Source organism: Polyodon spathula, chromosome 15, assembly GCF_017654505.1.
Source record: "Polyodon spathula isolate WHYD16114869_AA chromosome 15, ASM1765450v1, whole genome shotgun sequence".
Classification (NCBI taxonomy): Eukaryota; Metazoa; Chordata; class Actinopteri; order Acipenseriformes; family Polyodontidae; genus Polyodon; species Polyodon spathula.
Window position 1 is genome coordinate 32,755,114 of NC_054548.1, and position 265,484 is coordinate 33,020,597.

Sequence of the window (265,484 nt, forward strand, 5' to 3'; positions counted from 1 at the left end):
TTCAATTGTAACCATCTCTAGGGCTGCTAATTGTTCCATTCTTGGGAATACCGAATTCCGTTTTTCAAATATGGCTAATTCCATTTGTTCCCACTTTTTATCGATTTATTATTAATTAAATATGGCATTTTAATGTTGCTAATTAAAATAAGTAAGTAAATTTAATAAATATTACCTGAATTTTTTTTTTTTCAATCAGACTGATTGCTGTAATGGTAAGTAAAGCACCTGAAGACATGTCTTCAAACCTGTCATTTATGTTTATAGACATCGCTTGGCTCATAGAGGGCATTAAAATAAGCAGAAAACCTAAGAATTATATTACAACAGTTCAGAAAACCAAATGTCCAGCACAGTTGTGAGAATCATAGTCTTCCACTAACACCGTAGTTAGGTCTACATATAAAGCTGTTTTTGAAAAGACCTGTTTAGCTTATTTCTGGCATTTACAATAACAATAAAAAATATGAAACAGTTTAGTAACAGTCCAGCAATGTCATGTGAGAGTAATCCTATGTACAGTACTCCACAAATTAAGATTAGCATTTTACTGGCATTATAATAATAACCAGGATAAAATATGAAACACTGATAAAGGCGTGCTGACTGACTCATTGCTCTAAAACAGGTTCACTGCTATGTATTACCCGATTGTAATTTAAATAGCGCCTCTTTTAATGTAAATGCATAATTAATCCTCTCAATTGTTTCTTTCCTAATTCTGCAGTGTTATTTGCAAGATTTAAAAAAAGGTGTGTGTCCAGACAGAATGTCTTTATGAAACCAACGGTGTGGAGTGTAGTGACAATAGTGACAATAGTGACTACATGCTTTACACAGTAAAGCGATCAATTTCCTTTAAGGATTGTATAGCTAGAAAAATGGTTATGAGCTACTTTCTTTATCGTCAGAAAATATAATTCAATGAAGAAATAGTAATTGTTTAAAATTGCTAATTATAGCTTCATTAAAGGCAGGTAGAGTGGAAAGAAATACACTAAACATTAATGAAAAACAATTAATTTAGCTTACTTCGGGAAAGCTCCTCCTTGAGCGAAGTACCTTAGGTCTTAGTTTTTCATCATAGAAGAATGCAGTGCTTTGTGATTCATCTTATTTGTTCTTATTCTCTAGGTGTTTACAACTGGCATTATGTTAGTGTATTGACTCGTACGTGGTCACACAAATTACAGTAAAACTAAGAACACTATCGCACCATCCTCATAGATAATCAGATTTCTTTTAGCTCTGTCTTACTGAAACAACTTTTTTTTCTTCATTGGTGCAGCCCCCATGTTGAGTTTCAGCAGAGACATGGAGTGAAGTCACCTGATGAATAAACAAACAAAAAAAAAATGGACATGGTATGTCGTCTTCAATTATTATACACTTAAATGTGTATTTGACGGATGTGCCAATTACGTTTTTACCAGTTTCAAAACGCTTAAGATGAGTTGTTTTTAAAAGGGAAATAAACAAAAAACAGTCAGTGTGAGTATTGTGATTTTTATTTGTTTACCAGAGTATTTATACTTCTAAATAAAATGTCACAAAGACGGCCGGAGAGGGTGGCGTCAGACCAGAAGCAGGAAATAAACGGAGAGGTGGAGTTTGGTTGAGATGAGCGAATGCTTTCACTCCGTATTTAATAAACAACAGAAAATAAACGGATGTAACAATACAAAAACAGGACACCGCACATTCGCCAAAATAAATAGATACTATTTTACGATTACTTTTGTTCTTGTTATTTCTACCTCTGTCTCCTATCCCTTTCTCCACTCACCGAACACCCAACCGCGAGTGGTTGTAAACATGCTGCTTTTATGCAGCTGTACCAAGACTCGACTGCTAATCAATCATTCAATTGGAGTCTCGGTACAACTGCACGTGAATTAATAAAGTGCAAATCCCCGTGCTCACATTACATTTTACTTGCACGTAAAGTGGTGTGCAATCCTCGTGCCTAAATACAAATATACATTTTAAACACTTGTTACACAGACCTGTTTATATCCCGTGTACCAATGACTATACACCAACATTAAACAACAACATATAACAGAAAATACACACAGGGGCGGGCACTTCGTCACATACAGGAAGATTGTACTTCACTGATATTAGTATTCAGTTATACGACGAGTTAAAAAGCAGCACTGAGTAGCACTCTATAGAGGCAGAATTGCCAGGCGCCTGCTTCGCCCACCTTTACCAGCAGATTTGCTGGTGCCCGAGAGCTGTGCACTAATGTGACGTGCATTTTTACAGAAGGAAATCGGAGAATCAACTACAAGACAGACACAAATATGCTTATGTTAATGCTTTGTAAGAATGTTCTCCAAATAATAGTTTACCTCGCGAGGCTGGAGTCTCAATTTTAGGTTGATACTTATAACTTGCAAAAGTGAGTAAACTGAGTGCGGAGGTTGTTGCCAGTTACTGCAAAAATGCGTGCATTTTAGCCTTAGAAGGAACACTGGTTAAGAGAGAACCTGCCTTTGTTTCAGTGAGTTTGTACAGTGTCAGAAAATGGAGAGCAGGAATTAATAACTGGAACTGTCCGCTGCTAATAACATCCAGCAAATATCCACATTCTCAAAAATGGCCTGCGTCTTAAATTGGAGTACATTATAGTGATGCATGTTTTAAAATCACCAACAAAAAGTGCAACATCTCTAGTACACAACCAGCAATGAGACTGACTGGCAGTTGAAGGATTCCGTAATAGTTGTCCAGCGGATGTTCTCCTTTTTTATATAAACAAAGCAAGCTTTCGCTCAGCGTCTGCCTGTGTAGCTATGGTCGTGGTGCAGTAGCCTCCAACTGGCACTGCTGTGTTCTTAAACAGGCCTAGGCTCCACGGCACACCCCCCAGCCACTCAGAACCTCCAGATCAGCTCAGCTCCCCTGGCATGCCCCCCAGCTACTCGGAACCACCTCTAGATCTGCTTAGCTCCCCGGCACACCCCCCAGCTACTCAGACCCTCGTGATCAGCTCCGCTCTCTGGCTCTCCCCCCAGCAACTCAGAACCTCACGATCAGCTCAGCTCCCCAGACTCGCCCCCCAGCCACTCAGAACCTCCAGATTGGATCAGCTCCCTGGGCACGCCCCCCACCTACTCAGACCCTCGTGATCAGCTCAGCTCTCTGGCTCTCCCCCCAGCAACTCAGAACCTCACGATCAGCTTAGCTCCCCGGCACACCCCCCAGCTACTCAACCTCCAGATCGGATCAGCTCCCCGGGCACACCCCCCAGCTACTCAGACCCTCCAGATCAACTCAGCTCCCCGGCACACCCCCCATCTACTCAGACCCTCATGATCAGCTCAGCTCTCTGGCTCTCCCCCCAGCAACTCAGAACCTCACGATCAGCTCTGCTCCCCAGACTCGCCCCCCAGCCACTCAGAACCTCCAGATTGGATCAGCTCCCTGGGCACGCCCCCCACCTACTCAGACCCTTATGATCAGCTCAGCTCCCCAGCTCGCCCCCTAGGTACTCGGACCCTCCAGATCAGCTCAGCTCCCCGGCACACCCCCCAGCCACTCAGAACCTCCAGATCAGCTCAGCTCCCTGGCTCGCCCCCCCAGCCACTCAGAACCTCCAGATCAGCTCAGCTCACCGGCACACCCCCCAGCTACTCAATCTCCAGATCGGATCAGCTCCCCGGGCACACCCCCCAGCTACTCAGACCCTCCAGATCAACTCAGCTCCCCGGCACACCCCCCATCTACTCAGACCCTCATAAGAACATAAGAACATAAGAAAGTTTACAAACGAGAGGAGGCCATTCGGCCCATCTTACTCGTTTGGTTGTTAGTAGCTTATTGATCCCAAAATCTCATCAAGCAGCTGCTTGAAGGATCCCAGGGTGTCAGCTTCAACAACATTACTGGGGAGTTGATTCCAGACCCTCACAATTCTCTGTGTAAAAAAGTGTCTCCTATTTTCTGTTCTGAATGCCCCTTTTTCTAATCTCCATTTGTGACCCCTGGTCCTTGTTTCTTTTTTCAGGCTGAAAAAGTCCCTTGGGTCGACACTGTCAATACCTTTTAGAATTTTGAATGCTTGAATTAGGTCGCCACGTAGTCTTCTTTGTTCAAGACTGAACAGATTCAATTCTTTTAGCCTGTCTGCATATGACATGCCTTTTAAGCCCGGAATAATTCTGGTCGCTCTTCTTTGCACTCTTTCTAGAGCAGCAATATCTTTTTTATAGCGAGGTGACCAGAACTGCACACAATATTCAAGATGAGGTCTTACTAGTGCATTGTACAGTTTTAACATTACTTCCCTTGATTTAAATTCAACACTTTTCACAATGTATCCGAGCATCTTGTTAGCCTTTTTTATAGCTTCCCCACATTGTCTAGATGAAGACATTTCTGAGTCAACAAAAACTCCTAGGTCTTTTTCATAGATTCCTTCTCCAATTTCAATATCTCCCATATGATATTTATAATGTACATTTTTATTTCCTGCGTGCACTACCTTACACTTTTCTCTATTAAATGTCATTTGCCATGTGTCTGCCCAGTTCTTCCTCAGCTCAGCTCCCTGGCACACCCCCCAGCCACTCAGAACCTCCAGATCAGCTCAGCTCCGAGCAAGCCTTGCTGTTTACCACAGCAGCAGCGCAGCTGAACCAGTGGCAGGGTCCTCCCTGTCACAAAACGTTGTTAGCTTCCTGAGGAATTCAAAAGAGAAGCTTTTACAATTTCAACATTTCGGTATTAGTCTCAGTAATCCCCCCCCACCAACCCCCCCCCCCCCCCCCCCCCCCCCCCCCCCGCCCAATTTTTTGTACCACAGTTCACAGAAAGGGAGACAAACGTGCGAGTTATCACAAGTAGAAATGAGAAGCAGCATGTAACTGTAATGCTTTGTGACAGCAGACGGCCTCCATACGTTGTTTTTTCATTTTTTTATATGAGTGAATGCATATTTGATTTTTTTTTTTTTCCTCAAGTTTGGGCTGTGTTTTATACTCAAAGGAATGTGGCAAATAATATGTCGGAGAAAATGGAAGGCCACATGTAACATCTTAAACTGCAAACTCCGAAATAAGATCTAGAAAACACCCAATAATTAATAAAAGTGAAGAAGACTCACATTGTTTAAAAGACATTGAAATACAGAGAACTTTACCACCTGGGATCAGCATTAAAGAAGAGGACAACTAATGATTAAAGACTCCCGTTAATGGACTGAATTGACCTGCCGGGAATTTGTCAATTTTATTGGAAGAATTTATGGGACACCGCCCTGTGGAGTCGTAACACATTGCATCAACGCTGCAAAATAAATATTCCCTATTAAAGTAAATAAGAGAAAGATTTACAGAATGAAGTAAATGTGTACAGTCAACCCTCTTTATACTGCCAGGTAAGGGCCATGGGCAAAAACAGACAATAAGCGAGGGTGCCGTTACAGTGAGGGTCAAAAATAAAATAAAAAAAAAAAAAACACAGCACACAACCTTCTATGTTTGCAATACATTCAAACGTGTTAATTTTTTAGTTCTACAAAGTTTAGTTTTCTAGTTCTACAGCTACTGTAGTTCTTAACACAACAGTAGTTGTAGTGACGTTTTATTATCTTTTCCCATCTGTATGAAACATACATGGTTACTTCTGAGGAATAGTTTATACAAAAAAAAAATAATGATAATAATAAAACACCTAATTTAATTTCAAATCACCCAAACACCAATACAAAAACAAAACAAAAAAAAAAAAAAAAAAATATATATATATATATATATATATATATATATATATATATATATATTTTATTTTTACTGTAGTCATTTTAACTTTACTGTTAGTGGCATGACTGTAAGCCTGCTCAATACTATGCCCCATTGAACAATGCCATTTATTTATATCACAAAGCAATTTACAATCCACAGCAATCTTTTTTAAGCAGTTAAAAAAAAAAAAATCTAAAAAATTCTGTTTACAAAACTGATGCTTAAGTTTAAGTCAGCTCATTTCTTCAATACCTGCATGTAAACAAACAAACCTTACTGTACTTTTTTAAAAAAAAACATTTACTGTGGTTTATAAAAGCCACTTTTTAGACTGCGTCAAGCCTTTTTCAGGTTAAACTAATCAGCCCGTTCTATCAAGGTAAGCCTTTTGTTTGTATCCATTATCCTTCAGTTCACAGTATATACCTCACTTAGACTTGCTTTCTTATTTTCAGATGCGTACATGCAGATTTTTTTTCTTTTGCTCTGGTGTTAGATGTAGGGTCGACTCGCCACATTGTACTTTCTGTTTTGCTCTGGGAGCGGGTGTGTTGATGACATTGGTATGAACGTTCAGTTAACAACGAATTAGGGAAGCGAGTCAAAGGTTAACTGCATAACTGTTGTTTTAATTGGCAATGATTGTTTTGCTGGTGCTACAATGAGGGAAACTACAATACGTTTGCTTGGCTTGAGAAGGTGGTGATATAATGGGTACAAAAAGCAATGTTTTTATATTGGTGACATTTTGTTCAGAGAGAATAGCTGGCGGTATGTAAGGGTGGTGTTATAACGGGGGGCAGTATAACACAGGACAATTTGCAGAAAAGTTGAGTGATGTAATGTAAAAGGATGTGTGTTCTATTTTAGTTTTAGTTTTTTTTTTTTTTTTAACAGATTGACAACTAATTAAGTATGGTTTTGTAATATCCTATTTAGAATTCACTGACTTTATATTTATTGTTTACTGTATGGATATGTGCAAAGTTATCTGCGGCTGCAAAACACCCATATTGCGGGCATATTGCACATTTTGCTCTGGTACACTTCCTGATGAGGTGATGCTTGGCTCTTGTTAAGGACAGGCAGGAAATCCTTCGGTAGAGAATGGCAAGACGGAGGAGACCCCGCATATACAAACCCAGGGTCACTTTGTTTGGGATGCTGGAGGATGCAGTGGTAAGATGTTATCTCACTCTGCAGGTCATCCTAGACCCAATAGCTGAATTTTACCTTTTCATCACCTGATTGACTGTCCTGGTAACACCAACAGCATTGACTTTTCTCCATTATCCTCATTATCATGATTGCAGCTCATTGTTTGTGCGTATTGATTTATTTGCATTGCTCCTAAGCTTACATAGGCCGCAGTGCAAAATAATTGCCTGGCCACTAGGCAATTTTAGATTTTGTAGCCACAATGGTCTGCACTGGTCCTATTCTTACATCAGCCCCTTAATGCATTGCTTTCACAGGTAACTAACATTTACACTAAGATATTGACTGACCGTTATTGCTTACTGAGATTAACCCTTTGCAGTCCTATGTCAGACCAGGTCCGACATTACAATTTTCCCTTTCCCGTCCAATGTTGGACCCTGTCCAACATCATCAAAAATACGTAAAGCATGGGCTCTGTCGGAAATAGACGAGAAAACCTTTCAATAGCCAAGTGAGACCGAATAAAAAGGGCGTTTCTCATAGCCACATGCATTACAGAGATAACACAGACATAACAAAGGAGATAGCTGCTTCTGCATCCAGCGCTCAAAGAATATCACAGACATTTGGTCAGTTTGGTGATAAAATGAGTGATCAGGAGAGAATTTATCAGTATGCACGTCTATAAATAGGTATGTAAAATATACAGCGAACAAAGGGTGGGGCTTGGCTGGAAATGCAGTACTGATGTCATTTTGCCATGAAATGCGTTTTAAACCTGTTTTACTCTGAAAATAAAATATTTTAAATGGCGCGTGTGAAAATAAATTGGACCTGACATGCCTGACAGGCTCTGAATAAATGGACTGCAAAGGGTTAATGTGCTGACTTATGCTATCTTTATATTGTTCTTTTCCTAATTTTGTACTGCATTTTATTCACAAATCTTTGATAATGTATAAAAGATATAAGTTGCATGTTTTATTGTGCAATTGTTTCCTCGCGATCTTGAGCTCGTTTAGGAAAAATGTGTAACCTAAGAGTGCAAGAATTAAACCATTACACACATTCATTATCTTAACAGCTTGTGCAGATTGTTTCTGAACCGAAAGTCCCTTTTATGAGCTCCACAAAAACAGACCTATATATCCTACATGAATTTTACTGTAGTTTCAGGTTTACATTTTTCATAACGCATAAGAATTTATTTAGTTTTTACATTATTGATCACATCACACTGACGACACACACTCGCCTCAGTTTACATAGCACAGGGTCAAGTTTTGCCACCAGGGGAATGTAAGTAATGACATTACTGTCCCTCAAACTGATTTTTTCTTTGGCCGTTCCCAGGTAGACAGGACAGAGGTAGAGTGGAAAAATGGATGAATCATGTATCCTCTTCGGACCATCTGCTCTCCCTCTGATCCACACAATTGGCAGATGGCAGGGCTGGGCTGAAAGTGTCTCCTGGATAGCCCCTAGTCGTGTATCCCACAATGCGTTGTGCAGCTCCATGCCTGTCAGATAGGCGCCAGTTTGAGGGGGAGAAGAAGGGATGGTGCTGGTTCTCAGGACCTAGAATCAGAGTGGAGAGAACTGCATTCAAAATGTGTTTTTTTTATAAAAATCTAATTTTTGTGTGTGCAATTTATTAATGTAATGAAAATCTGTTTCATTGCATTTTTTTTATTTTATTTTTGTCTGTTGATGTAATTAATTTGAATACTGGATTTCTGGAACCTGTTCGATATCTGTGTTTAAAGTGGTTAACAAAATAATTGCAGAAACACGTTATAGCACACATTAATTTTTATTTTGAAGCGTAATGTCTGGTTCTACTTCAGGTTAAAGGAGGTTCTCCATTTCCTTTTGCCTTTTTCTTGGGTTATCTGTTTGCATGATTGTTGGGGACTCCATATTGAGAAATAAAGCAAGTTCAGTTCGCAGTTTGGACCCCCTTACTACAACAGTGTACTGCCTTCCAGGAGCCTTTGTCATACACATCACTGAGAACATGGACGGGCTCCTAGAACGAACAGGAGGCAACCCGGTAGTAGTCGTCCACATCAGTACAAACAACATTACAAGAGACAAAATTCCTGCAAAACAAATTTCAAGAGCTAGGAAGGAAATTAAAAGACAAGACAAAAAACTGGTATTTTCTGAGATACTGCCGGCACCTTGCAAATGATCATATGGACAGCTGGAAATAATTTAAACGCATGGCTGAAAATGTGGTGCACACAGGAAGGCTTCATCTTGAACATTGGACCGCATTCTACAACAAGGACTATCTATATAGGTGGGACGGAATGCACTTAAATAAAAAAGGGAATCAATCTACTTGGAGAAAAGATCCTCGAGCAGGTTCAGAAACATTTAAACTAGAAAGGAAGGGGGAGAAATCAACAAAAAAACAGAAGGGAGACCACATCAAAACAAGGGTAATAACTCAGGTAAGATTAAATGTATTTATCTAAATGCTAGAAGTACCAGAAACAAAACTTGAAGATACTGCACTAACAAGTAACTATGATGTAATAGGTGTTACAGAAACTTGGTTGTCTGAGAGTGATGGAGACAAATATAATATTTGTGAGTATACACTGTATAGGAACAGACAGGGGTAGCGCTATACAGTGCCTATAGAAAGTCTACAGAAATTTTCACCTTTTGTTGCCTTATAGCCTGGGATTTAAATGCATTATTTTTTTTTTTTTCATTTATCTACACACATTCCTACCACACAACTTCCAAGTGAAAAAAATGTTCTAGATAAAATAAATAAAAATCCACAACATTTGTCATAGCAATCCTAAACTTAGCTGAGGTAGGGATAAATCACTTTCGATACCTTGGTGGAAAATCACAACATAGAAAGTGTGAAACTTTTCACTCCTGTTTCAAGGAGTGGTGATTCCCTGAAAGTCTACACCCCCTTTTAAAATTTTCACCTTTTGTTGATAAATTATAACCAAAAATGCATTTCAAAAGAACTCTGGGACAAAGTTGTTGAAAGGCACGTTCAGGGGATTATATAAAAAAATATCAAAGGCCTTGAATATCCCTTGGCGCACGGTCAAGACAATTATTCCAAGTGTAAAAAACCACCAAGACCCTGCCTAGATCAGGCCTTCCCTCCAAACTGGATGACTGAGCAAGAAGGAGACTGATCAGAGAGGCTACCAAGAGGTGTGGCAACTTTGCAAGAGCTACAGGCTTTTATGGCAAAGACTGGTCAAAGTGTGCATGGAACAATACCACAAGCACTCCACAAATCTGGCCTGTACGTAGGGTGGCAAGAAGGAAGCCATTACTCAATAAATCCCAGCTTGAATCCTGTTTGAAGTATGCAAAAAGACTTAACCCTGTGCTAAATCCACACGGTTTTGTGTCAAAACATTCTTTGTGGTCTTACGAAACTAAAATGGAACTTTTTGGCAAAATGCAAAGCGTTATGTTTGGCAACCCCAACACCAAGGCATCACCCAAAGAACACCACCCTACTGTGAAGCATGGTGGTGGCAGCATCATGTTATGGGGATGTTTCTCATCGGCAGGGACTGGGTATAAAAAAGGATCAGAAGGGAAAATTGAATGGATCAAAGTATAGAGAAGTCACGAGGAAAACCTGATGCCCTCTGCAAGAAGTGGAAACTGGGATGGAAGTTCACCCGTCAGCATGACAACAACCCAAAGCCACAGAAAGCTACACTGGAGTGGCTAAGGAACAAAAAGGTAAATGTCCTTCAGTAGCCCAGTCAGAGCCCCTAAATTCAATCTAAAATCTGTGGCATGACTTAAAGATTGCTGTCCATCAACACTCCCCAAGGAACTTGACAAAGCTTGAACAGTTTTGTAAAGAAGAATGGTCAAATATTGCCAAATCTAGGTGTAAAGTTGGTAGAGACCTATCCCAACAGACAAAGCACTCCACAAAAATACCAGTGAGCCATCAGACATTGAAAGGTCATTTCAGAAACAAAGACAAAAATAAAGTTTTTTCTAAAGCTGTCATCCCATTCCAAAACTAACATTTCTAGAACTACCAACAGGGCCTCAGCCCCCCCACCCCCCCACCTCCTAGTGCCACACAGCTCTTACCTGGTAATGCAATTTGTATTCACTGAGGTTTCTCTGCTCGGCTAGTGCACTCTCCTGCAGCAAGGCTACCAGGAATCCCTTGGGGTTCTCAAAGGCAGATAAATTGTAGACTACAGTAGGTGGCACACCAAACAAGTACAACCTCAGTAACTCCAGACGGGACTCCAGCTGGCACAGCAACTGCAGGGGGGGCTGAGATGGGTCTTTGTTGTTGTTGATGTTGCTGTGGCTCCTTGATCTAGTCAGGTCTGTCAGAAGGGAGGATATCAGAGTGATCAATCCTTTCCACTCCTGCTCTAAGAACTCATGCATTGGACCACTTTCCTCTCTATCCTTTCTGCCTTCTCTCCAGTTCAGTGCCTCTCGCAGTGCCTGCAGTTTCTTCTCACAGTTTCCAAGGTCTGGAGTTACTGATTTGCTGACTTGTTTAACACTGGGGGTCTGTGTTGCCAGCAAGAGCTGTTCAAGGGTCCTGCTCCTTTCACTGATGAGAACCCCCGCCAGCCCTGCGCTGAACCCCAGACACAGTGGGTCAACAGGAGAGGGGAGCTGCTGGATCCTGTGCTCCACACTCCTCAGTACAGAACCAACAGGTGAGATACCTGCAAACATACAGCATGGCATTAAATGGTGGTCTAAACTGTTATTTACACAAAACTACCACACAAGGTGTCACAATTGGCTTAGAGCACTTCTCGGAGTGAGACCAAGGATTAGATGGACATTGAAACTGAACCATGTTATCTTTGCTCTTTTTTTCATCACTCGATTTCCAAGGTGTGGTATCCAAAGCATAATCAACAGGTACAGAAACATCATCTCTAATTGACAAACCCAGGACTATATCCTTAAGTCTTGACTTGACAACAAAACTGGCAGAAGGCATAGGTGTCTTGTCCATCAAATCAACATTATGAAGGTCACTCTTGAAATCAGGACTTAACCCTTTGTGGTCCTATGTAGGACCAGGTCCAACATTACAATTTTCCCTTTCCAGTCAAAAAGACGTCAAGCACAGGTCTCTAGTCGTTTTTTCTCAAGAAAAAGTCGAGAAATCAATGGCTGAGTGTGACCGATAGGAGCCGAAAAAATAAAAAGGGGCCGGATCTGAGCAATACACATAGCCCCATGCACCATAGAGATAACACGGACATAAACAAAGAAGATGGCTGCTTCCGCATCCAGTGCTCAAAGAATATCAGACATTTGCAGAGCTTTTTGAGATGTTACAGTAATAAAACAATGACTAAATAGCATTTTTGAGGATTTATCAGTATGCCCAACTATGAAGAGTATGTGAAAAATACAGCAAACAAGGGGTGGGTCTTGCCTGTAGATGCAGTGCTGAGTGTCCTTTTGCTATGAAGTCTGTTAAAACTGTTTTACTCTGGAAAAAAATTAATTAAACAGCATGTGTAAAATAAACAGCTAGTAAGAAAATAAATTGGACCTGACCTGCCTGACAAGTGCTGAATAAATGAACTGCTAAGGGTTAAAGGATGTGTTGCAGTAAGAATAACTCTGTTAAAAAAGGGGAACAAGACTGAAAAGCTAAAATGTGCACAATAACACAGAAATTGGACTATTGAACAATGGTTAAAGGTGCTTTGGACTGTTAATGGATGGACAACGACACCTGCGCCTTCTGCCAGTTCTGTTGTCATTTCAACACTTGTCTTTCTATTCCTTAAGGATATTACCTTCAAGTAATGCTCATCCTTATTAGACAGCTTTTTGGTCTTCCAGTCCTGGGTTTGTCAATTACAGATGATGTTTCTCTGTACTTGTTGACTATGCTTCGATACTACACCTTGAAAATCGAGTGATGTAAGCTATTTCACTCAATGTTTTTTTTATGCAAATAAAGGTTGTTATGCTAGTAGAAAACACCAGTGGAGGCTTTGAGTAAATTGTTGATGCTCATAATGCATCAGAGTAGAAAAATACAACGTGTCTTTTGCACAGCAGTGTATATATATAAACATTTAACTATACATAATAAAACAAAACAATTGGGCCATAGCTATCTGGTAGAAAAAATAGAAAAGCAGCATCATACTTTCAAAGCAATACACAGCGTATTGCTACAGAAAAAATGACATTCCTACCGAAAAAAAGAAAAAGCATGACAGAGATAATAAGTAATCCAAGGCACATTCTGATTCCTTCTCAATCACTAAAACATACCCACCCCCACCCCCCACTCTCAACATAACTCCAAAGCGGAGACCATATACTCCAAAATGTCAGTTATGTACAGTAGGTCGTAGGTACATTTCTCGGAAGGTAAGACCTGTAATGCTTGGGTAATCCACATCTTGGTAGACGGAACTGCATCTCATTTCCACAGCAACAGATGGTGACATGAAATTTAACATTTAAGAAACCTTGTACAATTAAATGTATGGATCGCCAAAAACTTTTAATTTTATCAATGTGCAAAAAACCAAGCATGTATGTAAGTGCCCTGTTCTGAATGACATCTGCGACACATTGGGGAATAGTCTGTGGAAATTCTGTTAAGTCAAATTGGAGTCAGACCTTCACCCCCCTTGGACTTTTCCACATTTTATTGTGTTACAAAATGGAATCAAAATGGATTTAATTAGGAGTTTTTGCCACTGATCAACACAAAAAAAGTCCATAATGTCAAAGTGAAAAATAAAATCTACAAATTGTTCTAAATTAATTACAAATACAAAACAGAAAATAATTGATTGCATAAGTATTCACCCCCTTGAGTCAATATTTGGTAGAGGCACCTTTGGCAGCAATTATAGCCATGAGTCTATTTGGATAAGTCTCTACCAGCTTTGCACATCTGGACACTGCAATGTTTGCCATTCTTCTTTGCAAAATTGCTCAAGCTTCGTCAAGTTGGATGGGGACCTTTGGGGAACAGCAATTATCAATTCTTTCCACATATTCTCAATTGGATTGAGGTCCAGGCTTTGACTGGGCCACTCCAGGACATTGACCTTGTTGTTTTTAAGCCACTCCAGGTCTCTTGCAGACTTCAGCAGGTTTTCCTCCAGGATTTCTTTGTACTTTGCTGCATCCATTTTGCCTTCTATCTTCGAGCTTTCCAGGCCCTGACGCAGAGAAGCATCCCCATAGCATGATGCTGCCACCACCATGCTTCATGGTAGGGATGGTGTTCTCAGGATGATGTGTGGTGTTAGGCTTGCTCCAAACATAGCGCTTAGCGTTGAGGCCAAAAAACTCTATTTTGGTCTCATCAGACCATAGAATCTTCTTCCACTTGGTCTCTCTCCCACATGCCTTCTGGCAAACTCTAGCCGAGATCTGATGTGAATTTTTTTTTCAACAATGGCTTGCTTTTTGCCACTCTCCCATAAAGGCCAGTTTTGTGAAGCACCCGGGCTATTGTTGCCGTATGCACAGTGTCTCCCAGCTCAGCTGTGGAAGACTGTAACTCCTTTAGAGTTGCCATTGGCCTCTTGGTGGCCTCCCTGACTAGTGCCCTTCTCGCCCGGATACACAGTTTTTGAGGACAGCCTGTTCTAGACAGATTCACAGTTATGCCATATTCTCTCCATTTCTTAATAATGGACTTTACTGTGCTCCGGGGGATATTCAATGCCTTGGAAATGTTCTTCTATCCTACGCGATTGGTGCTTTTGAAGAACCTTATTCCGGATTTCCTTTGAATGTTCCTTCGTCTCCATGGTGTAGTTTTTGTTAGGAAATGTACTCACCAACTATGGGACCTCCCAAAGACAGGTGTATTTCACCTGAAATCATGTGAAACACCTTAATTGCATACAGGTTGGTGTGCAATTAAGGTGTTTCACCAGAGCTTATTTAGGTGTGTCATAGCAAATGGGGTGAATACTTATGCAATCAATTATTTTCTGTTTTATATTTGTAATTAATTTAGAACAATTTATATATTTTATTTTTCACTTTGACAGTATGGACTTTTTTGTGTTGATCAGTGGCAAAAACTCCTAATTAAATCTATTTTGATTCCATGTTGTAACACAGTAAAATGTTGAAAATTCCAAGGGGGTGAATACTTTTGAGAGCCACTGCATCTAGAAACTAAATTTGTTTTTCTAAATTGCTGACTATAAAGTGTCAAATATTAAGTCTTTATTAGGTATTCCAAATTCCCCACTGATTTCTAAAAAGGGTTTAAGAGTATTTTGATCCAAGATAAGTTATGAATGCCCTTATGAAACCAACAATATTAAGAATGGAAGGAGGCAGCTCCCGAGTGGCGCATCCAGTACAGGTGCTCCGCGTGGAGTGCAGGATGCACCCTATAGCCTGGAGATCACTGGTTCATATCCAGGCTATATCATTTGCCCATCATGACTGGGAGTTCCCAGGGGGTGACGCACAATTGGCCAAGTGCCGGCCGAGTAGGGAGGGCTCAGGTCAATGCACACCAGCGACTCCTGTGGCTGATAGAGCACCTGTGAGTCTGCTGAGGAGCCATTCAGATCTGTGTTGTCCTCCGGCAGACGTGCAGTGCGAAAAAGATGGCTTGGCAGGACGACAAATGTTTCGGAGGACTCGTGTCTGCCACTGTTTTGCGAAGTCCACGTATGGTTGCAGTGGTGGACCAAGATTAATACATACAATTGCCAATTCCAAAATTGGGAAAAAATGGGGTAAAAAAATCCATTGGTAACGACTAAATTAAAAAAAAAAAAGTATGGAAGGTGGGAGATCTGGATTGAGATGAGGGGAGAGAAAGCAGACACAGCAGGTGGTATACCATTGAACTTTTTACAAACATTCCAAGACAACAAAATGTTGTAAATCACAAAAGACTTGGTTATGTAACCCAGGTTTTTATATTTACTAATAAAAGGAAGGCATCTCATAGGGTGACTTGACAGTCATGGGGTTTCCTTGCGGGTCAGTTTATGTGAAATTGCGACGCCTGTGCACGTTTGGGAGAATTACACTATGTAACACAACTTTTGTTCCTGGGTAGTAAGCGTTATTTCCTAATTGCTTATGCCTCAAAAGTATAGAAAATGGCTATTATTCCCCACAAACTTTGCTTTTGTGACCAGGACAGTGATATTTCAAAATATCACTATTTCCAATGGGAAAACGGGCAAATGTGTGTCTTTTCTTTCACATAAAGTCAGAAAAAAACAACATATGAATCCAAATTAACATGTATTTATACTAAAGGGATACAAAAATGACTACAAAAGATTTAGAAGTGAGTAGTTTTTCGAGATTTACGATTATATATATATTTTGAAATATCACTGTCCTGGTCACAAAAGCAAAGTTTGTGGGGAATAATAGCCATTTTCTATACTTTTGAGGCATAAGCAATTAGGAAATAACACTTACTACCCAGGAACAAAAAAAAAAAAAAATTTGTTACACGGTGTTATTCGTGTAAATCAGGTTTGTGGCTGAAAAAAATGGCGGGTTGTGATTTACATAAACGCCCAGTTGAACATGGGTTACGCTTGTTTTGGGCTTGGTGTGAAAGGCAGTGCTGCTTTTTTTTTCTCATTGGACTGTAACCTTCCCCTTCACAGACAGCCACTGATTCCTGAACACCTCATTTTGTTGACAATAGTTTGTGCAGGACATAGCAGGCATGGCAATTTTGGGAACTAATTAATGCACTTCAGTCCCTTTCAAGTGCCCACTACCTGTATTTGCCCAAGCATGGTGTTGAATGCTCATCAGCAGCTGTCAGCAGTCCAGACAGTTAGGGTTTCTAAGCCAGAGTAGTATACAGCATCAGCTGATCTCCTACATGCTGTATTGCCTGAATGAAAGGGATACTGTATATAGAAATATAAACGTCTCCGCCAGTTTTCAGCCATGGTGATCTGCAATACCTGTTGGTAAGTTTCATTTTATACCTCCAAGTTTATTTTTAATGAATGAGTCTTAAGATAAAGAGTTGAAACAGTATTCACTACTAACGACATGACATCCCACTAATGACATTGAAAAACAATTTGGGCAAGAGCAGTAAAACACATTATTAACCAGCCAGGCACAAGGTATTTTGCTTTTTTTATAGCAGCTTAGATTCACTCATGTACCAGTTCTCTGTGCATGGAAACCACAATTTCAAGAATTTCACTAGTAATCTTCAAAAACAACATGAGTACTTTAAACATAGCTAATTTACATATCAACCCCCACCTTTCCCATTCATTTGCATGACGTCGGGTGAAAAGCCTGGTTTACTCGAATAATATAAACTGAGCGAATGGAAACCCAAAAAAGCATTTTACACAAGGCATTTTTCTCATGTAAATGTCTCGAGTTAAAAAAAACTTGCATGGAAACCCCATGAATGACTCACGCCATGTCCATAGGGAGTCTTGACGATTTAAAAGCCAGCCCATCATCTGCCGAATTTAATGAATGAAGACTGGGCGGGGCAAGACCACCCTTTTGTATGGGTTTGATTTTGATCAGAGTAAGAATTTAATTCGCATTTTTTTATTACCCCAAATAAATTAAGATATATGACTATTGATTTATTTTAAAAAAAAAATGTGACAGATAACAAGGAAGAGAATGAAACAGACAAATAAGAACATAAGAACATAAGAACATAAGAAAGTTTACAAACGAGAGGAGGCCATTCGGCCCATCTTGCTCGTTTGGTTGTTAGTAGCTTATTGATCCCAAAATCTCATCAAGCAGCTTCTTGAAGGATCCCAGGGTGTCAGCTTCAACAACATTACTGGGGAGTTGATTCCAGACCCTCACAATTCTCTGTGTAAAAAAGTGCCTCCTATTTTCTGTTCTGAATGCCCCTTTTTCTAAACTCCATTTGTGACCCCTGGTCCTTGTTTCTTTTTTCAGGCTGAAAAAGTCCCTTGGGTCGACACTGTCAATACCTTTTAGAATTTTGAATGCTTGAATTAGGTCGCCACGTAGTCTTCTTTGTTCAAGACTGAACAGATTCAATTCTTTTAGCCTGTCTGCATATGACATGCCTTTTAAGCCCGGAATAATTCTGGTCGCTCTTCTTTGCACTCTTTCTAGAGCAGCAATATCTTTTTTATAGCGAGGTGACCAGAACTGAACACAATATTCAAGATGAGGTCTTACTAGTGCATTGTACAGTTTTAACATTACTTCCCTTGATTTCAATTCAACACTTTTCACAATGTATCCGAGCATCTTGTTAGCCTTTTTTATAGCTTCCCCACATTGTCTAGATGAAGACATTTCTGAGTCAACAAAAACTCCTAGGTCTTTTTCATAGATTCCTTCTCCAATTTCAATATCTCCCATATGATATTTATAATGTACATTTTTATTTCCTGCGTGCAGTACCTTACACTTTTCTCTATTAAATGTCATTTGCCATGTGTCTGCCCAGTTCTGAATCTTGTCTAGATCATTTTGAATGACCTTTGCTGCTGCAACAATGTTTGCCACTCCTCCTACTTTTGTGTCGTCTGCAAATTTAACAAGTGTGGGTAGCACATTCATCCTAATTACATTTATTCCAAAAGTCCAAAAGTGAGATTGGTAAAAGAAACCGGATTAATAAATCGGGTTTGATTCCCTATCAATTATGAAATTTAACCATTACCTAATGGGTATTTATCCTTAAAGACCCTGTAAAGTGAATAGACATAACAAAGACTGCTCATCACAGATCTCAATATTGTTTTTCCTTTCATTTGACCTGAGACAAGATAGTTTACAAACAGATAAGTGTTTCATGTGTATTTTCATGTGCTTATTCGCTTGTGTAATCACACTATTAATGTGATTTATATTACGTGAGTACAGTAATTGCTATTTACATGTATAGTGCACTCAGCCATGGTTTTCGTCAAGTCCCTCAGTGACCTTGTGCTCTGTGTGAAGCCAACGGCTCTGTCGCCCTTTCCTAGGGTTTGAATAACCTTAAGTCGGCTACTTGTGTTCTCTCTCAGGCTGCTAGCTTTGCTGAATTTAAAAATAAAAATGTTGTTTTTTATTAAGACAATTATGCATAATTAACAGCAATCGAGTGTTTACTGTTTTGTGTGAAAATAGTTTCTCTGTGTATTTTTCTGTTTCTTTTCACAGAAATTCTAGCGCACCTGTTGGACCGAGACGTACGCTTTGAGTTAAAACTGCTTGAGTTTTCACACTCAGTGTCTCGTTGCCACATTTAATTCTGCTTGCAGAATTGTTGTAAGACTATTAGGGCTCTAACAGTAGGTTTCCTCAGTTTTCATTGTTAGTTAGCCAAAAGCTTTATAGGTGAGCATCCCTATAAATTACTCCCGTGGTAACCGTAGGTCCCAGACCTGCTCCCGTTCCCACTGGTACACTGTACATCGAATGAGTTTACCATTCCGATTCACTATCAGTCGCTGGACTCAGCTCTTCTTCGGGTCTGGCCTTCCGCAGCCCCTCCCAAAGTGTTTTGTTGCCGCTCTGCGTGCAGTGCCATTGTGAAGGCTGTCACGGCTCTGACAGAAGGCTTTCCCCAGGCTTAGGGCTGTGTCGGTTTCCCAGAAGCGCTATTGGTGCTCTGGGTTGTGTCTGACTGCTTGCAATCTTTCCTGCAGTGTTTCGTGCCACCTTGGTCTCTGCTTGCATTACCACTGAGAAGCTCTGACTGCAGGCTTTCCCCAGTCTTAGGGCTGTATTGCTTTGTCAAAAGCTACATAGGTGGGCATCCCTATATATTGCTTCTGTAGTAACTGTGGGTCATAGACCTGCTCTGTTCCCGACATGGTATATGTACCGAACAACAACGAATAAGGTTACTGTAACCGAGTGTACCACCGAACCGGATCATACCGAATGTACCAGACGGAGTGTACCACTACCAAGTGGCGAACCACCACCAGGGATACCACCGAAGTGTACCGTACCGAGTGTACAACTGAACCAGACCGTACCACTTGAACCGGACCTTATCGAAGGAACCAGACCGAGTGTACCACCAACGAACGGTACTGTATAGAGCATACCACCTGAAGGGTTAAAATAAATATTTAAACAAGTAGTATGAAAATGCTTGAGTATGTCTGTGTAAGCTATGTTGAAATATGGATAGGTAAGTCAGTGCTTTACAAGGACATCGCACTTTGGCTTCCCAGCATCATCCCTTAAGTGGATGGCTGCATCCTCCTCTGAAGGCGCTGTGCCAAGGGAGAACAGGAGTTGAACGGGTGGCACAGTATTTTTCATCATCCTCTGCCTCTCTCCCCATCTCTTGTTTCTAAAAAGATTAGGAAAATGATCACTGTTCTCATAGATCAGAGGACAAGGTCTGGGAACGCACTGTTCCACCAACCCCCGCTGTTCTCTTGGAACGACAAGGGGCATCTCATTTCCATCGCTGCCTCTGAGGAGATGGGCGATCCAGAGTTACCCTCTGAGGAGGTGGACACGGAGAGCACAGTGCCAGTGGCTCAACCTTCTCTAATCGGCAGAACTTCTGCCTTTAACTAAGAGAGCTACTGAAGCAATACAAGTCCCATGGTCTGTTGATGAGACACAGAAGCTGTCCATTTTTGAGGACGAGCCTATTAGGAAACTCGGCTTGTCTTAGTTCCCTCCAGTAGATGCACTTCTTTGGTGTAGGCACCAAGTTAATGCTCCTTAAAAAAGCTACCTGCCCAAATAAACAGTTTCGGGTCTCAGAGGTGATCCTTAAGCGGGCTTGCTCAGCTGGTGTGTTTGCTGCATGGCAGGTCAATCTGTATCTGAGTCGATGGTTTCCGAGGAACAGCTTATGAGTTGTGTGTACTTCCATTTGGCTCACTGTGTCTTTTCAAAGTGGCCCCATTGAGACTCGGAGGCATCAGAGTTCTCAATTACCTGGGCAACTGGCTCATTTGTGCTCAACCTTCAGCGCTGGTGGACACAGCCAGCTCACCTGTGCTTAGGCGTGGCGCTGGGCAGCATCACCAGAAGGGAAGTCATAAGAACATAAGAACATAAGAAAGTTTACAAACGAGAGGAGGCCATTCGGCCCATCTTGCTCGTTTGGTTGTTAGTAGCTTATTGATCCCAAAATCTCATCAAGCAGCTTCTTGAAGGATCCCAGGGTGTCAGCTTCAACAACATTACTGGGGAGTTGATTCCAGACCCTCACAATTCTCTGTGTAAAAAAGTGTCTCCTATTTTCTGTTCTGAATGCCCCTTTTTCTAAACTCCATTTGTGACCCCTGGTCCTTGTTTCTTTTTTCAGGCTGAAAAAGTCCCTTGGGTCGACACTGTCAATACCTTTTAGAATTTTGAATGCTTGAATTAGGTCGCCACGTTGGGGGGGGGTCTTCTTTGTTCAAGACTGAACAGATTCAATTCTTTTAGCCTGTCTGCATATGACATGCCTTTTAAACCCAAAATAATTCTGGTCGCTCTTCTTTGCACTCTTTCTAGAGCAGCAATATCTTTTTTATAGCGAGGTGACCAGAACTGCACACAATATTCAAGATGAGGTCTTACAAGTGCATCACTATGTACGCATCCAGTCTAGGCTGGGGTGTGCCGTGGAAGGGCAGGGGAGTGCAAGGGGCATGGAACCCCCCATGACAAGTGCTCCATATCAATATTTTGGAGGCAGTGTTTCTAGCCATGAATTTTTTTTTGCAGGTGGCTCAAGGGACCGTGGTGGACTTTATAAACCACCAGGGTGGCCTAAGGTCTCCCAGTCTCCATTAATGCTCTAGACGCATGATCACCTCCTCTCCCTGTGAGCAGAACACCTCCCTGGGGTGATAAGCCGGACAGTGGACCTCCTCTCAAGGGGAGTCCCCAGTGCCTCAGAATGGAGGTTTCACCCAGATGTGGTGAGCCTCATTTGGCAACGATTCAGGAGAGCACAGGTGGACCTGTTTGCTTCCCAAGATTCAAGCCTCTGGTTCTCCATAACAGGAGCCGGGGACCTGCTGTCAATTGATGTCTTGGCACATCAGTAACCAAGGCAGCTTCTGTATGCTTTTCCGCCACTAGTCATGCTCCTGGCAGAGCAGGTCGTGGCGGACATTGTGGCATTGAGACCCATGGAGCCTGCAGCTCTGGGTCTGGCCCCTAAACGGCGACATTTGAGCTGTCTAGGGTTATCTAATAGAGTTATAGACACCCTACAGAATGCCAGAGCGGCAACCATGCGTTCCCAGGATTGTTACAAGTAGGGCGTTTTTCAAACGTGGTGCTTGCCCGAGGGTTTTGATCCCATGACCTGTCCCATGGCAGTGATACTGCAATTTTTATAAGACCTATTTGATGAGGGGAAATCCCCATCTACATTACAGGTCTATTTGGCAGCCATTTCAGCTTGCCATACTAAGATTGATTCAGTCTCCACTGGAGCTCATTTCCTAGCGGGACATTTTTTAAAGGATGCTCGGCTGCTTCGGCCGCCTATAAAGGACAATTTTCCTCGTTGGAGACTTAATGTGGTGCTTGAAGTGCTTATGAAGCGCCCCTTTGAGCCCTTGCATTCAGCAGAGCTGAAATATTTGTCTTTGAAAGCGGCTCAAAGTGGATTACAGACACAGTTAGAACTGCCTATGAGCGAGCCAACTTGCCCCCACCAGAAAATCTACTATATACACAGCCACCAACAACAATGCCCTAAATAGCATCATTGGATCTCACGGCTTCAGCAAGAGGTTCAACTGCTAGGGCAAAGAAGTGGGTAAAGGGGGCATCCCTCCCTCTTACCCCTATTAAGTGAGAATTTATCTGATAACATACTGTTAGTACATACCTCAGCCTGTGGGTTAGAATTTGAAACCAGATTACATTTTTAAAGCACTGCAAAAAGAAATCCTCACTCCAACCACTTGCTATTTTTTATTTGCTTACCAAAAATAATCATTTAGAAAACATCTCTAGTTTGTGTAGTTTTTATACTTGCTGTCTGTCCCGTCTCCATTCTGCTTGAATGGCTAGATGTCGCTCAGTCAACTCAGTGGTCTAATAGGCTACTGTAGTTTCACTGTCAGTCATTTCATCCTGTTCTGACAGATATTGACTGAAGCAGCGGTAGAATGCCTCATTATTTTAAATGACTGACAATCATCAAGACCTGCACCGACTGTGCATTTTCATTTGCCAACTACAGCGCCTGTCATTCAGAGCGCCTACTTTGAAATTAGCGGGTTATGGTAGAGGTAAGCTTTTGCTATAGGTATATGGTGACAGTTACTAGTTTGATTTGAAAATGAGGTGCAAGTGGAAAATACTTTATGAATATTGTGCACAATACCCTGACAGACGGCTGAAGTCTCTGCAGCAGGATGAAGCGGGCCATCTGCCTTACCTTCCAGTGACTCTGAGTCCAGCTATGCTGAAACACGAGAGGGGCGGAGCTCAGACTCTGAATAATAGTGCAAGTTAGTTTTGTTCAACTAATGTTTTGTTCTGTGCATATGGTATAAAAGTCGGTGTAATACTGTGACAGAAAACAGAATGATTCTTGGTGTTAACCTTTTACAATTTTTCCTTTCTAGTCCGATGTCGGACCCTGTCCGACATCATCAAAAGATCTCTAGTTGTTTTTTCTCTCCGGAGAAAGCAGAAAAAACCTTTCAATGGCCAAGTGAGGGCAATAGGAGCCGAGAGAGGCCGAAAAAAAGGGCAGTTCTAAGCAATACACACACAGTCCCTGAGTGCCGTGTTTGTTTGTCTTTAATTGTTACCTGTTATTAGTTGCCGGCTAACATGTTCCGGAGCTGACACCAGAGGCCAGCACTAACCCTGACACTGCTGCACCTGTAGCACGATATATTGTATTTGCACCACGAGCGCTACAGCACTCACCCAGGAGTGGTGACCGTGTTTGTATATTGTGGATGTGTCTATTATTTGGGACTGCAAACCCGTTTTATAGAACAGTGCAATACACATTGCTGTGCATTGCCTGGGATTATTGTTTAAAGTCATCAGACCTGGATTACAAAATAAATTAAATTTTTTGATTGGATTATCACTATCTGTCTCTTCCTTGAGCACTGCATCACTCCTACACCTGTACACTGCGAACTGCTTTGCCACAAATACGCTTTTATATGGTCCGGTTTCTGCGGTTTGTTTGAGATAATTTCTTTATGTGTGCAGGATCTTTAGCTATATGTATAGCTCCGTTGTGACCAAACGTTATTTTAATTAGAATGTTGGTAACCATGGTTTTGTTGCATGTTGAATACGATAAAGGGGTTTCACTAAATGAGACGTTTCTCAATCACATTAAAAAGTCTATTTCTTTTTAAAGCACAAAGGTCGATTTCACCCATTCTCTGCTTGAATGGAAAAATATAAATCGAAAAAACAAAAACAAATTCTTTCAAAAATTATTAATTATTAAGTGTCGACTTGGCAAAAAAATTAAAATCGAATAGTAGCAAACCTAGTTTTAATGGCTGCCAAGACTTCTTCAGAGGAAATCACGGTCTAAATCTGAAAGTTTTGGAAGGGAGATATTATCAAAATAACCTTTCACTGAATAGCTACATTGAGACCAGTAGAGGTCTTTGTACAAGTTGTGGAAGGTATTATTGATTAAAGTCAGGTCGTATTGCAGTAGTGTTACTTGGGGTCTGTGACAGGAATATAATGAAGTGTAGATGTAAATATCCCTCCTGACCTGTGAGGGCGCTAAGTAGCGAAAGGGGAAGTCTTTGGATAGGCTGGGCTGACAGCCTATCCAAAGATTTCGCATCCCAAAGCCTATCCCAGTGTTGGGAAGTCGGTCAGCCTGGAAGAAGCCAGGAATGTATTGACCCGGCAGGTAAACGATGTAGCAGCTACATACAGGCAATAGAGACAGCTGCAATCGTTTACCAAGGTGTCATGCATGATAGCATAAAGTGGACAGGGAATCGTAAATCTTTTCCTTCACTTTGGTAATATAGACTGGAAGGACTGTGGGAGAAAGCTGTATAAAATATATTCTTGAGTGTTTTGTTTGTTTGTTCGTGTCTGTTAGTAACTGTCTGTGTTTGTAGATCGCCAGACAGCTGACACGTATTCGGAGCTGTCGCCTTGGGCCAGCACAAAAACCTGATCAACACTGCACTATAATCACTAAAAAGTAAACTGTTATCACCCACCACAAGCACTATTGCACGCACCGGGATTGGTGACCGTGGCAACTATTGTGGGGCGGATAAACATGTGTTTATTGTTTGGGCTGCAATCCTTGTTTTCTGTTCTCCGGGTTTTACACATTGCCGTGTGGGACCGCAGTTTATTATTTGGTCACCGGCCTGAATTACAAAAATAAAGATCCCTTTTCTGAAACGGATTACAGTTTCATTGTGTGTGATTATTTCTGCACTGCATCACCTCTGCACCTGTTTCTAATCAGAACTTACTTCGGGGTTTTCCGTGAATCTTGTTTTTCATTTCAGCTAGGGCGAACCAATCACAGGTGTCAGCAGCATTTCACGAAGGCAACTTCGTTTTGTTCATTCAAAGCTGAAACAAACCCCCGTAATATGCTGGCATGTGATAATGATTCAAGTGTCATTGCTTTTCTGGTCCAAAGATACTTTAAATCAATGCTTTACAGTATACCAGTTAGCTATGTTGAAGAGGCAGTGTCATGCCCTTGTTTGTAGGTATTTCATTGTGTCACACACACATGCACATGGGTATATGGATATGGTAATATATGATCCATTTATAACCTGTACAATAATAATAATAATAATAATAATAATAATAATAATAATAATAATAATAATAATAATAATAATAATAAATAGAAATTTTCCTGAATGAACGAGCATGTTTAGACATGGAACACAGCAAACATGGCATTACATGGATTTCCTTGATGCTCGTGACAAAAACTCGTTGTTAAAGATCATAATTTAACAATGAAATATGGACGAATCAGTGAGAAAATGTGTTTCATTTTAGTTTTTATTGCATTACAATACAATTGATAAACCTGTTGCTTTGACCATGAATTGCTATCCCATGTCTCCCAAGTATAACAATCTATAAACATATATATATATATATACTGCTGCCATTAAATTCGAGAAAGTTTTAATGAATGTCGCCTATTGTCAAACTATTAAAACACAACGCGTAACTTTCCATTTACGCTGTTTTACACTATGTTTATAGTAGCGAACCTCAGTTCCCACAGGCAGGCTCCTCACACTGGGCGAGGCAATCCACACACAAACAGAGGGCAGGCGCGAAACCGGGACCTCTCCCACTGAAGCATAGCGCCGATACCGCTGTACAAAAGAGCCGGCTCCTTTGCAAGGAGCGTATATCGGGCTCATGTCTTTGTGATTACGTCACCTACGAGCCCTGCTGCTGCCCCGTGCACGCTACTATATATATATATCAGGGTGGCACAGCAATGTCTTAATACTTGTTTTTGGGTGTACGTTGGTTCAGACGGTAATATAGCTGTCATTAAACACCAGACGGAGACGCATAAGATTGTTTCAACAGTGGTTTTCATCGTCATCCCATCACTGGTGCGATGTTACGCATATGGGACAGGAGAAGCGAAAATCGTGATGATGTGGGAATTTAGGTTCAGATGAGGCTTCGGCCCTTTGCTTATATGCAAACTTATGGAAACTATAATAAGATCCAAAATGGAAAATTACCTATATGGTAACAGGGTACTGGGAGACAGTCAACATGGTTTTAGGAAAGGGAGATCGTGCCTAACTAACTTGCTTGATTTTTTTGAGAATGCAACATCGATAATGGATAATTGCAAAGCATATGACATGGTTTATTTAGATTTCCAGAAAGCTTTTGACAAAGTCCCGCACAAAAGATTAATTCTCAAACTGAACGCAGTTGGGATTCAAGGAAACACATGTACATGGATTAGGGAGTGGTTAACATGTAGAAAACAGAAAGTACTGATTAGAGGAAAAACCTCAGAATGGAGTGTGGTAACCAGCGGTGTACCACAGGGATCAGTATTAGGTCCTCTGCTATTCCTAATCTACATTAATGATTTAGATTCTGGTATAGTAAGCAAACTTGTTAAATTTGCAGACGACACAAAAGTAGGAGGAGTGGCAAACACTGTTGCAGCAGCAAAGGTCATTCAAAATGATCTAGACAAGATTCAGAACTGGGCAGACACATGGCAAATGACATTTAATAGAGAAAAGTGTAAGGTACTGCACGCAGGAAATAAAAATGTACATTATAAATATCATATGGGAGATATTGAAATTGGAGAAGGAATCTATGAAAAAGACCTAGGAGTTTTTGTTGACTCAGAAATGTCTTCATCTAGACAATGTGGGGAAGCTATAAAAAAGGCTAACAAGATGCTCGGATACATTGTGAAAAGTGTTGAATTGAAATCAAGGGAAGTAATGTTAAAACTGTACAATGCACTAGTAAGACCTCATCTTGAATATTGTGTTCAGTTCTGGTCACCTCGCTATAAAAAAGATATTGCTGCTCTAGAAAGAGTGCAAAGAAGAGCGACCAGAATTATTCCGGGCTTAAAAGGCATGTCATATGCAGACAGGCTAAAAGAATTGAATCTGTTCAGTCTTGAACAAAGAAGACTACGTGGCGACCTAATTCAAGCATTCAAAATTCTAAAATGTATTGACAGTGTCGACCCAAGGGACTTTTTCAGCCTGAAAAGAGAAACAAGGACCAGGGGTCACAAATGGAGTTTAGAAAAAGGGGCATTCAGAACAGAAAATAGGAGACACTTTTTTACACAGAGAATTGTGAGGGTCTGGAATCAACTCCCCAGTAATGTTGCTGAAGCTGACACCCTGGGATCCTGCAAGAAGCTGCTTGATGAGATTTTGGGATCAATAAGCTACTAACAACCAAACGAGCAAGATGGGCCGAATGGCCTCCTCTCGTTTGTAAACTTTCTTATGTTCTTATGTTCTTATGTTCAAACCCTTTGCTTCGATAGGTCTGACACGGACTCGAACCTTTGGATCCCTGCTGTTTAGATGGTGCTTCATGTACAGTCAAGCTAATTACGTGTGTTTTTTCTTGGTACTTTTTGACCGTTTTTGCGCTGCTTTGGATCTCCGTTGTTTTTTTGTTTTTTTTTTTGTTGAAGAATACAGATTGACTGGACTATTAAAACCACTCAGTTTAAATGAAATCAAAGGAAAGACAGCTATACAGAGGACTGCAATCAACATCCGGGTTAGATCAAACCTTTTCTTTCATTTTTTCTGAATGGCCATTCTGATTTTTCATTGGATTCTGAGTTTTGAATATTATTTCATGGAACTTTGCTTTTTGGATTTGTTTTGTTTTTCATGAAGGGGTCTGAACTATGGTTGAAAATGATATTTGAACTAAGGTTAACGCTTTGTTTTATTGACAATCAATGTGTACCAGGTTGTATGTATGTGGTTTGTTTTCTGAACTGTGCAATATGTTCAATGGTGCATGTCTGTATTTGATTTGAAAACCTGTTGGTTAGATTAATGATCTTTACCGGTTTACATCTTATTGTCGACATGATTCTTTGCTGATATACTGTTTCGCGTTGTTTATGTGCATATGGTTTCTATATCCTTTTCATGTTCCAGATTTACTTCTAATAAACATTTTTTGAGTTAAGCATATTCCTCAGGCCTCCTTTAAATCCCTTTTATATGTAACTTATTACTTGCTGTTTCCAAAATTTTTGAATGTTTACTTATGGAATCAGTATACGCTTATGGACTAAGTGTCTAGTAGTAATACTAAGAAAGTTTGTTTCACTACTGTAGTGTTTACACTACTGCAGTGGTAGTAATATACATTCCTAATTTAAATACATAAATGTATAGGAAATAAAAAAAGGTATGATTTGGGGCATATTTCAATTTCTTGAGTGGTACATTTTCTTGTGAAAATGTAAAAAGGCCATCAAAATGCTGGGACATATAGTGAAAAGTGTTGAATTTAAATCAAGGGAAGTAATGTTAAAACTGTACAATGCATTAGTAAGACCTCATCTAGAATATTGTGTTCTGTTCTGGTCACCTCGCTACACAAAGGATATTGCTGCACTAGAAACAGTATAAAGACGAGTGACCAGAATTATTCCGGGTTTAAAAGGCATGTCATATGCAGACAGACTAAAATAGTTGAATCTATTCAGTCTTGAACAAAGAAGACTACGTGGCGACCTAATTCAAGCATTCAAAATTCTAAAAGGTATTGACAGTGTTGACCCAAGGGACTTTTTTGACCTGAAAAAAGAAACAAGGACCAGAGGTCACAAATGGAGATTAGATAAAGGGGCATTCAGAACAGAAAATAGGAGGCACTTTTTTACACAGAGAATTGTGGGAGTCTGGAACCAACCCTGTAATGTTGTTGAAGCTGACACCCTGGGATCCTTCAAGAAACTGCTTCATGAGCTTCTAACATCAATAAGCTACTAACAGCCAAACGAGCAAGATGGGCCGAATGGCCTCCTCTCATTTGTAAATTTTCTTATGTTCTTATGTTATTATCTAATGACAAAACAGCAGAGGGCTATGGTGATCCCTCAGCCAAATCTTTAACATGCAGCAAACGACACAAATTATCCAAAGCAAGTCCTTTCATAAACCCATCTGACTGTGGTGAATTAGGGAGTGAATACATGAGTTAAGTCGACAGACTAAACATTTAGCATACATTTTTATATCTGCATTCAAGAGAGACAGCGGACGATAGCTGGAACATTCTAAAGGATCTTTCTCCTTTTTCAAAAGGAGAGATCAATGCAGACTTCTAATCTGTGTGAAAGGAGCCAATTTCTAACAAATAATTAATTCACTTTAAAATGAGTTGGCCAATCTATTTCCATAGTAAAAACGGACGTTCCGGCAGCAAACCGTCCAATCCTGGAGCAAGGCCCTTCTTCATTACACGTATAGCATCCTCCAGCTCCTGTAACGTCAGAAGCGTGTCTAGCATTGAAGCTTGAGGAGATAATTGGGGTAATTCCAGGGTGTTCAAAAAAATCATCAATAACACTGATGTCTACTGTTGCCTCAGATGTGCAAAGTCGAGAGTATATATAAGTTCTTGTTTACTTGCTCTGGACGGGAAACCATCCTTCCCATTGTGTCTCTGATTGCATCCACAAAGGTAAATTGTTTTGCTTTTGTTTTAAGTGCAAAGCCAACAATTTGCTTGGCGTTCAGCATGTTCATAATAAAGCTGTCTAGATTTATGCAAAATATATTGTGTTTTATTTCTAGACAGCTTTTTATGTCTGGCTTTCAAAAGCACGTAAGCTGTCCATCCTGGAGTTACAAAAACTGAGTTCAATTGCTGCTTTAATCTGCTGCAGTCTGGAGTGCAGCAGATGCGAAGCATATGAGATTGTACAACTTTGAATGTGACATTTCATTACCTCCCATAGAGTATGGTGGGTCACCTCTGAGGATAAGTTAAGTGCCAGGAAGTCTTCCAAACTCTCTGTTAAATGTTTAACAAAAGCTTTATCCTGTAGAAGTCTTAAATATTAAACCTCCAGTGCTTGGTCTGCTTTATCTCGGAATAAAATTGAAAGTGTAAGACATAGGGGCATGTTCCTAGATTAATATAGTTTGGAAGTCTGTGGACTTCACAAACCGCAAAATGTTACAGGATACTAGAATATCACCGATTCTGCTGTATGTTTTATGACTGCCGAGAAAAAAAACCTATAATCACATTTAATAATTGAGTAGTTTTAGGAGAATGTGTGGCTGAAGGGTGAGAAGTGTCTAATACTGGATTGAATAGCTGATTGAAATCCCCAGCCAATATAACAGGAATATTCACCAATGAAGCCAATGTATGTTTCACCTGGTCGAAAAACTGTGCGTCAATGATATCTGGTGCATATAGAATGGCAAGTTTGGAGTGTAGCTATTTTTTACATAGGCAATAATGTATATTAAAAAAAAAATCTATCTGCAAAAATCTAACCCCCCGGAAACAAAATCCTTGCTACGCCACTGTGTAGCATCATACAGAAATAATTTTTCCCGCCCCCATTAGTTCCACTAACCACAATGCCCACTGCCTCCAATGATGTCTGTGAGGACATGGGGCCCACTCCTCCACAAAGGGGCTGGGAGTCTTAGGCAGGTGCTGGCCACTGCTTGCAGGGCTTCCAGATCTCCATTGTCCTCTACGTGTCCACCGTACACCAGAGAGCCTGCAGTGGGGTAAGGGTGGAGATATGTTACCGATAGAAAACTTTTTTTCTTTTTTAAATCATAATATATAATCATAGTAGGACTAAAAACAAGCAGGTTTCATGTCAAAATGTAATTAGGGTTAAATCTTAATTATGGCACCCCTATGTTTACAGTGGTTTTGAAAAAGTACTGTAATTTATTTAATACTTACACTGCTGAAACTACAAAAAAGCCTGCCAGTCGTCGTAATCACAGTTGTTGAATGTTTTGTATTTAGTACTTTTTAAAAGCTGCTATAATTATAACAACGTCATATTTAAAAAGTCGTTTTAAGGTAAGCTTCTTTTGAGTAATACTTTAACATAAAACTTGATTAAAACCAAGACGATAAACACCCCCTCCTAAAAGCTGTGCATACAGACAGGGGTATTAGAGGGTCCTCTTACCTTCCTAGCTCAGCCAGAGAGGACAGCTTGTGAACAGCAGAAAAAAAAAACTTCATAATCACAAATGTAGTTGGTGCACACATGTGCCCTCACACAGGGACTGGTGCAGTAGTGAATATCCCCTACGGCAGCCAATGGTTCCCAACCTTTTTGGAGTTTTCCCACGGACCACTTGCCACGCATTTTTTCCCAGAAGCATTTTTAAACTAATTTGTATGTGTATATGTGTAAGTACATGTAGAAAGTAACATATTTATAGAAAGTACCTAACTTAATGAGCTTCCAGTTCATCAAGGAATGTTGTCATTTTGTGCATTGAAAGTTGCTGATGTCAAAGTTCCTAGTTCTTTTGTCATTTTTTTTTTTCACAATCCGAATGCTTTGTAGATAAATAGCATCTAAATTTTGCAGGATTAAGAGTTTTGTTTGACAAAACCTACTGACAAATAATACACTGGGTCTTGGGTCATCCTTAGATCCAGTAAATGCAAATACAAGTGCTGGTCCCCGCAATCGTTACATTGTGTAGCAAATTTATCTATTTCTAACACAACTTACTGCACTCACTGAGTCGCCAACTTCGCTCGATGTGCATATAAAAAAAACACCGGAATACAAACATGAGGTGGGTGGGAAGCAATTTGAAACATTTAAAAATGATTGGAGAGTTTACAGGATGTTACTTATCACTTCTGGTGAGCTGTGATGTCTAATTTAAACGGGATGGGTACAGCATGGTCAATTTATAGCATTTTCGTTAGATATGATGGTGTCACAACAGACTGTACACATTATTTACAGAAATAATACCAAATTTAATTTTGGTATATAGTCTTCTGAGATATTAAACTCGGCTGAATAAACCCATATAATAACATGGAGCTGAAATCGACCATTCACAGTCATACAACGGTACAGTTCACAAGTCAAGCAACAAATATAGCCTCTTTTATTTTCACATTAACTTCTGTTACTATACGCAGCTAACCTTTCCAAAAATGTATAATATAGAAATAACAGGTGGTTTTAATGGTTCAGCCAGATTGCGTTTCTTTTTTCCTGAACAGTGAACACAAATAGTAGAATGAGCATGTATCAGAAAGATGTATTTTGGGTGTTGTTACTCTCGGACCACAGGTTGGGAACCACTGCCTATGGCTACAACAGAATCACCCCATGATACAGTTACAATATAATTTTTATGCAATGTACAAGCACACATGCTGCTAGAAAAGAGAAAAATGCTGCACCTATAAAGCTGTGGGCACTCTCTTTTTATTCACATGACATAATATTGGTTGACCACCTGCTATGTACTCCAGTGCCTTTCCTGTATTGTCACACAACCCTTTAATTTTTTCTTGGGCATCAAGCACAGCAAACAGGTCCTCCTGGGTCCTAAAGAGAGACAAAATATGAGTAAGCGCAACTTACTGGTCAAACAAAATTTGGGTTATACCTGTCTCACCACAGCACTCCAAAATTCAAATGATTGAATACTCATTTTAAATATAATAATAAAAAATAAATAACAACAAAACAGCACAAAGACAAACACTCAAAAATTATACAGGGACTATTTAAGTTTTTAATATATTTACAAAACTAATACCAGTATACCCTGGCCACATCTCACAATGCAGTGGTTATCCACATTTGTATGATGAAACAACAAACAACTGGGAATGGGGCATTTATTTTCTTATAAAAGGTTCACCATGGTAATAATGCAGTTTACCCATGATTTTCCAATGGTTATACTATGCATTTACCATAGTTTACCATTGTTTACAATTATTTATTATGCTTTACTATACCTTACTGGGCTTTAAAATGCTTAACTATGCTTTAACTGAACTTTATTGCACTTTGCTGTGCTTTTATTAAAGTTAACCCATTGTTTTTATAAATATTGTTTTAAAAGACATTATTGTCTTTTGTTTATTTAGAAAGCTTGTTCGCTTAAAACCCAACACTGAGAAATGTTTATATGCAGGGTGATTTATGAACTATGCCCTGTATGAAAAAAACAAAAACAGAAAAGGTTTGAAGTGAACTCTGCCATTGGCCTGCCACGTGGTAATTCTTTGATTGCGGCTACTATAACTAGACTTTGTTCAGAATATTCATGGGAATTTCAGTGTACCTACTTGCACCGAATAGTCAACTAGTCACCCTCAGAAGCTGGTAGTCAGCTAATCACACATCACATGATTGTGAATTAATTGTGAAGTATGCAGTTTCAGATGGAGAGAAGTGCAGTTGTGGTAGCAATCCATTAACATATAATTGACATTTTAGAACATTAATAAATAAACATCTTTGTTAAGTAGTTAACTAGTATACTGTTTTTACCTCAACTATTCCTTAAATTGGTAGTCATTCTATCCCTGGTATTTACAGTATAGTGCAGGGCAGAGTCGTAACTAGAGCGGGGCAGCTGCCCTGGGCACAAAGCCATGAGGGGTGGTGTAACAGGGGAGATCTGTGCTGACTGTCTGGCACATGCATGGTTCTGCAGGAAAAGGGCAGTAGCCTTGTAAGATCCGCCTGTCAGTCATGGCGATGACACGGAGAGGTGGAGAAGAGAGTGTGTTGGCTTTCCCTCTCACTGAGTGGCTGAGAGGCAGGCGTTGGGGGATTGCTTGGCCCATAAGTACTGCGCTTGGTTATGCATTCGGGTGGCTGTGATTGGAAATACCCAGAGACGCTGGCTGAGAACGCCAGTGTAAACAAAGACCAGGCAGCCAGTGGTTGGAGCGAGAGAACAAAACAGGCAAGCATGGCAGAGGAAGACAGCCCGCCTTAAAAAAATAAATGATATACCCAAGGGGACATGTGTAGAGATACGGTGAACTCTGGCCACCCCAGTGTATAAATTGAATAGCCGAGCGTAGGGCGAAGACCCGAGCTGACCGGCATCTCGCAGTGGGGGCCCTGTGTAAGCAGCACTTTTGTTTTGTAGTTTTATTACTGTGTTTTGTTTTACCTTTTGATTTCATCTTTTGGTTTTCATTATTATTTTTGAGCAACTGTGTGCGCCTGTGTATACCTGTGTTAGTAACCTTGTAGTCCTGATTACCGTTGCCGGTATTCAGGCCACAGACAACAGCGCACTCTGTGGACTAAAAGGAAATAAATAAAATTGGGCACCTGTGCGGTGTTATCCAATGGCTCCCGTGTCAGTGAATACCCCCATCCTTCCAGATGTGGTGTCAGAGTGGAATTCACTGGCACTGCCCAAACACAGCAGCACAAAACAAGGGAGAAGAATGGATCCCCAGCAATTCACCGCCATAATGGATCTCCTGCACGAAACCCTTACTGCGGTGGTGCTGGGGAGTGTAAGAGCTGCGAGGCCAGACCAATGGCTACAGCGGCCAATGAAAATGTTGGCAGAGGATCGGCCAGAAGCACACCTGGAGGTATTTGTGGCTATGACGATATCTGCCGGGTGGGCCCGAGAGCAGTGGGCTAGCTACCTCCTGCCATAGCTGACGGGGGAGGCGCAGGTGGCCGTGAGGACCCTGAATTTCACGTTGATGATGGACTCCCCCATGCATGCGGCCAACCTCAAGTGCATGGGGGCAACTCCGGAGGGCTATACTAAATTCCGAAAGGAGAGCTTTGCAGGGGAGAAACACCCCAGGGCCATTGCTCATCACTTGCAGGATTACGTCCAGGTTTGGTTGAACCCGGGAGCAATCACCACTGCCAGCCTGGAGGAGATATTTGTAGTCGAGTGGTTTCTGCAGTGCTTGGCTCCGGGGCCGAGTTTGTGGGTGAAATGGCAACCGACCGTCACCCTGGATCAGAGCAGTACCAGGCAGCAGAACCAACAGCAGCTAAGCTGCCTGGAAACAGTGCTACTCCAGCATCATCCTCTCTACTGGCCCCAGGGAGGCTGAACGGACTGTGGGAGAGAGGTAGTCTGATCTTTGGACAAAGTGTGGCGGCGGGAGCTCCCAGCCCGAGACCTGGGGTAGGGTGCGGTCACTCACGGGCTGCTGCAGTGTTGGTCTTGCACAGCCACCCTACCATCGAGCCCCTTTGATGGCTCCTTTTTTCAACCTCCTGCTGAAGCTTCGTGGCGAGAAACCAGTTCACTGATGTGTGGAACAAGCTGGCAAATGAGCCACATCGACCGGGATTGCCTCACTATAGGATGTGATCTCATCCGACCAGATAAGACTGTTCCATTTCATCAGTCACTCCAGCAGACAGGTTTTGTTATTCCTGTATCAGTAGATGATACACGACTCTCTCTTACATTAAGGGTGTAGTCAGTCACTATTACAAGACAGCTTAATCTCACCGGGGCATAAGCAAATAATGGGACAGGTGCATATTAAATGTATTCATGGGGGTGTGCGCTTATCCCAAAATGTACGTGCAACAGGGCGTGGAGCCCTGTACATAATTTATTTTTAGAACAGGTTCTCCCCCTCCGCCCCTGTGTTATTTTGTGTTTGTTTATTGTGTGTGTTTTGTTTTAAATCTAAAACCTTGTGGTAATGTGTGGCTGTCGGCTAGTGCGTTGTTAAACTAGCCGGCAGTCACACATAATTAATAAACTCAGATTGTAGCCGAGGGGTAATAGAATAATTACTAACTAGTTAAACCCCTCGGCCATGGTATATAAACCTGCCACGTGTCTCAGTTCCTGGTGGGTGTTCGAGAGGCGGAACGAGAGCGAGAGAGAAGGAAGAAATTACAAAATACACACAATCTAGGATCAGTGAAGGCGAATGCCCAGCCTGACTTGGAGTATTTATTTGTTAAACTTTTTATTTTGTTTTTGTATTTAAAATAAAACGGCGCACCACGGTGTGCAGAAAACCTTTTGGACTGCAGTACTTGCTTGTTTGTTTTCTGTTCCTGCATCTGACTGCCCTGATGTCACCACTTGCAGGACTGTCACATGTGGTGTCATAGTTGGGATCACCCTGCGCCCGGGGATTCATGGCGGATAAAACCGCAAATTTTTTAAATGTTTTAAAACAAAAAAAATATATATTTTGCAAAACCCCACTCCTTCTCCTCTTCTCTACCCTCCTTCTTCTCCTTTCCAGCAGCACTTTTTATCGTCGTCGTTGGCGTCATTGTTTCTCCACAAAACTGGGCCCGACTTGGTCTGGACCCCCGGGCTCCAACTTGGTTTGGACCCCTGGACTGGGCAGCCGAGCAGGAAGAATGGAGGGCTGAAGGGGCCCCCATGTGCGGAGCCTGTGGTGAGTTTGGGCACATTCGGGAGGACTGCCCCTATGGCGACCCCCAGTATGAGGAGGCCTGGAACCAGGGCCTGGTTGGGGATGCAACAGAGTGGTTCTGGGCGAGAGACCAGACCCAGCCAACACCCAAGAGGGAGGATCCCGAACAGCCACAGCCCAAGCCTGCCCCAGCAGAGGAAGAGTGCCTGCTGGTCCCACCACAGCCACTGGAGGAGAGCAGCTGGGGAAGCCTTCCTCCACACCATAGGGGTGACACAGGAGTGCTACCTCTGTGGGGAGTGGGGGCACTTTCCACTCAACTGCCCCCTCCCACTAGAAGAATGCCTGCTGTGCCCATCCTCACCAGCAGAGGGAGAATACCTGCTGGTTCCACCTCCACCTCCGTGGGAGGACTGCGTGCAGCTCCCACCTCCACCAGCAGAGGGAGAATACCTGCTGGTTCCACCTCCACCACCGTGGGAGGACTGCTTGCCGCTCCCACCTCCACCAGCAGAGAGAGCATGGCTGGTTTCCCCACTGCAGCCAGAAGGGGAGGAGCCCCTGCCACCTTCGCAGCAAGAAGGGGAGGAGCCGCCAGCCAGGGGAGGAGCCACTGGCTGCCTTTGCTGCCAGAAGGAGAGGAGGTTCTGCCGCCTCTCATCGGTGGAGAAGAGGAGCAGTGGACTCTGTCTCCACCACGACTGGAGCAGAGCAGGTGGTGGAGTTGCTTCTCGTCTCCCAACGAAGACAGAGGTGGAGTGGACCTCGTCTCGTCGTTTCGACCACACCAGAGGGAAAGAAGCAGGAGCTCCCTTTCCTTCGTCAACCATAAAAGGGCCAGGTACCCGGATGCTGTCCTACGTCATCCAGTAGTCGTGGGGACGTATCCAAAGGTACCCTGTGGGAGCATGGGAGAAAACCGCCGGAAAATGGTTACCCGAAGAGGGGGTCAAGACCCCAGCATCCCACTAGTCATGGCTCCCCTCTGACGTCGCCGGAACGAGGGACAATACGTTGCTATGCCCCGGGGATGCCTGCCTTGACAATGCATAGGGATGCCATGTCTGCGAGAACTAGCGGATTGCTGACTGTCTCGACGCCTGGGGTAGCGGGGTTGTTCACCGCCTGGGGTTGCCATCGCCTGGGCCTGTCTGTGACTCCTTTTTATCTCCAAGGGTTGCTGAAGGTCTCGTTTTGCCTGGGGTTACTGAGGGTTCTGCTTCACCTGGGGTTGCTGAGGGTCCCGCTTCGCCTAGGGCTGCCGAAGGTCCCACATCGCCTAGGGCTGCCTGTGTCTCCTTTGCCTACCCTAGGGTTCCAGAGGTTCCTGCTTTGCCTGAGGTCGCTGCCAGTCCTGCCAGGCAGCAGGTAATACAATGGCTGGAGCCCCATAAGGGGAGCTGCCAGCCATGAAGAAGGGGGTGAAGGTCAGGAGACCAGTTCCCCCAGCCGCACTTTCGCGGCAGGAAGTACGGTGGTCGGAGCCCCACAAAGAGGAGCTGCCGGCCATGAAGATGTGGGGGCTGAAGGACCTCCCACCACGGCCACTCCTATGGACAGCGTCCTTCTCCTCTTCCGGGACTTTGAGACTGAGGGGGGAAGTGGCCGTTGGGGCCATGTTTGCTTTGCACAAGGGGGTGGGGGGTGGGGTGGGGGTGTAACCGGGCGAGAAGCCCTGTACATGACTTATTTTTTAGAACGGGGTCTCCCTCTCCGCCCATGTTATTTTGTGTTTGTTTATTCCGTGTGTTTTGTTTTGTTTTGTTTTAAATCTAAAACCTTGTGGTAATGTGTGGCTGTGGGTTAGTACGTTATTAAACTATTTTCTTTGTATTTTAGACTTTGTTTGTTTACCGGTTTCATTTGCTGTGTGAGCAGTGTTTTTGTTAAACCTTTTATTTTGTTTTTGTATTTAAAATAAAACGGTGCGCCACACGTCTTTTGGACTGCAGTACTTTCTTGTTTGTTTTCTGTTCCTGCATCTGGCCTGACGTTGCCACTCGCCGACCTGACAAAGTACTTTTAGCGTCAGAGTGGATCATAATATCATTATGTGTATGAAATTAACTGAACTGAAATTTACAAAGGGGGTGTCTTAAGCCATTCTCTGTGTCTTGGTTTCTGGTCACAAACTCCCCCACTGACAAAGAACGCTTTTAGAAAGAGTCGTAAACTAACTGCTGGACAAGTGTTTTATCTTTACCTATCATTGAATGAATCATTTAAACCACAGAAAAATTGAGAACAATGGGCTCTATCTGAAGGAGAACAACCAATGAGAAACAATCCATGTGGACTTGGGCATAGCCCAAAATAACCAAACTAACCAATCACAGGGTGGAAGTCCAGACAACAAAACCAGCCACGTGACTTTCAAAGGACATGCTGCCCATAAGAGCTGCCTAAGATTGCTCTCTGCAAATGAGGTGTGCTCGAGGAGTGTCCACCCACTAGACGTGGACTGGAGTTATGAGGAATGAAATGGAAGCTAAACTGCTCTGAAGAAAGGTGCGTAAACATGGGAGAATAAGTCCTCAAATTCATGGAAGGCAAGGAAGAACCAATGTTCTGAAGAATAGCTAAAATCAGCTTTTTGCCCTACGAGAGATTGAAACAGTAACTGGAAGTATAGCCAGCCGTACAGAAGAATTGCAAAAAGAACACTTCTACGAACTATATAACTTTTCAATTACAACACTTTATCTGAACTGAGTTACATCTGGTCAACAGAACTATTTCCAGTTGGAAAACTGCCAACAACTATAATGCTGCAAGACTTGGCGATCAACAAGCTGATCTCCATTTGAAAATAACTATTTGTTTATTGCGAGCCCATGCAGCACAATGTGTACAGCAAAGTACCGTCTTCATTGGAGCTTTGGATCCAGAGAGATGCAGTCTTCATTGACACAGATTGACTTCTTCATATGGAAATAGATAAGTATTCAACATGTCTAATATTAAATATTTTATGACTTGAGAAAGTAACTGAAGCAAATGCTATCAATTAAAAATAAATAGATAAATGTCTAAACTAAATTAACACAGCAAAACTAATTTGCTAAATTAGGTAATTGAATGTTGGATTCCATTTTGAATTGGAAGTTGAATTAATTCTCGTGCATATTGACATGATCGACTACAACGAGAAACGGGTATTGAAAATACTAATGCAAAGTAGACACTTTGTGTGATAAGCCATATTCAATATTAGTATGTTAACCATGTATGATAATGACGTTATGGTCGTTGTAATCGTTTGACTATGGAATCAATGAACTATACACTATTGACGCATACCTCTAACCAACAGCCTTTCCTTTCTGTAATATTAGATTAGTTGTGCATCTGTTTATTCTTAAACTATTATTTTATATTTCTGACACGTTGTGTGAATGTCGGTTATTGTCAAGGGAATCAGAACTCTACATGATCTCACCAAACTATTATGGTATCTCAATTATTAACATTTGAACGTTCTTAAACAGGGTGCCTAGAGACTAATTTATATATAAATAAATTGTATACCTAATTCACTGCATACATGAATTAAAAAATTGGCCAGCAGGTGACACAAGTGCAATTGGGTTTATGTCCTCGGTTGCCAGTGCCTGTAGTTCTGGGGGGGGGGGACTGCGAGCAGTTCAAAGATTGGTTGGCTGCTGTGATGGCCCAGTCCTCCCTATTGGCTAAGAAAGAGGAAGTAATTGGAGAGATCTTTTCCTTTTGCAAACCGGCATGGTATTGCAATAGATTTAAACCCTGAAAAATGAAAAGGGAATGCCTTGCTGCTAAGAATAAGGGCTGGCAATGGAGGGAGTCTGAGAAGTTTCAGGTGGGGACGATTGGTAAAGAGTCTGGGGGGAAGGTCACAGAGCCAGCGCAGGGGTCTGGCTCGGTTGCATCCACTCAGGACCGACCCGATCCCGAGCTGGAAGCCATGGGAGCTGATTTTTATCCCTTGTTCCCTTCAAACATGTTAAAGGACAGATTCAGAAATAATATTTAATCAAAGCTATGAAACGTGAGCAAATATACCATCCTAATTCCTAACATCCAAATTCATTTTTAAAGAAATGACAGGGATGGGGAACAGGGGGTGCAGTGTCTTCTGGTTTCCATTCCAACACAGCGCTCAATTACTAAACCCTTAATTGGACAAATCATTTGCATGATTTTACCTTTTTAATTGTCCTCAGCTCCAAAAATGTTGCAGACTTCAGGTTACTTATACATTTTTTTTAAGAGCGGATAACAATTAAAAGGTCAAATTAAGTAAATTATTAGTTCAATTAAAGGTTTAGTTAAGCAATTGAAAGCTCAGTTGAATACCAGAAGACATTGGGGTCCAGAGGACCGGGTTTGCGAAGCCCTGGTATCGTGTGTTGTTTACTATTTACCCACTTCCCCGCTATATCTCACCAGCTGTAGACATGTCCCTGTCCTTGCTCCCTGTAACTTTGTCTCTGCAACAATACAGAGTGGAGTGCAACACAGCGGATTACATGATCTGCAGGAGAGGAAAGGTGCCCAACAGCCTGTCTCAGTGTGGCTTGGAGTGTCTCTCTCAGGTCCCAAGGAGAGTCGCAGGCCAACTTCATGGCACACCCTTTCAAAACCACTGTCAGCAGTCACATGATGGAAGAATTAAGAACAGTGTTAACAGCCTTTCATGTTAGATGGTAAAATAAAACATTTCACAGTTAAAGGGTAACATTCGCAAGATGTGGATTTATTTGCACAAGGAAGGAATCCACTAATCCCCCTAAGATAATAACTGAGTTGATACAGTTTTTAACAGGTCCTTTTAAAGTACAAAATGTAACCATTACCAAATGGGTGTTTACCTCCTAAAGACCCTGAAACCTGAATAGCTATACCACAGTGCCTGTGACACTAGCACACTTTTTCCTTTCACAGAACTGAACCTTATGGGAGAGCCACAGACAGATAAGTAACATATACTTCTATATGCGTATTCTCGCTTTTATGTAATTTGACAATATTAAATGCAATAATTTTTTATGTTGTATTAGTTTTACTAATTACACTTAATTTTTTGCACTCAGCCTGTTGTTATTGTGATGTCCCGCAGTGGCCTTGTGCCCTGTGCGATGCCGGCGGCTCCAGTCGCCCCTTCCCAGGAACCAAACAACTTAAGTCAGCTGACTTGTGCTCTCTTACAGGCTGCTTAGCTTCGGTTGAAGTTCAAATGAAAGTTTTGTTTGTGTGAGAGACTGTAATATATTTTGAACTGTAATTGTATTATTACTGTTTTGTGTGAGAGTTTTTTCTTGTGTGTGTTTTTTCTGTTTTTTTGCAGAATGCAGCTGCTGGGCGCAGCAGTTCTGCATTGACCGAGACATGCACTTTGGGTCAGACTGCTAGCAGTTACTTCCCACAGAGTTTCGTTGCCGTCTTGGTGCCTGCTTGCAGCACCATTATGAAGGCTGTTAGTGCTCTAACAGCGGGCTTCCCTTAGTCTTGTACACGTTCGGACTGTGTTGGTTTGCCCAGACCGAACCCTACCGAGAGTAGCAAACTCACCAGTTCATCTTGGTTCAAACTGCTGTATCAAAGGTACTGTACCGTACTGAACCAGCGCTAAGGCACCAAACCGGTACTAAATCAACTGTCACTGTACCGCTCGGTTTATTACCTTTCTAACTCAGTCACCTACTCATAACATAAGAACATAAGAAAGATTACAAAAGAGAGGAGGCCATTCGGCCTGTCTTGTTCGTTTGGTTGTAAGTAGCTTCTTGAAGGAACCCAGGGTGTCAGTTTCAATAACATTACGGTGGAGTTGGTTCCAGACTCACAATTCTCTGTGTAAAAAAGTGCCTCCTATTTTCTAGTCCTTGTTTCTTTTTTCAGGTCAAAAAAGTCCCTTTGGTCGATATTGTCAATACCTTTTAGAATTTTAATTGCTTGAATCAGATTGTCACGTAGTATTCTTTGTTCAAGACTGAATAGATTCAATTATTTTAGCCTGTCTGCATATGACATGCCTTTAAAACCCAGAATAATTCTGGTTGCTTTTCTTTGCATTCTTTCCAGAGCAGCAATATCCTTTTTGTAGTGAGGTGACCAGAACTGAACACAATATTCTAGATGAGGTCTTACTAATGCATTGTACAGTTTTAACACTACTTCCCTTGATTTAAATTCAACACTTTTCACAATATATCTGAGCATCTTGCTGGCCATTTTATAGCTTCCCCACATTGTCTAGATCAGGGGTTCCCAAAGTTTTGGTGATGGAGGGCCAATTTCCAGAGGTTGCATGGGATGAGGGGCCGCACAAGAGAATGTACCACTCATGAAACCGAAATATGTCCCAGATCATACTTTTTTTTTAACTCCTATACATTTTTGTATTTAAATTAGGAATATATATTACTACCACTGCAACACCAGCAGCTTTGAAATGTATTTGTATTTTATCCTGTGTCTTGGTGCCACAACAGGCTTAGGTGTGAGCACCAATATCATGCAGTCACATCTTACATTGTCCTGGTCACAACAATTAAAGAAGATAATACCGAAATAGGTACTCTTCAAACTGTACCAATTAAACTCTTTTGTGGGTTATTCTTCACTAGTGAGGCAGAATGCCTCTTGACTTGTACAACTAACCACTTCACTAAGAGCTGAATGTATGTACAGTGAACTCCACTTAATTCAAATCTCTTGGGAACCATACAAATAGTTTGAGATGTGCAAAATTTGAATTAAACAAATTATGTAAATTGCCCCATGGTGTGGACATTTAGAGCTATTTCCATAGTAAATATGCATAAATAAACACCTTACAACACCTTACACTTTTCTTTATTAAATGTCATTTGCCATGTGTCTGCCCAGTTCTGAATGCTGTCTAGATCATTTTGAATGACCTTTGCTGCTGCACAGGTGTTTGCCACTCCTCCTATTTTTGTGTTGTCTGCAAATTTAACAAGTTAGCTTACTATACCAGAATCCTTGGCTTAGCCCTGTGGCATTCCAATCGTTATGCAATATTGCCTTGCGATGGCTTTGGTACAGTCACCCATTTAGTAATGTTTACATTTTGTACTTGAAAGGGAATGTTAGGTTGTTATCATAATCCTGGTTCCATGAAATAGAAATGTAACCATTAACCTATGCTGGTATCTGTATGTGCAGTCCTTTTATGCCCTCAGGGGGTGGACATGACTGTGTCACAGGAACTAGCACACAGCTTTGGTATAGCTATTCAGGTTTCGGGGTCTTCAAGAGGTAAATACCCAATTGCTAGATTTCTATTTCAAGAAACCAGGGTTATGGTCTGCCCTTTCACAGATACATGTAATTCATTTACATGTTTGGTGTGGACTGAAATGGTGGGTGTGGACTGGTTCAATGGCAACCAGCCTTAATTTGCTGCGTTATTTTTTGCGTTGTAAAGCACAGTTCACTTTCCTATAATCACACCAGGGAAGTGAATTAGAAATTTAAATAAACTCTTTTGCAATGAATGCAATAAATACCATCATGGTTTTACTTATCATTGTAATTTTAATTCATAAGGCAGCAAATGTGTCAGTATTTCTTTACAGTAACATCTCAACCCATTAATGCAATTCCTATATTGTTGATACATTAGATGAAAACATGAAGTTGTTCTAAACAGGTATAGATTTTTCTGCAGCTGTGTGCTTTATATTAGTGCCAGTATTCAAAGACTGCACATTGACACGGGGCTTTTTAAAAAAATAAATCTGTCCCTAAATTATTAAAACTGTAAATTTAAATGTTGTTTTTTTTTTAGACTCTCTATATATATATATATATATATAACATGTTATGAATTCATCATGGTTGTGCGATATTTTACCACTTTAAGTTAGTTTTGTGATCATTTTCTTCCCTTCGCAATTATGGTTCACATAGTTATTATTATTAATTAGTCATTTAGCAGATGCTTTTATCCAAAGCAACTTAGAGACTAGGGGAGAACTATGCATCAGCAACAGCTGCAGAGTCACTAAGCATTAGGCACAGTATGGTGTGCTGCTCAGAGAAACAGCCTGAAGTTTGATCCTGTAATACCTGGGATGGCATGTGGGGTGTCAGCACACGTGATGAGCCACAGTCTAAACTGGGGGTGGACCTGTCTTCCACCAGACTTGGAGGCTACTGGAGCGTTGTTTATTGCAGCATCCGAGACTTCTTTCCAATTGCCTTAAAAATTGAAGAGTGGTGTTACAAACACACTAGTGGTATAAAGTTTGGAATCAGGAAGGCTTCATTAGCTCTTACCTTGAGATGAATGGCACACCAGATGAGTCAGCTCACGGATCACTTCACTGTCCCAGTGGTCCAAGAGGTGACAGTTATCCAACACCAGCCAATGCCCATCCCTGCTACTTGTCTCTAGCGTCTGCAGGAGCATCTCTCTAGTGATTTGGGCACCAAATGAAATCACTCTGATACTCACCTGAAATGTACCACCAAGCAACAGTGTTAAAATCGACAGTGACTTACAGAGAATATATACAACTCGACCTTTGCTAAGGATCAACCTTTTGGGTCAAATTAAAATGAGTACTGGTTTAATTAAATTCCTGTCTATGACTGATATCGACGCTCAGTTATTCTCTTCATTTGTCAGCTTGCAATGCACATATTTTGTTAAGAACATAAGAACATAAGAAAGTTTACAAACGAGAGGAGGCCATTCGGCCCATCTTGCTCGTTTGGTTGTTAGTAGCTTATTGATCCCAAAATCTCATCAAGCAGCTTCTTGAAGGATCCCAGGGTGTCAGCTTCAACAACATTACTGGGGAGTTGATTCCAGACCCTCACAATTCTCTGTGTAAAAAAGTGTCTCCTATTTTCTGTTCTGAATGCCCCTTTTTCTAAACTCCATTTGTGACCCCTGGTCCTTGTTTCTTTTTTCAGGCTGAAAAAGTCCCTTGGGTCGACACTGTCAATACCTTTTAGAATTTTGAATGCTTGAATTAGGTCGCCACGTAGTCTTCTTTGTTCAAGACTGAACAGATTCAATTATTTTAGCCTGTCTGCATATGACATGCCTTTTAAGCCCGGAATAATTCTGGTCGCTCTTCTTTGCACTCTTTCTAGAGCAGCAATATCTTTTTTATAGCGAGGTGACCAGAACTGCACACAATATTCAAGATGAGGTCTTGACCTCACGAGCATGTGTGCGAGCCTGGGGTTTAAATAATTTGACCGTGCAATACATTTTAAAAGCAGATTACCATACTGCAGCAAAGGGGCTTGTCGTGCGCAGGTGCAGAGGTGATGCAGTGCTCAAACAACAACAAACAACAGAGTTCACGGTCCAAACAATTCTATATTTTTGTGTTGCACGGTTTGATGCTGTTAAAAATAACACTGGCAATTACACATCAATATGTAACTGCACGGCTAAACAATACAGGGTTTCGGTCCCGAATTAATAAGTACAGGCACGGCTCAGAGTCCTTTCTCGTGCCACTCCTGTGTCGGTGGTATATACACTGTTATAGTGACTGGTGCTGGTGTTTGTAATCCGGATTTGATGCTGGCTTAACAGAAACAGCTCCCGAGTGCTAGCAATCTAATACTTGGGTCTGAATGTTTACATTTGTTTGGGAAAATTCAAGACATGCTTCCTGGCTGGGATGGTCACTCTGTAGGTACCCACCCTTGGGTATCTAGAGGTGTTTGGTGGGGCTACCACCTAAGACCCCCCAAGGAAACACATCGTCCCTCAGGGGAGCCTTAGCCTGTATTTTCATCATTTAGGTTACCATGGTTCGGACCCTGGCTACAGGTAAGAAAAATGTCTACTGAATTTCTAGAGACTGATCTCAGTAGAGGGATCACAAAACAGGGGCAAAACTGTCTCTGAACAGATACATTTAAACTGGGTCACATCCTGCATCAAGTTCTATTGCAGCCTTGGAAGGAAACCATCTTCAGGATTCATCAAAACTCATGGGGAAAGGTATGGTTAACATAGGGCAAAACTAAAATCTGTCACGCTGCTACCTCTGCCTCCTCCGAGACCTTTATTAGTGTTTCAACTTGAATATGTCTTGCTTTCAGCCTCCTTTTACTCTTTGTATTCTGTGTCTTCCTATACTAAATTCTACCAACCATCCACTTGTCTTAAATCCTTTGGGAGGGTTCAGCTTGTGTGTGGAGTTCATCAGATGCAGTAGGAAGACAATGATTGCTTGTAATATGGTTTCTTCGTAGGATGATGAACTTCACACACCTATATCCCACCCACCCTTCCAATCTTTTCTTTACTTTTCTTTTCTTTATCTTTCCTTTGTCTTATTTTCGAAATTTGGATAATGACTGGTTGTGACGTGGGCTTTTATGGAGGAAGGAACACCGGCTTTGGCGTCAGATTACGAACACCGGCTTTGGTGTCAGATTACGAAGTGTTATGTGTGGCAGACAAACAGTACTAATCACGTTTTAACACACACGTTATTAAAATCAAATTAAATGACTTTATGAACCTTCTTTATGGCATGCATCATTTTACACAGTTTAAAGTAGAGTAACTAAGCTGCATTTAATTTTAACTTTTTTTTTTTTTTAAAAGAAACAAGGACCAGGGGTCACACATTGAGATTAGATAAAGGGGCATTCAGAACAGAAAATAGGAGGCACTTTATTACACAGAGAATTGTGAGGGTCTGGAACCAACTCCTCAGTAATGTTGTTGATGCTGACACCCTGGGATTCTTCAAGAAGCTGCTTGATGAGATTCTGGGAACAATAAGCTACTAACAAACAAAACAAGCAAGATGTGCCGAATGGCCTCCTCTCATTTGTAACCTTTCTTATGTTCTAAATCAAACACAATTTAGTTTAGAAGGCTTTAGTTGGAGATAAAATTCAGTCAAGGTAATTTACTCTTTTTCAGTCTAGCCTGAGAATTGAGCAGTGTAATGCTCTACCACAATATATTGATCAAGAAACTGCTTAAAAATTTTGTAAAAAGTGACTAATTACCTCAGTGCCACTCGCCCTTGCCATCTGCTTAACCAAGTACAGAGGGTGTGTGGACGGACCCATCTGTCCCTGGCCTGGCATTAGAAACACAACTGGCACCGCAGCCTGGGTCAGGATCCTAGCAGACACATCCATGCACCCGGATTCTTCAACTGCCATAGCTTTGCCCAGCTGGCAGGCAGCTAAGTCGTCAGCGACAGTCACAAATCTATCAGGACACAATGTCTTCCATAGCAATGCCCTCTGGAGGGCAGAGAGATGGGCATGTGAGGGGCAAGGGACTGATCCTATCACAGTGGAATAGGGAAGCTTGAAGTACTCCTGCCATTGGCTGGCATTGCAAAGTAGAGACGACCCAATACCCTTGAAGGCAGGCAGATGTTCCAGAAGGGCAATTTCCCTCCAAGCATTTTCACTTAGCCAGCACAAGGGCAATTTCGGAAGAGAAGGGAGGTTTGGTGAATTGGCTATGTCCTTCAACCCTTTTAAAAAGACCCGCCACTCCACAGTAGTGCAGTCCCCACTGTGCATTATCAGTGCCACTGAGACTAACAACTGGAAGAGGCTTGCATGGCTCTGGAATAGACATGGTCGGTAGCTGTCCAGAACCTGAGCTACTATCCTGTGGGTGATCTCTGTCAGTCTGGCCACAGTGGCCTCTCCCCAAACCCTGCGCAATGTCTTCACCTCGCCTTGGACCATTGCCCTCTTCACTGTATCCACAAAGGGCTTTAGAGGGAAGAGGTAAAGAGGTGAGAGCTTGGATACCTCCTGCAAGGCTTGTCGCAGGGCAACCCCCAGTTTTGCTACTTTCTCATATTCCTTCAGGAGAATTGTGTGCTCTTGCACCTTCGCTGTTAGCTCTTGCAGATCCATGTGCATGGCCTCCACCCTCTTCTGGCAGTCTTTTACATGAAGAACAAAGTTAGGGTCCTTCAAGAGGGGTGTAGAGGACTGAATGATGTAATCCATCAGGGAATCCTGCATAGAGAGAGAAATCTGGATTTTGAAGTAGTCTCCTTTTTACAGTTATTTTGTTTTTAATTATTTTCAAACGGATATTGCACTATGACCCAGAAATGTGAGATTCAGAGGCACTAGACAACTGCTTTCTGTAGTAAACTGAGTGAACTCTTACCCTTTCACTCCAAGCTCAAGATAGAGTCTCAATGTTAGCAGGGCAGTAGGGTCTTAGCACAAATATTTCAACCCCTCATTCCCTCTGTTCACCACAATTTCAATTTACTCCCCAATCCCTCAGCTACTGCTATAAAGCCAGACTACCTCCTAGTCTTCATTCCCAGTTTCTGTGCTTCAATTAATCAGCCTCAACCCACCTCTGCCTGCTGCAGGCTGTCCTGTTGCTGCATTATGTCTCTCTGCATTGTCCTCCTCTTCTCCCAGATCTCTGGGCATTCTGACAATACTACCTCTTTAAGGATAAGGTCTTCTAATCCTGACTGACTTAAACTGATGTCAATCACATTCACCATCTTCAAAAAGGCGGAATCCAATTCTAAAGAGGCATGAAAGAAGGAAGATTGACAGCATTTACAGGTCTACAAATAGTTGAGGTTGCGTTTTACATGTTTTTAGATTCACCGATTCCAGAAAGCAATACGATGAGCATAGTTCAGGAGTGTGGAATCGTTGAAAAGGGGGGAGGCTCTCACCTTCTGCAAGGACCCTCATTGGAAGTGAAGTGCTTAAGTATAGGCAGAAAGCTGGATGGACATTACAAGCCTCTCTAATGGAGCCTGGACATGCTTGTCTCTGAATCAACTCCTGTAGCAAAAGGGAGTGTGCCCCTCTCTCAATGCTGGTCACAAGCACTGCCTGTCCTGAGAGAAGAAACAAGGAAGCAATTATAAACTATAATATTATCTATACAATTATTTCCAAGGGCAAAGCTGGTTCGATTTCAACGAAGTTTAAACTGAGAAACAGAAGTTGTGGTACATACATAAAGGACGTATGAGGCTCTGCCTGGATAGGAAGGTCAGAATAGCAATCTCCCAGGAGTTCACGTCACTCAATCACGTTTCCTGAGAATTGGTACAGAGCATAATGTACACCAGTACACCCATGAAGACTTACCTTGGTTAGCTCCTTGAAGTAGTTTCTGATCCAGGGTTGGATCATCAGCAGTGACCACCAGCAATGTATCTGGGAATCTCTCTTGCACAGGACTGGGGGTCTGTTGCAGAAGGTTCTGTCCCTCACCTAAAATACAGAACAGAAACAAAATTCACACTGGGATGCATTCCTTGAACTGACATAGACTATACTACAGTTAAGTAAATGACTAATTAGGTTGAATCCGGTTTTGATTGTTTCCATCTTTGTTCCTAATGTTGCTATGCAGTAACTTTTTAAAGAAAAGTTTAGCTTATGACACAATTTATTATTAATAATGTCCCTAGCCAGTTTTGTGACAACTCGTTAAGCAGTTCTATAGGTATCTGCTAAACTGATAAATTATGTCAGACTGACAGACAGTCTCCATATACCCCTAGATCATAATACAATTTAAATCATGTGCTAAATGGCCTGTTTTGTGACAACTGGATAAGTGATTCTATAGATATCTACAAAACTCTAAATTGTGACATGCGTATGGAAGTACGCAAGTAGGGGGTAATAAAATAGTGAGCTCGCACTGACATGAAAAGTGCATGAAGTGGGAAGTCATGTGTAAGAATAATTCCCTACCTGTCAGCACACGGTCTGTCTTTAGGTGTGGTTTGTATCCTTTCAGAGCTGCCTCTATACAGCATTCCCCTTGCAGGTCAGAGTTAACAAGCAGAGGCCACTGTCGCACATTGAGGTGGGTGGAGCTCCTGAGAAGTAGCTGTACGATGAGCCTGTCAGAGAGGTCTTGAGGAATATTATCTCTCCTCCCCCCGATCTTGGACAGGGGGATTTCCTCTCTCACTGGGATGATGGAGGCAGCAGCAGGAACATCAATCATAGGGGGCACAGCTAGGTTGAATATCTCTTGTCGTGGATCCTCAGGGTTTAGGTTGATCTCCCCTCTCCTGCAGAGCTTCTTCCACTTCCATAAAAGCTCCTTCCGGACACTTGGCTTGAAAGGGCCCAGATAGGATGCAGCAGCGGCCAGGAGCAGAGCATCCCCCTGGACTGTGTAAAGGTGTTGTTCAGCTTCCTGTGGACATAGAATACAGCTTTATGTTCTCCCCAATGTTGGCATTTGTGATTTTGCAACACTAACAAAAATGTTCAAATTCAGATATATATTTTTACAATGCAATTAAAAGAGTTAACTTTCAGTACACTAGCACTCAGTATCTTAACCCTTAGAGGTCCATTTATTCAGCGATTTTCAGGTGCGTCAGGTCCAAATTATTTTCTCACGCACTGTTTAAAATACTTTTTTTTTTCCCCCAGAGTAAAACAGGTTTAACCCTTTGCGGTCCTATGTCAGACCAGTCCAACATTTACAATTTTCCTTTTCCAGTCCGATGTCATAGCCTATCCGACATCATCAAGACGTCGAGCACAGGTCTCTAGAGGTTTTTTCTCTGGAAAAAGCAGAGAAAACCTTTCAATGGTTGAGTGAGACCGATAGGAGCCGAATGAAGCCGCAAAAAAAAATAAAAATAAAGGGCCTATCTGACAGCCCCATGCACCACAGTAGCTTATTGATCCCAGAATCTCACCAAGCAGCTTCTTGAAGGATCCCAGGGTGTCAGCTTCAACACATTACGTGGCGAGTTGGTTCCAGACCTTTCAATGGTCAAGTGAGACTGATAGGAGCAAAAAAAAAAAAAAAGGGGGGGGGTGTCTGAGCAATACACATAGGGCCTGATCTTCGAAAGGTTTGCGCATCGCGCAGAGAGGTATGCGTGTCGCAAATGGCCGTTGTGCCGAAATTGTGCCAAGTTGCCATATTCGAAACGTCCTTTTGCGTATCACAATCCATTCCGCGCTGTGCAGAAATAAAATGTATGCACCGCGCAATATGGGGGGAGTGGCCGACAATATGCGTGATCTTGGTATATTCAAAGCTATGCGCCAAGCACAAAACCAGGTTTGTGACGCGCAGAATAAGGATTATAAAAGGACTGTGTTAACTCTGCGCACACTACCATTCCAGCACTGACTACAAACATGCAACAATGGGAAACGTGGGGAGCATGTAGCACGTCCGTCGACATTTGGATGTGAATGATGCAAGGCACACCCAGCAACAGCAACCCCGACATAGGCGAAGATATGCTGAAAGGGTGCACCGGCCCCGGCACACATATGAGGAGCTCAGCAATGAGCAAGTCGTGTCCAGGTATCGTTTCAACTGATCTATGCCATATGCTGCATGATGTTCTGGCCAGAACAAATCTGCGCAGTCATGCCTTGTCTGAGCAATTGGTAGTGTCTGTCTGTATGTATATCCTGGATACCGGGACCTTCCAGAAGGTAGCAGGTGATACAGTGGGGATCATCCAGTCAGCCATGTCCCGCCACCTCGACCGGTTCATAAGCGCGTTGCTGCAACGTGCTGAGGAACATACAAATTCCCCAGTACTAGAGCAAACAGGGAGGAGATAATGCAGGGTTTTTATGAGGTCGCACATGGTAGCAGCAATGGACTGCACCAATATTGCTATCCGGACACCTGCAGGGGTGGAAGCAGCAGCCTTTATGAACTGCAAGGGCTACTACTCTCTCAATATGCAGGTTGTCTGTGATGCATCAGGTCGCACTGTCAATGTCCTGATGCGTACATCTGGCATCAGTCCAAATTCTGCAGTGCATTTGAGTCGGGTCATGCATTTCTCCTTGGTAAGTAGGTTACACTGCTCTATTTTAATCATCAGTCTCTGCGTTTACATGCAGTTGTATTCGGAATAGTGGGAAATTTTAATAGCTATTCCATGCCATGTAAACATGGTATTCCAAATGAATCCTTCCGTATTCTGGATACCATTATTCCGAAAACGTGATACCGAATACCCACTTAGTATTAGGATACTATCAGAATACAAGCCCTTCTAGACACCTTATTCAGAAAACCTTTTTTTTTTTCTAGACACACGAGTTGTCTTGCTGTGAAAGGCATGCTAACATTTTCCTAAAGCCAGACAGGTGATACGATCAACCAATCAAAGACCTGTATTTTGTCTGCAGCAGTCCAATCATAAGTTAGCTGAGGTGGGACAAACAGTTCTATTTAACTAATTTCTAGCCGTTTTTATGCAGCTGTCCAGTCTGCTGAATGTCGATGTTGCTTATTGTACAGAGACTGTTCATTTACTGAGGAATCACAGTAGGCTACAATGAACATTTTATGAGCGTATTTAGAATTAATTATTATTCTTACGAAAAAAATGTCATAACAAAAAAAGTCCATTCCGACGACACTCAAAACCTTAAAAATGGGCTTAATCATGATGTTCAACTGGGTGAAAAGAATGAATAACACAACGCATTTCTGTGTATTGTGTATATAAAAATGCTGACTGATGTTTTCTTTGCAAGTGAAGGAACTCATTACATTTACAAATCAGAGAGTGTACTACCACAGTAGACTTTGTCACGGCACGACTTATATAAAAAAAATAATAAAATCATTCAGAAAAAAAAGACAGTATCCAAAGATTTTTTTTTTTTATTTTACTTCAAAAACATACAGTTATGGTTGGATCAGCTGGCCTTTACAGAAAGTATTTCCTTGTGATACAATACTGTCCGTATTCAACAAAACAGTGTCCTTATCAGTTTATTAATTTGCAAACTCGGCGCCTAGCTACGGAGCCAATTGTGTATTTCAAGTATGTATGTGTGCAGGATATATTATGTGGTCTCATCTACTGTCATATCAGTACATACTGTTGCAACACCAATGACAGCAGCTTGGCTGGGTAATGCCATTACTAATGGTGCCTGTACATCATTCTGCATTCTCGCTTGGCTGTTGTGTGCAGTTGCTATATTCGTAGTGAATGCACAGACAGTTTTGCGAGGCAAAAACAGATTTGCGAATTGCTCAAAAAACTGCTATATTCCAATGTCTCGCAACCGCTTTGTGCCGTTTTGGAATATCTCTCATTTTGTGCCAAAGCACTATTTTTTTGTGAGGCACAAATTTAGCAAGGGGATTGTGCGAAGATCGAACATCGGGCCCATAGCCTCTGCACCACAGAGATAACACAGACACAAACAAAGAAGACAGCTGCTTCTGCATCCAGCGCTTAAAGAATATCACAGACATGCAGAGCTTTTTTTGATGTTATAGTAATAAAATAATGACTTGGAGTACTGAGGAGTTTGGTGATAAAACAAGTGATCAGGAGAGGATTTATGCATGCCTGTGAAGAGGTAGATGGAAAAATACAGCGAACAAGGGGTGGGGCTTGGCTGGTGATGCAGTACTGAGTGTCCTTTTGCAATGTAGTGCCTTTTAAACCTTCTTTACTCTGAAAAAAAATATTTTAAACAGTGTGTGTGCAAATAAATTGTACCTGATGCGCCTGACAAGCGCTGAATAAATGGACCGCAAAGGGTTAAAAGGCACTGCATAGCAAAAGGACACTCAGTACTGCATCTCCAGCCAAGCCCCACCCCTTGTTCGCTGTATTTTTCACATACCTCTTGTAGCGGTTTCAGGGGTTATGTTGTGGATGGACTTTATGTGCCTGCAAGGTTTCTTTTTTTTTTGACTGCCAGGGCCACGGACAGCAATATAAAGGATTCCACAGAGTCAGGACCATGGGCAGCTCAGTGGAAACTTCCAGACTGCAGCAGAACAGCCATACCTGTCTCCAGATGTAATCAAGGCAAATCTGCAAACAGGTGATAACAACACTATGTAACACAATTTTTGTTCCTGGGTAGTAAGTGTTATTTCCTAATTGCTTATGCCTCAAAAGTATAGAAAATGGCTATTATTCCCCACAAACTTTGCTTTTGTGACCAGGACAGTGATATTTTGAAATTTACCTATTTCCAATGAGAAAACGAGCGAATTTGTGTCTTTTCGTTCACATAAAGTCAGAAAAACATATGAATCCAAATTAACATGTATTTATACTAAAGTAATACAAAAATGACTACAAAAGATTTAGAAGTGAGTAGTTTTTCGAGATTTACGATTATACTGTAAATCACTTTCATGAATCAGCCCCCAAATGTAGTCTCCCATCATGTTCTCGTTATACTGTCCTTGGTAGCAGCGTTCAAAGTCCAGTATATTCTGGTGGAAGCGCTCGCCTTGCTCCTCCGAGTACGCTCCCATGTTCTCCTTGAATTTATCAAGATCAGCATCAAGGATATGGACTTTGAGGGACATCCTACAGCCCATTGTGCCGTAGTTCTTCACCAGAGTCTCAACCAGCTCCACATAGTTTTTGGCCTTGTGATTGCCCAGGAAGCCCTGAACCACTGCGACAAAGCTGTTCCAAGCCACTTTCTCCTTACTAGTGAGCTTCTTGGGGAATTCATTGCACTCCAGGATGTTCTTTATCTGTGGTCCAACGAAGACACCGACTTTGACCTTTGCCTCAGACAGCTTTGGGAAGAAGCCTTGAAGGTACTTGAAGGCTGCTGACTCCTTATCTAGAGCTCTGACAAATTGTTTCATAAGGCCCAATTTGATGTGCAGTGGTGGCATCAACACCTTCCGGGGGTCCACCAGTGGCTCCCACTTGACGTTGTTCCTCCCCACAGAGAACTCGGTCCGCTGTGGCTAGTCCCGCCTGTGGTAGTGCGCCTTGGTGTCCCTGCTGTCCCAAAGGCAAAGATAGCAGGGAAACTTGGTAAAACTACCTTGGAGACCCATTAGGAATGCCACCATTGCAGCCTCTTGATGCCATCTCAGAAAAATGCAGATATGTATCCACTTAGGCAGCTGGAACTAAACTGAACTGGTGGGCTTAAGGCCCCTGTATTTATACTATTATTTATATTACTGGAAAGTTCTAGAAGTTACTCCAAGTTTACTCAGCACTGACTCTATCTGGAATGTTCTGGAAAATAGGTAAATTTCAAAATATCACTGTCCTGGTCACAAAAGCAAAGTTTGTGGGGAATAATAGCCATTTTCTATACTTTTGAGGCATAAGCAATTAGTAAATAACACTTACTACCCAGGAACCAAAAAAAAATAAAAAAATGTTACAAGATGCAATCATTCTGCTCTATTTAACCATGCCCTGGGCTTTCTTATTGTCTTTTGTGATCCTGGCAGGTGAAGGAATAGGACAGCATTGGAGAGGAGGTTTGGAGAAAGAAAGGAAAGGAAAGAAAATACCAAGGAATTGAAAGCCCGACGCCAAACTAGGACTGGATTGGAGAACCCGAATGGCATTTGGACAACACGAAAACTACCCCTGGTAACGAACCCTGGCCTGAAACGACAAAGAGACTGAAAGACCTCCGACTGCTGACTGATTGACTGTTTTTGTTTGTTTCATTATGTTTATAAAGAACACTGCCAAGCCTATAAAAATGAATAGGTTTTAAACCTTAATTTCTCAGGTATTGTATGGTTTTGTGTGAAATCCCTGCCTTGTGAAGAACCAGCCCCAGGAAACGTTTACATTGGTGGAGAATGCAGGCAGGCTGTGGGGATACACACACACCCAAAAAAAAAACAACATTTTTTAAGGTCAGACAACCATGGAAGAGCTGTTGACGCAATTAGTCACTTCCAATAACATGCAACAAGATGCAAATCGGCAACAAGCAGAAACCAATCGCTTGTTATTGGAGTAACAAAAGAGGTGTCAATTGCAGATGAGTATGGACATGCAAAAATTGACTGCTGAAATTACTGCTGTGAAAATTGCTCAACAGACCGCTGGTCTACCCATCGTGGCCACTTGGTATCTGCAGAAAATGACACAGAATGATGACGTCGAGGCTTTCCTAAAAACATTTGAGCGCACTGCAGAACGAGAGGTGCGGCCAAAGACAAAGTGTCCACCTAGCAAAAAAATGGCTAGAGCCCCGCGACACTCAGTACTGGTGCCATCGTGGAAAGAATAGTGGTTGACCACTTCATCTGGGGCTTACCTTACGAGCTAAAGAAGGTTGTCAGCCAGTGCAGTCCCACCACAGCAGACGGAGTGGTGGACCTCATTGAGAGATGTCGAGATGTCGAGATGAACTGCTCAAACCCAGCCGTTTGGAGAGAACCACCCCTGAAAAGAGGCCAGCCGCCCAGGGTTTGGAAAGAAAGAATCCAAAGTGCGGACAGGGAACATATGCGCCAGGATCACGTTTCCCACGCTGAAGTGAAGGTAAGGAATGAGGGGTTTGTTGATACAGACACCCGGGAGTGCCTCAGCTGTGGCAAAATAGGACACATCGCCTGGAACTGTCACAAGAAGGAGGAACCCATGCATGTCAACACCTCCAACCTACACCACTACCATGTAATTTCTGCCCACACTCAAGCACACCGCCACCCGCCACACCTCAGTCGGGTACAAGTATGAGGGAAAGAAGCAGATGCTCTTCTACACTCTGGCAGCATGTTCTTCCTAATTATACCCTCACTGCTAATCCAGATGACTGGTGCTCCAGCCATGAACATCACCTGTGTATATGGGGACACCAAATCTTATCAAGCGGCAGATGTGGAGATTAGCACCACAAGAGGATGCTTTAGAGGTAACCTAAGGCTGATCGAAAATTTATCATATCCTGTGCTTTGGGCTGCGACTGTCTATATTTATTTTCAAGAATTATCGAAGAGACTACAAGACAAAGAAGACGACTGTGCCAGTAATAAGGCATGCCAGGTACTGGTTACATTTTCTAGTGAAAAGAAAATGAAAACTGAGCCAAAGAACTCCCCACCTTGTAAAAGGAAAGTTAACAAATTGGTACTTACCTGCCCGACTCCCGTGACCAACACTCGTGTCCTCCTGGAAGAGGAAGAGGAAGAAAATAGGAAGAGACAGGAAATCCGGAGGGGATCAATGGTCCAGAAATGGTGGAAGAGGAACTGGAAGAGCAGGGCGAAGGGCCTGGAAATTCTTATGTTGATGAGATTTTCCCTACTCCTTTAACACAGTACAGGGGAAGATTTGTTACCGCTCAGCTGAAAGACACCATGCTACAGAACGCATGACAGAATGTCAAGGTAATAGATGATATACCTATAAATCCTGCTTCTGCACTCACTTTTCCTCATGTTTCCATGAGAAAAAATCTCTTGTCAGGTCACAAAGTCCAATGAGGTCACAGTGGAGCAGCTGTTGGTACCAACCCCGTTTCACGAACAGTGCTGAACTTATCCCACAGCCATTTGTTGGGAGGACATTTATGGAGAGAAACACAATGTTTCTTCTGGCCAGGAGTGGATGTGGATGTGGTAAGGTATTGCCAGGGGTGTCCTGACTGTCAGAGAACCTCTCCCCTTCCTGTTTTACAAAATCCATTAATTCCATTGCCAGTGATAGACACGCCATTTGATAGAACTGCTATGGATTTAATCGGACCATTACCATGTTCTGCGAAAGGATTTCAATATATACTTCTTGTAGTAGATTACGCCACCAGGTATCCCGAGGCCATACCCCTGCGTAGTGCCAACACCAAGAGCATCGCCAGAGAGTTGCTACAGATGTTCTCCCGGGTAGGTTTTCCCTGAGAAATCCTGATGGACCAAGGCACGCAATTCATGTCCAAGGTAATGAAAGATTTAGGTAAATTGTTTAAAATCAAACAACTGCACACTTCTGTATACCAGCCTGACGGCCTAGTCGATAGATAATAGAACCTTAAAATCCATGCTCAGAAGGACCATGAAGCGGGATGAACGAAATTGGGATCAGCTGCTGACGTTTTTTATGTTCGCCATAAGAGAGGTACCCCAGGCATCCACTGGTTTTTCACCATTTGAGCTATTGTTTTCCCTCAGGCCCAGGGGATTGTTAGATGTGACTAAGCAGAACTGGGAACAATAGTCGAGTCCCCACAACACTGTCATAGAAATGAAAGAATGCATAAACAGTGTAATGCCCATCGTGAAGGAACATTTACAGAAGGCTCAAGAAGCCCAGAGGCGAGTGTATAATAGTCCTGCTCAACCCCGAGAGTTTGCTCCAGGGGATTGGGTTATGGTGCTAGTACCCACGACAGAATGTAAATTTCTGGCTACATAGCGGGGTCCCTATGAGGTGTTGCGGAAAATGGGACCCGTGAACTACCTCATCTGTCAGCCAGGACAAAGAAAGCCAGAACAGGTATATCATGTTAACCTGTTGAAAAAATGGGTAAGTCAAGAAACACTGTGGTGTGGACAAAACATAAAGACTTCTGTATTTTCGGCCACCTCCTCTTCTTCAGAAAACCCGCTGGAAATAATTGCCATCAGTGATGTATCCCCTTCCCAGACCAAGGAGTTACGTGAGTTGGTGATGAAAAATAAAGATGTTTTTTCTTCCTTACCATCCAGAATTGGCCTCGACCAGTAAATAAGAAACACGTACGAACTTTCCTGGGAGTAACAGGTTATTACAGATGTTTCATCCAAGATTATACAATCATTTCAGGACCCCTGCGTGACCTGACCCGGAACACCCGACCTGCCATGGTACAGTGGAACCCTGCAGCCGAAGAGGCGTTTCAAAAATTGAAAATTGCCTAATGTACGGCCCCCTGTGTTGTATTCGCCAGATTTCTCGAAGCCTCTGATCGTACAGACAGATGCATCGGACACTGGAATTAGAGCCATACTCTTGCAGGAGGTGAATGGGGAGGTACATCCCGTGGTGTACATTACAAAATAAAACAGAAACCATTTCACCCGTACTTTGTCCTGTTTTTCTTTTTAGGATTAACGCACCTGCTCTACACCTGCACACTAATTACCACTTTGCCCCAAGGCAATATCTACCTTTTTCACAGTCTACCAATTTCCTTGACACTGGTGCTGTGTTATATTTTATTATCATTCGGTTAACAATGCAGACTGTTTATTAATACAGTAGGCCAACTTTTTATCATTACAAAAAACAAAGGACATTTTAGACTTACCTTTGAGGTTCTTCTGAAGCTACAATATGTGTTGTGTAATTTATACCAACACCACATGTCATCTGTTTTTAATCGATCTGTTTTGAACTGATAAATCAATTAAAAAAAACACAGCCTCACAAAAAGCTAAAATAACATACAAAATGAAACACCTTCAAACTGTATTGAAGTATTGAAGGTGGTTGCATGCTTGTTTTTTCAAACCCCCCTTAACAATAAATCTCCAAGTAACTGTCAATTTCAATTTGACATCTATTCACAAAGTTTCATACTTGCTGCAGAATAGGTTTTCTTTTCACAAAATGTGTTTGGTATCAGGAGATTATTAAAGTAAGGATCCCTACATTTTGCATTGGATTAACATTACATTATATGCTAGTTATTACATTTTGCGTTGGTACAGGGGCCATGCTTAAACTATTCAGTGTGCACGTAATAACACACAGCTCACCTCTGCCTTGGCCGTCCAGTCTATGATGTACCCCTTCACCAACTGGGCAGCATGCTGAACACCCTGCTCTCTGATCTCTGCTTGCTGTTGTTTTTGAGTTAGCTCCTCGAGATGCTGGGATGCTTTGTCGAGCAGTCTCCCTGCCTCCTCAAAACTCTCCCTTGCTGTCTCCTCCAGCATCCTCTCCTTGTTCAGCTTTGCCCTGGTCTCTGCTATCAGTTTCTCAGTCTTATGTAGACGGGCAAGCTTTTGGGCCTTTTGGCGCAACAGGCAGCCATACTGGTAAACCGCACAAACCCAGAGACAGAGCGCCTCGGCAGGTTGACTTATGTCCCGAATCACTTCCGGCTTGAATTCAGGATTGTTTATAAACTTTCCCAGTGCTTCTAAAAGAGCATTTGGAATGTTGCACTTGTCATAGAATTCCAGGTTCTGGGGCAGAAAGAAACCAAGTATATGTTAGAACTGTCTCTGAAGGATCTTTGCTCACCTCTCTGTGTCCTTTGATCAGTCATACAAGTCATGTGTTTTCTTAACCATCATGACTGAAACTGACCTGATGATACATAACAAACCAAATGAGGCACAGCCTATACAAAAGTGTTATCTTTTTTTGTCCCACCCCCTTTATATCCTATACTATTTCTCTAGGTAACTTAAATGGAGAGTCTTGTGTAAATCTTGTATATGTCTTACCTCAGTTCTTCTTCCCTGGTTAACTTTGCCTCAAGTGACATTAATTAATTTCCTATTAATTTATTTTAATTTCAAGAAGTTTGTGTACAAAGGACCCTATGATATCTTCTCATCACATTATTTACTGTATAATAAATTAAAAAAAAAAAAAAAAAAACCCTAAGTATCCCATCTCCCCTCCTCCCCAATTCTAGTTTTATTATGCTCAAAGTTTATGGACTTCCTTATTTTAGAATTAGTCCACCTTCACATCCAAATTCTATCACATCTTTATCTTATCTCCAAACCTTATCTTTCTAAATGTATGGTTATTACAACTTTCACCTGGAAGAAATTGTTCTGTCCAATCAGCTGCTTTGTACTCTCCCAGTTCATGGGCTTTCCAAACATCAAACACAGCGCATCTGTCACAAGGCAGACCTTTTCAGGTGGAACACGGTAAGACCGGATCTCCTCCACATGCTGCACTTTTAAGGACTGTAGGGCATTCAGTGCAGCCTGGTACATGGGACTAACCTGATGGGGACCAAAAACATCTCTGAAATACGGCATCAGTAGTCCAATACAGTTCCAAGAATATCAAACTGGATTTTATTGTTTGCAACAAATGTTTATCATCCTACCGTGGGTCATGCAAAGATTGCTTAAGCTTGTTTTCTTATGCTACTGTTTGTTGTCATTAGATGGTTAACACAATCCGGAGCTGTCGCTAAAGGCCAGCAGCAAACCTGGACAACACTGCACCTTGTTCACGAATAACTGTATTTACACCACGAGCACTATAGCTCGCACTGTGGACTTGTGTTACGTGTGGTTGTTTAGGAAGAGGACTAACCTGTGGATTAAAACAGAGCAATACACACCACTGTATTGTCTGTTCTCATTGTTATTATTTACTGCCATCTGTCATCATATTTTTGGTTTGTACAAATAAAACACCAGTGCACCTGGATTATCGTTGTCTGTCTGTTTATTGATCACCACAGCATTCCTCTACCTACACACTGTTTGCCAGTAATCCATGAACTATTTCATAATAGATTTAGCAGTTAAATAAAAATAACAATGTACATAACAATTATTTTTCCATCATTATATGAAAATGGTATTTTATAATTTTTATCCTGTCAATAGGAAACACTAAAATGATACCACTGAAAACTGGCTGATTGGACTGTGTTCTGACCTCATTGGCAGCCACCGTAGTCTCTGCCTGAGTCTGCTCCAACTGCTCATACAGCTGGGACAAGACATTCTCTACTTGAAGAGAACGCAGCCTTGCTTGCCTGTAATTGGCCTTCTCAGAAGCCATCTCTTGCTGATACTGTTCTTGCAGCTATGGAGACACAATCAACAACACTGGAATTACTGTGGAGTCCACACAGACTGGCAAATAGATTTTAGAAATGTAAGCACATAGAAGGCTTTAATAATAATAATCTTTATGTAATGCCTTTCACAGTGCGCTTTACAAGATATGAAACTAGGTTGGGTGAAATATGCACCAATTGCAGAGTCACTTACAACAACGTCTCACCTTAAAGACAGAGCACAAGGAGGTTAAATGACTTGCTCAGGGTCACACACTGAGTCAGTGGCTGAGCTAGGATTTGAACCCGGGACATGCTGGTTACAAGCCAGTTTCTTTATCCACTGGACCACACAGTCTCCTATTTTTTTAAGAACTAATAAACCCTGGAGTTTTATGAACTGCAAAATCTAAAAAACAGTCATCAACAGGTTTTGTGAATAGGGCTCAGAGACGGGCACAAATAGAAAAAGCCAAAAAAATAAATACTGTGCATGTTTATAGTGCTGGGGCGTGGGTCATTTGTTGCATATTTATTAACTTGATTGTTTACATATGGTGTCTGTAACAGGGAGAGATCTGTGCTGACTCTGCTGGCGTGTTCACGGGCTGCAGGAAGAGGGCGGCAGTCGCCCAACAACCGCCTGTGAGTCATGGCAGTGACACGGGGAGGTGGGAAAGTGTGAGTGTGGACTTTCCCCCTCTCTGAATGGCCGAGAGGCGGGTCTTGGGTGATTGTCGGTCCTATAAAGTAACGCTCTGTTGTTTCCTCAGGTCTGCCCACTTAGACGCGCTAAGGGTGCGGACACTTTGATTCAGGACCGGGAATCAGCGAGACAGAGAGAGAGAGCGGGGAACCCTTGGGCAGACCCCGGCGTATTGTGAAAGAGCAGGCGAGATAGCCGAGAGAGTAGGACGGTGATCCGGGTCGTGCGGGTAGCGGCGACCGGGATAACGCTGCCGAGTGCAGCACCTTTTATTTGTAGTTTTATTACTGTTTTATTTTCCCTTGTTCTTTTTGCCTTCTGTTTTCATTATTATTTCTTTGAGCACCTGCGAGTGCATTTGCAGGTCGTGTACCAGCTGTGGTATTTCCGTGGTGCTGTCTATCATCGTTGATAGGCAGCCCACGGTCAACAGTGCCCTCTACCGGAGAGAAAAAATACAAGGAAAGAAAAAGAGCCGGCCTAAAATAAAACTGGGCACCTGTGTGGTGTTTCCCAAATACACCTGTCTGTCTCCTTGTCAGTGAATTACCCACACCCCTTCCACAGTGTCCCTGAATAGAAAATAGTTTTTGAAATATATACAAATTACTTTAATGAGGAAGTGTTGTAAACAAATTCAGTGGTAATCAATGTTCTCCTGCTTGTGAACTGTCATTGTTTACTGAAATGACACAAATCAGTTGGAGGGTAAGTGGTGCACTGATGCACTGTACTGAATTTATTGCTTTTGCATTTCGAGACGAATCAAATGCCCGATTATCTTTGTAAAATGTTTTAAATAACTCAATAAAATTCTTTGTTGCTGTGTTGTACAATATGATACATTTATGAGTTATTTAAATGATTGAATGAATTACTGTAAATATAGATTGATAGTCATGAAACGATTGTAGATTGTTAGTCAGTGGAGAACCTTGTGAAAAGGGCCTGCATCAGCCCATATTATAATACTAACAACTTAGTTTTCCTACCTGTAAAGCCACAGCGAACTGTTGTCTCAAGGACTCCACCACCACTCTGTATTTCTCAGCAGTAAAAATTGACTCATTTAGTCTGGCTAGCGCTGTTCTCAACCTATAGAAAATACAACAAAACTTCAAATTTTGACTCATCAAACATTGTCCCACGTTATCTGTTTATACAACGCTTAAGGTCGTTTCAGCCAGTAGCAACAGCACAACCATGCAGGTATACTGCTAATAATGTCATTCTAGCCATGTAGTTATACTACAGCCCTTGATGAAAACTGTATCACAGTGGAATTTGACGACCCCGTTCATACTACTGTGCTGGCCAGGCCCACCTTAGGGGCCGCCGCATGTTTAGGTGTGCAACCCTGTTCACATTTGCGGTTTAAGGCACCTTTCGCGTTTACATATGTGACTGAAAAGCAGGTCTAATTTTTTTTTTCTTTTTTAATGGAAAATCAGCCTGCCCTCAGAATGGAAGCGCTACCAGGATATACAGTAATCCTTGATTTGCAGCAGATGTTTCTAATATATATATATTTTTCGATGCAGCCCAGTAGCAATTTTATGGTATACTGTGCTCCCTCGCTATAAGGCTCTCAGTTATAACGCGCCTCGGATATAGCGTTCCTACACTGATCCTACATACATCCTACATTGTGATTCATGCAATATTGCTACAGTAAATACAGTACCAGTGTTGTTCAAACTGTAAACAACCTCTCAATCTAACTTTCTCAGTCTAACTGTTTCTGTCTCTCCCTTTTGATACAGTATTTGAACTGAAGAAAACAGACATCTTATTCAGTATTTGTTTTATAAGTAAATAAATATTAGGCCCATTACTTTTATCTTTACTTTTTTGCTGCAAGAGGAGCTGCGGCTTTCTTTGGGAGAAGAGAAGCTTCAGCCCCGCTCAGGAAGCCGAACCTGGGGCAAGCCCATTCCCTCTTCCCCTCGCCCAACCCACTCTCCTTCTCGCACTTGGTTTGCTTGTCTGTAGCTTCAAACTGAACTCATGACTGCCATTTAGCCAGGCTATTTATTTTAAAAACTGCTAATTAAAATGATCGGTGAGTGGGAAAGTTACCTTTTTTTTCTTTTGTAAAATATAACGATGATTACATGGTGATTATGCGTTAATTAATTCACGGTCCTGTCAGCCGAACGCTTCTTTTACACACTGCAGGCCCACCATGCAGCCACCTCAGAGCTACAGTGTTGGAGGACAACGCAGCTCTGGGCAGCTTTCAGTCAAGCCCGCAGGCACCCGGCCAGACCACAGGGGTCGCTGGTGTGCACTGAGGACACCCTGGCTGACCTAAGCTCCCCCGCCGGGCTGCGTTCGGCCAATTGTGCGCCGTCCCCCTGGGAACTCCCATCCACAGTCGGCAGTGGAATAGAACTGAACTGGAGACATCCAATGCTATAGGGCGTATCCTGCACTCCACGCGGAGCTCCCTTACTGGATGTGCCTCCTGGGAGCCCCCGTGGAGTACATTTTTTGCACCTATTTTTCACTCTGTGTTTTATTTTTTGTAATAAACACCGATAAATTTCCGGAAAATTTAAAGAAAATCAAAAACTGAAAATGAAGGGCCTTAAGTATATTGCACTTCTGCTTGGAACGCAACACACATTTTGGTTGAGGAAGATTTAAAGTGTTATAATAAAACCTGCCCATCTTACCTTTGTGCCCTGTCCCTGTTTTGTGACAGCTGTGCAGAGATTGTGTGGAATCTGTCAATGAAGTCAAGGAACGTCTGGAGGCTAAAGAAAGACAGCTTCGGGGTAAGGTGGGCAGCATATCTCAAAGATGATTGGTGGATCCAGGCCATTGTTCTTGTGATATCAGTCAGTGAACACATATCTGTGTCTGTCACCAGGAGAACATGAATTAGCAATTGTCATTGGTAACACTTTATTTAATGCCGATTTGTCTAAAAGGCAAATGAGTCGGGGGTGGAGAGAGAATATAAGTCATTACAGAGGGTGATGTACTGGTGAGATTAATGACATCAAACATTAAAGAAATTAAGGAAATCATAGTAACATTTACTGGCTTAATTGAAAACTACAAGTGTTGAGAAGAATTGTCATATGATACATACATATCCACATTTACTAAAAAATCCTTATGTTTCAGGTAATTTACGATCTAAGCATGCATTTAGAACTGCTAAATTAAGTTAATATAAAGCAGTAGCCAGAAGACATTTTTGGCATATATTGAACAAATGAACAAATGTTCAAATTGATCCTTGCTCTTAATTGTCAGTCAGATGATGCTAGTGAGAGGCCTCAGGAGCAATAACAGGGATATTGTAGTTTTAGCAATTATGCAAAATTCTTATTTTACAAAAGGCGGTAAAAATACAGTAGTACTGTTTCAATTAACTCAGGAATGTTTTACCTTTTAAAATTTGCATTTGTGCAGCCAATCATAATGGGCTATTTTATTGAAACACAGCAGAAGCTACGGTAATACTGTAACTTTTTGCCCTTGTGTGAATGCAATTTAAAAAACGCAAAAAATCTCTGTTAGTTTGTAAAGTTATTTACCTTTCAATCAAACTTGAAATATCAACAGACCTGATCCACAGCAGCATAAAATAGTTCTAAGTGAGAATGGCGCTTGTAAACGTGAAGTAGCCCCAGTGTAAAGTTGGTAAGCACTGACCTTTGCTCTCCTGCCCAGGTGGGAGATTATTTCCCAGCAGACGGGAGGAAGCCACCTCTGTGAGAGACTCAATTGACCAGGACTGGTAAATCTCCACAGAGCAGCATAGCTTTAGCAGTCTGGCCATGGAAGATGGAGAAGGCTGTGCTGTCTTTTGGGACCCGTCATTCTCTCCCCTTTCCTGGATCACTGACAGCAGCAGCAGCACATGCAGATTCCTTTGCACTTGCCTGTAATACCTAAAAAGAGACAGGTAGACGACAGGACATTTTGTAACAATTGTAATAAAGGAAATGTGTGTTTGTCTAATATTGTCAGTTTGACGTCTACAAAAAAAAATGCTTGCCTTTGAAATAAACTATTATACACATTTAACACTAAAGACATACAATACTTTTGACCTATTGGACTGCAACTTTCATCGTATTTAATTTCTTAATTTTACTTTTGCTGAACAGCGTGTTCTTTGTGCTGTACTTGCAGGTGGCTTTACGATTGCAAACTAATTTCTCACATTTTTATTTAAACTCCCCTATAAATTACTTATTTTCAAACAAAAATACCTGCTTTATTCCTGTTGAGCTTTCATGTGGTTTTCAACGCTTTTGTTAGAAAAGAGTTGCATGTGGTAGTGGAACTGCAATTGTTACATTTTCTATGTTATTTTGTAATTTTAATAAAGATTGTATTTTAAAGTTAATCTTTAACATATTCACATGTGCCTTTGAGCCTGTTCATGGTACCTAAATAGGTAAGAGGGGGAACCGTACCTTTAATTTGTGAGCTTTACATAAATGTTGCTTTGCAATCATTCTGAGTGCAGCTGTGTCTTTACTTAGTTGTGAGCTTGGTTGAAGAATTCTAATTAACAGGCATTAAGCAGATATCCTCATTCTACTCAAATCATGTAAAAATGTGACTTTCAACTATACTGGCCCCACCTGCTCTACATATACATTAACAGACAGTGGAGTGGACAGTACTTTATGTGTGTGCACTGGGTTTGAATCGATTTATGAAAATGCAATTTGCATCATTTTTTTTTTTTAAATAAACTATAATGGGTTACAAAACAAGACAAAAACTACTTGATTACAACACAAGGCACAATGCAAAAATAATAATAAAAGCTAATATGACTCTAAACAGGATCCTGTAAAAAAAAGTTGTGTTCCATCTTCCTACATAAGACAGATACAGTACAATATAGACTAAGTATAAACAAAGTGAGCACTAAACAGGTATGTCAATAACACCCCCAGCCATGGCCATCAATTCAACATGAATCCTTTAAAGACCAAGCATTTTTCATTTTTCATTTTTTGGTTCAGGAGACTATTATACAATACTCCAGGAAATATTAAAAAAAAGATACAGGGCCAGATCTTCGAAAGATTTGCGCACCGCGCAGAGGGGTATGCGTGTCGCAAATGGCCGTTGTGCCGAAATTGTACCACGTTGCCATATTTGAAACGTCCTTTTGCGCGTCACAATCCATTCTGCGCCGTGCAGAAATAAAATGAATGCATCGCGCAATATGGGGGAAGTGGCTGACAATATGCTTGATAATGGTATATTCAAAGGTATACACCAAGCACAAAACCAGGTTTGTGACGCACAGAATAAGGATTGTAAAAGGACTGCGTTCACTCCGAGCACAGTACCATTCCAGCACTGACTACAAACAAGCAACAATGGGAAACGTGGGCAGCATGCAGCGTGTCCGTTGACATGTGGATGTGAATGATGCAAGGCACACCCAGCATCAGCAACATAGGCGAAGATTTGCTGAAAGGGTGTACTGGCCTCAGCACACATGAGGAGCTCAGCAATGAGCAAGTCGTGTCCAGGTATCGTCTCGACCGAGACATGCAGACTCATTTATGTCACATGCTGCATGATGACCTGGCCAGAACAAACCTGCGCAGTCATGTCTTGTCTGAGCAATTGGTAGTGTCTGTCTGTATGTGTTTCCTGGCTACAGGGACCTTCCAGAAGGTAGCAAGTGATACAGTGGGGATCACCCAGTCAGCCGTGTCCCGCCACCTCGACTGGTTCATAACCGAGTTGCTGTGACGTGCTGAGGAACATATTAAATTCCCCAGTACCAGAGCAAACGGTGAGGAGATAATGTGGGGTTTTTATGAGGTCGCGCACCTGCCACGCGTGGTAGGTGCAATTGACTGCACCCATATTGCTATCCAGGCATCTGTTCTGGTTGTCCTGTTCTATCAGGATTCCAGTTGTATTCGGAATAGTGGGAAATTTGAATAGCTATTCCATGCCATGTAAACAGGATATTCTGAATGAATCCGTCCGTATTCTGGATACCAGTATTCCGAAAACGTGATACCAAATACCCACTTAGTATTAGGATACTATCGGAATACTAGCCCTTCTAGACACCTTATTCAGAAAACCAGTTTATCTGAGTCTGCAGTTTGGACTAGAACTCATTCCAGGACCATGGGGCATAATAAGCAAAGGATCCTTTACCAGCTTCAGTACGCACATTTGGGATTTTAAAATGCAAAAAAGAATGAGATATGATGCTTTCGTTACTATGGGAAGCTAAAGATATTCATTTAAATAAGTATATTCATATAATTTACATTGAATACCCTTATATAAGAGAATATATCAGTGCTTCAACCTGCGTAAAGCCAAAGAAGTCCAGCCTACCAAATCGTATAATATACAATGATGAGTACTAAATCTTGTATTTGTAATGTACCTCAATGCTGCATGATATAGAGAGTCCAGTTTACCTAAAGTTGATAGTAATGCAAACCTATATACTGCATCACCATAGTCAATTTGTGAAAAACCCTTTTTGCTTCCATAATAACATATATAACATCTTCATATCATAGTGACGTTTATAATGTATTCCCATGACCCAACAAACGAGTGTGGAAACATGCACTCACCTCTGTCCAGCACACTGCCTTCCTTCTGTTCCTTTAATACGGTCCTATTAGCATATGGTAATGCATCGGTACTTAGAAACATGTGATGCAAATGTATTTAAGGTGGACATTCAATATGCACATAGCGCAATCAAATTTGAATTGGGCAAAAGCCCTAATTTGTCTGAATATACCAATATCTGCGTGACAATTGCGATGCGCTAGTTCCAATAACAGTGCACCGTTGGCTCAAATAGTGTCAGAGTAACAGTCCACTCTGGAGTTGGTTACAATAGTACAGAACCCCAACCCCCCCCCCCCATCCCCATCCCCCCATCGCCACACACCGGATGGGCGGATCAGTTATGTGTTTTATCACTGTATTAGAACATAAGAACATAAGAAAGTTTACAAACGAGAGGAGGCCATTCGGCCCATCTTGCTCGTTTGGTTGTTAGTAGCTTATTGATCCCAAAATCTCATCAAGCAGCTTCTTGAAGGATCCCAGGGTGTCAGCTTCAACAACATTACTGGGGAGTTGATTCCAGACCCTCACAATTCTCTGTGTAAAAAAGTGTCTCCTATTTTCTGTTCTGAATGCCCCTTTTTCTAATCTCCATTTGTGACCCCTGGTCCTTGTTTCTTTTTTCAGGCTGAAAAAGTCCCTTGGGTCGACACTGTCAATACCTTTTAGAATTTTGAATGCTTGAATTAGGTCGCCACGTAGTCTTCTTTGTTCAAGACTGAACAGATTCAATTCTTTTAGCCTGTCTGCATATGACATGCCTTTTAAGCCCGGAATAATTCTGGTCGCTCTTCTTTGCACTCTTTCTAGAGCAGCAATATCTTTTTTATAGCGAGGTGACCAGAACTGCACACAATATTCAAGATGAGGTCTTACAAGTGCATTGTACAGTTTTAACATTACTTCCCTTGATTTAAATTCAACACTTTTCACAATGTATCCGAGCATCTTGTTAGCCTTTTTTATAGCTTCCCCACATTGCCTAGATGAAGACATTTCTGAGTCAACAAAAACTCCTAGGTCTTTTTCATAGATTCCTTCTCCAATTTCAATATCTCCCATATGATATTTATAATGTACATTTTTATTTCCTGCATGCAGTACCTTACACTTTTCTCTATTAAATGTCATTTGCCATGTGTCTGCCCAGTTCTGAATCTTGTCTAGATCATTTTGAATGACCTTTGCTGCTGCAACAGTGTTTGCCACTCCTCCTACTTTTGTGTCGTCTGCAAAGTCCATCATTAAGAAGTGGAAGATGCACCATACCACCCTGACACTACCCAGATCAGGTCGCCCTTCCAAACTGAGCAGCTGGGCAAGCAGGAAATTGGTTGGGGATGTCACTCTGAAGCCAACAATGACTTTAAGAGATCTGAGATGGGAGTCAGTGTTCACACATCAATAATATGCCGGTCCCTACACAAAGCTGGCCTGTATGGACGGGTGGCAAGTAAGAAGCCATTACTCAAAAAACCTCATCTTAAAGCATACATTATCTACATGTGAAAAAGCATGTAGATGATACTGCAGACATGTGAGAAAAGGTTTTGTGACCAGACAAGACAAAAATTTTACTTCTTGGTCTAAATTCCAAGCGATACGTCCGGTGCAAGCTCAACACTCCACATCATCCAGTCAACACCATCGAAACTGTCAAGCAGTTTATCAGAACTAGAGCAATTTTCCCCTGAAGAATGGGCAAAAATGTCATCATCCTACTGTGCAAAGCTAGTATATACCTATCCAAAAAGACAGACAGCAGTAAAAGCAGTAATTGCTGCAAAATGTGCTTCTACCAAGTACTGACTTAAGGGGTTGAATACTTATGCAACCAGTACATTTCATTTTGTATATTTTCTTTGCAAGTTTTGCTGATATTTAACCTCCTCCTCATATAACAATGTTCAGTTTAACAACTACAGCTTTGGATAAAAAAAAAAAAAGTTTGTTTGAAAAACTGGCATACATTATTTGTAATTAAACAAGACATTATTGGTAGGGGGTGAATACTTCTGCAAACCACTGTAAATCACATTTTGAAACTTTGAATGCTATGAAAAAAAGTGAAGAAATAAGTGATATCTGAAACAAAAACACATTGGACATTTATATATATATTTTATATATATCTATAATATATATCATATATATATATATATATATATATATATATATATATATATAGTGGCTCTCAAAAGTATTCACCCTTCCTTGGACTTTTCCACATTTTTTGCCACTGATCAACACAAAAAAGTCCATAATGTCAAAGTGAAAAATAAATTCTACAAATTGTTCTAAATTAATTACAAATATAAAACATAAAATAATTGATTGCATAAGTATTCACCCCCTTTGCTATGACACACCTAAATAAGCTCTGGTGCAACCAATTGTCTTTAGAAATCACATAATTAGTTGAAAGGAGTCCACCTGTGTGCAATTAAGGTGTTTCACATGATTTCAGATTAAATACACCTGTCTCTGAGAGGTCCCACAGTTGGTTAGTACATTTCCTAACAAAAACTACACCGTGAAGACGAAGGATCATTCAAAGCAAATCCGGAATAAGGTTCTTCAAAAGAACCAATCAAGGGTAGGATATAAGAAAATTTCCAAGGCATTGAATATCCCCCAGAGCACAGTAAAGTCCATTATTAAGAAATTGAGAGAATATAGCTCAACTGTGAATCTGTCTAGAACAGGCCGTCCTCAAAAACTGAGCAGCCGGGCGAGAAGGGCATTAGTCAGGGAGGCCACCAAGAGGCCTATGACAACTCTAAAGGAGTTACAGTCTTCCACGGCTGAGCTGGGAGACACTGCATACAGCAACAATAGCCTGGGTGCGTCACAAAACTGGCCTTTATGGGAGAATGGCAAAAAGAAAGCCATTGTTAAAAAAAACCTCACATCAAATCTCGACTACAGTTTGCAAGAAGGCATGTGGGAGACTCTGAGACTGAGTGGAAGAAGATTCTATGGTAGGGCTAATAATAGGGCTTTTTGGCCTCAACTCTAAGGACTATGTTTGGCGCAAGCCTAACACCGCACATCATCCTGAGAACAACATCCCTACCGTGAAGCATGAGATTGTCACAAAGGCGGCTGAGTGGTGACATCAGAACCAGGAAATGAATACAGAGACAGGACAGATGAGGTGAAATGATGAAGACGCTTGCTTGCGCCGGTTTATTGAAAATAAGAGGTTTAAACAAACAGAAGACAGGACATGGCACTTTACGCCAAAATAAACAGACAAACAAAAACAGACTAACACTTAACAAACGGTGAGCAGATCGACACACTAACAAACACAGTGAATTTAAATAGGCAAGTATCGTGCTGGTCCAACCAGCACATAATAGCAATTGATATTAAACTCCTCTCTCTCCCGTTCCCTACTCACCGAACACCCAACAACCCCGAGTGAGTAAAACGTGCATCTATATATACTGTTGTGCTGGGATTTAATTACCAATTAATTATTCACTTGAATCCCAGCACGTGAATTAATTATGTGCAACCTAAATACAATTATACATTTTTAAACACAAGTGAAACACAGACCCGTTTATATCCCATGTACCAATGCCTATACACCAGCATTTCACACACCACACGCAACATATAACAGAAAATACACACAGGGGCGGGCGCTTTGTCACACAGATATAGCCAAAGCCACACTGGAGTGGCTTAAAAACAAAAAGGTCAATGTCCTGGAGTGGCCCAGTCAAAGCCTGGACCTCAATCCAATTGAGAATACGTGGAAAGAGTTGTAAATTAAGTTCACCAAAGGTCCCCATCCAACTTGACGGAGCTTGAGCAATTTTGCAAGGAAGAATGGGCAAAAATTGCAGTGTCCAGATGTGCAAAGCTGGTAGAGACTTATCCAAATAGACTCATGGCTGTAATTGCTGCCACAGGTGCCTCTACCAAATATTGACTCAAGGGGGTGAATACTTATGCAATCAATTATTTTCTGTTTTGTGTTTGTAATTAATTTAGAACAATTTGTAGATTTTATTTTTCACTTCGACATTACGGACTTTCTTTTGTGTGGATCAGTGGCAAAAACTCATAATTAAATCCATTTTGATTCTATGTTGTAACACAAAAGTCCAAGGGGGGGGGGGGGGGGGGGAATACTTTTGACAGCCACTGTGTGTATATATAAGTTATGTCTCAATCCTAAGATTGTAGGTGATGCACAAGTCATGGCCATAGCTGTACATTCCAAGGATTTGATATTCTCAATAATTTATGATAGATAATGTTAATACCAAGTTTCATGGCACTGGGATAAGCAATTGTCAATATATACTGTATAAGGTAGATAATAAAACTGCATATGAGCTGAGGAGATTATTGGGTACAGTACCTACTATAATTTATCATTTAACAACCATATCTTAAAATACATTATTTAAATTCAATGTCACAGTATATAAACATCACACGAGCCATTGCCTACATGTACTTGTTCAGAACTACTTTTCTTTGTGGCCTTTGACTGTAACTAAATTACATAAACTGCTTATGTGTATGTATTGTGACATGTTTAATCACAGAAAAAATAAATGAAGATGAAGTATTTCTCTGTTTAACGCATCCAGGAAAAATCTACAAACTATCTATGCTATAAAATATTATTAAATACTCCACACAGTGCCATGGTGATAAAACAAAATCCAAAACTACTCCACTACTCATTAACTTTACCTTTCTAGCAGCTGCTCCGGTTTAAGTTCCCTCCTTGTATTCCTGGTTGCTGCTGTGAGTTTTTGAACCACGTCACTCAGCTCATGCTTAGTGTAGAGCCCTGGAAAGGTACCTTCTGCCATCACAGCCAGCAAGTCATCTATGGCTGGTCCACCTATCCCCTCATGCACCAGAATAACTGTACTTTCTCCAAGGATCCCTGCATTGAAGCTGGCATCCTTCAGCACATTCCTGACCTCTGATCTCTCCTCCAAGGTGCCACCAGGTTTAACCTCGAACAGTTGTGAGCTGGTGAGGTGGACAGCCATTCGTGCTACGGTTTGTCGTCCTGTAGCATGGCTCAGCCCAAACAGGGCTGCATGACCTCCAGGTAGAAGCAATGCCCTGTAAATATGGGCCAGCTGGCATACTCCTTCCCTGCAAATGGCAAACTCAGGTATGGGCACAGAACCTTTACCTCCGTCTTGCTGTCGCCACTGGATTGCAGCAGAGAGCTGCTTAGCAAAGGCACCAAGATCTTTCTCCTGGTATAGGCTCTTTTTTAGGCTGCCTAGGTTCTGCTGAACAGGAGAGTTATAAAGATCTGAGCTAAATATGATACCTTCTAATGTAGTTTCAATACCCTGTAGTAAATGCAGAGGGACAAAAGGACCCTTGGGTCCCTGGCTCTGTACCTGAGGGACAACACCTGATTTAAACTCTTTTCCCTTTTTACCTCTCCTAGACAGTGCAGGTGAATTTTTCCCATATAAGGGGTCTGTCCCATGTGGCTTCTCCTGTTTAGAATGAAAAGGCTGTAGAAGCAGCAATGGTGCTGGAACACTCTCTGACACCTCTGAACGTTGTCTTGAGGTCTCAGCTGCCATCATTGGTTCTTTCAGCTCTGAGGAATCACAGTTCTCAGAGTCTTTATCCCTTTCATGTTTCTGCTCTTTAAGACCTTCTAAAGCCCTTGTGGAGAAGTTATTCCTAATTTCCCCTTCACTCTCTTTCTCCCAGGTGCATTCCTCAGGCTCCTGCGGATTCTCCAGACTTGGGTTGCCTTGTTCGTCTGATGAATCAACACCCTTTACACCCCCTGTCCTCTGTGATGACGCTGTGAGTCGCTTGATTGTTGAGGCCTCTTCAAGGACATTTGCTGATACATCTTGCTGAAAGCCAGAATCTGGGTAATGTTCTTGGGAAGAGGGCTCTTCATGTTCTGACAGTGGCAGCTGGCCCTTAGCAGGTTTCCCAGATCTTTCACTGGTTGCCTCCTTGGATTGAGGGGTGCTAGGCTGATGCTCTTTGGGTCTAGTAGGCCTTTCGTGCTGTTCTGCAGCCAGAGAAACAACACCCTTGCAGTAGAAATATTTTTTTGAAACATCTGCCAACAGACAGGCTAGAAGCCCCATTTCATGCTCCTTTGAGAGACGGTCTCCAAAGGTGCGAAATGATTCATGTATCCACAGACGAGCAATAGTGAAAGCAGTTGTTGTGGAGTTGTGTACTTGTATAGTGGGGTTAAAATTGACACTAAGTGGCTGTGTAGCACGAGGTGCCATCAGGAACATGCCATTGAACACCTTCTCAATATCACTGAAGAAGAACAGAAGGTAGGGCTTGTCTGTAGATGACTGGAAGCGCTCTTTGACTGCAGTGTAGAGGTCAAAGGTTGCTTCAATGATGCAGATGCTTAATTCCGACACCTGGAACTTAGCAACCGCTGGGAAGTCCTTAAGCCAAAGCTGTATCCTGGAAGAATATATAGATACCAGCAGTTCATTGGTCGGACAGGGCAATGCTAGTACAGAAAAGAGTCGGGAGAGGCGAGAAGAAATGCAGCTTCTATCAGTGCCCTGTATGGGTGTCGTACAGGTAACCAGGTAATTGAGAGCTCCAGAGTTAAACAGCCTGAAGTGAAGACCATTAGGACTAGGAACCCCACCCATAGTCATACACTGCCGCAAGGTCTCCAGCACAGGGGTCACTTTTGAAACTGCATCTGCAAGGTGTAGGGGAAAAAAACACATTTGTAGAACAACTGTACCACTGTAAAAACATCACATATTGTGTACTTTTAACACTAGATCCTCCATGCGGGTCAGTTTCACCCACTTTGCTTTTAAAATGTTAATTACTCTTCCATTTTAAATCGTATGTGTATGTCCATTTTTGACTTTTCCTAAATATATGAATTAAATATCCAGATGGCATTTGATAGCCAGAATCACAAAAATTATACATTTATAAACAGTTCTACCTAGAACCGCCATGTGGGTCAATGTGACCCATGCATTACAATTACAAGTTTTTTTTTTTAATATAACGTAAGATATTTTTTTGTAACTGCAGCAAACAAGACACACCTTCTCCTCCTAGCACACGTGTTTTTCATTTTTTATTTCAATCCTTTGTTTGTAGACTGACTACGAGACAGAAATTTCTATGATTGTGGATTTGTCAAGATGTCAACTTATGTTATACATTTTTTTTAAAATTACTTTCAGAAAAAAAAAAAAAAACATTTTGGTTTTACAGCTTTGTATGTACCAGTTTACACAATAGTGGTCAATGAGATTGCATCTGTTTACAGCACAGCTCCTGGATGCAGGCACAGTCAGCTGGCAGACGCGTACGCTCCTCCATAGAATACAATGTAGGCGTCATACCAGAAGTAGTGTTATATTTTATTTTAATGTAGTATTAGAAACAATGATTTCAGTTTTATAGTTTTGTGTGTACATATACCCTTTACACCTGTACACAAGTATATGTACATACCCGTTTCTTTTGAAATGTGTATTTTATTATATTTTTCACTATTTGTAGTTGTGCTGTATATGCGCTCATTTTCATAATAAAGCCTTTTATGTTTAATTTTCCACTTAAATACGCTGTTTCTGCAATGCAAATGTTAGATATGATGTTCATGAATAAACCTTTTCAGTTGTATCTGATAGTATGTTTTTCATTTTCATAACAAAGCAGTTTAAAAATGTATGGATCAACGTGACCTACGTGGTAGCTCTAGGTAGTTTGAAAATACGGCGGTTCTAGTGTTAATGAAAACTGAAATAGAAGTACAAACATATTTCCTGCCTCTTTTCTCTGTCATATTCCTTGTGTTATCTGCAAATCATTACCTTTTTTTACTTATTTTGTGGTAGGGTGGGGGGCGGTTGCAACCCGTATAAATCTCCACATTTCTGTAAAATTACTTTACACTTACTTCAAATTTGCAAAACGCTATTAATTTATTAATCACCGTGGTTTAAATGTAAACTTTTGGTATTAGAAACTAAATCTACTTTTTAGACATCAAAACAGTATAAAAACATAAAAAAAAAAAAAAAAAAATAGCTCAAGTGAAAAGCCATTACCTCACATTACTTTCTTTAAAACGGACCATATGAAATTGTTGTTCTAATATTTTACAGTAAATCTTGTAATACTGATTAAAGATCGACATAACAAATAAGATTTTTTTGTTCAAGTAATTGGGTTTTTTCAAAAAAGTAATCCGTAATGTGAGACATTGCCGTTTTTATACTGTTTTGATGTCTTAAAAGTACATTTTGTTTATACTGAAAGTTCACATTTAAAACACAGTGATGAATAAATGAACAGTGTAAGTAATGACATGGACAAAATTAAATGAAAGGCTGACACATTAGAGTCCTGCATTAGGTCGGGTACCCTTGGCGACTGCTGGGGGACCGCAAAAGTGGTTCACCAAGTCCAAACCACGACTTTGAACTTGAAAAAAGTGTCAAAACGCCAAGCCTCACCCACGACCATTATATATTATAGATATAATATATATATTATAATATATAATATATATATATAATATAATATAGATTATATATATATCATATTGTGTTTATGGTCTGAATTTGAATCACCAAAAACGTTTTCTTTCCTTTCAGCGTACTCATCTGTAACCCTTTCCCAAATAAAATACTAGAAGGTATTTCCTGCACTAAAGCAGGAGACGATTAGGGAGGAATCAGCTGACTAAGCAGTGTTGTTCCCGCTTGTTTGATACGTCACAAGATCTTTTTATAAAGTCTGTTTGATGATATTAAAAATGTTTGTGAACGAAGTGAAACAAAAGATAGGGCAGGGTTTATATAATGTAGGATAATAGTTTTAGAGGTAAATCAGAAGTGTGGAATTATTTTGGAATCATTATGAATGAAAATAATGAACATGTGACTGGATTAGTTGCTTATAAAACATTATGTTTTTGTAAACGACAGCCACAAAACTGGTACATCATCTCTGCGAAAGCATAGGTGTAGCTCCCTTTCAACTGGTGGCATGAAACGAAGAGACAGGTATTTTATAGTAAAGTAAATAGAGATAGTTAATATGTTACAATGTTAAAATATATGCAGACCACTAGAGAAAGCCACTATGCTGTATAGCCTATTGTGTAAACTCAATCCATGGAGACAGGTAAAGATATCTGTGTGTGAATGTGACATGAATGCATGAGAGTCAGTTCACGCAGGCAGTAGGTAAAGGAGAAACACTTGCGGGTTCGGGTCGGGTTGCATGTCTTATTAAAGTGGGTCGGGTCGCGGGTAAGAAGACGGTGTTACAGTGGGTTGCGGGTTCGGTTCGGGTCCATTAGTAGCAGGTCCAGGTTGGAAGCGGGTCGTAAAATCGGACCCACGCAGAACTGTAATCTCAAAATAATGCAAAATTTGGCATGAGGTGAAGGGAGGTTTCAGTTCTGAGTGACTTTTTGTAAGCATTATAAATGTTTGTTCACCACTGTTTGAAAATTTACTTTTCTTGCATTTTTTAAACACAAGCCTGTGAACGTGAGAGTAGGCCTATATCTTTACACTTTCTTTAAACACTCGCCCACGGGTCTACAGAGACATAAGTTTTAATTCGCTTTAGCATGGTGATGCAGAGTCGTTATCACGTGAAATATTTCTTGGGCATTTCTGCGACACGACCAACCCACAGTCAACCATAAAACACTAACGAAACGAGGGGAGGGAGGGCTTGATTAGGGTGGGGTTTGACAAAACTATTTGCACACCTGTTCATATAGCGTCACTAGCTTTTTTTATGTAAGACCCTACCAATTTCATGTATTTGAAATTAAATTAAAATATTATATTAACTATACCATATTATAATATGAAGTAGTTCTAAATTTTCCCGGCTGTACTGGAGACTTACCACAGGAAGCTGCATGGATGTCATCGATAAAAAGTTGTAGGCTTGGATTCTTGGTTCCATAGTGGGAAGCGTAAGCTGGGGAGGGCTTGGGGTTTGGGCACCCTCTGCTTTCCAGCACACTGCGCAGGTAAGCTGCCCCAAAGCAGGGGCTGATGGGAAGGCGGAGGTGTGGTTGATTACGTCGGAGTAGGGCCTGGCAGAGGGTGGTTTTTCCGACTCCTGATTCTCCAACTAACATGGCTGGCTGTCCAGAGTGTAGCAGTACATCTACCAAGTAGACATATCTCTCATACTGCAGATAGGAAAGGGGAGGTTAAGTTATTATTCACAACATAGAAGAAATATAATACAACAAACAAATTATAATACAAAACAATATACAATTATAATTTGCAAACTCACACACTTGCCAACTCTGGACCTCTCTATACAATAGCTTCCAACTTTAATTTATACGTCTCTTTACCTTTCAGTAAAACAGTAAAAGTTTTCAACTTTCATGAGTATCAAACCATATTTTATATTTCCCCTTTTTTCCACCCATCCCTACCTTTCCAACAACTGATAATCCCCCAACATTAACATCATCATAATTAAGGCTGTATTTTTTTCATGGTTATCATGAATTTCATGATTTCCGTGAAATGTATCCATTTCTGTGTAATATGTAGTTCCTGGTAAAAATTCAAATTTCTGAAAGAATAGTGCAAACATACATATTTCGTATCACATAAAAATTAATGCAGCAAATGTCTGCTTTTACATTGCATTTAGGAACCTGGCAGCTGGTTTAGTTGGCTGCCAGTAAATGATTTAACACACACTGCATAGAGCTACACGATTTCTTTAAAATGTCTTCAACGAAAAAGACACCAGCTGTATCAAAAATCGTTCTGTCCAGTACAAGGGACATTTCATGTGTCTGTTGTTTAAAAAAAAGTGTAATAATTCACTGATGGTGAAAATATAATGTCTTAAAAGGTGGACATAAATGAAATATTCTATTATTTAGCATTTACTGTTTTTCAATATTTAGGAATATTTGTTGTATAATAACCACAGAACCTAGGAATCTGTTTGCTGTGGAAAGCACATATTTTCTATACTGTTGGAGAATTTTTAGTTTTACACGTGGGGAAAGATCAAGTCACTGAGTTTGGTAAGGACGAATTTCACGTCGATGGTAATGTTTTGTTTTGTACTTCATAAAGCAAGGCTGTAGATTACACTCGTGGGCAACACAATGGAAGCACTAAAGAAACTGAATGAAAGGAAGTGGAAACAAGTAAACAGTAAAGAAACAGACCACTGTGTCTGGATCATTGCAGTGTTTTACAACTGCCAAAGAACAGCGTGAAACTCAAAGTTCAGATTATGTCCAAATGTGCATAAAAGCCAACACTCCTCAGTACGCGATTCTTTGAGCGAGCACGTAAAGGGCACGTAATTTGCGAGCAGTGCAATTCACAAATAAGACTAATTGTATTTCCACTACTTGCTGCTTCTTTTTGTAGAGGAAAAAAAACACCTTTTCGATAATGTGGGAGACAACTTAATTGCCGTGATTGCCAATGGAACTACCAACTACCGGTACAGACCATTTATTTATATTTTATTTCAAGTGCTTAAGGCAGATCCTCTTAAACATGCTGACAATCCTACATCACAGCAAGGATAGTGTATCTTGGAAAAGTTAACCATACCACAGTTTCACAAGTCTTGTTTTTTCGTGTTACTGATTTCAATATTCGACTTGATCGAATATTAGCAATTGTAATAGATAGTGCAAACTACATGGCATGGAATGACGTGCTCAGCAACCGCTGGTCAAACTGTGTACATGTGCGTTGCTATGCGCACAGTTGCTAAGTCACTTTTAGTGAAAGCTCCAGCTCGTCATGCTTGATTGTTAAGTACATCAGTGAACAAAGTACTGACTCGCCAACCCTTCCACCCAAACGGTTGTGACGAGGTAGAATACATGGTTCAAATGTGTGAAATACCATCACAGTACTGGCAGTTCTACCTTAGCTTTGTGGAGCATGAACGAGTGGAGCAGGGGGATACAAATGTTCTGTAGGAACCAGCCTGTTAGAGGAAGATGCAGAGAATTGTGAGCCCCTGGTGACCATTTACAGTCCCAAAAACACCAAATACACAAACGTTACAACATTGTGCTGGATTTAGTTTCATGGCTGGAGCATCTTGCATCATCATCTGATCGTGTCCCTGGTTCTACAGCTGCTCAAAAGGCAGCTGATAAACTGAGACTGTACAGCCTCAACACTAAGCAACCTGCCACTGACTTTCTCCATGCTGTTCATGTCATGGATCCTAAACAAATTGGAACTGTTTGCACGGACTATGAGACTGTGAAACTGCATTCAAAGCTATCTTAGGAATGCAACAAAGAATGGCCAGTATGTGTACAGACGGCCGAAGAGTCATCTAACAATGTAAAGGATCCAGTTTCTTTCTGGAAGGCTGTTGAAGACTGTGTGCCTAACCTAACAAAGCATGCAGTTGTTTTCCTCCAGCTGACAGTAAATTCAGCCCATGCGGAAGAAGTTTCAGCAAACAGGACTCTTCTGTGCTTAAACACCAGTGTCTCAATGATGACAATCTGTCTGGAATGCTGCATCTCTGTTTTAACAAATAGCCATCCGGATGACAAAGACTAACTCGCAGATGAACTAATGTGAATACTACTTTTAGGGTTTTATTATTACACAGAAGTATTTGTAATGTTTGAAGTAAAATATTAAGTTTGTTTAGTTTATTGATTGATGGCACCGGTGTGCTTGTAACTTCCTTAGAACTTGAACTTCCTGTATTAACTGTTATTCAATCTACAATGTGTCAAACTCTATTTTAGCTTTTTATTTTTATTGTGGAAAACTAGGATCCCTGATTAAAAATGACCAATTTTGAATGTGATAACATTATTTTTTCTGCTTTAATAAATATGTTTAACCATGAAATATCCTGAAATACCTATTTTTACTGTGATAAATAACTGCCCTAATCATAATGTAGTGTGGTGTTTACAATTTTTTTCAATAATTTGTATCTTACATGTGTTTAGGAGTTTTAGATTCATTACCAAATAAAGTTATGATTTAGAGGTACCTCAGGAACAGCTGTGCAGCCTGGTGGAAGTGGTTTCATTCTTTCCTTCAGAAAGGATTGGTTCAACTTCTCAAGGATTCCCTCTGCTGGATTAATGAAGTAATCATAGACAGTTCCAGCAGATGGCACCTTAATGCTGTAACAGCTTTCCAACAGTATCTCTCTGGCAAATGTGTCAAACTGCACCCAGCACCTGCAAACCCAACATTAGAACACAGGACTGTAACATTTGTTAAAACATTACATTCAGTGACATTAACTTATGGCTGAAAATTAAAAATCATCAGTAATATACAAAGGTTGATCAATATGACCTACAGTGTGTGTCCACAAATGTGACAAAGTTTGACATCAAAATATTGTCAAATGTCTTTATGTACCTCCAATATTCTCTTACTCCCAATAGCTTGGGCTAAAGTATGTCCAGACCAAGATCATCAAGACTAAATAAGCTCTTCTCTAGACATTTGTTTTAACTTGGTGCCTCCATACACCCAAGATAATCTGATTCCCTTAATAAAAAATAAATAAAAAAAAAAACCTTTGCGGTAGTGGAAGAAACATTAGTTTATTAGATTATATACAAAAAGATAAAGTGGCTAACAAACAATAAAGCCCACGAAGTGGCCAAACCCCTGAAGGAATGGGCAGTGAACTATCTGGAGGGGGCAAGTTGGCCAGCTCATAGGCAGACTGCTGTCCATTTGGACAGCCTCTGCTTAGACAGGGCTTGATCATGGTACTTCGTCCCAGAGCAGACAAAACATTGTTCGGACTGCCTCCAACTTTTCGCCCTGTAAATGTAGACACCAGTGCCTGCAGCTCCCTGTAAAACTGGAAGGAGGTGGAAAAAAGCCTCCAGTTCCACAGACTGGTTGACATGGAATGCCTTCTGCAAAAGCCAGCAATGGTACTCAGCGTAACCTTTGTCCTGGCCTCTGTAAAAATTAAGCAGGCTCTAGCTAAGGAGAAAGCCTGCATCTCGCTCACCCGCTTTGCATCGTCAACATTTTTAACCTCCTTGGCTCAGATACAGGTTGACCTGTCTGAGGTCGAGGATTGGTCTGAGGCCACCATCCCGCTTGGGCACCAGGACGTACCTGGAATAGAACCTATACAAATTGCCTGCTTTTGCAGCAGAGCTGCTACCTCCTGCGGTGTTTTGTGGGTCTGTGACTGCTCTTGGAGTCAAGCCCGAAAAGGAGGACCTTGCTTGAACTGCAGAGTTGCCAGTTTGAATGGTAGTAAGCACCCAGATGTACATGGTGCACTGATGCCAATACTCCAGATGTCTCCCTGAAAAGGCTCCCTTGGCCTGTTGAAGCAAAGCCCTAGGACAGCTGCTCACCTTCCGGCTTGGCCACGGGTTTTGCCTCTGTGCTGGGCGGCGGAACATATTATAGCCTCTGCGGCCCAGTTCTGAATACCACCCAGCCGGTTGTGCCAATCCCCGAGACTGTTGGGTGCCAGTTTAGCACTGCTTTGCACACTGGGGGTTGTCACTTGGTATGCCTCAGTATAGCAGGATGTTTCCCCAGCATACACTTGGAGAAATGTGCACAAAACTTGCAGAAACTTTGCATGTCCCACAGGGATAAAACCTAGGCATTATGCAAATAGCAAGCAGTGTACAGTAAGAATGTACAGGCGCTGCCTCAGTTGCTACAGACAGCAACAGGGTTGTTCAAGACCTAACAAAACTTGCTTGGTACTAGACTGGGGATATAAACACCAGTCGGTAGCGGATCGGAACCTGGACGTTAAGTACAAGTGTGGCAACCTCGGTCTCAGTTCGGTATGGACGGTACTGGTTTGAGAATGGAGAGGGTCAGTGACATCAGTACCTCAGTAACGAGTCTACTCGGGTCATAGTTACCACGGGTAGCAATGTACAGGGATGCCCACTTGTGCAAGATACTGGCAAAACGACTCAGTCAGTACCCACACGAGACTGAGGGAAGCCTGCTTGCTACTAAGAGCCCTCTTATGGCGATGTGAAAGCCGTCACCAAAACGGCATCAAGATGCTGTGGGAGGGATTCCCAAAGCAGCTTTTTGGTCCTGGTGCGCACATTTAATAAGAAACAAAAGGGTTAAACTGAAAACAAAACACTTACCAAAAAAAAAAAAAAAAAAAAAGGCATGGTGGCCAAAACAGACACAGAACAAACAAATAGCTTGCTGGTGTAAAACTAGCACAGGTAGCAATTGTTTTTTATATTATTCTCTTTCTCACGACTCAAGTCTCTCATTAAGCCTCTGAACACACTAACCCTGTTCAGTCAAAGCTGCAGGTTGTTATACATCTGACTGTCTCCAGATTAGTAATAAATTAATCAATCTGGATACAGTCACATTCTGCACGAGTTTAGCATGGATGGGGAATTTCAACCCCATCCATGCTGTAAAACGAATTAAAAATAAAACAACGTGTTTTACGCACTAAACAATACATTTTAAATAATATTACAAAATAACACAAATACACACAGGACAGGGGTGTATCCTGTTACAGGAATTAACGTTTTTTACAAAGAATGTCCTTCCTTTTTTGAGATATATATATATATATATACTGTATATTGTAGCGAACATAGTCAGGCTGGTCCTGTTGTCCGCTGCTGGCAGCTGTGGACACTGCAGTGTGGTGCTGTGAAAGAAACAGAATGATCTTTGGTGGTAAATCTCCCTCCAGACCTGTGATGGTGCTAAGTAATGGGAACAGAGCACCTTGGACTGTTTGGCCTGACACTACATTCCCAGGGTTAAAAGTAAGGATGCACCAAATCCAGGATTCGGTTTCGGATTCGGCCCGAACACCTACTTCTTGAGCAGGGTTCGGATTCGGCTGAATACCGAATCTGAATCCTATATCCGCCCAGATGCACATTCATTTTGATAAATCCCTCCAATGTGTGCAGTTCTTAATTAATTAAAATACATCAATCTGGTATCGAACGTAACTTTTGTATTTAATAACAAGAATATGTTTGATGAACTCTGTTGTAGCTCTCAACTCCCTAAATTACTGGTGGCGCACACACTAAACATGTCACATAGCTGCTTAACAGTGCCACATGATCTGTCACATGATCTCAGTATATATACACCTGTTCTGAAAGGCCCCAGAGTCTGCAACACCACTAAGCAAGGGGCACCACCAAGCAAGCGGCACCATGAAGACCAAGGACCTCTCCAAACAGGTCAGGGACAAAGTTGTGGAGAAGTACAGATCAGGGTTGGGTTATAAAAAAATATCCGAAACTTTGAACATCCCATGGAGCACCAGTAAAGCCAATATTAAAAAATGGAAGGAATATGGCACCACAACAAACCTGGCAAGAGAGGGCCGCCCACCAAAACTCACGGACCAGGAAAGGAGGGCATTAATCAGAGAGGCAACAAAGAGACCAAAGATAACCCTGAAGGAGCTGCAAAGCTCCACAGCGGAGACTGGAGTATCTGTCCGTAGGACCACTTTAAGCCGTACACTCCACAGAGCTGGGCTTTACGGAAGAGTGGCCAGAAAAAAACCATTGCTTAATGAAAAAAATAAGCAAACACGTTTGGTGTTTGCCAAAAGGCATGTGGGAGACTCCCCAAACATATGGAAGAAGGTACTCTGGTCAGATGAGACTAAAATTGAGCTTTTTGGCCATCAAGGAAAACGCTATGTCTGGCGCAAACCCAACACCTCTCACCACCCCAAGAACACCATCCCCACAGTGAAGCATGGTGGTGGCAGCATCATGCTGTGGGGATGTTTTTCACCGGCAGGGACAGGGAAACTGGTCAGAATTGAAGGAATGATGGATGACGCTAAATACAGGGAAATTCTTGAGGGAAACCTGTTTCAGTTTTCCAGAGATTTGAGACTGGGACGGAGGTTCACCTTCCAGCAGGACAATGACCTAGTCAAAGCCCACACCTCAATCCAATTGAGAATCTGTGGTATGACTTAAATATTGCTGTACACCAGTGGAACCCATCCAACTTGAAGGAGCTGGAGCAGTTTTGCCTTGAAGAATGGGCAAAAATCCCAGTGGCTAGATGTGCCAAGCTTACAGATACATACCCCAAGAGACTTGCAGCTGTAATTGCTGCAAAAGTGGCTCTACAAAGTATTGACTTTGGGGGGGTTGAATACTTATGCACGCTCAAGTTTTCTGTTTTTTTGTCTTATTTCTTGTTTCACAATAAAAAATATTTTACATCTTCAAAGTGGTAGGCATGTTGTGTAAATCAAATGATACAAACCCCTAAAAAATTCATTTTAATTCCAGGTTGTAAGGCAACAAAATAGGAGTAATGCCAAGGGGGGGTCAATACTTTCGCAAGCCACTGTATGTCTTCATATGTGATTACGTCACCTACCAGTCCTGCTGCTGCCTTCCCCCATGCACGCTACAACATAGCAAGCTAATGTTCCGATTGAAGTAGGCTACAATATTTTTTTCATTAAAAAGTTGTCATTGTTGATTGTTGAACTTAATCCGCTTTCATATTTTGTTGTATACTACTAATTTAATCAAAGCAAGTAGTTGCTTGTATCGTTCATGATGTTTTTCAAATCAAGTAAGTTATTTGTGTATAAAAAAATGACAATGGAGTTGCAGCCAGTGTCATCTTACTTAAAGGCTCTTAAGCTGAAATCGTGAAGTAATTTAAAGTAGGCTACAAACGTGGCAGCGGACTGTCTCTCTTTAGCACACACAAGAACTTGCAGACTTGATACAACTGTGTTGAGAATTTAAAAAGAAAGCATTTTATGAGATCTTTAAGTAGAGGTACCGGGAATATAACTGCATGCCCAGAAGTTTCATTCGGTAATAAAAATACTGTTAACTAAAAGGCTGAAAACTATAGGTTGTGCACATCCCTTCTTAGTAGCTGACAGTCTGATTTCACCATGTAACAAATTTTTTTTTTTGGTTCCTGGGTAGTAAATGTTATTTCCTAATTGCTTATGCCTCAAAAGTATAGAAAATGGCTATTATTCCCCACAAACTTTGCTTTTGTGACCAGAACAGGTAAATTTCAAAATATCACTATTTCCAATGAGAAAACGGGCGAATTTGTGTCTTTTCGTTCACATAAAGTCAGAAAAAAACAACATATGAATCCAAATTAACACGTATTTATACTAAAGTAATACAAAAATGACTACAAAAGATTTAGAAGTGAGTAGTTTTTCGAAATTTACGATTATACTGTAAATCACTTTCACTAATCAGCCCCCAAATGTAGTCTCCCATCATGTTCTCGTTATACTGTCCTTGGTAGCAGCATTCAAAGTCCAGTATATCCTGGTGGAAGCACTCGCCTTGCTCCTCCGAGTACGCTCCCATGTTCTCCTTGAATTTATCAAGATGAGCATCAAGGATATGGACTTTGAGGGACATCATACAGCCCATTGTGCCGTAGTTCTTCACCAGAGTCTCAACCAGCTCCACATAGTTTTCGGCCTAGTGATTGCCCAGGAAACCCCGAAACACTGCGACAAAGATGTTCCAAGCCGCTTTCTCCTTACTAGTGAGCATCCCTAGAAAGGAAGTCGTCATCTAGAAAAGGGGTGGAACTTCGGTGCACAAACCCATCAACCCGGAAGGGATTAGAGGAGTGGCTGCAATCGTTTACCAAGGGGTCATGTGTGACGGTACAAATAGGGGACAGAGGGACGCAATCTTTCCTTCATTTTGGTTAACGCATTGAACCCGGAAGGACCCGTATTATTGCAGTGAGTGTTTTGTTTGTCTAATTGTTACTTGTTATTATTAGACGGCGAACACGTTCCGGAGCTGTCGCCAGAGGCCAGCACTTACCCGGAACATCACTGCACCAGAGCACGATAAATTGCATATTCACTACGAGCACTACTGCACTCACTGAGGACTGGTGATCGTGTATATGTATTGTGTATGTGTCTTTTGATTACTGTGTACTTTATCTGGGACTGCCCTGTGCATTAATTATACAGAGCAGTACACTTTGTTGTGTTTTCCCTGTGTTTCATTTATACTTTCTATTGGTCAGTTTCGACCATTGGATTACAATTTAGAAACCCACCACTTCATCAGAACTGTGTTGTTGTTGTTTGGAGCACTGCATCATCTGCACACTGTAACCCACTTTTCCACATGTGCATATTCCCTAAATATGACATTAATACCTGAATATGTAATAGAATTGTAACTGGACTATAATTAATGATACCTCTGTGTCTTGAAGAAAAGGGGTCCCTTTCTGCAGATATACTGAACTGTGTGCCATACTGAACTAGATGACCAGGGCAAGGTGGCATCTGGACTGGACTAGGTTGAAAGGGCAGGTGAATTATGCACAGATAATTCATAACTGCAGCAAGCAAGACACAAAGTATCTATGTCTTAAGCAGAAAGGAACATTAAACATGGCTACATGACATAACACAGAGTCCAAGACTGCGACGACATCACCGCGGGGGCCATTATTGCCCCCGCCATTACAGAGATTGCCCGTAACAGCGCTACGACATCATCGCGCTGAACTACAATCCATAAGAGCAAGAGAGCAAGACCCACACAGACAGACGTAGTCACAGAGAAAGCAGAAAACCTTTAAACTGTCATGGCAGCATGCATAGAAAGACAATTAGTTTTGTTTTATTTTTTACTAGTATAGCAGTAAAAATTAGTAAACTGGGAAAGCACCAGTGTAAAGGATTACCTTGCCGTATTGGTTTAAAGTAATAAAATGTTAACTTACTAATGGGTGAAGAGAGAAATAGGATGGTTGCTAAATTATGTTTAGGTATGTCACAAAGACAGCTGCAGTGGGTGATGTCAGGCAAGAAACAGGAAATAAACAACAGAGAGAGGTGGAGTTTGGTGGAGCTGAGCGAATAGTTTCGCTCAGCATTTAATAAATGAACAGACAGCCAGAAAATAAACGGTTGTAACAAACACAAAAACACAGCACATTCGCCAAAACAAGAGACAAACAAAACATACTAACACTACACAAAACACGGGTCGCAGATATTTTAACTTTACGTTATTATTTTATTATTTATTACCTCCGTCTCCAATCCCGTTCTCCACTCACCGAACACCCAACCCCGAGTGGGTGAAAACATGCAGCTTTTATGCAGCTGTACTGAGACTCGATTGCTAATCAATCATTCAATTGGAGTCGCGGTACAACAGCTCGTGAATTAAGAACATAAGAAAGTTTACAAACGAGAGGAGGCCATTTGGCCCATCTTGCTCGTTTGGTTGTTTTGTTAGTAGCTTATTGATCCCAGAATCTCATCAAGCAGCTTCTTGAAGGATCCCAGGGTGTCAGCTTCAACAACATTACTGGGGAGTTGATTCCAGACCCTCACAATTCTCTGTGTAAAAAAGTGCCTCCTATTTTCTGTTCTGAATGCCCCTTTCTCTAATCTCCATTTGTGACCCCTGGTCCTTGTTTCTTTTTTCAGGCTGAAAAAGTCCCTTGGGTCGACACTGTCAATACCTTTTAGAATTTTGAATGCTTGAATTAGGTCGCCACGTAGTCTTCTTTGTTCAAGACTGAACAGATTCAATTCTTTTAGCCTGTCTGCATATGACATGCCTTTTAAGCCCGGAATAATTCTGGTTGCTCTTCTTTGCACTCTTTCTAGAGCAGCAATATCTTTTTTATAGCGAGGTGACCAGAACTGAACACAATATTCAAGATGAGGTCTTACTAGTGCATTGTACAGTTTTAACATTACTTCCCTTGATTTAAATTCAACACTTTTCACAATGTATCCGAGCATCTTGTTGGCCTTTTTTATAGCTTCCCCACATTGTCTAGATGAAGACATTTCTGAGTCAACAAGAACTCCTAGGTCTTTTTCATAGATTCCTTCTCCAATTTCAGTATCTCCCATATGATATTTATAATGTACATTTTTATTTCCTGCGTGCAGTACCTTACACTTTTCTCTATTAAATGTCATTTGCCATGTGTCTGCCCAGTTTTGAATCTTGTCTAGATCATTTTGAATGACCTTTGCTGCTGCAACAGTGTTTGCCACTCCTCCTACTTTTGTGTCGTCTGCAAATTTAACAAGTTTGCTTACTATACCAGAATCTAAATCATTAATGTAGATTAGGAATAGCAGAGGACCTAATACTGATCCCTGTGGTACACCACTGGTTACCACACTCCATTCTGAGGTTTTTCCTCTAATCAGTACTTTCTGTTTTCTACATGTTAACCACTCCCTAATCCATGTACATGTGTTTCCTTGAATTCCAACTGCGTTCAGTTTGAGAATTAATCTTTTGTGCGGGACTTTGTCAGAAGCTTTCTGGAAATCTAAATAAACCATGTCATATGCTTTGCAATTATCCATTATCGATGTTGCATCCTCAAAAAAATCAAGCAAGTTAGTTAGGCACGATCTCCCTTTCCTAAAACCATGCTGACTGTCTCCCAGTACCCTGTTACCATATAGGTAATTTTCCATTTTGGATCTTGTTATAGTTTCCATAAGTTTGCATATAATAGAAGTCAGGCTTACTGGTCTGTAGTTACCTGGTTCAGTTTTGTTTCCCTTTTTGTGCTCACATATTACGTTTTACTTGCGCGTGAAGTGCTGTGCAATCCTCGTACCTAAATACAAATATACATTTTAAACACTTGTCTTTCACAGACCCGTTTACATCCCGTGTACCAATGACTATATACCAACATTAACACACAACACAAAATACACATAGGGACATGAACTCTACCACATATACCCCCCCTTGTGCAAAGCACACATGGCCTCAATGGCCACCCCCCCCCTTAAAATCCCAAAAGTCTCGCTCAAAGTCCTGGGCCAACACAAAATACACACAGGGGCAGGCTCTTGGCCATAAGGTAGTATTATCATTTTCTTTATATGCAATGCATTGCAACTGACCATGTTATGATATACTGTTTCTGGAAATGCAATAGTGATTTGCATTTTGCTATTTGATAACGTATGTATATATTTGTGCCAATTAAGTAAAAGTTATAACAATTTCTCTGTGTAAATTACAGTAGTGCAGAGAAAAAAAGCTATAACACTTGGCGGTCAGGGTCCATGAAATAAGGAATGTGCAAACAGTTTGTTTAACCATGTTTCTAGCAAACTTTAACATTGCTGGAAAGAATGTTTTTCTATAAAACGTAATATATTTATATTTACCCGTGGTGTAAAGGTTAATTAGTATCCTGTGTGGAGGCAATTCAGTGCAATAAAATGTAAGAGTGAAACATCAAGTTTGCTTTCTTTCTATTTCTTTTGTAGGGGTCAAATTGCCCTAAGTTCAAATTTGTAGTTGTGAAAGTTCCTTGGTTTTGTGTTCCCTTGTTTTAGGATATGGTGTAGTAGGGATAACTTGTTTTATGTGGGGTTACTGCTATGTCCTAGTGACGGCTTTGGTGAAAATTAACACAAACATTGGTAGAATAAATATTTACCTGGCACCTCAGCTAGCCAACTGTTACACTTAATCTATATATCATAGCTTAATATGATATATCCTGCACCATTTCAGCTTAGGCTGTGTGAAGGTGTATATAGCAAGCTACTAGATACATGCCTGCATGCTGCTGCTGAGTGGTGCTGTATTTATGTGTGAAGATAAGCAGTGTCATATTTCACTGGCCCTGCTAGCTGCTTGAATGCAGGGTGAGAGCTTTGACAAGCTTTTGTGCTTAAACTATGAGATTTACTTTCTGACTTTTCTGATTTCTGTCTAATATTTGTGAACTATAAAATAGTACTATTGATTAAACTTTCCTTGTGTTTAGCGTGTGCATGTGTGTTCACGGTAAATCCTCTCTCTTGTAACACATCAATTTAATTCAAGAACTAATCAACCTAGATTAACTCTATTAAATACAGAATTATTATTACAGCAGCGTGGCAAACTCCTGACAGCAGAGAGACGATCAGGGGAGGAGCAATATTTAAGTAGGCGTTAAATAGATGCAGAGGATGCTGGGACTGCTGGATTTTTGGAAAAATGTTAATAATTGTTGTTATTTCAAGTCCAATGGGCAGAGTAAAGCTATCCAGGAAGCACCAGCAGCAGATGGCACGAAGACCACCACTGCGAGCCCCAACAGTCCCAACCCGGCAACCCCAGGGACTTGCAATCAGCACGATCAGCCAATGCGAGTATCAAGGTCGGTCGCTACGATGGGATGCCCACCAGGCGAAGTTCTGCATATCGGCCTGGGCGAACAGCTGGGGTCCAGAAGCTCAATCTGCAAGCTGGCAGTGGCGTTGGCGGTGGCAGTGGTGGTGGAGAGGAAGGCCCTGCAGGTCCTGCTCGATTTAGAACCCCTCTCTGCAGCCTTTAGCTGCCGGTTCAGGAAGGTGGAACCCGCCGGGGAGAAGCTGGGAGTCCTGGCGGCAGACATAGCATAATTGTCTCGATGGGGGTATCCTGATTACCTGCTGGCCTTTCAAGAAGACATTGTGATGGAGGAGTTAATTCGAGGCCTAACCACTGCCTCACTGCGACAGCAGGTCTGGCTTGCACCCCCAACCTCCCTAAAACAGCAGCAACACCGGCGTGCCTTCTTAGGAGTAGAAGGACTTGTAGGACACGGAGAGGCAAGGACCAGCCCCTCCTAGAAGCAGAGGACATTGGCCTTCCCAGGAGGACCTGGGTGGAGAGAGAGTCATGGCATACTACAACCAGGCAACTAAGCAAGGTGGAGTGGAACTATATTTTAACCTGCTGGCAGCTCCTGGATGTGGTACAGACTCTGGACAACGCTTTCCCCTCAACTTTAATTATGAGATTGTTCCTTTGGAGGCTACACGCTGTAATATTTGGTGAATTGAGTATAAAAAATTGCAATATTTAATCGCATACTGATAATACAAGCACATGAAAGTGTAAAGTGATTTGAGGATGGCTGTTTTTTTTTTTAAATGTAGTACGAGAGGCGCAAAACAATTACATCACAAAAGTAGACAAATCTAAATCTAAAACACAATTGCCAAAATGGTTTAATAGATCAATTAAAAAAAACATTCAACAAAAAATGCACTTTACAGAGCATCTAAAAAGGGACCAAAAACAAACTACACAGAAAGAGTACTTGGAACTGCAAACGCAAGTCAAAAAGGAAGTTAGAAAGGCCAAGAGAGAAATAGAAATGAACATTGCTAAGGGGGCTAAAACCAATTCCAAAATGTTCTTCCAATATTACAACAGCAAGAAAACATTCAAAGAGGAAGTTAAATGTCTAAGAGATACAAATGGCAAAATCATAGACGAAGAAAAAAAACAAACAAATATATTAAATTATTACTTTTCACAAGTTTGTACAAAAGCTAATACAGACAACATGCCCCACATGTCAACCTGTTCCTATCCAGTTTTAAATAACTTTAGCATAACCAAAGCAGAAGTGTTAAAGGGACTAGGAGCTCTTAAAATAAACAAATCCCCTGGGCCGGGTGAGATCCTCCCAATAGTACTCAAAGAAATGAGAGAAGTTATTTACAAACCGCTAACCATGCAACAGTCTCTTGACACAGGGGTTGTACCGACAGACTGGAAAATTGCAAACTTAATACCGATCCACAAAAAGGGAAACAAAACCGAACCATAATAAGATCCAAACTGGAAAATTATCAGAACAGAAAAAGTTATCAGTGCTGTGAAAAAGTATCTGCCCCATGTCTGATTTTCTGCATTTTTGCATATTTCTTACACTGAATGTTATCAGATCTTCACCCAAAATCTAATATTAGATAAAAGGGACCCTGAGAGAACAAATAACACAAATCTTGATACTTATTTCATTTATTTATTAAAGAAAGTTATGCAACTCCCAATGCCCCTGTGCAAAAAATTGCCCCCTTAGACTCAATAACTGGTTACACCATCTTTAGCAGCAATAACTGCAACCAAATACTTCCTGTAGTTACTGATGAGTCTCTCACAGGGCTGTGGAGGAATTTTGGCCCACTCCTTCATGCAGAACTGCTTCAACTCAGTGACTTTTGTGGGTTTTCGAGCATAAACTGCTCGTTCCAGGTCCTGCCACAACATCTCAATGGGGTTTAGGTCTGGACTTTGACTAAGCCATTCCAAAACTTTAAATTTCTTGTTCTTCAACAATTCTGATGTAGACTTTCTTGTTTGTTTCTGATCACTGTCTTGCTACATGACCCAGCTGCGCTTCAGCTTCAGTTCACGGACAATGGCCTGACATTCTCCTGTAGAATTCTCTGATACAGAGCAGAATTCATGGTTCCTTCACTGATGGCAAGTCGTCCAGGTCCTGATGCAGCAAAGCATCCCCAAATGAGGTATGAGGTTCTTACTGTGGAATGCAGTGTTTGGTTTTTGCCAGACATAACAGGGCCCATGTTGGCCAAAAAGTTCCACTTTTGACTCATCTGTCCATAGAACACTGTTCCAGAACTCTTGGGAACCATCCAGGTGCTTTTTGGCAAACTTAAGACAAACATTAATTTTCTTCTTAGTGATCAGTGGTTTCCACCTTGCTACTCTGCCATGAATCTCATTTTTGCCCAGTGTGTTTCTGATGGTGGAGTCATGAACACTGACCTTAGCCAAGGCGAGAGAGGCCTACAGATCCCTGGATGTTGTTCTAGGGTTCTTTGTGACTGCCTGGACGAATTTACCCCTTGCTCTTGGAGAGATTTTGGCAGGACGACCACTCCTGGGAAGATTCACCACTGTCCCAAACTTTCTCCATTTGGACAATATGGCTCTGACTGTGGTTTGGTGGAGCCCCAGAGCCTTACAGCTGGCTTCGTAACCCTTTCAACTTTTTTCCGGAGGTCTTCAGGAATTTCTTTTGATCATGGCATAATGTGCATCTAGAACCTATGTGCTGACAACTTCACTCTGACGGTAAGGGCCAAATTTAGTTAGATTTATATCGGGCAAGGCTGGCCCAAATCAGTCCTGATTGTTAACCAAAGTATTCAAACAGCTGACCCTAATTATCCCTTTAATTGGGTTGAGTTAACTAGGGAGGCAATAACTTTTTCACATCTGAAGACTGCATATTTGATTAGCTTGCACACCAAACAAATGAAAGAAGCACCAAACTTTGATGTCATTTTTTCTTTCTGACTCCCTCTATATACTACTACAACCCACAAAAAGATCTGACCAAATTCAATGTGAAAAATGTGCAAAAATGCAGAAAATCAGACCAGGGGCAAACAGTTTTTCACAGCACTGTATTGAGGACAGCAATTGTTTTCTTTTGTTGCCAAAACCACCACTACCGCAATTTTCTTAGATTCTAAGAACATAAGAACATAAGAAAGTTTACAAACGCGAGGAGGCCATTCTGCCCATCTTGCACTGGGTTGAGGACAGATCCCAAAATCTCATCAAGCAGCTCTTGCTGCCCAGGGTGTCACTACCGCAACATTAGATTCTACCGCCGCAATTACTGCAGTGCACTGGGTTGAGGACAGCATTTCTGCTGCCCACACCACCACTACCGCAACTTAGATTCTACCGCCGCAACTACTGCAGTGCACTGGGTTGAGGACAGCATTTCTGCTGCCCACACCACCACTACCGCAACTTAGATTCTACCGCCGCAACTACTGCAGTGCACTGGGTTGAGGACAGCATTTCTGCTGCCCACACCACCACTACCGCAACTTAGATTCTACCGCCGCAACTACTGCAGTGCACTGGGTTGAGGACAGCATTTCTGCTGCCCACACCACCACTACCGCAACTTAGATTCTACCGCCGCAACTACTGCAGTGCACTGGGTTGAGGACAGCATTTCTGCTGCCCACACCACCACTACCGCAACTTAGATTCTACCGCCGCAACTACTGCAGTGCACTGGGTTGAGGACAGCATTTCTGCTGCCCACACCACCACTACCGCAACTTAGATTCTACCGCCGCAACTACAGTGCACTGGGTTGAGGACAGCATTTCTGCTGCCCACACCACCACTACCGCAACTTAGATTCTACCGCCGCAACTACTGCAGTGCACTGGGTTGAGGACAGCATTTCTGCTGCCCCACACCACCACTACCGCAACTTAGATTCTACCGCCGCAACTACTGCAGTGCACTGGGTTGAGGACAGCATTTCTGCTGCCCACACCACCACTACCGCAACTTAGATTCTACCGCCGCAACTACTGCAGTGCACTGGGTTGAGGACAGCATTTCTGCTGCCCACACCACCACTACCGCAACTTAGATTCTACCGCCGCAACTACTGCAGTGCACTGGGTTGAGGACAGCATTTCTGCTGCCCACACCACCACTACCGCAACTTAGATTCTACCGCCGCAACTACTGCAGTGCACTGGGTTGAGGACAGCATTTCTGCTGCCCACACCACCACTACCGCAACTTAGATTCTACCGCCGCAACTACTGCAGTGCACTGGGTTGAGGACAGCATTTCTGCTGCCCACACCACCACTACCGCAACTTAGATTCTACCGCCGCAACTACTGCAGTGCACTGGGTTGAGGACAGCATTTCTGCTGCCCACACCACCACTACCGCAACTTAGATTCTACCGCCGCAACTACTGCAGTGCACTGGGTTGAGGACAGCATTTCTGCTGCCCACACCACCACTACCGCAACTTAGATTCTACCGCCGCAACTACTGCAGTGCACTGGGTTGAGGACAGCATTTCTGCTGCCCACACCACCACTACCGCAACTTAGATTCTACCGCCGCAACTACTGCAGTGCACTGGGTTGAGGACAGCATTTCTGCTGCCCACACCACCACTACCGCAACTTAGATTCTACCGCCGCAACTACTGCAGTGCACTGGGTTGAGGACAGCTTAGCCAATACCAGCACCACCACTACCGCAACTTAGATTCTACCGCCGCAACTACTGCAGTGCACTGGGTTGAGGACAGCATTTCTGCTGCCCACACCACCACTACCGCAACTTAGATTCTACCGCCGCAACTACTGCAGTGCACTGGGTTGAGGACAGCATTTCTGCTGCCCACACCACCACTACCGCAACTTAGATTCTACCGCCGCAACTACTGCAGTGCACTGGGTTGAGGACAGCATTTCTGCTGCCCACACCACCACTACCGCAACTTAGATTCTACCGCCGCAACTACTGCAGTGCACTGGGTTGAGGACAGCATTTCTGCTGCCCACACCACCACTACCGCAACTTAGATTCTACCGCCGCAACTACTGCAGTGCACTGGGTTGAGGACAGCTTAGCCAATACCAGCACCACCACTACCGCAACTTAGATTCTACCGCCGCAACTACTGCAGTGCACTGGGTTGAGGACAGCATTTCTGCTGCCCACACCACCACTACCGCAACGTAGATTCTACCGCCGCAACAACTGCAATTACACCAATCAACGGGCTCCGCGATCCACCAGTAAGCTATGACCAACAATTATTAGCGGGATTTAATATAATAATGTCCAATACATAAGACAGCAATAATAAAACAAAACAACCACAAGAAAAACATAACAAATGTGCAATCAAAGCATTTTTTTATACTAAGCATAGGTAGTTAGTTATAAGACAGAACTTTACCAGCATTTTTCATCTGAGTCTTGTAACTTGTAGGCAGGGCTCTACAAAAACTTTTTTTAGGCATATGTGCATCTAAGTTAAAAAAAAATGTTGACCCGCACTGAAATTTAGGGGCTCATAAAAAAAAAAAAAAATTGAGTTTTGCTCAAATGTATTGTTGAATATCTACAAATATTGTTGAAATCTTTCAATACTTCAGTAATTATAATGAAAAACATTTTTTTTTCCAACTTAAATGATTTTTACCTGCCTGGTAGCATCTTCCTCAGAATGTGCTACTTGCCTAGTATGGTAGCGGGATGGTCTGGCTGACGTTTCTGGATGTATGCCTATCTGCACATTGCATGCCATTTTGAAGCACACTGCTTTAATATATTTTCACGTTTGAACTTCTGACTCCTTGTTAAAATGCAGTCTTGCCTGCCATCAGTTCCCCTGCATCCTGGCAAAATGTGCAAAACATGGATTTTTTTTTTTTTTTTTTTTTTTTTTTTTTTTTAAAGATTGTAAAACTTCAGCCAGGAAAAATCTTTTAGTACCTGTTGGTTGAACTTGTATGTTCTTTTGCTACTTATAGATGTGAACATGCTGTAACTAACATTATGCTTTCATCTTCTGACATACCTTCATTTCTCATTTCTTGTGAAGAAACCAACATATCTGTTTTTTTTTTTTTTTTTTTTTTTTTTTTTTTATAGTCAACCTTTAGGATTTCTAGTCGCACACATATGCATAAATTAAAATGCAGAAACTGTCGAGATATTTTCCTGTGCTACTAGATGGCACAGAAGACTCTCCCCATCAGCCGTAACAAAAACTGTTGTATATGTTAGTGCTTGTTCTGATTTTTCTCGAGATCCACCAAAAATCCATGTACTGGACACCAGTGATCTACCCTGAAGAGCTGTACTGAGAACCCAAAAATTTCAAATCCATACAACTCATGAACAGATTAATATTTTTTCCATCAAACCAGCACATGGCACTATTCTGGGCCAGTTCCTTTATACCCTGAAATTGTCATAAAAAAATGTTTGGGCACTATCTAGATCTTGGAATCTGGCGTCCAAGTGGAACGAAATGGCACACATCAAGGATCTACCCCACGAGACAACACATCTACATTTTGTTCAAATCCCTTGAACGGGGTCAAACTTATTAAAAGTACAAAACTGTGGTGTGACAGAGCAAAGCTCTGCCGTTTAGAAATTGGCAGGGATGGGGTTAATTTCCCCTACCTGCCTGGGTTTATTATGTTCAAGTGGCTGGGGTTGATTATTTGATTAAATGATTAACTTAATTAACGATCAATCAGCGCCCAGCCACCTGACATAAAAGGAGGCCTCTACTTCTCATTTGAGAGGAGGGAGCTGAGGAAGCAGGCTGATGATTTGTTGTTTGTATTTTTGAAATTTTGAATCCAGTGAAGGCATTGCCCAGCCTGGAAACTTTATTTTTGTAAGTTTGCTTTTTGTATTGCTTTATTTGTGTTTGAATCCTTTTGTTTTGCCCTTGTGCACTTTTATTTTGTGTTATTTATAATACAATCGTTATTTTTTTGAACTGCAGTCTGTCTCTGGGCCTCTATCCACTCACCAGCCTGCCACATTTGGTGTGAGAGTGGGATATAGAGCCTCCAGGAGGCTTGGAGCAGTACTGCAGTGGTTTTTTTGGGGGGGAAATTATTATTTTTTTTTTATTATGGGAAAGAAGAGCAGACAGCGGCAAAGGCAGGAAAAGCAGCAGCTGAAGAAATGTAAGCTGCTGCAGCCACCGCTGGAGGACCCGGCCAGCCTCTTCCCCTGGTGTTCCTGGTGCGGGAAGGAGGACCATCATTGGCGGTCCTGCCCAGACGTGCCACCGGCAAACTGGTGTGGCCGGTGTGAGGAGGACGGCCACAACTGGGCAGGATGCCCCTACAACCAGGCCCAGGAAGAGGTGCAGTGTTCACCCCGGGCATCAGGGGCCACCCCACTACCTCCAGCACCACCACCTTCACCACCGTCCCAGGAGATCTGGGACTGGTTGATGCACCCTGAGGCAGACCTCGTCCACGATCTCCCCATAGTTATCAACACGCTGTGGCGTCGAGATGGGGAGAGGTGGGAACAGTGGGAGGAACAACACCACCCGGCGTCCTTCCCAGAGGTTGCCCTCATGGTGGTTAATTACCTGGCGGTAGACATGGGAGATGCCCCAGTCACTCCAACAAAGAGGGTGGAGATGCCTTCCCGAGAGCCAGAGAGGGAGGAGCCGCCGTCCCGAGAGCCAGAGAGGGAGGAGCCGTCGTCCTGAGAGCCAGAGAGGGAGGGATTGCCGCCGCTCCCAGAGCCAGAGAGGGAGGAGTTGCCGCCGCTCCCAGAGCCAGAGAGGGAGGAGTTGCCGCCGCTCCCAGAGCCAGAGAGGGAGGAGCCGCCGCTCCCAGAGCCAGAGAGGGAGGAGCCGCCGCTCCCAGAGCCAGAGAGGGAGGAGCCGCCGCTCCCAGAGCCAGAGAGGGAGGAGCCAGAGCCAGAGAGGGAGGAGCCACCGCTCCCAGAGCCAGAGAGGGAGGAGCCGCCGCTCCCAGAGCCAGAGAAGGAGGAGCCGCCACCGCTCCCACAGCCAAAGAGGGAGGAGTTGCCGCCGCTCTCAGAGCCCAGAGGGGAGGAGCCACCACTATAAGCCCAGAAGGAAGGAGCTATGGCCCAAGGATGCCTGCCTTGCACCGCCCAAGGATGCCTGCCTTGTACCGCTCAGGGATGCCATGCCCGTTCCGCTCAGGGATGACACATTTGGATTGCCTGGGGTTGCCTGCTGCTCCGCATCGCCTGGGGTTGCTGCTGTCCGCATCGCCTAGGGCTGCTGGTGTCTCCTTTTTGTTTTCTAGGGTTGCCGAGGGTCCGCCGCCGCTGCCGCCTCTGCCACTAGAGGGAGCCGGGCCGCCGTCGCCGCCTCCGCCACTAGAGGGAGCCGGGCCGCCGTCGCCGCCTCCGCCACTAGAGGGAGCCGGGCCGCCGTCGCCGCCTCCGCCACTAGAGGGAGCCGGGCCGCCGTCGTCGTACTACCTTGGAGATCCGGGGCCCCCTCATCCAAAGAAGGCTTGGGGGCTCTGACATCAACCCCGCCCACCACCACCCACCATAACAGCCCACCCAAGGAACATAATTGGACTCTTGGGGGGGAGGGGGGAGTTGGCCGATTGCGGCCGGTGTACGTTGTACATGGGGGGAGGTGTGTGGCAGAGCATTTAGAAATTGGCAGGGATGGGGTTAATTTCCCCTACCTGCCTGGGTTTATTATGTTCAGGTGGCTGGGGTTGATTAGTTGATTAAATGATTAACTTAATGATCAATCAGCACCCAGCCACCTGACATAAAAGGAGGCCTCTACTTCTCATTTGAGAGAGGGACCTGAGGAAGCACGTTGATGACTTGTTTGTATTTTTGAAATTTTGAATCCAGTGAAGGCATCGCCCAACCTGGAAACCTGCTTTTTGTATTGCTTTGTGTTTGAATCCTTTTGTTTTGCCCTTCTGCACTTTTATTTTGAGTTATTTATAATAAAATCGTTATTTTTTTGAACTGCAAAAAAACGGCCTCTATCCACTCACCAGCCTGCCATATGTGGTTTAACATTAAAGTGCCCACTAGCGCACCACTATAATTAAAAGACTATATTGAAAAGCTACAAACTTTTAGCTTCCTACAATTTTGACAAAGTTCCGCATAAAAGATTCATTCTCAAAATGAATGCAGTAGGGATTGAAGGAAACACATTTACATAGATTAGGGAGTGGTTAACATGTAGAAAACAGAAAGTACTGATTAGAGGAGAAACCTCAAAATGGAGCGAGGTAACCAGTGGAATACCACAGGGATCAGTATTAGGTCTTCTGCTATAACTAATCTACAATAATGACTTAGATTCTAGTATAGTAAGCAAACTTGTTCAATTTGCAGATTACACAACAATAGGAGGAGTAGCAAACACTGTTGCAGCAGCAAAGGTCATTCAAAATCATCTAGACAAGATGTAAAATTACATTTAATAAAGAAAGGTAAAAGTAAGGTACTGCACAAAGGCAATAAAAATGTGCATTATAAATATCATATGGAAGATACTGGAATTGAAGGAATCTATGAAAAAGAGAAACTGACAGAAGGAATCTATGAAAACGACCCTAGGAGTTTATGTTGAAATGTCTTCATCTGGACAATGTGGGGAAGCTATAAAAAAAGGCCAACAAGATGCTCGGATATATTGTGAAAAGTGTTGAATTTAAATCAAGGGAAGTAATGTTAAAACTGTACAATGCATCAGTAAGACCTCATCTTAAATATTGTTTTCAGTTCTGGTCACCTTGCTACAAAAAGGATATTGCTGCTCTAGAAAGAGTGCAAAGAAGAGCAACCAGAATTATTCCAGGTTAAAAAGGCACGTCATATCCAGACAGGCTAAAAGAATTTAATCTATTTAGTCTTGAACAAAGAAGACTTTGCGTCAACCTAATTTAAGCATTCAAAATTCTAAAAGGTATTGACAATGTCGACCCAAGGGACTTTTTCGACCTGAAAAAAGAAACAAGGACCAGGGGTCACAAATGGAGATTAGACAAATGGTCATTCAAAACAGAAAATAGAAGGCACTTTTTTACACAGAGAATTGTGACGTTCTGGAACCAGCTGACACCAGCACTAGCTGTTGAAACTGACACCGTGGGATCCTTCAAAAAGCTGCTTGATGAGATTCTGAGATCAATAAGCTACTAACAACAAAAAGAGCAAGATAGATCGAATAGCCTTCGCTCGTTTGTAAACTTTCTTATGTTCTTAATTTCAGGTAACCTAGATGGAATTACCTTTACAGTAGGTATGCAAACCGATGAAGTATTTTATTGTCATATGAGTTACTACAGCAGGTACAAATGTAATTCTGCAAGAAAGCTATAGACCATTAAAAAAATATTTCCCTTTATCACAGAAACATCTCTGGAAGCAAAGCAGAAACACATATCTGTTTAATGCTTACCTGGGGTGCAGGTGACCTCCAAATCCCCAGATATATGAGACCACAAACATGTTTATGGCCAGTAGATGCTGGGAGGATTGGGTACTAGAGTCATCAAGGTAAAGTGACTGTGCTTCATTCCCTTGAAGTACAGAAAAATACTCATTTTTTAAACCTCATTAGGTCACTATTAAACAATAAGAATTGTTGAGAATCAACATAGAATATATTATTGGTATACAAAACATAAATTCTCTCAGCAATGTATCATTCATGTTATTTGCTTTATGATTTTTGTTTGGTTTTCATTTCTCATCACATCCTTGAAATTGAAAAGTTTAGAGCTCAGCAAGTCAACATGCATCTCTAGTGAAGACCATTTGGTGATACTTTCTACTGTAGTGCACAGAAAAGGCTTTTTGCGTAATTAATGTGAGATTAAAGATGTTAGATGCTAATTTGATTATTTGTTTCACCCTCAACCACTGTACAAACTGCCTGCTGTGCATGTAGGATGTAAAAGAAAAAGCATGCAGTCATATGTGGTTTTCATGATCACACTGCCTTCTAGCCAAATTTGTAGATATTTATTACTGCCATAGCTTTATCTTTCATTGATTCACAGACCTTACACTTTTTTGGGTCATTTCACCTGGGAGAGAAAAAGTGGCCCAACCCCTTCAGGGGTCTTTCCTGTCAGTAACCAACCAGCTGGTTTCTTATAATCAGGGATCCTAGGAATCCGTTTGTTGGGGAATAACACGGAAAAACGCGGGTTTTCTATGTTTTCACAAATTTTTAGTTTTACACTTGGGGGGGAGCAAAAAATATGCAAGGCATTTTTGTTTTGTTTGATAATAAATAAAATAAAATCAATACAAATCATAAATAAATATTAACACAGGCAACTTTGCTTCAAATTTACCTAAACATACCTGTCTAATAAAACTGCTTCCAGTATTCAAGTTCAGTTTACTTCAGTATTCAGAGCAGTTCAAAGATGCTGAAAACAACAAAAACCACCCCTAAAAGGTCAGGTCAATGAGTTTGCAACACTCATAGGTAGACCATTGTGAACATACTGGATGCGCTAAACATAAATTGAATGCAAAGAAGCGTAAATAAGATGAGACCGAAACAGCAGGGCCATCAAAAACACTCAAACAGACCACTGTGTTTGGATCATTTCAGCATCTTACAACTGCCAAATAACAGCGTGGAACTGTTTCAGATTTGGTGAAAATGTGTGTAAAAGCCAACATTCCTCTGTACAAAGTGGATCAACCGGAAGTTTTTTTTTACAACAGGGAACTATTTGTAATATTTGAGGTAATATTGTTTTATTGATTAATGTCGCTGGTAAGCTTGTAACTTGCTTATAATTTGAAACTGTAACCATTTTTATTTGATTTATTTATTTAGCAGACACATTTATCCAAAGTGGCTTATACATGTTACACTGTAATACAAGGTTACAGTTCAAGATTAATGTATTAACTAAAATACAATATAAAGAGACACAACACATGTAACAAGAACAACAATACATATTGCCTGTGTTAACTGTTACCCAGTAGTATTGTTTGTGTGTCTTGTGGCAGGAAAAACTCATTTTAGCCTTTAGAACTTTCTTTAACTTCCCAAATGTCATGTGTTAAAATTAAATACAGGTTTGCTGTAAGTGACTTTAACTGCACATTTGAGGCATATTGAGTAAATGGAAGTACACGACAGGTAAGATTTTAAATGATTTTGTTAGGTACAGCTGCTTCAATACAAACCAGTCAATTTTCAAGACTGTTGCTTGGGATTCAGTGCTACACAAATAGAATAGCTAGAATAGTCTCTGTTATCTACATAATGGGGAAAAGCATGAGACTCAATTTATCTTGTGAACAGGTGCCATTAAATAAAACTGCCTATCACAACACAGTTCTCAACAGGAAAGTTTGCTAATTAAATTATTGTCACCTTTAGTACCCCTTGTGCAGAATGCACTAGAGGCATCTTGTTATGGTTTTCAAATTAAAAATCATATCATATTTCTATTAAAAAGAAAAAACAAAACAAAAAAAAACAACTTTATAAACATAAAGTTCTAAGGATGCGATGAAAAATGGAAACAACAAAAACTGGAAAACACAAATGATCCATGAGAAAGAAGTAATCCCATTATTTAAAGTTTTTCAACTAATTTAATTTAATCAAATCTTAATCCAGCATCCTTGTGTTGAGTTGCAAATACATTTGGGCAACAATTGTGGCAGACAAATGCAATTTACCCCCCTGCCCCCACGCACACACGCATTATAGCCCAATACATACCTTTGTTGGCTATGTGTCCAAGTCGTAATCTTTTTCCCGTTCCCTTCTCTGAGTTGCACTGTTCCAAGAAGGCTCGGAGGATTCTGTTGAATGAGGTAACTTCCTGCATGCCATACGCCACTGTCTTGTCCTGTTTAGCCGCAGTCCCCTCGATCAGCACTGGAGAACAGCTACTGCACTTCAGGAAGGCCAGTGTAGGTGCAAACAGCTCGTCTGCAAGTGTGCTCCATAGGCTCTTTGTCCGTTTATCCAAACTGTACTCCTGGGTGAGGACCTCCACTGCTGCCTTCCATATTGTCCTCCACACATCCTTTTCAGTGTGGTACACTAATCCACATTGTGTTATCACAGATGGGGAGGCCCCGTCCAGCTCTGTAACCTCCAATACAATCTTTAGTGTTTCTCTAGACGGCCTCACTTGCTCTCCACTGGGAAGGCTGAGGAATGGGTTCTCAGTGTCCAACAAAGTGCTGATGGGATCCAGCCACCCCTCTGCTAGTGTCCCTCCATCCAACACCACCCATTTCTCTTTGGAAACCATGGGTTTTTGTTTAAAATCTTTTGTGACAGAATCCCCTTTTTCCGAGTCCTTCAATATTTTTGTAAGTGCTCCATCCAGCCATGACCCTTGTGATTGGAAGACCCCAATAAACTCCTCCATAGAGAGACTGCTGGGGAAAATTATAGCTGTATCCACTGAAGTCCAGGTGGGTCGTCCACTAACCAAGCCGTCCATCTTATTACTAGCTTCCTCTTTGCAGTCCATCTCCTCTGTACTAGCTGCCAGTCTTCTCAAAGCCCCTGCTAATGCTCTATAGGAGGTTGTCTTCCCACTGCCTGCAGGTCCAACAAGGATTACTGCTCTTGTTAACTGCAGTGCATGGTAGAGGTCAATGATATTCCCGATGACCCGTTGATCAGAATGCAGTCCAGATTCCCAGAGTTCCTGGCTCACTGCTGAAACAAGCAAAGCAGAATGAGCATGTTGTTCTGCCTTGAGAATTTCAGGGAAGCAACAGTTGTAAGCCGGGAAGATTTCTTTTAATAGCTCAGAGAACTGAGCTAATTTCAAGGGATCTGACATGCTTGACATCAAAAAAGAAAAAATTGCCTTAAGAATGGCTTGTTCTTCTTCCATAGTCTGAAGCAGATTTTCTGACTTGGAACACCCAGAAGAACTAGGGCTCTTGTGACTCTCCTTTCCTGGCTCTTGGTTCTCTGAAAACTTCATAGATGTAACTTTTTGTTGTTCCAACTCTTTTTCTCCTATTGGCTTGTCCAATTTAATTTTTTTTGTTTCAGCACGTCCATTTTTTTTAATTCCCTCTACCTGATCCTCCTTGTAAAACTGGCTCCTGGCTGAAAATATTATTTTTTTAAGAACAGGGAGCCAGGTGCCACTGCTATGGGGCAGACAGCCGGTGTCCTGAGCCAGAGTAAAAAGAGTGATCAGTTTGTTTGCCAGTGCCTTAGCATGAGTGAACCCAAGGGCTACAAGAGAAACCTCTGCAATAGCTCTAGAGTCTGGCTGAATCAGGGAGATGGGTCTAGTGGCTGCCTGCAGGTTTTCTGGTATCTGAGAAACCAATCCGGACATAATCAGGATACAACCATACCCAAGTTTAGCAGAGATTGGTCTTCCATTGAAAGTAATGTCCCCTAAAGTAGGGGGCTCAAAAGGCTTGGCTCGAACAATCTCAGCTGAAGCTGTTCTACTGACAGAAAGTCCATAAATATTAGGAGATGGAAGGGCTGAGAAGAAATCTTCACCAGTGTCTCTTTGGAGTTCAGCTTCAAGTGATGTTTGTGTCTTAAGACTGGACTGGAATTTATCTGTGTTCTGCTGATACTTCAGCAGTGCAGCCAGGGAGTGGCGGATGTCCAAGAGGTGTTGCCCAAGACATCCCAGTGCTCCTTGTGTCATCAAATCCACAGCGTCCAGTACCAACCAGGCTCCAGTCTGTATGGCACCACTCAGCATTCGGAGAACAATGCTAGGACTCGTCTCCTTAGAGCAATGCATAGTGATCACTTGCTGCCCAAAGGCTTTGCCCAGGTGAGCAACAGTTTCACTTTTGCCTGTCCTGCTGGGCCCAATTAGTGAGCTGCAGCCATAGCTGCTCAAGGCAAGTAGCAAGCCTAACGCTGCTCTTTCAGTGTTGGGAGTGTTAACAAACAGCCAGCCATCAGGGCCCACATACTCATAGCCATATGGCATGCAGAAACCTAAAACATCAATATAGCACCTTTGTTCCTGGGAGCTGAAAATCACTGGGTCTGAACTGTCTGAAACATTTTTTGGGCTCATGTAGTACCTTACCAACCTCTGCCACTCAAAGGATGATTCTAATTCAGTTTTCTGGTCTGATAGCCTGGCAAGGATGTCATTGTGCTTTATGTTTAGCAAGACCAAAGCCCTAAGTGTTGACATGACACGGAAAGACTCTGTCCCATTATAGCCTGCACAATGCTTCCGGATGCTCCAGATCAACCCTCGAAGTTTGGCAGCATACCTAGATTTAAGTCCACTCTTATTTATAGGAGCCTTTCTGAAAAGGCACTCTCTGACTTCCTTGCACCAGAGCACCTCCTCTGACACTAGAAGGCACTGCATGGGAAAGCGGGCTGCCAGGTCCCACCAATTTTTTTTTAATCTTTCTGGATCGTTAGATTCAAACTTGTTCTTGGTTTCCAATTCCTTCTCTTCTTTTGGTGACCGTCTCTCCATCATGCAATCAATTAGGAGACAATACAAAGTTCCCCTTATCTTTTGCTCCAGGTCACACAGCCAGTTCACGGGTTTGATGCTTGATTCCAGTAAGGTGTTAAAGGTTAGCTTCTCTCCCAGTCTCCCACACACCCCACTTACATAGAACTTTACACTATAGAGCTCCAGACGAGCCCTGTTCTGGGGATGCTTTGTATGGGACCCAAGCTGCAGCTCTTGCACGCTTGGGAAACACTTGCGTACCAGGGGAAGTAGTGAGGGTGGGCTCACATGAGCAGAGAGCAGCTGAATCAGCTCTCCATCACTAAGGAAGTACAGTCGAGGAAATTCAGCCCTGGGTGAATCGAAGAGGTAGCCAAGATGATCTGAGATTTCTTCCAAGGTGCCCAGTCCTTCTTTGAGGACCGCTCGCAATTCTTCTCCCCGAACCCGTTCCCGTGCTTCTGTGCCCAGCCTTTGTTTCACAATGGACATTACTAGTGGGTCATATGCAATATCCTCGATCAAGGACTTGTAGCTTTCATCAACCAGTTTGAATCTGCAAAGCTAGAAAGAAAAAAAAAAAGACTGGCTTTGGTGTTGCGCATAATGAGTCAATCCTTCTAGCAATCGTTTGGTTAAACTGGCCATTCTAGTTACATTTTGTAACTATGTTCCCAGTGGAATCTACCACTTCAGAGAAGTACAGAACACTAATTACAACATTATTTCATAATGTTAAAGTAGACGTTTTTAAGAGGATATAGCATTGTACATCACTGATAAAACAAGTTATTTAAAAATGTGGGGTACCAACAGTTTGTTATAGTTTCAACAGAGATACAGCCCATCAACCTCCTTTAACATTGGTAAAAGACAATCTGCTGGAAGAACACCTATGAAATCTAATGGGCAATATGTTTTTTTTTTTTTTTTTTTTTTTTTTTTTTTAATATATACAGAGGCTTTCAAAAGTATTCACCCCCCTTGGACTTGGATTTAGTTAGGAGTTTTTGCCACTGATCAACACAAAAAGTGTCCATAATGTCAAAGTGACAAATAAAATCTACAAATTGTTCTAAATTAAGTATAAATATAAAACAGAAAATAATTGATTGCATAAGTATTCACCCCCTTTGCTATGACACACCTAAATAAGCTCTGGTGCAACCAATTGACTTTAGCAGTCACATAATAAGTTGAATGGAGTCCACCTGTGTGCAATTAAGGTGTTTCACATGATTTCAGGTCCCACAGTTGGTGAGTACATTTCCTAACAAAAACTACAGCATGAAGATGAAGGAATATTCAAAGCAAATCCGGAATAAGGTTCTTCAAAAGCACCAATCGGGTAGGATATAAGAAAATTTCCAAGGCACTGAATATCCCTCGGAGCACAGTAAAGTCCAGTATTAAGAAATGGATAGAATATGGCACAACTGTGAATCTGTCTAGAACAGTCCGTCCTCATAAACTGAGTATCCGGACGAGAAGGGCACTAGTCAGGGAGGCCACCAAAAGGTCTATGACTGCCGAGGCAGTCTTCCCAGTGACAGCGAGTGGAAGCGACAGCGTGGGAGAAGTACAGGCCTGGAAAAGTGCAGAGCAGTTTAGAAGCAGTTTGAAAGCAGGTTGACGGCTGCAGAAGAAACTAAACTTAAAAAAAAAAAAAAAAACTATCAACATGGTCTTCAAGCCAGTAATCTGTGACACCTGCATGATGTGGGAAATCCGAGAAAACCCAGCGCAGCTAAACCAAGTGTGCGTAAAGTGCAGCGCGATCCAGAACTTGCATAAACTAGTAAGCATACTAGAAATGAAGCTGGAATAAATGCGACAGCAACAGGATCTTGAGGAACTGGCACACCCACAATTCATGGAAGTCTGCATCACCCCTAACAGACTGAAAGCCACCAGGGAGATAGAAGGTCAGAACAGCTGGGTTCAGGTAGGCAGAAGCAGGGAAAAAAAGAAACTTTGTCAAACACAACCACCAGAAATCAAAACAACCAACAGATTTGAGTCACTTCAGAATTTTGATGAGCAGAACCAACAACAAGAGAATGAAAGGAACAACATCCAGGACCCTATTGACAGTGGTGACCAGACAGCAAAATGAAGGGAGGTCATGATTGTTGGGGACTCCATATTGAGAAACACAGCAAGTTCAATTCGTAGTTTGGACCCCTTTACTACAACAATGTGCTGCCTTCCGGGAGCCTCGGTCAAGCACATCACTGAGAACGTGGACAGGCTCCTGGAACGAACAGGAGACGACCCGGTAGTAGTCGTCCACATCGGTACAAACAACATTGGAAGAGACAGACCAAAATCCCTGCAAAACAAATTCAGAGAGCTAGGAAGGAAATTAAAAGACAAGATCAAAACTGTGGTATTTTCTGATATATTACTGGCACCTTGCAAAGGACAATATGGACAGCTGGAAATAATTAATCTAAACGCATGGCTGAAGACGTGGTGCACACAGGAAGGCTTCAACTATCTTGATCATTGGACCACATTCTACCAAAAGGACTAACCGTATAGACGGAACGAACTGCACTTAAATAAAAAGTAACTATGTTGTGATAGGTATTACAGAAACTTGGGTGATGGGGACGAATATAATATTTGTGGATATACAGGTAGGACAGAAGAGAAGGAGTGGTTGCGCAATACATAAGAAACAGTCTTGAAGCCCAGGTGTTAACCCTTGACAAAGAAAATAAAGCCGAATCAATATGGGTCAGAATAACGGACAAAAATTCAAAGGGCATAATAGGAACATGATTCAGACGGTGAGCAAAATAATTTGTTATACAATGACATTAGAAATGTGTGTAGCAAAGGAGAAGCCATACTAATGGGGGATTTCAATAAAATGGGAATACCCGGTGGGGAGCACGATGGATGAAATTGAAATGGTGGAAATGACAAATGACTGCTTCCTAACACAATTTGTCAAGGCACAGACTAGAGGGGAGGCATGCCTTGATTTAGTCTTTTCAAATAACAAAGACAGAATCACTAAAACAGAGGTCAGAGAACCACTAGCAAACTCAGACCACAACATGGTCTCATTTGAAGTGCTTTTTAAAACCCCAAAAGTAATTACTAAAGCTAAGGTTTACAATTTTAGAAAAGCAAACTATGAAGGTATGAAACAGAGACTAACAGAAATAGATTGGAGTAAAATAGAGAAAACATCCATACAGAAAGGATGGCTGTTCTTCAAAAATATAGTACTAGAGGTGCAAAACAATTACATCCCTAAAGTAGACAAATCTAAATGTAAAACTAAATTGCCAAAATGGTTTAATAGATCAATTAACAAAAATATTCAACGAAAAAAGGCACTTTACAGAGCGTTAAAAAGGGACCAAAAAGAAAGTACACAGAAAGAGTACACAGAGCTGCAAACGCAAGTCAAAAAAGTTAGAAAGGCAAAGAGAGAAATAGAAATGAACATTGCTAAGGGAGCTAAAACCAATTCCAAAATGTTTTTCCAATATTACAACAGCAAGAGAACATTCAAAGAGGAGGTTAAATGTCTAAGAGATACAAATGCCAAAATCATAGATGAAGAAAAAAAATAGCAAATATATTAAATGATTACTTTTCACAAGTTTTTACAAGAGGATATGGACAACATGCCCCACATGTCATCCAGTTCCTATCCAGTTTTAAATAACTGTAGCATAACCAAGGCAGAAGTGTTAAAGGGACTAGGAGCTATTAAAATAAACAAATCCCCTGGGCCGGATGAGATCCTCCCAGTAGTACTCAAAGAAATGAAAGAAGTTATTTACAAACCGCTAACCAAGATCATGTAACAGTTTCTTGACATAGGGGTGGTACCGACAGACTGGAAAATTGCAAACGTAGTACCGATCCACAAAAAGTTAAACAAAACTGAACCAGGTAACTACAGACCAGTAAGCCTGACTTCTATTATATGCAAACTTATGGAAACTATAATAAGATCCAAAATGGAAAATTACCTATATGGTAACAGGGTACTGGGAGACAGTCAACATGGTTTTAGGAAAGGGAGATCGTGCCTAACTAACTTGCTTGATTTTTTTGAGGATGCAACATCCATAATGGATAATTGCAAAGCATATGACATGGTTTATTTAGATTTCCAGAAAGCTTTTGACAAAGTCCCGCACAAAAGATTAATTCTCAAACTGAACGCAGTTGGGATTCAAGGAAACACATGTACATGGATTAGGGAGTGGTTAACATGTAGAAAACAGAAAGTACTGATTAGAGGAAAAACCTCAGAATGGAGTGTGGTAACCAGCGGTGTACCACAGGGATCAGTATTAGGTCCTCTGCTATTCCTAATCTACATTAATGATTTAGATTCTGGTATAGTAAGCAAACTTGTTAAATTTGCAGACGACACAAAAGTAGGAGGAGTGGCAAACACTGTTGCAGCAGCAAAGGTCATTCAAAATGATCTAGACAAGATTCAGAACTGGGCAGACACATGGCAAATGACATTTAATAGAGAAAAGTGTAAGGTATTGCACGCAGGAAATAAATGTGCATTATAAATATTATATGGGAGATACTGAAATTGGAGAAGGAATCTATGAAAAAGACCTAGGAGTTTTTGTTGACTCAGAAATGTCTTCATCTAGACAATGTGGGGAAGCTATAAAAAAGACAACAAAGAAGACTACGCAGCGACCTAATTTAAGCAATCAAAATTCTAAACGGTATTGACAATGTCGACCCAAGACTTTTTCGACCTGAAAAAAGAAACAAGGACTAGGGGTCACAAATGGAGATTAGACAAAGGGGCATTCAGAACAGAAAATATGAGGCACCTTTTTACACTGAGAATCTTGAGGGTCTCGAATCAACTCCCCAGTAATGTTGCTGAAGCTGACACCCTGGGATCCTTCAAAAAGCTGCTTGATGAGATTCTGGGATCAACAAGCTACTAACAACCAAACAAGCAAGATGGGCCGAATGGCCTCCTCTTGATTGGTAAACTTTCCTATGTTGTTATGTTCTTATGTTCTTAACTCTAAAGGAATTACAGTCTTCTACGGCTGAGCTGGGAGACACTGTGCATACGGCAACAATAGCCCGGGTGCTTCACAAAACTGGCCTTTATGGGAGAGTGGCAAAAAGAAATACATTGTTGAAAAAAACTCACATCAAACGGCTAGAGTTTGCCAGATACGCACAAGCCTAACACCGCACATCATACTAAGAACACAATCCCTACCGTGAAGCATGGTGGTGGAAGCATCATGCTATGGGGATGCTTCTCTGCGTCAGGGCCTGGAAAGCTTGTGAAGATAGGGGGCAAAATGGATACAGCAAAGTACAGAGAAATCCTGGAGGAAAAGCTGCTGGAGTCTGCAAGAGACCTGGGACTTGGGAGAAGATTAATCTTCCAGCAGAACAATGACCTCAAACATACAGCCAAAGCCACACTGGCCTAAATACAAACAGGTCAATGTCCTGGAGTGGCCCAGTCAAAGCCTGGACCTCAATCCTTGAGCAATTTTACAAAGAATAGGCAAAAATTGCAGTGTCCAGATGTGCAAAGCTGGTAGAGACTAATCTAAATAGACTCATGGCTGTAATTGCTGCCAAAGGAGCCTTTAATAAATATTGAATCAAGGGGGTGAATACTTATGCAATCAAATATTTTCTGTTTTGTATTTGTAATTAATTTAGAACAATTTGTAAATTTAATTTTTCATTTTGACATTATGGACTTTGTTTGTGTTGATCAGTGGCAAAAACTCCTAATTAATTAAATCCATTTTGATTCCATGTTAAACCCTAACCCTAACCCTAACCCTAACCATGAACACAAAATGAAACAGAAAATCCCTCACGCATACAGAAACGTTTGTTTCTCTTCCTGTAGCAACAAACCTCTCTGTTCCCAGCTCCCTGGTTGTCTCCCTAATAGAGATCTGAGCTCTCCTTTTATAGGATGTGGCTGCTCCCAATTATCATCAATTATTCTATTTGGGAACAGCCAAATTCTCACATGTTTTTGGCAGGGACATGAATTAACCCCATCCCTGCCAACCCCCACCAAAACACATAAAAATACTCAAACTATTTACAGGCAGAGCTCTTGCTCTGCCACAGAAAGTAACATATGTTTTCTCTTGTGTGTGTCACTCAGTGCAGCACAGAATCCAGGTTGAGTTGCTGCAGCCTGCTACTTTGCAGTTTTCTGATCACAATGTCAGGCTTATATTTAAAAATAAAATATAATATTGTAGGTTATAATCTAAATAAAAACATGTATTGTAAAAGGCAGTCAAAATGGCAGCTATGACATTTCTAGGTGGGTGTGATTATACCTGCCTTATTTTCTTGATCCTGCCTTTCAAATGCCGTCAGGGTATTTAATACAGTTATTTAGGAAAAAGTCACAAACTGACAACCGCATAACTTTCAGACACACATTGTAATTTAAATTTGAAACCTCAAAATGACTTCCGTGGAGGTTCTAGTGTTAATATAGAAAGCAAAAATGCTTTTAGCGAGAAAAACAGGATTAGTGCGGAGAGTAGCTTTAGTGCTGGCTTCCACAAAAAAACAGAAAGGAAAGCTGTCTCTAAGGACAGGAATTTCAGCTCTGCTGAATGTAGGGGCTGGTGGCTTTGTAAGTGCGTCCAGCACTACACTGAACCTCCAGCAAGGGAAACAGTCCTTTCTAGGGGGGCCTTAACCTCTAAGCACCCTTCAGCATGCTCCTGGGGAGTCAATTTTAATATTACAAGCTCATATAGCTGCCAGGTAGACCTGGAGGGAGATTTTCCTTTGTCAAAAAGGTCCTGCAAAAATGGCAGTATATCTGCTATGAGGCAAGTCATGGTGTCCAGTCCATGTTACTGAAATAACACCCCATTCGTAGCCGTACTGGGAACGTGTAGACGCTGCCCTGCTCTGTCACATAACCCAAGGCAGCTTAAATGTCTCCGCTCAGGGGCCAGATCAAGAGCTGCAGGCTTCCACAGAGTTCCCACTGCCTCGCTCAGCAAGAGCTGTGCCAGTAATGAGAACCAGGTCCCCCGGGCCACTTCGGGGCTACTAAAAGCACCCAAGCCCGGTCTTGCCTGATGGAGGTTTCATGAGTGCATTAAGCACCACGCTTAACCTCCAGCGAGGAACAATGTCCTTAAAGCCCCTTCCAGTAAGTGAGCCCCTAGAGAGACAATTTTGACATGGCTAGCCAAAATGGCAGCCAGATAGACCTTTAACACTAGAAGGACTGGTGATATACTCATACCTAGAAGTCCCACAGCAGTCTTTCTGACAGCTGTATTCAAACACTGTAAATAGTATAACGAAAGCAGAAAGTCAGATGTGATTCATATTTTTTATTTTTTTTTTGAGTACGCCACAAACATCTGAACAATCGAAGCATTGATAAATAAATAAATATATATATATATATATATATATATATATATATATATATATATATATATATAGAGCATGGTCAAGACGAATATTAAGAAGTGGAAGATGTATGGCACAACCAAGACCCTGCCTAAAGATATATATATTCTTAATAGAAAGTCTACACCCCCTTTCAAAATGTTCACCTTTTTGTTGCCTTATAGCCTGGAATTAAAATGCATTAAAATAGTTATTTTTTTCATTTATCTACACATCCTACCCCACAACTTCCAAGTGAAAAAAAATATTTTAGAGATTTGTAGAAAATGAATTAAAAATAAAAACTGAAATAGCTTAGTTGGATAAGTGTCCACCCCCCTTCTAATAGCAATCCTAAATTAGCTCAGGTGTAACCAATCGCCTTCAAAATCACATACCATGTTAAATGGCCTCCACCTGTGTTAAATTGTAGGCACAGATCAGGGGATGGGTATAAAAAAATATCAAAGGCATTAAATATCCCTTAGAGTATGGTCAAGACGATTATTAAGAAGTGGAAGGTGTATGGCACCACCAAGACCCTGCCTAGATCAGGCGGTCCTTCCAAACTGGATGACCTAGCAAGAAGGAGACTGATCAGAGAGGCTACAAAGAGGCCAATGGCAACTTTGTAAGAGCTACAGGCTTTTATGGACAAGACTGGTCAACGTGTGTATGTGACAACAATACCCCAACACTCCACAAATCTGGCCTGTATGCTTGGGTGGCAAGAAGGAAGCCATTATTCAAGAAAGTCCACCTTGAATCCCGTTTGAAGTATGCAAAAACACACTTAGGAGATTATGTAGCCATGTGGCAAAAAGTTTTGTGGTCTGAAAACTAAAATGGAACTTTATGGCATAAATGCAAAGCGTGGTTTGGTGCAAACCCAACAAAGCGCATCACCTAAAGAACACCATCCCTACTGTGACGCATCATGTTATGGGGATGTTTCTCATCGGCAGGGACTGGGCCCTTGTCAGGATAGAAAGGAAAATTAATGGAACAAAGTACAGAGAAGTCCTGTCAGCAGTAATTGCTGCCAAAGGTGCTTCCACCAAGTATTAACTGCCGCAGATGCGGGCTCTGAACGGAACAACAGGTTTTAAGAAGCAGGGACTCGGGTACAGCGTTACAAATGAGGCTCAAATAATATAGTACTAGATTCCTACCCTGACCAAACGTGGTATAGAAATAAAGTTTTATGAAGTTTCTTCGAGGCTGATGATTAACATGAAGTGAACCGGGATGGACAAAGGTATCAGCCTGGGTACGGTCCTGGTTGGCTATGTAGACGAACGTAGTCACCAGGTAGGGGTCCCCTTATTTATACACCGCCACCTGGTAAAATAAGTCGGGAACCTCACCTGTATGCGCGGGGTTGACAGAATGGGGGCACAAAAATACGACATTGGCAGCAAGGGTATGTAATACATTTTGTGGCCAGTTTTGAAAATAAACAAAAACAAGCAAACTCACCAGAAAAGTTAGTAAAATGAATAATATAAACAGTTATTGTAAAATGAACAACAGAATATAAAATAATGGCATGACATGTTTTGGTGGATTTGTCTTGGACTGCGCTAAGGTAGAATGGAGCAAAAACCTACCTAAAACACAAACTGTCGTAATGTATATTCATGGAATAGTTTGCTCTCCAACAAAACAGCTACCTTTGAAACTTACATAAAAACCCAACCAAGACTTTTGTACAGAAGTCTCGCTAACAGCAACCCCTCCCCCGCTTCCGTAACGAACACCACCTTACATCCCTACTTTTCATCAGTTTTGTATGTTTCATTTAACTACGGTTTGTCCCATAGCGTATTTTCAAACCTTTTGGGCCTCTGTCGGTTGGAAAATTACCAGGTCCTGTTTTACAGAATACGGATTAGTAGGAACACGGAAACGACTTGTTTGCTGTCAACCAATTATTATGTAAATGTCAAATGATTACGTGGAGTAAGCAACGGCCTCTGTCTGTTTCCTGGACGTTGTGTGTTTTGTTTTGTTGCGTAAGTTGTCTATCAAAAAACTCAGCCGTCAATTTATCCCAGGCCACTGAAGCACTTGCCATGTTCTTCCTATCTTTTCCATGGGCACGCCAGCCTGTCATGTTACCCAATACCATCACCGGTAATACCAACAGTACCAATACTCACTTTAGTTTGGGAAGGGACTTCAAACGATTACATGAGTTCGTTTTCAGCATCACTGGTTTCCTGTTTCCTATGCAGAATCTGACGTTGTTAGTGTTGTTCTTTGCCGAAACATTCCGCGAGAGTGGGCATTTGACCATTAATACAGACTCAACGAACGATTAGTAATCCCTAAATACATTTTTCTTCTTAAATGTATAGACCGTGTGACAGTTTTAACATCACCGCCAAGAAAAGTCCGTCGATGGTTGTTTGTAATTAGTTCCCTGACGGACAAATTGCGGTGGGTTTGTACAGAATATCTCACAAACACAAAAGAAGTTAAGAGTGCCGTTCCCTGAATAAATTATCGATTGGTCAACATACGGTACATATTTATAAAACTGAAACGATAGCAATACATTTTTTGCTTTTCAACAGCAATCGTTTATTATCAGATGAGCAAAATGAACTGAACAACACAGACAAATAAACTTAGAATCATTTTTTTTTACAGAAGCGCACAGCAAAAGAAGTTATAAAAAAATAGTAATTTATTTTTCTTTTTTTCGACAATAGGGTATTCCTTTACCTTGAGTCTAAGGCTGTTCAGAATCAACAGAGATAATGTGCATCTCCACACCGCCTTTCTGAACAGGGCACAGCCGTTTGAAGTTTTATTTTTATTGCACTTGCCAACTGTCTCTTGCGGCTCTCAACAGGGTTGCCAGCTTCAACTGTGGGTAGATGTTTGGCAGTCTCCCTCTGTTCCAAATGCTTCTTATAAAGTTCTTGTGCTAACTGTAAAATACAGTGCCGTGAGAAAGTATTTGCCCCCGTCTGATTTTTTTTGCATTTTTTCTTCATTTTTGCACACTTTTTGTGGGTTGTAGTAGTATATAGTGGGAGTCTCCGGGAAAAAATGACACCAGTTTGGTGCTTCTTTCATTCGTTTGGTGTGTAAGGTAATCAAACATGCAATCTTCAGGTGTGAAAAAGTTATTGCCCCCCATAATTAGGGTCAGCTGTTTGAATACTTTGGTTAACAATCAGGCCTGATTTGGGCCAGCCTTGCCCAATATAAATCTGACTGACTCTGGCCCATACCATCACTTATTAAGAAGTGGAAGGTGTATGGCACCACCAAGACCCTGCCTAGATCAGGCCATCCTTCCAAACTGGAACACAGGTTCTAGAGGCACATCATGCCACGATCAAAAGAAATTCCTGAAGACCTCCGGAAAAAAAAAAGTTGTTGATGCCTGTCTGGCTGGAAAGGGTTACAAAGCCATTTCTAAGGCTTTGGGGCTCCACCAAACCAGTCAGAGCCATATTGTCCAAATGGAGAAAGTTTGGGATAGTAGTGAATCTTCCCAAAATCCTACCAAATTGTAGATTTTATTTTTCACTTTGACATTATGGACTTTTTTTGTGTTGATCAGTGGCAAAAACTCCAAATTAAATCCATGTTGATTCCATGTTGTAACATAATAAAATGTGGAAAAGTCCAAGGGGGGTGAATACTTTTGAGAGCCACTGTACATTGCCTGAGGCTGTAAATAAGGCCTCCCTTGCCTGCCAGGGCTTTAATAAATGTATTCTTCATTGCGGCAATTGGGCTGTCTAATTTCATAATTCACCTTTCCTATAGCCTGAATCCCTTCATATGGCCCCTGCCACTTAGCACATAGTTTGGATTCTTAGGAGGGAAGCAGCAGCATTACCTTGTCTCCAGGACAAAGGTTAGAATCAATGCATTTTTGTTGTAATGCTGCTGTTGTCGGTGCTAAGCCAATCTGAGATTGTCTTGGGACAAACGACCGACCAAATCTAGGTGATCTCTAAGTAGGAGCACATGCTGCACTACATTTTTGGATGAGCCTTTGTGCTCCTCCCACCCCTCTCTCAACTGATCGAGGATGCCGCAAGGCTGTCGACCATACAAGAGCTCGAAGGGGGAGAACCTTGTCTAACTCTGCGGCACCTTTCTCATGCAAAAAGGAGGTAGGGAAGAAGCGATGCCCAATAATTTTGCTCCTGATTTACAAACCGTCTCAGCATCGACTTCAAAGTCTGATTAAAGCATTCCAACAAACAGTCCTTCTGTGGATGATAAAAAGACATCCTGATGGGACTTATTTTTAGCATTTTGGTTCTTGCTGTAACGTGTTGGACAAGAAGTTAGTGCCTCACCAATCAGGCAGGGTCCCAATTGGCTTGCCCAGAACTGTCGGGGCCATGACGCGGTGGTAGGCAGTCGCTCAAATATCACCAGGTATGCCTCTGGGTCATCCTGCAACGTCATATTATGTGTCCTCGCTTTTGGGGCCGCCATAACGGGTACTGCTGCTGCTGTGGGAGGTATCGCCAGCCCGACTCTCTCAATCAGAGTCATGTACCGCTCCTCTCTCTGTCTCTCCTGTCTGCTGACCAGCTGCTCCAGTAGTGCCAACAGTGCTGTGTACTTCATCCCACTACTAACACCACTTGTGGCAAAGTGGCGAGTAAATACAGGTGAGTGCAGCGCAGGTACAAATCACATAGACAATTACGAACAGGTGCAAGGGTGTTTATTGAAATGGTTTACAATGCCCAGACCTTATGGTGAATACCTGTAAATACCGAATGATGGAAGCGATACAGCAACGTGTATCACTTCAGTTTGTATAATCCCACGGGTTTGACCCGCAACCAAAAGTCCAGTTTTATCATCCACACAAAATGCAAAGACACAGACACAGTTCCTATGATGCATGAATTAAGTGATTGTGGTGAAAAGACAGTTCCTAGTGGAAAGTTGATTGCTGGTGTCCGGTTTAATGCTGGCCTGCGGCTGCAGCTCCGGATTGTGCTAGTAATCTTGAAAACAGACGAAACAAACAACGTTTACAATACAGACTAACAGAACCCTCATGGTTTCTTTTAAATGCAGGGACTCCTTTTAGATTGTTTTTCTAACCATTTACAAAGGTACAGATTAGTTTGCTATGCCCCTATTTTATACCCTTGCTAATGACCCCTTGGTTAACGAGCGCATCCGCTTCTCCAATCCGCGGATGCCACGCCATTTCCCGTTCAGGTCATTGAGTTTGGGTACCGTAGCTCAGTCCCTTTTCTAGCAGGCCGACTTCCACCTACCCACAGGAATAAAGTGTCATGCCTTTTAGTCCAGGGTATTCTGCTCCCTTTACCTAGTACCCTCTCAGGTCGGGAGAGAGATCAAACGCCAAGCGTCATTCAGTCTCTGTCACAGGCATCCATAAGCACGACAGGTGATGCCCATGGGGAGTATGAAGGTTCTACAATTAGTTAGTAGATTAAAGGTTTAACACCAGAACCGCCGAGATTTCGGACTACATACAACCAGCACACCCGCAAAATGTGCTGCTCCATTTTAAAACGGCTTCGATATGAAAATGAAAAACAAACAACTGGATACAACTTAATATTTTTATTTATGAACATCATGCATAACATTTTGAGCAGAAACACTGTATTTAAATTGAAAATATAACTTATTTTATTTTTTCCAAAATGAGTACAAATACAAAAACCTGAAAAACGGTAGTAAACTTCACGCAATAAACTTTTGTGTAAACAGGTGTTTTTGTTCCTGGGTAGTAAGTGTTATTTCCTAATTGCTTATGCCTCAAAAGTATAGAAAATGGCTATTATTCCCCACAAACTTTGCTTTTGTGACCAGGACAGTGATATTTTGAAATTTACCTATTTCCAATGAGAAAACGGGCGAATTTGTGTCTTTTCGTTCACATAAAGTCAGAAAAAAACAACATATGAATCCAAATTAACATGTATTTATACTAAAGTAATACAAAAATGACTACAAAAGATTTAGAAGTGAGTAGTTTTTCGAAATTTACGATTATACTGTAAATCACTTTCATGAATCAGCCCCCAAATGTAGTCTCCCATCATGTTCTCGTTATACTGTCCTTGGTAGCGGCATTCAAAGTCCAGTATATCCTGGTGGAAGCGCTCACCTTGCTCCTCCGAGTACGCTCCCATGTTCTCCTTGAATTTATCAAGATGAGCATCAAGGATATGGACTTTGAGGGACATCCTACAGCCCATTGTGCCGTAGTTCTTCACCAGAGTCTCAACCAGCTCCACATAGTTTTTGGCCTTGTGATTGCCCAGGAAGCCCTGAACCACTGCGACAAAGCTGTTCCAAGCCGCTTTCTCCTTATTAGTGAGCTTCTTGGGGAATTCATTGCACTCCAGGATCTTCTTTATCTGTGGTCCGACGAAGACACCGGCTTTGACCTTTGCCTCAGACAGCTTAGGGAAGAAGTCTTGAAGGTACTTGAAGGCTGCCGACTCCTTATCTAGAACTCTGACAAATTGTTTCATAAGGCCCAATTTGATGTGCAGTGGTGGCATCAACACCTTCCGGGGGTCCACCAGTGGCTCCCACTTGACGTTGTTCCTCCCCACAGAGAACTCGATCCGCTGTGGCCAGTCCCGCCTGTGGTAGTGCGCCTTGGTGTCCCTGCTGTCCCAAAGGCAAAGATAGCAGGGAAACTTGGTAAAACCGCCTTGGAGACCCATCAGGAATGCCACCATTTTGAAGTCTCCTATGACCTCCCAGCCGTACTCATCATACTTCAAGGCGTCCAGCAAGGTCTTGATGCTGTTCCTCTTTGAGGTGCACCGAGTGAGCCAGGGGAAGAGATGGGTACTTGTTACCATTATGGAGAAGCACGGCTTTGAGGCTCCTGGATGACCTGTCAATGAAGAGGCGCCACTCATTCTGCTTACAGGCGATTCCGATTGCCTCGAACAGACTGGTCACATTGTGGCAGAAGCACAGCCCATCTTGACGGGTGAAGAAGCTGGAAAAAGGTTAGTGACGCTTCCTCTGATCTGCAACTTGCACACTTTCATCCAACAAGTTCCACTGCTTGAGCCTAGACGCCAAAAGCTCGGCACTGGACTTGGTGAGACCAAGATCTCTAATCAAGTCGTTGAGGTCTTTTTGGTTGACTTGCTGCTCTCTTCTAAAGACGGCTGCTCTCTCTCCGGAGGAGTGGGAACGGGGAGCTCATGGCAGTGTGGCACCGGGGCGATGGATGAAGGAAGGTCCGGATATGTGACAGCAGGTGCATTCTTGCCAGTCCGACGTTTGGAAGGGTCCACCATGCAGAAGTAGCAGTTGCTTGAGTGGTCAGTGGGATAGCGAACTTCATGGCTCTCTTTTCCCCTCTGTACCATCCTATAAAAATACATTTATTTCACCCATGACTAATGTGTAAGAGATTCTCGCAACATTTTTAATATATGATATATTTTTTCAATAACAATGAAAACTGTAAAATATTTTAAAATTAAAAACTTTTACAATTTAAAAAATGTTAAGAATTGTTCATCTTACCTTCCAGAGTTTTTTTGCAGTGCTCGCAGGTGAAATGAGGTGCCCAGGGTTTGCCTTGATCCCCGACAGGCATGCCGAAATATGCCTCGTAGGCCTCACACATCTTAGCAGATGCTTCCATGGAGTACTTTTTCGCTCTTGTCTTGATAAATTGGCCGCAGACATAGCAAAATGCGTCTGCTGGATGCTTGCAGCCTCTTGATGCCATCTCAGAAAAATGCAGATATGCTGGAACTAAACTGAACTGGTGGGCTTAAGGCCCCTGTATTTATACTACTATTTATATTACTGGAAAGTTCTAAAAGTTACTCCAAGTTTACTCAGCACTGAATCTATTTGGAATGTTCTGGAAAATAGGTAAATTTCAAAATATCACTGTCCTGGTCACAAAAGCAAAGTTTGTGGGGAATAATAGCCATTTTCTATACCTTTGAGGCATAAGCAATTAGGAAATAACACTACCCAGGAACCAAAAAAAATAAATAAAAACAAATTGTTACACGGTGTTATAAAACATAAATAACTAATTATAAAAATAGCATAAAACAAAAATATAACATAGCTTATGCAACATGAAAGTGCTTTGCGTGAAACAGAGTTCAAAGGCTCTCTCTACCTGTTCAGAGTTCTATTACAGCTTTCCTAGTACAAACTACGCAGTTTCTGCCCTAGCTCCAGGGCTAGCTGCAAAATGAAGTCTCTACGAGTGACTGTATTGCCAGTGCACTCCTTCTACAAAACCAAAGTGTTGATGGCTGCCAGGTCCAAAAACCATTATAAAAAAACCTCCACAGGCCACCTGCAAGTACCACCTTTGACAGAATACAGCTGTGCCATTTGTTCCAGTATATCCACAACGTACTTTGTTGCGTTCTAAAATGCAAGTGTCTCTGGCTTTCATTTAGCATCAGTCCCAGTGGTCACCTATTTGTTCAGAGAGCTTAGAATAAGCACTTTTTTTATACCTGTACACACTAAGGGTGGCACAGTCATTCTGCCTGAGGAGTGAAGTGGAGTGCAGGGGGACAGTTACAAACTTGTAGCTGATTCAGAGGACAGGCAGATGAGAAAAAAAGTAGTGCACCTATATCACACTATATTGTGATTCAATGTGTATATTTTGTGACAACTGCTAATAAAATAAATAAATAAATGGTGTGTAGAATGACTTTCATTAGTGTTTCAGCACTTAACAGGAGTATATAATACGTTCTTTCACAATGACTTTGATTTTATTACAAAACCCAGACTAAATTGTTGGTTATATTATATTGACACGCCGTTGATGAAAAAGATCGCTCTGGCAGTCCAGACCACGGTACCAACGGCACCTGTGATGATGGTCCCAAGGGCAAGGGCTATGAAAATGATGGAGGAGGATGACCCTGAGGTTTACCTGGTCACTTTCAAGAGGCTGTCTACCACTGCGTCATGGCCCCGAAGCTGAGCCAGCTGGGATCCTGTCTGATCAGGGAGGCTCAGGCAGTGTATTAAGCCAAGACGGACACTGAAGCCGTCGACTACGACCTGGTAAAGCAAGCCATTCTACGCCGGCTCAACATCATGGGGGGAAACGCAGTGTACTATTCTGGGAGTACCAAAGACCCCTAGATACATGCCCCAGGGTGGTTGCACATCAGTTGTGTGATCACATGGTGCACTGGCTAAGCCCCACCCAGAAAATGGGTCTACAAATGGGCAAAGCCATAACAGTGGAGCCAAACCCAGGTATGGATATGACGCCACAACCCTGCCACCCAGGAAGCAGCAGTAAAGCTGGCGGAGGATTTCGAGGACTCCCTGGTCTCAGCCCACACCAACCTGGCCACAGCTCCCATTCACCGGAGCAGCTGCACACCACCTCCTCTCTCTGCCCCATCTACAACACCGGGACCGAGACCTCCTAGATCTTCGGTCCCAATGGGAAACCCAGCAGGGGTAAAGCTGCTACCCCGGCCTCATTGCCATACTAGCCATGAGACATTAAATTAATCAATGTTCCCTCCTTCTCCCTTATCTGTTTTAGAAGCAACCAACAGGGGCACCAGGTCAGGTCATGTACATCGGCAATGGAGTGTGATGTGGCAGCGTGCAATTTGGCATCTGCAGTGAGTAAACACGGGGAAAATGGTCGGGAGGGGCCTTGTATTGTGAATGCAGTTTTAGGCAAGGTGACAACCCATGATTTACTGGACACCAGGTGTGAGCAGACCTTAATTAAAGCAGCGCTCTTGGGTAGTGTGTCGTGGCAGCCACGGGGTCAGGTGGTGACCTCCTGCGTCCATGGAGATACAGCGACATACCCCACCCTAAAATTATATTTATTGGTAGGATAATAGATAACAGATAACACACCACCTAGTAGTTTGGGTGGCGGAAAGGCTACCACACCCAATAATTCTGGGTCGAGACTGGCCAAATTATAAATAATTAGTTAAATAATGGCAGTCTCAACCGCACATGTAAATGTGGCAGAAAAAAGAAAAGGAATGAATTGGTGAAGTGTTCCCTTTTCAAGCTGAAATGTTTTCCCCCATTTTCCATCCTACAAAAACAAATAAAGAGGGGTGGATTGCAGAATGGGAGAGAGCATCATTAAGACAAGGCTGGGGTCTAGTGGGAGAACGCTCGGGTGGTAACAAACGGCAGTCAAAAAGAGTTAGAACGCAGTGTGACCGAGAGGGCAAGGTTACTGTGCCATCTAGGGCAGATGCTACACCAGCCCCTCTAAATATACTGGACGTGGTACTCAAGCGTGGACATAGTGCGGGGCCAACATAATGACCCGTCACTAGTGCACATTTGGGGGCAGGTCCGGTCTATTGAAGGTAAGGATGTTGATGGCACTGGGGAGCTAGTATTTCCACACTTCAGTATCAAGGGGCAATTACTGTATAGGGCAGGGGTGGCCAACCAGCATCTCTCAAGCCGCATGCTGCTATTTAATCCACTATATGTGGCTCTATCGAAGGGGAATAATGTAGAACATACTATCACAGTAGCAAAGAATAATTAATGTCTCCCATGTTGTGCAGAAAACTGTCATTGGCAAAAACTGTCGCCTCTGCTGTTCTGCCCAAGCACATATGGGTCAAAAGTTGAGATGTCATGTAGCTGCTGAAACCAAGCGCAAAACAGAACCAATCGCATGCCTAGCTGGCCTATTTAAAAAAAGAAAAAAATATTTGACGGAATTGCATTTTGCGATCATCTCGGTAACGTCCAGCATTCTGTATTAAGTAGGCTAGTCCTGAAGATGGAAGGAAAATGTAAATGCAAGCAAAAATATGAGGAAGAAAACTTTCACAGCGGAATGGGAGATTTTATATTTTTTTATTGAGCGCAATGGGAAACCACTGGGTCTGATGCCAAACTTCTTTGGCATAGTTCAAGTCTGGTAATCTCCAGCACCATCTCACCACACACCATACTAACATCGATCTGGTATTTCCAAAAGGTACTGAACTCCGCTCACACAAACTCAAAACTTTAAAAAGCCAAATACAAAAACAGACTCAAGTGTTCAGTAAATTTACCAAGCACTCTCCTATCAAGTCATTTGGAACATAGCTTGTGCTAAAAAAACATACTGCAAAGGCGAATTTGTTAAAAAATGCCTTGCATTTGCCATCATGTCTCCAGAAGACAATAATCTGAAAGAACGATCTCTGATCTTCAACTCTCGCGCCATACAGTTGAACACAGAATTTCTGACAAACGATGCCATTAAATAACACTTGTATTCGGAGCTTCAGAAATGCAAGTACCTCAGCACTGCACTGGACAAGTCATGACAGTGTCGACGCAAGGGACTTTTTCAGCCTGAAAAAAGAAACAAGGACCAGGGGTCACAAATGGAGTTTAGAAAAAGGGGCATTCAGAACAGAAAATAGGAGACACTTTTTTACACAGAGAATTGTGGGGGTCTGGAATCAACTCCCCAGTAATGTTGTTGAAGCTGACACCCTGGGATCCTTCAAGAAGCTGCTTGATGAGATTTTGGGATCAATAAGCTACTAACAACCAAACGAGCAAGATGGGCCGAATGGCCTCCTCTCGTTTGTAAACTTTCTTATGTTCTTATGTTCTTATGTGATATACAGGACAAACCACAGTCAGATTAGTGTGTAATAAATGAGGAACTCTTGGATTTCGTACCATTAAAAGACAGAAACCGTGGCACTGATGTAAAAGAAGCATTGACGACAGTTGTTGCAAAAAACAACCTACCTTTACAAAAACTTACGGCAATTGCAACGGATGGGGCTCCATCTACGCTTGGGTCTGTAAATGGATTTGTAAGGCTGACGACAGCTTCCCTGAATTCTGGACGTTCTGCTGCATCATTTATCTGGAGCAACCTGTGTCGAAAACGCTGAACTTAGACCACGTCATGAATCCCATGCTGGAAATTGTCAATTTCATTCACACAAAAGCTCTCAACCACAGACAATTCAAGATTCTCATTGATAAACTTGAAGACGACCTTCCCAGGGACCTGCCACTTCACTGTACTGTGAGATGGCTTTGAAGAGGTAAAGTGATGTCACATTTTCTTGAGCTGTTGGATGCTGTAAAACTGTTCATGGAGGAGAAGCACAAAGATTATCCTGAGCGATCAGACCCCTAGTGGATTTTGGATTTGGCATTCCTTGTGGACATGTTGCATCATTTGGACAGAATTGAATTGCTGCCTGACCTTGTGCAATGTGTGTTCGTGTTCATGAACAAACTCAAGCTCTTCAGGACTCAACTTCAAAGAAGGGAACTGACACATTTTCCTTCAGTGTTGCAAACAATTGAACAAGCAACATAGCCTTGAAAAAGAACACAACGCGATGTGCATCAGTACTTGATGAACTGTAGGATGTTTTTTTGGAAAGATTTAGTGATGTACAGCTGAAAAGGCCCCAGATTAAATTCCTCATCGACCCTTTCACTACTGAGTCTGGGTGCTTGAAGGCCCCGTTGGTCACAGAAGAAGCAGCTGCTGAGTTTGAGGTAATTGAACTCTCTGAGGATGTCAGATTGAAATCAATTCTAAAAGAGGACACCCTTGAGTTCTAGAAAACTGTAAAATACCCCAACGTCAATTGTGCTGCGCTCCGACTGCTGTTGATGTTCGAATCAACATATGTTTGAGTCGGTTTTTTCAACATTGAAACAGGTGAAGTCAAGGCATCAGTCTGTTCTAACAGACACACATGAAGGAATTACTTTGACCGGCCTCCACAGAGTACAAGTCAGATCTGAAGAAGATTGTTGACAGCAAATATTGCCAGAAGTCTCACTAAGATAAAAAAAAAGGTGCATCATACAAGGGAAAAAACAGTAATTTTTGTTTTGTCACACTTAGCCATGTCTTTTGAATAAAGTTATATTATTGTAAACTTTGAACTATGATAGCCGTTACGGTTATATCATATATTATAAAACACAGACCATTAAAGTTGTATGATATAATATTATATACACACTTGGCTCTTACATGCTTTTTGGCTCTAGGTCTGTTACAGGTTGGCCGCCCCTGGTATAGGGTAAACCTAGTCGCAGGCACAGGACAGCCTGTAATATAATTTTTGGTTCTCCCGTCTTCTCGGACCTAGGTCACGAGGCTGGTGCATGATATCCGTGAGAGAGATGCCACAGAGCTCGACAGGGTTCTCCCCCTTCGAGCTCTTCTACGGCCAACAGCCTCGCGGCATCCTTGATCTGTGGAGAGAGGGGTGGGAGGAGCACAAAGGCTCATCCAAAAATGTAGTGAAGCATGTGATAGGTGTTCTTACCAGGAATTTTTCACAGCGTGGTGGCGGGAGGAGCGGGGGGAGCAGGAGTGGGGGAGGGGCCGGACGGGGAAAGAAATGGAGACCCTTGCAACCCCCTGCAGGCGAGCCAGGACAAGTCATGCACATGCTTACGCTTTGTGGAAGTAGTTGTCAGGATAATATTCTATATCTATGGTTGTCAGCAGGTAGATACAGAGTCTGCGTCATAGGTTGAAGTATTCCCCAGCATCTAAGCCATTCCACTTAGGGAAACTAGATTTTTGCCATAATGTTTCGTTTCTGTCCGACTGAGAAACCTGTTTTTACCTTTCCAAACATTAAAATGGCCTACAATTATGTGGATATAATTGTGCTGTTTTTATTCTTCTTTCAAAAATGCATAAATATTAGGTTTTCTAAACATTTTTTTTTTAAATTCATGACTCTCTTTTTTCAATCATAGCCTACTGCATAGTAGTAGTTTCTGCATGTGAGTTGTACTTTATTATTTGTAGTTAGAATAATATAGGTTACCTACTGATTTTTTAAAAAAGCTATATTAATAACGTGCATCATCTCACATTTTAAATATTCTAATAAACTTTACTGTGATCATGTGATTGTGGAGTTTTGCTTTTGTTGTCGATGTTCCAATATTTATGGTTGTTGCACCATTAAAATACGTAACTTACACTTGATCACACAAGTGCTTGCAAGAATAAGTGGAAAACCCGTTTGTTACTGTTATTCCATAATTAAGGAATATACAACATAAACATTTTTTCCACTTATCGCAAGTAAAACTGGACATGTACTGTGTCCCACATTTTATATTTTAAAACCTATATATTATATGCAAATCTATCTATGGTAAACTGAAGTCATACTAAAGGATTATTGTAAAATTGTGGAACTGAATTTTTTTCTAAAGACCTTGAAATAAAACTATAAATAAAAAATAAAACAAAACTATTTGGAATACACATTACTGTTCTTCGCCTGAATGATTTATTTATTTATGAGATGAGTCAATTCAGACTGCTTTAGATTGATTTCATTTTTCCCAGATGAAAGCTCTTTAGCTTGATCACATAACACATGCTTGCCACAAACGGGAGGACAGAGGCTCTAATAGAAACAATCAGCGGACAGCGCTGCTTGTAAAAAACAAACAAAAACAAAAAAACCTTTATGACATCCAAACAGGAAAAAAAAAAGCCATAAAACTTGTACAGACCAATTACCAGAATCATGTTCCAAAAGATGCAACCCAAGGAATACCAGTCACCCATGCACACAACTACAATATGACCGTGATACTAGTCACAGGGAGGTGAAGCAGTCATGGTTTCACACTTACCCTCTGGTCACAAAAGAACATTTTCAGACGGCAAGTCAGAAACATGCAGCTTCAAAATCACAGCTAAGTTTTTTTTGTTATATATATATAAATATATTTTGGAAATAGTAACAAAGTGGATTCGAATGAGGAATAATTTAATAAAATAATAAACACATTTATTATTTTAACAACAAGGATTTTTCTCACTATGATTTATTGAGTTTTAATGTCAGAATAGGTGCAATATTTTACTGTCAGTAGTCACAGGTGAAAGAACACGGTAAAAATAATATACTTTTTTTAAACACAGTAGTGGCTGTCCAATCCTACTAATATTATTAATCATACTAGTACAATCTCTGCAAACCGATTCAGAATTTAGGAAATCTGTAATATTTTTGTTTCACGTGGGACTAAGTTTGGCATTTATTAAATGGGAATCAGAGTTTTAGTGCAAATTAAATATAATATTTATGTAAGAACATAAGAAAGTTTACAAACGAGAGGAGACCATTCAGCCCATCTTGCTCGTTTGGTTGTTAGTAGCTTATTGATCCCAGAATCTCATCAAGCAGCTTCTTGAAGGATCCCAGGGAGTCAGCTTCAACAACGTTTCTGGGGAGTTGAATATGTATTATAAATGGTAAGGTCTGGCATTATATGGCAAATATCTGCGTGCTTTCAGATAAAACACACATCTTTTTGCCTTGCTGAAACAGTATGTTTATAACTTGTTTCAAATGGCAGGGGCTATATGAAATGATTCGGCCTATAGGAAAGGTGAATTATTAAATTAGACAACCCGATCGCCGTAATGACCATGAAATTTATCATGTAAATTTATTAAAGCCCTCGCAATCATGTGATGCCTTATTTATAGCCCCAGGCAACATAGAGAATGATTTAGGCCCCTGTCCAGAGACTCCTAGCACTAAGAACATTTCGATGGGGGAACAATTGGTTCCAGATCAGCAAAGGGAGCTGCACAAGCTTATTGAGGAGTTCATTGATTTTTTTTTTTTTTTTGACTTGCCCAGCAGGACTAACTTGGTTTATTATGACATTATCTCTGCCTCAGGTGTCACAGTACAAGAGAGAACTTACCGGATACCAGAAAGTCAACAAAGTGGCATTTGCAAAGAGGTAGGGGACGTGCTCGAACTTGGGGTGACTGAACCTTCCAGGAGTGAGTAGTGCAGTCCAATTGTCACAGTGGCCAAGAAAGATGGCACCAATCGCTTCTGTGTAGACTTCCAAAAGGTAAACGCTATTGCCAAATTCAATGCATACCCTATGCCTTTGGTCGACAAACTTTTAGACAGACTGAGAAAGGCGAAGTTTATTTCGACTCTGGACCTTACAAAGAGATAGTGGCAGATCTCAATAACCCGCAGTTCTAGAGAGAAAACCACATTTTCAACACCAGAAGGTCTGTTTCATTTCAAACCATGTCAATTGGATTACATGGTATGCCCGCTGCCTTTTAGAGACTGATGGACCAGGTTTTATGCCCACATCATGAACATGCAGCAGCGTATATTGATGATGTGGTGATTTACAGCTCCACCTGGCAAGAGCATTTGGGTGCATGATTACAGCCATCCTTCAGTCTCTAAGTGCAGCCTGGCTAACAGCCAACTTGAGAAAACAAAACAGAGACTCAATATTTGGGTATTTTTAATGGGAAATAGAAGGGTGAGATCCATGGTTACCAAAATCCAGGCTTTGGTCGACGCGGCTCTCCCCAAAACCAAGACTCAGGTGAGATCACTGCTGAGATTAGCAGGTTATTACCGCCTCTTTATCCCCGAGTATACCATAGTGGTTAACCCATTAGTCTAACTCACCAAAAGAAGTGCAAAAATCCAGACCATGCCCCACTCAAGTGGTTAAGCACAATGAAGGATAGCAATGCCCTGATAACTCTGTGGTATCTGGCATTGCAACCCTTCATGTACCAGTGAGAAAGACCATCAAAATGCAGATTATTTTTCCTGGGAGGGGGGAGTAATGAGAAAGACAGATTCAGCCGAGTGTTCCTTTGGCTCCACTCTGAGTGGTGGGATATATGACAGAAATACAATGAACCTTGGTCATAAATGTCTCTCCAGACCTATGAGGGTACTAAGCGAAGGTACTAAGCAAGTTTTTTTGATGGGTTGGCTTGACAGTTCTTTCCCTGGGTCGGGAAGTCGGTCAGTCTGGAAAAAGTCAAGACTCTGTTGCAAGAATGTATTGACCTAGAAGGGAAACAATGTAGCAGCCACAAATTGTAAAGGCAGCTGCATTCGTTTACCAAGGGGTCATGCATGACAGCATATAAGGGGGACAGAGAATCGTAATTTCTTCCTTCGCATTGGTTTGTAGTGAGTTAAAGACAGAAAGACAGTAAAAGTGTGTTGTTATTGAAAACCGTCAGTGTTGTGTTTTTGTATGTTTGTAACTGTCTTGTCCTGTCTTGCCCGTTACCAGACAGTTAACACAGTTCCGGAGCTGTCACCAAGGGCCAGCACGAAACCAGACAACACTGCACCTTTGTCACAAATAAAACTGTATTTGCACCACTAGCAGTATTTCACGCACTAACGGACTTGTATGTGTGTTGTGTGGGTGTATAATAAAACAGGATTATTATTTGCGGGGCAACACAGGGATTACAAATTAAGTAATACACGCCGCTGTATTACTCACCTCCATTATTATTTACTGTTTGTTTTGCCATCAGGTGCTGGACTTAAAAAAAAAATAAAACAAACTGTAACAGGGAGAGATCTGTGCTGACTCTGCTGGCGTGTTCACGGGCTGCAGGAAGAGGGCGGCAGTCATCCAGCAACCGCCTGCGAGTCATGGCAGTGACACGGGGAGGTGGGAAAGTGGGTGTGTGAATGGCTGAGAGGTGCGTCTTGGGAGATTGTTAGCCCTATAAATTAACGCTCTGTTGTTTCCTCAGATCTGCCCTTTCATACCCTTGCTTGGTATTCCCGTGGTTCTGTTTACCATAGTTGGTAAGCAGACTACGGACCAACAGCGCCCTCTGCGGGCTAAAGAAACCCAACGGGCCCCTGAAATAAAACTGGGCACCTCTGTGGTGTTTTCAATTACACCTGTCTATCTCCTGGTCAGTGAATTACCCACAACCCTTCCACACAAACCTTTTCACCTGGATTACAATTGACTGTCTGTTCTTTAATCACCTGTACCTGCACACAATCAATCTCTTTGCCACAGGTCTCTAGATACTTAGCGTTGTGCTTTCTGATAAGATGTAGTCCATCCCACTTGATCTAGCAGTAGTAATATTCAACCCTGTTAATGCCAGTATCTTCAATACAGTATTACTATGGGAATTTCTATACCGTGGTCTGTTTTTGTTCACTTGTTTCTGAAGCTGCACAACTGCATGCATGCTGGCAATAGGGTGGGGGGTTATTCATTTTGGGCATTACTAAAAAAGAGCAATACAATTATAATGAACACAACCTGATTACTTAACCCAAAAATAATTCCTGATCAAACTGACGATAATTACACACCAGCAAAAGGAATACTCTGTCAAGCTATTTATATTTCACATTTTGGAGACAGAATAGAAATGGCTATATTGTATATTGCAGCAACTCTTAAAGAGACTGAAGCTAGTAAAACTGTACAATGCACTGAAGACCTCATCAAATTGTGTTCAGTTCTGGTCACCTCGCTTAAAAAAGATATTGCTGCCTAGAAAGAGTGCAAAGAAGAGCGAAGAATTATTCCGGGCTTAAAAGGCATGTCATATGCAGACTGTTGAATCTATTCAGTTAACAAAGAAGACTACGTGGCGACCTAATTCAAGCATTCAAAATTCTAAAAGGTATTGACAGTGTGGACGACTTTTTCAGCCTGAAAAAAGAAACAAGGACCAGGGGTCACAAATGGAGTTTAGAAAAAGGGGCATTCAGAACAGAAAATAGGAGACACTTTTTTACACAGAGAATTGTGAGGGTCTGGAATCAACTCCCCAGTAATGTTGTTGAAGCTGACACCCTGGGATCCTTCAAGAAGCTGCTTGATGAGATTCTACTAACAACCAAACGAGCAAGATGGGCCGAATGCGTTTGTAAACTTTCTTATGTTCTTAGCTAGTGAAATACAAATTAAATAAAAAATTATAAAACCTACCCATAATATTTTGTCATTGTCTGTTGCCATATAATTAGAAAAAGTAGTAAAAGATCCTAAAAGATTAATTTGGTACCGGCTCATAAACTCCAAAAGTCAAGTTAAGCCATTTTCCATGATATAGACATATACCACAGCTGTAGACTGAGCTGCACTTCAGCATGTTAACTGCTTTGCTGTAAAAAGTGCCTTGTTAATTTATTTGAGAATTAAGAGTTTGTTTTTTCCGTAATATAACACTACTGGTATTGTAAAAAATGAATAAGACTACTGCTAAATGTCATTAAAATAAAAACTCTTACTGTAACCGATTAGTTTCTCCCATAGATGCTAATCTCTTTCTTTTCAGAAACCTTAATGCTCTTTATTCCAGAAAGTTACAAAAATGCCTGGGTACAATCAAGATACTAGCCATGATATTATGGAAAGGAAAGGAGGTCTAAATTGGTTTCTCAATAGTATTATGAATATAACACTAGCCAATGAATAACAATGTAAGTTTATTGATTCATTTTGGTAACTTCATTCTCTTCAACTATTTAAAGTAAAAACTATCCATCACTCAAATCTCAAATTCGATTCAACATATTACAATGTATATATATATATTATATATATATATATATATATATAATATATAATATATATATATATGTATATATATATATATTCATATACACACACACACACACACACACACACACACACAAATTTAAATTAGAGATGTGTCACGTGATAACAGCATCATCAGACCAGGTGAAAAAGAAATAGTCATGGCTGAAGATTCATGGCACTTACATTACCCTGCATAGCTGGGAATACCCACAGCCTGCAAAATCCAATAACCTAACCATAGAAGGATCCAGCTTGAAAAAAACAATACTCACCAGTTCTGACTTCTCAACACCGACTTCCATCTCATAAAACACTCTGTTCAGGAAAACCCATTTTAGTTGGAATCTTTCCCACAGATACAGCAGCTCCTCTGCAGATTCAGATTAAGCAAAAAGCACAAATTGAGACTTCAGCATTACTTCTAACCTGAAATTGACATTTTAACACTTTAGAACAGCAGACACACTAAGAAGAGTATGTTTAAGCCATGGTACAAGCATTTTATGTACATTTACAAAATGTTATAATGTTCCTAAATACAAACCAGCTTCGCATTTGTATTTCTGAGTTAAGATTATTTCGATTCTATTTAGTCCAGATTTTTAATAATATAAATATACTTTACACGAATTACAAAAACTAAAAAAAACCTCTAATAACTTTTGCCCATGTAAAACTACCATCATATTGATTCAGACCCTTTTACAAGTGGCAAGTTTCCCTATCCTACCCAATTGCTGAAGCAGCTGCTCCCAGTTTTCCACTTCCTGCCTGAACTCAGAGATGTAAGGGGATGACGTCATGATAGAGAGCGTCATTACACAGTCCTCAATCAGAGTCCGGAGATCCTCTGAACCTGTGGGGATGGACACTTCAATGAATTCATTCTCATTAACTGTTGTGGGGTTGCCTTCAATTAATAGGGGATTATAGTAAATTAAATTTATCCATAAAGCTTACCTGTCACGCACATTGTGTTCCTGCTCTGTAAATATGGCACTTTTACAAATATAACAAATTATAGTGAACAAAAATACAAATGCAACATGCAACAATTTCAAAGATTTTACTGAGTTTCAGTTCATATAAGGAAATCAGTCAATTGAAATAAACTCATTAGGCCCTAATCTATGGATTTCACATGACTGGGAATACAGATATGCATCTATTGGTCACAGATGCCTTAAAAAAAGGTAGGGGCATGGATCAGAAAACCAGTCAGTATCTTGTGTGACCACCACGACAATGGGCCTCAGGATCTCATCACGGTATCTCTGTGCATTCAAATTGCCATCGATAAAAACCCCACCGCCACCATGGAGCACTCTGTTCATAACGTTGACATCAGCAAACTGCTCGCCCACACAACGCCATACACGCTGTCTGCCATCTGCCCAGTACAGTTGAAACCTGGGATTCATCCGTGAAGAGCACACTTCTCCAGTGTGCCAGTGGCCATCGAAGGTGAGCATTTGCCCACTGAAGTCGGTTACGACGCCGAACTGCAGTCAGGTCAAGACCCTGGTGAGGACGATGAGCACGCAGATGAGCTTCCCTGAGACGGTTTCTGACAGTTTGTGCAGAAATTCTTCGGTTGTGCAAACCCACAGTTTCATCAGCTGTCCAAGTGGCTGGTCTCAGACGATCCTGCAGGTGAAGAAGCCGGATGTGGAGGTCCTGGGCTGGCGTGGTTACATGTGGTCTGCGGTTGTGAGGCCGGTTGGACATACTGCCAAATTCTCTAAAACGACGTTGGAGGCGGCTTATGGTAGAGAAATGAACATTCAATTCTCTGGCAACAGCTCTGGTGGACATTCCTGCAGTCAGCATGCCAATTGCACGCTCCCTCAAAACTTGAGACATCTGTGGCATTGTGTTGTGTGACAAAACTGCACATTTTAGAGTGGCCTTTTATTGTCCCCAGCACAAGGTGCACCTGTGTAATGATCATGCTGTTTAATCAGCTTCTTGATATGCCACACCTGTCAGGTGGATGGATTATCTTGGCAAAGGAGAAATGCTCACTAACAGGGATGTAAACAAATTTGTGCACAAAATTTGAGAGAAATAAGCTTTTTGTGCATATGGAAAATTTCTGGGCTCTTTTATTTCAGCTCATGAAACATGGGACCAACACTTTACATGTTGCATTTATATTTTTGTTCAGTGTACATTTATAAGTCATAGTAATCTAATCCAAGGTCACACAAACGATGTTGTATTTGTACAACATGAAATGACATTAGACACTTTTTAATGGGTGTCGGGGGAACACAGCCTTTTAAAAATAATGTTTTGTTATACAAATATCCTTGGAGAGTTTAGCAGGAACCGTACAATCGTCTGTGGCACACGAAGGGACGGTGTGCAGAGGGGAAGGTGGAACAACGTCGTCACTACACCCTTAAAGTTCCAAAAGGTCCCAGTCATAGTTTTCAGGAACACAGGGCAACAATGGGTCCATGTGTTCATGGGTGGCGGCAGTACCCACCATGCTCACCGGTACGACTGTCGTTTGTCCAACCGTGGAACCCACTTTGTGAACAGGATGGCTTTGTAGGGGTGAAGTCAGACCAGAAATAGACTCCAAACACTTATGAATGGCGGTGAGTTTTATTGCAAATAATAATAAACAAAAAGGTTTAAACAAAACACATAAAACAGGACACGGCACTTGAGGCCAAAATAAAAAGGTAAACAAAACGGACAACACTAAACAAGACAGTGGACGAACAGACAAACAAGTACAGTGCTGGCACTTCCAGCACGCTGTAGCAATTGTTCTCAAAACCCAAAAAACTCCTTCTCTCCCATTCTCCACTCACCGAACACACAACCCCGAGTGAGTGAAAACATGCAGCTTTTATGCAGCTGTACCGAGACTCGATTGCTAATCAATCATTCAATTGGAGTCTCGGTACAACTGCACGTGAATTAATAAAAGTGCAATTCCCCGTGCTCACATATTATTTTACTTGCACGTGAAGTGCTGTGCAATCCTTGTGCCTAAATACAAATATACATTTTAAACACTTGTGCTCGCAACCCATATTTATATCCTGTGTATTTTATACATAAACACCAACATTAACACACTACACAACATAAAACACTTAATAAACATAAAGGGGCGGGACACTCTGCCACACGGTCCAGCAAAGGCAATTCTGTTACGGAACAGTGCTGACAGTACGATGGGGGCTGGCTCCTCATCGTACCAACCAGAGGCAGGCAGCGGTTCACTCTAGAACGTGGTGGTCGCACGGGCAGTCTTAACCACCACCGTACCCCGTCATATCTGGCACGGTGGGAGTGCGTACCCCAGCAGTAGACCGTCAGCTCTCGCATCTTGGTCGTACATGGCCGTCGAGAGAGAAGAACCCGGGACCGGTGTCGTAAAGGCATGCTGCTGATGGAGGTGGACTACCTGAACCTCCCCCTTTATCTGTAGAGCAGCTGCCTCGTCTTGGGCTCCGGCCACGAATTTCCGGCAGCAAAACGTCGCTTAAGGTGGACACCTGAAAATCCCCTATGCGATGACTGTTCTTTTCGTCTTGGGCCCACCACAGTCGTCCGGAGGGGTCCCCACTGGTGACGTGCGGGGGCTCGCCTACCTGCACGTCCGGAGGGGGACCGCCACTGACGTCCGGAGGGGCTCTCCACTGCAGGGCGTCCCCCGAGCCCGGTGACGACCTGCTTTATCTCCTGGACGAAATAGTAGAGGAGGATATCAAGGTGGGGTCGTCTCCCAGCAGAGTAACTCCCCTCCGTTCTCAGGCACAGAGTGGCTGGGGTCCTTCACGACAGCTCTCATACCTCTCCATCCTCTTGGAGAGGTGCCCAGAAAACTTTCCCCTCTGGAAGGAGGGGACCTGTCCTCTTATCTAGATCGCAAGGAGCGTTCCTCCATGGAAGGAGGTTTAAAGAAGTAAATTTTTTTTCAAAAAGTATGTTCAGTGAAAAACAAAAAAAAGGTTGCACCTGGTACGTTTCTGGACTGGACCGGACCCAGTGGACCTTCTAGAATCTCAGCTGGGACCTCAGTGTACATTGTAGCGAGTCGTGACGTCAGATCAGCAGGGTTGACAGGAGACTGTTCTTGTGCCCATTGAACGTCAAACTGCTACGATCACGTGCACATAAAATAAAAATAATTTAATAAAACAACGGTTTGTTGCCAGCAGAACGTCTTGTTTTCCAGACACAAACAAAATCTAGGGTTTGTGTTTGTTTTATGTGGAGGTGGTTTTAGTTCTTGAAGGACGTGCGCATGTCTTACTAAAATCAAAAAAACTTCTCTTTCCAAACAAAAATAAGTAGACTTGAAAGGAGAGAGGTATGTGTGTAAGGAGAAAGGTTTGCATATTCATCCGAACTTCAGAATCCAAAATTGGTTAAGATTGACTTGTTGTGTGAGGGTTTCAGGATAGTAATTATTTTAAGTTTAGGTAACATTTATATTTACAAAAACACAAATTCATGTAAAATATATTAAAAAAGAATATAAAACATAAGTACTACAATTAATAAAATAATAAGTGTAATAAATAACAAAAAAAAATTTATAGTTATTAAGTACATTTCATACTAATTTTTTCAGTATTTTGTATGATCATGAGGTCCGACAGATTATTTTACGACAAGTCACGCAGTATTTTATGTTTTTTTAAAATGTTTGAATCAAATAGTTTTTTTCTTTCATTACAATTTGTCCTTTGCGTCAGGTCCGAATGTTCGGACCCTGTCTGACATCATCAAAAAGACGTAAAGCACAGGTCTCTAGTCGTTTTTTCTCCAGAAAAAGCAGAGAAAACCTTTCAATGGCCAAGTGAGACCGATAGGAGCCGAAAAAAAAGTCCAGAAATCAAGCGGCCGTTCAATAGGTATCAGGGGTATTTTTCGTCTCTTTTGGAAAATTACTGGTTCACTCTGGCTATCCTCGGCTTGCTTTTCCCGCTTTTTTCTTATCGCGCATAGTCTAGCGGGGTGCGTGCCCCTCTATTGTGTGGATTAACACAGACATAAACAAAAGAGACAGCTGCTTCTGCATCCAGCGCTCAAAGAATATCACAGACATTTTCAGAGCTTTTTGAGATGTTATAGTAATAAAATAATGACTTGGATCGTATTATTGAGGAGTTTGGTGATAAAACGAGTGATCAGGAGAGGATTTATTTAGTATGCACATCTATAAAGAGGTATGTGAAAAATACAGCAAACAAGGGGTGGGGCTTGGCTGGAGATGCAGTACTGAGTGTACTTTTGTGATTCAGTGCCTTTTAAACCTGTTTTACTCTGAAAAAAAAATATTTTTAAACAACGCGTGTAAAATAAACAGCCTGACAGGTGCTGAATAAATGGACCACTAAGGGTTAATCAATTAAACTAATTTTGAACTAAACAGGTACTGACATTTGTATGACTGTAGAAGTCTAATCATTTCGGCCCATCTTGCTCGTTTGGTTGTTAGTAGCTTATTGATCCCAGAATCTCATCAAGCAGCTTCTTGAAGGATCCCAGGGTGTCAGCTTCAACAACATTACTGGGGAGTTGATTCCAGACCCTCACAATTCTCTGTGTAAAAAAGTGCCTCCTATTTTCTGTTCTGAATGCCCCTTTGTCTAATCTCCATTTGTGACCCCTGGTCCTTGTTTCTTTTTTCAGGCTGAAAAAGTCCCTTGGGTCGACACTGTCAATACCTTTTAGAATTTTGAATGCTTGAATTAGGTCGCCACGTAGTCTTCTTTGTTCAAGACTGAACAGATTCAATTCTTTTAGCCTGTCTGCATATGACATGCCTTTTAAACCCGGAATAATTCTGGTCGCTCTTCTTTGCACTCTTTCTAGAGCAGCAATATCTTTTTTATAGCGAGGTGACCAGAACTGAACACAATATTCAAGATGAGGTCTTACTAGTGCATTGTACAGTTTTAACATTAGTTCCCTTGATTTAAATTCAACACTTTTCACAATGTATCCGAGCATCTTGTTAGCCTTTTTTATAGCTTCCCCACATTGTCTAGATGAAGACATTTCTGAGTCAACAAAAACTCCTAGGTCTTTTTCATAGATTCCTTCTCCAATTTCAGTATCTCCCATATGATATTTATAATGTACATTTTTATTTCCTGCGTGCAGTACCTTACACTTTTCTCTATTAAATGTAATTTGCCATGTGTCTGCCCCGTTCTGAATCTTGTCTAGATCATTTTGAATGACCTTTGCTGCTACAACAGTGTTTGCCACACCTCCTACTTTTGTGTCGTCTGCAAATTTAACAAGTTTGCTTACTATACCAGAATCTAAATCATTAATGTAGATTAGGAATAGCAGAGGACCTAATACTGATCCCTGTGGTACACCACTGGTTACCACACTCCATTCTGAGGTTTTTCCTCTAATCAGTACTTTGTGTTTTCTACATGTTAACCACTCCCTAATCCATGTACATGTGTTTCCTTGAATCCCAACTGCGTTCAGTTTGAGAATTCATCTTTTGTGCGCGACTTTGTCAAAAGCTTTCTGGAAATCTAAATAAACCATGTCATATGCTTTGCAATTATCCATTATCGATGTTGCATCCTCAAAAAAATCAAGCAAGTTAGTTAGACACGATCTCCCTTTCCTAAAACCATGTTGACTGTCTTTGAATTACTATTGCTTATTATAGTTGTACTCTTAGTATGTTACTTGTTTACCAGGAAAAATGTTCCAAAATGCATTGAAAATGACATTCTGTTCTGTTGAATCTGTTCTGTTGAGGAGGTGGGGTCACAGAGAACCTTTTATGTATCTCGAAGAATTTAGTGAACCAGTCAAGCTACATGGCTAGATTTTTAAGAAGGAAAAGTTGATTTTTCAAGCATTTCATCCCTTGGACAACAAGTTTTTAAAAAATTGCACACCCCTGTACATAGGTATAATGTTAGTGTTTTAATTGTATAGAATTCAGCCTTTTTTGTGCCTATGATGAGCAGTAGAGAAGCTAATATGTAGAGTGGCAAAGAGGACTGTAAAGGGCCATCTGAGTGGTACCATAAAGAGAGCAAGCTTATTTTAGAACTGATACATTTAGTAATTCTTTATAAGGATCTATAAATGAATCTGATTATTATCTGCTTACCAATAATTGTAAAGGTGCCAGTGTCCCGTGAGCGTCTCCCCCACTCTGGTTGTCGAAATTTTCCACTGGGGGGTCGCTTGGAGCGGTCAGGGGGCAAGTCCTTATGGAACTCTGTCAGGATGAAATTGGCCAATCTGAACTCCTCTCCTTCCCATCTCCTCTGTAACTTCCTAAAGACCTGCTCCATGTCAAACTCTGCTTTCCCTTCCTGCCAGATCTACAACCAAGAACAAGAATTGAAAAGTGACATACACAGTTATTAGAAGTAATTCAAATAACAAAAAAGGATTGTGTCACATGTTTGAATATATATGTGGTCATGTGAACTTCCCATAAAATCATCCTGTGAAATTAATATCTTATTTGGGACTACGTAGTTATTAGTGGGGATCATGTAGCTCTCAGCACATTCTTGAGTGTAACCAGACGTGTATTGTCCAGTCGTTGAAGGTTTCTGAAAATTTGTGCCATTGTCGATCAATCATGACCCGCTTGAGGGAAACTGTTTATGAACAGTTACACACTTGCACACTATAGGCACCAAGACATTTCTGCTTTCTCATGACAGTTGCTAATATGTTGCCTACCAATGGTAGTGTTTGCTAGTTTACTATAACACCAATACTCGGCAGAAAGTTGTTATACAATATTAGTTACGTTTGCTGTAATACAGCACATTTTATGGTTAAAAAATTGGTATTGTGCTGTGTGGTACTATTATAAGACACATTTTGAGAACAATGTTTAAATTAAGGAAAACAAATATGAGCATTTAATGAGGTGAAGGGAAGGCTGTGACATTATTTTTGTTTCTTTATACAGGGACAAAGATTACCTCAATGATGAAGTCCTGGTGCTCTAGCAGGTTTTTGGAGAGCAGGTCTGATACTGACATATTACTTACAGGCTCATACACCAACTCCATACCTGGAACACAGAAAATGTATTGCATATTGATTGTTATTTATCCAATTGAACTTATTTTACAATTAACAACTCTTGAAATATATACCAAGATTATATACCAGGAAACAATTTCATACAGATATACAGTACAGTTAGTTATCGGTAGAGTAGTCTCAACATATAGGAACACCTCTTAAGAGAACACCACGGCTTCAGGAAGAAACTTGTGGTGAAACGAAATGTTCCCATCCTTGTCTGCTGTAAAAAAAAAATGAAAAAAGCCTTCTTTCTTTTCTCCTTCAATGTACATACAATAAAAGTCATGTTGTACAACAGCATATTTTATATATTTCTGCTTAATCGAGAGATTAATGAGAAGTAGCCTCAATTCTCTTCCTTTCAGCATTGCTAGGCTCCATAGATCCCATCGCATTGGGAAAGCCAGCAACCAGGGTAGAAGCTGACTTTCACGTCCTGTAAACCTGTCCTCTAAGTGGGAAATTTAATATAATTCCTTGTGTATTCAATATGTGTAGACTGCATTGTATGAGTGACATTCCCATTAAGCCAATCCCAGCTCACAGAGGTAGTGAAATAGCCAATCAAATGACACACAGGATCTGTTCCCTCATGCACATGTGTAACAGTACAGCTCGCATCATTTTGATTAGGATTAGTGAAACAAAAGCTTGTTTAAACTATTTTACTTTGTATAGAATTTAAAATCAGTAGCCAAAAAGTAGTTGGAGATGTCACGGAAGATAAAGGTGGAGGCGGAACACAGAAGATTCCAAAATCGTTAGCCAGATGATTATTTTTTCACTGAATAATTTTAAAGGCAAGGCAATATGTCTGATTTGCAGTGCAACGGTTGCTGTTATAAAAGATTTTAACATAGAATGTCACTATGACACACTGCAAAAAGCAACGCATTTTGAGTTTACTGGAAATGAAAGAAGCTACGGAGTCTCAACTAAAGTTTTTTTTTTAAATGAGAAGAAAAAAAACGAAGCGCTCTCGATGTCAGTTGTATTGTTAGTAAAAAGATTGCATGTTAAAAGGTGCATACTTAAAACAGCTAATGTAATATGCCCTAAACAAATATTATTTTTTTCTAAAGTCATTCTGTCTCGGAAGATGGTTGCTGAGCGTATTACCGAAATGGCAGGTAATATTAACTTTAATGTTACTGAAGAGCTTTTAAGTTTAAGCATGAACACAACCATTGGAAACGGCTTTTTTAACTTCAAAAAGCCATGGAAAGTGCAGAATTACCTTGAAAGAAACTAACTGGGATTACAACAGATGGTGCACCATATATAACTGGGCAAAAGACTGGACTGGCTAGCGCAGAGTGCTGGAGAAAATTAAAGAAAGAAACACAGAAGTACCAATTTTCTTAGACTTCATTCTGCATCAACAGGCATTATGTGGAAAAGTTGCAGAATTAGAACACATAATGAGCACTGTTATCAAGTGTGAGAGAAAAGAAATGTTAAGTGTCCAGACAGAAGTCATAAAAAGGTACATTTCATAGTGATACTGTTTACTAAATCACATTTTCACCGCTTGCCACTATCTTTCAGTGCTGTTAAAAATGTTAGATTTTGGAATAGAAGTTAAATATTGAAGCTTAGCATTATATACTCTTGCATCTTTTTTTTTGTTACTGTTTGAGATTTCCACTTAATGTAAAATATTCTTCTATTTCCTCCATTATATGACTTTTTGTCAGCGTTCTAGGAAAGTTATTTGCCTATTTGTGTACAATAAAATACATTCAGTAATATGTAAATTAATTGATTGAAACGTGCCTGTATACTTACTGATGATGAGGAATCGTGCAGTGGAGGTAATGTGTTTTGTGTAAAGTAGTATATTCTATAGACATTTTCAAGAAAAATGACAAATCTTTGGCAGGCTAAATTAAAAAAATATATATTTATGTAAAAACAAAATATAAAATACATGTTTTCTGCTTATTTGTATTAGTCTTCTCCAGTCACAACAGGCCTATTTGTACTTACCTAACAATGTGCGCAGAAATTTCGTAAGTTTCGTGGCTTCATTTTAAGTAATTTCTCCCCACAAAACACGTTGTGGCAGCCTCTAGCTAAGGAGCACAATCAGCACACACTTTTGTGGAAAAGCCATTCGAATTCTTCCAATGAAAACAAGAGTTAAAAAAGCAACAGAATCGAATAAGCAAAACAGCTAAGGTCAGCACTGCTGCGTTAAAGGCATCCTCCTTGCTTCGTTACAGGTCGCTAAGGTTGATCCCCCTTTCTGACAATACTGTAGCCCGAAGAATCTGTGATATGGAAGACGACATCGAAAATCAACTCGTAACGTAAAGAAGTCAAAGTATTTTCTTTGCAACTGGATGAATCCACAGACATTGCAAATAAGGCAATACTTCTTGTGTGTGTTAGATTTAAAGATAACAGTGATTTTGCAGAAGAGCTTCTCTGTTGTCTTGAACTTCCTCAACAGACAAACAGTGCTGAGGTGCACCACATTCTGAATGAATACGTTGATCGATGTGGCGTTGATTGACGTAAATGTTATGGAATCTGTACAGATGGTGCAGCTACAATGACGGGGTGTCATTAAGGCCTGGTAATCGGAGTGAAGCAAGTTGCTCCAAATTGTCAGTTGATCTGGTGTTTCATTCATCGCGAAATGCCAGCCACAAAGAAAATTAGTGAGTGCCTTCATGAAGTTTTGAACCATGTCGTCAGAGTTGTGAAGAGATGGGAGTGGCGCACACGCAACTGCTACTGCATACAGAGTTTTGGTGGCTAACATTAGCAAAGGTTCTCTTTGCCGACCGAGGATGGGAGCTCCCAGTGGGCAGCGCACAATTTGTGCCACCTGGGGGAGGGAGGGTTAGGTCGGCCAGGGTGTCCTTGGCTCACCGCGCACCAGCAACTCCTGTTGTCTGGCAGCTCTGGGTGGTTACATGGTGAGTCTGCAGTGTGTAGAAAAGCAGGCTGCTAATGGCACATGCTTCGGAGGACAGCGTGTTTGTCTTCACCTCTCGCGAGTCAGCGCAGGGATGGTAGCAGTGAGCGGAGCGAAAAAATAATTGGACACTACTAAATTGGGGAGAAAACAACAAAAAACTAATTGGTGACTACTAGATGGAGGATACAATCTGGATCAAACATTTACAAAATGTTTCTGGCCTTAGCTGAGGCCATGAGAGAAGGAACATTTGAGCCAGATAAAAGAGCAATATTGATGAGCACTGTGTCGAACCATCTTGTTTCCCTCTCATTGAAATTCAATGAGTACTTTCCAGAAGCTGAAGACCATCGCATCGGACACGAATGGATACACAACCCTTTCATCATGCACAAGAACGTTTTGTCATCTGGACAAGCTGATTGAATTGTCCAATGACAACGGTCTGAAGGCAACCTTCGAGCAACACAGCTCGCTGGCTGGATTTTGGATCAGAGTGCAGCCTGAATATCCAGAGCTAAGTGACAACACGCTCAAAAGCCTGGTCATCTTTGCATCAACATATCGTTGAGAGGCTGGGTTCTCAGCTATGACAGCGATTAAAACAAAAGGCAGAAACTGTGTGGCCATCCGAAATCCTTTGCGAGTGGCTCTGTCCACAATTCAATCAAGAATAGTTTTTAGCATTAATTCACCAAATAATTCAAGGGTGAGTTAAGAAAAGTGGTATATTCAGTATATATAAGTACTATATATAATATATCATATAGATATTATTATATTATATACACACACACACACACACACACACACACACACACAAACGCCGTAAGAAAAGTATATATTCGTTTATTTTTCCAAAACGTTTCGATAAATTGGAATTACCCTAGCCCAGTACCCTATCGTGACAGTGGTCAGAGTACGGTAAAGGTCCAATTTATTTTCACACGTGTTGTTTATTTTACATGAGCTGTTTAAAAGTAATTTTATTTACAATAAAACCAGTTTAAAAGGTATTGCATATCAACAGGGCTCTTCTTATTGCACCTCCAGCCCTGCCTACCAGGCTTTGATGGATGCTGAAGCCGCCATACGAAATGCTAACGAAAGCCATTCTGCGCCACCTGAACATCACAGGGAAACGTACCGTGTACAGCTCCAGGAGTACAAGAGGTCCCTGGATACATGCCCCAGGGTTGTCGCACAGAAGATGTGCGATCACAGAGTGCACTGGCTCAACCCCGCCAAGAAAACGAGCTTGGAGATGGGTGAGGTAATCGTGGTTGAGCAGTTCTGCCATGTGGTTGACGCCGAAACCCAGGCGTGGATACAGCACCACAATCCCGACACCCTGGAAGATGCTGTGAAACTCGCGAGGACTTCAAGTACTCCCTGGTTTCCGCCCAGACCGGCCTACTTATCACTCCAGCACAAATGAGCAGCCGAGCACCACCTCCTCTCTCCACTCCAGCACAACGGAGCAGCCGAGCACCACCTCCTCTCACCATTCCAGCACAACGGAGCAGCTGAGCAGCACCTCTTCTCTCCACTCCACCATCACTGGGACCAGGTCCGAGACCTCCTGGACTGCCAACCCCAATGGGCAACCTTGCCTCCTCTCCAAGGAGGCCAAGGCTGACCCCCAGCTGGGGTAGAGTTGCCATACCAGCAACGGGACAAATACATAACCTCTGCTCCCTCCTTTCCCTCTACCTGTTTTAAATGCCACCAGCTGAGACACCAAGCTAAGTTATAGAGTGTGACGTGGCGACATGCAAGTGGGCATCAGAAGAGGGTAAGCAAGGGGAAAATGGTCGGGAAGGGTCATGATGTGGTTTTAGGGAAAGTGAAAACCCACGCATTAGTGAACACAGGGTGTGAGCAGACCTTAATTCCGACAGCTCTCTTGGGTAGTGTGTCGTGGCAGCCATGAGGTCAGGTGGCTATCTCCTGTATCCATATACTTATGGGTAGGACCGATAAAACGTCACCTATTAGTAGGAGTAGCGGAAAAGTTACCACAACCGGTTATTCTGGGCCAAGAGGTCAAAATTTTAAGAACTAAGAAATAAACGGCAGTCTCAGCCACATAAGTAAATGTGGCAGAAAAAGTAAAAGGGGAAATGATTGGTGAATGTTTTCTCCTGTTTTGTGTCCCAGAAAAACAAAGAGAGAAGGACCGAAAAATAGTAGATTATGCAACGCGATACCTGAAAGCAGTTCCACTGACCTGCAATTGCCAAAGAACTAGTGCAGATTATGGCTAGAGTAATCCCCAAGGAAATCCTGACTGATCATGGAACTAACTTTCTGTCTAGCACAATACAGCAAGTGTACAAAATATAAAATATACATCCCATCAGGACATCTGTTTGTCATCCACAGACAGATGGTTTGGAGGAACGTTTCAATCAGACCTTAAAGAAGATGCTGAGATGATTTATGAACTAAGAGCAAAAGCATTGGGCATCACTTCTCCCCTACCTTCTTTTTGCAGTGAGAGAGGTGCCACAGAGTTCGACAGGGTTCTCCCCCTTCGAGCTCTTGTACGGCCAACAGCCTCACGGCATCCTCTATCTGTTGAGAAAGGGGTGGAAAGAGAACAAAGGCTCGTCCAAAAATGTAGTGCAGCATGTGCTCCTACTGAGAGATCGTCTGGATTTGGTCAGTCGTTTGGCCCAGGACAATCTCAAATCAGCTCAGCACCGACAACAGCAGCATTACAATCAAAACGCAAGAATTTGAACCTTTGAAACTTTTGAAACTTTGCAACTCAGAACTTTTATCTTCAATAAACTTTATCTGAAAGCCAAAAGACGAAGCCTGCGACTTCTCTTTCCTTTTTTCTTTTCTGCCTTTTTTCAACATTGGCAAGCCATACTATTTGAAAACAGGACAGTCGTTCTTAGCTAATGTTTTTCTTTTAAAAAAAATCGGGGCGAGGGGGGCTTCCGAGTGGCACATCCAGTAAAGGCGTGAGGGCAGGATACGCCCTATAGCCTGGACGTCAGCGGTTCGAGTCTGGGCTATTCCACAGCCGACTGGGTGTCCTCGGCTCACTGTGCACCAGCGACCCCTGTAGTCTGGCCGGGCGCCTGGGGACTTGCCTGTAGGCTGCCCAGAGCTGCATTGTCCTCCGACGCTGTAGCTCCTGGGTGGCAACGACTAAATCGGGGAGTTTTGTAACCTGGATTGTGGTGATGACCATCCATGCTGTCCAACTGCTTCCAGAAAAACAGGCACCCAGAAAACAACAGACTGAGACTACGCGGATCGAACCAGAAACTCAGATAAGTATAAGATTGTGTTGATATAATATGGTGCAACAGTTTGGAAAAAGTTGTATAGCATTTGACGTTGACAAGAGATTGAGACTGAGACTGAGTCCTTAGGCAGGACTTATTACAGTATAAGGATTTGTCTATTGTATGATGGGTATGAAAATTGTACAGCATTAGACATGGACTGGAGACTAGAAATTTACGAGAATACATTTTCATTCAACCTGTGCAGAGTTATACAAACCTTGGGCAAAACTTATAAAGCACTATAATTGTTTGCTCACTGTAAGTAAGTGTTAAAAGTATACTGTTGGAGAACCAGATTGATCACCTGGAAAAAGGAGAGGATCCCAAGTGTTTGTCAAGACAAGAAACTTATATCGCAGTTTACGAACCTGTCTATTTGTGTATCGTAACAGAGGTTATAAGATATCATTAAAAATGGAAGAGAATTGGAGTTTGTGGGCTGGGGGATGGACAGCAAAACATTGTAAGGAAGGTCCTTATGAAAGTTCTGAGAATAAAAGAAATGTGTACGAACACATATTGAGCGTTTGTGGGAGGCACAGTCAAAAAGAAAATAAAAACAGCAGGCACATTGTGTAATGGCTATGAATCAAAATGTTGAAGATCTGAAGGATAAAGTTGATGACATACCCAAACTAAAATGTCAAATTGAAAAATTTGAACTGAATTAAAAGAAAACAAAATAGATTTGTAAGTGTTTAAAACAGTAGAGACAGTCCTTGTTGCTACAGTTTCAGAACTTGGGAAAGAGAATGACAATCTTACGGATAAATTAAGTTTTACAGAAACAGGATTGAGGAAAATTCAGAAAGAACTGATGTTCAGATAAAATATGTGGATTTAGATTATGAAAAACATGAGAATGTTGTAATGAAGAGAAGACCGGCAATGTCTAAACAGAAAGCAAAAGAAGGAATAAGCTTGGTTGTTGATCATTACAAAGACCTGTTGGAACTGTCTGACCAAGACGAGAGCTCTGTCATTTACGATTCACAAATGCTGCAGCCATCAAACACAAAACAGGTTACCACAGATAATGGAGCCTGATAATGGGAAGATGTCAAACATGCAGGAAACACCCTCTCAGAACCTTGAGCTGTGTCACAAAGACACACAGACAGAATCTCTGCTACAGCAAGAGAGTTAGCAGTTAACAACTCAGAGTTGCCAGTTACGAAATGGGACTGTTTATGGCAATTCAATTCTAAGAACAGTCAATTGGTTAAAAATACAGAACTCAGTGTTGCTACATTAATAACAACTGACCCAGATATGAAGTCTGATTTGCAGGAATGCTTACAGTCATACAGTACTATTAATGATGTTGATGATTTTTTGTTTCAAGCAAATACCACAAAAGAACAGGAGTTGCTGGAAAGTGCTGGGTTAAAGCTTAACCCCAAAAAAGAAAAGCTAATGAAATATTCTGTTTGTTTTCCAGAAGTTCAGATCAGGGCAGAGACACGGTCTCAAATCAAATTGCAATTTGGGTAAACGCTGCCACAAGCAGCCACAGTAATGTACTATTTTCTGAGAAAGAATGATATAAGAGTACATTTGACAGCTACACACACACTTTACATGTTAGTTGACTTGCTCTGGCAGAAATGAGGATTCTGCATTGAAAGTGGCAAACTAATTATTCAACACAATGAGTTAATAGATGTGGGCAATAAGAGATAAAGAGAGAATAATACATTGATATTGCAAAAACCTTAGACACTCACCTCTTACTTTTCATTGAGCTAGATAAATATATCACACCTCACCTTAGATTCTTAGAAGGAAAATCTAGTGTAAGAGGGAATTCTACATTGTACTACCCACAGATATTCTGGGTAAAGTCCCCCAATGCAGATTTCACACCCTTATGTATTTCTCTTCCCCCATTACAACAAAGGGTTATAAATTATAATCACTATAAAGTGCCCTTTTGAGGCACTGCAGAGCAAACATGTAGGTGTTGTTAAGCAGGACATAGCACCCAGACACAAACACACAATACTGAACGCAGATCTGAAGCTAGAACCCACACGGACAATTCACAAGTTGAGGATTTAAATAAAAAAATAAAATAAAAACAACTAAAAAAAGTCTGTAGCTGTGTAAGTTAATTGAGTTCAATTAAGTTTTTTTCTGAACTAACTTGAAATGCCATTATGTCTCGCCCAGGGGTCACGGTGCGAGAGACTTTACTGGATCACAGAAAGTCGATGAAGTGGCGTTAGCAAAGAGGTATGGGTGATGCTCGAACTTGGGGTGATTCAGCCTTCCAGGAGCAAGTGGTACAGTCCAATTGTGATAGTGACCAAAAAGGATTGCATCAACCACTTCTGCGTTGATTTCCGTAAGGTAAACGCTATTGCCAAGTTCGATGCCTAACCCATGCCTCATGTGGACGAGCTTCTCGATAGACTGGGCTAGGTTTATCTCCACTCTGGACCTGACGAAGGGATACTGGCAGATCCCCTTAACCCGCAGTTCTAGAGAGAAAACCGCATTTTCAACTCCTTAAGGGCTGTTCCATTTCACAACCATGGTACGCCCACTGCCTTTCAGAGACTGACGGACCAGGTTTTACCCACACTTCGTGAATATGCAGACCCGTATATTGACGATGTGGTTATTTACAGATCTACCTGGCCACAGCATTTGGCTAGGATCACGGCTGTCCTTCAGTCTCTAAGGGTAGTCCGGCTAACAGCTACCTTGAGAAAATGTGCGTTTGCCAAAACAGAGACACAATATTTGGGATTTGTAATATGGAATGGAAGGGTGAAACCTGTTATCACCAAGGTCCAGACTTTAGTGGACGCAGCAATCCCCAAAACCAGATGAGGTCTTGTGACGGAAAGATGAGTTCTGGTGATGAATCTTCCTCCCGACCTGTGAGGGCGCTAAAGAACGAGAGGAGAAGTATCTGGAAGGGCTGGCCTGACAGTTCGTTTCCGGGTCAGGGAAGTGGGTCAGCCTGGAAAGAAGCGCGACTCTGTTGTAAGACCGTATTGATTTGAAAGGTAAACGAGAGGCAGCTGCAAGTAATAAGGCAGCTGCAACCGTTTACCTAGATATCATGCGGGATTACATATAGGGGCCAGGGTAACGCTGATCTTTTCCTTCGTTAGGGTAACGTGAGGAGAGAAGGACTGAGAGAGGAGCTCTCAGAGTGTATTACGTGTTGTTGTCTTTGTTTGTTTATAATTGTCTGTCTTTTTCGCACCACTAGACAATTAACGCACACCTCCGGAGCTGTCGCCACATAAAGCACTATCCGGAGCACCACTGCACAGAGCACCTGCACGTTTGAATATCACCCAGGACTGGTGACCGTGCCTTTGTTTGTGTGTGAGACTGTACTGTGTTCACCATCCCCACGCTTTACACATTGTTGTGTACGGCCGGGGATTTATTATTTGACGGTCGCCAGACCTGGAAACAGCACAAATAAACACTTGTTCACTGAATCACTGTTGTCTGTTCATCACTCCTGCATCGCATCACCGCTACACCTGTTCCCCTTACCAACCACTTTGCCACAGGTCTCTACTGAGGTTAGCTGGTTATTACCATAGATACTCTCCAAGTACAGTGGCTTGCGAAAGTATTGAACCCCCTTGGCATTTTTCCTATTTTGTTGCCTTACAACCTGGAATTAAAATGGATTTTTTGGGGGTTTGTATCATTTGATTTACACTACAACATGCCTACCACTTTGAAGATGCAAAATATTTTTTATTGTGAAACAAACAAGAAATAAGACAAAAAAACAGAAAACTTGAGCGTGCATAAGTATTCACCCCCCCCAAAGTCAATACTTTGTAGAGCCACCTTTTGCAGCAATTACAGCTGCAAGTCTCTTGGGATATGTATCTATAAGCTTGGCACATCTAGCCACTGGAATTTTTGCCCATTCTTCAAGGCAAAACTGCTCCAGCTCCTTCAAGTTACCAAACCTCAGACTGGAGTGTGGTAACCAGTGGTGTACCACAGGGATCAGTATTAGGTCCTCTGCTATTCCTAATCTACATTAATGATTTAGGTTCTGGTATAGTAAGCAAACTTGTTAAATTTGCAGACGACACAAAAGTAGGAGGAGTGGCAAACACTGTTGTAGCAGCAAAGGTCATTCAAAATGATCTAGACAAGATTCAGAACTGGGCAGACACATGGCAAATGGCATTTAATAGAGAAAAGTGTAAGGTACTGCACGCAGGAAATAAAAATGTACATTATAAATATCATATGGGAGATACTGAAATTGGAAAAGGAATCTATGAAAAAGACCTAGGAGTTTTTGTTGACTCAGAAATGTCTTCATCTAGACAGTGTGGGGAAGCTATAAAAAAGGCTAACAAGATGCTCAGATACATTGTGAAAAGTGTTGAATTTAAATCAAGGGAAGTAATGTTAAAACTGTTCAATGCACTAGTAAGACGTCATCTTGAATATTGTGTGCAGTTCTGGTCACCTCGCTATAAAAAAGATATTGCTGCTCTAGAAAGAGTGCAAAGAACAGCGACCAGAATTATTCCAGACTTAAAAGGCATGTCATATGCAGACAGGTTAAAAGAATTGAATCTGTTCAGTCTTGAACAAAGAAGACTACGTGGTGACCTAATTCAAGCATTCAAAATTCTAAAAGGTATTGACAGTGTCAACCCAAGGGACTTTTTCAGCCTGAAAAAAGAAACAAGGACCAGGGGTCACAAATGGAGATTAGACAAAGGGGCATTCAGAACAGAAAATAGGAGGCACTTTTTTACACAGAGAATTGTGAGGGTCTGGAATCAACTCCCCAGTAATGTTGTTGAAGCTGACACCCTGGGATCCTTCAAGAAGCTGCTTGATGAGATTCTGGGATCAACAAGCTACTAACAACCAAACGAGCAAGATGGGCCGAATGGCCTCCTCTCGTTTGTAAACTTTCTTATGTTCTTGGATGGGTTCCGCTGGTGTACAGCAATCTTTAACTCTTACCACAGATTCTCAATTGGATTGAGGTCTGGGCTTTGACTAGGCCATTCCAAGACATTTAAATGTTTCCCCTTAAACCATTCGAGTGTTGCTTTAGCAGTATGCTTAGGGTCATTGTCCTGCTGGAAGGTGAACCTCCGTCCCAGTCTCAAATCTCTGGAAGACTGAAACAGGTTTCCCTCAAGAATTTCCCTGTATTTAGCGCCATCCATCATTCCTTCAATTCTGACCAGTTTCCCAGTCCCTGCCGAAGAAAAACATCCCCACAGCATGATGCTGCCACCACCATGCTTCACTGTGGGGATGGTGTTCTCGGGGTGATGAGAGGTGTTGGGTTTGCGCCAGACATAGCGTTTTCCTTGATGGCTCATCTGACCAGAGTACCTTCTTCCATATGTTTGGGGAGTCTCCCACATGCCTTTTGGCGAACACCAAACGTGTTTGCTTATTTTTTTCTTTAAGCAATGGCTTTTTTCTGGCCACTCTTCCGTAAAGCCCAGCTCTGCGGAGTGTACGGCTTAAAGTGGTCCTATGGATAATACTCCAATCTCTGCTGTGGAACTTTGCATCTCCTTCAGGGTTATCTTTGGTCTCTTTGTTGCCTCTCTGATTAATGCCCTCCTTGCCTGGTCCATGAGTTTTGGTGGGCGGCCCTCTCTTGCCAGGTTTGTTGTGGTGCCATATTCTTTCCATTTTTTAATAATGGCTTTAATGGTTCAAAGTTCAAATGTTCAAAGTTTCGGATATTTTTTTATAACCCAACCCTGATCTGTACTTCTCCACAACTTTGTCCCTGACCTGTTTGGAGAGATCCTTGGTCTTCATGGTGCCGCTTGCTTGGTGGTGCCCCTTGCTTAGTGATGTTGCAGACTCTGGGGCCTTTCAGAACAGGTGTATATATACTGAGATCATGTGACAGATCATGTGGCACTTAGATTGCACACAGGTGGACTTTATTTAACTAATTATGTGACTTCTGAAGGTAATTGGTTGCACCAGATCTTATTTAGAGGCTTAATAGCAAAAGGGGTGAATACATATACACGCACCACTTTTCCGTTCTTTATTTTTTAGAATTTTTTGAAACAAGTTATTTTTTTCACTTCATCAATTTGGACTATTCTGTGTATGTCCATTACATGAAATCCAAATAAAAATCAATTTTAATTCCAGGTTGTAAGGCAACAAAATAGGAAAAATGCCAAGGGGGGTCAATACTTTCGCAAGCCACTGTATGCCACAGTGGTCAATCCCTTAGTTTACTTCACCAAAAAGAGTGCATTAAAATTTTATTAAGTGGTCAGTAGAATGTCAGGGGGCATTTGATACTATTAAACAGAGGCTGTCAGGCCCCCACCCTCATGACACCAGATTACACCAAGAGATTCAGCCTCCACACCGATGCGTCAGATGTTGGTTTGGGTGTGGTCTTGTCCCAAAAGGTAGATGGAGTAGAACACCTAATATTGAACCTCAGCAAAAAGATGCTCCCCCGGGTGCACAACTACTCCATGGTCAAAAGTGTTTGGCCATTAAATGGGGTACTCACTCTTTACGATATTACCTGCTGGCACATTCACTTGATCTCGTCACAGACCACGCCCCACTCAGGTGGTTAAGCACAAGGAAGGACAGCAATGCCCGGATAACTCAGTGGTATCTGGCATTGTAGCCCTTCATGTATCATATGATTCGCTGTGCAGGAAAAAAAATACCAAAATGCAGATAATTTTTCCCGGAAGGGTGGAGTAATGGGAAAGGTAGATTCAGTCGAGTGTTCCTTTGGCTCCACTCAGAGCAGTGGGATATTTGACAGAGACAAAACGATTCTTGCTGATATATCTCCCTTCCGACCTGTGAGGACGCAGTGGCCCGACAATTAATTCCTGGGGTTAGATGGAAGTCGGCCATCTAGAAAGGGAGCCCCCTTTCTGCGGTACATTAAGTCATTGCCCCAGAGGGAAAGTGATTAGGCAACCGCAGATTGAAGGAGAAACGGCTGCACTCGCTAACCAAGGAAGTGTGACTGAAGGTACAAATAGGGGATGTAGCTTGGTGATTTGTTCCTATGATTATGGTTAAGAGAAACGCTGAAGGACGAAAGTAAAATAACCGTGAGTGTTTAATGTTTGTTTTGTCAAGTCTAACTATTCTGATTGTTCTTTATTAGACAGCTAGCACAATCCAGAGCTGTCGTACAGGCCAGCACTTACCCGGACATCACTGCACTTTGTTTCACAAAGAACTGTATTTACACCACAAGCACCTTAGCACGCACTATGGACTTGAGTATGTGTTTTGTGTTTCGTGTGGGTGTTTAAGAACGGGACTGTTATTATTTCAGGACCAACCCGTGGATTACAATAACGCAATACACGCCGCTATAGTGCTAATCACCATTATTATTGACTGTGTTTGTGTGTCATCAGACAATTGGATTTAAAAATAAAATAACATTGCACCATCATTGTCAGTCTGTTCATTAATCACTGCTGCATTCCTGCACCTGCACACAGTTAACCACTTTGCCACAACCTGTCATAAAGTAAGATAAATAAGTCATAAAAGTAAGGTAAAAATGCCTTACCATTCACCCTCTGCTGGTGGACAGGGACCCAGCAGGCATTCACCCTCTGCTGGTCCACGTGGCCGAGGCAGAGGCAGCTCTTGCTGCTCTGTTCTTGCCGATGGAGGTGGTAGAGGCGTGTAGTCTCCTGCCGGTGAAGGTGGTGGAGGCAGAGGCAGCTCCTGCTGCTCTGCTCCTGCTGATGGAGGTGGCGGAGGTATGTAGTCTCCTGGTGACAGAGGTGGGAGCAGCGTGTAGTCTAACCTTGTTACAGGGGACTGGTGCAGCTCTCCCTCACTTGCAGGGGACTGGTGCGGCTCTCCCTCCTGCTCTGGAGACAGCGGTGGGACCTCTCCCTCTGGCGCTGGAGACGGCTCCTCTCCCTCTGGAGGCAAAACCAGCAGGCATTCTTCCTCTGCTGGTGGAGACTTGGGCGGTGGATGCTCTGCCTTCCTCTTCCCCTTTCCCCTTCTCTGCCTCCTCCTCACCTTCGTCTCCTGGGCCAGTTCCTCCTCTCCATACTGCGTACGGCATATGGCTAACGTGTGCCCATAAGCCCCACAGCCAGGGCATAACTCTGCCGCACGGTTCTTTAAAAAAACCTCCCAGCTGATGGTGGGGGAAGAGTGAGGCGACCCCTGCTTCGCCCTCTCTTGATGGACAGAGCAGCAAGCCATGTAGTGCTCACCTCCAAAGATGGGGAATAGTTGGGGTAGCTGCCCGAGGGGGTACCAGGGGCAGTTGATCCTAGAATGCCCAGGCTCAGCGCAGCAGTAACACCCGGGCTGCTGTTCCTCCGGCTGGTGTTGTGGCTGCTGCCTTCTGCCCTTCTTTCCCATCTTTGTCCTTTTTTTTTTCTCACAAAAACACCTCTACTGGTCTGACGCTTGAAGGCGTTGTTATCCCAAGCAGGACACCACGTGTCACAAAGACGGCCGAGTGGTGACGTCAGAACCAGGAAATGAATACACCGAGACAAGACTGATGAAGTGGAATGATGAAGACGCTTGCTTGCGGCGGTTTATTGTAAATAAAAGATTTAAACAAACAGAAGACACAGGACACGGCACTTTACGCCAAAACAAAAAGACAAACAAAAACAGACTAACACTTAACAAACGGTGAGCAGATAGACACACTAACAAACACGGTGAGTTTAAATAAACAAGTACTGATTGATATATAACTCTAACTTGGTTTCTCCTCCTCTCTCTCCCATTCCCTACTCACAGAACACCCAACCCCGGGGGAGTAAAATGTGCATCTATATATACTGTTGTGCTGGCATTCAATTATCAATTAATTACTCACTTGAATCCCAGCACGTGAATTAATTATGTGCAACCTCATGCTCACATATTAACTACTTTAAATGCACGTGAAGTGATGTACAATCCCATGCCTAAATACAATTATACATTTTTAAACACACTTGAAACACAGACCTGTTTATATCCCATGTACCAATGCCTATACACCAACATTTAACACACCACACGCAACACATAACAGAAAATACACACAGGGGTGGGCACTTTGTCACAATAAGCCTTTTTTGTGTATTCGAATATGTAATATGCTATTCGAATAGTTTATTTTCACTTAATCGTATATTGAATTACACTGACCCACGGATCCCTAATTAGGATTATTATAATTCAGTTTTAGCTTTGCTGTGACCATATGGTAACAGCTTGGTTGCATGTTTGTTTGCAAAAAATTGAGTATCATTTGTACACATACATTTTCAAATCTTAACAGTATTTTCATTTTCTGACAAGCACACAAATGTGTGCATGTTAAATGGCTGAAGTAACATATATTGAAAGGCTTTGTTTAGCCATGAGACGTGGGCGCTCTTTGGTTACCATATACAGTTAGAAACATACTGAAAATAAAAACCATCGTGAAAAAATATAAATATAAAATTGCATCTGGGCGAGAAAAAAACAGTAGCTCAGTGGCCCAAGGGGCCAGTCAGTAGTTAAAAATCTAAACTTAGAGCCCTGGAGACACCACAGAGTTGTCCTGTTGGTCCGTGACTGATGCTACAGTGAGTAAGCCGGTCTGAACGGTATTAAGCACCCAGATGTCTGTGGTGCACTGACGCCGATACTCCAGATGGCTCCCGGGAATGCCAGCTCCTAGGGACACAAAGTGCTCTGTAAAGTTGCAGGAGAGACTGCTCTACTCTATATACTGAAACTGTCAGTTAATGGGAGGAGCTGGCTTTGTCATTGACGCCATGCAGCTGGTGTCGGTGCACAACACTACATTGAGGCTAAAACACTAAGAAGCTGAACCTGACGGAGTCTGATGCAGGGAGTGTGTGTGAGAGTGTGTGAGTCAGCTCCTCCACCTGCTCTTAAGGAGAAAGAATAAGACACAGATGAAGCCGATCCAATTTCCTCAAGGCGTCAAAGACACCAGCATGTGGGAGAAATAGGGTTCAGCCAGTGAAAAACCCAAAAGAAAGGTTTGTCTGTGAAACCGAGGGGAGGGACAGACCGCCATAGCAGGTCTTTCTGTCGCTGTGTCAGGGATGACCCACTCTGCCACAGAGCTCGACTCCAGAAGAAGGCGGACTCACTTAGACACTCCCTTTTCTCAGAAAAATAGCTGTTTATGAGCTCGAGAGAAACGGGAGTCTCAAGCTGTGCTCGAATGATGTCGGAGGGAGTGCGGCCATTTGATGGACTGGTTCTGGGCGGGCCCAGAAGAGGTTTAGTATAATAATTCAGTGAAAGAGAGTGGAAACAAGGGCATTCCCATTTATAATGGAAGGGTCCCTGTCTGAAGAAGTGCAAATTTGTTAAGCAGATATACTGCAGCAATCTTTTATTCTTACCTCTGAAGAGGATTCTCCAGTGCTTTTGCTTGAACACTGGGCTACTGAGTTTGCCCAGTAGGGGAAGATACTGGTTGAAACTCTCAATGAGCTCCTTGGTCTGTCTGAGAACGCCATCGTCCACTGGGAGGGACAGAGACAGCTGAGCTGCCATCAACAACCCCTCGTTAACCTTCTCCAGGGCATGTGCCACATTGAACTGCAAGGTAATAAAAAGATTCAGCTCAATTAAAAAAAAAAAAAGCAATTGTTGATTAAACTTTGGAAGCCTTACAAGAAGATTTGTATGATACTCAATAGGCCGGCAGTGGTGGGCATCTCCTTGTTCAAGCTAAAGGCAGATGGTGTTGTTGAACTTTATGGTTTTTTACAGCTCATCTCTCCAATAGTTATTGACGGATAATGCTGCCTTGAGTAAAAATAAGTATTTGAATTCTAGGGGACCAAGGAATTGCAAGACAACCTTATATTAAGGCAGATATACTTCTAAAACTAGTAATTTCTTGTTTGCTACAACATGTTTTTCTTTCAAAACTACACGAGACAAAATGCAAAACAAATGTAAGGAATTGTTTCATAAGCTAGAAGTTAATCGTGACAATAAATGCCTTGTGAAAGGGGAGCTGTTTCCAATCGTTTATCTTCTGTTTGGAGATGTGGAGGAGTTCCCAAACGGCTTTCCTTGTGTCCAGCTTCCGTCCTGCTGATGGGATGAAGGACAAATCAAGGGGCTTTCCTATGAAGAAAGAAGACTCAGGATCAAACCCGTGAATCCAGTTGGCAACGGAATGAAGAAAATATTTGAAAACAGCTCAAGCGCTAGAAAATCAAAGAATACATCTGTGCAAAAGAATGTCCTTTTCAAGTTTCATCATAATTGTACAAGTGATTCCCAAGATACATGCAAACGTTTAAAATGATATTCACAAAGACAGCTGAAGAGACAGACAAAGAGCATCTGTATGCCCCAAAATATTTATATTTCAAATTATTTATGCTGGAAAATGTCCCCAGCAAGTTTTGTGGCAATTGGACAAAAAGTTCTCTACATATATGCAGTCCTTTATTACTTTGTTACATACATCCTGTACATCCAGCTCCACTACGTCCGCCCATGGGGATAGGTATCTTTGACTGGAAATAATAAACTTGACAAGTTCAAGACTATGTTAAAGTAAAGTATGCAAAATGTCATTTTAAAAAATGTCCTTTTCATTTTATTTAACCTTTTAATTTGCATGGTAACAGTGTTGTGTGACAAATCCTATTTTAAAAACAGGCCACCAGTTGGTCCCCACATACCTTTTAAACTCTGTTTGGTCCTGTTCAGTCCGTATAGCTGCCCAGCCAAAGAGTGAAACTGTCGACTCATCGCCTGCAGCTCCCCCAGCATCTCTGCAGAACTCTGAGATACGTCCAGGAACTTCCCTGAGGTTGCTAGGAAGACCACGTCCTGTAGTTCCTGGGAAAGTGTGTTGAAGGTGGCATCCACAGCATCCACCTTTGAGGGGAGCTGTGAGCTGACAGTCTCTGTTGCCACTCGCAGAAGGGGCACAAAATTGTCCCACAGGTCCAACATCTGCAAGATAAATAATAAAAAAAGATTTGAGGTCAAGAAGCAGAGTCAAATGGGGTAATGGAGGTAAAAACATGGTGATTGGAAAGCAGTGATATTTGTTGATAGGAAATATTTGTTCTTGTTTACCTGTTCCTCCATAGCTTCATCTTCTCCACTGAGCTGTCTGTAGTTCTTCCGAATTCTCTCATGCAGGGAACGCACATATTCAAGCTGCTGGTGAAGGTCTGCGGTCATGTTTTGGTAATGCTCCACCTAGTGAAAGATAAGAAAGGCTAAATATCTCACCCAGTTGTTTTGTATTTGTAATAAAGGAATAACATTGTACTTGTGATTCATTCAGTAAACAAGCAGTCAACAGTGTCAACATTCCTACAGCACTACCCTTATATAAGTTTACCATGGTATTACCATGTATTAACCATAATTTACCCTGGTTTACCATGTTTATTAATATGCTTTACCATACCTCATTGTTCTTTACACTGCTTTCCTATGCTTTACCATGCTTTCAATAGGGTAACAGAGAACTCTCTGAATTGTGTCAAATGGAGCCTTAGCTATCCAAAGAGTAGAATACCATGTTTGTATAGTGGCCGAAAGCCTCAATGTCAGAAGTTGTAATGCTCAGTGACTCAATTGCTCTCTTCAGCTCCAATATCCAGCTCTCTGCTCGCTGCTCCACCTCAGAGGTCAGAAATCTTAAGATGTCCGTGTTAATGGAGTCCAGCTCATGAACTGCAGGGGAAACATAAAAAGACATCATGATTTTCAAAAACAGAAAAACATATATACCACACAGATGTATCCCTGAACTTTATACCTATTTCCTCATGTAGGACTGCACAATCTACGGTGAGGAGTTTGTTACTGGTGGTAAAACTTTGCTCCACATTCATCAGTTTCTCAGTCCAAGCTTTGATCTGCATGATACAGTCATCGTACTGGTTAGCCGTCCAGCCTTGCATAGCATCCAAACTGTCAGGGCTCCACAGGCATGTGAACTGGTGAATTTCAGCCAGCCAGCAGTGACTCTCACAGAATTCTTGCACTTCTCTCAGTGCCGCCTGCATGGGGAAACAATCATATTATATGTTTCTAAGTGTTCTCCTTAATAAAAGTTTATCATAGTAAAAGTATAGCAAAGTGTAACAAATCATAGTGAAAGCATAGTGAAGCCCAGTTAAACACTGTTAAGTCCAGAGAGGCATGGTAAAGATGTTAAAAAACATGACAAAACATGTAAACTATGGTAAATGCATAGTATAATCAGTGAAAAACACAAGCAAATTACCATGCAAAAATACCACAGAACACTTATAAACATATTAGAAATCATTAATTTGTAAACAAAAAAAAGAAAAAAAGAAAGAAAAAGCTGCTTTAAAGATGTGAACAATTCTAATAATATTGTAACTAGGGCTTCTGATTTTTGGTTTTCTGATTTTTGCTGAGCTTAATATAAAAGCTGCGTTTAGGCCCCCGTAGCTCTGATGTCAGCACCCCACCCCTCGGGAGAGGAAAGACTACACAGAGCTTAGGAAGCTCAGATTCTTTTGCTTTCAGCCTTGATCGGGATTGAACGTAACTATACGGTTCTTTTTACAACTCTCTTTTATTATTTAATTCAGTGTCTGTACCCTCTGTGCACAGGAAGCTGGTGGCTGCCCCTTCCCCGGATTTATTTCACTGAATCTGTAGTTTTACGTTCGCTGAGCGCGGGCCGCAAAATCACCAGGCTCGGTTGGTTTTAGGCGCCTGCTTTTAGCTCTTGTATTCGTATTCTTACCCATGCACCCCATGCATAATGTGCCCTGTGCACATCCGTGCCCGTGCACCCCGCAACATCAGTGCCCACGTACATCCGTGCATCTCAGTGCCCGAGCACTTACCTGTGCACCCTGTGCTTGTGCACTCTCCCGTGTACATCAGTGCCATGCACCTAAGTGCCTTGTGCACATCCGTGCCCCGTGCAACCGTGCATGCACTTATCGGTAAACATCGGTGCCCCATGCACCGCTGTGCATACCGTGCACACAGGTGCCCGAGCACTTATCGTGCACCCTGTGTGCACACATGCGCCACCTGTGCCCATGCACTCTACCGTGCAACCCGAGCACGTGCACTGTTATGCACACTATGCCAGAACACGCTGCCTCGGCTCGTGGGAACTGGGAAGTTCCAGAGGCGGGTCCTCAAGGCTAGAGCCAACAGGGCAGTGGGACTGGGATCTGCTTCCAGCAGAGGATACCATTCTGAGTCTGCCCCCCCTTCAAGGGAAACAGCACCATCTACCGTCCGCCTACGGCTCTCCGGGTCACCCTCCCAGTCTCTCAGACGACGCTTTCGCTCACCCACTAGAACAGTGGGCCAGTGTCGGCGCTCCCCCTCAGAGGAACGCTTACCTCCCACTAAGAAGCAAGTGCGTTCCAGGTCCCCTAGGGACCACCCAAGCGGGATCTCAGCAGGATGAATGTTCTTGCAGCTTGTTGGATGAGCTGCTGCAGGAACCGGAGGCATCTCCAGGGCCAGCGTTTGATGCTCTTGTTGAGCGAGCGGCTCAACGCCTAGGGGTGGAATGGCCCAGGGACAGGGAAGGGAAGTCCAGTCTTCCTGGTCCAACCCAGCGTCAGCACCTAGCACGGTGGCTGGAGCTCGGGTTTTTTCTTCCATGCAGGGAGTGGAGGGTGCCGGCTTGACAGCCCTCCCCCCGGTGGACTCGGCCATTGCGGCCCTAATACAGGCGCCGGGGATTCGACAGGCCAAGGACCTACAATGTCCGAACAGACCGTGTCGGACGACAGAGACTCACCTCAAGAAGGCGTATGCCACTTGCTACCAAGCTACTCGGCTTTCTAATGTGTCGAGCATGCTCTCTGTTTATCAGGCGACCCTTATAAGGAGCACCCTGAGGTGGTCACCAGACTGGCTAAACTCATGGCCAGAGCGGAGTGCCTTGAGGTGCTGGTGGTCACCAGACGACAACTCTGGCTTTCCCAGGCTAGAGTTCAGGAGCAGGACAAGTTCTTTCTCCTGGATACCCGTATCATTCCTGGCCATACTTTTGGCCCTGCAGTGGAGGAGATGCTTCAGAGGACTCTGAAGATCAGGGTAGCATCAAGGCAGTATGCCCGGCTGCTTAAACAGAAGCCCGCCTTGCCTGCTAGGGCTTCCTCCCTGTGGGGGCAACAGCCTCCGCCCAGGCCCGCTCATGCTCCTACGGCAAGCTGGGCAGCACCTGCCCCCCAACGCAGTCAGCCGGCAAAGAGGAGGTCCCCTGGCCTCAGAATGGCGTCTCCACCCCAGGGCGGTGGAACACATCTGGGAGTGGTTCGGCAGAGCAGACTCTTCGCCTCGCGAGAGTCTACGCATTGCCCTCTTTGGTTCTTGATGAGAGACCTCGACAGTCCCTTAGGAGTCGACGCCCTGGCCCATGAGTGGCCGGCTGGTCTCCTATGCCTTCTCACTGATACCACTGCTCCCCGGCTTCCTAGAGAAGGTCGAGGTAGAGAAAGCTACAGTGCTTCTGGTAGCTCCTCGGTGGCCCCGAAGGACCTGGTTTTCAACCTTGCTGTCCTGCACGGCCAGCCAAGGCAGATCCCCCTGCGGACGGATCTCCTCAGGCCCACGGCTATCTGTAGCACCCAAACCCCCAGCTGATGCAGATATGGGTATGGCCCCTGAACAAGATCGCCTGTCAGCTCTAGGGCTGTCATCAGCAGTTATTGCCACTATTCAGAGTGCGAGAGCTCCCTCTACCAGGTCACAATACACGTGTAAGTAGCAGTTATTTCAGGACTGGTGCCTGGCCCAGTTTTCTCCAGAAACTATTAGATGACAGTAGGTCCCCTTCCACATTGAAGGTGTACCTAGCAGCCATATCTGTTTGTCACACACGCTTAGATGCGTTATCGCCTGGAAACCATTTCCTGGCGTCCCGATTTTCTTAAAGGTGCGAGGAGGCTGCGTCCTCCCAGGACATCTAGGCTCCCCTCGTGGCGCCTTGATGTGGTGCTGGAAGCCCTTACAAATGCCCCATTTGAAACACTCCATACTGTGGATCTGAAGCTCATGTCTAAAGACTGCATTTTTGCTGGCTATTGCTTCAGCAAAACGTGTGGGCAAGCTGCATGCACTTTCAGTGCACCATTCTTGCACTTGCTTCGCTGGAGACTGGTCTAGAGTCTCCATGAGACCAAACTCGGCATTTTTGCCGAAAGTAATATCCCCGTTCCACGTGAAACAATCTGTGGAGTTGATGGCATTCCATCCTCCTCCCTTCTCTTCTCTGGAGGAGCAATGGTTGCACAAGCTCTGCCCGATCAGGCATTGAGGTGCTATATTGACAGTACAAAGGGTGTCAGACATACTGAACAGTTGTTTGTGTGCTATGGTTCTAGGACGTTGGGTCAGGCATTGTCTAAACAGCGCCTGTCCCATTGGATAGTGGACGCCATTGCTCTGGCTTAAGAATCTGCTGGTCTTTCCCCTCCGGGGCAATTGAAGGCGCATTCTACCACGGGTATGGCAACGTCTTGGGCCCTCTTTCGAGGTGTCCCAGTGTCTGAAATATGTGCTGCGGCTAGCTGGGCTACACCACACACTTCATGAGGTTCTACAGACTCAAGGTGCTGGATTCCTCTGCTCCACTTTTTGGAGCTTCTGTCTTGGATTATATTACACCAGTGGAAGAGACCACTTAGTGTAAAAAAAGTGCCTGCTATTTTCTGTTCTGAATGCCCATTTATCTAATCTCCATTTGTGGCCCCTGGTCCTTGTTTCTTTTTTCAGGTCAAAAAAGTCCCTTGGGTCGACATTGTCAATACCTTTTAGAATTTTGAATGCTTGAGGTCGTCGCGTAGTCTTCTTTGTTCAAGACTGAATAGATTCAATTATTTTAGCCTGTCTGCATATGACATGCCTTTTAAACCCAGAATAATTCTGGTTGTTCTTCTTTGCACTCTTTCTAGAGCAGCAATATCCTTTTTGTAGTGAGATGACCAGAACTAAACACAATATTCTACATGATGTCTTACTAATGCATTCTAACGTTTAAACATTACTGCCCTTGATTTAAATTCAACACTTTTCCCTATATATCCAAGCACCTTGTTGGCCTTTTTTATATCTTCCCCACATTGTCCAGATGAAGACATTTCTGAGTCAACATAAACTCCTAGGTATTTTTCATAGATTCCTTCTTCAATTTCAGTATGTCCCATATGGTATTTATAATGCACATTTTTATTGCTTGCATGCAGTAACTTACACTTTTTTTCCATTAAATGTCATTTGACATGTGTCTGCCCAGTTCTGAATGCTGTCTAGATCAGTGTTCTTCATTGCAAGGCGTGGGCCACTGGAGGCCCCTGGTACACTTTAGTTCGACCCTTGACATGCGGACCCCGACAATACACAAATGTGAAAAAGACGGTATGGCAGCCCTCACACTGATGTTTTATCGGCGAAAGTGGCGCCACCTCTGAAAATTAGTGAAGAACACTGGTCTAGATCACTTTGAAAGACCTTTGCTGCTGCAACAGTGTTTGCCACTCCTCCTATTTTTGTGTCGTCTGCAAATTTATCAAGTTTGCTTGCTGTACCAGAATCTAAGTTATTAATGTAGACTATGAAGAGCAGAGGTCCTGATACTGATCCCTGTGGTACTCCGCTGGTTACTTTGCTCCATTTTGAGGTTTATCCTTTAATCAGTACTTTCTGTTTTCTACATGTTAACCACTCCCTAATCCATGTACATGTGTTTCCTTGAATCCCTACTGCGTTCAGTTTGAGAATTAATCTTTTGTGCGGGACTTTGTCAAAAGCTTTCTGGAAATCTAAATAAACCATGTCATATGCTTTGCAATTATCCATACTCGATGATGCATCCTCAAAAAAATCAAGCAGGTGATAGACACGATCTCCCTTTCCTAAAACCACATAGGTAATTTTCCATTTTGGGTTTTCCAATTGTCCAAACTTGTTATAGTTTCCATAAGTTTACATATAATAGATGTCAGGTTTATTGGTCTGTAGTTGCCTGGTTCGGTTTGTTTTCCCTTTTTGTGGATCGGTATTATATTTACAATGCTCCAGTCCGTCAGTACAACCCCTGTGTCAAGAGACTGTTGCATGATCTTGGTTAGCGGTTTGTAAATAACTTCTTTCATTTCTTTGAGTACTATTGGGAGGATCTCATCCGGCCCAGGGGTTTTGTTTATTTTAAGAGCTCCTAGTCCATTTAACACTTCTGGCTTTGTTATGCTAAAGTTACTTAAAACTGGATAGGAACAGGTTGACATGTGGGGCATGTTGTGCTTATCCTCCTTTATAAAAAAAAAAAAAACTGTGAAAAGTAATAATTTAATATATTTGCTATTTTTTTTCTCTATGATTTTGCCATTTGTATCTCTTAGACATTTTATCTCCTCTTTGAATGTTCTCTTGCTGTTGTAATATTGGAAAAACATTTTGGAATTGGTTTTAGCCCCCTTAGCAATGTTCATTTCTATTTCTCTCTTGGCCTTTCTAACTTCCTTTTTGACTTGCGTTTGCAATTCCATGTACTCTGTTCCTGATCTCTTTTAAACACTCTGTAAAGTGCCTTTATTTAAAAAAAACAAACAAAAAAACAACCTAGTGTCACTTTAAAATTATACAAATCATTTTATAATCTTTATTTTTTTTCCTCTGGCTACTGCTTATATTAAAATGTAACGACAATCCTAGGGTGAGACTCTGTTTTGAATTATTAAATATATTTGGATAGTCATGAAAACTTTTATAAGGACATATTTGGGCACCACTCTCACCAATATTTTAAGTGTAGTTGCTACTAATAGTTTAAAACATCTGATTTACTAGTGTTTTAACAGGATGTATTCTTTGTGCCTCCATTATTTAATGCTACCTAGAACTACAGTACCAGTCCCTGGACTTATCACCCTGAAATTGAAATGTTACAACATTATTGATAAGCTACATCATCCTGGTCCATTTTCTGCAGGTCACATAGTCTGGTTGCAGCTGTACAGCTTTAACTAGGTGCCATACATTTGGCACTAAGAAGCAGCATCTATTCATTGGCTTTGAATGTCTTCATAATTCCAAATGACAAAAAACATTTCTGTAGCTGGTGTGATATTGATAGGTCAGCTATACCTTTAATACAAACATCTTACTAAATGCAACTTGAAATTAAACCACTGTAATCAATTATCCCTGGTTTGGGTTTTAAGTTGTTACTTTTGGTCTACCATATCCACTTTTCTAGAATCAGAGCTATGCAGGGGAGCTACAGTCATTTTATACTTTTCTAGGATCTACAAGGTATATAGTATATCTTTTGTGTATACTGGTGGTGATAGGGACAATTACCTCTGTTATCTCATGCAGTTTTCTCTCAGCCTCTTGGACTCCACCATGTAAAAGCAGATTCCATTCCAGTTTCTCTCTGCACAGTGTGTAGTACTGCCCCTTCACCTGGTGTCCGCTAACCCTCACTGCTCCCAGCTGGGAAAATATCAATCTGGGTTCTTTGGAAACCTTGGAGTGCAGGTGAGACACAAGCTTGGGCACCATAATATCGCTCAGTTCACTGTCTGTGTCTCCTAGACCTGGAATGAGTGCATTTAAAAACAAATTATGCAGAGTTTGAAGTTGCATACAGAAAACAATACTTCATATACTTTTTAATTAAATAACTTTAAGAAGTCAAAGCAGAAGTCAGTGATGCATGTTTAAAAACACATACTGTAGTAATAATCAGCATAAGAGTTGTTTCTCCCAAACCATATAGCCAATTCTTCCAAATCCATATATTAGGACCAATTGTAATTCTGTTTGCACTAGGGCAAAGTTTGTCGTCTTTTTTTTAATTTTTTTTTTAAAGAGAAAACATCATAAAAGATTTAAAAATAACTTTCTAAAAAATGTGGGTATTAGTATAAAAGATTAGCTTAAAATGGAAAAGATATGATTTTTCTTGTTAGAAAAGTGTGATGAGCAGGGTTTTCTTGTTAGTAAACTGGTAGCTAATTTCATAGGACATAAGATGTTGACACTTTTGCAACGAGAAAACTCAGCAGTAACAGCACTCCCTCAAGTTGTCCCTGCTCTCTAACCTTTGAAGCATGTGTCCCATTGAGGGCTGCTCCAATTCCCTGCAGGTTTATTCTCTGTTTCAGTGTCCTGGTTGTCTGACGTGTTATTGAAGAAGTCAAAAACCTGAAACCAGAAAAAAAACTAAATAATAATAATAATAACTAGAAGTTGCAGGCAACTTTAAGGCTTCCAGGCGTTCACAGCAGAACAAGATATGGTTTCAGACTTGTGAAAATAGAAATCATACAAACATTTAGTTAATTGGAATGCATCATTTTATAGTGTGTGTGTTTTTGTAGGATAACAGTTAGTATTTTATAAATGTTGATTTATTATTAATTGTGATTACTACTTGTGATTAGTTGTGATACAGTGCATTGCGCACGCTGTGGAACTTTCAGCTGCATATTTTAAATACCCCGGCTGTCAAATTTCTGTACAACCCGAGATCACAGTAATGTTATGAAAAAAAATGACAATACTATAAAAAAAAAAAAAAAATTACACTCTTAAAAAAATTCAGTTGGTACACTATATATTTTTTATTACCATTATATGATTTACTATTAGATGTATTCTTAGTATTAAACAGTATATGTTGCAAGGTAAGGCAATAGGGATGGGCCAGTATACCGGTTTTTCTGTTTACCCCGTGTAGCAGGGCGAGCAGCCCTGTACAGTGTTTATTGTAGAACGGGATCTCCCCTTCCGCCGCTGTGTTATTTTGTATTTGTTTATTTTATATTTGTGTTTATAGATAACGGCGAACCGCCGTGTGTTTTGTATTTGTTTATTATTTTGTATGACGGCACAGCCGTGCATTTCTGTGTTATTGTTTTAAAAATATTTGTGTTTATAAATGATGGCGAACCGCCGTGCGTGTTGTTTTGTAGCGTGGGTGGGAAACCCATCCACGTTAATAATTAAAACCCGTGCAGAAGGTGGCCATCTCCCGAATTAATTAAGTGATTAATTTATTGCTAATCGGGAGATGGTCACCTTATAATAAGCCTGCAGCTCTCCATGTCAGGGGGGTGTTCAGAAGTGGAGAACGGGAGAGCAAGAGGCGAGAAAGATATTTAATAATATAAAGACCATATCAATAGTATTCTTGTCAGTACAGTATACACGTTCACTTCAGTTCCGTATGTAGATAGCAGTATTAAATCAGACCCGATTTCTCTCTAAACTCAGCCCTATCAATACAACTTAATTAAAATAAACGATCGAACGTATAACTGAGATCTCTCATAAATATTAAAATCCTCCTGAAATCCTTACAGAATAAAACTAATTTTGTGCATACTAAGCCATTATAAAACTTTTGCCTCAAGACTTTGAATTTTCCCACTGACTTGTATCAACACATTCTTGCAGTAGGTTTATAAAAGAAAAACTTTAAAACATACAAATAACCAAACGAACATCGTATTAAACATATCTGTCAGCCTACCTGTAAAGACGTGGTGTTTGGGCTTCAACTTACAATACATACTCTTATATAGTATTTATACAATAAGAAATTCGACTTTTGTTTTTTTTTTGGGGGGGGGGGGGGGGGGGGGGGTTGTTTTTTTTTTTAAAACGCCCTAGTTGACTAAAAAAATTTTTCGGATCAACTTCAAAAAGTATTTGCATGATGTGATGATGTTCATAAACACTGTCAATCAACCAGAGTAGAATGAACTAGTGCTTGCTCCTCATAAAGCTTCCCAACAAAAAATAAAGATGTCACTATAAAGTAGGCTTCTTTGTATACTGTGTGTTATTGTAAAATACTATCATAGCCATCTTGGATTGACGAAAACTCACCATTTGAATAACTTTTGATGCTCTCATATTTAATAAGATCCATGGAAAGTTTCAGCTCAATCGGTCCAGCTAAAGCTTTAAAGCTAAAATGTAGAATCCAAAAATGGCGGCAACGTGTCACGTCACGTGATATGTGTAATTGCACTAACCTCCTCAACATATGTGAGGAGTTCGGTTTTGGTTGTTTTAGTGTCTTCAAAATTAGTTACTAAAAGTACAAAATCCAAATGGGTGCCAATATGGGTGCCAAACAATGTGACCTATTGGCTCCATTTTTTTTCAGGGTCAACCAGCCATGTTCATGTACCACCATACCAAAATGCGAGCGATTCTGTGCAACAGATTTTGTTTTATAAGCTTGGCAAACAATAAGAAATAACAACAGTGATAACACCGTGTAACAATTTTTTTTTTTTTAATTTTTTGTTCCTGGGTAGTAAGTGTTATTTCCTAATTGCTTATGCCTCAAAAGTATAGAAAATGACTATTATTCCCCACAAACTTTGCTTTTGTGACCAGGACAGTGATATTTCAAAATATCACTATTTCCAATGGGAAAACGGGCAAATGTGTCTCTTTTCGTTCACATAAAGTCAGAAAAAAACAACATATGAATCCAAATTAACATGTATTTATACTAAAGTAATACAAAAATGACTACAAAAGATTTAGAAGTGAGTAGTTTTTTGAGATTTACGATTATACATTATTTACGCGCCGGAGCGGGGGGAGGGAGAAACGCAGCAGAGGAGCGGGGTGAGGGAGCAACGCGGCTACCTACCTCGACGCCCCGCATTCCCGAAGAGACTGTCGGAGGATCTCCTCCACTGCTGGGCCGAAGGTGTGGCCTGGAGATATAAGTGTCCAAAAGTGCGGCCTTATCAGCGTCAATCATCCACGTCTGCGACAGCCACAGTTGTCTGCGCGCAACCACTTGGTCCCACAGACCGCGCAGGCATGGAAGCCAGCCCTACCAGTCATAGCACCGGGTTAGAACCACTGCGCTGTAAACACTGTGTGCGCCGCGTGCACCGAGCACTGGGGGCACCGGGTGTAGTGTGACACCGAATACTGTGCAATAATAACACTGCGTGCACTGAGCACCGCATGTACCGTGCAGCACCGAGCACCGGGTTACCGCTTGCACCGAGTACTGCATGCACAGATGCACCGAGTACCGTGCAGCGTCAGGTGCCTCGCGCACCGGCGCACTAGCCTATATCGGTACAGTGACAATGGGCATCGTGCGCACCGTGGTACCGAAGTAGCATGGGCAGAGTCTTACGCACCGATGTATTTAAAAAAACCGGGGCAGCTAGGCACAGTACCTACCCTGACCGCGTGGTCTCACGCCAGAGCAGCGCGTAGCATACAACAGGGGGACAGGCCGAAGCCGCAGTGGCGATTAACTTACACAGTAATAAAAACAGTTTTTACAAAAAACAGTTCAATATTACAGGACAGATGAGGGAGAGCACTCTGTCTATTCATTGAGCGACCTACACAAAAGTGAAGGCACTCACAGCCCATTTAGGTCTCAACCCAACAACGAGCGAAGCCTCGGTGAGGAGTATATGGCCGGCCCGGCGAATCAGCCGTGAAGCGGCTAGCGCTCCATGCAAGTAAGGGGATGCGTAGCTACAATCAAAACAAGGCCTTTGTTCGGTCAGTGGAGAACAGGTGGGAAGAAGTAGAAAACAAAAAGAGAAGTTAAAGTAAATAATTAATTTAACTCACCATGTTTGTCTGTTCGTCCGCTGTTTGTTAGTGTCTGTTTCGTTTAGTGTTAATTCGTTTTGTTTGTCTGTTTATTTTGGCCTCAAGTGTTGTGTGCTGTTTTTGTTCAACCTTTTATTTTCTGTTTGTTCATTTATCAAATGCTGAGCGCAAGCAAGCACTCAGCTTCACCAAACTCCACGACTCTGTCTATTCTCTGTTTCTGGTCTGACACTACCTACCACAGCTGTCTTTGTGACAGTACCCTATGCCCCCTGTGGATGAGCTTCTTGACCCCCTGGGGGATGCGGGGTATCTGTCGACTTTGGACCTGGCGAAGGGATATTGGCAGATCCCGTTAAGACCTGACTCTAATGAGAAAACTGCATTTGCCACCCCAGGGGGTCTGTTCCATTTCCAGACCATGCCCTTCGGGATGCATGGAGCCCTTGCCACTTTTCAGAGAATGATGGACCGGGTATTGGCCGCACATCATCGCTATGCGGTGGCTTATACTGATGACATGGTAGTTTTCAGCTCGACCTGGAGGGAACATTTAGGTAGACTTGTGGTCGTCCTTCAGTCTTTGAGAGAGGCATGGCTGACGGCTAACCTGGGGAAATGCGCGTTCGGTAAGGCGGAGACCCAGTATCTTGGCTTCATAATGGGTAATGGTCAGGTGAAGCCTGTGGCCTCCAAAGTGCAGGCGCTGGTGGACGTGGTGGTTCCCAAGACCAAAGCTCAGGTGAGATCACTCTTGGGGTTGGTTGGCTATTACCGCCGTTTCATCTATGAGTTCTCCACCATTGTCAGCACCTTGATCAACCTTACCAAAAAGGGCGCCCCAAATTATGTACAGTGGTCAGGACAGTGTCAGGAAGCATTTGATAGGATTCTATCCCCGGCCCCTGTATTGATAGCTCCGGATTTCAGCCGGGAAATCATCCTCCAGACACCTCCGATGTGGGTCTGGGGGCTGTTTTGTCTCAGGAGATAGATGGAGTGGAGCACCCTGTGTTGCACATTAGTAAAAAGATGGCTCAGCACGAGCATAACGACTCTGTCATAGAGAAGGAGTGCTTGGCTATTAAATGGGCCATGAACTTGCTTCTCTATTATCTCCTGGGGCGACCATTTACCCTTGTCACTGATCACGCTCCTCTTAAGTGGCTGAACACGATGAGGGACACGAACGCCCAGATTACTTGGTGGAGTCTGGCAATGCAACCATTTAACTATACAGTTAAACATCGTGCGGGTAAGGAACATCAAAATGCTGATTTTTTCTCAAGGGAGGGGGGCCAGTTGTGCAAGTTAGGAGAGGCTGAGTGGGCCTGCAGCTCCACTGGGGAGGAGGGGGGATATGTAACGGGGGTGTAATAGGGTCCTGCTGTAATTCACCCTCCCGATCTCATGTGGCATTGTGCAGGGTAGCCAAAGTTGGGATGAACGACTGGAAGGTTGCCAGATTAAAAGTCCCGGTCTGGTCAGCTGTTTTGCCCTGACGCTGAACCACACGGTCGCCGAGCCCACTTTCTGTAATCAGCTGTGCTGCATCCGCCGATTGGGGTGGTGGCTGGGCAACGGAGGTGAATCAAGCTTCTCTACAGTGCCACCATCAAACAGCGGCAGCTGAGAGAATTACTGCAACTTGGCTGTGTACTCTTTTCTTTTGTGTGCGGTAGTCTTTTGTGATTTATTTTATATTTATTTATAACTCAGTTCTACCATTGCTGGTATTACCGGGGGTTTTTTGTGTTGTTTTTGAATAAATATTGCTACCCAAACTGGGTGCTGACTGTGGCTTTAGCCCTTGTTTTTTTGAAATACAAAATAAATATATTACCCAGGCTTGGTGCTGAGTGTTGCACTCCAGTCTCGACTCTGTGACGTCACTGCTGGTCCATCTAAGGCTACACCCACTACCCTCTGACAAACAACAATAGGCTTCCCTACCATTCTCGCCTGCGATATTAGGGGCTTTGTCCTGCGTCCCGATCTAGGTACTATCGGTATCATATTATAATAATAATATGTACTTAATTCAAACATCTATTCAATATATTCTTATTACGGAAGGTTGTTTTGATAAATCCAGTTTTTAATTTAATCATGTTAATAACTTCAGAAAATGATGTGCTATAGCAGGGGTGGCCAACCGACACATGCGGCTCTTTGAACTTCCCATATATTTCTTACACAATGAATTTTTTTTTTGTTTGTTTGTTTTTTATATGTGTATTATTTTTACAATAAGTCTCCGAGTTTTTGTTTTTTTTCATCATAAGCCGATCCATTTCTGACCTTAGCTAATCAGCAGCATTGCAGCAACACTTTTTTGTTACATAGCAACTAACTAGCAAATCATATACACCCTTACTTTACTGTGCATTCGGGACTCGAGTTACAGAAGCTTGGAAACCGTTAACTTTACTTTGAACAAGACCGGCTTCTGTTTTATTCATAATGTCAGAAAAAAATAGCGAAAAAGAAAATCTGAAGATGAATATCGAACCTTCTTACCGGAGTGGGAGAGTAATGGATTTTTTGTTGAACGCAATGGAAAACTCCTGCACCTTATTCACCAGTGCCCGGTTGCAACAAAAGTGAGAGCAGTATCTTGTATTTAGCAGAATTAACCATTAATTTCACTTAAGATGTTACACAACCAGCCAAATGTGTTTTTTTTTTTTTTTTTTTTTAAGTATACATTTTTATTGTAATAATAAGCCACCAGTGGCGAAAAAACGAAGTGATGCCGCTGTATTTGAAGAACAGGGAGCAATGCGTGATTTCTTCTTGTTTGGGGTTGTTAATCTGCTTCAAGCATTATACAGACATTTAAAAGACAGTAATTTAAAAGATAGTTCGTTATTAATTGCTCACCATCCATTATACCTAACGGATTTTCTCTCTGCAAATCATTTTGCTAAGTGTGGCGCTGTCCTCTTTAATTTCCAAAAACGCTGCCATACCGTTTTTTCAATTTAAGGGTCCCCAATACAACATTTAAGTATTTTCACTTAGTTATCCCCAAAAGTCGTTTTGTGCAACAGTTAACTAACTAACTAGAACAGTTGGGAAAACTAAGGCGGAAATTTCACTTAAGGTGTTGCAACTGTGCACTTGCCTTTGATGCAGTTCAAATCTTCAAACCTGCAGCATTATTTCACTACAACCCATGCCCGCATTGACAATGCATGTCCAAAAGATTCTGAACTTCTGTCTTTAAAAGTTAACGCTAGAACTGCCATGATAGTCTTGCGTTATATGTGCTAATTTTGAAAATAAACATTTTATATTTATTTTTCCATTTAAATATGGTGTTTCTGCTATGCAAATGTTAGATATTATATTCATGAATACATCAGTTGTAATTTGTCTGTCTTTTGAAAGTTAAACGCAAGGAATGAAACTAAGTGATAGGTTTTGTAACTAATATGTGCTAATTTGGAACGGTTTTTGCAACACAATCGTTAAGATTTATTTTTCCATTTTGAATATGGTCGTTTCTCGCCTACTGACAAAACCTTTAGTTATGAGTTCATGAATACATTTGAAAACACTTTGTATCTGAAAGTTTGTCTTTCATTTCATATCGGAGCTGATTTAAAAAGTACCCATCAAAATGATACAGTTGCATGAATACATCTTCTGAGTTGTATCTGAAAGTTTGTATTTCATTTTCATATCGGAGCTGATTAAAATGTACCCATCAAAATGACTGCTGTTGGTAAAAAGCAAATGGATAAACGCAAATGTTGAAATCTGAAACCACAACTCTAGCCTACTTCTAACAAGTGGCCTGGAACATTGCCCGTGTGAAAAAACCCTACTCTGAAGGTGAGTTTGTGAAAACTTGACTTAGGGATGTTATTGCTATCCTATGTCCAAACAATCAACTGCAAAAGCAAATTTCAGACCTGCAGCTCTCACATCACACGGTAGAGCGTATCCATCTCAGATCTAAATAGTAACACTGAACTACAGCTGCATTCAGAACTCCAACAATGTGCGTAGTAAAGAATGCCAAAAGTCACAGAGTACAGATCCTGCTTGTATGTGGTATAAGAAAATAAACGATAGTTAGCTACTCACCCAAATAAGAAACAAAAACAAAACTATGCTTTTATATATACTGAAAATGTATTTGCTGGATATCAATATTACATATGTACTGGAAAAAATAAAGGTCAGCTGCAGTTAATAGTGTGTGTGTGATAGTAATTGTATTAAAAAAATATCAGTGAAATGCTAAATTAAGCACTTTTTAAAGTTTGTGGCTCTTTGTCACTGTACATTTTATTTCCCTGGCTCTTGGTCTGTGAAAGGTTGACCACCTCTGTTCTACAGTATTCATATACACTCTAATCTGTCTCTGCTTCCTGGTCTTACTTACCTGAAGAGCCGAATCAGCCACAGACTTTAGAGCCCCTAATAGGGTGTCTGCAAATAGATGAGCGCTTGGAAACAGGGTAAGCTGACTGTCACTGTCGAACACAAGATGAGCCTGGAATAGGCTGCGTCTGTCCAGCTGTCCTTCCTGAAGAGAAATCAGCAGTGGGGAAGGGAAGTCACTAAGGAGTATGGTGATTTATTGTGAAGAAAAAAGTTAATGGTAAGATACTACATTCTCCTAAGTAGCACAGAAGATTTTAATTTTTTTTTGCTTGTTCCATTCTTAAAATAGGTTCTAATATTATTGAATAATTTGTCATTCACAAATTCCTTACGAATAGCGGGCTTCTGATACTAATGTGTTAGTCACCTGGATGTTTGCGTTGCTGATTGTTGACTGGCAAGAACAAAGTATGAATGCCTGAGCTACTCGCATGCATATTATAACGACCCCAGACATTTTCAAAGGGAGATCCTGAGCACTTACTGTAACTAATTACACATATCCTACCAATAATACATTTTCACTATCAATTGTATTATACAAGCAATTACCAACTTAGTCCTAAAGGACTAAGTCAACACACAGCCAGTGTAAACCTGGTTATGTGTGGGGAAACTGTTAACACTCGATAAATTCTGTCAAACATAAATGTAACCAAAAGGTACTATATATATAAATATTCTATATATATATATATATATCTATATTTATAGAATATATATATATATATATATAATTATATAGAATTTTTTTTAAATCAAATTTTAAAAAATACATGGTAACACGGTGTTTGTTTATGATGGTGATCACTAAAAGGGATTTTATCTAAATATGGTAAAGAACCATACGTACAAATGGTACTTGGAGTTCAATCTATTATGATTTCGATGTATATTAGATGAGTATAGTATGGTCGTAGTAAAAAAGGAAGTTCGTACGACGTTAGTAACATCGTCGTTTGGAATTAAGATCATTATTACTATGTTGCAGAAATTGCACACTATTGACACTACCTGGTAAAACACTGCATTAAAAGGCAAATATATGCAGTATTATCCATAATCCTTGAACACAATAGAATGCTAGATTTTATGTACTGAACGATGTTATCAGACACTACTGAATGTTAGTTTGGTATAATTATATGAGATTGAATGTAAGAATGCAAAAGCATTATTCACACACACTGTGGTACACTTGACAACCAGCATGAGCTCAGAATGGAGTCACGCTCTGTAGGATTTTGACTCTTGAGTTTTGAGAAGGAAGCCTTACTTTCTATAGGGTGCCTGCTACACAGACTAGGGGCAGAACTAAGGCTATTTAACCACAGGTAATGTGAATGAAATGTTGTACTGAGCTCGGTGCCTGGAGTCAGACCCAGGGATCCTTTTGATTCCTGTATTGAAGAGTGTTATTTTGTGTACATTTTACTATTTGAATAAAGCATTTTAAAAACCAAACAAGACAAAGCTTTCCATTAAACACAAGTGTGCAAAGCACAGTTCCAGAGACGGAGCCGCGCGGTGAGGAGCAGCAGCAGCAGATCCAGCGTGTAAGCAGAGTAAGCAGCCAGCAATTCCTGAGTCAGAGATGGAACAAGCAGCGGATGCAACTCGGTAGCAGCGGAGCCAGCAACTCCTGAGTCAGAGACAGAACAGGTGGCGATACAACTCATCGATAGCAGATCCAGTGTGTGAGCAGTGAGGCAGCAATTCCCGATTCAGAGACGGAATGGCGGCGGGTCCCGACTCAGAGACGGAGCGGTGCCGATGCAGTTCTCATTAGCAATACAACACACAACATAATAAGCAGCAGATCCAGCGTGTGCACGGTGAGGCAGTAATTCCCGAGTCAGAGATGGAATGACGGCGGGTTCCAAGTCAGATATGGAATGGCGCCAGTGCGGTTCTCATCAGCCACACATGCAATAAAATAATATAACTAAATACACCAGAGATGCCCACCTATATAGCTTCTGGCAAATCCAAACAGTACACAAGACTGAGGGAAGCCTGATGTTAGAGCCCTAACAGAATGCGTAACAGATTTGCAAGCAGTCACCAAGACGGCAGTGAGATACTGAGGCAGAGACTGCAAGCAATCTCAGCTGAAGCTTGTATCTCGGTTCTGCAAAAAATACAGAAAAGACACACAAAAGAAAAACTCTCATAGAAAACAGTAATAACAATATTACAGTTAAAATTAAAAAAAGGGGTTTGTTATTAACTCCAGCCGAAGCTAAGCAGCCTATAACGAGAGCACAAGTTAAACAACTCAAGTTGCTTGATCCCTGGGAATGGGCGACAATAGCCTGGGGCTTCACGTAAGTGGCACAAGGCCGTTGGGAGATGTCACCAACAGGCTTTGTGCAAAAAATTACATGTAATTAGTGAAACTAAAACAACATAAATAATTATTGCATAAACAGTTTAATACACAATTAAAGATTAAATATATGCAGATAAAAAGTAGCAAGTACTCATTTATCTGTGGCTCTCATGTCAGGTTCAGTCCTGCTCAGTCCCTGACCACCTTCCGGTACCTCCTCAAGACACAACTGTTCAGACAGCATATGTAAACATCGACCTTACTGGACTACATGCCATCCAATTGTACCAGTACTTGCACAAGCTTGCACTGATCTGCTCTATACCTTGCCACATTCAACTACTGCGCCTAACTATAACTGCTTACTGTATCTTGCATTTGATTTTACTCTTATAGGTAACCATCCTTTGTAATTGCTCTTATCTGATATCATTCTCATCCATTTATCATACTTACTACCTGTTCTTACTGGACTTTACTCATATAAGCAAATATTTAATATAAGTTATCTGCTCTTAGTCAAACTCACTCTTACTTATAATTTACTGTATTCTTTATCTAGCTCTTACTTCAATTCGATCTTATTCTACCTTCACAACTGCTCTTATCTGTACTATGATACTCTGCAATGTGATATTTTATAATGTGATAAATTGTAATGTGATATTTTGTAACAATTGTAAGTTGCCCTGGATAAGGGTGTCTGCCAATAAATAAATAAATAAATAAATAAAATAAATAACATGAAGTCACTACCTCAAATGGTTTCTGACATACCAGGCAGGAGCAGGTTTGCAAAAAAAATAACATTCTTGTACAACACCAACAATAAATCCACATGTGTATGAAGCCAATGTCTTGAAGCATTAGGTCTTTATCCTCTGGAAACCAAAAAGTCACATCACCCTGTAAGATTTTAAAGCTTGTACAATTTTACAATTCTCTTTCAATGTCATGAAGGGCGGATCACTGGGTAGCTTTCCACCTCTGTTGTCTCATACACCAGCAAATGGCCTTTTCTGTTAAGAAACAGGATAAGATCTGGCTCCTTCATAGATCAAAAGACCCTTTGGGGTTGGTGCCTGCTTCTATCTCATAGACAAGATAACAAACTGGTTTATTTTATGGTATAGAGAGGGGTTGTTACCTTGGGCTGAGTGCCCTTGATTATGTACGTAGCTAATTAAAATACTGATTACTGTCACAAGTCTCAAGCTCGGGCTGGTTTCATCTTCAAAGACTTCAGCTGGGTGTCCACAAGGAGGGGAGCTGGTTTTGTAGTGTATTTAAACCACTGTATTTCTGAATTAAGGTACTCTCTCTCACACACTGACACTCTCTCATTATCCAAACGGGTATTTGAAAGTTTTCAATCAATACAGAGTCCTGCAGGGTTAAACCTACAGTATTGTATTGTTTTGTTTTGAAGATTTGTCCATGCAGTTCATATATGATTACGTTCTGTACTGTGTATCACTGGATTTCCTTTTGTGTCATAATTAAGCTGTTTCTTACAACCCCCAGTATGGTGGCCATAGCAGATCATAGGTCAAAGCAAAGAATGTCATTATACACTGAACAAAAATATAAAAGCAACATGTAAAGTGTTGTTGAAGCTGACACCCTGGGATCCTTCAAGAAGCTGCTTGATGTGATTTTGGGATCAATAAGCTACTAACAACCAAATGAGCAAGATGGGCTGAATGGCCTCCTCTCGTTTGTAAACTTTCTTATGTTCTTATGTTCTTATGAGCTGAAATAAAAGATCCCAGAAATTTTCCATATGCACAGAAAGCTTATTTCTCTCAAATTGTTTGCACAAATTTGTTTACATCCCTGTTAGTGAACATTTCTCCTTTGCCAAGATAATTCATCCACCTGACAGGTGTGGCATATCAAGAAGCTGATTAAACAGCATGATCATTACACAGGTGCATCTTGTGCTGGGGACGAGAAAAGGCCACTCTAAAATATGCAGTTTTGTCACACAACACAATGCCACAGATGTTTTGAGGGAGCGTGCAATTGGCAATTGGAATGTCCACCAGAGCTGTTGCCAGAGAATTGAATGTTCATTTCTCTACCATAAGCCACCTCCAATGTCATTTTAGAGAATTTGGCAGTACGTCCAACCGGCCTCACAACCACAGACCACGTGTAACCACGCCAGCCCAGGACCTCCACATCCGGCTTCTTCACCTGCGGGATCGTCTGAGACCAGCCACTAGGACAGCTGATGAAACTGTGGATTTGCACAACCGAAGAATTTCTACACAAACTGTCTGACACCGTCTCAGGGAAGCTCATCTGCGTGCTCGTCGTCCTCATCAGGGTCTTGACCTGACTGCAGTTCGGCATCATAATCGACTTCAGTGGGCAAATGCTCACCTTCGATGGCCACTGGCACAATGGAGAAGTGTGCACTTCACGGATGAATCCTGGTTTCAACTGTACTGGGCAGATGGCAGACAGCGTGTATGGCGTCGTGTGGGTGAGCTGTTTGCTGATGTCGGTTGTGAACAGAGTGCCCCATGGTGGCGGTGGGGTTATGGTATGGGCAGGCATAAGCTACGGACAATGAACACATTTGCATTTTATCGATGGCAATTTGAATGCACAGAGATACCATGACGAGATCCTGAGGCCCATTGTTGTGCCATTCATCCGCCGCCATCACCTCATGTTTCAGCATGATAATGCACGGCCCCATGTTGCAAGGATCTGTACACAATTCCTGGAAGCTGAAAATGTCCCTGTTCTTCCATGGCCTGCATAATCACTAGACATGTCAGCTATTGAGCATGTTTTGGATGCTCTGGATTGACGTGTACGACAACGTGTTCCAGTTCCCGCCAATATCCAGCAACTTCGCACAGCCATTGAAGAGGAGTGGGACAACATTCCACAGGCCACAACCAACAGCCTGATCAACTCTATACAAAGGAGATGTGCCACGCTGCATGAGGCAAATGGTGGTCACTCCAGATACTGACTGGTTTTCTGATCCGAGCCCCTAGCTTTTTTTTAAGATATCTGTGACCAACAGATGCATATCTGTATTCCCAGTCATGTGAAATCAAAAGATTAGGGCCTAATAAATTTATTTCTATTGACTGATTTCCTTATATGAACTGTAACTCAGTAAAATCTTTGAAATTGTTGCATGTTGCGTTTATATTTTTGTTCAGTGTATTTTGTCCAACTTTGAAAAAGTTTATGAGATATTAGCAGTAGTAGGCATGGCGGCAGCAGTTTTGCAAATACAAGGATGCTTAATAAGTTTTGTATATGAAATTAGGATGACACTGCAAAGTACTGATAAGGGTATTTACTGGGGTGAAAAAAAAGCTCTATGAAATTGAAGAAACAAAACTAAACATTGTAATAAAAAAAAAAAAAAAAAAACATGAAAACACAGAATCTTAAAGTGTGTACTCTCTATCATTGATATGGCCAGAAATTAAAGCAAATGATAAGCCTACCTGCATGACCTTCTTGATGAAGGTGGTGACCTCTCGCTGTGCAATAGTAACCAGGTTCTGGATAATCATGTGATCAGCTAAGGAGGCCATGTCCCCAAGCCTCTCCAGGATGATCTTTGCCTCCTGCAAACTCTTATATACTTCTATCTGTTGGGTGTGCTGTAGAGAGATAGACTGTGTCCCAAAGCCTGACTTAGCCTTCTCAAACTGGGTCTGCAGGTCCTGAAATACCTTATAACTGTCATCTTGTACCTGCCGGAAATAATCTCACATGATTATAGGCATCCAACCACAACTGTGACCAATAAGAAGTTTATAATATTTCTATTTTTCAAATAAGAATTCTATAGGACATGAAAGAAAAAAAAAGTTTCAAAAAAAGAGGCGCATGTACCATGTTCAATATAATAGTGCGGTACTGAAGAAATTTCTCAAGGCGGCCCCTGGCCTCATGGTTTTTCCTGTAGAGGGCCCCCTGGAACTGGATAAGAGTGTAGCTCTGTGAGTCATCCACGGGCAGCCAGTGGACTCTCTTTAGCTCTTCTATCAGTCTGAAAAGAGTGTTGCAGAGTGATATATTAATGGCTACAATCAGCTGAATTTAAAGAGAAGACGTTAAGATGTCTGAGAGCCCTTTGATGCCACGGGTTGCTTTAAACTGCAGAGTTTTAAAAAGTAACCAGGATAACCGAAAGAGAAAATAATATACAAAGTGATTATCAACAAGAATAATAATACAAAAGGTGACATGTCATATTTCAGACTTGTACAACGCTGCAAATCTTGAGTTTGGATTGAGAATGGATTTCAATAAATACAATCACGTCAAGAAGTTTTGTGGTTCTCCAAACATTATACAGTGGCTATAGTAAGTATTCACCACCACATCCTACACCCCCCACCCCACCTTGGACGTTTTCACAGTTTGTTGTGTTACAACCTGAAATGGATTTAAATGGGATTTCTTTTCATTTGATTTACACAACTTACTCAACACTTTCAATGTGTGCAAAAATGGGGGGGGTGGGGGGGTGGTGAAAAAACAAATCAATTAAATATAAAAACCTGAGAAGTCTTCATTAGATAAGTATTCCAGCCCTTTGCTATGACACTCCTAAATAAACTCAGGTGCAACCAATTGCCTTCAGAATTCACACAATAAGTTAAACGGAGTCCACCTGTGTGCAATAAAAGTGGTTCACATGATTTCAGATTAAATACACCCGTCTCTGTAAGGTCCCACAGCTGGGTAGTGCATTCAAAGCAAAGATACTACCATAAAGACCAAGGAGCTTTCAAAACAACTCTGGGATAAAGTTGTGGAAAGGCACAGATCAGGGGAGGGGTATAAAGATTTCAAAGACATTGAATATCCCTTGGAGCACAGTCAAGAAGAGGAACATATACTGCACAACCCAGAATCTGCTTAGAGCAGGCTGTCCTCCCAAACTGCGCAGCCAGGTAAGAAGGGCATTGGTCAGAGAAGCTACCAAGAGGCCAATGACAACTCTGAAAGACCTACAGCGTTCCATGACTGAGATGGAAGAACCTGTCCATGTGTCAACAATAGCTGAGGTAATCCACAAATCTGGCCTGTATTCAGTGCTTAATTTGAAAATCACGAGGTGCTGGAGCTCAATGTGAACAGGAGAGAGTGGATGTAAGAGGGGGAGGGGAGGTACTGGAGCACTTAAGTATATAACGCTTAACATCAATGTAATGCACTTTCAACACATTTTCAAGCCACCAGTGTAGATAACACATTAACACGGTAACATAAAAAACCAAACTTTTTTTTACTTAGTAATTTCAAATTCGTCATTTGATGAAGTTTAAATTGTTCAGTAGACCAAACGGTCGGCAGCACCGGAGTTTCTTTACCTAGTTTCATATCTTCTTCACTTGATGAATCGTCTGGTGCATCCCGCTCCTCATTTTCCATAGCCATGCTGTTAACCACAGCATCATCATTAGTCGCAAACACATCAGTAGCACAACTCACACCTGCCTGCTGCACGGGGCTTTCTTTGTTTCTAGTTTGTTTTGACATGGGTTCAGGTTCACCATCAGAAATTGTTCTGGTAGTTTTGCCTTTTGGCCATTTTTACACAAACAGGGTTGCAATTTCACAATTAGGGTTGCAATCATTTCATAATTAGACAAGGTAAGGCAAGCAGTGATGACGCGGGCGCTCCGGGAGCCCTGAATCAGTTGTTGAGGGCATGATGCAGTGTTGACTATTACACATGGGCGGGGCTATGAAGATATTCACACAGTGTAGTGAGCAAATCACAATTTTTTTGACGAAATCTAATCAAGGAGTTAAGATAAAACAGTGACCGTCTTTAAAATTATTTTTAAATTGTAAACGCGCATGTTTAATTTTTTATGTCAAGAGGAGCCAGAGCTGTGCTTAGAGGTCCCGGAGCTCAGACAGTCTCAAATTGAGAGGTACCGGACCTGAGCTCTGGTGAGCTCAGCCATAAATTAAGCACTGCTTGTATGGAAAAGTGACAAGAAGGAAGCCATTTGTGTAAAATCCCACTTGGAACTTGCAAAAATGCATGTGGGAGACTCTGAAAAGACGTGGCAAAAGATTCTGTGGTCCGATGAAACAAAAATTGAACTATTTGGCCTAAATGCAAAGCATTTTGTCTGGCGCAAACCCAGCACAGCACATCTCCCAGGTAACACCATCCCTACTGTGAAGCATGGTGGTGGCAGAAAGGGGATCTATGGGGATGCTTTTCATCGACAGGGACTGGGAAGCTTGTCAGGGTAGAGGGCAAAATGGATGGAGCTAAATACAGGCAAATCCTTGATGAAAACCTGCTTCAGTCTGCAAAAGACCTACAACTGGGATGGAGATTCACCTTCAGCAGACCAATAACCCAAAGCACAATGTCCTAGAGTGGCCCAGTCAAAGCCCAGACTTGAATCCGGTTGAATCTGTGGCAAGACATAAAGATTGCTGTCCGCCAACGATCCCCATCCACTTGACAGAGCTTGAACAATTTTGCCAAGAAGAATGGGTGAATATTGTATGATCCAGATGTGCAAACCTGGTAGACTTACTCCAAAAGACTCACAGCTGTAATTGTTTCCAAAGATGGTTCTACCAAATATTCAGTACTACCAAATATTGAGGGGGGTGAATACTTATCAAGACATTTCAGTCTTTTTTATTTTTCATTAACTGTTGTTTCATAACAAAAATGTTCTTGCATCTTCAAAGTGTTGAGTAGGTTGTGTAAATCAAAGGGAAAAAAATCAATTTAAATGTATCAAGATTTCAGGTTGTAACACAACAAACTGAGTATGTCCATGGGGGGTGAACACTTACTATAGGTACTGTACATTTACTACCAAAGCAGAATGAATTGATGGGACATTCGTTCTTTATTTTATGCCTAAGAAACTGGTTTCTATAATGGTGACCACCGCCCAAACTAATTCCATGTGGCAGTCCCCACCCTTAGTACACATTTCCTAACTATAGATTGTTATTTACAGTATAATCGTAAATCTCGAAAAACTACTCTTAAATCTTTTGTAGTCATTTTTGTATTACTTTAGTATAAATACATGTTAATTTGGATTCATATGTTGTTTTTTTCTGACTTTATGTGAATGAAAAGACACACATTTGCCTGTTTTCCCATTGGAAATAGTGATATTTTGAAATATCACTGTCCTGGTCACAAAAGCAAAGTTTGTGGGGAATAATAGCCATTTTCTATACTTTTGAGGCATAAGCAATTAGGAAATAACACTTACTACCCAGGAACAAAAAAAAAAAAAAATTTGTTACACAGTGTTATTAGTTCAATTAAGGATTTAGTTAAGTAATTGAGAGTTCAGTTGGAATGAAAACCAGAAGACACAGGGGGGTCCCGAAGACCGGGTTTGAGAACCCCGGTACTAGGGAAAGAGTGATACCAAACGTCAACTTTACTTACCAAAGTGTAAAAAGCATGCAAGTAAACAGTGGGAAATGTGTATTTTGTGGCTACTTTTACACAGCCACATAGTTCAATTGTTTAATTGATTGATTGCTTTATTGATTCATAGAAAAGTGCGTAATGTGGCCAAGTGATAATTGAGTGATTGATTGTCAATTAACCCCGGTACAAACAGGTCTTAAATGCTTGGTTTATAGCTGTGTTAAAGCAAAGACTTAAGAGACCTGTGGGAACAGACCTAAAGAAAAGGTATTGTGATAAAAGTGTTTCAGTGACTGGTAAACGGGTTAGCTGTCTGGATTATAGTTTAGAACTTATTTAAAAGTTTTGTTAGCACTCCTTGGAGGAGTTAAGTCTTTTGTTTTATTTGTTTTATTTTGTTTTATGAATAAATATACAGTCATGGCCCTGTTTGAACCTTGTGAACACCCTGTCGTGGGTTACTGCTTACATATTATTGTGTTCCTAATATGTTGTCCGATCTAAATGGGCATAAATGACTGGACAATAACAAAATGGTCAACTCCCTAAAAAAACTTAAAAATAATATTGGGGTTTATATAAGATAACCACAAGTAATAATATATTTCCATACATGCCAACAGTCCCTATGTGACCGGGACAGTCCAGATTTTGTAGGAAATGCATAGGAAAAAAATCCTGATATTTTATCCTTTGACTAAGACATTTACTAACATTGTAGCTAACAAAATAATTCAAATTGCTTTGCTTTTTTCTTTTTTTAAAGAAATAATGGATGATGATGATAAAGATTAACTATATGGAACTGTTTATATATATATATATATATATATATATATATATATATATATATATATATATATATATGTGTGTTTTGCTATTTCTGCAAGATTATTAGGCTTCACAGTGTATCTTGGCTTAAAAAGAACAGCAGTACAAGCTACACTGAAAACTTTAAACCTTGTTTTCATCGTTGAAAGTGGATGTTAGATAAGAGAACTTTACTAAATTAGATACCATTGCAGTGTTACATTTCTATCTAACCAAGAACACATTATAAACAAGACTTAAATCTTATTGGAGAGAAAAAATGAACAGTAGTACTTTGTAGGACTTTGTACAGGAACAGAAAAGGGAGATGCAGGAGCTCATGGAAATGCAGAAGGTTGCCAAAGAAACTAAGTGAAAGAATTCACAGTTGTATTCAAAGAATCGCTGAATAAATCATTTATTTGGAAAGTTTTTATTACACTTGCTGTATAAAAATGTTACTGGGCTGAATAATTGTTGAAAAAATTAATTGTTCTATTTTTAGAAAGTTTTTATTTTATTTTGCTGTACAACAATACTTACATATAATAGAAACCTCTTAATTGCAAGTGTAAATGGCACTGAGCCACCCCGGTAAATGAAACATACAATATGCAACAATATCACAATATGGTGGAACAACATAGTTTTCAATCCGTACAGCACATGCTTGGTCAAGGGAACTAGTCTACTTGGAGAAAAGATCCTCGAACAGGTTCGGAAGCATTTAAACTAGAAAGGAAGGGGGGAGAAATCAACAAAAAAACAGAAGGGAGACCGCATCAAAACAAGAACAACAACTCAGGTAAGACAACCATTAAATGTATTTATCTAAATGCTAGAAGTATCAGAAACAAAATTCTAGAACTTGAAGCTACTGCACTAACAGGTAACTATGATGTGATAGGTGTTACAGAAACGTGGTTATCTGAGAGTGATGGGGACGAATATAATATTTGTGGGTATACACTGTATAGGAAAGACAGGCAGGACAGAAGAGGAGGAGGGGTAGCGCTATACATAAGAAACAGTCTTGAAGCCCAGGTGTTAAACCTGGACAAAGAAAATAAAACCGAATCAATATGGGTCAGAATAACAGACAAAAATTCAAAAGGCATAATAATAGGAGCATGCTATAGACCGCCAGATTCAGACGGTGAGCACAATAATCTGTTATACAATGACATTAGAAATGTGTGTAGCAAAGGAGAAGCCATACTAATGGGGGATTTCAACTTCCCCCAAATAAAATGGGAAAACCCGGTGGGTAGCGCGAAGGATGAAATAGAAATGGTGGAAATGACAAATGACTGCTTCCTAACACAATTTGTGAAGGCACCCACTAGAGGGGAGGCATGCCTTGATTTAGTCTTTTCAAATAACGAAGATAGAATAACTAAAACAGAGGTCAGAGAACCACTGGCAAACTCAGACCACAACATGGTCTCATTTGAAGTGTTTTTTAAATCCTCAAAAGTAAAGACTAAAGCTAAGGTTTACAATTTTAGAAAAGCAAACTATGAAGGCATGAAACAGAGACTAACAGAAGTAGATTGGAGTAAAATAGAGAAAACACCCACAGAAGAAGGATGGTTGTTCTTCAAAAACGTAGTACTAGAGGCGCAAAACAATTATATCCCTAAAGTAGACAAATCTAAATGTAAAACTAAATTGCCAAAATGGTTTAATAGATCAATTAAAAAAAATATTCAGCGAAAAAAGGCACTTTACAGAGCATTAAAAAAGGACCAAAAAGAAAGTACACAGAAAGAGTACACAGATCTGCAAATGCAAGTCAAAAAGGAAGTTAGAAAGGCCAAGAGAGAAATAGAAATGAACATTGCTAAGGGAGCTAAAACCAATTCCAAAATGTTTTTCCAATATTACAACAGCAAGAGAACATTCAAAGAGGAGATTAAATGTTTAAGAGATACAAATGGCAAAATCGTAGAGGAAGAAAAAAAAATAGCAAATATATTAAATGATTACTTTTCACAAGTTTTTACAAAGGAAGATACTGACAACATGCCCCACATGTCATCCAGTTCCTATCCAGTTTTAAATAACTTTAGCATAACTGAGGCAGAAGTGTTAAAGGGACTAGGAGCTCTTAAAATAAACAAATCCCCTGGGCCGGATGAGATCCTCCCAGTAGTACTCAAAGAAATGAAAGAAGTAATTTACAAACCGCTAACCAAGATCATGCAGCAGTCTCTTGACACAGGGGTGGTACCGACAGACTGGAAAATTGCAAATGTAATACCGATCCACAAAAAGGGAAACAAAACTGAACCAGGTAACTACAGACCAGTAAGCCTGACTTCTATTATATGCAAACTTATGGAAACTATAATAAGAGCCAAAATGGAAAATTACCTATATGGTAACAGGGTACTGGGAGACAGTCAACATGGTTTTAGGAAAGGGAGATCGTGCCTAACTAACTTGCTTGATTTTTTTGAGGATGCAACATCGATAATGGATAATTGCAAAGCATATGACATGGTTTATTTAGATTTCCAGAAAGCTTTTGACAAAGTCCCGCACAAAAGATTAATTCTCAAACTGAACGCAGTTGGGATTCAAGGAAACACATGTACATGGATTAGGGAGTGGTTAACATGTAGAAAACAGAAAGTACTGATTAGAGGAAAAACCTCAGAATGGAGTGTGGTAACCAGCGGTGTACCACAGGGATCAGTATTAGGTCCTCTGCTATTCCTAATCTACATTAATGATTTAGATTCTGGTATAGTAAGCAAACTTGTTAAATTTGCAGACGACACAAAAGTAGGAGGAGTGGCAAACACTGTTGCAGCAGCAAAGGTCATTCAAAATGATCTAGACAAGATTCAGAACTGGGCAGACACATGGCAAATGACATTTAATAGAGAAAAGTGTAAGGTACTGCACGCAGGAAATAAAAATGTACATTATAAATATCATATGGGAGATATTGAAATTGGAGAAGGAATCTATGAAAAAGACCTAGGAGTTTTTGTTGACTCAGAAATGTCTTCATCTAGGCAATGTGGGGAAGCTATAAAAAAGGCTAACAAGATACTCGGATACATTGTGAAAAGTGTTGAATTTAAATCAAGGGAAGTAATGTTAAAACTGTACAATGCACTTGTAAGACCTCATCTTGAATATTGTGTGCAGTTCTGGTCACCTCGCTATAAAAAAGATATTGCTGCTCTAGAAAGAGTGCAAAGAAGAGCGACCAGAATTATTCCGGGCTTAAAAGGCATGTCATATGCAGACAGGCTAAAAGAATTGAATCTGTTCAGTCTTGAACAAAGAAGACTACGTGGCGACCTAATTCAAGCATTCAAAATTCTAAAAGGTATTGACAGTGTCGACGCAAGGGACTTTTTCAGCCTGAAAAAAGAAACAAGGACCAGGGGTCACAAATGGAGTTTAGAAAAAGGGGCATTCAGAACAGAAAATAGGATACACTTTTTTACACAGAGAATTGTGAGGGTCTGGAATCAACTCCCCAGTAATGTTGTTGAAGCTGACACCCTGGGATCCTTCAAGAAGCTGCTTGATGAGATTTTGGGATCAATAAGCTACTAACAACCAAACGAGCAAGATGGGCCGAATGGCCTCCTCTCGTTTGTAAACTTTCTTATGTTCTTATGTTCTTATGTCATTTCACCTGGAGGGGGAAATTGACCCCGCCCCTCAACGGCTTCTTTTCTGTCTTTACCAACCTGCTGTTCCCCCCATTGGCTGGCATGCTTTCAGCCAGTAACCAGTTCACCCAGAAGACACTTAGGAGGTGAAATAACGAGGACGTTCAAACAAGACATAGAAAAAAAATCTGTAATTTAGCAGGGAAAAATCAGTAAAAAAAAAAAAAAAAAAAAAAAAAAAAAAAAAATTAAACAAAGAACCCTATCTATTGGTGACCATGTTTGTTAAATGGTAAAAAAAAAAAAAAAAAAAAAAGTGTAATGATGCCAATAAGAATGTCACATTGTACTTGGGAGAACCATTTAACCTCTGTAGTTATTGCCTTCTCTGTAGTTTATACAGGTTATTTAACAACAACAAAGACGACATATGCAATGTCAGTGTCACACGGTAAACCAGCACTAAAAACAATGTCTGGTGTATAGTATTTGTTTGCATGTTGTATTTTGTAGCCGTATAAGCTGTATATGTGAACATTTTACACTAGGCTTGCATCATTTTAGAACTCTTGTGCATTATAATATATATTACAACACAACTTTTTCAGATTATTTGTTTTATAGTGCAAAATAGTACAACAATCCTACTAGTAAACTCTGACTTTAACTTTAGCCCAGAAACTTTTGTTAATCATAACATGAGCAATAAAAAGAGAAGAACTAAAGTTAACCTAACCCTAACCATTATTTAGCTTAAGTTACTGAGACTATCAGATTCTTGTGATGTGTGTGTGTCTGTGCGTATGTACATACATCTGTATGTCACACTTACATTTTTGCAAAAGTCACTTATCCAATTATCACGAAACTTGGTACTAACGTTATTTAGCACATGTTATTGAGAATATCAGATTCTGCAAATACATTGGGGTGTCTGTACATTCGTCCATCTCGATGTCGCACTCATATCTGTGCATATATCTGGAGAATCGCTTATCCAATTATCATGAAACTTGATACTGACCTTATTTAGCATTCGTTACTGAGAATATTAGATTCTGGGGATATGGGGTGTGTTTGTAAGTCCATTCATCCATCAGTCTGTTTGTCATCTGACATTTTTGCATACATCTGCAGAATTGCTCAAATTGTGATTAAACATCACATAGCTAACTCTTACTCTATACAATTCGGTAATACTGTTGATGATATATATGTCCAGGGTGTGATCAGGATGACTGTAGTGGTTACGTCAGACCCCGAAGAACACAGAAACCAAAACACGTAATGGCAGATGAAAACTGAGCTGTGGTGATCAGTATATTTATTTAACAAAAATAAACAGTTTAGCCAAAAACAAGACACAAACAAAGGGTTTGTGTAAAAGCTGCAGGCTTTTATATTCTGCACGAGATTAAATAAAGGTGCATGACTGTCAGCTAGTTAAAGTAGCTGATCAATCACACATCCTCATGAGGTATTTAAAAAGAAAAACAATAACCTGCCGACCAGCGTCTCGCTCGTCCGGCCAAACAATACATAATAGTAATACCAAAAAATAACAATAATAATAATAATAATAATAATCAACGGCTTTTGCCGTCGCATTAACACAAATTATAATACAAATCAATAATGAACAAAGGGGCGGGACACTCCGCCACACCTGGTCTACTGGTTTTTGTTCCACCTGAGTTTTCAATTAACTTAATTGAACCAATTACGTTCTTAGATGGTCAACACCAACTTTTTCCAGGTCTTTAGCGACTTATGATTTGAAGATACCTATAAAACCTGCAGGATTGTGTCTCTCTAGGACCAGGGTTGGCCAGCCCTGATATATGTCATGGTCATCATCTTTTTTATCATACCGATAGCTCTACTTTTGACTTTACAGCCGTGGTAGGGAGATGTATGTTACTGACATACTTGTTTTGTTACAGAAATTAGCATACAATTATTTGTTTCAGGTGATGTTTGGTTGGGGGTGGAGCACATCACACCTGTGCCCTATAAAAGAAGGGAAGTCTTTGTGTGCTTTTGTCTTTTTGAAGATGGAGTGTCATTTGTTTGTAGTAAACATATCTGAGGGACTTTAAAAGAAGAGAAATAAAAAACACCTTGATGTAACGATGGGGAGTAAGTAGATTCAAGAAAATGCAGAGTTGTTTTCTTCAATCAGTTGTTAGGTTTATTGAAATATGCAGGGAGTCTGATCCCAGGTACAGGACAAACAGTTTACTCGTCCTTACAATTTTTGCATGACATTAAATACCCCTCTGTATAGAAGGTCCAGCTCCTCTTTCTCTGAAACTTAACCAATAGCAAAGGTACCACACATTATTCTGTTACCATATACTATATGTATTTAATTTTCTGTGTGTACGTAGTCTAGTGTGACGACCTCTGAACTCAGTGCGTTCCTCTTCAGACCCATGGTGCCCCAAAAGGTCCATACATCCTGGTTTTTGTCATCTTCCTTGTTCCTATTTCTCCATATTGCTTGGGACCCTTTGAGTCCAGTGGCATTATCTCTTATTCTCCCTGAGAACCTTTGGGTCCAACGGCAGTCTCTGCTGGGCATTCCAAAAGTCTTAGAGCCTGGCCCCTTCTGGTCCACAGCGCTGTTATAGCTTGCAGTCAATGCTGGGCAAGAAGCTTGTAGGCACAAGGGCTCTATCAAATGTTAGCAGTACATCCAATTTGAACCAAACAGTCTGCTATCTGCAATATTCTTTTCAGAAAAGAACACCAGTATAGCTCTGCCAGTCCACATGCATAGCATACTACTAACTCTGGTTCCATGTTTTCCAACACACCCAGACACTAAAGGACTTCCGTGTTATACAAAAGTTTTAAGCGATAACTCTGAAAACAAAAAGATGACTTTCTGAATATATTAAGGTACAGTACAATGAAGAATAAAAAACACAACAAAAAAAAAATGACCTTTAAGACAAAGTCTCTGTCCTCTACAGGATGATATTCTATAGCTTTGATCAACTTGACGCCTAGTAAAAGAAACCAGTAGCTACAAGGGCTCCCGAGTGGCACATCCAGTAAAGCCTATAGCCTGGAGATCACAGGTTCGAATTCAGGCTATGTCACTGCTGACTGTGACCAGGGGTTCCTCGGGGGCGGTGCTTAATTGGCAGAGCACTGTCCAGGTAGGGAGGCCTTAGGTCGGCAGGGGAATCCACAGTTCACTGCACACCTGTGGCAGACAGGTTGTCCTCCGACACTACACGTCTGGTGGCCTCGCTGTGGATCCACAGTGCGAAAAATGATGGGGGGTTGCAGCGGTGAACTGGGATAAAAAAATAATTGGGCATTCCAAATTGGGGAGAAAACCAAGGTAAAAATCATTGGCGACAACTACATTTATAAAAATAAATAAATAAATAAATAACACAAGACAGAATAAATGTCAAATACATCAGATTTACAGCGCTTCCACTTTTTTTTTTTATTAGCGCTAAGTAAGATGCTGTAATGTTTTGTTTCTGCTTTTGTCACTAAATGTCCTTCTCAGTGACGTAACACAAAAAAAACAAAGTGCTTTTTTATTGTGTTTACGATCGCGGTCCTACAAACCCACTTCAGTATGCTTGGGTTAACACAATCCCGGTTCTTAAAGGGTTAACTGTAAGTACAGGCTTTTCTTCATTGATGGCATTCCTCTTTTTTCTCCAAACATAGTTATATTTTAGACTCATCAGACCAGAGAATTTTGGTGAAGAATGTTTAAGATTCCTATTCATAATTCTTGGCTCGGTTCGTTCCAGCCTCTGTCTCCCGAGTTGCCAGGGGGTTCCAGCGGTGAACCTCAAAACAAATAATAATTGGCCAATCCAAATTGGGAAGAAAACTGGGGTAAAAAACCATTGGCGACGACTAAATAAGGACAACCTTGTACTTGGCTTGATTCATGCGCCCTTCACAAAGACAAATCTGCCCAATTCCAGCCTTGCTGAAGCACCCCCAGATGAGTCCAATTTTCAGCTTTGCCCAACACCTGACCGTCTAATGGTTAGATGGAGACCTGGAGAGGCATACAAGCCACAGTGTCTCACACCCAGTGTGAAATGTGGTGGAGGATCAGTGATGATCTGGGGGTGCTTCAGCAAGGCTGGAATCGGGCAGCTTTGGCATGAATCAAGCCAAGTACAAGGTTGTCCTGGACGAAAACCTGCTTCCTTCTGCTCTGACAATGTTCTCCTACTCTGAGGATTGGTTTTCCCAGCAGGACAATGCTTCATGCCACACAGCCAGGTCAATCAAGGTGTGGATGGAGGACCACCAGATCAAGACCCTGTCATGGCCAGCCCAATCTCCAGACCTGAACCCCATTGAAAACCTCTGGAATGTGATCAAGAGGAAGATGGGTGGTCACAAGCCATCAAACAAAGCCGAGCTGCTTGAATTTTTGCGCCAGGAGTAGTATAAAGTCACCCACATCAATGTGAAAGACTGGTGGAGAGCATGCCAAGATGCATGAAAGCTGTGCTTGAAAATCAGGGTTATTCCCCCAAATATTGATTTCTGAACTCTTCCTAAGTTAAAACATTAGTATTGTGTTGTTTAAAAATGAATCTGAACTTATTTTCTTTGCATTATTGACAACACTGCATCTTTTTTGTTATTTTGACCAGTTGTCATTTTCTGCAAATAAATGCTCTAAATGACAATATTTTTATTTGGAATTTGGGAGGAATGTTGTCAGTAGTTTATAGAATAAAACAAAAATGTTCATTTTACCCAAACACATACCTATAAATAGTAAAACCAGAGAAACTGATAATTTTGCAGTGGTCTCTTAATTTTTTCCAGAGCTCTGTGTATATATATATATATATATATATATATATATATATATATATATATATATATATATATATATATATATATATATATATATATATATATATATATATAAATACACACACATTTCAGATTGTAGCTAAGATTGTAAATCTCAATATTGATAAATAACGCATACCATGATTGCATATTCAGTCACCAATAATATAATAATCTGTATAGTGACTAATGTAATGTACATGTCCTTGCTGCATTTACGCATGATACAACATGATCGGTCCTTTCCACAGTAACCAACTACACTGTCAACAGACGCCTTTACCGTATCTTATACGGTACCAACAGTGTTGCAAAAAATAAGATTGGCATATTTACGTCTGCAAATTTCCCAGCTCAATCTCTTATGTTCCGGGAAGGCGGTGTTTACGTCACTGTTTACATTCCCGACAAGCACTTCGCCGCAATTTAGGCTTCCTTTTCAGCAAGAATTGAGGAATTCAAACAAGCTGAAAGCTACATGTTTGTATGTACAGGTAGTGGACAAAAAAATGGAAACACCATCACCAGTACGGCCTGTATGCATAGAGTCTACCAACCTCTGTAATTCTGCAGGAGGGATGTGCCACCATTCTTCCACGAGAAAGTCAATCAACTCACGCCTGGTTGATGGAGGTGGAAAACCCTGTCTCAGACGTTGTTACAGAATACCCATAAATGCTCTATTGGGTTCAGATCTCGTGATTGAGAAGGCCACGACATATGGATAACATCAGTGTCATGCACATCAAACCACTGGGCGACCACACATGCTCTGTGGATGGTGGCATTGTCATCCTGGAAGACACCCCCTCCCCTGGCAGGAAAGAAATGCTACAACAGTGAAGATGATCACTCAGTACCATTAAGCAGCGATTAGCATTGACATTGCCTTCTAAGCGAATGAGTGCACCAAAACCATGCCAAGAAAATGCACCCCACAACATTACAAAACCACCAAAACCATTCACTGTTGGAACCAAGCATTCAGGGCTGCAGAGTTCTTTTTCCATATCACATTTCTCCACTGCTCGGTAGTCCATTGCATGTGCTCTTTGCACCACTGGACTCGCAAACGTGCATTGTCAGGTGTAATTAGTGTGTAACAGGGGAGACCTGCGTAGACTCTCCGGGCGCATTCATAGTGCTGCAGGGAGAGGGCAGCAGCCCTACAATATCTGCCTGTCAGTCAGGGCATTGACATGGAGAGGTGGGAAAAAGGGTGTGTGGGCTTTCCCTCTCTGAGTGGCTGAGGGGCGGGCTGCTGCACCGATAAAATGACGCTCTGAGGTTCCCTCGGGTCTGCCCCCTCTGAGACAAAGCCAGCCAGCGAGCTGGCGGAAGCTCTGCCGCCGGACTAAGCACGGCCAGATGAAAGAAAGAAAACGAAACAAATCATTAATTAAGAAGAGAAAGGAAAAACAAATAACCAAAAGAAAAGAGAAAGATTTTAGAGATCAGGGAATCCTTGGGCAGACCCCGAGTGTGTATAGGTGGAGGGAACACCACAATGTAGGATGGAGACCCAGGCCATGCGGAGAGCGACGATCGGGGTAACGCTGCTGAGTGCAGCACTTTTATTTTGTAGTTTTATTACTGTGTTTTATTTTCCTTTTCTTTTGCCTTTTGTCCTTTGTGATTATTATTCGCAGAGCACCTGCAAGTGCACCTGCAGAGGACTGTGTACCTGTGTTGGTATAACCGTGGTCTTGTTTACCATTGCCAGTACTCAAGCCACGACAACAGCACCCTCTGCTGGTTGAAATAAATCAGTATGCCTGAGCGGTGTTACAAATAAAGTCCTGTCTCCGTGTCAGTGAATTGCCCACCACCCTTCCACAGAGTAGTTTGTGCACAGCAACCCGACTACGGTATCCCACTCTGTGGAGTTCTCAGCGAACCATTTTTGATGAAACTGGCTGCTCACGCCCAAAGTTGAAATTTGCAGCCAATTGCTCTGCAGTTGCTCGCCTGTTTTGCCTTGCACTTCAATTAATGCACGGATATCACGATCCTGGTGTACGCGCTTCCACCCACTACTGCCCTTTGCTGATGATGTCTTTCCCTCAGAGATACAAGCCGACATCTCCCTAGACACTGTTGCTCGTGAAACACTTTACTTAAGCTCCTGCTCCTGCCCCAACAATCACCCCTCTTTCAAAGTCACTGAGGGCTCCTCTTGCAGCCATGCTAGTATAATTATAGGCAACCAAGCCTGTCCAGCATTTTTATATATGTCCCTAAGCATGCTAGGATATTATTTGCTTAGTTAACACAAGAGCCACACCTATATGGAAGCCCTTGCTTTCAAAATACTTGGTGTCCCTCATTTACCCAGCTGTTTCCATTTTTTTGTCCAATACCTGTATGTAATGATAATAATTTTTACCGTAAATAAATAAGACAAATAAATATAATATTTTATTTTGTCACAAGGAAAGGTTTGACAAAAAAATAACAGGTAGACAATAAAAAACGGGTTGGAATAACCACAATAACACGTCCTAACAAACAAAAAAGGGCTAAACTAGAAGGAGAGAGTGAGAGGGAGAGAGAGACACGAATAAATCATATCTGGGTAAACAGGTGGTGGGGGCGGAGGGAGTGACTGTGTCTAATGCTTCAGCGTATGATACTCCTTGAAGCATGGAGCAATGCACAGAGCTTGGCTCCGCCTCTTCGTTGTCACTTGACGTAGATGGTAAATATTCTTCACTTATATCTTCACTGACACACTCGCTGACATCCGACTCAGTGGAAGAATTGTATGTATTTGAATTAAATTCAGAATCTGAATTCAGTATTGTTTCTAATACTTCTTTCTCAATGAGTAATTATCACCAGTTTACAGACATGCTGACATTTTTTTGATGGTTTATTGTATGTAAACAAGAGACCAATAAAGGGTGTTACAGAAACCAAATGTTACAATATCTTGTCATCAGAAGTTTTGTAGGCTCGGTAATTCAAGTTTAAAGTTGCAGAATGTACCGAGGGTAACCAGATACCAAGAGTGAAAAATCGGGACACTTTCAGTTGGTGAGGGGAAGAAAGAAACCTTGTGAACTACTGCACATCGCAAACGATGCAAACTGTGTATCTTTTGTAGATAAGCTTTTTTTATTGCTTTGCCTTCCTGTGTGCAATGCACTTACGAGTCTGTACTGACTTTTCTGTGACCTGCTGTACTGTATGTAGCAGGTGGGACAAAGTCAGTGCTGCATTGATTTGATTTTGGTTGCTAAAATCTAGTTTTCAGTATTTGACATAAAATACCAAAAATGAACAACAGAGCATAACAAGCAAAGTATATTTCGGCTGAGGATCGTGTCAAGACATTTCCTGTACATGCAGATGGAGGTAACTGTTTTGTACATCTTGTAATGTGACTTAAAGAAAATACGATCGATCGTTATAACTTCAGAATCACACATTAAACAAAAGGCTACCACCGAGGCTGCTGAACAGAACGTAAAACAAACAAAGAAAACAGAAAACAAACCGGAAAATCAGCGCAGACAAAAAAGTATACCTGTGTTGGTTGTACCCAAGTTAAATCAGCACTATAGGAGCAATCAAGCCTAGCTACTTTGGTTCAAACAACCCTTGCTGTTTACTTTTTAAACGCAGTTAGAATTTTAGACCCGAAAAGGCGTGTTTTCTTTGTTTTGACTCGGTACTGATAAAACAAATTCCTGGATGGGACAAATAACATGACAACGAATGTGCTGCATATATGGACTTTATTAAAGAATGCCAGATACCCTTGAGTGACAGAGTTTTGGGTCTGTTTCTAATTGATGTCCACATCTGTATAACTTGGCAAAGCTTTGCCATACACTTCCAACCAATTAATTGGATGCAGACATGCGGTCTCAATATATGGGGAAATCCACACCAGACAGAAAATATTGGCAGCAACTGCTGGAAGATGTTGCAGCTTGCCTTTTAACAAATGACAGCACTCTGCTTTATTAAGGGAGCAAGTACCACTATTTTTTGGATTTTATAGTGCTCTGAAATATTAGGTGTATCCTAATCCTAATTATCAGCCTAATCTTAATTGGATGACTTGACCATGGGCATATGAATGAATCCATTTTTTTTCTCAGTGCATTCAGTACCTGCACTTCTTTTTTGCTTTTTAGTGACCGGCTCGTCAATAACACCAGCCAAAAACATATTAGCATACCACATCATATGACTGCAGGTTAACGTGATTGGATAGCCGCATAGATGCAATGCAAACAACGCTCTAAACCAGTAGAGTATGCTGTTGCACTGCCATTTTACACCTGGGTTTTCAACATTTACTCTAAAAATCGTGATAAATGGCATCCTGACAGTACCTCAATCGGGATACAGGTCAAAGCCCCTAATATCTGGACGATCACGATTATAACGAGACATCTGGTCACCTTAAACGTACCGGTATGTTCATACTCCCTGGGGACCAGAGAGCAGTGAAGGGACCCAAACGGGATAAGAGTGGCGCCTGGAGCACAGGACTATGCACTAAAAGTTGCAGCAGCATGCAGAGGTGAGAGCCCTGGAACTGGCATAGCGACGTCTGTCCCTCCCGGGGAACAAAGTATAATGCAGGGGGAACGCCAGTGACGTCTGCCAACCACGAAGTGAAGTCTGGGGTTTCAGGTGGAGTGAAGTAGGAGACCAGGCAAACAACTGTGCCTGGTGATGCACTGACCTGGTCTCTAGGCCCAGCACACGGACATCCGAACACTCTGGTAGGGTGTCCGGGAGCACGTAGCAAGGGACCGCACCCACCAGTGGCGAACTGTGACACAGAGGGGTGGAGGTGGACTCCTCACCTCCTCACCCTTCTCTGTAGCCGTTGGCCTTACTTCTTGATCCGGCAGCAGTACCTCTAACTCCGCCAGCGGTACCTCATGCTCCGTCGGCTGCAACTCTTCCTCTGGTGCTGGCCATGCTGCCTTCTTGAACAGCAGCTCAAGCTCTGAAGGCTGCTTCCCCTTCCGGCAACCCCCACTTTTGCCTCAGTTGCTTGTTGCTTTCCTGCTGTGACAAGAATACTGGCTGTTTCTCCATCAGCCACACACACTCGACTGCAGGGTTCTCCAGCCTTTATGCAGCCCTTACTTGGCCTCAGGTGCTTTCTCTCCTGCAATCCCAGGACATTCTGGGAGTTGTAGTTCTGCAGCAACCTCCTTGGACTACAACTTTCCTCCTTTCTCCCCCTACTCTGCCACAACACATATACACAACGAATGACTGTTGCATACCCTCAGCTTAGACAAGTCCCATAAAATACCAAACACAACTGAAATATAAACACAAAAGCACCACTACCTGGAAAAAGGGTAAAATCCCCCCCAAAAAAACCCTATATGAAATCAATTAGGATAGGAACATTAGGAACATTATCAGGAAATAGCTTTTTCAAAGTACCGTAAAACTTCAATTAAACGCCTCTGGTGTTTATTTACAATATTTGCCAGCAGACACAGCATGACCAATGTTATGTATTTCTGGGGTACGTACAGTAAAATCTGGTTCTCCAAATCCTTGGTTTGAGGACTTGACTCTACAGCGGGATCAATAAGCTACTAACAACCAAGCGAGCAAGATGGGCCGAATGGCCTCCTCTCGTTTGTAAAATTTATGTTCTTATGTAACTTGTAGCCACGTTTGAGTTCCTCCTTTGTTGCACTACTTATGTGGCAACGGTCCCAAACTAATAAATGGGGAGCAAAACTAAAAACTTTCCAACCACCCTCTATAGCCAGTCTGTTGTGAAGTCACTGTTCATCCAACTATTTGTGGATATCACCACTAACAGCACCACTAACATCCTGCATGCTTTTCTCTTCCTGGGCAGCTCCCTTGAAGACAATGTAAGGTTTTAGTTTGGTTTTAGGTTTTAGTCCCACCCGCTTCTGCTGCAAGCACAACTGTCAAATGGCATATTTCATGACCAGTGGTTTTCAGCGGTATGCTATGGGCACCCTGAACATCGACAGTGCTGGCACCAACCTTGTCGAACAAAACAGCCGATTTATTTTTTTCATTTCGCTCATGTTCCAATAAGAAACAAGTTTCTCTGTAAGTTTGTCTGCATTTTTTTGAGCAAGGGTAGTGCAGCGTTGCACAGAAAACCCATTACGTTTCAGAAAATTGTCCAGCCACCCACAGCTACCTTTAAAGTCGTCAGAAGTGTTATCCTCTAAAGAGAGAAACAGCTCTTTTGCTTTATTTCTGATCATTTTTTGAGAAACGTGAAGATCGCATTGTCATGATCCATTCAAACCTGAAATTAGAGCATTTCGCTTATTTGTTTTCTTCCCCCACCATCCAGTCTCTTCCTTCCTGTGCCGAGTGTCCGATACATTTTCAAGTTTCTGTTTTTGGCTTTTTCATTCTCACATGGTCAATGTCATAGTGACGTGCTGCAGCTTCAACTGAATTTTGTTCGGCAAACACTTCAAGTTTGAATTTTAAATTATATGATCTTTTCGGCGCCACTGAAAAACTAACTAGTTACCCCACTGTACAGCCATTTGTGTGCTATGGCAGGAACATCCAGTATAAATTATAATACCGGTATTATTATTCAGAACCCGGCGTTTAATAGAGACTTGGCATTTATTTACAATATTTGTGATCAATCAAGCCTACTGCCTATTTGAGACAGGCGATTATTTGAAGTTTTACGGCATACTGACAACAGTTTGATCTGAGCCAAGTAATCTGCTTGACCTCCTCTATACTGCAACACAGAATGGCGTTTTGTTCTTGGGGAGTGCCTTCCACCACGAAAGCCCCTCCAATTGCTCGGAATAAGAGAAATAGGAATTTTACTTTTTAACCTTAATATGAAAAATTGCAATATTCGCTACAACTATTCACTTACTCATTACCTGGCATGACCTTATTTTATGCTACAATTTAAAGCTTGGAATTTAATAACTTAAAATAAAGGTATGTACAACTTTTTAAACTAGCATGTAGGACATATTCCTTGAATGTGTATTAATGATATAACTGGACTAATTAATGAAACTGCTGTCTTAGGAAAAAAGCAAACTGCTGTGTCTTAAGAAAAAGGGCCCCTTGATTCCTGGAAGGAATACTGAACTGAAGATGACCAGGACTAGGAGGGGGGCATCTGGACTCACTGAGGCTGAAAAGAACAGTGAAGAGACTGCAAAACTGCAAACACAAGCAGTTTGGTGCAAGGAAGACAAAGTACAGATGTCAACAAGTCCCATCTGCAACTGCAAGCTGCTGGACGAACGGAAACAGACAAAGGACAAATCTCAAAGATTCGCGAGTTAAAACGGCAAGATACACAAATGATCTCATGAAAGTGGCAATTCAGCAGAGGAAAAAGACTATAAAAATCAAAGCGAAATTGAACATTTTGCTCTCCACATCGAATGCTAAAACAAAGTGCTGTCACTCTGCTAAGCAAAGCTGCAACTTCAGGACTCTATAAACTGAATCAAGACGGGACTCTGCCTGGAAACAGACCCCAAGACAAGGAAGCAAGCTGCAAGCGAGTCAATGACCACAAGCAACGAAAGCCCGGCTAAAGACTGCCATAACATTTACAGACTTATCAAACAAACCAGTCTATGTCTGCTGTACACCTAAAACCACAGTATCCAAAAGAAACTGTGCACTGCTACCTGCGAAGCTAATACATTCAACGAAGAGGACAGAGCAGACGGGCGCTGTTGTGGATCCTCTACCGAGGACTGAAGACTTTGTTGCAGCTGTTTGTTGATTCTATCGAGAATTGAAAGCTGTGTTGCCGAGTTAATCTAAAAGTGGGATTGAAGACTTTGTTGCTGAGAGGAGAGTTTGTATTGGACACTTCAATAGATTGAGTTTCCAAACCAGCGGATCAAAAGTCTAAGCTTCAAGGAACCGTTGGGTATAATTCCAGTTGCATTTTCCTTTCACAGAACTAAATTAATTAACTGTAACACATTCACAAAGAATTGAACTGTTAATTATTTAGTTTGCACATGTTGCATGTGAAATAACTTTTGGTGAAACTTGATGAAGTAACTATAAGTAATCTACCTCATATTATTGTATGAAGAATTTCTTTAAAAGTAAACTTGCCATATACTTAATCTATATACCACTAATAAGCTTAATGTGATAAATTCTAAGACTGTCCGCATCATCCCAGTTGAGGCTGTGTGCTTGGATGTGGGAGTGCGTGTGTGGTGTTTGTGAGCAAGATACTATGTCACAGCCTGCTTGCTTGATTGCTGTTGAAGCTGCTGCTTCCCTATGAAGAGACAGGCGGTGTCATATTTCAATTGCCTGCAAGTCAAGCATGAATGTAGTGAGAGCTTTGGAATTGTCTTTGTGCTTACAGACTAAGAGATTTACTTTCTAACTTTTCTAATTTTTGTTTATTACTTGTGTACTTAATAAATCACTACTATTGACTGACCATTCCTTGTGTCTGCCTGTGAATGTGTGGTCATAGTAAATCCTCAATCTTTGGAACACGTCAATTTAAATATTGTTAGTAAGAGAACTAATCAACCCAGATAAATATTAAATCAATTATTGAATTGTTCCTACAAGCAAATGAAGTATCATATAGTATATATATATATATATATATATATAATATATATATATTATATATATATATATATATATATATATATATATAATTAAGTATAACATATAGTATATCAAAGATTAGAGTACCCCCAAAACAATTACATAAATCAGAAGTTTAATCATTTCAATCTAGTTGGAATCATATTTAAAAAAAAATTACAATTTGACCCAAGGGAGGCCATTTAACCCATCAATTCCTAGTCAGCTCTTTCAGGATCCCAGTGACCCAGCATCAACAACCCTATACCTAACCCATCTGTCTACTTATATTAAGTTCAAAAGTAACATATCCTATGTATTAGTTCTAAAATACCAAACACACTCATTATTAATACAAAGAAAAACGGTGCATGCAAGACGACGAGCTGTTTTGTTGAATGGCTGTTTCAGTGGAAAGGCATATGTTTTGACAACCACAACACAGCTAGCTTTAAAGCTGAGAAAATAATATGATGTGGTGTATATATGTGGGATTCAACTCCTAAAACAAGCCTTTTTTTGCTCAATTCTACTGCTCATCTATCACCTTTCTTTTCTTGAAAACTTTCTTATGTTGGGTGTTGCTTTCCTGTTTCTACATCTGATACTGTTGCCCCTGTGATGTCATTTCAGCAACAGGTTAATGTTTGGATGACGCAGGCTAATAATTCTGTACCCTATATTCAGTATACCAGTAAACAAATTAATACATAAATAGTTTACCTGGAGAACTGGAGCAGGGCTGCCCCAAACTGAGGCACAGCTAGTAGGTGAGTTCTCTGTAAATAATCACGTCTCTTCAACAAGCAGAGATGGCGTACATTTGTGTGCCACCTGTGGAAACACATTTGTAAAACAATTTGATATACAAAAAAAACTTGCAACAGTATCATACTAGTACAGTAGTCTCTAGCTAAGAGAACACTCCTCGGGAAGCAAGCAAAGTGTTCTCAAGAGAGTTAACCATCGGACACAATATGCCAAGGCCAATCACAATATGAACCAAATAAAGCAAATATATTGAGGAAGTGCGCCCCTAATAGATGAAAAGTAGGGCAGCTGCTTCCTTTAAGTAGGGACCGATGTGTGCAGACAGATGACAAAAAACTACTTTCACTCAAAAACAAACAAACAAAACCCTTGTGATGAAAGGCGTTAACTAAACAAATGAATGTCCTTACCTAACGACGAAGGCTAATCCCTTTACCTCCAAAACCAAAAAATGGAGAACATTCAGTTAAAACTATTGCTAAATAAAACAAACAGAAAATGAACAGAAAATAAAGAAAAATCCTCAGACCTTTTTTTAGAAGTTTTCAGCAAACAATTACCTCTACAAACCCTCAGTCTTCTATCCTTAAACTCTGGCTCTAGCTGGCTCTCCTTTTAAAGCATGTGGCTGGGCTTAATTGATCCTCAATTAATCAATTAAGCACCAGCCACATTATGTACAAGGATTTGACAGAGAAGCGATTTTAACTCCCTATCCCTGGCAATCTTAAATTCGAAACATTTTTATTTACACAGTTCCCAAAACACACTACTTACCCGCGCAGGGCTTCTGCCCTGTCACACGGTTTATTACTTATGTCATGACGCACGTGCATCAAAATATGAAATTAACAGAACAAGAAAGAGAAAAGCAATAGGCAAGCGTAAGTTTATTATTATAGTTAATTAACAAACTAACTAACTAACAAAACACCCTTACATACGATAAAAATGCAGCAGCGTCTAACAGAAATTAAGAATATGAGAATTAATTTTAACACAATGGTTAGTAACACAGCACCTCTACACAGGTTAAAAAATGCAGCAGCAGCTCTAGATTACTCTCGTGATGACAAGTCAGTTTTGAAAAGAATGAATTAACCATGTGAATTTGAATTTAACGATGACAAGTTATCAGGTTAAAAAACAGTACTGTATCAGTTTTGAATCGGTTAGCAACTAATTGCTATCGGTGCAAAAAAGGTGGTCTTATAACCGAAGTTCCTGTTCCTTTAGGCAGAGCATTTACAATGGGAAAATTACGTTTCACCACAAGGTTGTTCCCTATGCCAAAAGTTAGTTTAGTTCAGGTTTTAGTTCAACATTTCAATGTGGTCATAATAGACAGAAGTTGACATTAACAAGAGTGATATTACTAGGTTTGACTATGTTATGGAAACTAACAGGCTTCTAGACAGATGCAGTAGAACTATGATGTCCCAACAGACAGACATAAAAACTGTTACACAGACAGACAGACTCACTTTATAAAAGTTTTCCGCAACAGAAATTTCCTGAAGAAGGGAATTTCCTGTAGTGCCCTCCACAGCACAGAATCCCTGTGCCACTCCCCCAAGGTCATGAGCTCTGAGCTGTGGTCGGGCTGCACATGCAACACAGAGAAGGGAGAGAATATGTAGTGCTCAGGGTCCACCTGGCTCTCCGGTGCCACTTGCAGATCATAGGGCCTGTAGTCAAACACACACAGCAAAATGTGACACAAAAATATTAACAATAAACAGAGCCAGTAAAAACAATAAACAATACGACTGACCTCAATATGAAACAACTAGAGAACAGTGTACTTTTGTTGTATAATTAAGGGATTATGGCATTTCTATGAGGTTGTCATACAATTAGGCAATAAAACAACGATGCATGCAGTACTGTTCAAATAATACATGTGCTGTCATGCCTGAAGTGAAATTGATTGTGTATAATTACTGAACATTACTGTCTAGTTTAACAGACTTAATTTCCACACATTTTTTTCTGGTAAAGTACACTAGTGCTAATCAGGGTCTGAGAAACCTGCGACACATCACACTGAGCGTGTTTACACTGAAGCATTTTTCATGCTACATAAGCATAACAGCAATGGCAATCGGCTGCTCAATAGTTTCACAATTTACATACCGTTTCATGATGTTTGTAACCATTCTAAGTGGTTAATTACTCAAATAATGTGTTTTTCTTTTTGTTTTTAAATAACTATTTTTTATTAAAAAAAAATACTTTGTTAAGTTTCTTTCACTGTGAGTTCAAGTGAGGTTTTGGTTTTTGTTGTATGCATACATAGACATATGTAATGAAGGCTGGGTAAGTCAGAGTGTCTTTATATAGTGCCAGTACCATCTAGTTCTAGTGCACAGTAATGTATTTACAGCTAAACAAAATAAACTTTGATCCAAGTTAAAACTTGATTATATGGCACTTGCTATGACACTTAGGCTTATCTTGATATGCTACATATATCTATGGCTGGTAACTAGAATTTAAGAGCAGCTTCTGAACATAGTCTAATCAAGAAATAAATAAATCAATATTTGAGTTATTCTAATAAGAACAAATTAGAATGCAAATATCATAAAAAGGAAAGGGAACTGAAAAAAATGAACACAATAAAAGTACAAAGAAACATAAACTCAGGAATTCACTAAATGTTTAGTTTTTGTAAACGTGTTTATTTTGGCCACCATGCATTTTATTTTGTTTATTTTTTTATTGTTAATTAAAATGTGCATTAGTGCTTTGAAACTGCAAGCTTTCTGTTTCTGAGTCTCCTTCCTGGTAAACAATAGCCGTGCCAGAGACGCTGTCCTGTAACAGGTGGTCAGCATTTTTTTCTATAATTTTGCAGATTTTAAGTTTCTTATAAAATGTTCTAGTTAACTTGAAAGCGGTAACTTTTTAAGAGGGTTTAGGAAGCCCTGAACTTTACAGAAATCGTGTATTTGACTGCTTACCATGAAAAATATGCATTTTATGTTCCTTACAGTATTTTCCATTACTTTTCACCTCCCCTGTTCATTTCATACTTTTTTCAAGTAGAAGAAGCGCTACGGTAGCTGCACACGGTCCGGCGTCAATGCTGTGCAATTGGTCACTACGGCAACAGGATCAAAAGTCATGACTAGTGAATTCCTCATTCTGTACTGTGACATTTCTACATCCTACTAGAAATGTACAATGTGTGTATAAAAGAAACACAAAATCTTCGGTTTTGTCTTTAAAGGTTTGCAGTTAACGTTTCTGCTGTTTTTAATATTTTGGGATAAGAGGCAACAAAATAGGCAATAGGAATTAAAGTCATTTTAATACAGTCAGCACTCGCATATCCAACCCTATAAAATTTTGACTTCAGCGATGGTTAAACAAGTGTGACACATATCTGATTATTTCATCTGATTTGACGTGTGTGTAGATGAGCACGTTGTAACCTGCCCCATCCCACTCAACCAGCCCTGCGCACGCACATACACACACACTTCATACGGACTATGGGCTTTGTATCAGAAAACTGGTGACGGAGTTGGAAATCGCGTGTGACAGGTAAGTGCATTAATTTGTTACGTATATATAATAGGGACTGATTTTATTCTTAATACAAGGACGGTGAAACGCAACTGACATGTATCCGAGTGTCGTATAGCCGAGTGCTGACTGTAATGTATCAGCATAAGTTTTAAAGGTTTACAAAACTCGAAAATGTTTCTGAATTTGTCACTCAAGGTTGTTTTTAAAAAAAAAAAAATATTTTGTCTGCTTGTTACTTTTTTTGGAAGCCAACACAGACCATTTTAAACCAAATTTAAAAATGTTAAAGTTTGTTACATTTTTAAAATATTGCTTCAATAGCAACTTGAGTTACAATGTTACAATGTACATTTCAACAGAGTTGACTTGGTAGCTAGGCTAAATGTTAAAATGTTTTAAGTGATGTTCTTGATGGAAATGGAAAATGTGTTTTCTGGTGAGTTTTTTTTTTTTTTTTTAAATTATAAAATGGTGGTTTCTGACACTCAGTTATTTATTTTTATTGTCATTCGTGAATTTCTTTTAAAAAAATACAATTAATTATACATAAAGGAGAAATCCTTTGTCTGGAGGTGGGAGTTTGGTGAGTGTGCACACTGTGTGTTGTTGGTAAATGTTTAGTGACTTGGTCAGTGAAGGCCAATGCCCAGCCTGACGATAGAATTGCTTTGTTTATACTTTTTATTTTGGCCCTCGTGCCTTGTTAATTTGTGCCTGTGTTTTGTGTGTTTGTTAAATAAACGTGCGCATACGTGTTTCAATTGCAATTTGTTTTCAAGTCTCGAATTTCTGCCAGTAACATCTTGGGCCATGATGCCATCCTGTCACAGTTGGTGTCAGATTGGGATAGTACCCCCTGGAGATTCAGAGCAGAACTGCAGTTACATTAGTTTGCTTTTGGATAAACTAGCAGAGGAATGGGAGCATGAGTAGAGGCGTGGAAGGGGCACTTATTTGCGGGGCACCACAAAGGGATGAGGTGGAGTCCGTGAATGAGTGGCTCCGCCTTAAAGTTCAAGACCAGCTACCTATCGTTGGTTTGGACACCGTCCTTGCAGGCCTGTAGTAACAAGATTGGTGACTTGCCCATGGAGAGCTCAGCCACCCTACAGCATGTTGCCCCCTTCAGGGAGAAGAGGAGTTGCCACCTGCCAGAAAGAGAAAGAAGGGGAGGAGTGGTCGTTCCTGGAGGCGGGCAAAAGGAGGTGTTGCCTGCCAGTGCTAGAGAGGGAGGTGCTGCCTGCCCAAGTGCCAGAGAGAAAGGAACCACTGCTGTCTCCATAGCCAGTGGGAGAGGAGTCTGTGTCGTCTCCAGAGCCAAAAGAGGAGGAGCTTCTGCCGTTTCCAGTGTGGGTGAAGCCACTGCCACGCCAACCTCCCCAGCCATTACACCTGTTGCTGAGGGGAGCATGTCGAAAACCAACTACAGTGCCCAGTGCCCCTATGTTGTCTATGGTTGCTGGTCCTAGCTCATGGGTTGCTGCGTCACTAGGCATAGTTGGTCGCCTGGTCTACTGCTCTGCTCCCTCTGGTGACAAGACATTGCACCTCTGCTGGCTGCTGTACCTGCCCAGTCACCAACCTGCTCTCCTGATGCCCCGTCCCCTGGGTCACCTGTTACTTGTTCTCAATTTGCTCATTTGGTTGTTAGTATCTTAGAATCTCATTAAGCAACTTCTTGAACGATCCCAGGGTGTCAACTTCAACAGCACTACTGGGGAGGGGAGTTGGTTCCAGACTCTCACAATTCTCTGTGTAAAAAAGTGACTGAATGCCCCTTTATCTAATTTCCATTTGTGGCCCCTGTTCCTTGTTTCTTTTTTCAGGTCAAAAAAGTCCCCTCGCTCAACATTGTCAATACCTTTTAGAATTTGCAATGCTTGAAATTAGATCGCTGCTTAGTCTTCTTTGTTCAAGACTGAATAGATTCAATCCTTTTAGCCTGTCTTTTAAACCAGGAATAACTCTGGTCGCTCTTCTTTGCACTCTTTCTAGAGGTGACCAGAACTGAACACAATATTCTAGATGAGGTCTTACTGATGCATTGTAAAGTTTTAACATTACTTCCCTTGATTTAAATTCAACACTTTTTACTATATATCCGAGAATTTTGTTGGCCTTTTTTAAAGCTTGCCAACATTGTCTAGATGAAGACATCTCTGAGTCAACAAACTCCTAGATCTTTTTTTCCAATATGGTATTTATAATGGACATTTTTATTGCCTGCATGCAGTACCTTACACTTTTCTGTATTAAATGTCATTTGACATGTGTCTGCTCAGTTCTGAGTGCTGTCTAGGTAATTTTGAATGACCTTTGCTGCTGCAACGGTGTTTGCCACTCCTATTTTTGTGTCGTCTGCAAATTTAGTTTGATTACACTATGTATCACAATTTTTGTTCCTGGGTAGTAAGTGTTATTATTTCCTAATTGCTTATGCCTCAAAAGTATAGAAAATGGCTATTATTCCCCACAAACTTTGCTTTTGTGACCAGGACAGTGATATTTGAAAATATCACTATTTCCAATGGGAAAACGGGCAAATGTGTGGCTTTTCGTTCACATAAAGTCAGAAAAAAAACAACATATGAATCCAAATCCATATGAAGTAAATACAGTATAATCGTAAATCTCAAAAAACTACTCACTTCTAAATCTTTGGTAGTCATTTTTGTATTACTTTAGTATAAATACATGTTAATTTTGGATTTATATGTTCTTTTTTTCTGACTTTATGTGAACGAAAAGACACACATTTGCCTGTTTTCCCATTGGAAATAGTGATATTTTGAAATATCTCTGTCCTGGTCACAAAAGCAAAGTTTGTGGGGAATAATAGCCATTTTCTATACTTTTGAGGCATAAGCAATTAGGAAATAACACTTACTACCCAGGAACAAACAAAAAAAAAATTGTTACACGGTGTTACTATACCAGAATCTAAGTCATTAATGTAGATTAGAAAGAGCAGAGGACCAAATACTGATCCCTGTGGTATTCACCGGTTACCTCACTATTTTGAGGTTTCAGAAACAGGTTATCCAGTAAGAACCAGAAAGTAAACATAACATAGGAGATAGATGGCACGATCTCTACCTGTAGGCACATTTTTCTTTGATGTTCAGATGAACAAACTGCACCTTTCCCAAGCGTCGGTTCTTCACCAGCAATTCTGATACCTCACTGCCAGTTATTCCCACGTGTTGTGACTTTTCACTTTTCCCAGAAGCCCTTTTATCGGGCAGTCTGATCAGGTTTGGTGTCTCCTCAGAAATTCTGTAAGAAATACAGGTGAAGGTGAAGACAAACTGCGTGCGGAACTTTCCTATTTATGTCAGCTTTTTATTTATAGGAGGCAGTGTGGTCCAGTGGTTAAAGAAGCGGGCTTGTAACCAGGGGGTTCCCGATTCAAATCAAAGCTCAGCCACTTACTCATTGTGTGACCCTCAGCAAGTCACTTAACCTCCTTGTGCTACGTCTTTAAGTGACTCTGCAACTAACGCATAGTTCACACACCCTAGTCTCATATCTTGTAAAGCGCTTTGTGATGGTGGTCCACTATGAAAGATGTTATATAAAAATAAAGATTATTATTGTTATTATTTACAAATTGTATTAACTTTTATCTTCTAAAGCCACCCTTCCCTACAGTACACTCAAGTACAGCACGTTAATCCTAATCTCTAGATGTTCAGTCTCAGACAAAAGTGTGTGTGTATATATATATATATATAAATAAAAAAATTAAGGCAAGAGATTAAGGACAAACATTTAGTAAACTTTAAACAAAGCAAAATGCATAATTTCTAGTAATGTAACAAATAATCTTTTAAAGTATTCATTCATGACAAAAGTATTGGTACCCCTGCTTTAGTGTTTCATGTGTCCTCCTTTTTCTTTTATTACGCCTTTCATATGTTTATGATGATTCTTAACTAGTATGTTGGATCTTGTTGGTGAAATCTGCTCCAATTCTGTCTTACATATTTCCTGTAGCTCAGACAGTTTGGATACACAATGCTTGGCTACATCTTTTATTCAGATCAGCCTAAAGCAGGGGTCTCCAATCCGGTGTCCCTCCTCGTTTTTGTTCCAACTGTACCCTAAATTACTTAATTAGACCAATTAAGTTTCTAATAACTAATTTAGGGTACAGTTGGAACAGAAACCAGAAGGGACACCGGCCCTCCAAGACCAGGATTGGAGACCACTGGTCTAAAGCATTTCTATTGTATCAAGATCTGGTGATTGTGAAGGCCATTCCTGAACATTTATCTTCATTTTCTTCACGAACTCCTTTGCCGTCGCTGTCGTGTTGGAAGATAAACTCTCTGCCAATCAGCCTACAAGTGGATGGTATCATTTTACTTTTTAGAATGTTTTGATACATGGCTGCTTTCATTCAGTCTTCAAAATCACATGAATGCCTCCAGTTCCCAAACTGCTAAAACACCCCCATATCATTTACTGAACCACCTCTATGTTTAACCCTTTCAGGACCAAGTATTTTTCAGTGGGAAGCTCCCCCAGGACCAGACATTTTTTGGCTGTAGTTGACGCTCTTCCTATAAAATTCACAAAAAATCTATTTTTTACGTAGCATCTTAGAAATTCTGTCCTTTTTTTCAGAACACTCCGGGGAACATTATAAATTATTCCAGAAACCATACAAACTTTCCTTTTTTTTTGTTTAACACTATTCACAAGTGCTCCCGATTCTGACACATCAATCCCAAGGTTAAGCAACCCTTACAGCCTCTCATCAAAATGTAAACTAGAAATCAAGTGTGGGGTCTTCCTTGATCATGATTTGAGACTTATATTAGGGAAGTTACTAAAGTATATTTTTACCATTTGAGAAATATAGCCAAACTTAGAGCAATTATTTCCACATCTGATGCAGAGTCTAATGCATGCCTTTGTTTCATCTAGAATTGATTATTGTAATGCACTTTTTCCTGGTGTCCCAAAAAGTGTGGTAACCCCCCCTGCAGCTTGTTTAGAATACCACTGCTGGAATTGTGACTAAAACCAGGAAAAGTGAACATATCACCCCTGATTTGGCCTCTTTACGCTGGCTCCCTGTGCAGTACAGAATTGATTGTAAGATTTTGCTGTTAACTTACAATGGCCCTGAATGGATTAGCACCTGGTTATGCAGGAAATGCTGACCACGTATCTTCAAAACCACACTCTAAGATCACAGGATGTGGGGCTGCCGGTTATTCCTAGGGTCAACTAAAGCAACATGGGGAGGTAGGGCTTTTTCTTGTAGACTCCTAATTTATGGAATGCTTTGCCTTCATTTGTCATGGAAGCTGGGGCCATTACTGTTTTCAAGTCAAGACTAAAAAAGCACTTTTATAAAATGGCTTTATCTTAGTAGGTTTAATGTAACTTTAAAATTACAGGGAATTGTGACAGCTGGGGATGGGGCCTGTTGTTTTGTAAAACTTGGGAGTTGGGACTAAATATATTGGAAAAAGACAGGGATCCTAACATGTAGCCTTTTTTCCTGTGACCAGGAACCCCAATGTCAGCCCATGTAACCAAGTTTGGAGAAACAAAGTACGTGCCAAAGCTGAACTGTCTGCATCAGTCATTAACGGGCGCATCTGGTGCCAGAACAGCCCGATCATCTGTTGTTGTTTTATTCTCATCCCACTCTCTTTTGTTTTGTTTGTTGGTTGTTTATCACCTTGTAAATATTGTAAATATACCACAGTTTGAATCACATTTCTGGGCTCTGTTTATTAGTTCATCCTTGCACCATCTACAGAAATAATAATAATAATAATAATAATAATAATAATAATAATAATAATAATTTATTTTTTTTATATAGAGCCTTTCATAGTGGACCACCATCACAAAGCACTTTACAGAGGTAGGCTGTGCATTATATGCAGAGTCACTTACAACAGGACATTGTTTTAACATTTCATCAGCAGGCTGGAGCATAAGGAGGTTAAGTGACTTGCTCAAGGTCACACAGTGTGTGACCTTCTAGTTATAAGTGCTGGGCTTTAACCACTGGACCACACTGCCTCCTAATGACCACTTTGATGGAGCTTAATTATTGGGTAATGGTTTTCAGTCAATTAATATATTTTTTAAATTAGTTCTATTACATTTCTACAGACTTTTAATGTAAAGGTGGCAATACTTTTGTCATCTACAAATATTTTAAATATTTTAATTTATTTTTCTCTGTAAACTATCAATCAATTTTATTTGTATATAGCGCCTTTCATGACAGGTCACCACAAAGTGCTTTACAAAGATAAAAACAATACATATTACAAAAACAACAATAAGCAGTAAAAAACAACAGAATAAAAACTAAACAATAAATTATGTTAAAAAAGGGTAAAATTGGATATATAAGCTATGTTATAAAAATGTACTTTTAAAAAGGGCAACAGTGGGAACAATATGGAGACAAGAACAATTGTTTATTTTGGTCTTCAATATATTCATTGTGGCTAATGTTCACTAAATGCTTTCGTTTAATGTGTTTCTTGAATGATCTTATATTAAGTATAGGGTGCCTTTTGTCTGCGACTGCACATTTTAAGTTTTATGAGTTACAGAGGGGTACAGCTTGGTGAGAGTTGACAAGGGTTAGGAAACTTTGCTAAAGTCATTCTCTGCAGTCTCTTACCTCTCCGATTTCTGAATATCTGCTGGTACAGTTTGGATGGGAATGTCAACTCCGAGTGTGGCTGCCATCAGCCCCAGTCCCTCCCTCCACACTGCATCCCTGCGGGCCAGCTGTGTGCCCACTGCCCCCACTGAATGCGACAACTCTGCCATGGATACCAGTGCAGGGAAAGGGGCATGTTCACTGGGTGAGAGGGGCCTTCCCAGGCAGGGTTCCGACAGGTAGGCAGGGGTAAGTTTAGGGTTAGCCGGGGTAACTCTTGATTCAAGGGAAGGCAAGATATTTGGGAAGATCAGGGAAGAGTCTGAGGAATTAGGAGTGTTTGTTAAATGAGTCCGGACGTAAGAGCCTGTTTGGCTTGCCTCCATTTTTGGGTAATCCAGCCCATCAGTTTTCCTAAGGATAGAGGGACCCCTTTGCGAGGGACTCCGGGTTGTGCTCTGTTCAAATGCAGCCATTGCTCAATCAGGCAGCTGATTTGGTAGCCCCAGCGTAGTAGGTCATGTGCCCATTGCTTCCAGTCTTATTGATGACCTACCCATCAGAAAAAAGCAAAACAAGTTTCCTTACAGATAACAAAAAATGCAATAAGTTGCCATTAAAAAAATTTAATTCCACAACCAAAAAGTATCAGTTTACATAAAAAATAATTCACAGTGGTGTCTTTGTTCACTGAGGAAAAAGGACTGAAATTCCTGAGTTCATTTCCCAGTCAATTGGTGTCCAAGATATCTAAATGTCTCTAACCACTTCTTAAGCACTTAAATTGAGTGATCTCTTCCACTCCAGCCTTGCAATCAAATTTTAAATATACCTGAAAGACAAATGTCAAGTTTTCTGGACAAGCATAGTACTGAAATTGTACAATTGTTGGGCATGGCAACCTTTAAAATATCTACATTTTAATTTTATGAATTATCTGGTCAAGAACAACATTACTCCTGAAACATACAGTAACATACAGTATCCACACCACCATACAGGGTTATTTTGGGCAGCCGATTGTATCGGACAAATAGCATTTGCCATTCCCATTGATTTCAGTAATAAAGGGACTGTTTATACTGTGTTAAGCATGGCATATATTTCTGGCAAACTCAGCTGTTTGGATCTTGTTATGTGCCATTCACATACATTTAAATAACAAATGCACTGCTTATTTCTGTAGTAATCACTCTTACTAATCCACCAATCAGCTGTTTTCACATTGTTACCTTACCATTCAATAGATTTAAATATAAAAGGATGCACTTTACAGTAGTAAAAGCTTGACAGACTGACCAGCTGTTTGCACCTTGTTACTGAGCGATTACCCTTGTACTGTACCATGGCTATTTAATCCCTGTACGCAGAGTCAGGTTTACAGTTTGACAAAACAGCACTGACTGCAACAGCAAGCATTGCTGGAAAGAGAAAAGCGATGCGCATCAGCATAAATTCAGTGTGTAAATAAAATCTCCGTTAGATGCTATGCGCTTGCTAAAGCATGCTTGGAACTGTCAGTCAGCAAACAATACAATATTGCTTCAAAAAAGATGGGGTTTCTGAAGTTGAGGAGAGTGCTGATGAAAATACAACTTAGTTCTTAATGGCTTAAGACGCTGAATCAGTCATACCTGACTTTGTGGAAGACACAATCAAAGTGACACTGAGACATTTCAGTGGGGCTGCAAAAAAGAAAGGAGTTTAGACAGATCTGTGGGCTGAATGAAGAGGAATACTCAAACCTGGTTAACTACAAAAACATTTGCTGGTTAAGTTTGGCTGCCTGCGTTGAGAGGTTTGAGTTGCTGCAGGATTCTCTAATGCAATCTTTGAGAGAGAGGCATTTGGGAATGGGTCACCGAGTTATAGAACAAGTTGCCAGAATATCCACGACATGCTACAATCTCCTAAATTCATTCTATATCTAAGTTTCTTGAATTGGGTTTTGCCACTTCTCTCATCAATGAATCTAGCGCTGCAGAAAGAGAACTCAAATCTATACAACGCATACTGTTCTCTGAAGAAATACTGCAAGGTAATTTTGAAGCCGTTTAAAGAGCCTTCAAATGAGGATTCTACACGGGAATCTTTCATAAGTCCAAGCGACCTGTCTATCCCTAGTGCCAAGGTCACAGAGATACTGAGGGAGTGTGAGGAGCAGCACTATTTGCCAGAAACGGAGATTGCTAAGGTAAAAGCAAAATTCATTGAATATGCAAAAAAACTTGAACAGACATAAAAGTCCAGGTTTCCTGAAAAAGAGCTGGTGAAATGCATGCTTTATTTGGACACCTGCAACAAAAAGCCACCAGTCTCAAATTCAAAAACTTGAATTTATAAAGCATTTATAAAGATTTATAAAGCATATTAACTCCAGCAAAGTTGAAATGCAATATACATTGTACTGCGAAGACACTTTTCAACTCAGACTGCTGTGGCAGTAACATTACCAAATTATGGTGTATTTTGTTTAAGTAGTGAGGATGAATACAGTGAACTAGCAAGGCTGTCACTTCTTTTACTGACACTGAGCCCTGACACCTGTTGCTGTGAAGAGGCTTCAGCCACATGAACTCAATTAAAACATCCACAAGGAATCACCTTGAGAACTGTCGTGTTGATGCGTGTCTACGTATTGCAACTGCAACAACAAGCACAAAGGACTTCGATGTAGCTGCAGCGGCAAAGTACATTCAAAAACACTAAGTGAGTTGAATTTATTATTATTATTATTATTATTATTATTATTATTATTCCTAGATAACTATTGTAGCTATATACAGTTGTGCTGCTCTTCATTGATATTCGTGTGCTTAGCTCCTCTATATATATGGGAGAATGTGCTTTAAATCGGACTATGCTCTGCTGTTTGCGATACACCCCCCATGTCAGTCACTGAGTCCGGTAATTTTTCAAGTGTCCGTCGCCGACCCTTGTTTAAAATAGGGATGGGCATTATTATCGATATCATCAAAATATCGAGATTGTTCGATATCGATAATAATTTCCATATATTAATATCGAGGGATAAAAAATACACATACACTGACAGAGGCATAGTTTTTATTGCTAATCTGAAAAATACAAACCTGGTATAATCAAGTTTATTTTGTATTAAGATACAACAAACCCTATGCATACCTTGCTAGCAAACACCTCACATTCAAGTATTATTAAACCATGTTATTCCATTGATTGGCGTTTTTCTTTTTCTAAGAACCCGATTAGCAAATGTATTTCAAACATCAACAGCTTTAAAATCATGAAAAACAACAAATCCACAATATGTGCCCTCTCTCGTGTGCTCAACCCCCGTTACTTTTTTCCTTTCCCCTTCCAATCCATTATTGGAATTTATCCTGTTTTCAAAAAGTGCGCGCATCAACTAATTAGAAAAAGGATCGTCTTTTTTAAAGTGATACGCACCTAAAAACAAACAACAACAAAAAAACATAATAAAACAGGAAAATAGGCTTAAATAATTTGAGATTATATATTATATTATATATAAGTGGCGCAACCAGCATTACATTTTGGGGGGTGTTTTTGGCGGGGCTAGACAAGTCTGTCTGAAACGTAACTGAAAAAAATAAAATAACCCGTCAGGTTTATAGACATGCGTGTTATACGAAAATAATAATAATAATAATAATAATAATAATAATAATAATAATAATAATAATAATAATAATAAATAATAATAATAATAATAATCCATAATAAATGACTTGGAAAACGTTTTAAATGGTGCAAGTAAATTTCTACTTGATTTGATTGAATGAGCACAAAAAGCTTAACATTAAATCTGAAAATAACTTTTAATACAGAACGACACGTTTTAACAATACAATAAAACCATTCAATCGTACTATTAAACTGTTCTGTGTTAAATGTAGTCAAAACAGCGTGTTTATTTTAACATACCAAACATAGTGCTTACCTTTAAAACCTTTAATTCCGATTTCCTCACTGGTATTTTCCCATAATTTCTTTGTAAATCAGACGTTTCCGCATCTTGTTGCAGACACGCTGCTGCTAACGCCAGCTGTAAACAGTGCAGTGCGGACTTAGGTCAAACCAATGTTCGTATAGGGGGAGTTTGTTGTGGGTGGGTTTTTTTTTTGTTAGTTTTTTTTTTTTTTTTTTATCGGTGTCAGACTTCTGGTGTCTTCTGAATGACTTTCAGGTTGTTTTTTTTTGTTATTATATTTTAAGCTTTTTAAAGGCAAAACAATAACAAAATCATAGTGTCTACTGAGCAAAAAAATGTTAAGGGGTATACCGGTATTGCGTCCCCTGTGCTCTATTGGTTAGGCGCCTACACTCTCAATCAAGCTAAAAGCATTTGATTTTTTAAGCGTACCGATGACAATAACACATTTAGTGAAAGTCTACTTTGGAGATTTGCAATTTAGTTTTTCAACTTCAGAATTCAGCACTACATGGCAATGCCTAGAAGTTGGAATAATGACAGGATGTACCATTTCTCCACTGGCTTTTACCATGGCAATGGAAGTAATTATTAGGGCATCAAAATGGGTAGTGGGAGGAGAGCGCTTGGCTTCTGGAATGAGACTACCACCAATTCGAGCATACATGGATGACATGACAACAATGACTACAACAATAACTTGACCAATAAGTTGCCATCAGTTCCATCAAAGCATTACACACAAAAGACAAAATTCCTCCGTCCAGGAGATCAACCACGGCCAACGGCTTATTTTTCCACCTGAGATTGCCACCACTAACCATTGACCAGACATTGTCTTGTGGTCTGGATCAGCATACCTTGTTCATCTGGTAGAGTTAACAGTGCCATGGGAAGATGCTGTGGATGAGGCATATGAGAAGAAAAAACTTCAGTACACTCAACTAGCTGCTGAAGTGGAACAGCGAGGATGGAGAGTCCATGGAGGTGGGTTGTCGAGGATTTGTGGTATACTCTACAACCCGGTTTCTCAGAGATGTCGGGTTCAGTGGCTAAGAGTTGCATCGCACAGTTAAGAACTTATCTGAAGCAGCAGAAAGGAGCAGCAACTGGCTGTGGTTGAGATGGAAAGATTCTGGATGGGGATCTCAAGCACAATAGAAAGAAAGCAACGCTGATGTACAGGTAAGTACAGGTAAGTACAGGAGCTGAGTGGAGGATGGAGGGGGGTGATGCTGGGACCCCAGAATCACTGTTTAGCCATCTTGTGGTGTCCTGGGCTAGTCGACGAAACACCGAGGATGGAAGATGCCCACTTGAAGACCCCAGAGATGTACCCTACTTAGCTCAATCCAGACAGTTGTCATGCTGATGCGCTAGGGAGACCGCACTGGGTTGATCCCCGGAGCCAGCATCGCAACAGTTGTGTGTGCTGATGCGCTGGGGAGGCAAAATGAGCTGATCCCTGGAGCCAGCATTACACTTCAGCAATCAACACCAGACAGAAGAATATCTACATCATCAGATGGAAAACAACGCAAATGGATGGAGATGCAGATGGCTCACATTAGTTTACTGCAAAGCTACGTCTTAGTTGGTGCTTATCTTGGTGAGAGCCTTCAAATCAGCATGAAGTTTAACATCTACTCTCATGTAATGGAAATCACAGTCACAAAAATCAAGTGCCTGCAAACACATTTTCACAGGTTTCCACTATAAAAAAAATATATATCCCCCTTACTTTTCTAGCAATGGTTAAGCAATGACATATATGCCTTTGTTACCAAGTTTGTTAGTTAGCAACCACAGAAAATACAAATAAAATCCGCGGAAACAGCCAAGGATACAGACCGACAGAAAAAACAAAATGGTAGTCTTAACAACATATAGTGCAAACCTTTATTAGCAATTTTTTTAATGACTTTTACAATACTTTTTTCCAGGCCTGAAAATTGCTGTTGTAAAATTTCAAATCTTCTCCATGATTTCCATGACCATGAACCCGACATATATTATTAACCCCTACAGTTCTGCCCCTTCACCTGCAAGTCCAGTGTGCCTAACACGTTAACAGAACATAAACGACCAATCACAGAACATGCAGTCTGGTAGCCAGGGCCCCTTGCTCGCGGCGCAGTTTTGACCGAGAGAGCGCTCAGCTGTCAGTCTGGTGCGCAGCAACACAACACAGACGCTGTATAACCTGCTGAAAGAAACGTTATAGCCAGGCTGAGCTCTTTTTTTGTTAGCTTATTTTTTTTTGGGGGGGGGGGGGGGGGTCTATAGCCTGCTCAACTAACCCCCCCCCCCCCGGGGCGCCACGCGGTGACTAAAAAATATTTATTTTTTTATTATTATTATTTTTTTTTTGTAAAGGAAATATATATATATGTTTTCCCCCATCCACAATGTGCTTTGCTTTACGGTTGTTCAAATTAAAAACATTATATGGTACTCGCCACAAGATGCCAAACGATATTTGCATTCTGCATTATATGCACTATTTTGAGAAATGTGCATGCGGCAGTGGTTCATTGCATTTGCCGTGTAATTACTTACTCTATTATTAATGTATTTTTAAAATGGGAACTTTCGGTATTATAAATGAGATGTACTTTTAAAACATCAAAACGCATCTAAAAATAATGCAAACTTAGCATTACATGTGCTTAACACTTTAGAGGTGTAGTGAGTCACGATGAAGATTCAATTACTTTTGGATTGAAAAAAATAAACAACTCCAAAGTCTGCGCAGTGAAGTATAGAAATATTTGATGGGAATAGTAAAACAATAACACAGCCTTTTTTTTCTGTATGGATATTGTGAAGGAAAGCAACACAAAGCTAAAGTAAGTTAAGTTATAGGTTTTAATATATAAATATCTGTTAACGTCTATATTTGTTTCATATAGTTTTATACATACAGTGCCTTGCAAAAGTATTCAGACCCCTGACCAATTCTCTCATATTACCAAATTACAAATGGTACACTGAAATTTCGTTCTGTTTGATATTTTTTTTTAAAACACTGAAACTCAGAATCAATTATTTATTGTAAGGTGACATTGGTTTTATGTTGGGAAATATTTTTAAGAAAAATAAAAACCTGAAATATCTTGCTTGCATAAGTATTCAACCCCCACACATTAATATTTGGTAGAGCCACCTTTCCCTGTGCTGTGGAAGCTCCCAGTTTGCACCGATGAAAGAAATTGCCCTAACGTGGACACAATTACCTTACCATTGGCCTCCACCTGTGAACCATTAAAGTTGCTGTCATATTTTCTGGATAAAAACCCCACTGTTGAAGGATCATTGGTAAGGCTGTGAATCGGAAGGAAAAGGAAGACCAAAGAGCATTCTACAGAAGTTAGAGATAAAGTAATACAAATGCATAGATTAGGGAAAGGGTACAAAATAATATCCAAGTGTTTGGATAGCCCAGTGAGCACAGTTGGATCAATAATCAGGAAGTGGAAGCTGCATCACACCACCCAGGCACTGCCAAGAAAAGGCCGTTCCTCAAAACTCAGCACTCAAACAAGAAGGAGACTTGTGAGAGAAGCCAAAGAGAGGCCAACAATCACTTTGAAGGAGCTACAGAGTTCAGTGGCTGGGAGTGGAGTAATGGTGCACCAGTCAACCATACCAAGAGCTCTACATAACACTGGCCTGTATGGGAGGGTGGCAAGAAAGAAGCCGTTACTCAAAAAGTACCATCTGAAAGCACACCAGAAAGCATGAGAGTGACCAACCAACTTGAACAACCTGGAGCAAATCTGCCAAGAAGAATGGGCCAAAATCACTCTGACACTGTGTGCAAAGCTGGTACATACTTATCCCAAAAGACTTAACGCTGTTATTGCAGCGAAAGGTGGCTCTACCAAATATTAATGTGTGGGGTTGAATACTTATGCAAGCAAGATATTTCAGTTTTTTATTTTTCTTAAAATATTTCCCAACATAAAACCAATGTCACCTTACAATAATTGATTTTAAGTCTTTTAAAAAAAAAAAAAAAATCAAACAGAACAAAATTTCAATGTACCATTTGTAATTCAGTAATATGAGAGAATTGGTCAGGTCATACTTATGAAAACGTTCCGTGACACATATACTGATGCCGGCCCGGACCTGTGATGAGTATCATTTAAATTCTTTCTGTATGTCATGTAAAATTTTTCGTTTGTTTGGTTTTTTTTTGTTTTTTTTTACACTTATTTATCTATATTTATTATTTTTACACATTTGGTTATCGAAATATTTTCCTCTTAGGTCCATGTTAATTATCAGCACCTAAATAACATAAAAGTGTAAATTAAGACTAAGAATCTATGTTAAGGGAAAACGTTCTGGTTCCTTGAAAAGAGCATGACAACCATTACGGAACGGGAAGAGCCTCTCTGACCGTCAATCTCTGAGCAAATATACAAAAGCTGCCCTATCAGGGCCTTGCTGTGAGGGGGAAGTCATTTTCTTTTGGAAACAGAGATCAAGTGGGGACACGATCTCAAAGGGTAATGGTTGTCATTCTCTTTTCAGGGAACCAGGGTTATAGTAATAACCTAACATTCCCTTTCAATTCAAATGACAACCATTACCGAATGGGAAAAGCTGTACCAAAGCTGTCGTGGCTCCAGATTACCAACAATACAGCCTAGGGATGGGACGGTATGAAATTTGCACGGTATGATAACTGTTAAAAAAACACAGTGGTAACCTTAATATCACGGTATACAGTACATAAATGCTCAAATGAAGAAAGACGAATGTAAATCACTTAAATTACTGTAATTCAGAAAAATAAAACCAACAAAACACACTTCCTTTCATGGAATAATTTAAACATGTGGTATTTAGTATTTATGCCAAATAACTTGGTACGTTTCTTTTTTATAAAGACAATCAGAATTTAAAACAAAAAAAAAGTTGTACACTATCAATATGCTGTAGTTTGTTAAAACATTTTAACATATAAAATTAAATAAATAGCTAAATAAGCTAAATAAAATACATTTTAGCTGATGGCAAATAGAATTGGGAAATGACCGGTCTTTTGCTTAAAACACAAACATGTACACGTACAGGTTATTATTTAAGAGCAAAGATAAGTTGTTTACTTTTTTCAACCGGATAAATAAAATATGTATATAAAAAAAATAAGTTTTTTAATACTAAAACATGTTATTGGATTTACATTTACAACATTGCACAAGCAAGCTTCCAAAGATTATTACACGTGGAGTTTGTAAAAAAAAAAAAAAAAATGTCCTCAGTTACCGAAGAAAATTGGAATACTGTTACAACTACACTGAACAAAAATATAAATGCAACATGCAGCAATTTCAAAGATTTTACTGAGTTACAGTTCATATAAGGAAATCAGTCAACTGAAATAAATTTATTAGGCCCTAATCTATGGATTTCACATGACTGGGAATACAGATATACATCTGTTGGTCACAGATACCTTAAAAGAAAGCTAGGGGCGTGGATCAGAAAACCAGTCAATATCTGGTGTACCACCATTTGCCTCATGCAGCGCGACACATCTCCTTTGCCTAGAGTTGATCAGGCTGTTGATTGTGACCTGTGGAATAGTGTCCAACTCCTGTTCAATGGCTGTGCGAAGTTGCTGGATATTGGCGGGAGCTGGAACACGCTGTCGTACACGTCGATCCAGAGCATCCCAAACATGCTCAATGGGTGACATGTCTGGTGAGTATTCAGCCCATGGAGGAACTGGGACATTTTCAGCCTCCAGGAATCGCGTACAGATCCTTGCGACATGGGGCCGTGCACTGAAAACATGTGGTGATGGAGGCGGATGAATGGCATGACAATGGGCTTCAGGATCTCGTCACAGTATCTCTGTGTATTCAAATTGCCACTGATAAAATGCAATTGTGTTCATTGTCCGTAGCTTATGCCTGCCCATACCATAACCCCACCGCCACCATGGGGCACTGTGTTCACAACGTTGACATCAGAAAACTGCTCGCCCACACGATGCCATACACGCTGTCAAAACTTGAGACCTCTGTGGCATTGTGTTGTGTGACTGCACATTTTAGAGCTGCCTTTTATTGTCCCCAGCACAAGGTGCACCTGTGTAATGATCATGCTGTTTAATCTGCTTCTTGATATGCCACACCTGTCAGGTGGATGGATTATCTTGGCAAAAGAGAAATCCTCACTAACAGGGATGTAAATAAATTTGTGCACAAAATTTGAGAGAAATAAGCTTTTTGTGCTTATGGAAAATTTTGGGGATCTTTTATTTCAGCTCTGAAACATGGGACCAACACTTTACATGTTGCGTTTATATTTTGTTCAGTGTAGTTTCAACAAAACTACGTTGATAATAAGTAGGCTATCCTGCTGCAGTCGCAGGTCTGTGCTAGTTTTATTTGAGACATCAGTCGAGTTCTTTTAACGCAGATTTCCGCAGTTCTGCACAGTGCTGCTCAGAATCTCGGAGATGCGTTATAGACATCACTGAACTCCACAGAAATCTGACAGCAGCCAAGAGCAGCCGGCGCAGCAAGCTGGGGATAACAGAACTCAGCAATTGAAACATGTATTCTGTGTCGTTGACAGTTTCCATTACCAAAATACAGTATCAGTTCACAAAAAGATCTTCCTCAGACACTTTGCTAAGGCTGCAAGTACCATCACTTGATTTAGAAGAAGCGTGTTTGCAGTTGAAAAAAATATGTTAACCAGTGTATAACCGAATTACGATAATTGCAGTTTAGAATAAAAGAAACAGTATTAATACCGTAATGTACTTAAACCGCGGTAAACCAAAAAACCAGTATACCGACCCATCCCTAGTACAGCCCCACGACGATTTTAACAGAGCCCACGTGACGCCTAAGGGCATGCCGTCTGTAAAACCCAGAGATGGTCTTGTTCGGTTTGTCACATCAAGGCGCACAAATGTCTAACTACCTGTCTATGTAGCAGCATTGCATAACTCACCTAAGGAGGCGCCATGAAGGAAAGCCCACAAAGTTTCCTGGCCCCTGGTAGAATGGGCCGTAATGTCTCCCTGTAACGGGGAGTCCGTCTGTTCATATGCCAAGCATATCGCATCTGTCACCCAGTGTGCTAGACGTTGCTTCGATAGGGCCTGACCTCTAGAGCAGGACCCAAAGCAGACAAACAGCTGGTTGGACTGTATCCAGGACACCATCCTATCCAAATAACAGCACAGAGCCCAAACTGGGCATAGCGTATGCTGTCTACGTTCCTCCTCTGACTCATGTGGGGGAGGTCTGAAAGTTTCCAAAACCACTGATTGGTTAATATGGAATGAGGATACCACCTTTGGCAAAAAGGATGGATTTGTTCTTAATGTTACCCGCGAGTCACTTCCAGTGAAAGCCATGCATGTGTCATCAATGGACAGTGCATGAAGCTCACTTACTCGTCTGGCAGACGTAATGGCTATTAAAAATGCCACTTTTAATGAAACAGATCGCAGTTCTGCTGACGCCATGGGCTCAAATGGGGGACCCATAAGGGCCCGCAGTACCAGTTCTAGATCCCACTTGGGGACCATACTTTTCATGGGAGAACGAAGCCCAGAGCCCCTTTAAGAAATTGCACTGCCAGGAAAAGTGCCCCAGGGGACACCAAGTCAATTTTGTCATGGCACACTGATATTGCTGCCAGGTATACCTTAAAAGTGGGCGCTGATATTACTGCATCAAACAGGTGTTGTAAGAAGGTTAATATCGTCTCAGATCGGGCAAGGCACCAGTCTTGGAAAACTTTCCATTTATATGAGTACTGGGATCTAGTGCTCGGCACCCTAGCAGACTATAGTATTTCTGCTACTGCATCTGGCAAACCTCATCTGAATAGACGGCTCCGTTCAATGGCCAGACCCAGAGTTGACGCTGGGCTGGATTCGGGTGCCATAATAGCCCCTCTGCTTGGTTCAGGAGGTCCTTGCGCAGTGGGAGCTAACACGGCTGATACGACAACATGTCGGAGAGGAGAACAAACCAGGGGAGTCTCGGCCATCTGGGTGCAACCAGCAAAACCTGTACCACTGTGGTATTGTGCATCCGGAAGGGTGGAAGGTGAAGGGGAGCGGTGCCTGCGTGGCGGTCTCCTGTCCCCTAGGGGAAGGGAAGCAGTGCCTGCACGGTGACCATATGTCCCCTGGTGAGCGTCACCTCGAGTGGTACCGCCTCGGCGGTGACCATCTCACCTCCCCTGAGAGATGTCTGCGCCTCTGTACCGGTGGTGGGGAAGGGGAGAGTGATCCAGTTGTGCGAGACTGTTCCCTGGTCACTGTAGCAGGGGGGGTCCTGGACGACCTCTGCAGAGGCTCTTGGTCCACAGATCTCATTCTCCCATGGCTTGATGAGAGAGACTCTGCTGGGGATAGGGTTGCTCTCTGTCGCTTAGTTCTCCACAAGAACTTTCGACATGGAGAGCAGTCCAGCTTACCTGCCAGTGCCTTGGCCGCACGCTCTGGCCCTAGGCACCTGGTGCAGGATTGGTGCTCGCACACCGGTCACACTGGTGAAAACAAGCGGAAGACCCAGTAGACTGGACTGACGTGCTTTGCAGTTTTTTTAGTTTTTTTTAATTGCTGTGCTCAATGAGCAGCCTGCAGATGCGTTTTTTTGTTTTGTTTTGTTTTTAAAACGATTCACTGGTGCCGAATCAGTCTGTGCCGGGATCGGTGTCAAGACGAGCGCTGGCGGTGCCGAGGTTGGCGTCAAGATGTGCGCGGTCGGTGCTGAGAGGTCGGTGCCGAGGTCGATGCCGACGAGTAGCGCGGTCGGTGCCGGGCTGCAGACAGCCTTGAAGCTATTCTCCGGTGCCGGGAACAGCACTGAGAAAAGCGCTGTCAATGCCGAGACAGTTGGTGCCGAGTGGACCTGTTCCAAGGTCGATGCCGATAGTAGGCATCGTCGGGGCAGAGCTGTAGGCGTAGAGGACGACACCGCGAACCTTACAGCACCACAACAGCTCTCACACAGTGTATCAACTACACGAAGCCTTGTGTAGTGAGAGTAATGGCCGCTCGCTAATCACTTAAGAGGGGTCAAAACCAGCTCTAGCCAGAAAAGTGGCATGAGAATATAGCGAAAACGGACTTACCAATGCTCGAGAGCTTGTTTACCATGGATTGTTTTGAATTTATTTGGATAACCAAACAAACAGCCAAATTCGGTACGCGAAAGAAAAAGCTATCTACGACCTGTCTCAGAGAGATTAGAGAGAAAATGGTGATGTGCTACTGTGAGCAAGTCCCTCTTCAACAAGAGGTGGGAGGGACTTCCCCCTCACAGTGGGGCCCTGATAGGGCAGCTTTTGTATATTTGCTCAGAGATTGACGGTCAGAGAGGCTCTTCCCAATAGGTAATGGTTGTCATTCTAATTGAAAGGGAACACGTTTTAGGATTTGGGTACTGATATAAAAATGAATGAGAATGTACAAATGCTTAGTTCGTCATCTTTTCCTGTTGTATTTTCTATGTATGTTTTTCTTACCTGCTTTGGAAGATGTTTCTTTATCGTCTGTGATATAACTTTACTTTGGTTGCTAGCAGTTCCCAGGCAAATGTTTACAGCAGTTGCTAGGGCCAACACATTATTTACAAAGGACGGTGGCTGAGAGAAGTCAAACTGTGCAATTTAATCTTTGCATGCTTTTTGCTCGTGCTGACAAACTATGTGGTTTTTCCATTCCGTTTTGCGGTGGAGAGAATGATGCTAGACAGGTTGTCTATTCCTGTGCGGTTTTAGTAAAAGACTCATGCACAGGGTTGCCAGTTTTCTGACAGAAAAATAGCGACATCGTTCTCAAATCAAGAAGCGAAACATTAGCCACAGTCTACTGGTCACAAGTATACGCTCTGTCAAGCCTTTTGAAATACCGGTATGTGACTAAAATTAGACGCTTTTAAAATCACATAAACATATAAATCCTTTGCCTTTTTCCATAAACTAGGCGTAAATAATTATAGTAATACGAGTACAGTATAATGTAGCGTCGTCTTTAGCAGTAGCACCAGTAACTGGTTTGCAAATAACAGTATAAATCTGATGCATAATCCAAACAATTCGCGTAATAATAAATGCAACTTTCAGTAAACCAAACGTATGCAAGAATTATGTAAAACAGCGAAGCACGGTTTAGCAAAATAAATATAGCAATGAAACATGGGCCCCTATTCATGAAAGTGTCGGTGTTCAGATTTTTTTTTTTTTTTTTTAAATAACAGATCCAAAAACATAATCTACATGATTAAATGTAGCAAATGCTCCGATGGGACCTACATAGGAGAAACCAAAAATCTTCAGAAAAGGATGAATCCACACAGACACACCATCAGCAACAAAATTACCAGCGCTCCTATTGGCAACCATTTCAACATGCCTAATCATTCTCTGCATGATCTGATGGTTCTTGTTTTAAAGGGCAATTTCAAAAACACACAAGACAGGAAAACTTGGGAACTGAAATTTATAAAATTCATGGACTCAAACAAAAGACTCAAAGGGATAGTGTTTTTTTTTTTTTTTTTTTTTTTTGGGGGGGGGGGGGGGGGGTTAACCTCATTACAGTTTATAATAGGTCCTACTTGTGTATATACATAGTTATTGTAACACAGTGAACCAAAAAAAAACACGTTTAATGTACTTTAAATGAAACTCAACAGTGCTTGAATTTTTCTGGAGTGAAATGAACCAAAGCAAACCAATCAGGTGTGAAAGTGCTAGCTTTAGCTCGCATCCAAAAGAATTCGGCCCCTTTGCTTACAGATAAGTGCGATTAGCAAGCACATTGATACTTTCAAACGAAACAAGCTAACACCAAGTCCGCTTGAAACAGACCCTTAGGCAGACTCAAGGTTCAATTTGGTTAAAGGTGGCCATTCACTGGCAACAGCATATCATACTCTCTACCAACATGCAAACACTGTCACACACTTATTTTTGCGATTGTATTCAGTATATAGATAAATTAGCCATACGTTGTGTGCTTGAGACAATTTAGCAATTTATTTATTTTAGGTCTGCTTGTCCCTTATTGTGTTAAAAAAAAATTGCAAAAGGAAATCACACGTTGTATTATGTGAGGAAAAGTAACTTCATATGTTTCTAATTACTGTACTTATAAACTCGATTATCGATTAATTATATGCAAGTATCCTTCTTAATCTCACAGCAGCACAGCACACACTACCCACAGTAAATTTAGACCTACCGGTACATTAACAGTTTTTTTTTTTTTTTTTTTTTTTTTTTTTTACATTTACTTCGCTATGTGTTATTATTTTTACACTTTTTTCGGTTATCGATTACATTTTCCTCTTAGGTTCCTGTTAACGCAGGTACAGTCACTTATCAGATCCTAAGTAACACCACAGGGAAAACACATGTTTTAGGATTTGGTTCCTGATGTAAAAGTGAATGAGAATGTACAAATGCTTAGTTCGTCATCGTTTCCTGTTGAATTTTCTATGTATGTTTTTCTTACCTGCTTTGGAAGATGTTTCGTTATCCTATGTGATACAACTTTAGTTTGGTTGCTAGTAGTACCCAGGCAAATGTTTACAGAAGTTGCTATGGCCAACACATTATTTACACAGGACGGTGGCTGAGAGAAGTCAAACTGTGCAGTTTAATCTTTGCATGCTTTTTGCTCCTTGGTGCGAGTGCTGCCCAACGACGCGGTTTTGTGGGGGAGGCAATGATGCTAGACGGGTTGTCTATTTCTGCGCAGTTTTAGTAAAACGCACAGGTTTGCCAGATTTCTGGCAGAAAAAATAAACATCGTTCATCAAATCAAGAAGATAGTCCCTAGCCTCGGGTCGTTCACACCGGCCTGTATCAGCCAATGACATTCGCCGTACCTTTTTATTTTCTTGAGGGTGTCATGGACCCACAGGGATCTTACTTTTTTTCTCAGGCAGAGCAGGGCGATCGCAGTTATGTTTTTTTGTTTGTTTGTTTGTTTGTTTGTTTGCTGTTCATTGTTCCAGGTATTGTGTTGTTAGATGCACAGTACCACTGATTGTTGCTGCGTTTATAGTCTGTTCCGCCCTCCCCAAAAAATAAATAAATAAAAATAATTACGATACTAATTGTATCAATTACTGATGGGATGGCAGTAGTTGCATTTTTTTAATCGTGTCATGTGTATAGTGCTCAATAATATCAATGCATAATGATGCCTTTAACGCACACTGTCTGATCTAGGCAGGGTCTTGGTGGTGCCATACACCTTCCACTTCTTAATAATTATCTTGACCGTGCTTCAAGGGATATTCAAGGCCTTTGATATTTTTTTATAACCATCCCCTGATCTGTGACTTTTAACAACCTTGTCCCGGAGTTCTTTTGAAAGCGCCTTGGTGCTCATGGTTGAGTATTTGCTTTGAAATGCACTACCCAGCAGTGGAAATCTACAGGAACTGCTAAATTTAACCTGAAATAATGTGAATCACTACAATTTAACACAGGTGAAGGCCACTTAACTTGGTGTGTGATTTTGAAGACGATTGGTTACACCTGAGCTAATTTAGGATTGCTATTACAAGGGGGGTGGACACTGATCCAACAAAGCTATTTCAGTTTTTATTTTTAATTTTCTTCAAATTTCTAGAACATTTTTTTCACTTCGAAGTTGTGGGGTAGGATGTGTAGATAAATGAAAAAAAAAACTATTTTAATGCATTTTAATTCCAGGCTATAAGGCAACAAAAGGTGAAAAACTTGAAAGGGTGTGTAGACTTTCTATAGGCACTGTGTGTGTGTGTATATATATATATATATATATATATATATATAGAGAGAGAGAGAGAGAGAGAGAGAGAGAGAGAGAGAGAGAGAGAGAGAGCTGGGACAATACATTGATCGTTGGAATAACCATCAATGCCTTTCCTTGCCTTTCCTTTGGTTCCTTTAAATAATAATAAATAATAATTCCTTTAAAGTTCCTAATAAATAATAATAACATAACTACACAGCATGTACATTTTCAGAGTAATAAGCATGACAAAAAAAAAAAAAAACCTAAGAATCTAGAGGTAGGCTGCATTTCAGGATTAGAGTTTGCTTGTTAAATTGTCAATTTAATTTAATTTTAAATAATGCCGTCAGACGTTTGAAAGTTTTTTACAAAACAAAACAGAAAGGTAAAATACACTGTTTGTGGAGTTTTAATGAGCTTCTGTGGCAATACCACCAACCTGCAGCTGCTGCTGTGAACCGCTGCTACTCCTGCCAGAGACAGGGCTGCCTGTCTCCTTCAGACTGGGTGTTTACTCGGCTTGAGGACTGCACCGCGGTCTCCCCCCCTGGATGGACTGGGGTATTCTGATTATGTTCCTACGGTACTCTGCTTTACAGCTGCGACAATTCAACCACCAGTATTCTCTGTCAAACTCTGTTCTGAACACTTGCCGTGACTTTGGACTACTACGTAGACCAAGATATTCTCATCATAGTTCAGGGCGTCGATTCTCATTTTCAAACATAATAACGTATTTTTGTCTGAATTTGCTGAATTACTCTCAGTGTAATCTCTGAAATTTAACAGGATTTTAATTGTAGGAGACTTTAATATCCATATGGATTCTCTAAAGTCTCCCCGGATAAGTGAATTCCTAGCATTCCTGGACTGTTTCGGCCTATATCAATTAGTAAATGCCCCCAGGCATAATAGGGTCATATCTTAGACTTAGTAATCATCAGAAATGCCCCAGCATTAGACTTGTTGATCCAAGATTTAGGTATCTCGGATCATATGGCCATTAAATTTGATCTAGAAATGTCACATTCTGCACTAAATCCAAAATGATTAGTGACTATATATATATACGGCTTTATCAGAGTGAGCCAAGAATAACCTCACTAAAACTCTTAAAAGATATATATATATATATATATATATATATATATATATATATATATATATATATATATATATATATATAAGAGTTTTAGTGGGGTTATTCTTGGCTCACTCTGATAAAGCCAAGTCTCAGGCAGTAATTGTGCGTGCTGCACTTATTCTTTAAATAATTTACATAAAATACGCGATGCAAATATTTGTAAATAGCTTGTTTACACAGATAACCGTGAATAAAAGTGTGGATAGCGTCTCGCTTTGTTTCAATTTGACAAATTTGTCAACACTACTCTTAAAGATCGTTCATCTCCAGTGCAATTATTTAGAGAAAGTGGATTCATAACTAAATATGCTACGGTGTTTCGCTTGTCTGGTGAAATAAAAAAAATATAGAGATAGAAAATTAAATTCTAAATACTGAAATGTATTATTTTTATAATAAGAACATAAGAAAGGTTACAAACGAGAGGAGGCCATTGGGCCCATCTTGCTCGTTTGGTTGTTAGTAGCTTATTGATCCCAGAATCTCATCAAGCAGCTTCTTGAAGGATCCCAGGGTGTCATCTTCAACAACAGTCGGCGAAATTCAGTGCTTACCCAGCATATTAACACCCCGCCTCTGCTCATGAATGATTGGACAGCTGTCAGATCTTTCACTTTCCCATTGGCTACTCACTTGCCTTTATACCGTGAACGGCCTCTGCTTGCTTATGATTGGACAGATGCGTAAAGCTTGGCAGATATTTGACTCGCCTATTGGTTAAACTTACTGTCAGTACCTGCACCTGAAACAGACACAGTTTATGTCCCACCAAGCTAACTTATGATTGGGCTACTTCAGAGACAATGCAGATATTCAAATGGATGATCATATTGCAGAAGCCCTTCTGGGGAAAAAAAAAATAATTGTCACGTACGTACAAGCACAGCATTAACGAGCAGCACTATCAACAGACTGCTGTGGCGCTTTTGTTGGAAAACGTGTTTAAAGCTTTCTTTATTTTCCCACGCTACGACCCACCAGAAATGTGTTCACAACCCATAATTTAAGAACACGAAGGCCTGGCTTCTCAGGCACGAATTTGCACGTGGGCACGAATTTGCCAACGGGCACGACTTTGAGGACCACTGTCCTAGTGGCTCCTGTCGGGACTACAGAGTTAAGGGTGGTCTTGGATGACAGGGTTCAACTATATAATAGCAATTTATCTATCATTCTCAATAATTTTGTCGCTATAATAATTTGTACTGTCTCTTATACTTGCTGTTCACCCTGGTATACTGATCAGCTGTGCTCTATCAAGGCTGTTTGCTGGAAACTTGAGCAAAAGTGGAGGGACTCTGAGCTAATTGTTTATGCTCAGGCCTGGAAACAACAACTGTTGGGATGCTATCATTTCTGCTAGATCTACTTATTTCTCCAGTCTTACTGAGAGCGTCCATGAAAATCCTAGGCTTTTATTTTCTACAATAAGCAGAATGCTAGAGCCAAGTAGCTCCTCTGCATTATCTGCCTCTCAAGGTCTTTGCAATAATTTCTTGGAATTTTTTACTACCAAGATTGACAATATTAGACGCCATTTCCAAGACCTTGCGCCACCTACCTCACTTTATCATCAACATGTCTTTACCGGCACTCCACTGGCTAGTTTCACTCCTGTTACTGTCATTGGGCTTACCAAATTGGTTTTTACAATGAAGCAGACTACCTGCCTTCTAGACCCAATTTCTGCTTTCCTCATTCATTTCTGTTTCCAGACTCTCGGTCCGTTTGTGACTATATTCATTAATGAGTCCTTGAGTTCAGGAATTGTACCCTCTGCATTTAAAACTGCTGCTATCATACCAGTATTGAAAAAATCTAATCTTCCCACTGATAATCTGGGCAGCTGTAGGCGTATTTCAAACCTCCCTTTTTTATCTAAAGTTCTGGAACGTGTTGTCGGACAACAATTAAATAATAGTCTTCTGGTAAATAAACTTTATGAACTATTACAGTCAGGCTTTCCACAGTTGCACAGCACTGAAACAGCTCTAGTCAAGGTTGTTAACGATTTGTTGTTATCTTCTGACTCAGGGATCCTCTTCATCTTGGTATTATTGGATCTTAGTGCTGCTTTTGACACTATAAACCATAATATCCCTCTTGCGTGGCTGGAGAACATGCTTGGCATATCTAGTACTGCCGGTGTCAATCACGGTGTAAATTTCTATATTTATGCTGCTGATACTTAGATTTATCCGCAAACCACACCTGATATTGACTTGGCTGTTCCTGTGCTCACCAACTGTTTTGCTGACATTAAGCTCTGGATGAAACAGATTTTTCTGCAGCTCAACAGCGACAAGACTGAAGTGGTGCTATTAGGAACCCCACATCAACTGCGGAAATCCAGTTGTCAAAACATGACCATTGACGGGGTGCTAACTGAGTTTTGTTCTAAAATGAGAAACTTAGGGGTCATTTTTGACCCCAGCTTAACCTTTGCACCGCATGTTAGGAATATTACCAAGTTGTCCTTTCTCCATCTAAAGAACATTGCTCGGCTGTGCCGTCTTGTTGTCTGTCTGCTGCAGAAAAGCTTGTTCATGCATTTGTATCCTCCAGGCTTGACTATTGTAATGCCTTACTTACTGGGGTGTCAAAGAATACCCATCAAAAGCTCCAGTATGTTCAAAATTCTGCAGCTAGGGTGCTGACAAGGTCTCGCTCTGGTGGTCACATAACCCCCATACCGAAATCATTACACTGGTTACCGGTCAAATACTACAATGACTACAAAGTACTGCTGCTGACTTTTAAAGCCAATAGAGGTACCTCTCCCTCTTACATTTCTGAGTTAGTTACCACCTACACTGCTAGTCGTGATTTGATGTCCTCCGATGCCGGCCTTATGGTTGTTCCCCTGACTAAACTGCGTACAGTGGGTAACAGGGCTTTTTCCTCCTATGCTCCTAAGCTGTGGAACACACTTCCTTCTGAGATCTGTGATTCTGAGTCTCTGTCTATTTTTAAATCCAGCCTCAAAGCTCATTTGTTTAAATTACTATTCTTATGACTTTTACTGTCATTGCATTTTTAATTCTAACTGTTTTAATATATTTTGTATGTTTTTTTATTTTTTTTTCAGTTTTCACTTTTGTTAAGCGCTTTTGTGATATTTATTTATGAAAGGCACTATATAAAATAAAGATTATTACTACTTGTTGTGGTAATTTGGCCGGTGCTTGTGAACAGGTGTAGAGGTGATGCAGTGCAGCAGAAATCACAAACAATTGTAATCGGGTAGGAAACAGGGGTTTTAATTATAATCCGGGTCTGGTAACCAAAAAGAAAAAAATGCTCTGGCAATACACAACAATATGCGGAGCCAAACAAACAGGTTTACAGTCCCAAACAATAATCGGTATCTACCCCACAATGCTAAAACACGGTCACCAGTCCAGGGTGTGTGTATTAGTGCTCGTGGTGGGTGATAACAGGTTATTTGGTGACAGTTCATGAAGTGCAGTTCCGGCTTGTGCTGGCCCAAAAGCGACAGGTCCAGAACGTGTTTAGCCATCTGGTGATTCAACAAACAAGACAATTACTAACAACACATACAACAAAAAAACACTCATGAATATTCTCAGGCAGTTCCTACTGCAGCTCTTAGTCCTTCCAGGTTTATGTACACAACTCAAGCGAAGGAAAGGATTAGCCTTTCTCTGGCCCCTTTTATGCTACCCCGCATGATCCCTTGGTAAACGATTCCAGCTGTGTCTATTCCAGGCTGACCGACTTCCCAACCTCGTAAAGGTACTGTCAGGCCAGCCCGTCCAGATACTTTCCTTTCACTATTAGCACCCTCACAGGTCGAGAGGGAGATTTACAACCAGAACTCATTATATTTCTGTCACACTTGTAAATAGTTATTCTTGTGTTCCCCGTTAGAGTTTTTTTTTCTCTAATCCGGCTGCTGTCACTTAAGGTCAGACAGTAATATTTGTAATGTTTTATTTACTCTTTGTGTGGAACCTCGCCGAGAGTGTGACTAGACATAAATAATTAGAAATGTGTAGTTTTAACTGGAGAAACATTTATTTACACGTTTCTTTTGTGTTATGAAAAAATGATGCATCGATAGTAAAGAAACACTATATACACATACATACATACATACATATACACATATGCTCTTTATCCCTTCCCCTCATTAATAAAATCTCGAACTGCAGCTGCCAGGGCCTCGCTCCTGTGGTTTATAATGTTGACAGCTAAGGTGTGAGAAAACTTGCATGTCTCAGGGTAGGGAATTAGAACAGCAAATTAATGAGTAGCATCAATGACAAAACAGAGTTATTAATACAGTTTTGAATACAAAATTGAATATATATGGAAAGGGTATTATACGTTTTAAATTTGTATGCAAAATAACAATGGTGATAAGAACAAGAACAGCAAAAAAACCATCAGCAACAACAACAATAACAATTAAAAAAAACGCCAGTCATTGCTTTTTTTTTTTTTTTTTTTTTTTTAACTTTCTTTGCCTCCTGTACTCTCCTGTACTAATCACTAGTTTGTGTGTGTCAGTGCATAGTTTATTTTAATACAACAGATTTGAAGTGTTCCCCTTGCAATCTGATACAATGAATAAAATAAATGCAACCCTGCTTCACAAAAAAATATATAAATGATGCAACCTTTGTATTGCATTCGCATTAACGAGACAAATCGTATAATGAATGGTCGCCGCATGGCTGGATTAACCCATATGTAAATGAAGCTACCGTAGGGCCCCCAGCAGAATTGGGGCCCAGGCAACATCGGCATTTGTTTGGGACATTTTACAAAAACTGCATGCAAGCGGCCAGGCCCTCACACACAGATACATACATGCACAGAGGCTTGCTTTTGGTTCATTAAAAAAAAAAAAAAATTATGACAGCTAGGCATTCCTTCTCGATTATAGCATACGTGGTCTCTTGAGACTCTGACGTAAGCAACTCCCTGCTAATGTACAATACCAAATGCTCCACGCCTTCTACCTCCTGGGAAATATCCGTCCCTATTCCTACATCAGAGGTGTCAGTCTGCAAGATAAAATGCATGAATCAGGCTCAATTTACGCATGAAATTATTTTAGTTTTAGGGCCAATATAAAAACCTGCCCTGTCTCCAATGGGCACAGCGTGCCTCTTTACATTTTAGAAATGTTTTAATTAGGGGGCTGGAATTTTATTAAGAAAGGCAGGTAAAGGTAAACATGTATAATGCAGGAGGCTGATGGGAAATGTGGATGTCTGTAGCCTTCAAGAAGGGTTTAAGTCCATAGTGTTTGTTTCTCTCCCTTTACATTTAACCAAAAGTTTAAAAAAAAAAAAAAGTTAAGGAAAATGTAGCAGGGCGGTAGGAAAGCCCTGCTGTTTAAAGGTATTGTTTGTTTATTTTTAGAACAGGGTCTCCCCCTCAACCCCTGTGTTATTTTGTATTTGTTTATTATGAGTTATTTATTGTATTTATGATGGAGAAAGCCACGGTTATTATTTTTGTATTTGTTTATTGTATTAAATATGAGGGCGAGAAGCCTTAAATTTTGTTTGGTAGTGTGGATGGGAAGTCCCATCCACAATTAAAAACCTTGTGCAGAAGGCCATCTCACTATTAATTAGTTATGTGTTTAATTTATTGCCAATCGGGAGATGGTCACCTGCAGCTCTCTGCACTCCGGGGTGGGTGTTCATGAAGGAGGAACAGGAGCGAGAGAGGAGAACAAAAATTTAAGTAAAACTAGAAACTGGATCAGTGAAGGCGATTGCCCAGCCGGACCTATCGTTTTAGGTTTTGTGTCCATGATTTGTTTTATTTAAAACTTGTTTCGCTCTGTGAGCAGTGTTTTTGTTTAACTATTTTATTTTTATTTAAATAAATGACACCGCAAGCGTCTTTTTGCCCTGCAGTACCTTGTGTGTGTTTTGCTTCCTGCATTCCGGCCTGACATCACCACTCACGTCCATCCTGTCACAGAAAGGTATTATCTTTTGTTAAACTAGATTGTTTTGTTTTATTGAATGCAATGCTACTACTGGTCCTTAGAAGGCATCTACGAACAGGTCTAGAAGAAAAAAAAGAGGTTTTGTTTTGCTATACAGCCAGCGTCGCTTTATTGGGACGCAACGGGAGAAGTAAAAATATCCCAAATAAACAGCTGTCCCAATTAAGAGGCATTGAAATGACCTCAGTCATACTTTTTTTATTTCTAAATGAAAAGAAAAAGAATGAAATCGCATCACATTATGATTAAATGTTAACTGCATAACTCATAATTAAATACATAATTGTCAGTTGTTTGAAATGAAAAATAATGAAATCACATCTTCTCACAAGTTGAGGCACCTGTGACACTAATTCCTGATTATCATTATCCCGATCAGGCAGCGCTGACTTCTGCTGCTGTTGTGTATGTACAAGCTGCTGGACTTTCTGGTTAATTAAAAAACCACTGACACATTAACCTCAGTGGATGGTATATTCTGCACTTGCTAATGCTTTTGTACTTTACTAACTCGGACTGAAGCTTTTTTTATTTATGTCTGTGATCCATAGTGCATTATTTTGTGTTCTGTTTCCACAGATTAAAATTATCATTAACAACAATGAGATTTAATTATTATCACTCGCATATGATTGCTGTCCTATGGTACAAGGCAGTAAAGGCATACACAGTTTATCAAGCCTCATGCCTTGACTACCATGGTTGTTGCTGAAGAAGCTTGGTATAGGTCCCCAAAGCAGGGCCGGTTTAACCAATATTGTCATGATATGAATAGGGCCCCCAATATCCTTTAATCACTGATATGTACACTGTATAAAAGGAGTTATCGTGTGGTATAGTTTTTAAAATGTTCAGCACAATGTAATCGGGTTAGACTCATTCTCTCCTTAATTGGTTAACACAAGCTCATTATCACATGCGGCGTATATAAACTGGCGTCAGGAAAAGCATTGATTTTATCACAAGCCGAGGTTGCTAGCTGACTGCAATGTGAGTCTTACCTGTGTGGAAAGTACGTGCCCATGTCTTAGTACAATGTTTGTTTTATTTTTAAAACTATTGACCGCTATTGTAAGTAATTATTATGTCGGTATTTGTAGGTTGAACGGTGCAGGACGTTGCCATTATTGCTGTATCTTGAGGTAATGTCAACCCACATTGTATACATTGGTGTTTGTAGGGTAAGCCTAGATCTGCCTGAGGTAATGCAGTCAAAACTATATTGTATATAGTGGTAAAGTTGTAGGGTGAATGAAACTCCCTGAGGTAATCTGTTTTAATGATAGTGCTGCTGACATTATTAATAATTTTTATTTTTTGTATTTGCAGACGGAGCAATTGTCAGCTGCTGTTTCTTTTATTGTTATTTTTCTTTTTTTTTTGTTGTATTGGTATATGCGAGGAGTGGGTATTCTTTATTATTTGCCACACGGTGACCGGTGGTTAGGTTTTTTTTTTTATTCAGAGTTGATTATTTTGATTGTTCAACTTAGGTTGATGTATTGTTTTTTTTTGTATCACGTTTTGTTTGCACATTTTCTATTTTTTTGTTTTGGAGTTGTTTTTATAATTCTAATTTGCACTGCTAACCCCTGTTCACCTTGTGGAACGTGATACCCAACCATTATAAACTTAGTTCTTGTGGCACTTTGAAATTAAACTATTACAACTTTATCTCCTTGAATCCAGGCTGTTCGGGTGACCTCCCACTGGTCTATCCCCGTCCTGCATCTGTGAAATTCTTGAATAATCTGCAATATTTAGTTGTTTTTAATCTTTATACCATTTAAAATAATCTGTCTCTACAATAAATTGTTACTCCCTTTTTAAATCCTGATTATGTCTCTGCTTATTTTCATTTAATTGGAAGGGGTCTGTATTTGGGAAACCTGGCCTTGTTCGCTATTAGTGTGTTTCTAAAACTATTTATTTGGACAAAATTCCCAAAGTGGCGTAGTCAAACAAAGCAGCTAATTATATAATAGGCACATTGCCATAACTAGTTAAATGTCAAGTCTGGGGACTTTTGTGTTGTTCCGGCATTTAACCATTTCAATTTGCTTTTACCATGGACATTGCTGTATTTTAAATGTTACTGCTATTCACAAAAATGTCTTTTAGTTCTATATTCCTTGGCTGATCTGTCTAGCAACAACACTGCTCGCCTGATTAAAATAACAGTCATTTTGCATTACCTGTGTGTCCTGGGTGTTAAATAACGACTGAGGCAGGGCTTCTTGTTTGATTCGATATCTGCTTAGGTGAATGCTTCTTACCTCACCACTGAGCCTTGTGTTTCCTTGAAGTGTCTGAAAGTGTGGTAGTCGAAGTTGCATGTTTCCCATGCTGCCATGATTATTTCTAATGGTGACTTCTTCCACAGATGGTTGACCTAAATATCCAAAAATATTTTTATCAAATGAGTTTAGCTATGGCTCTCTTCCCATCCCTCGCTTTCTTCATGCACTGCCACTTCACACAGTGTACTCTAACCCCTAACTGTAATGTATCTACTTTATTCTATGCTGAAGTTGTACATGCAACTTAAATTGTATTTACTGCATACATTATATATTTTAACTTCTTTTATAACTACTTAATTTCATTTAGCACCTCTAACCTTAAAAGTGGTGTAACAGGGTGGGACCTGTGCTGTTTCTATGGTGTGTGCATGATCGTGCAGGGGGAGCTCAGGAGCCACGAAGGGTCTGCCTGTTGATCATGGCAGTGACACGGGGAGGCTAGGAGAGGGCTCTCTCTCTCTCTCTCTCTCTCTCTCTCTCTCTCTGAGTGGTCGAGAGGCGGGTCTTAAGCGGCGCTCGACCTATAAGAATAATGCTCTGCTACTCCTCAGGTCTGCCCTTCTAGGAGAATGACAACAGGAGCTCTGGTCAAAAGTGACAGAGAGACCACAACAGAATGCCAGCATCTGGAGCTAATAGACCAGATCAGCAAACCAGGCGGAAGAAGATAGCCTGGAATCAGGGAAGACAAGCCTTTTTATTACGGTCCCAAGGGGGAACGTGTGTAGTCAGCAGGGAAACCTTGGGCATCCCCACACAGTGTTAGGTAGAGGAGTAGTGAGCAGGCACAGGCTGAAGACCCAAACCGAACGGGTAGTGACGGTGGGGAAACGCTGCTGAACCCGCAAACTTTTGTTTGAAGTTTTGTTGTGTTTTATTTTCTCTTTTTGCTTTCACCTTTTGTTTTGGACTATTATTTTGATGCATGTGTGTGTGTGTGTGTGTGTGTGTGTGTGTGTGTGTGTGTGTGTGTGTGTGTGTGTGTGTGTGTGCGCTCTTCATTGGCTCCCTGTTTGCCAGCAGCACAGTGCCACCTTGTGGCGAAAATAATTAAGTACACCCCTGCGGGGTGTTCAAAACTTGAACTTGGTGTCTGTGTCCAGTGAATTCCACCACCCTCCCACATGTGGATAAAGGCTTCAGCTAAATAATTCCTCCTACTAATACTGTATTACTCAGATATCAGCTTTTAAATAGACGCTGCCCTCAAACGCCGCTCTCAATAAACGTGCTAAAAAATTAAACGCGCAACTCTGGCTATGTACATGTGACGCCTCCGAAGAGACTGCAGCCTCAATGCAGCATGTAAGACAAACTTATATACACACACCTTAGTAAGCATGTATTTTATGTTACAGTCCCGAAAGATAACCCACGATGAACTACTTACAGCACAGCAGTCCTTCACGTGCCTTTTTTTTCCAGCATAGTTCAGTGCACCACAGCAGGGGATAAAACAAGGCCTTAAATCGTGTAATAAAACATTGCAGCATTTGTAAATCATAATATTATTAATAAAGGCTACCCTCGTTTAAGGCTGCAGTCATTTTGATCAATTTAAAATAAACGCCTCAGCGCCAAATTGAAGTAATATGGTACTAATACAATAATACCTTTGCTTCTACTATGTGATTCTCTTCATCACTGATAGCTTTCATAATTGTTTTGACCCCTGGATGTTCTCTCAGCTACCTCATCTTTAAGATTGTCACCTGATTCCAGATCGTTCGAGTCACTATCAAGATGTTTATCTTTTTTTGGATGAGGTATGGTTTTTATTGGGTTGAAGAACTTTGACTTGGTCTTGAGGCCTACTGTATGTTGCTTTTTATTCCAACCTTCTTCTTAACAATCAATATCCATCACTCTGTGCAGCTGGACATATCAAACTTTAAATTTTCATCAAGTCTGTTGTTGAGAATATGTTCAAGATATGAACCTTTGAGACAGACATGCATTTCTCAAAGAAACTCTGCAGGTTTTACTTTTTTGTTTTTTTCTGCATCACAATGTTCATCCACTCTACATGACAGTTTGTATCTTAGCTCCCAGTAACTTCTGCTTTTGTTACTTCTTTTCTGTCGTGCTTATTGGGTGCATATCTACTTAAGTCACCAAGATGTATCCATTCCCAGAGTGTAACAATTGGCAAGTAGTCATTCTGCAGGACGTCAAGAATCCCAGGACAGTAGAAGAAAGGATCGGATCATTGCTCCCCACAGTATCACTGTCTGTCACAAAATTGTTACTTTCTTTAGAATCACTAAAAAAGTTTTCATCAGTACTAATTTCACCTTTGTCTGCCACATGACCACTTGGTACATGTTCTGTCTCATTAAGCTTTCTCAGATTCCTTCTTTTTCCTCCACTGTACTCTAATTACATAAGAACATAAGAACATAAGAAAGTTTACAAACGAAAGGAGGCCATTTGGCCCATCTTGCTTGTTAGTAGCTTATTAATCTCAAAATCTCATCAAGCAGCTTCTGGAAGGATCCCAGGGTATCAGCTTCAACAACATTACTGGGGAGTTGATTCCAGACCCTTACGATTCTCTGTGTAAAAAAGTGCCTCCTATTTTCTGTTCTGAATGCCCCTTTGTCTAATCTCCATTTGTGACCTCTGGTCCTTGTTTCTTTCTTCAGGTCGAAAAAGTCCCTTGAGTTGACATTGTCAATACCTTTTAGAATTTTGAATGTTTGAATTAGGTCACCGCGTAGTCTTCTTTGTTCAAGACTGAATAGATTCAATTATTTTAGCCTGTCTGAATATGATATGTCTTATAAACCCGGAATAATTCTGGTCACTCTTCTTTGCACTCTTTCTAGAGCAGCAATATCCTTTTAGCGAGGTGACCAGAACTGAACACAATATTCAATATGAGGTCTTACTAATGCATTGTACAGTTTTAACATTACTTCCCTTGATTTAAATTCAACACTTTTCACAATGTATCCGAGCATCTTGTTGACCTTTTTTATAGCTTCCCCACATTGTCAAGATGAAGACATTTCTGAGTCAACAAAAACTCCTAGGTCTTTTTCATAGAGTCCTTTAATTTCAGTATCTCCCATATGATACTTATAATACACATTTTTATTTCCTGCGTGCAGTACCTTACACTTTTCTCTATTAAATGTCATTTGCCATGTGTCTGCCCAGTTCTGCATCTTGTCTAGATCATTTTGAATGACCTTTGCTGCTACAACAGTGTTTGCCACTCCTCCTATTTTTATGTCATCTGCGAATTTAACAAATTTGCTTACTATACCAGAATCTAAATCATTAATGTAGATTAGGAATAGCAGAGGACCTAATACTGATCCCTGTGGTACTCCACTGGTTACCTCACTCCATTTTGAGGTTTCTCCTCTAATCAGTACTTTGTTTTCTACATGTTAACCACTCCCTAATCCATGTACATGTGTTTCCTTGAATCCCTACTGCGTTCAGTTTGAGAATTAATCTTTTACGCAGGACTTTGTCAAAAGCTTTCTGGAAATCTAAATAAACCATGTCATATGCTTTGCAATTATCCATTATCGATGTTGCATCCTCAAAAAAATGAAGCAAGTTAGTTAGACACGATCTCCCTTTCCTAAAACCATATTGACTGTCTCCCAGGACCCTGTTACCATATAGGTAATTTTCCATTTTGGATCTTATTATAGTTTCCATAAGTTTGCATATAATAGAAGTCAGGCTTACTGGTCTGTAGTTACCTGGTTCAGTTTTGTTTCCCTTTTTGTGGATCGGTATTACGTTTGCAATTTTCCAGTCTGTCGGTACCACCCCTGTGTCAAGAGACTGCTGCATGATCTTGGTTAGCGGTTTGTAAATTACTTCTTTCATTTCTTTGAGTACTACTGGGAGGATCTCATCCGGCCCAGGGGATTTGTTTATTTTAAGAGCTCCTAGTCCCTTTAACACTTCTGCCTCAGTTATGCTAAAGTTATTTAAAACTGGATAGGAACTGGATGACATGTGGGGCATGTTGTCAGTATCTTCCTTTGTAAAAACTTGTGAAAAGTAATCATTTAATATATTTGCTATTTTTTTTCTTCATCTACGATTTTGCCAAACGACTGAACACAGTAAGAACAGTGAATTAGGGGACTATAATTAGAAAGAACATTAATAACCCCTTGAAGATATCAGTCCTCACTCGATCTAATCATTCTTTGATTGTAGGAAAATAAGACGTCATGACCTATAATCATATCTTCTGTTAACCTAACAGCACGTCTGCTGTGTATATAAGTGCCCGCCCCTGTGTGTATTTTGTGTTGTGTGTTAATGTTGGTGTATAGTCATTGGTACATGGGATGTAAATGGGTCTGTGTAACACAAGTGTTTAAAATGTATATTTGTATTTAGGCGGGAGGATTGTACAGCACTTCACGTGCAAGTAAAATGTAATAATATGTGAGCATGGGGAATTGCACTTTATTAATTCACGTGCAGTTGTACCGCGACTCCAATTGAATGATTGATTAGCAATCGAGTCTCAGTACAGCTGCATGTTTTCACTCACTCGGGGTTGTGTGTTCGGTTAGTGGAGAACGGGATTGGAGACTGAGGTAATAATACTAATAGTAATAATAAGTAAAATAGAAGCTCACTGTGTTTGTCTGTGTACTCTGTTTTGTTTGTCTCCTTTTGTTTTGGAAAACGTGCCTTGTCCTGTGTTTTTGTTTGTTACAACCTTTTTATTTACTGTTCTGTTAATTCATTAAATGCTGAGTGCAAGCAAGCGCTCAGCTTCCCCAAAACTCCACCTCTCTGTTGTTTATTTCCTGGTTCCTGTTTCTGGTCTGACGTCCCCCACTCCGGCCGTCTTTGTGACATGTGGTTTTAGAAGTGGGATTACCAGCGACTCCTAGATGCAGACCAGAGCAGGGACCGCAGTTTTTGAAAAAAAAAAAAAGACTTTTTTTTTGTGTGTGGGGAAAAAAATAACAATAAAAAAAAAAAGAAAATAATAATAAAGAAATGGGGAGAAGAAGCGGGAGAGGAACGCGGCAGCAACGACTGAAGGAGGAGGAGGAGTTCTGCTTGAAGGCTGGGAACCCAGGGCGATATAACCAGCCGTCGCCGGTGTGCCGATATGAAGCTGCAGGTTGAATCCTCATTGGGCTGAAGGAAGACGACTTGCAGCTCCTATCTCTACCAGCAGAGGAAGAATGCCTGCTGGTTTTGTCTCCAGAGCCAGAGGGAGAGGAGCCGTCTCCAGCACAAGATGGAGAGGAGCCGTTGCTGCTGTCTCCAGCGCCAGAGGGAGAGGTCCCACCGCTGTCTCTAGAGCAAGAGGGAGAGCCGCACCAGTCCCTTGCAAGTAAGGGAGAGCCGCACCAGTCCCCTGCAAGTGAGGGAGAGCCGCACCAGTTCCCTGCAAGTGAGGGAGAGCCGCACCAGTCCCCTGCAAGTGAGGGAGAGCAGCACCAGTCCCCTGTAATAAGGGTAGGCTACATGCCGCTCCCTCCTCCGCCACCAGGAGACTACACACGGCTCCCACCTCCGCCGCCAGGAGACTACACGCCTCTCCCACCTCCGCCGTCAGAAGACTACAGGCCTCCGCCACCTCCACCGGCAGGAGCAGAGCAGCAGGAGCTGCCTCTGCCTCCGCCACCTCCACCGGCAGGAGCAGAGCAGCAGAAGCTGCCTCTGCCTCCGCCACCTCCACCGGCAGGAGCAGTGCAGCAGGAGCTGTCTCTTCCTCTGCCACCTTTACCAACAGAGGGTGAATGCCTGCTGGGTCCCCGTCCACCATCAGAGGGTGAATGCCTGCTGGGTCCCCATCCACCAGCAGAGGATGAATGCCTGCTGGTATCACTTCCCCCACCAGCAGGGGATGAATTCCTGCTGGTATCACTTCCCCCACCATCACGAGGAGAGGAGCTGCCTCTGCCTCCATCACCATCAGGGGGAGAGGAGCAGGAGCTGCCTCTCCCTGCACCAGAAGGACCAGGAATAGATGCTGGCAGTCCTCAGCACGGGGAAGAACCGCCCGGCCACAGTGGCCAAGAAGAGGGCCAACACCCACACCCCAGCTTGTCCTAACTCCCTGTCTCACTTCGCCCAAGGATGCCTGTCTCGCTTCGCCCAAGGATGCCTGTCTTGTTTCGCCCAAGGATGCCTGCCTCGCTTCGCCCAAGGATACCTGTCTCGTTTCGCCCAAGGATGCTTGTCTCGCTTCGCCCAAGGATGCCTGCCTCACTTCACCCAGGATGCCTGCCTCACTTCGTCCAAGGATGCCTGCCTCGCTTCGCCCAGGATGCCTGCCTCACTTCGCCCAAGGATGCCTGCCTGGCATTGCCTGGGGTTGCCTGCCGCTTTGCATCGCCTGGGGTTGCCAGCTGCTCCGCATCGCCTGGGGTCACTGGAACTGCTTCGCCAGGGGTCACAGTCAGCTCTGCTTGGCTGCAGGAGTTCTGGGGGCTGGAGTCTCCCCAGAGGGAGCTGCCGGCTATAAAGGGGGGAGAGGTCAGGAGACCACCTTCCCCTGCAGCAGTTTCGCTACCGGAGATCTTGGGAGAGGTCTGGAGACCACCAACCCCACCAGCTTTTCCACTGCTGGACTGCTGGCCCCGGCTGAAGGAGTCAGTCTGGAAACTGTCAGCACGTCTGCTGACAGCCGCACTATTGGCAGCATTTCTGCTGCCAGTGGTACAGCAGGAGGAGAGATTCACTCCACTGTCAGCACGTCTTCTGACAGCATGGCCAGTAGCAGCCTGGCTACTGGCAACATTGCCGCCCATCAACTCCTTAAAGTCCCTGTTCTTGGCCCAGGACTTTGAGCAAGACTTTTGGGATTTTAAAGGGGGAGGTGGCCATTGAGGCCATGTGTGCTTTGCACAAGGGGGGGTACATGTGGCAAAGTTCCCACCCCTGTGTGTATTTTGTGTTGTGTGTTAATGTTGGTGTATAGTCATTGGTACATGGGATATAAATGGGTCTGTTTAATACAAGTGTTTAAAATGTATATTTGTATTTAGGCAGGAGGATTATACAGCACTTCACGTGCAAGTAAAATGTAATAATATGTGAGCACGGGGAATTGCACTTTATTAAATCACGTGCAGTTGTACCGCGACTCCAGTTGAATGATTGATTAGCAATTAAGTCTTGGTACAGCTGCATAAAAGCAACATGTTTTCACTCACTCGGGGTTGTGTGTTCGGTGAGTGGAGAACAGGATTGGAGACGGAGGTAATAATACTAATAATAATAATAAGTAAAATAAAAGCTCACTGTGTTTGTCTGTGTAGTCTGTTTTGTTTGTCTCTCTTCTTTTTTGCAAACGTGCCTTGTCCTGTGTTTTTGTTTGTTACAACCTTTTTATTTACTGTTCTGTTAATTCATTAAATACTGAGTGCAAGCAAACACTGACGTCCCCCTTTCCAGCCGTCTTTGTGACAGTCTTGCAACCTTTTATTTTCTGTCTTTCTGTGCACTGTTAAATGCTGAGCGAGACCATTTGCTCAGCTCCACCAAACTCCACCTCTCTTTGTTTATTTCCTGGTTCCTGTTTCTGGTCTGATGCTCCCCACTCCAGCCATGACAGTACAATATGAATCTCACCTTCTGAATGTGAAGACAATTTAAATTATTAATATAATTCCTCTCACTATATGGGTCTAACTGAAATTCCAGAAGGCTACCTGTGTTTGTAGTTATCTACCCCCAGATTCTAATCATTCTTTGAAGACAGCATGCCTTTGGAAGGATGTCACAGACCGTAGAAAAACACTGGATGATGGAGATGGTTTAGACTATAAAAACAATATTCTTCGAACTCGTAAATGTACTAACATTGAAAATGTAGTATTAAAGAGATAATTTATCATTTAGGAAATTAATTAAAATGTAATAAATTCATTAAAATGATAAACATTGAACGTTTATGATTTAATTTGGTACTGCATTGTGTGAAACACATCAGGAAAATAGTAATGTGATTATCAAATATAAATTCAAAGTTATTTCACAAAAGAGTATTTTACCTAAATGCAATGTTATAAGATGTATGATGCTTTGTTGAATGAGGATGGGTGTGAACTTACGATGTAATCTTGCTTACATTCAAAACAGTCAATCATTGAGCTCAAATGAGAACTATGCGAATACAAACTCTTCTGTGATTGGATAATTTGACCCATTTCCCGAGTTCATTTAAACTCCTGCAGAGCATGGAAAAGTAGTCTCTAAAAACAACAACAACACAGAAACATCTACGTGTCTAAACAATTGTACTGAAAATCACTGACAAGACTCAACAAGATCACTGTAACAATCCACACTTCACTGACTGAAAACAAACACAGCTGCTGGAAACAAGAAAAGAACTTCTAAGAGAAAAGATTGTAACGCAAACAAGGAACAGACAATGTATGCTATCACACTATCTGAAGTAACTGCTTAAAAACGTTTGCTTTAACAAGGTAGTTATAAAAAGCAGTAATATTATATTTGATTGAAACAGAACCGAAATGAACATTCCAAATTGATCTCTCTTTTTATGAAGAAAAATACTTTCCTCAATTAAACTGTTTCCTGGAAATCAGAATAAGATAAACATATTTAACTTTGCTTTCTAAAGAAGTATATTTTGCTACTAAATCTAAAAGTATACTAGTATACATAAATAAGTAAACACAAGAACACTGTGTTAAATCTGTTCAAACTGGCTCTGCATTGCTTGAACAAGCATCATTTTAAGCACACCAGAAGAAGAAACCATTTGGTGGGTGGCTTTGTTGCATTGTGGGACATGGAGTCTTGAAGAAAAAGCCATCTTGTTGAATTATTTCTATCTAATAAAATCAAATTTTTATTTTTGTAACTTTTAAAATAAAATAAAGTATTTACTGTTTTGTTTTGGTATGTTAAACAAGCACTGAATTGAATCAAAGTTGAATATTTTCTAAACCTTAAATTATACAGTACCATGAAAAAGTTTGCCCGCTGTCTGATTTTCTGCATTTTTGCATATTTTTGACACTGAATGATATCAGATATTCAACTAAAATCTAATATTAGATAAAAGGGACCATGAGTGAACAAATAACACAAAATGTTGATATTATTTCATTTATATATTAAAGAAAGTTATGCAACACCAAATGCCCCCGTGTGAAAAAGTAATCGCCCCCTTAGACTCAATAACTGCTTATGCCACTTTTAGCAGCAACAGCTGCAACCAAACGCTTCCTGTAGTTATTCGTCAGTCTCTCACAGCACCGTGGAGGAATTTTGGCCATCTCCTTCATGCAGAACTGCTTCAACTCAGTGACATTTGTGGGTTTTCAAGCATAAACTGCTCATTTCAGGTCCTGCCACAACATCTCAATGGGGTTTAGGTCTGAACTTTGACTAGGCCATTCCAAAACTTTAAATTTCTTGTTCTTCAGCAATTCAGATGTAGACTTGCTTGTGTGTTTTGGATCATTGCCTTGCAGCACGACCCCGCTGTGCTTCAGCTTCAGCTCACAGACAGGGATGGCCTGACATTCTCCTGTAGAATTCTCTGATACAGAGCAGAATTCATGGTTCCTTCAATGATGGCAAGTCGTCCCGGTCCTGATGCAGCAAAGCATCCCCAAATCATGACACTACCACCACCATGCTTGACTGTTGGTATAAGGTTCTTATTGTGGAATGCAGTGTTTGGTTTTCGCCAAACATAACAGGGCCCATGTTGGCCAAGAGGTTCCACTTTTGACTCAACTGTCCATAGAACATTGTTCCAGAACTCTTGAGGATCATCCAGGTGCTTTTTGGCAAACGAGACGAGCATTCATGGTCTTCTTAGTGAGCAGTGGTTTCCACCTTGCTACTCTGCCATGAATTTTTGCCCAGTGTGTTTCTGATGGTGGAGTCATGAACACTGACCTTATCCAAAGGTGAGAGAGGCCTACAGATCCCTGGATGTTGTTCTAGGGTTCTCTGTGACTGCCTGGATGATTTTACGCCTTCCTCTTGGAGAGATTTTGGCAGAACAGCGACTCCTGGGAAGATTCACTACTGTCTAAAATTTCTCCGCTTGAAGAATATGGCTCTGACTGTGGTTTGGTGGAACCCTAGAGCTTTAGAAATGGATTTGTAACCCTTTCCAGCCTGATAGGCATCAACAACTTTTTTCCGGAGGTCTTCATGAATTTCTTTTGATCTTGGCATGATGTGCCTCTAGAACCTGTGTGCTGACAACTTCACTCTGATGGTAAGGGCCAAAGTTAAATAAGATTTATATTGGGCAGGGCTGGCCCAAATTAGGCCTGATTGTTAACCAAAGTATTCAAACAGCTGACCCTAATTATCCTTTTAATTAGGTTGAGTTAACCAGGGGAGCACTTTTTTACACCTGAAGATTGCATGTTTGATTACCTTGCACATCAATCAAATGAAAGAAGCACCAAACTTTAGTGTCATTTTTTCTCTCAGACTCCTTCTATATACTACTACAACCCACAAAAGATCTGACCAAATTCAATGTGAAAAATGTGCAAAAATGTAGAAAATCAGACAGGGGGCAAATAATTCTTCATGGCACTGTATGTCGAATTAATCATATTTATAGACAGAATTCTAGGATTACTGTAAAATATATATTTATATGTTCAGTGTAACTTTTGATTACACTTAAATGTGTAAGTGGTTTTGATGATGATATACAAAGATATAGTGGCAGAAATCCTAGATAATTTATAGTAAAATATTGTTGATGTTTAAAGTCTCAAGATAGCTTAAAGAATTATGTTACAATTACTTTATCATCCAATTTACATCACATGCACGCTCAGATTCCTATATTACTGGTAGTATTGTTCTTACAGTACCTTGAATTTTTACACAAATACACAAAACTATTTTAATTCTCTAATCTAAACAAATCAATTTTCGAAACACTGCCTTGCCTAAAGTAGTTTGTAAAATTGAGGTTTTCCTCAGATGAATTACCTGACAACTAATGTGTGGTTCTCAAGATGAAAGTAAATGTGTTATTTTTTATGTTATAAAACCGCCTACAGTACATCCCTTGGGTTTGCCTATCTTGAGTCCATGTTGACACTCAATGTTGCAGTACATTGTAACGGCATAGACATAGGACTGAACTTGTGGAAACATTTAGAATACTGGTGCAGATATTCCAAATGTTGCAATAATGCTATTGTGATGTTTCATAAAACCTTTATGAATTACAAAAAAAAAAAGATAGGCCTACTTTTTATATATAGTTTTAGGCAAATATCTATGCATCTTAAAATTATTATTATAGTTTTTTTTCTGAAATGGTATGAATTATAAAATAATAAAACAATATAATAAAATGCTTTATATTAATAATACAATATAAAGCATTGCAGAAGCTCACACTTAAAATAAATAAATAAATAAATCATTACATAAATAATTTTAAAAAAGTTTAAGAAAAATATACTTAGTCGTTGCTAATTATTTTTGTTATTTTCTCCCAATTTGAAATGCCCAATTATTATTTAGACTCAACTCACTGCTACCACCCCTGCAGTGACTCAGGAGCGGCGAAGATGAACACATGTTGTCCTCCGAAACGTGTGCTGTCAGCCGACCACTTCTTTACACATTGCGGATTCACCATGCAGCCACCCAGGACCTACTTCGTCGGAGGACAACGCAGCTCCCAGGCAGCTAACAGCCAAGCCTGCAGGCACCTGGCCAGACTACCGGGGTCGCTAGTGCGCGGTGAGCCGAGGACACCATGGCCGACCTAATCTTCAAATTGTTCTAAATTAATTACAAATATAAAACAGAAAATAATTGATTGCATAAGTATTCATCCCCTTTGCTATGATACACCTAAATAAGCTCTGGTGCAACCAATTGTTTTTAGCAGTCACATAATTACTTGAATGGAGTCCACCTGTGTGCAATTAAGGTGTTTCACATGATTTCAGGTTAAATACAGCTGTCTCTGAGAGGTCCCACAGTTGGTTACTACATTTCCTAACAAAAACTACATCATGAAGATGCAGGAACATTCAAAGCAAATCCGGAATAAGGTTCTTCAAAAGCACCAATCAGGGGTAGGATATAAAAACATTTCCAAGGCACTGAATATCCCCCGGAGCACAGTAAAGTCCATTATTAAGAAATGGAGAGAATATGGCACAACTGTGAACCTGTCTAGAACAAGCCGTCCTCAAAAACTCTGGGCGAGAAGCGCACTAGTCAGGGAGGCGACCAAGAGGCCTATGGCAGCTCCAAAGGAGTTACAGTCTTCCACGGCTGAGCTGGGAGACACTGTGCATACGGCAACAATAGCCCGGGTGCGTCACAAAACTGGCCTTTATGGGAGAGTGGCAAAAAGAAAGCCATTGTTGAAAAAAACTCACATCAAATCTCAACTAGAGTTTGCCAGAAGGCATGTGGGAGACTCTGAGACCAAGTGGAAGAAGATTCTATGGTCTGATGAGACCAAAATACAGCTTTTTGGCCTCAACGCTAAGCGTTAAGTTTGGCGCAAGCCTAACACCGCACATCATCTTTAGAACACCATCCCTACCGTGAAGCATGGTGGTGGCAGCATCATGCTATAGGAATGCTTCTCAGCGTCAGGGCCTGGAAAGCTTGTGACGATAGAGGGCAAGATGAATGCAGCAAAGTACAGAGAAATCCTGGAGGAAAACCTGCTGAAGTCTGCAAGAGACCTGGGACTTGGGAGAAGATTAATCTTCCAGCAGGACAATGAACCCAAGCATACAGCCAAAGCCACACTGGAGTCGCTTAAAAACAAAAAGGTCAATGTCCTGGAGTGGCCCAGTCAAAGCCTGGACCTCAATCCAATTGAGAATATGTGGAAAGAGTTAAACTGCTTTTCACCAAAGGTCCCCATCCAACTTGATGGAGTTTGAGCAATTTTGCAAAGAAGAATGGCAAAAATTGCAGAGTCCAGATGTGCAAAGCTGGTAGAGACTTATCCAAATAGACTCATGGCTCTAATTGCTGCCAAAGGTGCCTCTACCAAATATTGACTCAAGGGGGTGAATACTTATGCTATCAATTATTTTCTGTTTTATATTTGTAATTAATTTAGAACAATTTGTAGATTTTAATTTTCACTTTGACATTATGGACTTTTTTGTGTTGATCAGTGGCAAAAACTCCCAATTAAATATATTTTTATTCCATGTTGTAACACAATAAAATGCGGAAAAGTCCAAGGGGGGTGAATACTTTTGAGAGGCACTGTATGCGTATTCTGTGTGTTCATAACTAGAGATGACAAATATATTGTTGGGATGCATTATTGTGGGGTGTATCATGATTTAAAACATACATGTATCTGTTTATGTAGCACAGGTGATTTTAATGTATTGTTTAGTTTTTAGCTTTTGAGAATGCTGGAATCTCTGGAACCTGTCTCTCCTGGATGTCCTCTTACCTATACAGACCTAAGTCTGTTTTCTATGCTGGATGCTGTGGTGTTACAAACCCAGTCACTTGTGGTGTTCCCCAAGGATCTGTTATTGAGCCCCTTCTCTTCAATGTCTACCTGCTTCCCTTGGGTCACCTCATCCGCCAACACAGCCTCATGTTTCACTCCTATGCTGAAGACACCCAGCTCTACTTAAAACTCAACCCTGGGGGCTCCTGAGTGGTGCATCCAGTAAAGGCACTCTGCGTGAGTGCAGGATGCACCATATAGCCTGAACGTCACCGGTTCGAGTCTGGGCTATTCCACAGCCGACCGTGGACAGGAGTTCCCAGGAGGTGGCGCTCAATTGGTTGAGCGTCGCCGGGGGAGGGTCGGCCAGGGTTTCCTCGGCTCACCGTGCACCGTAGTCTGGCCGGGCGCTGCGGGCTTGCTATTTTCAAAACATCTCCAAAGTCCAACCCTACCTTTCTCTCCCAGATACAGAGACACTTTGTCATGCAAATGATCTTATCCTGACACGCATCATAAACTGACTGCAGATAGTTCAGAATGCTGCTGTCAGGATCCTTACCAGATGTAAAAGACGTGATCACACACACACACCCCCCCCCCCCCCCCCCCCCCCCCCCCCCCCACCACCACCACCACCACCACCACCACCACCAGCCCACCACTGGCTACCTGTAAAGTTCAGGATTATTTTCAAAACTCTACTGCTCACTTACAATGCTCTTCATCAAATAGATCCCAAGTACCTCCTCAACCTGCTGACCCGCTATGTCCCTGTCCGCAACCAGAGGTCCTCCGACTCTGATCTGCTTGTTATCCCCGAGCAAAAGTGAACCACACTTGGACAACACTCATTTAACTTTATGGCTCACTCTTTGGAACTCTCTCCCAGCTTTGGTGCGTGATGCTCCCACCGTCGCTCGCTTTAAATCGTTTCTCTACTGCAGTATGAATGCAGTATCATTGCAATTTCTCTACAGCAGTTTGAATGCAGTACCATTGCAGTTTCTCTACTGCAGTAACATTGCAGTTTCTCTACTGCAGTATGAATGCAGTAACACTGCAGTTTCTCTACAGCAGTATGAATGCAGTACCATTGCAATTTCTCTACTGCGGTATGAATGCAGTACCATTGCAGTTTATCTACTGCAGTATGAATGCAGTACCATTGCAGTTTCTCTACTGCAGTATGAATGCAGTACCATTGCAGTTTCTCTACATTGCAGTTTCTCTACTGCAGTATGAATGCAGTACCATTGCAGTTTCTCTACTGCAGTATGAATGCAGTACCGTTGCAGTTTCTTTACATCAGTATGAATGCAGTACCATTGCAGTTTCTCTACTACAGTATCATTGCAGTTTCTCCACAGCAGTATGAATGCAGTACCGTTGCAGTTTCTCTACTACAGTATCATTGCAGTTTCTCCACAACAGTATGAATGCAGTACCATTGCAGTTTCTCTACTGCAATATGAATGCAGTACCATTGCAGTTTCTCCACAGCAGTATGAATGCAGTACCATTGCAGTTTCTCTACTGCAGCATGAATGCAGTACCATTGCAGTTTCTTTACATCAGTATGAATGCAGTACCATTGCAGTTTCTCTACTGCAATATGAATGCAGTACCATTGCAGTTTCTCCACAGCAGTATGAATGCAGTACTGTTGCAGTTTCTCCACAGCAATATGAATGCAGTACTATTGCAGTTTCTCTACTGTAGTACAATTGAAGTCTATCTACTGCAGTACAATTGCAGTTTCTCTACTGCAGCATGAATTTACCATTGCAGTTTTCTGTAACAGTTTTCAGCATGTATGCAGTTTGAATGCAGGACCAGTACATGTTCTTTACTGAAGGATGATTGCAGTACCTTTCTCTATTACATTTGTTACTCTACTGCAGAATGAATACATTACCACTGAAGTATGTGTACTTCAGTATTTTTGTAACACCTATGTATGTCAACAGTGATAAAACATTTTCCCCCCCCAATTACTGCATTTATTTGTAAATTGTAGAACATGTTCACATATAATAAAATGGGGTTTATAAAACAGCAGAAAGCAGAAACTTGAATTATTAAAAACATAGTATAATTACAAACAATACTTAACATTAATAATTACTTTATTAAACATTACTTTAAGGGCAACACATTTTTTTGCGTGTATGTGACATGTTTCCATAAGTTGCTAAAACTGTTTAAGTAAGGTGTGTGTATTGTTTTTATTTACATTTGTTTGACATCCTGGCCACTTTTGTGCACTATTAAATTGCAGTCCACTGTGCTTTCCAAGATGGCTTCACATGTACCCTTCAGAAGAACTTCAGAACTACATTTCCCATCACCCTCCTGCTCATAAATGTATCATGAGGGTGATGGGAAGTGTACGGTAGTTCTGAAGTTCTTCTCAACGGTACACGTGAAGTCATCTTGGAAACCGAGCACAGTGGACTGCAATTTAATAGTGTAAAAAAGTGGTCAGGATTTAAAAAGAAAAATAATAAAAACAACACACACACCTTACTTAAACAGTTGTAGCAACATATGGCAACATGTAACACCCACACCCACACACACAAAATAACTGGAGTTACCCCCTTAATACTTATACATGTATGCATGAATGTGTTCCTCTGTCATTTATTCTTGATTTTCTTTTGGAACTGTAGAATAAATATAAGAACATAAAGTTTACGAATGAGAGGAGGCCGTTCGGCCCATCTTGCTCGTTTGGTTGTTTGTAGCTGATTGATCCCAGAGTCTCATCAAGCAGCTTCCTGAACGATCCCAGGGTGTCAGCTTCAACAGCATTACTGGGGAGTTGGTTCCAGACCCTCACGATTCTCTGTGTAAAAAAGTGCCTCCTATTTTCTGTTCTGAATGCCCCTTTGTCTAACCCCTGGTCCTTGTTTCCTTTTTCAGGTCGAAAAAGTCCCTGGTTCAACATTGTCAATACCTTTTAGAATTTTGAATGCTTGAATCAGGTCGCTGCATAGTCTCCTTTGTTCAAGACTAAAAATTCGTCTTTTTTAGAGTCCTTCTTTAATTTCAGTATCTCCCATATGATATTTATAATGTACATTTTTATTTCCTGCATGCACTACCTTACACTTTTCTCTATTAAATGTCATTTGCCATGTGTCTGCCCAGTTCTGAATCTTGTCTAGATCATTTTGAATGACCTTTGCTGTCAGTGTTTGAGACTCCTCCTATTTTTGTGTCGTCTGCGAATTTAACAAGTTTGCTTACTATACCAGAATCTAAATCATTAATGTTGATTTGGAATAGCAGAGGAGCTAATACTGATCCTTGTGGTACACCACTGGTTACCACACTTCATTCTGAGGTTTCTCCTCTAATCAGTACTTTCTGTTTTCTACATGATAACCACTCCCTAATCCATGTACATGTGATTAACTAATCCATGTTTCTATTTATTATTATTATTATTATTATTATTATTATTATTATTATTATTATTATTATTATGTCTGCCATTGTACTACACTGCACTCCAGTGTATTGTATTGTAATAATACAGAACAGATAATGTAAACATTTCATATTTCCATTACAGTATATATTTCACATTCACAGTACACAAAATAACACTACTGCAATAATACTGCAATAATAAGTTGTTAAACTGTGTATGTACTCCATGTCTACTGCAGTTGTATTGTAGTAGAAAATACATAACTGCAGTACTACAGATGTACTCCATGTATACTGCAGTTATACTGCACTTGTACTGCAGTACAAATAAATAACTGCAGTACAACTGCATTGTACTACAGTTAACTGCAGTATAACTGCTTTAGTACGGCAGTTTATTTTTGTAAGGGAGGTACCTTTGTATAATTTAAAAATGCAGTTAATTCGAAATGCAGTTATTTTTCTTGGTCATCAAACAAGAAAGCAGTGCATGTCTCTTATTATTACCATTTATGAATACCTGAACAGGAATCACTTTTGAGTAAAACCAGTACAACGTGCATAAAAACAAAACTCTATATCCTAATTTCTGAACACTGTGTAACTAAACAGTCCAGCCATTACTTCTCACGCTGAAATACCATGCACAAAAATGACGAATGCACACAATACAGAGGGAAATGAGAACCTTTCATACCGTAAGTTACTTTTTTTGCCACACAACCAAATACAACTTGCAAAATCACATTTAAAAAAAAAAAAAAAAAAAAAAACTAAAAAACGGGAGCGCAGCTGCGCCATTTAACCAAAAGAAAACTTATGAAAATAAATCTATCTGCAGTAAATGACAAAGAGGCATACTACTCCTTAGAGATGCGTACATTTTTTATCCAGACATTTTTAAACCGCTCAAGGCGCTTCCACTAGCCTTTCGGTCGGAAGATTACACAAATGTGTCTTTCTACCGTCACTGCAGATCGTCGGCACAGTATTTAGCAGTATTTAGTAAACGGCGTCTCGCTGGTTTTGCAGAAAAGAGCATAGCTGTGCATGACGAGCTCTCGATCGAATACATACTGTACTTTGTTCCAAAAGCATAAATAAAAACACAGCCTCCATGTTGTCACGCACATATTTCAGTAGTTTGTTTACACAGGGAGTGCACTCACTTCAGTAATGAAAGAGGTGTGTGTGTGCAACAAACATCCGTAGCAAGTGCCGTTTGTAAATACGGTTGTCGAGCCAACTGCAGTGTGTGTGTTTATTAGTCTACACTGCCACCCAAGAGACAAATCCTTTTTTACAAAGATGTAATGGATTTCTAAGTTGCAGCTGCAGTAAGTATTTTCCGAAGATGCCAGTTCGTGAAGATGCCTAATTCTGAAGAAGCAGCTCAGATTCTTGATGTCTAAATGAGAGGAAATCATCATCACATTCGTTGAAACTTCGTATTAAATCAGCTTTCACTGGGTCTGACCGTTTCATTCTGTTATTGAAGGTTATCAAGCATATGTTAGTGTTTCCACATAGCAATGCTTGCTAAGCAATTTCTTGGTAAAGAAGCAAAACTAAATAGAGCTACAGTATTATTTACTTGCTAATCACATTGACTGACATTAGCTATTCCGTATGAAACGTGATGCAATTTACATTTCAACATATTAGGAGTTTCACCTCCAGTGATGCAGTATGTAAGTACACACCAGAAACCACAGTCATTAAACAAATAGTTCCCTTTCAATTCGAAGATGGTCACCAAAACATTGTCACTGAGCTCTTTCTATCAAAGCTGCTGATAGGCTCCCTCCCCTCGGTGACCCCCTTGGTCCCGCCTACCGAGGGTACGTAACCTTCAAGCAGGGGAGCCTCACTGTCTTTTTGCTTCTCAAGATTAGTACCGTAAGACCTCTCTGTGTTGAATTGAGCCCTTTGTTTTCTTAAAAAGCGCTCCATGTGTCAGGCTGCTTCTCTCTGTCTGTCGTCTTTAGTCAACTGCCAGTAAGTATTATTGTTAAGAATTGTGTGTTTTTTCACCCTTTCTTACTTGGGAGAGCGCTGTTAGTCCACGGGGCTGGTTAGAGCACCAGCTGTTGGGCCTTGTTCTGATTGTAGCTGTGCATCCCCATGCTTGCGCAGAGGACTAGCTACAGCGCGGCTGCTTACAGCCGGACTAGCCGTATACAGCCGTATACACAGAGGCTTCCTCGTTGTTGAGTTGAGACGTGCTCAGGCTGTGTTCGCCTTCACCACGTGTGTAGGTCTTACAATCAAGCAGACAGTGTGCTCTCCCCCATCTGTACTGTAATATTTACTGTTTTCGCCCTGCTCCCAGAGCTGGTCGCCACACACGTTGCTCCAGATCTCCGGCCTGCAGGGGCAGATCCTGCAGCGGTCTCTTCAGGAATGCGAGGCTTCGAGGCAGGTAGCCACGTTGCTGCCTTTCCCCGCTCCGGTGTGGGGTATGTCGAGCCGCTGGCACACAACCCCGACGCAGACAGTCACCAGGACGGTGCCAGTCCCCACAGCCCCGCTAGGTGACTTTAGGCATTGCCTACAGGCCTCATCTCAGGCAAGGGACAGGACCCTCCTGCAATGTGGTGGACATGGCCATGGCCAGCCCACGCAGCAGCATGGTTTCAGCCCTAAACAACCGACACCACTAGCCCCGCCTCAGCCGATCCAATTCACGGCACAATAGCTGCACTACTGGCGTGCTTGCACCTCAGATGCGTGGGTGCCCGCAACTGTACAATATGGTTACGCGCTTCAGTTTTGCTTGGGAGCCCCTCCTTTTTGCGGCGTCATGACTATGTACGTGACAGATCCACTTCAGTCCTCGGTGCTCCAGACCAAAGTGGCAGCCTTGCTGGACAAGCACGACATTCGTCTCGTAGATCCCACCTCTCACGGGGAGGGGTTCTACTCGAGATACTTTCTGGTGCCGAAGAAGGACGGTGGCTTTCACCCCATCCTGGACCTGTGGTTCCTCAACCGGTTTCTGAAACAGAGCAGGTTCCAAATGCTGACTCATCATCACATATTCCAGTCTGTCCGGCTGGATAACTGGTTTACCACGGGACTCGTATTTTCATGTTCCCATTCGTCCACAGCACAGGAAATATCTCCGCTTTGCCTTTCAAGTCAGTGTATGTTTTCAAAGTGCGTAGACACAATCCTCGCCCCCCCAAGGGGTCAGAGTGATGAACTACCTCGACGACTGGTTGACTGGTTGAGGAAGTGGCCTCAACCAGGCCCACAGGGTGCTAGTGACGGAGCATCTGGTGAGGCTGGGCCTCACCACCAACAATGCCAAGAGTCAGCTGATGCCATTGCAGTGCACAACGTATGTGGGGCTCCGGCTGGACTCCACTACGATGTGCGCATACCTGTCAGACGACGGGGTAGCAGCTGTCCAGCACCACCTCTCCCTGTTTTGACAGGGATCGAGGGTGCCCCTTGTTTTGTGCCAGAAACTACTGTGTCTGCTGGCGGCAGCGGTATCAGCCATCAAGCTGGGTTTATTGCGCATGCGCCCGCTACAGACGTGGCTCAATGTGTTCCACTTACATCTCAAGCGCGACAGGCACCGTCAGCTGGTGGAGGATTCCCTCTCAACTGCGCCAAGGAGTCCGAATGGGTCTGGTCTACAACCGCAGGGTGGTGACGACGGATGCCTCCAACTTAGGTTGGGGCGCAGTCTGCGAAAGCACTTCCTACCCATAGTGCAGAACAGGCATGTGCTGATCAGTGTTGGTGTATGTCAACCACCAGGGTGGCCTTCGGTCCCCAGGCTTACATTGCCTAGACTTCAGGCTCCTGATCTTCGAAGTGAAAGGGAACCTACCTACCGTAAACCTGGTTCCCTGAAAGAGAAGATGTCGCGACGGTTGACATCACGGTATCGGCTCCCTTGCGTGACGGTTATATACCCTCGGTAGGTGGGACCGGGAGGGGAGGGGGCCTATTGGCAGCTTTGATAGAAAGAGCTCATTGACACCTACCAATAGGCAGGCGTATCCCGTAATGATGTTTTGGTGGCCATATTTTCTTCCAGGGAACCAGGTTTACGGTAGGTAAACTAACGTTCGCCTCCGCTAACAAGGTGACAGCAGTAGTTTTAATGGTTATTTGTATTACGATTAGCAGGTCACTCATGATCTTTGCATAGTCCCTTTGGTTCACAGCCGCAGCCAGCCTCCCGCAGTAAAATTTCAAAGCTGAATTACCCTGTGGCAGAGCAAAGCTCTGCCCTTTAAATTGGCAGAGATGGGGTTAACTTCCCCTACCTGCCTGGGTTTATTATGTTCAGGTGGCTGGGGTTGATTAGTTGATTAGGTTGATTAACGATCAATCAGCGCCCAGCCACCTGATATAAAAGGAGGCCTCTGCTTCTCATTAGGGGAGAGGGAGCTGAGGAAGCAGGTTGGTTTTTTTTGGGTTGTTTAGAAAGTTTGAATCCAGTGAAGGCATTGCCCAGCCTGGAAACTGTTATTTTTGTAAGTTTTGCTTTTTATCTTTTTTGTGTTTAAATTGCTTTGTTTTGGCCCTTGTGCCCTTTCATTGTGTGTTTATTTATAATAAAATAGTTATTTTTTTGAACTGCAGTCTGTCTCTGGGCCTCTATCCACTCGCCAGCCTGCCACATTTGGTGTCAAAGTGGGATAGCGCCACCTAGAGGCTCAGAGCAGTATTTTTGTTTTGTGGAATTTTTGGGATAATTTTTTTAAAAAAAAAAAAAAAAAAAAAGAAAAAATGGGAAAGAGCAGACAGCGGCAAAAGCAGGAAAAGCAGCAGCAGCTGAAGAAATGTAAGCTGCTGCAGCCACCGCTGGAGGACCCAGCTAGCCTCTTCCCCTGGTGTTCCTGGTGTGGGAAGGAGGACCATCGTTGGCGGTCCTGCCCAGACGTGCCACCGGCAAACTGGTGTGGCCGGTGTGAGGAGGAGCTGCCGTCGTCCCCAGAGCCAGAGAGGGGTGAGGAGCCGCCGTCGCCCCCAGAGCCAGAGAGGGGTGAGGAGCCGCCGTCGCTCCCAGAGCCAGAGAGGGGTGAGGAGCCGCCGTCGTCCCCAGAGCCAGAGAGGGGTGAGGAGCCGCCGTCGTCCCCAGAGCCAGAGAGGGGTGAGGAGCCGCCGTCGTCCCCAGAGCCAGAGAGGGGTGAGGAGCCGCCGTCGTCCCCAGAGCCAGAGAGGGGTGAGGAGCCGCCGTCGTCCCCAGAGCCAGAGAGGGGTGAGGAGCCGCCGTCGTCCCCAGAGCCAGAGAGGGGTGAGGAGCCGCCGTCGTCCCCAGAGCCAGAGAGGGAGGAGGATCTGCCGTCGCTCCCAGAGCCAGAGAGGGAGGAGGATCTGCCGTCGCTCCCAGAGCCAGAGAGGGAGGAGGATCTGCCGTCGCTCCCAGAGCCAGAGAGGGGTGAGGAGCTGCCGTCGCTCCCAGAGCCAGAGAGGGGTGAGGAGCCTCCGTCGCCCCCAGAGCCAGAGAGGGAGGAGGATCTGCCGTCGCTCCCAGAGCCAGAGAGGGGTGAGGAGCTGCCGTCGCTCCCAGAGCCAGAGAGGGGTGAGGAGCTGCCGTCGCTCCCAGAGCCAGAGAGGAGTGAGGAGCTGCCGTCGCTCCCAGAGCCAGAGAGGGAGGAGGAGCCTCCGTCGCTCCCAGAGCCAGAGAGGGAGGAGAATCTGCCGTCGTCCCCAGAGCCAGAGAGGGAGGAGGAGCCGCCGCCGCTCCCAGAGCCAGAGAGGGAGGAGCCGCCGCCGCCGCCCGCTCCAGAGCCCGCCGCCGCTCCGCTCAGAGCCCGAGAGGGCCGCCGCCGCTCTCAGAGCCCGAGAGGGAGGGGCCAGCGCCGCTCTCAGAGCCCGAGAGGGAGGGGCCGCCTCCGCCACCAGAGGGAGCCGGGCCGCAGAAAATGTGCTCTTGATAAACCGTCACACAGTAACATGCTGTCGTATGCTTCTTAAAGAGAAAGTTTGGTCTCTGCATTGGAAAGGAAACTAGACAAATTCATAAATATTTATCTTTATACTGGCTTAATGAAGGCATGTAATTTTGAATGGAATGTAGGAAGTGCTGCTGTACAGAAACATGAACCCCATGAGTTCTAAATTATACTCAATTCACATTACGTACCAAACTCTTCCTGTGTCATCAGCGTTTTTATTATCAGCACTGTATAAGCATGAATACAAACACCACATACAGCAGCTGGGTTTCTTACAACCATGTGTGTGTGTCTACACAAGGTTCTTTATCAGGTTTGACATAATTATAATTTATGTTACTTGGGTCCTGTATTTAACATGAAATTCTTTATCTCAGTTAACTTGTTAAAATATTAAGCACAGAAGGGTTCCCAAGTGGCTCATCCAGTTAAAGTGCTGCCGCTGAGTGGGGGCATGTGGCAAAGTGCCTGCCCCTGTGTGTATTTTCTGTTATATGTGAGTGAAATGTAATGTGTGCGCACAGGGAATTGCTAACTTTATTAATTCACGTGCAGTTGTACCGCGACTCCAATACAGCTGCATAAAAGCTGCATGTTTTCACCCACTCTGGGTTGTGTG

At 41.4% G+C, this 265,484-nt stretch overlaps 4 protein-coding genes across 4 annotated transcripts; all 4 read right to left on the bottom strand.

Annotated features, from left to right (window-relative positions):
- Positions 1-7,723: 7,723 nt before the first annotated feature.
- LOC121328037 (dynein heavy chain domain-containing protein 1) lies at positions 7,724-82,740 on the bottom strand. The gene is made up of 21 exons (XM_041272488.1): positions 82,570-82,740; positions 79,441-79,732; positions 74,257-76,240; positions 66,601-66,839; positions 65,610-65,796; positions 63,924-64,026; positions 62,102-62,251; positions 61,240-61,431; positions 60,220-60,651; positions 50,475-50,928; positions 49,860-49,985; positions 49,436-49,603; positions 49,100-49,278; positions 47,763-48,743; positions 45,045-45,222; positions 44,835-44,966; positions 41,184-41,382; positions 32,858-32,949; positions 30,973-31,122; positions 11,022-11,623; positions 7,724-8,492 (listed from the first exon to the last, which is right to left on the bottom strand). Exons 1-21 carry the CDS (start codon positions 82,606-82,608, stop codon positions 8,142-8,144), a joined length of 7,230 nt encoding a protein of 2,409 aa, XP_041128422.1. The 5' UTR covers positions 82,609-82,740; the 3' UTR covers positions 7,724-8,141.
- A 10,401-nt stretch (positions 82,741-93,141) lies between these two features.
- LOC121327792 (dynein heavy chain domain-containing protein 1) lies at positions 93,142-159,991 on the bottom strand. Its single transcript, XM_041271998.1, has 8 exons — positions 159,683-159,991; positions 142,949-143,040; positions 142,114-142,330; positions 135,721-135,846; positions 135,263-135,360; positions 105,443-108,716; positions 103,139-103,259; positions 93,142-93,226 (listed from the first exon to the last, which is right to left on the bottom strand). Exons 1-8 carry the CDS (start codon positions 159,834-159,836, stop codon positions 93,142-93,144), a joined length of 4,167 nt encoding a protein of 1,388 aa, XP_041127932.1. The 5' UTR covers positions 159,837-159,991.
- A 272-nt stretch (positions 159,992-160,263) lies between these two features.
- On the bottom strand, positions 160,264-163,122 carry LOC121327793 (dynein heavy chain domain-containing protein 1). The gene is made up of 6 exons (XM_041271999.1): positions 163,048-163,122; positions 162,082-162,325; positions 161,839-161,996; positions 161,388-161,513; positions 160,985-161,261; positions 160,264-160,418 (listed from the first exon to the last, which is right to left on the bottom strand). The coding sequence occupies exons 1-6, from the start codon at positions 163,120-163,122 to the stop codon at positions 160,264-160,266; spliced, it is 1,035 nt and encodes a 344-aa protein (XP_041127933.1).
- Positions 163,123-163,696: 574 nt separating this feature from the next.
- LOC121327794 (dynein heavy chain domain-containing protein 1-like) lies at positions 163,697-220,015 on the bottom strand. Its single transcript, XM_041272000.1, has 12 exons — positions 219,858-220,015; positions 217,549-217,599; positions 215,933-216,466; positions 212,365-212,544; positions 207,216-207,419; positions 205,684-205,794; positions 183,499-183,655; positions 183,105-183,356; positions 177,289-177,432; positions 169,382-169,484; positions 168,636-168,874; positions 163,697-163,825 (listed from the first exon to the last, which is right to left on the bottom strand). Exons 3-12 carry the CDS (start codon positions 216,388-216,390, stop codon positions 163,697-163,699), a joined length of 1,977 nt encoding a protein of 658 aa, XP_041127934.1. The 5' UTR covers positions 216,391-216,466; positions 217,549-217,599; positions 219,858-220,015.
- Between the last annotated feature and the right edge of the window lie 45,469 nt (positions 220,016-265,484).

Excerpts from the sequence above, each read along its gene's own strand:
- LOC121328037 (XM_041272488.1), bottom strand. The coding sequence starts at position 82,608 with ATGAAACCACTTCCACCAGGCTGCACAGCTGTTCCTGAG. Across the intron at positions 64,027-65,609 it reads AACAGGGACAGGGCACAAAG|GTTGAGAACAGCGCTAGCCA; the intron begins GTAAGATGGGCA and ends TATTTTCTATAG. Across the intron at positions 49,986-50,474 it reads GACAGACCGTGTGCTGACAG|GTGAGGGACAGAACCTTCTG; the intron begins GTAGGGAATTAT and ends TCTGTATTTTAG.
- LOC121327792 (XM_041271998.1), bottom strand. The coding sequence starts at position 159,836 with ATGGCAGCTCAGCTGTCTCTGTCCCTCCCAGTGGACGATGGCGTTCTC. Across the intron at positions 143,041-159,682 it reads CTGGAGAATCCTCTTCAGAG|GTATGGAGTTGGTGTATGAG; the intron begins GTAAGAATAAAA and ends TCTGTGTTCCAG. Across the intron at positions 93,227-103,138 it reads GGAGGTCACCTGCACCCCAG|GTCCTCCTGGGAAGGCCAAT; the intron begins GTAAGCATTAAA and ends CTCTCCACCCAG.
- LOC121327794 (XM_041272000.1), bottom strand. The coding sequence starts at position 216,390 with ATGGCTGCATTTGAACAGAGCACAACCCGGAGTCCCTCGCAAAGGGGT. Across the intron at positions 183,656-205,683 it reads GCCCTGCTCCAGTTCTCCAG|ACTGATAGAAGAGCTAAAGA; the intron begins GTAAACTATTTA and ends CACTCTTTTCAG. Across the intron at positions 168,875-169,381 it reads ATGGGACACATGCTTCAAAG|GTCTAGGAGACACAGACAGT; the intron begins GTTAGAGAGCAG and ends CACTCATTCCAG.
- LOC121327793 (XM_041271999.1), bottom strand. The coding sequence starts at position 163,122 with ATGTACGTGGGCACTGATGTTGCGGGGTGCACGGGCACGGATGTGCAC. Across the intron at positions 162,326-163,047 it reads ATTATGCATGGGGTGCATGG|GCGGCACTGAGAGAAGTGCA; the intron begins GTAAGAATACGA and ends TTCCCCATGCAG. Across the intron at positions 161,514-161,838 it reads TCGGCCACTATACAAACATG|GTGGAGCATTACCAAAACAT; the intron begins GTATTCTACTCT and ends ATCTTTCACTAG.